The sequence below is a fragment of the Tursiops truncatus genome, chromosome 20 (genome assembly GCF_011762595.2).
Source record: "Tursiops truncatus isolate mTurTru1 chromosome 20, mTurTru1.mat.Y, whole genome shotgun sequence".
Classification (NCBI taxonomy): domain Eukaryota; kingdom Metazoa; phylum Chordata; class Mammalia; order Artiodactyla; family Delphinidae; genus Tursiops; species Tursiops truncatus.
Window position 1 is genome coordinate 55,576,027 of NC_047053.1, and position 288,358 is coordinate 55,864,384.

At 42.2% G+C, this 288,358-nt stretch overlaps 3 long non-coding RNA genes across 3 annotated transcripts; 1 reads left to right on the top strand and 2 right to left on the bottom strand.

The window, feature by feature from the left end:
• Positions 1 to 75,412: 75,412 nt before the first annotated feature.
• LOC109550490 (uncharacterized) lies at positions 75,413 to 212,052 on the bottom strand. The gene is made up of 6 exons (XR_002177006.3): positions 211,964 to 212,052; positions 204,292 to 204,399; positions 143,092 to 143,234; positions 118,066 to 118,153; positions 77,360 to 77,433; positions 75,413 to 77,036 (listed from the first exon to the last, which is right to left on the bottom strand). It is a non-coding gene; the product is annotated as an uncharacterized lncRNA (long non-coding RNA).
• Positions 212,053 to 245,766: 33,714 nt separating this feature from the next.
• On the bottom strand, positions 245,767 to 252,890 carry LOC141277271 (uncharacterized). Its single transcript, XR_012328350.1, has 3 exons — positions 252,841 to 252,890; positions 252,629 to 252,704; positions 245,767 to 245,791 (listed from the first exon to the last, which is right to left on the bottom strand). It is a non-coding gene; the product is annotated as an uncharacterized lncRNA (long non-coding RNA).
• LOC141277272 (uncharacterized) lies at positions 246,510 to 255,709 on the top strand. Its single transcript, XR_012328351.1, has 2 exons — positions 246,510 to 248,470; positions 255,014 to 255,709. It is a non-coding gene; the product is annotated as an uncharacterized lncRNA (long non-coding RNA).
• The last annotated feature ends 32,649 nt before the right edge of the window (positions 255,710 to 288,358 follow it).

Consider the following 288,358-nt stretch of genomic DNA (forward strand, 5'->3'; position numbering starts at 1 on the left):
ACAAAGGAAAAAAAAGTAAGTTTGCTCTGTATGTCCTTATTTCCCCCCAAAATAGATAAAAATCCATTACTACCTTCCAGCTGAAAGAGAATCGCTGCAGGGGGAAAAATCCACTCAGAAACAACCATCTTGAGCTACTAACAGCAGTCACCTCCTGCACAGCATTTGCTAAAGGTCTGGCAGTATGTTAAGAGCCTGAAGTATGTTCTCTTACTTAATCCTTACAACCTCATGAGTCAACGTAAAATTATCGCTCCCGTTTTACAAATAAAACTAGGAACCTTGAAGTTGACCTCAATGTCACACAGCCAGTAAGGAGCCCAGGGTCGCTTCATCATGACCTTTGCTAGTACATAAGCTTTGCCTATAGTTCTTGGGGGGGTTCTAAGTGAACCTGTTAGTCTCTTTAATCTAAATGAGAAATCTCCTCTTGAATGAAAACTGATTTCTTGTAGGTATTCTGCAGGGAGAAAAATGCACGTTGGCAGAGCCCAGCTATCGACTGGATGTTAATTGCCCTGGATATTGCAATCATCCTGAAAGTAAACAGGAAGTCGCAAATGCCACAATTTTTCCAGGTCTCATCTTCACCATGAGTGGACCAATGTGTTGTCCTAGTCACTTTTCTTCCTTGAATTCTCATCATTTCATGAAAAGTATTTCTTTTCCTCTGAGTGTTAGAAGAGGTCTTACTCGATCACAGAAGTGATTTTCAAGGTCATCGTGAGAAAACAGCTAGCTCTCTGGAACCAGGCATACTTACTGGACGTCAGATGGGCACTCCACTTATTTCCTGAAATTACGTTAAGCCCTCGAAACTGATACCGATCTGGAAGTTCCTGGATGTTCTGAACACTCAAACCACACTGGGTTGGTGGAAAGAGAAAGTCACAAGCTATTTCTGTGGGATTTGACATTAATGGGATTTTCACTGGACATTACAACGAGTAAGTTGAAATTCAAGAACTTGACGAGATCTCCGTAAAGACAAAGAATTGTAAAGCTGGAAAGAATATGATCACCCTCACTTCAAAATCTACCGAAGGAGTTACCCCACTTCATTCATTCCTTGACTGCGTTTTAAGGTTTCAGGTCCTTTTTGGTACCTCCCCCAAAGGTTCACTTCCATTCAGACAATATGCATTCCACATTTTAAATCTCACTAGAATGTTTCCTTTAACAGTATATTTTCCAAGCTATGCCACTTATGTTATTGTAATCATGGGTAAAATGACCACATTTTGTGGAAAATAAAATCAGGATACATGGTCCAGCAGAATATGTTTCTAATTTATGAGTTTATTTCTGAATAAACAAAATGTGATTATCCTTTTAATGAACTGCCTTTATTGAAAAGCATATGTTCTTTAAACATTTTTATTGGAGTATAGCTGATTTAAAAGGATGTGTTAGTTTCTGCTGTACAGCAAAGTGGATCAGTTATACATATAGAGATATCTACTGTTTTTTAGATTCTTTTCCCATGTAGGTCATTACAGAGTATTGAGTAGAGCTCCCTGTGCTATACAGTAGGTCCTTATTAATTATCTATGTTATATATAGTAGTGGGTATATGTTAATCCCAATCTCCCAATTTATCCCTCCGCACCCCTTCCCCCCAGTAACCATAAGTTTGTTTTCTACATCTGTGACTCTATTTCTGTTTATTGAGAAGCACATGAAGACTCATAGGTAGACTGCCGTAGAAAACCCTATTTGCATCGTTCTCCAACATTAAACAAAAATAACAGTCACTGTTATAAAAAACCCTAAAGACTTAGCAACCTCAATTATCCTAACAGTTAAAAAAGAGTAACTTATCACCTTGAAAGTAAGGAACACATTTAACATTTACAAGTCAAGGTAATTATTTGAGTTCAGTAAGATGTGATAGCATTTCTATCACTAGCTATTACTTATAATATTTTGAAATCCATACATCAAGGCTATTTTAAAAATACAAAGGACTCTCATATATTAACTCATTAAAGTACATAAGAGCCACTTAGAAATTATTATTTTTTTGCAAACTCTGTCTATATAATCTATTACTTGAGATCTTCCAAGTGGAATGCCAGAAAAGCAAAGGCAGAATTTACTACCATTGGGCAGACGGAATCTGGTTTCACTCCAGGTGCCTTTCAGGTTTGTTTTCTACTTCTTTACAGTACTTTGACCCATGGCATTCCAGGAGGATGGGTTCCACGAATCATCAGGAGCAATAAAAAAGTGGAGAGGGAGAAAGAGAGTTGATGAACAAGGAAGCAGAATCTGCGCCACTGGAAGAACTGTCCTCTTTCTCCCTTTTCAAATTAACTTTTCCATCTTGTCTTTCTCGTCCCCCTTGCCCAGTTCCCCCTTCTAAATTTCCCAAACTCTTGGCTGAGGTCTAGATAGAACTGTAACACACACACACACACACACACACACACACACACACACACACGTGCGCGCGCAGGCATACAGAGGACAGTGGCCAGTGCGGTGGGAATATCCACACCTTAGCCTCACAAGAAACATTTATAACAAGAAGAGGGAGTCTTGGATGCAAAGGAAAGTTGGTTCAACTGGGGCCATTTCCGAAGGGCAAGCTTTTGGTGCTTCTTGCTCTCTGTTACAGCACGGAATTAACTTAGACCAGCGGAGACCAGAACTTGTGGGCCCCGTGAAGATGGAAGCTCATCAGCTCCACACCACCTACTGCTCCGTTTCTACACGATCAAGCCTTAGCTGCTCCACCCCACTCCCGACTCAATCCAAGGGCCATTCGCAGGGGATAGAACACATCTGTATTGTGAAGACGGATTCATGTATTTGTCTAACTGAGAAACTTTAAAGTCTAGAACTGCTGGATCTACTATACTACACCATTGACTTACAAGAGGTGCATACATCCTCAACGAATCCTCCCTTCCTTCTTCCCAGGCAAAACGTGCCCTTCCTTAGCGCACTGTTCAGGGCTCTCCTGTCACGCTGGTAACTACCAAACATGATTATTTATACGCACAGCTCTCTTCCCCATCACGCTGTGAACTGCTCAAGGCCCTGTCTCCATCCCTGTGGCATCCACCACCCATTTTTCAGTCTCTCCAACGCTTCGCAGTGACTGAGAGATGGGGCAGTCCGTACTGGCTTTTTAAGTACATATACAAATGAATAAATAAATCACCTTTGGTTGTCCTTCACGTGAATGAATCTCTCGTCTCTAGGAAAAAATATGGCGTACGTTATTTTGCAACTATCCTTTATCAGAAAGGAGGCAGGCACCGCGAGATCTGAATTACTTCCTCCGTCTGATCTTATTGACTCTTTGTGCTGTACTATGAAGGGAAGGCTGCAGGCTTCCTGTTTGCTAAAAGCAAATGTGCTCGCCCTTGATTGCCCTTTCTGGTCTGCCCTCAGTTCCTCAATGATGCCCTTCACACCGAAGTGCAGCTTCCAACCTTGTCTTGGTGGCACTGCTATAAGGGAATCCATGTCTTCTAGATGTTAAAAATGACCTTTATTTTTTATCAACCATATTCAACATTAATATCAACCATATTCAGCTGTGAAGACATGTGAAGTTGGTCTTGGGACGCAAAACAGAAACACAGAATGACACTGAAGTCAATGGTTGTCATGGTGAGTAGATACCTTCCGAGAATTTTTAAAAATTAAATAACTAAATTCTCTTTAGCAACTAGGCTGGTATATCTTTCTTTATGTATATATATGTTTATTTATTTTATTTATTTATTTTTGGCTGCATTGGGTCTTTGTTGCTGCGCGCAGGCTTTCTCTAGTTGCGGCGAGCAGGGGCTACTCTTCGTTGCGGTGCGCGGGCTTCTCATTGCGGTGGCTTCTCTAGTTGTGGAGCATGGGCTCTAGGAATGCGGGCTTCAGTAGTTGTGGCACGCGGGCTCAGTAGTTGTGGCTCGCGGGCTCTAGAGTGCAGGCTCAGTAGTTGTGGCGCACGGGCTTAGTTGCTCTGCGGCATGTGGGATCTTCCTGGACCAGGGCTCGAACCCATGTCCCCCGCATCGGCAGGCAGATTCCCAACCACTGCACCACCGGGGAAGCCCTAGGCTGGTATATCTTCAGTAATGTTTCCCATTGTAGCCATGATTTGTGGTAGGATTCAGATAATTTAATTGGATAGGCTAGTTTTCAAAGTCAGTCATTCCCATTTCTGCAGGAATTCTCAGGAAAGAAAAACTGCAGCAGAGGTCAGAGGGTTCATGATAAGAGGCAAAAGTCCACAGACCCAGTTTCAAATCCCCACCCCAGGAATGTGAGCGTCCACAACAAGAGGTCTGCCTCCGAAGCAGAAATAAGATTCTAGAGACGCAGCTGAAAAGGAGAAACAAAAAGCCCAACATGAAACTGTCTTTACACCTTTGAGTAAATAACCGCTGAGCGTTTAAGTACATCACGGAGTGTTTAGCCTTTGACAACATTGGATGCAGGGGTATTATGGAGCCACAGTTCAAAACTTCTCCAATTGCAAAAGGAAATTTAGTTGCTGAATTCTAAGTCAAGCCTACAGTACTGCCAAAAGGCGGCCAGCGTGCTATACAAAGGGTTCATTTAGATTCTGTGCACGCGTGGCCTGGCAATGCTGGCAGTAAAAACTTAGAACGCAGCAAGGAATGTCCTAATAGCTGAGGCAATGCGCTTCCGGCCAGGTAAAGGCAACACCTGACAGAGGCACTGCTTCCCGACTGCTGTAGTGCACGTCAGGAAAAGGTGTCAACTATTTGCCTCAGGTCAGCGAGTCTCACTGGCTGAGAGAGAGCCAGGACTCTCCAAGGTCTTTTGCAAAGTAAGAAACACTTTCAGAGGTTGAAGAAAGGTGAACTACCTGAGCTCTGTCCATTATCAGCACAATAGTTGGTTGTCTGCAGTATTAGGATGAAAATATCAGAACAAAAGGTATTACCATCTGAGAGCCTTTGGAGGAATCACAGACCCCATCACCTGGAGGCTACTAATGGTAAATTTACCAAAACATTGAAGGAAAGCTCCACACGGACCTCACTCACTTGGGTGGGTGTGTTATCCTCTGATTCTTTAAATGCTATTCCATTCATTTCCTTTTAATCCCTCTTACAAAACGCATCTGCAGTTGGGGGAGACTCAAATGTAATATTGTGAGCACTCCACGTTCATGGGTTGATACATGATCAGAAATTTACTAAAGGGTCTCTCGATGACATAGAATTGGAACTTTCATTCAAATCAATGTAGGTTGTCAATTGAGAAAGATTTGGATTTGCTTTGGGGTTTTCAGGTGAAATATTCAGGCTCCGTTTTCTGTTGACGTAAGAAATTCTCTCTCTCATTTTCCAAATACATTTTTCCTCTGGGTTTTTAGTCATTGTCTTTAGGAGCTGACCATTCTAAATACGTACTCTGCGTGAACGTACGTAGGAACTTAGCTCGAATGGCGGGATTAATTAATTTCTTTACTGGATGATAATTATGGAAATAATTAGAATCAGGGAATGAGTTCCAAAGTCCAGTCGTTTTAAAATATCATTAGACGTATACTGTATGTCATCATCCTTTATTTCTCGAAGGATGTATCTCTCATTTTAAAACATAGTGAAATTTTTAGGGCTTCCCTGGAGGCGCAGTGGTTGAGAGTCCGCCTGCCGATGCAGGGGACACGGGTTCGTGCCCCGGTCCGGGAAGATCTCACGTGCCACGGAGCGGCTGGGCGCGTGAGCCATGGCCGCTGAGCCTGCGCGTCCAGAGCCTGTGCTCCGCAACGGGAGAGGCCACGGCAGTGAGAGGCCCGCGTACCGCAAAAAAAATAGTAATAAAAAAAATAAAAAAAAATAAAACATAGTGAAATTTTTAATTTAAAAGAAAGAATGTTCTGGTCTGGCATGTGAGAAGGTTGCAAGTTGTCACAGCCTCCTGACAACAAGTGAAAAACTGAACAGGCTGAAAATCGACAACTCTTCTGAGATGCTTCAAAGAACTGAGGTCACAAGGCAAATCGCTGTTCCCAGACTTGGAGACAGAACAGGTGAATACAGAGAATCACGACTTTCCAGAGCAGAAACCTCTGCGGCAACCAGCTGGGGGAGGGAAACAAGAACTGTGATGGATAGCTGATGGAGGCTCAGTGTGGATGAGACTGAAAGATTAAAAACTCCAGGAGAGGACAGATACCTCTCTGAGATTCTGATGTCAGTTCCTTTGCGCAAAATACCCGGAAGTGGGGATTGCCGATGTCTATACCGATTTTTATAGGGGCTGCACCAATGTGCATTCCCATCAACAGTGCACAAGGGCTCCTGTATCCTTCACATCCTCACCACATCCTTGCCAAACCTTGTTATTTTTTGTTTTTTGATAACAGCCATCCTAACAAGTGTGAAGTCATATCTCCTTGTGAGTTTGATTTGTGACGATTTCAAAGGTGTATCTTACTCTCTTACTGATCGTAAAGTTCAGTCCATGTTATTATTCTTTGAGGATCTACAACGGGGGAGGGGGAATTAACTAGTTTTTGGAAAAAAAATACTGTCTTCTATGCCATTCACGATCACAAGGGAACATGAATGTCAAAACCACAGAGTAAGAAATTCAGCTGAAATTTACTGAGAGAGTTCCCACTTGTGGTCATAGAACCCAAAATGCAGCTCTGCCGTACCAGGCTACTTCTCAGAGTAAAACCCAACCGGTGATTTGAGGTGCTGACAGCATCAGTTCTTATTTACTTACTGCCCAGCCTGAGGAAGGCCCTGGGCTGGAGACCTTACAAATATGATCTCTTTTATCTCACTGGCCACATTTCACAGATGAGAAAACTGAGGCTCAGAAATTTAAAGGTAACTGATCTAAGAACAGACTTGTGGTTGCCAAGGGGGAGGGATGGAGTGGGAGGTTTGGGGTTAGCAGATGTAAGCTATTATATACAGGACGGATGAACAACAAGCCCCTACTGTAGAGCACAGGGAACTACATTCAATCTCCTGGGATAAACCACAATGGAAAAGACTGTTTAAGAAAGAATGTATATGTGCGTATATATAACTGAATCACTTTGATGTACAACAGAAATTAACAGAACATTGTAAATCAACTAGACTTCAATAAAAATAAAATTAAATGAAATTTTTAACAATAACGTTAACTGATCTAAAGTCACACATATAAGAAGCACTAGACCTGGAATTCAAGCTCCCATTCATCTGACTGGAAAATCCATATCCTCTCCACAAGAACAAGATCAAAATCTGAACCTGACTCATAGATATTCTAGGAGGAAAACTGAATTAGAAGTCAGGAGACTTGTCCCCACCCCAAACCTGGACCAACTGTGTCACCCGAATAAATCACTTCCTCGCTCTAAGCCTCAGGTTCCTCCAGTGTAAAATGAAAAGATCCAGAATGATTTTAATTGCAATAAAGCTCCACATTAAATAAATTACTGTACAATGAGTGATCATAAATAACCCTCGATACACATTTTAAAGACAATATTGTAAACAGTATACTTACGATAGAAGCATCTAGACCAAAGCTGACAACACTTACTTAATACGATAGGTAGGGAAAAAAACCTTCTCTATTATTATTACAAATTATTGGAGTTTAAAGTTTTGAGTTACCTATTTGCAGGCTCAAAACTTCTTGCGTTAGCTCCTTCTTTAAATTTCTCTGGTTACCTCTGACGCAGGCTAAACGAAGCATGGTTCCTGCTTTGACCCCCCCCCCCCCCCCACTCCACCGCCGTTATCTCTTTTTATCAGAATCTTGGTCTGAGGTCCAGCCCAGTCAGTCCCTTAGGACCCAGATAACTGTGAAATTCTGACGCCAATATTCTGCTGACGCGGTGTTCATAAACTCTCTTCCCTTCGGCCACACCACATGATCACCAAATATGTGAGGAGAAACTCACGTGAGATGGAAGCTTAGAGAAAAACACGAGTGCACCTTATCACCCCAGCATCAGCTCCTCTGGAGATTCACATCCCTTCTGCCAACCCAGGCTAGGGACCGGGCGCAGCTTGTAGGGAGCCTGTGGCCCACTCTGAGCGGCCTCTGAGCCTCATGATGACTTACAAGTTGACGTGGGGGGACTTTCTAGAGCCCCAGCTTCATGACAATAACAGACTATGTTTCCCCACACCTGCACATCCAGATCTCACGTGCAAATCTCACAATGTCCTTTGCCATTTTACAATCCTAGAAAGCTCTTACCCATCTTTCTATGCTTGGTTTAATCATCATCTCTTCCGGAAGGACTGCCTCTATAAAACAGCTGCAAATCATACACCAGCCATTTGTTCCTAAGGTATTTTTTTTTTTTTGTAAAACCCACCATAGTGTAATATAATCCTATTTGTACAGGTTTCTCTTTCCTCATAAACTAGAAGAATCTCAATGACAAGACCTATGGCTTAATCTTTCTGTAAATCTTTCAGAGAGCCTAACAGAGTGCCTGGTACATGGAAGGCCCAGATAAAAAATATTTTTGGGTCAATAAATGCATCAAAATACTATTTAAGCAACAGGTCCCTCTGCTTAGAAAAACCTTCAAAGACAGAGGTAATTAGCCCTCTATGTACCAGCAACGTCTGTTATCCACCCAACATCTATTTATTGAGCACCTACTTTGTGTCCCAGGCTCTTTTGGGCTCTGTGGGTACACCCCGAAAACAGATGCAACATCCTACTCTGTGAAGGATTACATTCTAGCAGGGAGGGACAAGCAACACTAGAAAAATAAGAGTTTCTTAGAAGATACAGAATCCTATGAAGGAAGCAGGGGAGGAAGGTGCCAGATGTAAAGGGGAAGGTGACCAATTTATAGGGTGGTCAGGCGGGCCGCAGTGAACAGTAATAGTTCATACTAATAATAAAGAGCGGGGAGAGCAGAAGCAAAAACAACAAGTAGCAACCACCAGTTGCTCTGTCTGTTGCACTAATTCACAAAGCAATCACACATGAAGCTTCTGGGGTCCAAGGAAGGTGATTTATCAGATACGCCCACATCGGATCTTTCTCACGTTAGCTCCTGGATATCACATCATCTACTTTACTCTTAGCCTGTAAGAGTAGCCCCCGGGAAGGGACAGAGAAATGTTGCCCCATTAGTGAGACGGATGGGTCAAGGGATTATCTTGCATTTTGGAAAACGTGTTCTTATGGCTTCTTTGGTTGTATAGGGATTTATATCCTGCGGAGCTCGAATCTCAAGTGAGAAATGATCTCCCTCCCCTGACAGTGACATTAGCATAGCAATAGCAAACTGTCAGGAAATTTTCTAGCATGATTACTCTCAAGTGGATGATTTGTAATTGTTCTGAATAACCTATTATTTGATTGACAACAGTTGATGACACTCCCTCACTTTGGCGTTGCTGTGTTGTGTGTGTGTGTGTACATATGTGTGTATATGTATGTGTGTGTGTATGTATATATGTTATGTGTGTGTGTGTACACAGCTGCACATTTTGTCTATAAAGTGGCACAAACGTATCATAACATTCAGCAGACAACAAGGTATTGAGGGAAGGAAGAACTCTAATAGATATAGTTAAATACGTGTCAATTTCTTCTTGTAGGTAACAGAGCAGAAAACCTTAAGGAAACTGCAGCAGAGACTGCTAACATGCAGGAAATTGTAGATTTCCTCTTCTGGGTGTCCATGGACCTTTCCATGACATAGAGTTATCACTGGTCATATTTTTCCAACTCTGTTCTGAAGACAGTTTCTTTCCTCAAGCTAAACCAAGGTATTGTGCTGCAACATTCAAATTGGTCTTCAAGAAAAATATGCAACAACAAAACTATGTTTGTTAGTGGAAACATGTCAATTTTAGTTTTCTTTTTTTTTCTTGAAATATCATTTGTACCCAGTTTTTTTTCTTTTTTGTAAACGCTCAAAGTAGATTTTTACGTACAAATTATGAGTTCATCAACAATAAAGACAATTATTTTTCCTCTCTCTGTTAGCAGTTACCAATTAAAAAAAATATATCTGGGGAGGACTTCCCTGGTGGCGCAGTGATTAAGAACCCACCTGCCAATGCAGGGGACATGGGTTCGAGCCCTGGTCCGGGAAGATCCCACATGCCGCGGAGCAACTAAGCCCGTGCGCCACAACTACTGAGCCTGAGAGCCACAACTACTGAAGCCCGCATGCCTAGAGCCGGTGCGCCGCAACAAGAGAAGCCACTGCAATGAGAAGCCTGTGCACCGCAGCGAAGAGTAGCCCCCACGCGTCACAACTAGAGAAAGCCTGCGTGCAGCAACAAAGACCCAACACAGCCAAAAATAAAATAAATAAATAAATAAAAATAATTTGGGGAAAAAACTATGTCATTCCCACAGCCACAGTGATATGATACATTTAAGAATTGTCTTAACATCTAAAGTATATGATGAGTATATCACAGTAATTAAAAACATGGGCTTTTGGAAGCGGACTCTGGTTCTAACTTTGGGCCTAGGGTAATCAGGGACGAATGACCTAATCTCTATGTTCCTCAGTTTTACCTTTGTCAAGTGGGGATAATGAAAAACCTTTCTCTTACAGTTTTAGGAGTTAAACGTATTCATACATGCAAAGTCCTTAGAGAAATCCCTCGCACAGAATTAAATGTCAGTGTTATCTATTTTCGCATGATATGGGAAATGGTAAAATTCCATCGAAAAACATAAAAGAAGAGTTGAATAAATGAGGATACACATTATGTTCCAGGATGGGAAGAATGCTTATTATAGTGATGTCAATTCTCAATTTTTTTGGCAAGTATCTTTTACTTCTGATCCAAATTCAAGTGACAGCAATTCTTTTTGGAAACTGAAAACATGACTATAAAATACAACTAGGAGAATAAATTTATTCTGGGGAAAAATAGGAAACTAGAGTAATGCAAGTATTACTGGGTGTTATAAAGCTGCAATAATTAAATCAGTGATGAAGAGGTCAGAATGAACCAGCAGATAAATTTAAGACACTAGAGGCAGATCCTAAAATGTGTAAAAGCAAAATATTTGATAAAGGTCACAGCACAAACTAATGAGGAAGGAATGTACTATTCAGTAAAAAAATACTGCAGTAATTGGCCAGCTATTTGGAAAATAAATCAGTTTAAGCCTGTCTTCATACTTTACACCAAAACAGCATCCGGGGAGTTTTTAATTAAATCAAAATAAAGTTAAAGGAAAATAGAAGTAACGATATATTTGATCACCAGACGGATAATGAACGTTTAAGTAATGAAGAAATTGTGCCTTCACTGTCATTGTCATAGGTGGTATTTATTGAACATTTATTGTGTGTAAGGCAATGTGTAAAGCGCTTTACATAATTTTCTCAAAGCCACAGATGATGTAGAAACTCTTACTGACTCCATTTCAGAAATATGGAAGTTGAGAAATATGGGAAGTTAAAGTTAGGTCACAGGGCTAGGAAGTGGCAGAACCAGAGTACGGACCTGGGCAGTGTGATTCAAAAACCTGTGGTCTTAGATTTTTTACTACTAAAATACGGATAACGGAAATAAAATTGGAGAGGAGAAGACAAAATGGTAAAGGAAAAAAAAAAGGGAAAGTAAAGAAAAGAAAAAAAAGTCCAATGTATATAAATGAAAACATAAAGAGAAGACATACAAACGGATAATAAACTTGGAAAAAATTAGTGTAACATACAAATTGTATACAGTTGCAAACACACAAAACGAATACACTGAGACGCCTTTTTCTTAACATAAAATCCTTTCTTTGTTCTCCTTTACAAATGATCATACTTAGAACCAGTAAGACCTTGGGGAGGCATCAGTTCTGTTTTCCAGAAACGACACACCAATTTACACTCCTCGCAAGGGGCAAAAGAATAGGAAGCTTTACAAATATTTATAGCTTTTGACCTAGAAATTCTACTTCTAGGAATCTATTCTAAGGGCAGTTTGGGGAGTGCAGACAAAGTTTTAATTGCAGAGCCGTTTATTTAAAATTTTGTATTAGAATAGGACATTTTTGGACTAATCTAAATGCCCAGCAATAAGAGAATGGTTGAGTAAATTAAGGTATCTCTCTGAGATACTATACTGTATTATACTATAGCTTAGGGGTCCACAAACTGGCTGTGGGCTGAGACCAGCCCACTGCTTATTATTTTTCCTGCTTTTGTCAATAAAGTTTTACTGGTTGCTTTCATGATGCAAGGGCAGAGTTGAGAGATTGCTACAGAGACTGCGTGGCCTACAGAGCGTTAAATATTTGTTATCTGGCTCTTCACAGAAACAGTTTGTTGATGCCTGTTGTAACCAGTCCATTAAGTTATGTTTATAAAGAATTTTTTTTTTTTTTTTTTTTTTTTTTTTTGCGGTACGCGGGCCTGTCACTGTTGTGGCCCCTCCCATTGCGGAGCACAGGCTCCGGACGCGCAGGCCCAGCGGCCATGGCTCACGGGCCCAGCCGCTCCGCGGCATGTGGGATCTTCCCAGACCGGGGCATGAACCCGCGCGTCGCCTGCATCGGCAGGCGGACTCTCAACCACTGCGCCACCAGGGAAGCCCTATGAAGAATTTTTAATGACAAGTTTAGATGTGAAATTCGTAACTGTACATGAAAAATATATTTTTCTGTTCTGTTAACACAATATTTGCTTACCAATAATGATGCGAATAATAAAAAGGTATGTTACAAAAACAGCACCTTGGTATATCGCAATAGTGAATTTTAAAATGGAATACATCTATACGAAGATTTTAGACTCATTTAAACTGAAGTATTTTTTTTTTTTTTTGGTAAATTCTTTCCTAGTACAAGTAATTCCTACAAAGTGCATCATATCTTTTTGCCTCTACACGGCCCATGCTGCACAAACATTAGTTTGTGATAATTTATGAAACTTTAGTCCCCAAAGGCAAGCAAGCCCAGGGCCAATGGTGATCTCATCTGTCACCTATGTTACCCTTAAAGGGCAACTTTCTCCCCCAGCCGACTTCTTGATCCAATGACCATACTTTTTCACACTACATCAAAATCTGGAATTAGCCCACTGACCTATTGGGTAACCCTTGCCTGGAAAATTAGGTCAGTACACTACTATATCTGTTTTTAGGTTCTTAAGAAATTGCAAAGATGAGTGTAGACCTTCCTTAACGGCTCCACCTTGGAAAACAAACAGTGCCTTCCAGTGAATAAATCACCAGGAATGAGATGACAGCACAGAAATCTGTGCTCACGTCTCCCAGTTGTTTTTTTTCTGGTTCAGAAATCGTTAGCCCCTGGTGGTGGTTTTAGGGTTCTCCCAGTGGGGAAGGGCAATTCCCAGGCCAGCTTTCTGTCAGATAAGGGACAGTCTATGGAGACAATACCTAGGAAACAGGCTTGCAAACTTTCAAAGAGTGCACTATGGGCCTTATTCTCAGAATTGCTTATGTGAGTTTCATGGTAGAAATAATGTAAGAACAGAACTTCCAATAAGGATAACTAACCACAGGTTTTGTTTTGTTTAAATTAGAGAAGATAGTCTTATATCAAAGAGTGAACTGATCAAGTTCTAGAGTTTCTATTAAAGAACTGACTGTTTCAAGAGGTGCGTGTATTATTTCCAATTGCTCCCATTGGCTGAAGTAGCAAATGGAAAAGTCAGAATCGGCTGTGGAGCCCAACAGTACTTCTGATGCAACATGCAACTATCATATTTGGAAACAGATGTTACGTTATATTTACTTAGGCAACTGGTGTGTGTTAGACATGAGTATTTTTTCAAATTCAAGATGGACAGTACCAAATACTTAGTTTATATTGTTTTTATGGCTTGCTTGTTTGCTTATTTATTATGTTTTTATATAAGCCTTCAATTTATCCTTCCTTCCTTTAAATACTTTTGCTTGCTTAATCTGTTACAAATACTCTGATATGTATGGTGAATACAGACAGTAGTAAATTATAATCCCAGTTTTTAAGAAACTCAAAGCCCCAAAAGAGAGAGAATAAGTAATGGAGAAGAACAATGAAGAATGTAAATGAAAGCCTGGTTGTATAAACAAAACTAAAAGGAGATGTGGGGAAACTTCACACGGCAACAAGGTAGTTTTTTAAGGATAAAGGAGGAATTCTTCGGGTAGACAGGATGAGAGAGTTCATTTCAGGTAGAGGGAAACCACGTACAATAGCAAAGAAGCATGAACAGCTTCGAGCAGCCACATTCTGTGGAGACTGTGAGAAAGAATTCAAGGACAACCATATGACCCGGCAATCCCACTCCCGGGCATATACCCTGAGAAAACCATAATTCAAAAAGACACATGCACCCCAATGTCCATTGCAGCTCTATTTACAATAGCCCAGAGATGGAAACCACCTAAGTGTCCATCATCGGATGAATGGATAAAGAAGATGTGGCACATATATACAATGGAATATTACTCAGCCATAAAAAGAAACGAAATTGAGCTATTTGTAATGAGGTGGATAGACCTAGAGTCTGTCATACAGAGTGAAGTAAGTCAGAAAGAGAAAGACAAATACTGTATGCTAACACATATATATGGAATTTAAGAAAAAAAATGTCATGAAGAACCTAGGGGTAAGACATGAATAAAGACACAGACCTACTAGAGAATGGACTTGAGGATATGGGGACGGGGAAGGGTAAGCTGTGACAAAGTGAGAGAGTGGCATGGACATATATACACTACCAAACATAAGGTAGATAGCTAGTGGGAAGCAGCCTCATAGCACAGGGAGATCAGCTCGGTGCTTTGTGACCACCTAGAGGGGTGGGATAGGGAGGGTGGGAGGGAGGGAGACGCAAGAGGGAAGAGATATGGGAACATATGTATAACTGATTCACTTTGTTATAAAGCAGAAACAAACATACCATTGTAAAGCAATTATACTCCAATAAAGATGTAAAAAAAAGAAAAAAAAAAAAAAGCAAGGACGGTCCAGAGAAGTAAAAACGCATGATCACAGAGAGTTCTGTATGCCAAGACAAGGAGCCTGGATTTATCCTCCAGGTAGCAGAAAAAGCTTTTCTAACATTTTAGAAGTATCAATCAGGCAACTGTGTAGAGGATGGATTTCGAAGAATCACAGACAGAGGCCAGTAGGATAGTACTAAGACAGCAAAGAGATGATAATAACCATGACGTGCAGAGCAGAGGAACGATACTGGGAAATGTTTCCAACAGCACTTTCCTTAGAAACATTTATAATGAGAGCCACATAGGTAAGCCTAAATTTTCTAGTAGCTGTATTAAACGGGTAAGACAAAACATGTGAAATTAATTTAAATAGTATATTTTGTTTAACCCAACAGATCAAAAATATTATCTTAGCAGGTCATCAATATAAAATTATCTGTGAGATATTTTACGTTCTTTTCAGGTACTGTTTTTGGTATCCAGTGTGTATTTTACATGTACAGCACCTCTCAGTTTTGACTAACCACATTTGAGGGGATCAATGACCACACGCATTGGTGGCTACCATTTTAGCCGGTGAAGTTTTAGAAAATAGAATCTGCAAGATTTAATTGCCAACTGGATTAATAATAATAATAAAAGAATAGCTACCATTTAGTGAGTGCCAAATATAAGGCAGGGAAAATGACTGTATATTATTTCACTCACACTTAGTCTTGTGAGGTAGGATTTTTTTTAATTAATAAATGAATTAATTTATTTTTGGCTGCGTTGGGTCTTCGTTGCTGTGCACGGGCTTCTCATTGCGGTGGCTTCTCTTGTTGCGGAGCATGGGCTCTGGGTGCGTGGGCTTCAGTAGTTGTGGCTCGTGGGCTCTAGAGTGCAGGCTCAGTAGTTGTGGCACATGGGCTCAGTAGTTGTGGCTCGCGGGCTCTAGAGCGCAGGCTCAGTAGTTGTGGTGCACGGGCTTAGCTGCTCCGTGGCATGTGGGATCTTCCCTGACCAGAGCTCGAACCCGTGTCCCCTGCATTGGCAGGTGGGTTCTTAACCTCTGCGCCACCAGGGTGGTCCTGAGGTAGGATTTCTTGATACAAGTTTAGAGAGGTTAAGTAACTTGACCAAAGTCATGTAGCTATTTTAAGTGACAAAATTTGAACCATGATCTGTGGGATGGGATAGCCCAGACTCCTAACCACTAGGCTCTGTTGCTTCCCAAAGCAAAGTAGAAGAGGAGTTGAGGTTGATTCTGATGATTCTAATGTGAAAAAGCTGATGGATAATCGTAACATTCTTGGCTCTGGTAGTTGAAGGAAGAATCATAGGTATGGAGAAGAAAATAGCCTGATTTTAGAGCAGTTAACTGAAAAAATACCATTTTCCCTCTGTTGTTTGTTTACTGTCCATCACATCAAACTAGAGTGTAATGTCTCAGAGCACAGATTTTTTTTGGCTTTTTTTGTTGTTGTTATTACTATATCACAAATGCCCAGACCAATATCTGGCACTCAATAAATATTAAATCAATAAATGAATGAATGGATGGATGGGTGAAGTAAGATCCATAAGAAGATGCCACGAATGAGACAATCTAGTAAAAATCTGATATAGAAGATGAAGATCTAGGAGGTACCATATTTAGGAGATAGTTAAATATGTGACACGGACCAAGAATCAACTTGAAACACGTGGCAACGGAGAAGAGCGAACCAAGGGGAATGATAATCTGAAAAAAAAATCAACATTTAAATGGGTTTTGGAGGAGTTGGAGCTGCAGAAGCAAACTAAGAAAGAAAAGTCAGAGAAGTAGAGGAAATGAAAGAATTATATTAAGCAACTCAAGAGAGGTGAGAATTTCAGAAGAATACGTATCAATGTCAAATAGGGAAGTGACGTGACATATAGAGATTATGGTGAGTTCATTGTGTTTGGCAAGACCTAGTTCACTGGTTACCTTCGTAAGAGTAGTTTTGTTAGCATAGAAAGAAGAAAAAATAGGTTGAACCAGGTTGACAAACTCAGCAAGGCCCGCAGTGGAGAGAACGAATGGGGATGCTTGGTTATGCATGACTTATGATAATGACCTACTGGGAGCAAAAAAACCTTCTAAAAGTAGGAGATCTGTTAAATTATGGTAGACCTTGATCAGTAGGTAGGTACAACCCTTCTAAGCCACTACTCAGGTGTGCGAAGGAGTCACCTTATTTTCTCAGTTCTTTCCTTTCTCAGGAAGAACGTAATCCATCCAGCAAGTTCTCCTCTCTCCCTCCTTGCTGTCACTTCTGAGTCAGTGCTTCCGTAAAACGGGGTGAGAGCGCAGGGGAAGGCTGATCGTTGGCTGGCATCTGACCATATCATAATCCCCAAGTTCACTGCTCTCCTGCGCTTGCCCCTTCACCCTGCACCTACTGAGATGCCCACATGCCTGTCTGGTCTGGGTGCTGCCACCCATGCAGACTTCCTGTGTGGGGTGCCCTTGGCTCATCCAATGCCATATCCTTTATAAACGCATAGGTGAACTTGACTCTTCCCCAAGACCTGTCTGGGGTCACAGGAAGCTTAGTGGGCTACACCAGGTCCTTTCTGCCTCTCCTCCATTTCCACTCAACTCTTCAGGTGGTGGTAGTGCTGGAAATCTGGGAGCACGAAGCCCGACTCCCTTCTATCCTCAGAGACTAGAATCTAGGGACTCTGTCTTTCTCTGGGTTTAGTTAGAAAGGGGCAGCCAACACAAGCCCAAACATTTCCAACTCCCTTCTCAAACTTGCCCATGGGAACCCTAGTCACGGTGACCTTGGACACTGGCCACAGTTGTGTCGTAAACTTTTCAAAACCAGATCCCTGGGCTTCCCTGGTGGCGCAGTGGTTGAGAATCTGCCTGCCAATGAAGGGGACACGGGTTCGTGCCCCGGTCTGGGAAGATCCCACATGCCGCGGAGCGGCTGAGCCCGTGAGCCATGGCCGCTGAGCCCGCGCGTCCGGAGCCTGTGCTCCGCAACGGGAGAGGCCACGGCAGTGAGAGGCCCGCGTACCGCAAAAAAAAAAAAAACCAAAAAACCCCACAGATCATCAACAAGGACCTACTGTAGAGCACATTCTACACATGCACATATCTGCTCAATACTCTGTAATAATCTATATGGGAAAAGAATCTGAAAGAGTGGATATACAGATGTGTACAACTGAATCACTTAGCTCTACACCTGAAACTAACACATTGTAAATCAACTGTACTCCAATTTAAAATAAAAATTAAATTAAAAAAAAATGATCCAGCTACACCATTGACTACTATTCAACCACTAAGAATAGCACTGTAAATTAAAGTGCAATGTCACTGAACAATTTTCATACAATATTAAACATGTAACATGCAGATTATAAAGCAGTGTGAACAGTGAAGATCCGTTTTAAAGTTTTGAAAGTATCAATACTTCGGTGAACAGAAATATGCTAGGAATACATACGGGTTGATGCCGATGTTCTCTAGCCATTGATATTATGGTTACGGCTTCTCTTTTCCTCTCTTTTTACTCTGTTTTCTAATTTTGTATAATGAATATGTATCTCTTTTGTAGAAAAAAACCAACTAAAACCTAGTTTCCATTTTCTCAAAGCTGTGGACGGTAGGAGAGTGACAGGCAGTTGCTGGAGGGCAATGTGGAGTCCAAGGAGGGTTTTGGGAATGGCAGACACCCCGCGCCTGTTTGTACCTGGGGGGATGGAGCCCGTTCGAGAAGAAAGGGGGGAAGATGCAGAGAGAAGGGGGTCGCTGCTGGAGTAGGGTCTTAGAGGAAAGCAGAAGGCCTGGAATCAAAGATCAAAGCGACAGCTGGAGGGACTGTCATGATCCAGAACAGGAGCGCTTCTGTTAGGAACAAAGACGCATGTGTGCGACTAAATATTTCTAGGAAATCAGAAACAGGGCCACAGAGGGGACGGGCAGGCCGGACGAGAGCTCACCTTCCTGGGCATGAGTGGTGCTGCCTCGGCACCTTTGCTTACACAGAATGGCTCTTCCTATCCACCCTCCACCCACCCTGCAGACGCAGCTCCAGCCGACCCACCACGTGGGGTCTCTGCAATTTCCCAAGTCTCCAGGGATCACCACCTTCCCTGGACGATCAGAACACAGAGCCTACTGGGGAACCTGTCAAAAATCCACGTGCTCAGGATCCCACACCAGGAGCATCTAATTTTATAGCCCGGACTGGTGTTTCCTCAATCGCCATGCGCACAGGAATAGCCCAGGGACCTTATTAAAAATGCATAATCTGATTCAGTGGGTCTAGGGTGGGGATGGAGGTTCTGTTTCCATCAAGTTTCCAGGTGACTCCCTGAGACCACACTGAGTAGCAAGGGGCTAGGGTAGGACTCGAGAAGTTGTGTTTTTATTTCTTTTCTGATTTTAAGGCAACCCGTCTAGAAACAGCACATTGAAAGGCATTTAGGAACTACCACTCACCATGACACCTCTGGCTGTTAGCATTTGCTCTCCTGTTTTGTTGCAGTTATTTATGTACATACGTGTCTGGCTTATGTCTTTCACTGAACTGCGAATCATTGAAAAACGATATTTAACACCCTTTGCATCCCTCCACCTGGCAGACGGTCCTGGGACCCAACCCCAAAGCCATGTGTACTCGTGGAAGAACATGAATGGTGCTGATGAATCCCAGAGAAAGGGGTTCCAAAGTTGCTGCTCTAACAGAATGGAAAGGAAGAATGATTTCAATTTTTGAGACTTCATTTGTATGTTAACATACGCCGCTTCTATTGAGCATGGCAGGATACACATCGAGAGCCATTGTTCACCCTCTCTGGTGACACTTCCCCTGTTTCTCTGCTGTATTTATTATTCATCTGGCCTTGGATTTGCTTGAATTACCAGGTGCCCTGCTTCCTTCGGCCCACATCTGACTTCAGGATGCTGAGGTCAGCTACTCTCCTTTTCAAGTGCCCTGCATCACACTGCACCCTCTTTTGAACACCTGAAAAGTATAAAATCTAAGGTTAACGTAGTTTTTATGTTGTCCTTTGGGGCAGGAAAATATAAAATCTTAGCTCCAGGAATGGTCTACTTCCTGTTTTTATTGGCCATAAAGGTTTCATGGTGCGAGCAGGTGGCAGAGAGACACAGAATCGACTAACCTCTATGGCAAGTCTCTTTCCTACGTGAGGGCTAACCTCCCTTTCCATCTTGAAATGGTGTTGGAACACCTGTACGGAAAACCCACTGCAGTGCTCCACCCCATTTTGTGTGCAATTCAGTGATTTTTAGTAAATGTACCTAATTGTGCATCTGTCACTCTAATCCTGATTTAGAACATTTCCATCACCCCAATAAGATCCCTCAGGCCCCCTTTACGGTTAATCCCTGTTTCTGCCCCAGCCCAAAGTAACCACTATTTTTTTGTCTCCCTATATTTGTATACTTGTATTTCCCTATAAGTGGAATCATACTATATGTAGTCTTTTGTGCCTGGCTTAGTTCACTTAGCATAATGCTTTCAGGGTTCACCCATGTTGCAGCCTGTGTCAGTACCTTTATCTTATTGCCAAATAGTATTCCATTGTATGGAAACATCGTATTTTATTTAGTTAATGAAAATTTGAATTGTTTGCAGTTTGGGCCTATTACGAATAATGCTTCTGTGAACACGCATGTACACGTTTTGGTGTAGCCATAGGTTTTCATTCCTCTTGGGTAGATACCTAGAAGTAGAACTTCTGCTTCATATGGTAGATTTATGTCTAACTTATTAAGAAACCGCCAACCTTTTCTAAAGTGCTGAACCGCTTTACATTTCCACGCGTGACGTAAGAGAGTTTTTGTTTCTTCATATCCTCTATATTGTATATTTTTTATTATCACCATCCTATGAGTGTGAAATAGTATCTCACTGTGGCTTAAATTTGCTTTTCCCCAATAACTAATGACATTGATAATCTTTTCATATATCTTCTTGGTGAGATGTTTCAATTGAGTTGGTTTATTATTATTTTTTTTGCGGTACGCGGGCCTCTCACCGTTCTGGCCTCTCCCGTTGCGGAGCACAGGCTCCGGATGCACAGGGCCAGCGGCCACGGCTCACGGGCCCAGCCGCTCCACGGCACGTGGGATCCTCCCGGACCGGGGCACGAACCCGCGTCCCCTGCATCGGCAGGCGGACTCTCAACCACTGCGCCACCAGGGAAGCCCTAGTTGGTTTATTTTTAATGTAAAATGATCTTAATGCTTCTTCCTCTAAACAGATCTCACTTATGCATGTGATGACAACATAAACCTCTCAAAGACCAAGCACTTTGCAAATAAAAAGGACTTAATAATATTAATAGTAGACACAGCAATGAACGCACTTTTAGAAAATTTAAACTTCGTTTTACAGTGTGCAATAACAATGCTTTGCTAACCTGAAAGTTTTCCATTAATTGAGCTGAATTTCAACTGGCTTAGGTCTTTTGTTTCTTTTTCCTTTACTTTCTTTGCCAGCCCTCCCCCCAACCAAATTTATCAGTATTGCTGTAAACCTAAACCTCATGGCAGGCTATTATGGCATTGGGGGCAGATGGTGAAGGTTTCCATAAAGCAGAAAAGGAAACAGACCTGTCTTAAGTGAGGTAAGTAAACACAGAGCACATGGATGGTGAGAACTGAAATGGTGTGTTAAGTACAGATTAAAAATAGAAACCATGACTACCAAACCTGTTTTGGAAAAAAATGACCTTTTTTGGAATATGGCTACTAAAAAGCATGCATAAGCCCGATGTTATTTTTCTTTACCTTTGGAACATGGCCATGCGCCATTATTTGGGACAATGGGTAAACTATTCACCAGTAGCAGAACAGAGCAGAAGAGATTATCTGATAATTTAGTAACAATGATAATTTAGCAACAATCCCAAATTTTATAGGGGAGTGCCTTTTGTTTTGTCTTTATGAAAACAAAAATGATTGCTTGTGTGAATCAAGGAAGGAGATAATTATTCTCTTCTCCGGTTGTTTTTTTTTTACATGTATGGTCATAATTGTTAAAAGGAAGCCAGAAAATGGCCACTTGTTCTTCTTCTTTGTGTTTCTTCTATTAATAGGAAGAGACTATATGGAATGATCGTCCTTGTTACCTATCCCATAGGTCTCGCCTTAGACGGGGCTGGGAGACTCCTGGCTTTTTTGTTGCTCTTGCTGTGGCTTTAGTTCTTTGTCCCTTGTTTGTTGTTTTGCTTTATGATCCGTATTGTGAATAAACAAAAAAAGACTTCAAGATTTACACAAACTCCCGTCCCCTCTTCAGAAAATAGAACAGAGAGGAAAATGTGAGCTCTTCTCTTTGTGATAGAAGGAAGTTACTTTTTTAATCTTCGGGGTCACGTGTTGTTTTTGTGCAGAACTTCAAAGTGGCTCCCGCTCCACTCCGTGTGGAGGTTTGTGATTCCTCACAAAGAGTACAATGTAGAAGAAAAGGCAGGAAGAAGCGTTAGCACATGTCAAGCTTGCTTACAGCGGTGACTCCAATACACAACAGTGTCTCGTAGATAGTCAGCAATCTGTAAATATGTGTTGACTGACTCTGTGACCACATGAGAGATAGATGGACACAAATTATTCTTGAAAAATTTAAATTAGGTCTTGTTTGACTGGAACGACGCTGTCTAATATTAAAAAATAAATAAATCACTGGAGGGAGAAAAGAAAAACTATATATCCCAAATTTGAAACATTTAACTAGCAGACCTAGAAAATGTCTTCAATGGAATCAGTCTTTGTGCTGTCATTCAAGGCCCTTCAGGCTATGAGACAACTGTCCATTAGAGGACAGTTTTGCAAAAGCCTTGCATATCCCCCCGCCAGCCCCAGGCCTTTCCTCCCGCACGCACAGTACAGAACAGTGCTTTGTAACAGTCTGCGTGCAGTGAGCAGTGGAGAACACACAAAGGACAAGCACCCGACAAACTGCAATTTTTCTAAGTCTTCCAAGAATCGTATCCTCTCTCCCCAAATCCATCCCTGCCTGCAAAGCAATTACGTACTGGTATACGCAGTAAAAGATAATTATAAAGGTTTATAGATTACTTTGGCCCACTGTCAAATAGCAGCTAATTATGATATATACTAATCATTTAAATAGTCCAATGCTTATTACAGTATGCCCAACAGCCTGTTAAAGTAGAATTTCTAAAGCTCTCATTATCTAGTCAGCTGCTAAAACACATCGGCTATCCCTTCATAAGGGATCAGTATTTAATTGCGTGAAGAGAAGAAGTAGCGATTAATTCTAATTCCAAAGGCAAATAATTTTTTAAATGCCAATTTGACCTTGAATTCATACCAAGACTTTTCTTTTGTAACTGGCAAGGCTCCCTAATTACTTAATTAGGCTAATGTCAAGAACGAGCACATAATCAGAAAGAAAAAGAGTTTAAAATTATAATACAAGGGTGACAGAAACCGGTCTAGGATTTTAGAGCTGCCCTTTAATCACCAACTGAGATAATCACAGGGTTTGTGGAATAACTACACATGCCATGTGTGAGCATCTTCACAGTGACGGTTATTATCAATATTACCTGACCTTTGTGGGCTTTCCAACGCACAATAGACTTTCATATACATTATCTCCCATAATAATATATCCCTCACAATTATGAGAGTTATTACAATTATGAGAGGCTTACTTAACTAGCCAAAGAAATACCACCAGTAGGTGAGAAAGCAAAGAGTTAAACCCTGCTTGATTTGATTCTAAATGCCACACACTTTGGAGATATATCTTTTAGTTCACAGGTAGGAGAGCTCTTAGAAAAGGCTTTAGATTAATAAATCAATATTCATTAGTCACGCTGTGAGAAACACATAAAACAAATAATTGTATCTCGAAGAGAAGCAAATGAAGAAACATCTCTTACAGATGCTTCTCTTCATTAAAATTCCTTAGCTGATAACAGACTATTTTGAGATCAAAATCTAAGAGAGAAAGGCAGAGTGAGATTTAATATTTCCATGTCAATGTGCCTTACTGCAAGGCCTTTATTTATATCAACATATTATTTTCTTCTAATAACACGTAAATGGAAAGTGACTACTGCACATACAGGAACTAGAGGTAAATCGATTTGGAACTTCCGACATAGCACGAAGGCCTTGAAATTCCCTAGTATGGCTTATTTATTTTTCTCTTAGTGGAGGCAGATTTTTCAATTCCATTCTTGGCCATAAGAACTTTCACCTGTGAGTAAAAACCACAAGAACTGAGGGACCACAGAACAAGCTGACTTTCTCGGTCAGATGCTATTTTCATCATAACCTAGAAGGTGCAGTTCTAGCCGATGACTTTAGATGTTCCCCCATTTGTGGTCAACAAAGATCCCACAGCAAGGACTCGAAACACGCTGAAGATAATCCTGTTGGCTTTATGACACGAGCTTGAGTTCAGCCTTGCCTAGAGCCTGGACTGTAAGGTAAAGTCCACCCACACAATTTCCAGATAAGAGGATGGAAGCTCTACTCCATCCCTGAGGCATGGAGCATCTGGCCGGCATCGAGTGACAGAGCAGGATGCTCACAGAATATGGGGTTGAACACAGGGCCACCCCAGAAGCCTGCTTCTCCCACTTGCTGTGTGACTAGTTCATGAACCTGAGCTCAATCCCAGGAAGGAGTTGTAAAAGATCAAACGGGAACATTCCTTACGTGGTGCTGTCCCATTATCAATACTAAATGCTGGGTCTTTTCCTTTCTGTATCAAAACTGTGTGTAAAATAAAACCTCAAGGATGGTACCTTTGAAAAGGAAAGGTAAAGGAGACAGCAGAGGTATTTTCAAGACGTGGCAGTTGGTGTCTCACTATAAACATACCGTTAACATTTGAAATACAACCCAGAGACCTTTATCAAGCCAACAGAAGCACAGGGTCTGGTCCCTGCTACTTTTCTTACCTCATTTTCTACCTCTCACCCTCACTGTCTGAGCTCCTTGCCTTCCCTTGAAAGAGGATATTCCTTCGGACAGCAAATTCAAAGCCTTCTCTGTCCGGAAAGTTCTACTCGCACGTATTCATAGGGCCTCTCTCTCACTACAGGTACTACGGATTGTGTAGCATCTCCTCAGACCAGCCTCCCCCATCACCCGTGGGATCCACATACACACACTACCGTATTTAAAGTAGATAACCAGCAAGTTCACTGCAGTGCTGTTTACAACAGCCAAGACAGGAAACAGCCTAAATGCCCACCAGCAGAGGAGTGGCTAAAGATGTGGTACATACACACAATGGAATATGGCTCAGCCACGAAAAAGAATGAAATAATGTCACCTGCAGTAACATGCATGGACCTAGAGGCTGTCATACTGAGTGGAGTAAGTCAGACAGAGAAAGAGAAATATTGACTGATACGGCTTACATGAGGAATCTAAAAAAAACGATACAAGTGAACATATTTACAAAACAGAAACAGACTCACAGACTTCGAGAACAAACTTATGGTTACCAGGGGGAAGGGTGGGGGGAAGGATAGTTAGGGAGTATGGGACTGACACGTACACGCTGCTGTATTTAAAATGGATAACCAGCAAGGACCTACCATACAGCACAGGGAACTCTGCTCAATGTATCATATTCACGTGTGACATAGACTGAAGCCCTTACTTGAAAGTGATTTCATGAAGCCATGTAAATGTAAGCGAATATGGTGGCTTATTTGGCCACGGAATACTGGCACAAAACGAACATTGTGTCTCCCCGTTGAAAGCCTTCCGGCGTGGCCACCAGCTTCTATGTTATCAGCTCACACGAGTCTACACCTCTTCCTCTGAGTCACTTCCTACAAGCTGCTCACTTGATTACGGTAATTAAAGAAAACTTCTTCCTATGTGAAATAAGGTGTGAAAGAACAATCAAAAAAAGTAAAATGGTGAGAACATTTCTCCAGGCAAAAGCAATTTCCCCTTTGAAAGAGCTCACCTATTATGATCTCTGTGGAGACATCTATTTTCAGTCTATTACTCCCCCATGATGAAGAACAAACTCATCTCAGGGAACTAAAATACCAGGATAAGTCATAATGAACACAATTTTAGTCCTTGACAATCAAAACTCGTAAGATATAATGTCATTAAAATAAACTCAGAACAATAGTTTCCAAGGAGCTAGTGAGGTTTCCTTTGGGAAGAAAACTGTTCTCTTCCCCCTTTATTGTGTTATATTTGCAGCATAAAATATAAATACACCTCCCAAGGTTCCTAATCTATTTATTGGTGGAACTTAGCTTATAAGATGCTGAGGACCCTACATCCAGAAACATGTAATTTCCAAATGGTTCTCTCTACTCAGAATTATGTTCAGTCATTCAACATACATTGTGAGCTTTTTTATATGCATGGCACTGCATGTTGTTAAATTTTAATTATAGTGTTAGAAATGATTTTTGAGAGTCTACTGCATACAATGCACTATGTCAAGTGCAACTGGAGAAACAAATATGATCAAGGCATGGTCTCCAACATCAAAGGGTACCGAACATAAGTTGTGGTTTGGACCATCAGAGAATCTGTCATCTAGGTAGGGAGAAAGGACAGGTGGGTGACGGAAGTCAGTGAAAACCCCAGATAGAAGGGCTAGAAAAATAGGAAAAGAGAAGGAGGTGTCACTTCAGGCTCTGTTAGTAAGTGGTTTATCTTGGTCATCATCCCAATTATAGGTGGTGGGAAAGAAATTCCTTTTACCCTTTGATCCTACTAGGCTCCCATTAGTATAAACCATAAATCCCTCCAGCTACCATCTCTAGCAGTTTTTCATATCTGGCCCCATCTCACTTCGGGCACATAAGTAAATGATGCTACTTAGCAGTTAGACATATGTGTGATGACTTTCTAAGGTTTTGCGTGGGAGGATTTAGTGGTCCATCTGTTCTCTACTGTTGTGGCCCATGAATAACGAAAGTGCTAATAAACGGGATGCATTTCTGGACTGTGCAGGGAGCCAGTCTCCTATTTAGTTACACTGAGGTTTTGCTCTTCTCAAGGGGATTAAAATCGAAAGTACCTCAAGAGGAGCAATACTGAAAAGTGTCTTTCCATACCTATTTCTTTGGGAGAAAAAGGGTAAGAGAGCATCAGTTTCACTTTGTATCTTGGTGAGAGACAAGGAGTGTAAAATCTGATCTCCTAGCAGCTAATTACCCCTTTAATATTGTGGCGGGAGGAATCCTAGGATAGGTAGGGCAAGCACATCATTTATCGTCTGTCTTCATTCAGACCGCTATCCCCAAGGCACCACAGACTGGGTGGCTTAAATAACAAACAGTTCTCACAGTTCTGGAGTCTAGAAGTCCAAGATCAAGGCACATTCAGGGCCTGGTGAGAACTGGCTTCCTGGTACATAGAGGGCTGTTGTCTCACATGGTGGAAAGGGCTAGAAAGCTCTCTGAGGTCTTTTTTATAAGGGCACTAATTTCATTCATGGGGGCTCCACCCTGGTGACCTCATCACCCCTCAAAGGCCCCACCTCCTAACATTATCACCTTGGGGTTCAGGTTTTTAACACATGCATTATGGGGAGACACACACATTCATTCCGTAGCATCATCCAAACCTGGCTACATTTCAGAATGACGGGAGCACTGTTAACCCTTACGTCTGAATAGCAGGCTTCAATCCTGATGATTCCAGAAAACCTGGATGCATTTCAGAATGACGGGAGCACCATTAACCCTTACATCTGAATAGCAGGCTTCAATCCTGATGATTCCAGAAAACCAGAACACGTGATAGGTAGGAGGTGGAATTCCATTTTTTTTTTTTTTTTTTTACTATGAATCAAAAGGAACATCAGATATACCCTGTCTTTGCCTCTTGGAGGAAAAACTCTGGACACATTGCTTAGCTTAGTTAATCAGATGCTGTGGCCGGCATTTGACCCACCAAGAGTGGAAAAAAAATAACAAAGAGATGCATGTAGAAAGTCAGAAAAATTTCAGTGTAATATGGGGATTCCCTTGGTATAGCAGGAAACGTCCAAAAGCAATTCAGTTCTTCAGAGCAACAGCCAGTGTCCAGGGTTGCTGGACCCCAGAGGCAGCAATAATAAAGGTCAGCTGATGAACAGTGATGTCCCGAAGTCCACTGGGGACACCTTCAAGGGACCTTTCCTTCCTTGATTTCTGCTTGAGCTGGCTCTCCAGCTTAAATCTGAGAGATCCTACAGATCTCACGAACGACCATTTTTCCACCTAAGTTACCCAGAGGTGGTTTGTTGGTTTCTATTTCAACCAAGAACTCCAACTAAAACTAGTACAATATTAGATTCCTTAGATAATGACGAGGATGCTTCTACCTGATGCTGGTGGCGACGACCACTTGAACTGTAGTGCCTCAGTTACTAACTAGGGATTCTGCATTGACAACAGAATAGCATTCCCTTTAGAAAAAAATCTCTAAATACATCTTTCGATTGTTAAGGACTTCTCTAAAAATAGCCAAGAATTTTTTAATCCAAATCTTTTCCCTTTCTAGTCTCACAAAAATATCCATAAGGCCATTCATAGAAGTCCTATGAAAGAAAGAGCCTGAGATATTTTAAGAAGTCACACACTTCTCAGTTGAAAGAAAATATTCAAGGCTTTTGAGGCCCTTGTCAAATTATTTACCTTCATTTTTAGATGTCACAGCTGAAGTATTGGAATAAACAGATATTCATTTGGAAGATTCCAGATGGTGAATATTAATTGTCGCATATATCAAATTATAATGGAGCTTTGTAATTACAGTAAATGGATTTTGTAATTGCTAGAAGCCTAGGGAAGGGGATAAATGTAAAGGATGCTGGAACGCCAAGGAAGTTAAATATTTGTGGGGCTGTACGTGTATAAGGCATTTGTTGAGCGTTTGTAATTTAGGAGAACATGAAAGGAGAGCCCATGGTTCCCATCTATGAATTGCAGGTACCATCATAATAAGGCAAAAGTCACAACCTTTTCCAAAAGGCAATTGCCAGAGTGCCTTAACTGGACCAGTAAGAATCAGAACTTGCTTCTGCTAATTTGGTTTATGAATAAGTCAGTCACTGGGAATCACCTGACACCGCTCTTACAACAAACAGGAGGGGATCTGGACCAGTACCAGTAGTTTCCGTTTTTGAATCAAATAATACTGAAGAGCCCTGGACTCGGATCTGAACCACCTTCAGACGTGTCCTGCCTGTTCCAATGACAACTTAGGACCCCAATCGCCTTCTTGGCTTCTGCCTTGTGAGCAGCTATTGAAGGTGGGGACCACGCTGCGGTCCATGATAAATTCCCCAACATTCCTTCCATCACATGTCATGTCCAGCTCGAGAGAGAAAGCCTGAACTACAGTACAGTATCGCTCTGAGATCAAGGGTGGGAACACAGGATATAAAAAGCATTTGGGATTGACACGTACACACAGCTATACTTAAAATGGATAACCAACGAGGACCTACTGTAGAGCACAGGGAACTCTGCTCACTGTTCTGCAATAACCTAAATGGGAAAACAATTTGAGAAAGGATAGATACATGTAATATGTAGAACTGGATCACTTTGCTGTACACCTGAAACTAACACAACACTGTTAATCAACTACATTCCAATATAAAATAAAAATTAAAAAAAGCATTTGGAACCATTTATTTCTTCCCAATCCACTGCAGGCACATCGATAGAAGTGGGGCTTTTTGTTTGCTTTTTTGCTATTTCTTAGAGTCTGATGTTAGGAGTGCTGATTTTGGCCGATGAGGGTGGGTTAAGGAGTGGAAGAGATAATTTCCTCACTTACTTCTTCCTCTAGTTAACTTAAAGTCCATTTGAAACAAAAAGTCAGCGGTTACCACCTTATCACGTACATTTCTGGACATAATTAACAGTCACAAAACTTAAAGAGTTCACTTCTTTTCCATTTTTCCATGTGGTACGGTAGGAAGGATACTGGACTAGAATAGAGACCTGCGTGCCTGTCCTTGCTCTGCCCTAGACTAGCCAGGTGGCCTCCTCTCAGCCTGTGTCCACATTTCTAAAATGAGGGGTTTCTTTTTCTCAAACGACTCCTAATGCCCTGCTTTGTTTCCTTTTTTTTCTTTATTGAAGGTATCTAAGATTCCTTCTATATGTTTATGTTTACTTGGAGTCACAAATTATGTCTACTTTTTCATCCCAGCTACTCAGCAATTCTCACTTAGTACGTAGGAAGCACTCCAATGTTATTAAATGAATGAACGGACTAAAGGATGAAGAAGTATATTCTAAATATAAACATACATGTTCTTCTCTATCATTAAAAGGTATTTTATGGATCTTTTCCTCTCATTTGGCTTCTCCCAGAAGTCTGCCAGACTTTGAGACATGGATGAGAATTCAAGTGTTTTGTTTGGAACGTGATCCCGGGAAATATAGACAGTGCCAAAGTGAGACGGGGGAAGAGAAGCTAAGAGAGTTATCAAGACAGTTCTCACTGGGGGTAATGAGAGCTTGACCCAGCTGGGGAAGGACAGAAACCAGCATGGAGCCTACGCACCAAGCAGCAAGGGAGCTGGGGTTTTCAAGCACCAATGCCGACCGGTCATTGGCCAAGGGATGAATAGCCCAGGTGACCAGAGGAAGCCCTCTCAGGTAAACAGATGAAGGTGCTGGCAGCTGGAAGACAGACCAGCAGGTACCGATATGGTACAGGCCAAGTGGCTTACATCAACAGTGCCTACTCTAGTCTCAAAGCATTATTCTCTCTCTTACGCCTTCCCCTGGAGCCCCGTGATTGCAGTCATTTCCCTATAACACACCTGCCCATTTACTTACCTTTATTCCTCACTGGCCTATAGTCTCCTTGAAGGCAGAGCACATGGCTTCTTCAAAGCTGTATCCTCAATACCTGGCCTAGCATAGCTCACTTACATTTGGGGACTAAACGATGAACCTATAATAAGGGCATAATACCACGAACTTTATAAGTTTATACAAGAACCAAATTAGATAACGTTGACCGAAGCAGATTGGAGCAAAGTGCTCTCCATATCTAAGAGAAGAACGATGGGGAGAAAATAAATACCGTCCCTGAGCTAACCAGGCGAGGGAAGAGTCTGCCATCTTTCACATCAACACATCTTCTTTAGTTGGCTGTAGGACAAGGTGTGACCAACACGTCAACATGTTTGAAAAAAGATGGACAGCAGTGAAGAACTGATGGAGAGCTTCTGTCTAGCGGGACCTAACTGGTTGAGAAATACGTTAAGTTTGGACCAGTAAAAGTACCTCTCCTAGACAGCACTCAAGGGTGACCTGGGATAGAGGTAAACAGGGAGGAGAGAAAAGAACAGCTTTGTCTAGGAATTCTTCTCTTAAACACAAACTCCTTCAATTTTAAAATGGTGAGAATGAAGTAAAAGACGATATGCTAAGGGAATTTGTGGCCCTGGTGCTGTTTTGATCCTTAACAGGCTTATTTATGAAACCAAAGGCCAAAGAACAAGGCCAGTGTTTTTCTCAGTGATGTGAAAAGAATCATTTCCCTTCTTTTTTGACCACCGAGAATTGAACCTTTTCCATTTCCCACACCAGATTTGAGAAACCCCTCAATTCTTCATACCATTCCAAATAAGCTGGAAGCCTGCAAATGGTCCAGGAGCTGAGGACATTCTGCCGGACAGTAAGATTTATAAGTCACAGTCTGTTTTACTAAGAGAGAACAGGCTTTGGGGAATTAGAAATGGAATTTTACTTCATTTGTGGAGAAATCTGTAAAGACTGGCTCTCTTCAGACAAAGAACCGGGATTGGTTGGTTCTCAGTACATTTGGGACAACCCTGGAGAAATATTAAGTGTAGGATGTACTTATGAATGTGCCCGCGCTTCCCGTGCTGCAGATCCCAGGGCCATTTCTGGGTGAGAGTCGGGGGTGGACAGATAGTCAAGCTTTTAGAAGTTACGTAATTGTCCAAGGTTATACAGTCTGTAAGCAGAAAAGCTAGAATAAAAATACAGGTAAAATCTAAAGCCACAGTCTTTCTATCACAATATACTCTCGACGGATTCTCCTCCTTAGAAGCTTTAGACAGGGAAGATTTCAGTCACTCTCAAGAACGCTGAGATGAACGTAACCTTGCTTAGAATGAGGGGATGGATTAGAAAAACCTTAACCCTTCTCTCCTACCATGACTTCATTACTCACCTGGGCAGTCATCTGCTGATTAAAAAATGGGAACTTTCTTGTGCCCTGAGTATTTGCAAGCGAGTCATGTGATCTCATTTATCACACACAGGTTTCAGCAGTATTTGGCACTGTTTTCCTCTAGAAAATGCCACATCACGGAGCCCTGACTTAATAAAGGGAGTCCACTGTAAATCAGGACCATTTAAAGCAACGTGACATGAACAGAATTAAAAACAGACCTAAAAACATTACTTTAAAGAATGACAGGATATAAATGGAGCAAAGTCCATTTTTTCTATCAGTGGCAGCACTCAGTGTGAGAACAATTCTCATTCTGCTTCCAATCACATGTGTCTGTCCAGCAAAGGAAGAAGTTGTTTTGTTCGACATGTTTAGTTTTGGAATTAGTAGTTTTTTGTTTTGGTGTGGTTTTGAGACAAGGAAATACATCCCTATTTCTCCTCTGTCATTGTTCTCATTTTCTCCTGCACCAGGTAGACAAAGTAGACATTAGAGAAAAGACAACAGAAACCAGCAACATGCCCTACAGATAAAAAAAACAACAGTCTCCAGACCAAGGCAACCGCACAAGACTAAAAGCTGGAATCAGCCAGCATCTGAGGCAAACCCAATCTTGAAATTAACGTTTATCTCGTTGCAAAACAAGTCCTACTTGAGGTTCATTTTTGTAGTGACTAGAAACCCAAAATTGCCATGTTGGACACACAGTTTTCCCTGACAGGTTTCTTATCTCACTGCATGACGGGTATGATGAGGGAGAAGTTGCACTGTAAGTAAGACATCAGCATGCCTGTCCACTGACATTCGGCTGCCTGGGGAAGAATCAGATACTGAGCTCAGAAAATAAAGCTGCCACGACTAGACAAGAGACCTGCCAACCCTCTCCCATCGCTTGTCCTGACAGAAGGCCCCTGAGGCCTGTGCTGCTGAATGGGACCGTAGAGTGTTTACATACCAACATCTCCTTTGTAATTCTGTGCGAGACCTCTGGGCATCCCTCACCCTTTTCTCCAATATTCTCCAAGTGTAAGTGTTGAACTGCACTATGAAATCAGATTGGCTACAGATGAGGAGATACCCTCCCAAGGGTACAAAACAACTAATGTTGCAGTTAACTCAGAAGACCCCAAGTCTTAAATGGCTGTCTTATATGGAGTCTCAAAGTTTCTTTGTAAATGTGTAAGATGAATTTTATATGATGTAAAGTAAAAAAGATTACATATATATTTTTTCTCACAAAATAGAACATCAATAAAACAAAAAAGAGTACCTCTATCATTTTCTGCAGCAGGACCTCTGTCTGCTTACAAACTGAAGATAGGATTGAAAGTCACAGCTCTACAAAGGGCAAGCTACGTACTCCCAACTGGTTGAAGACAGACACAGCAGAACAAGCTGGAAATCCCTGAGTGTTTTTAAACCTGTTCCATTTGGGGTCAAGTGGATGGTAAGGACCTTGCTTTAAGAAAAGTAGTTATTTCTGCCAAAAATTACACTTCTTGTCTGGCTCACTGCTATCTGTCTCAAGAACATTTATGGCAGGCTGACTATTTTCTGAGTGATTCCAAAATGTTTAGACTTTCAGTGCAGCATATGATGTTCTATTACTACCTCAGGTGATAAAAGGATGATGCTGTTACTAGCTGATAAATTCATCACCCTTGTGGCCATACATTTTATATAGTATTATCCTGAAGGGATACATCAAAAGCATATCATTGGAAAATAAGATTCTAAGTTCAAAAACAAAAACTTTAAAATAGCTCCTAAATGTTTACTGTTTTAGGACACAAGCCAGCTTGGACAGATAAAAACGGATGAATCCAGATTGCTCCCTGAATCTTTACATTGAACAGTATATTTTTTTAAAGCCTTAGGAGTCATCCAGCCAAGTTCTTTCTTTATTCTACGTGTGAGGAAACCGAAACCTGGTAGGTAAACTGCCTTGTTCAAGATCAAAGAGGAAATCTGAACTGGGGTTGCATTACGTTTTATTCACACCACTCGTATCAAAATTCAAACGTGACGTGAGATGGGAATAAATGGGAAGTGAGAGCTCCTGAGTTTCTGCTGCTGTTGTTCTCACTTTGGCCATTCTGCAGAATTTGTCAACATAAAGGCAGCTGCTCTTAGCTTCAGACTAAACCCTCGATTCCCTAAATCAGGGGGAAAGGAACTGAAATTATACTTCCTCAACTCGATAGTGGAAGTAGATGGGTAGTAAATAAAAACAAAGTTTGCAAAATATAATCAAGACGATATCAAGCATGAATACTTGCAGGTAGCTCCCTAAATGCCATTTTAAGAATCCCGGAATGGGATCTGAGACTAGAGAAAAATATTTTGTGAGAAAACGTTCTTCTCGGAGGTGTCATTAAGAAGACAAGTTATCAGAAGGTTGTGCCAGAAAGAATCAGATTTAAGAAATGGAGCGCCAGATCCTTCCGCAGAAGAGGGTGTTTGCTATCTACTCACCCCAGGACCTGCACACGGCAGTGTCAAACCAGCCTATGGACAATGTTTTCCAGTCAAATCACAATTAACTGGTAAAGCACTTAATACTAAAACTTGATGGACAGAATTGATGTGAGGAAGTTAACTCCAAGCTTCGCTGAAGTCAAGACAGATCACATTTATCTCACATCCTTCGGGAACTGGGCCTGTCAGTCAGTCACATAAGATGAGAATCGTGCGGTTACAGAAATCTGGAACTGGCAGAAACTCAGAGATGAGTCTGGAGGCTTCGAACTCATTCGGTGGGAAGCGACAAGGAAAATGCCGTATCTGTCAACGAAGCTGCTGCTGAGGAGGGCCTGGGAATGACTTGCACCAAGTCAGGGAAAGGCAAGTGTATAAGAGAGGATTACTTATGCCATGACTCACAGTCACTGGCTGTGCTATGAATAGGTTTATGGAGGTGCTTTTCTTCTCCCTTTTCCTTCCTTTTTTCCCAAAAGGCTGCATGGAGGAGGCTTGCTTCCAGGACTCATATAACTGCACCTAGAATCACAGAATGTGAGAGCTGGAGGGATCCGCAAGGTCTGCCCAAGGTCCTCCAGCGGCACTTTACAGTTGAGGAAACTGGAGCCCAGAGAGGTCAGGAAGCTTTCTGGAGGTCACGGAGTTAGTGCCCCGCAGTCCGGATGGCTGGTCTGCTGAGTCCCAGAGCGCAGTGCGGTCCACCACACCTTGTCATCTTCCAGTGTGGGCAAAGGACGGTCCCTGGACCGGGCATGTTTCTTCCAGTCAGAACTCAGCCCCAGAGCCCTGTGCAGCCAGAGAACCTGAAGCATTTCCTTCCCAGAGTTCACGGGTATTTCTGATCGTCACTCTAATGAGAAGGTATTTTTAGCTCTTCTCCTCCCATGAGCATTCTTCCAACTCACTTCCAGGGCTCGGTTCAAGCTTCGAGGCCAGGATAACTTTTTTTTTTTTTTTTTTAAGCAATCCACTTCAGTAAGCTTTTAGTGAATGCCTTCAATGTATAAGGCATTGCACTGAGGGCCTTGTGGATGGAGACGTGAATGAAATGGACCCCTGTGCCGAAGCAGCTCACAGGGGACTGTGAGCTAAATGAGCTGAAATGTCATGTGGTCTCCTGATGGGATCCTGGAACAAAGAAAGGACTTTAGGGAAGAACTAAAGATGTCTGAATACAGTATTGACTTTAGTGTTTTATTCATTGTGAAAATGGACCATACAAGTGGAAGATGTTAATAACAGGATGACTGGGTGTGTGGTGTAGGGGACCATCTGTACTACCTTGGTCATTTTTCTGTAAATCTAAAATTGTTCTCAAATTAAATATTTATTTTACAGAAATGCGTAAGAGTTGAAAGGGAAAAAATTGTTCCTGGACAGACCTATAATGTCTTCATTAATTTGCTGGTCTGGTTTAGGCTTTTTACCAAAGGAAACATTCTGAAGTAGTACTTAAGCTGCTCCTTTTTAAATGAGGAGCATTTTAACATGGAGAAAAACACGTAACAAATACTTTTAAACACACCCCTCATCGCAGCAAACTACTTGAGCGCTCCCTTTACCCTTTTTTCCTAAGATTCCCTTATTTAGCTGCTCTTAATTACATCCAGTTGCGCTGGCTCTATCAGTTGCTTTTAATAGCACTTCTAGTAAACAGAGCTACAGAGAAAAATCTTGGTTGGTACCGGTCGCTAGGATGGGGGCGTAAGTCATGGGTATGAACTGCTTGTGTACTCGCGCCGGGAGAACAGTTAAGGGGGTCAGTATGGGGGCGGGCAGGTAGAGAGAAAGGGGAGACAGGAGAGACGCTGCGATGCTATTAGATTAGTGATTCTCAGCTAGCAGTGATCAACCATCCCCTGGAGGTATCTGGCAATGTCCGGAGACTGTTTCTATCCTCACAATCTGGGGACGAGGAAAAGGGTGGTGGAGGGCTTGCTACTGGAATCTAGTGGAGACAGGCTACAGCGTCTGCTAAGAATCCTACAGAGCAGAGGGCAGCTCACCGCGGCCCCCAGCAAAGAATTCATATTGAGCCCCAAATGTGAATAATGCCAAGGCCGAAAAGCTCTGCATTAAATAGAGAGGGAAAAATATGCGTTTGCCTCCATTATTTCCTAGCCCCCAAGGAAACTAACAATTATCTGGACTTAAAAGCACTTGTATATTCTTTTGAATTCTACTAAAGGATAACAACTAACCCATTATTATTACTGACCCCTTGTTAGTGAAAATACTTGCGGAAGATTCTTCTCAGGCCCCGCTTCACATCGTCTTGGCCCTTCCTCCTCTGAGACCATGGCTAAGGCAGCGACTGCCAGCAGCGTCATCTGACCGTGTCTTGCTTCAGCTGCACTGTCTGCCCTGGGGCCTCTCTGACACCCACACGGTGGGACGGTTACCAGAACCTTCCGGGCACTCATACATGTGCATCCTGGAAGCTCTAAGGAAGCGCTGCCCTGGGGGTCAGCATTTGAACCTTGGAGGATGGGAACTCGTGCATAACTCTCCTCTGCTTCCTCCTTTCAGACGGCAGTCCTAGACCGCACGGAGCCCAGATCCCTATGCCTGTGGGCACGGCAGCGGAGCCACTGACGCTCAGTGGAGCCCACTCGGCTAGGCTGCTGTTGGTGGGCTTGCCCACCTGTCTTTCTCTTCTGTTTTCATTTTTACTGGAGTCCAGTTGATTTACAATATTGTGCTAGTTTCAGGGGTACAGCAAGGTGAATTAGTTATACGTATACATGTATCCACTCTTTTTTTAGATTCTTTTCCCACATAGGCCATCACAGAGTGCTGAGTAGAGTTCCCTGTGCTGTACAGTAGGTCCTTATTAGTTATCTAGTTTATATATAGTCGTGTGTATATGTCAACCCCAAGCCCCCAGTTCATCCCTCCCCCGCCCTTACCCCCTGGTAACCGTAAGTTTGTTTTCCATATTTGTGACTCTATTTCTGTTTTGTAGATAAGTTCATTTGTAGCCTTTTTTTTTGGTTCTACATATAAGCTATATCATATATTTGTCTTTGTCTGACTTACTTCACTCAGTATAACAATCTCTAGGTCCAATCATGTTGCTGCAAACTATAAATGCTGGAGAGGGTGTGGAGAGAAGGGAGCCCTCCTACACTGTTCGTGGGAACGTAAATCGGTACGGCCACTATGGGAACAGTATGGTAGGACTACCAGAGGACCCAGCAATCCCACTCCTGAGCATATATCCAGAGAAAACCATAATTTGAAAAGAAACATGCACCCCAGTGTTCACAGCAGCACCATTCACAATAGCCAAGACATGGAAGCAACCTAAGTGTCCATCGACAGAGGAATGAATAAAGAAGATGTGGTACATAAATACGGTGGAATATTACTCAGCCACAAAAAAGGACAAATAACGCCATTTCCCCACCAATCCTGCTTCGCCTTCTCCAGTCCACCACGCCTCATATCTGAGATTACTTCCCCAAAGAAACTACCCCATACAGCCCTTGCCTCAGGGTTTTCTTTCTAAGGAACCTAGGCTAACAACATGCTCTTTAAGAATTTTTTTGTCAAAGATTCTCCTCCCGAGTGGCAGGTAAGGGTTATTATGGGTTTCATAGAGTCTCTTAGCGCTAATTTCAAGGAATAATCACAATAATAAATACTAACAATAACAAAAGTAGTTACTTATGGTAGTCTTCCTTACAGAAAATGAAACTTAGATTCAGAGAGATTGAACTTTGTAGAAATCCCTTGTGGAAAGCCAGGATTTGACCCCAGTCTGCTTGAGCTCAAAGTTCTTACCACACAGGGGCTACAAGTTTTCCTAGAAGCAGTATGAAGTCCAGGTACAAAGCCTGAGAACAAAATATTTTCTTCTGCAAAACCACCTTGCTACCATATTTTAACTCGTTGAATCTGTCATGATTGCAATACAGTGTCTAGCCCAGCAAGGTATTTAAGGTCATGTTGGAATTTCACGTATAGTTAACTACTGAGGAGGAGCGATTATCTACGATAGTCACAGGGCGCCAAAGTGAGTCTAAGAGCACGGTGGTCAATATAGGGAAAACCGTGCGTGCACGTCTAATGTGTGTATGTGTGTGTCTTTGTGTGTCTGTACTTCTGTGTGTATGTGAGCGAGAGACAGTCAGAGGAAGAGACAGACAGACAAAAGAAGGGAGGTAGAGAACGACAGAGAGAGAGAGAGATTTTGAACCTCCAGCCCTAAAGCCAAAGGCCAAACTGTAATTAGCTTTCGTAGTCCATTGTCTCATATTCTCAAAACTGTCACTCCATTTACGTGGCCAGTCAAGAGCTTCCAGATGCGGCTCCGAGCCAGCTTCTCAGGGAGTGAGACTGTACAGGGAAGGATACAGCTCTGCCTTCACAAAACTAGGAGATGTCAAGGCCCCGACTTTACCTCCTTGAATACTGTGGTTGGGGGTGACGGTGGTTGTCTGCAAGTAATGGTGCTGTTGGATTTTGTTGTTACCTTTTTGTTGTTTTGCGCTTTTATTTTGTTTCTGAAATGAGCATTAGTTTAAAGGTTTCCAGGGCGCTAGTCTTTGAATCAGAAAACCTACACTGACGTTCTCTCAATTACTTAATGTAGCTCTGAATAACAGTCATAGCAGAAATAGTTGTACTGGTAGAAGAAGTAATAATTAAAACCAACGAATGCTTACTGACCATAAATTATGTGCCAGGCATTCTGTTAAATGCATTACATGTCTCAGCTCATTTAAATTCCCTCAATAACATTAGGTGGTGAATACCGTTATTGTCACCATTGATGAGATGACTTATTAAATACAACTAAAAGTAGAGACATTAACTCATCCAATGTCACACAGCCAACATGTAGGATACCCAGGACCCAAATGAGTCTCCATGCTCCTCACCCTTTTCTGTTCTGCCGCCTTATGGAACACTGAGCTTCAGTTTGCTTACCCATACAACAGAGCTGGTCCTCCTTTCTCCGTTTAGGTGTTGCTGCAGTCAGGGTCTTTCTTTTAAGGAGGGTGGAGAGAGGATGAATGATACCACATATCTGATTGGAAACTCTTCCTTGAAATCCACAAGCTAGACTGGCATTTTGGAACGTCATTTTGTAATAGATGAAAATGCCGATATGAGACAGATGTGCAGCACAGCGGGTTATGCTCAACTCAGTAACTTTCCACTGCACTGGGGGACTGTGCACTGCCCACCCTGGCCTTTCTGATTTTTCTGACACATCTCAATCACAGTCACACCTCGAGAACTTTAGAGTCGGAACTTTTGGTCGTAGGGGAGACTTTTAGTAAAGTCAATTGGTTGAAAGTAGTAACATGTCCTCTCTTGGCCCAAGAGGTGGTCAAGCAGTGGCGGGCAGCGGGGGTGTGGACAGAGCTTGGAAGCGTGGACTGGGGTGTCCGCACGCGAGCCTGGGGGCCGCCTCAGGCGGTGGAAGCAGCCAGAGGTGAGAGGAGAAGGAAAAACAGGCTTATTTAGGGGTGGGGCTGGCCCTCCCCATGCTGCCAGCTCTCCCCATGCTGCCATGTGTCAATGAAGAGCGCCCCGAAGTTCAAGGTATTCTAAATGTCAAGCAAGCCTTCCAGGTTGTTAGGAGGCTTATCTGTCAAGGTGGGATTATAGAAAATATTGTATTAATGGTTTGTAAGCTTGATTTATAACTTTCAAGTATTTAGATGGGGGCCTACGGCCCGGACCCCAGTGAGAGGAGGGCGTGGCCTGGGTATCGCCATTAACGGCTTCTCTCTATCCTCAACCAGCGGGCTCCTTTTCGCCCTTCAGGTTCCTGCACACATGGTATCTTCTGAGAAAGGCCATCTCCGGCCACGCTATTCTGCACGGCCCTCCCAACACAAGCCGGTCCCTCTCTACTTCTTTCCTGTTTTATCCACAGCACTTGCACTATCTGCTTTGTGGCTTATGGTACCTCCAGGCCAGAGTGTTTCCTCCTTGGAAGCGAACATCTTGTTTCACTTCTTCATGGTTGAGTTCCTAGTGCCTAGAAACACAAAATAAGTGTTCCATAAATATTTATTTGATGAGAGAATAATGGATAAATTGATAAATAAAATATATGTATATATCCGCACTTTTGTCTTAATAATAAAGAGCTGTATTGTGTCTGATGCTTTCTTTATAATTTTTATTTTATATTGGACTATAGTTGATTTGAAACGTTGTGTTAGTTTCGGGTATACTGCAAAGTGATTCAGTTATACATATATCTATTCTTTTTCAAATTCTTTTTCCTCTTAGGTTTATTACAGAATATGAAGCAGAGTTCCCTGTGCTACACAGTAGGTCCTTGTTGGTTATCTATTTTAAATATAGTAGTGTGTGTATGTTAATCCCAAACTCCCAATTTATCCCTCCCTGATGCTTTATTTAATGTCAGTACACAATCCTCTCTTACTCCTTTTGGACTTGATAGCCAGCTAATTATAGAGTTAACAGCACCAAACAGTTATTTTGAGAATGGAGCAGGAAACAGAAGCAACCAATATGGGAATAAACAGTTTGTCTTATGTTAAACAAAATGGCAAACAAAATCGTTTTACCCGTCCCTCTCCCAGTCCGTTTCGGATCTAAGGCAAAGTGAAACATGAAATTTTTGGCCCTATAAAAGGATGTTACACTTGTTACAAGTGTTACACATATGCTGATTCTTTTCTGAGACTAAAGAAAGTGCTGGGGATGCAGATTTCAATAATGACGTGGTCAAGGTCCAGAGTTTCTTACATTAATAATTTGAACCTCATTTCCTGAGAAAATATACACATTGTCTCAGATCTTAAAATAGTTTATGTATTTCAGTAACTCCATAATTATTATTTTTTTATGAATTTATTTTATTTATCTATTTTTGGCCGTGTTGGGTCTTCGTTGCTGCGCACGGGCTTTCTCTAGTTGCGGCGAGCAGGGGCTACTCTTCATTGCGGTGCGCGGGCTTCTCATTGCGGTGGTTTCTCTTGTTGCGGAGCACGGGCTCTAGGCGCGCGGGCTTCAGTAGTTGTGGCACGTGGGCTCAGCAGTTGTGGCTCGCAGGTTCTAGAGCGCAGGCTCAGTAGTTGTGGCGTATGGGCCCAGCCGCTCCGCGGCATGTGGGATCTTCCCGGACTAGGGCACAAACCCGTGTCCCCTGCATCGGCAGGCGGACTCCCAACCACTGTGGCACCAGGGAAGCCCACTGAATGTTATTTTTAAATGCCAAATATTATACTTATATATTTCATATCAATATTCCTACAAATTATATTTAGGTAAATAAATATATTTTGAAGGAAGAGAGATTTGGGATTTGGGGTATGTTTAATAATCTATTTGTTTCTGTCACTGTTGGTAAAAAACATGCCATTTCAGCACTGTAAAAGCATGCACATGGAGCAAGCAACCTACTTACTCCTTAGTCCAAATTAAAACTGGTACATAATCGCCGTATCTTCAGTTCTTAGAAAACAGAGCTTCGAACCTACACAATCATATTCTGTTGAAATGAAATTAACTGAGATTCAGTAAAGCCTGCTTCATGCTCAGTAAATTCAACTCATTGTCTTACATACACCAGCTTACGTACGATCCCCATTTCCCCTCCTAGCTACTTTACTCCCCTTCTTTTCTCCTTTTGAACTGCTGACCCGAGTTAGTAGCCAAACATAATAATACAGTGTTTGATCCTCTGGAAACCCATAAAACTACAAACCAGCAACCACCAGGATGTTGGCAGAATTTCTGTGGACAGCAACCAGCAGGGGACTTTTTTCTGGAAATGAAGCAGTACATTGCGACTATTGATACATCAGTAAGGAAGGTAATACCTTCTGCCAGGCCCTGTTCCCCACCTCACTCTTACAACCATTTGAGATGGGGAGAGAGAATTCATCTTTTAAAAGACTAAAGCCTTCTTTCTTTTAGCTTTTATTATTTAAAGTCCTCTCCTTCGATTCATTTTAAAATTCATTCTGCCGATTTTTATTAAGCACTGATGGACCTGTAGAGCCCTGAGCTAAGTACTATAAAGGATAAACATATAAATCAAATGCACCCTCTACATTCCTTCAAGAATGATAAACTCTAACGGCAACTTTAAGTTCTCAGGTAGTGAGGGACTGTCTCCTCCCTACCACAGAAATATTTGATTAATGATACAGCTGAATCCAAATGAAAGGAAGGGAAGTTCCCAGGTTCCAGAAATAAAGAGGCAACTGCAGCTAGAGACAGCAGCTTACAAACGCTTACCAGAGGGACCCCACAAACTAACAGAACAGCTAGGCCGTGGAGACTGGGACTGGGATTTTTTTTTTCAATTTTTTTTTTTTTTTTTTTTTTTTTTTTGCGGTACGCGGGCCTCTCACCGCTGTGGCCTCTCCCGTTGCGGAGCACAGGCTCTGGACGCGCAGGCTCAGCGGCCATGGCTCACGGGCCCAGCCGCTCCGCGGCGTGTGGGATCTTCCCGGACCGGGGCACGAACCCGCGTCCCCTGCATCGGCAGGCGGACTCTCAACCACTGCGCCACCAGGGAAGCCCGGGACTGGTATTTTAACACGTGGAGATGAACAGGAGAGGCTGCATTGACCTTGCATTAGATTGAGATTTACAATTAAGCCTTACATCTGGCTAGGTCTGGGCTAGATTTAAATCTTCTCCACGGGGCGGGCTAGCTAAGCCCGTTCATCAGCTTGTGTGTGTGGTAATGAGAATGTAATATCTCTGCCTGAGCTCCTCTTAATGGGAGGACAAAATAAAGCATCTATTGGAAGTTAAGAGTCTCAGACCAACACCACTGGTGTGGAGCGAAGTTTATGCAACCCACATGGTGCCTGTATCCCCCACGGTGAGAAATCAGCGTAAAAGCAGGTCACTAGCCCTTGAAATCCTAGAAACAAACTGCAGAGCAAACTAAACGCACACATTTTCACTGAGAAAAAGATCAACCTCTTCTGAGGATCGTTGCCATATCTTCTTGAGATCATGAACGTTGCACCTCACACACACAAAAAACCATTTCATGAGGTAGGGTCAGCAAACAAGAGGATAAGTATACAAGACTTGAAGTAACAGAATAATGTAAAAAGATATAACATAGGTAAGTGTCAAATAATGAAGGATAGAAAATGAACAATGGAAACATGAGGAAAAAAAGACAGGCTGATTTATAGAAGGGGGGAGATCAGAATTAAAACATGTCATCAAAGAAAGAAAACAGATCACTGGACAAAACTAAGCTGCTGTTGATAAGAGAATTCGTAATCTGGAAGACAGACCTGAGGACATTATCCAGAATGTAGCACAAAGAGAAAGGGAAATTCAGAATATAAGACATCAAGAGAAATAAGAAGGATAGAATAAGAAAGTATAAAAATGGCTACTAGGAATTACAAAAGGAGAAAAATGGGGAGAATAGAGAATAAATGAAATATTTAAAGAGAGTAGATGAAAATTTTCCAGAATTTCTGAAACAGATAATCTTCACATTTTAAAATCACAGTCTGATATCTGGTTAAAAAGGAGATTAAAGGAGTTCTGAGCCCAGTAGTAGAATATACTAATATTCCTGCAGATAACAATTATAATCAAGTAAAATGTAACAGCAACTTTGAAGGCATTGCAGAGTGATGAAAAAGAGCAAGAAGTTGGGGACACTGGATCTTTAAAGGAAGGGAACCACACTGGGTGAGACCCCTATTTATACAGCATGCTCCCCTGAGGGCATTTTCCATTGTACAAAGTAGTTGGGACTTGTCGCTCTATATGCAAAAATTAATTCAAGAAAAATAAAGTATAAAGTTATAAAATAATGTAAAAGTTAAATCTAGAAAGACACATAGGAGGACATCTTCTCCACCTTAGAGTAGACAAGACAGGATGCACTAACCATGAAAAAAAAGTAATTGATACATTGGACGTCATCAAAATGAAAACACCTCTTCTGACAACACCAGTAAGAAAATAAAAAGGCAAACCACAGCCCAGCAGAAAACATTTACAATTAATTTACCTGAAAGAACATCACTATATCAAGAATATATAAAGAACTGTTTGCATCTATACAGACTTTTCTATCACATCTGATGTTAGTTTCGGTGGTTTGTGTCTTTCAAGGAAGTTGCCCCATTTCATCTAAATTGTCGATTTTTTTGGCATAAAGCTGTTCATGGTATTCCATAGTTATCCTGTGTGATTTCCCTTTGCATCCAACAACTGCACAATAATCTTTTCAAGCCCACATGAAATGCTTACCAAGATAAACTATATGTTGGACCACATGGACCAAACATCATATACAGGATAATAAAACAGGTTTTAATAACTTTCATAGGTTTAAAATCATACATTGCCTGTTTTGAGACTACCATTAAACCAAATGGAAAGCAATAACAATAAAATATGTAGACGTCTAGAAAATTAAAATATTTTGTAATTAATCAACATCCTAAATAGTACACAGTTCAAATGAAAAATAAGAAGGGAAATTAGAAAATATCTTGAACTGAATGGTAAGGAAAACATATCAAAGATTGAGAGATGCAGCGAAAGCAGTGCTTAGGAGGAAATGTAAACCTTTAAATATTTAAAATCAATGTTTAAAATTGTAATAGTTTAAATCAACGTCTAAACGTTAAAATGTTGAATATCAATCATCAAGCTTCCAACTTAAGAATTTAGAAAAACAGGGGAAAATATAACACAAGTAGAAGAAAGGAAATAATAAATATAAGGATGAAATTCAATGAAGCAGAAAAAAAGAAAGAAAATTGGCAAAGCCAAAAGTTGCTTCTTTGAAAAATGTCATAAAATTAATAAACCTCTAGTTAACTAAAACTCTATTAAAAACTTGAGTTCCTAACCAGAAATACTCCCATAAAGAAATCCCTTGGCTCAAGTCATTTACTGATCAGTTCTGAATACTATAGCTAACTACTCCATGCTCACGTGTCGGAAGATTCAATATTGTTAAGACGTAAATTTTCTACCCAACTGATCCATAGATTTCAACTATTCCAATATAAATCCAGGTAGGTTTTTCTGAGAAACTGAAAAACTGATTCTAAAATTTATATGGTCATGAAGACAAAGTAGAATAGAAAAAACCTTAAAAAGGGAATTCAAATATTTAAATTTCCTGATTTCAAGTCTTACTATAAAGCTACAATAATTCAGACAATGTGGTATTGGCATAAAGGATAGACACATAGATCAACAGAACAGAAGAGGGTCCAAAAGGAGGTCCATATATACTGTGGCTTGATTTTCTACAACAGAAGCAAGGTTGGAGGAAAAGGTTTTCCCAACAAGCAGCTATCTATGGAAAGAGAAAGAGAGAGAGAAAGAGAGAAAGGAAGAAAGAAGGGGGGAGGGAGGGAGGAAGGAAGAAGGAAAGGAAGGAAGGAGAAAGGAAGGAGGAAGGGAAGGAAGGAAGGGAGATAGGGGGAGGGAGGCTGGGAGGAGGCGGGGAGAGAGAAAGAACCCCAGGACTTCCCTCATATGATATGGAAAAAAAAAAACCCAAAACACCTCAAGATAGATCATAGACCTAAATGTTAAGAACCAAAACCAAAACCTTTAGAAGAACAGTTGTTAAACCTCAGAGGCAAGTGCAGAGGCGTGTGATGTAATTTTCTGTATTCCTCTGAATATGTGAAGCATCCTATTTAATAATTTAACAATTTTTTTATCTACTGCAATTTCTGAGCCAAATTGTGGCATGTCTTGCTGACTTCTCTCTTAAATAAAGTATTCCCTGGGATTCTGTCTTCAGCTTTTTTGCCTTGTTTCAAGCACTTTTGCTGAAAGCTCACAGTTCTTACTAGATGTCACTCTTTCCCCGTATGGTAACAACCACCCATACGACTCAGGAATGATTAGCTCTGAACTCCAGATTCATTTAGCCAACGGCCAATGAACTGTTTCCACCCAGACATCACATGGACAAGTAAGGTTCACCTTATCCTAGCAGAGCTGAACAGCCGCCTCTTCTTTGTTTAAAGGCACTGACTGTGTCACAGAGCTGATCTAAAGCTCGAGACATCTCTAGACTCCTACTGAATATTTTCCCTTTATCACCACATCCAAGGAGTCATGAAGTAATGGTGATTTTATCTTCCAATGTTTAATGAAATATTTTCACCTTCCAGTTTCTGCTGAAATAGTTAGTTTTTTGTTTTTGTTTTATCAAACCTAGAAAATGTGCCCTAAATGGTCTTTTGAGGCCATGTCTTCCACACTTACAGGTTTATAATACGTCCTCCACTCTGCCATTAGACCTATTTTTAAAATTTTTTTGGTCACAATCTGATGCTAACCTACTATTCGGTCCTTTTTCATAAATCTTCATGCCTAACACTCCAGCCTTGCAAAACGACTCCGTTATCCACTAAATACACTGTTTCATGCCCTGATATGCGGCTCCCTATATTTTAAAACCTTTCCTTCCCTCACTATCAAATATCAATTTGTCTTTTAGTTCCCTGCTGCAATTTCTCCTTCATAAAATCTTCCTAGCTTCCTTAGACAGACTGAGCCACTTTTTTCTCTGTTCCCATAGTACTTTTGTGAATATTTCTAACTGTGGTACTTATCACTGTATCTTAATGGCTGCTTCTCTGCCTCTCTTTTCTGATAGAATTCGAACCGACCACTGGCAAAACCTAGGTCTTACTTACAATGACAATCCTGAATACAGGCCTGGGGCTTAATCAGTACTCAAAACATGCTGAATAAGTTAATATAAAAGAATGAATTAAGAAACACAAATCCTTGGCAGTTTCTTCGTGGCCTAGTTAGAATTCTGGGCTTTCAATGCCGTGACCCGGGTTCAATCCCTAGTTGGGGAACTGAGATCCCGCAAGCCTTGTGGTGTGGCCAAAAAAAACACCAAAAAACCAAAAAACCCACAAATTCTTTTATTGTCCTTATAGAGGCATCTCTATCTCATAGTCAAAAATGTTCCTTTGCCATTAACTTTGCAGATCAAAATTATGGAGATATTTTCATGGATGAAAGTCTTTAGAACTTTAGCTATCCTGGAAAGGAGACGGGAATTAACATTTATTTTACCTTCTACAGACGAGCCATCGTGCTCCACGATTTAAATATGTTATCTCATTTAATCCTCCCAGCAACCCTTTAAGATATTAGTTTCAAAGAAGTGACTGAATTAGATTAGCTTTGGCCAAGACTAACAGAAAATGTAATAGTGGTTTAAACTACCATCAGGGACTCAAGGCCCTTCAACCTTGCTACATTACCATTTTCTACATCTTGGTCCAAGATGATCGTTCCAGCCCTGGAAGGAAGGAAAAAAAGAAAAAGTACATGGTTCCTCCTTCCAGGAAGTTATACCACAGTTTTCACTTATACATACCACTGGTTGGAACTTACTTAATCGGGACATATTAACTGCTAGGAAATCTTGGAAAGGTAGTGTTTTTATTTAATTTAATTTTTATTTTATAGTGGAGTATAGTTGATTTACAAGGTTGAGTTAGTTTCAGGTGTACAGCAAAGTAATTCAGTTATATATATACATATATCCATTCTTTTTCAGGTTCTTTTCCCATATGGCTTATTGAGGAGTTTTGAGCAGAGTTTCCTGTGCTGTACAGTAGGTCCTTGTTGATTAGCTATTTTACATCTAGTAGAGTGTATATGTTAATCCCAAACTCCTAATTTATCCCTCCCCCCACCCTTTCCCCTTTGGTAACCATAAGTTTGTTTTCGAAGTCTGTGAGTCTGTTTCTGTTTTGTAAATAAGTTCATTTGTATCAGCTTTGTTTTCTATTCCGCAACATGAGTGATATCATATGATATTTGTCTTTCTCTGTTTTACTTAACTTCACTCAGTATGACAATCTCTAGGTCCATCCCTGTTACTGCAAATGGCACTATTTCAATTTCTTTTTTTGTGGCTGAGTAATACTCCATTGTAAATACGTACTACATCTTCTTTATCCATTCCTCTGTCGATGGACTCTTAGGTTGCTTCCATGTCTTGGCTACTGTAAATAGTGCTGCAATAAACACTGGAGTGCATGTATCTTTTCGAATTATGGTTTTACCCAGATATATGCCCAGGAGTGGGAAAGGTAGTAGTTTTAGATGTGCATGAGTCTAGATGAAAACTGGTATAGGTATGGGGGTTTTATTTTCATAGACGAAGGATAAAAACAGATTTTGGGTGGTTAAATTAGAGTATCTGCCCTGATAAAACCAGCATTCAAACATGTATCTGTCAGACTTCAAAACACACGCTCCCAATCTGGTGGTCCTGACCTGTCTCTTCTATTCTAAGTCATCTCATTTTACCAAGCCCTTTCCTTCTTTGTTAAACAGTGAATATTTATTTCAATCTGTATGTTTCAGATCCATGCACACTTGGCACATAAAGATACGTATGAGGTCAGAGATGAGGAAAACCCAAATTGATGTCTAAAAAAACCTTGAGTTAATTTTATAAACATTTTTCATCTTCTTTAAAGCATGAACTTACTCTTTGTTAAAAATTTCTAGTCACAGAATTAAAAGAATCCAACATAGTTTTAAGGTTCTCAAGTGGTCTCCCTTAGGATGAAAGAAACTGGTAATTGGCTAAGAAATCCACACTCAAGTAATTCGGATTTTATTACGAAACATTCATTCTTTTGTGAATTCCTTACAGCAAAGTGAAACAGTGAGAGGCTCATGGTTTTCATCTGTGTTGTTCTAAATCACTATTTAGAAAAAGAAAGATTAAAGAAAAAGCTAAATCTGGTCAAAGTTACCCCAAATGAGGAAATCCTCTTCGTGGGTGAAACACATAAGCCCTGCAAAACCATGTTTTATCCTAGACTTAGAGGTTCTTCAAATTCTTGCAGGAAAGGTATTAGAAAGACAAGTCTGTAAGTGTCAACACAAAGAAGGACAGTAATGCCTCGTTTTATTGTGCTCTGCTTTACTGCACATCGCAGAGACTGTATTTTTTTACAAATTGAAAGTTTGTGGTAACCCTGCGTCAAGCAAGTGCGCCATCTTCCCAACAGCATTTGCTCACGTCGCGTCTCTGTATCACATTTTGGTGCTCGTGCAGTATTTCAAACTTTTTCATTATTATTATATTTGTTATAGTGATCAGCGAGTGGCCATCTTTAATGTTACTACTAGGACTTGCTGAAGGCTCAGATGATAATTGGCAATATTTTTTAATTAAGGTATATACACTGTTTTTCAGACCTACTGCTCTTCCACACTTAACAGACTATAGTGTTAAGTATGCCTTTTTTGTTTTTTTTTTTGCGGTACGCAGGCCTCTCACTGTTGTGGCCCCTCCCGTTGCGGAGCACAGCCTCTGGATGCACAGGCTCAGCGGCCATGGCTCACGGGCCCAGTCGCTCCGCGGCATGTGGGATTTTCCCGGACCGGGGCACGAACCCGTGTCCCCTGCATCGGCAGGCGGACTCTCAACCACTGCGCCACCAGGGAAGCCCTAAGTATGCCTTTTATATGCACTGGGAAACCAAAAAATCTGTATGACTCAGTTCACTGCAACATTCATGCAGTGATCTGGAACCGAACAGGCAGCTTCTCCAAGGTCTGCCTGCAGTGGTTCCAGATGTGAACAGACACGTTAACATGGCCTTAAATGAGAACAAAATGGAACTGGAGGCCGATGATTTTGTTTCGGTAGTAATGTTACTTAGGATGAGCTGCCTGGGAAGGATGAGGGGATAGATCACTAGCTGTAGGCTGTCTCTATTCCTCTGTCTATTGGCTTGTTTACTTCTTTGAAAGATGATCTGCACAGGAAGCATCCTACAATACCTCCTGCAGCGTTAAATAAAACAAAAGACCCTAATGAAGCCAGTCAACATGCATCCAGAGATAAATTTATCTCTGGTAAACTGGTAAATCCATTACATGACGTGGAAAAGGAGAATAAAGGCAGCGGATGGAATTAAGGTTACCCATCTGCTGATTATCCTGGGTTATTCCGGTGTGCTGGTTATAATCACAATGTCCTTAAATATGGAAGAAGCAGCAAAAGAGTCAGCATCACAGTGACAGGACATGAGAAAGACGTGACCAGCCACTGCCAGCTTTGAAAATGGAAGGAGGAATGTGGGTGTCCTCTAGAAGCTAAAAAGCTAAGAAACCAGGTTTTCCCCTATAGCCTCCAGAAAAACAAACAAAAAATGCAACCCTGCCAACCCCTCGACTTTAACCCAGTGGAATCCACTTCAGACTTTGACCTCCAGAACTACAATATGATGAATTCGTATTGTCATGGAGTTGGTGGTAATGTGTTACAGCAGCCAGAGGAAATTAATAAATCCCCTAGGTGTTTTATCGATTCCTGGACACACTCTCATTTTGGTTGGAAAGACTGCTTCTTGTTACTACATACAGTTCCTTTCTCAAAGCTTTAGAGAGCTCCTGACTCTAGCACATCCAGAAGATTTTTGTCTAAATAACTGATGTCACATGGAGCCTTCCTATGAGACAGAATGTTCTCACCTAGTGTCCCAGGATCTCACAAGCAGCACTTCTAATTTCTATGTGTTACTTTCAAATAAACAAATTAGTGTGGGTTGCCTATAATTTTATGAAATTAAAAATGAAAGTGAAAATGCCAATTAGTTTCTAGAATCTCAACTTGCAAAGGACATAAGTTCTTTTGAGTTATGAATCAGTAAATAGTATCGGAAGTGACTGAGGCCCCCAAATGGATACTGGTGTTTTTTTTTTCTTTTGATGTTACCTTTTTGTGCTTTTCAAATCAACTTTTTTTAAACATCTTTATTGGAGTATAATTGCTTTACAATGGTGTATTAGTTTCTGCTTTATAGCGAAGTGAATCAGCTATACATATACATATATCCCCATATCTCCTCCCTCTTGCATCTCCCTCCCACCCTCCCTATCCCCTTCAAATCGACTTTAATTACTAGTTGAAGCTCGGCTGAATTAGGAAGTTTGCAGTAACCGGAAAATAAACAAGTTGAAGGTGAAGATTTTTGACTACTAAATACTAAAAATACAAAATTCAGGGTTGCTTGGTAGAGGATGAAGTCTGTCCATTTAAGCTGATGAACCTCCATTCCCTGGAGGAGTGTTAGGAGTATGACAGACACTGAAGAAGTATTTGCCGAATTAATTAGGTGAAATATGACCCTTTCTCTCCCGCGATCTATGATTCATTGATTATCACGGAGTCAGAGTAAGAAAGCAATTGGAGGTACTTAAGGCATGTGCCACAGGTAGGAGAGCCAGGCACCAGTGTGACCACACAGAAAATCCCCCCAAAGTACATCTCAGGCTGGTATTTTTAACGAAGGAGCAAACCCAGTGTTTCTCTACTCTTTTTAGCATCTTCTTTTTGGGGTACACATAAGTTGAAGCTCTTTTACTGAATTTCAATTCCAGTTTGAAAAAGATATGCTGTGGAATAAGCTTGTAGTATTTGTGTGTGTGTATATATATATATATATATATATATATATATATTTTTTTTTTTTTTTTAATTTTGCATACAGTAGAAGTCACTCTTTGTGGTACATAGTTCTGTGAGATTTGATGCTCCAAGTTTTAGCACGTCCCCAAATTCCCTCACACTGGCCCTTTGCAGTCAACGGATCCACTCATAATTCCCAGGCAACCATTGATCTGTCCTTCCTCCTTATAACTTGGCCCTTTTTAGAATGTCTTAGAAATTGAATCATAGAGGACGTATGCAGCCTTTGGGGTCTGGCTTCTCTCACATAGCAAGATGTATCTGAGATTCATCCTTGTTGATTAGCACATCAATTTAATTGTGTGGATGTAACCCGGTTTGTTTATCCAGTCACTGAATGGAAAACATCTGGATTGCATCCAGGTTTTGGCGATTATGAAAAAACTGCGAAGACCATTCGTGTATAGGTTTTCCTGTAAACCCCAATTTTGATGTTTCTTGGGTAAACATCAAGGATTAAAATTGCTGGGTCATATGGTAAATATGTGTTAAACTTTAAAAGAAGTTGTCAAATTACCGCCCGACATGACTGCAGGATCTCGCATTTCTATCAGCGAAGTGGGAATGTTCCTGTTGCTCCACACCGTCACATCCCTTGATATTGTATCATGTTTTGTTTGTGTGCAGGTTTTTAAATTTTAACCCATCTACTAGTCAGAGAAGGGTAAGGGTATTTCTTTAGATAATTATAAAGAAAAATGATTTTGCTGATTCTCAGACACCTTGCACGGTCATCCAGGCTTGGCTTCTGAGAGAAAGCATATCTTAAAGACACGTCTCAAATGACTAGTTGTAACTCCATAATAATGGTTCCAGTTTTACCCTAAACTATAGTCCAGGATACAGGCCTTTAGAAATACTTCTCCATTTTAGTGACAAGTTCAAATAGCACTTAACTAACGATCAAAGTCAAGGATTTGATTCTCAAATGGTCAATACCATCTCTTTGTCCTTTGGGCTATCCCCGAACCCACTCTTCTCTTTGCAAATGCATTCTTTGTGTTATCAGAGGCATGAGGAAGGCCTCTCGATAGTTCATGGGAAAACCAGTCTATTTCTATTATTTAGAAAAGTAAACCCAAAGTTGCCTTTCTGTTCACGGTGGCATCTTCTTCATATAGGAAGAGTAGCAATACTCAGAATGAGAAGGGTTGAGGACTGTAAGACAATGGAACACATCTGAAGTGCCGAACGTGATCACAGGGCACTGAGAGCATTTAAATTTCCACCCAGCCCCATTCACCTAATACTACCGAGTCAATGACACATGAATTACCCTCAAGTTCTTTTTCTTTAAGGCCTATCTCAATTACGTTGTTTCCTCCCAGCTTTGAACTTTTAAGGGAAAAGAGAAAGATAAAATCTGTGGGTTACTTTTGCAACCAATTGTTCTTTCCCAATGAATTTTCCATGACATCTGTTTAGGAAAATCTCAGAATACACCAAAATGAGATAATGATGGGGTTTTATATTTATCAAAGGCTGCCTCACCCCCATGCACAAATAAACTAACTCCCCACTGCATGGAAGGACACTTTCACGTGCCCAGAGGCAGAGTCCATGAAAGGGAAACGAAGAAGAAGGGGAAACTGGTTCTGATGGGAAAGACCTCCCTGAATCCTCTCCAAAAGCTGGCCCTATGAACTTGGAGGCTCTGACATTTTTATCAATGTGGCTTCCCTTTTGCTTTTGATATCGACTTGTGTTACTGGTTCTGCTTCCAGGTTGGACTTGAAAATAAATTTTAAAGTTCTTGATGATAAGGTATTTTCAGAGGAAGAATCTCATGACTCAGAAAGATGAGACTTTCCTTTTGAATGTTTCACAGTGGGCCCCAAGTGGTAGCTGATTCAGAGGGAGCGCAGCTCCAGCAGTGATGGGGTCGCTTTAGGCACCCTTGCTTTAAGGCAAGAGTGCGCTCTGGGAATAAAACAGTTTTGATCTGACGTGTGCTTTCCTCTCTTGGTGCTTTCAAATGCTACTTAATTTATTATTGTGATTGTTAAGAGGGATAAAATCCACTTCTGTGTTCATGGTCACCAGAGCAGGAAATTATTGGCTCTGAATTTTAACTGTAAGTTCTCTGGAAATGCACGCTCGTAGCAGGGGCGACTGGTAGTATTTTGAGACATTTACGTGTATTTCTCGCACCCCTGTTTAAGACGAGAATGTACCTAAGGTTAACCTCAGACTCTATTTTTGTCTAACTCTTCTTGACGACAGAAAAGTGCATCTTTTCCTCCTCAATCTCTTCTCCACTGTAGCAGTGAAGGACTCCCCAGGTGCTGTCCTGGGCTTGTTTCTCTAATCCTCTACGCGTTGTCATTTGCTTCTGTTAGTCCCGCACAGCACATCTAGATCGACGCCTCCAGTGCTGACATTTTCCTTTAATTCTGTCTCGAACTACGAACTGCCGACTGGACCTGAAGATCTGTTTGGCTGGCACCATGAATGTGTGTCTAAGTGGACTCTCCACCACCTGCCGTCAAACCCGTGCTTTTGCCCCCAACTCTCCTCCTGTACATATGCTGCTCTGTCATTCCTGACACCCAGATACCCAAGCTCCTATCTTTCAGACTTCTCTCACATATAACCCAGGAAATACCTTCACACTGTGATTTTTTTTTTTCCCCAAAATGTATTTTACTTTACTCCCTTCCTTTCTGAGTACTCAGTATCGTCAATGTCATCTATCCAGGCATTTAAGAGCCCCAATTACGTAAGGTCTTTGCCAATCTAGCCACACCCCACCCATCCTAATGGCCACCTGACGAACTTGCCTAAAATTCTACTTTAATAGGCTATTTTTCTATCCAAAAAACCCCCCAAATGTCTCTATTTGATTGCCCAATAAAGTCCCTTGCCCTAGGAACTTTACTCAAAGCTCAAAGCAGACTGACTTGTACTTTTTCAAGACCTACACTTGTATCTTGCTATTTCCTTATATATACCCTACATGCCTGTTAAATGTTTGCTTTCAAACCCCCAGAATGGCGTATCTTTGGATGCCACATTTTTGTTCATATTCTCTCTACCTAGAACTGTTGTTTAACTTTTGTTAACTGTTGTTTAACTTTTTCACGTACTGAAATCTAATCTTTCCCTTAGAATTTGTTAACATTAGTGTACATCAGAATAAACCAAAGAGATTGTTAAAAATTTGGATTTCCTTGTCCAGTCTCAGAATTGTGATTTAATAGGTCTAGGAGAGGGCCCAGGAGCCTATATTTTTAATAAGTTCACCCAAGTGATTCTCAGACAGATGGTCTTGGGATTAAAAAAAAATAACTTTGAGAAACATTGAAAAGGCCCGAAAGATAGAATATTATAAAGACTTCTCTGATGTCACTTGTTGAAAATAATTTCACTTTCATTGGACTACATCAAGCGTCTTGATCATACCTGAAAAGGAGTGGGTTTATTGCAGACAGCAGCCTGAATGAGCACCCTGATTCTAGCACTGGCCTTGGGAAGTCACTTCACTTCTCTGTGATATCCCTTTCTAACACAGAATGGAGCATATAACGGTACCCAGGTAATAACTCTGTTTTCACCTGTGAGAAGTACTTGGCCCAGGTTCTGGCTCACAGTAAATGATCACACATTCGCTACTATTGTATTTCTTACCATGGTTCCTAGACACACAGCGACTTTTTATGTCTTTGGATGCTGGTCCCAGCCTCTCTTTTCACCCCCTGGCAAGCATCAGGTTTATGTGCAAACATGGCCTTTCTCTTTAATAGCTCATCAGTTCCTTAAAAGCAGTGACCATGTTTAGAGAGCGAACATTAAAAAAAAAAGGCTCAATAACTATGCTGCTTTCTTCCACTTATATTACCTCATCTAACGCTCTGAACAGAGCAAATGTTCAATAAATATTTTGAATGGGTTAATTCAGAAGTTTCATAGGGGGAAGAGGAGGGGAAGGGAGGGGAGGGGAGGGGAGGGGAAGGGAAGGGAAGGGAGGGGAAGGGAAGGACTGGGAGTGTGGGATTAGCAGATGAAAATTAGTATATACAGGATGGATGAACAACAGGGTCCTACCGTATAGCACAGGGAACTGTATTCACTATCCTGTGACAAACCATAATGGAAAAGAATATGAAAAAGAATACATATATATGTATATATGTATATATCTATATATAACTGAGTCACTTTGCTGTACAGCAGAAGTTAACACAACATTGTAAATCAACTATACTTCAATAAAATGAAGAAAAAAGGAAGTTTCATGAAAACGAGCTTAAACTTCAGTGTATTGTGAGCAAGTTAAAATCAGACACATTAGAGAATCTTAAACTGTACGGATCGTGGTTATTCTGCAGGTGGACCTATTGCTCTCGTATGATTACTTTTCAGAAGCTGACAATGAAGCTCTGTGAGAGGAAGTGCTCCGTCCTCCACAGTCAAATCGTGGCAGAGCTGGGACTGGATCACAGGTCTCTAGACTCTGGTTCTAGAACTACATCAAGTGTACCTCTGCCACGATTGCTACCAGAGCTTTCCAACCAGGATTTCAAAAATAGAAAAGAAAAATTTGTAAAAGTTCTCTGAAGACGTTCATAGAACAGGATGTACATGTTTACTATTTTTGAGTAACTAACCGAGTTCTGGTATAGGTAAGCTATGGATTCCCCATAAAAACGCCTTCCTAGAAGATGACGTAAAGCTGAGCATACAGAATACAGCTTAAAAACTAAGGATGTCTGCGAAGAGTCCCAGAGCCAGGTCCTTGCTCTTTTAAAAGTCAGACTGCATGTCTACAGAGGAGCAGATGTTCAGCCTTGACATGCTGCGCCCTACTTTTATGGCAGTATAGGAATTAGACTGAGAGAAAAGGGGCCCTTGAGCTGGCAAACAAACCAACAAAATGACTCTATGTCTAGAAACAGGTTTCATACTCCAAAGCCCTCTGTCCATCCAGGATATCTCGTGTCTGTAATGTCAAAACTCATATGAGAAAAGAATGTAGACAAAGCCCAGGAATCCGGCCGCTGCTTAGTTCCTACTTGCAGCTATGATGACTCCTATCTTTGTGATTAAAACAAATGTTTGAGAAATCTCAGTGAGATCTCATTGATCAGACACCACTGAGCAAATATCAACAGCAGAACATGATGACACAGTCCTATAAACCATAAGAGCTGTAACAAGACTTCAAAATTATTGATTTAATCGCTCAGTTACCCGGTTTTCATCCATACAAGGCAATATTGAATATGCAGCCAAATTCCCTTTTAATTATCTTTAAAAATCAAACATTTCACACGTCCTCAAGTGTTTATTCTATCACCTCACATACTTTTACCTAGACTTTCTTTATAGCATGCCTATTTTTTTTAACATTTTAGCTTTATCCAATATTCTCACTTATTTTGCCCTTTTTTTTTTAGCACGCTATAACAATTCTTTAATATTACAACCTTTGCTACTGCACTGTTGCTTCTTCCACCAAAGACGGATGTGGATCGTGGCATCATTAAGCACAGATGTCAGTCAGCACTGAGGTTCTGTTGTAAACATACACATCTTGCCTTTCCCCCCCCATAACTCTTTGCTGGATAAGAGTAAAGGAGAAAGTTTTAAAAAATCAACACCCTTATCTCTTCTGGAATAAGCAATATTTATCATCTCGAGCCTTTAGGAAGATTTTCCAGGAAATATGAACCATCACATTGACTCTCATTAGAACGCCACAAGGAACAGGAAGCCCCTCAATTACTGAATTATTGAATGGGGAAAAGACTACACTCACCGGCGAAGAGTTCTTTTCCCATTCATTCAACAATTTTTTATTACCCTTTATGCACAAACCCCTGTGTTTATAAAACTTAAATTCTTTGACTGATATATCTGCCAGAGTCCTGCAAGAAAAAAAAAAATGCCATATGCTCGATTTACGGTACTTTGAGGAAGATTTAATACAGGAATTATTAGCAGAGCTGGGGGAAGCATTCAGAGAAACCACGTACACACGGGTACACACGATCAAGGCAGCACCCCAGGGCTAGGGACATCCAAATTGTTATCTGTGCCTAAATGGACGAGGGAAGAGAGCAGTTACTGAATCCTGATGGGAGGGTCCTGTAGAGAGACTGCCCTGTGAGGATAACATGGGGGCGGGGACGGAGCCCTCAGAGAGACCCAGGCAGCCCAAGCAGATCCTACAGGGAGGGGAATAAATGATGGAGCAAGGGACCTGGCTCTTCTCTCCTCAGTCCTGCTGCGGCCTCCCGTTGGCTGAACTCAACGGGCACTCAACGGGCTTGACAGAATCCACAATGCTCAACCCCCCAGCGCCCGGGGCGACGTGAATGGTGATGGAGAATGACTGCATCACCGGTCCCAGTGGCAACCCTCATTGTAACGACCTAACTTCATCGAAGTTAAGATGATCTTCATCTTGTTTTAGAGGAGAAAAAGCGAGGTCGGACACCCAGCTTCGGCTAAGTAGAATATTCTGTGTATTTTCTACTTTGCAGGAATGTGACATATTCTATTTCTGTATGACTACTTGCTAGTTTCTGTAGTCAGGTCTGTCGAAAAGGTAGGAAGGTTGATGCCTACATTCTGTGGTCTAGAAATTGAACAAATGCTCTGATGTGTACATTTAACATCCAGAGACCTGAAAATGAACCGTTTGGTGGACAGACTCTAAGGCAGCCTCATGACCCTCGCTTTCCAGTGCTCACGCCTTTGGGAAATCTGCTCCCGTGGAGTGTGGCGGTAACTGTAACCTACTTCGATCCACAGAAACTGCAGAGGACGCTGTCTCTCCTGTGATGATGCTAAATAGTTACGTGACAAAGGTGATGATGTCACTGCCATGATTATATTAATTGACATAAAACTGCCCTTCTAGCAGCCTCATGCCAAAGACTTTCTCTTTCGATGGCTTCGAAGGAAGAAGCTGTTGTGAGAAGGCCTGATGAGATGAGAGGGCCACATGACAAAGAACCACGGCACTCTCCTGGAGCGGAGAGCAGCCCTGGCAAACAGCCAGCAAGAAGCAGAGAACCTGGGTTCTACAACCACGGAGATGACCCTGCCAGCGCACTGGGTTTGGTAGCGGATCCACGCCAGTCAAGCCTCCAGATGAGGACCCAGCTCTGACCAACACCTCCATTGCAGCTTTCCAGACAACCCAACAAGCCAAGCCCAGATTCCTGCCCCACAGAACCCGTGAGATAATACATGCGTACTGCTCTCAGCCACAGAGTTACACAGCCGTAGAAAACAAATACAAATAGGTATTTCATCTTTCTGTGCTGTGTTATTTAATAGCTCCTTAGCATACTCTCCCAAACCCCCTGCAGCTTGGGGCTTGGGGCTCAGTCATTATTTTAGTCAACACCTGTGCAGGATTTACCATTTACAAACTAGTCTCATCAGTACTAAATCAACGGTTCATTAAGATAAGCTGTTGTGATTAGTCTCTGATAAGAGACAGGACGCTGAATCTGCGAGGTCTGAATGGACTTACCCAAGGATAACCAGCTAGTAGATGACACACTGTGGCTTTGGTCTCAGGACCTTGACTACAAGTCCCAGGTTATTCCACTCTACCACAGCTGCCTTCCTTAATTTAGTCTTAGATAATTAAAACCTAGTGGCAAATGAGCCACACTTTCTACCCTTCCACGGGCCAGTTATATTTATTGTCTCCTACGATGGCAAAACACCTTTCCTTTACCTCAGAAATGCATGTTACTGGCCCCCAGACTAATAATACACAGTAGAAAGAAACCTCACGGAAAAGGGATTAAAGACCTCCTGCTACTGATCATGGCTCAGTAGCAGCAACCTTAGCTAAAATCGGGCTTTGAACTGCAGATAGGAGTATCATTACCATCAGCAGCAAAGGCATAAAGCGAACATTGAAAACAGTTTTTACAACGTCTACCCAGGCTTAATTTTTTATTCCTTCAATAGCTTGGGGGTGGGGGTGGGGAAGGGCTTTGGCAGGACACTTTATGATTAAGGCCCAAACTCTAAACCTTATTAGTAACCAGAGCAGATGGCAAAATTAGCTAATAGATTTTTTTTTTTAATTGTTCTCTGTTGAAAGAAATATTTGGAAGTGATGGAAAGGACTTACAATTTATCTCTTTGTGAATGGCCAACGGTGGAATTCTAGCTGTGAGGTCTGCTGCTCGTTTGATCCAAAGGCCAGCTAATGGGGCACCCGGCAATCCCTTTTGAGATGGAGCAGAGCATTTTCTATAGTGGAGATCAAAGGCAGTAGAGCAACGAGTCATCAGAGTGGGCACCTGTAATAATATAAATGATGATTAAAGTGGTCCCACCCTGCATTTCCCATGATTCAATTTGAAGAGCTGTCATGGACGCTCTCCCCCATGCTGGTCTCTTTACTTAAACCTGTCAGTATCATTGAAGCTGTGGGAGCTTAAGAATCATTTTATAACAAATAAAGGATTGTTTCATGTTGGCCAAACATTTAATAGACTTCTAGAAAATATCCTGTTTTAGTTCAGCTCAGAATTTGGCCCAAGATGAGAGGATTTTGTTTGATTGTTGGTTGCTTATTTTTCTGAACCTACATTTTAAATGACAGCAGGTTTGGAAATAAATGTGATTCAACCTTGGAAGGCTCTTGCTATGTGTCTGTGTGTCTTTTATCAGGGCCCTTGATTAGAAGGAAAAGAGAAAGGAGTCCTTTTTGTTCCATCTCGCCCTGTTATTATATTCATTATGAATCTTTCCCTTTCTTTCCGCCAATTAGGACCTGTCCCAATATGGCGGGACCTCCAGAGTACTAGCGCTGCCTTGCATGCGTGACTCTTTCCAGAAATCGCTTGGCTTGAAATTCAATCCCCGCCCCCCTTTTTTAAAAGAAGAAAACACAGTTCAACTGAATTCCAAAGCATTTGTATTCAGAGTTTCCGTGACTCAGGGATCTATTATCAAGAGAAAATGAGAATGATTCTATTTTCACCTTTACCTAAACAAACAGGCTCACTGGCTGCCCAGATATTTGAGACTTACTGCTTGTCCTACAGAGCAGCCTCTTATCACAGGGTCAGTTCGGAAGGATACAGCAGAGTTGGACAGTCTAGACTTGGATTCGAATCCTAACTTCACCACGTTCTAGCTCTACAGGTGTCCATGTATTAAGGAACCTCTGTAAGTCTACTTCCTAGTCTGTACCAGAGTCATAAATGATCATGGCTTCTCGAGGCAATGGAAAGGGTTGAATGGATTGCCTGCAAGGCCCCAGCCCACCATCTGGAACATGGGGAGTCTTTAAAAGCACTATTATTTCAGGACTGATCACTGAATAGTTTTCTCTGGTTGCCTTTTGCAGTTAGTTAGTTGTTCCATCCGCCTGACTTGCCCTCAGTCTTGTTTGATTAGCTCCACACCAAACATGTTCAAGTTCTACCTACACAGAACCAAAGATGTGAAGAGATGAGAAAGTACCTGTTTATTCTGGTCATAAATTTGCTTTGTAATTTAGGTTTACGTGTATTGATCTCACTACATTTACCTTCAAAATAGTACTGAGGATTGCTATCAGGGTAGAGGAGCGATTTGGTAGACAATTGTGTTCCTTCTTGAAGAGTGGCTCTACAAAGCACGTGGGTCATAAAGCATTCAGTGCATGTTTGCTCATGAAATGAGTAAATAACTGAAATGATGACACTTAATTAATAATTATGGTGACCAGTACATTAAATCTTTCGTTAAAAGTATTCTGCAATTAATCATTTACGTTTAAATTCCCTAGCCTTCTTTTTGTTTTTAATTTTATTACTCAGAGACCAACAAATTGTCACTCCCAGGATATTATTGCTATTTCTGTTGAAATCTGGGGAAAGTTGCCATCTGTATCATACTGCTTCTTCTAATGAATGCACTTCTTATACCTTTCCATTCATGCAGATCTTATTATCTTTCAACCACGTTTAAAATTTTGCTCTTACACATTATTCTATTTACTCTTACGAACTTGATATTTTTTGGCCTAAATTGTAAAATATTGTTTCTTAAATATACTTTTTATTCTGAAATAATTTTAGACTTACCAAAAACTTGCAAAGACAGTACAGAGAGTTCCCATACACCCTTCACCCGGTATGTTTCTCCTAATGCTATCACCTTACATTTCTGTGGTACATTGGTCAAAACTAAGAAACCAACATTGGAACATCACCATTGACTAAACTCCAGACTTTAGTCAGATTTCAGCAGGCTCCTTTTTTTTCATTAGTAACGTTCTTGTTCTGTTCCAAGATCTTATCCAGGATACCATATTGCATTTAGTTGTCATGTCCCCTTACATATACTTTTTTTTTTTTTTTTGCGGTACGCGGGCCTTTCACTGCTGTGGCCTCTCCCGTTGCGGAGCACAGGCTCCAGATGTGCAGGCTCAGCGGCCATGGCTCACGGGCCCAGCCGCTCCGCGGCATGTGGGATCTTCCCGCTCCAGGGCACGAACCCGCGTCCCCTGCATCGGCAGGCGGACTCTCAACCACTGCGCCACCAGGGAAACCCCCTTACATATACTTTTAAAAATAAATAAATATCATAAGTATTTTTACATAATATACATAATATACATAATAAATAAATTTGTACATAATATACGTAAGTGTTAAATTTTGCCATGTGTTTTATCTCTATGAATTGATACGATCAGGTGATTTTTCTTCTTTAGCTGTTGATATGGTAGGTTGCATTGATTGATTTTCAAATATTTAACTAGCATTGTGTAACTGGAATAAAGCCCTCTGGGCCATAGTGCATATTCTTAACATATATTTTGCTGGATTCAAGTTGCTAATACTTTGTTTAGAAATTTTACAGCTAAGTTTATATGAGATATTGTCTATAGCTTTTCTCTTTTGTAATGTCTTTGTCTAGTTGTGATATCAAGGTAGTTTTGCCCTCATTCGATGAGTTGGAAACTACTTCTTCATCTTGTATTTTCTGAAAGAGGTTGTAAAGAATTGTGCTAACTCTTCTTTAATTGTTTGAGAGATCTCTAAATATGGGATTGACCTGGATCTGGGTCACAGAGCCATGATTCCTTTCTACCTACATTCTGCTCTTAGGAAATTTAATTTTTGTTCCTTTTAAAATACCTTTCACCTGCCAATAAATCCCAAATTTATATCTCCAACTCAAGATTGCTCTACTGAGCTCCAAACTTATAAACAATTGCCCTTCAGTATTGGTGGAGGATTGGCTCCAGAAGCCTCCACAGATACCAAAATCCATGATGTTCAAGTTCATTATGTAAAATGGAGTAGTATTTACATACAACTTACGCACCTCTTCCCGTATACTTCAAATCGTGTCTAGATAACTTAGAATACCTAATGTGATGTAAAAGCTATATAAACGGTTGCTGGCATGTGGCAAATTCAAGTTTTGCTTTTTGGAACATTCTGGAATTTTTTTGAAAAAATATTTCTGATCTGCAGTTGGTTGAATGCACAGGTGCAGTGCCCATGGATACAGAGTGCCCACTGTATACAACTTTCCCCTTTGATATCTCTACTACAACTAGAATAGAACTCTTAATCCCTGTCTACTCCATTCTGATAGCCTATTCCTCCCCAGATGAGAAAATAACCACCTCAGTAAAACCACCCTATTCTCATTTGACCAAGCCATAATTGTCTGAGGAGTTCTTTCATACCGTCGCACCCTGTATTCAGTATACTACATCATGCTGTTGATTCTACCTTCAGAACACATCTTGAAATCTGTCCCTTTCATAATCTCTACCGTGACCAGCCTAGTCTAAGCTGCTAACATTTGCTCCCAGCTGGTCTCTCTCTTGCTACGCTCCCCAAACCAAATGATTGTTTATTCACATCGCAGCCAGAGTGACATCTTTAAAGTATAAATTAGACCACATCGACTCTCCTTTTGAATAACATTCCATTACATGTAGAATAAATCAAAACTTCTGAACCACAGTGCAACGTATTTTCTTTAACAGGACGCTGGCCTCATTTTCAACTAGTCCTTAGGTTAGGCTCCTGTATTCGTCTGTTAGAGCTCCCCTAACACAATACCATGGACTGGGTGGCTTAAAACAACAGAAATTTATTTTCTCACAGTTTTGGAGGCTAGAAGTCGAAGATCAAAGTGTCAGCAGGTTGGGTTTCTTCCTGCCATGCAGACTGCTACGTTCTCACTGTGTCCCCATGGAACCTCTTCTGTGTCCACGTGGAGAGAGAGAGATCTCTGGTGTCATTTCTCTTCTTAGAAGACAGTCCTATCAGATTAGGGACCCAGCCTTATGACCCCAGTTAACTTTAATTTCCTCTTGAAAAGCACTATCTCCAAATACAGTCACATCGAGGGCTAGGGCTTCAACGCATGACATTTTTTTTTAGTTGGGGAGTGGGACGGAAGTACATAACTCCATCCATAGCAGTACCCAATCTCACTCTCTAGAATCTAGGTATACAGGCTCTCTTCTACACATAAAGGACACCGAGCTCACGTCGGTCTCAAGGCCGTTACTGCAATTCCCTTCGTCGGGAACGGTCTTCCCCTAAGTCCACATGTGTGGATGATTCTTGTCTTTTCTGTCTCAACTCAGATGTGACCTCCTCAGAGAGTCATGTCCTAATAACCCAATCTAAAGTCTCCTCTACACCCTGGCCATCACTTTCCATCCCATTTCTCTTTAATTTTCTTTATAGAACTTATCACTCTCTAAGTCATCTTTTTCTATTTACTGGTTTATCTTCTCACAGCCTCTCTCCCCTTACCTGACGCTAGAACAGAAGCTCCCTGAGGGCAGAGAACTGTTTCTATGGTTTGCTGCTATATCTTTGGTTCTCAGGACACCTCCCAGCACATAGCAGATGACTAAAAATATTTGTTGGCTGTTTTTTTAAATTAATTTTTATTGGAGTATAGTTGATTTACAATGTTGTGTTAGTTTCAGGTGTACAGAAAAGTGAATCACTTACACATATATGTATATCCACTCTTTTTTAGATTCTATTCCCATATAGGTCATTACAGAGTATTGAATAGAGTTCCCTGTGCTATAGGGTAGGTTCTTATTAGTTATCTATCTTATATACAGTAGTGTGTATATGTCAATCCCAATCTCCCAGTTTATCCCTCCCCCAACCTTTCCCCCTTTGGTAACCATAAGTTTGTTTTCTACATCTGTGACTCTATTTCTCCTTTGCAAATAGGTCCATTTGCATCATTTTTTAAAATTCCACATACAATGTTAACACATATATATGGAATTTAAGAAAAAAAAATGTCATGAAGAGCCTAGGGGTAAGACGGGAATAAAGACACAGACCTACTAGAGAATGGACTTGAGGATATGGGGAGGGGTGAGGGTGAGCTGTGACAAAGCGAGAGAGAGGCATGGACATATATACACTACCAAACGTAAGGTAGATAGCTAGTGGGAAGCAGCCGCATAGCACAGGGAGATCAGCTCGGTGCTTTGTGACTGCCTGGAGGGGTGGGATAGGGAGGGTGGGAGGGAGGGAGACGCAAGAGGGAAGAGATATGGGAACATATGTATATGTATAACTGATTCACTTTGTTATAAAGCAGAAACTAACACACCATTGTAAAGCAATTATACCCCAATAAAGATGTTAAAAACAAATTCCACATACAAGCAATGTCGTATTTGTTGACTGTTGAGGGAATGAATTTGGTTTAGCCAGTGCTGGCAGACTGCATGGGACCTATTCAATGGGGGAGTCCTAGTGTGCCTGGTGGTTTTTTTCAACTTTCAAGAGATAAACCGTAGGTAAGAAGCTCTGTCTTTTCCTCATATTTTCAAAAGAACTGGCCACAATCACCTCATAAGTTGATGATTATGAAGGAGACATTTAAGCACTTGGATTCTTATGCCCTAGAATCCAGGGTAAAAAGACAGCGATAGTAACCACCAAAGTCCCTCTAGTCTCTCAGGTCAGCTGTGAGTGTAAATGAGACAAAGGTTTGCTGCTTCGTTTCTAGCTTATCACCCAGGAAGTGGCCAATGGATGTTGGTGTCCATGTATACAGTCTATATGGTACCAGTGAAAGAAGAAAAGAAGGGAAATGTAAGCATGCACCCTAGATTTCCAAAAAGAAACAGCATTTCTTACCTACACACAGTCCTCCTCTACACATTTCAACATCTGCTTCAGTAAGTCAATTCTCCCGAATTTAGAAAACCCAAATAATTAATCTGAGGGCTGAATGCTATCCTCACATATTTTTTATTGCAAATGTAAATTAAATATACCACTTGAGAGATTACAAAGAAGGCAACTTGGCCCAGAGAAAGGTGCTGCGTTAAGTCAACATTCTCTCTCAGTTGAAACTTGGTCCGTGTTCCTGAGTAAAGCGCCGAGGACAACAGACGTCATTGTGAGATTTCCCCAAATCAGGAGATTTCTGCATGATACCTTCCCCCAAAGGGAATAATGGTTGGCCTCAGAGCCAGATTTTTCGAGGATGACTTTTGCCCACACATCATAAAAATGCAACCCCATCTTCTTACTTACCTTGAGTACCTTTCTGGTCGGATTCACGGCTTTGTTTTCAATACACTGCTTTCTTGACTGCTTCTTTGAGCGAGCTATACCATATACCATGGTACAATACACCATGCTATCGGTATATTGATCAGAATCAATGTACCGATAGCACAGAAGGGAAGAAGAAACGTTGGGAGAGCAAAGATGGAAAACCTAGTCCAAGGGGGCACTTGTCGGGTAGCTCTTGGGGACAGCTGCACATAAGATTGTACCACCAACAAGCATATTTGAAAGCAGCGATGTGATCACTCATGAAGCTAGCCCAGGAGCATAATCTTCCCATCTAAGATCTGAGAGTGATGGGTAGGAGGCAAGAAATGGTTTCTATCAATAAGGAACGGGCAGCCCACACATTAAAATCACTTTTCAAAACACACATGTCCTGCATATTGCAAGAGTTTTAAGACACAGAAGAAAATCATTTTTAAGCTTATCCTGTTTCTTTTAAAAGATCAAAGGGCGTAGAAAACTGTACATGAAAGACACAACTTTTTGTTATATAGATAGATGTATAAGGCTAAATACATGTTTATACTCATTATGCAGATATCCATATACATGAGACTACAGTAATATAGTGTGTCCTCTGTATATATGCATGTATATATGTAGTGTACATTTATCTACATTTATCTTTATCTTTCATTCTATCTATCTATCTAATATCCTAGATAACAGCTTAAGTCTTGGAAGTAGTAAAGTTGTTTTATTTTTATTTTTTAAGATTTACAGCAGTGGTTCTCAACCAAGGGCAATTTGGCAATGTCTGGAAACATTTTTGGTTGCTATAATTAGCAGGGAGGGGGCTACTGGTATCTAGTGGGTAGAGGCCAAAGATGCTACTAAACACCCCACAAGGTACAGGACATTCCCTCTCCCAGGAAAGAATTATCTGACCCCAAATATCAACAGAGCCAAGGTTCAGAAAACCTGATAGAATCTATAAATTGGGCAGGCATACCAATGAACTCTTAAGATGTCTTAGGTCTGTGACCGAGTTTATCTGGGGGAACATATCAGATACCAGCAGCTTAAAAAAGGACATTCTTCCCACCTGACTTTTCTAAGGAATCAGTCAACACATTCCAGTGTTTTCATTGCCACATCATAAAAGATATGCTTGTATATTTCATTTCCTGGATGAGTGAAAATGAGCAAGTTGCCGTTTGCCTCAATAATTTCCAGAGGATCTCAGTAACTAGGACATTATACCCTGAGTCTGAGGAAAAATCGGCAAACGTTTCAGGAAATTTCCCTTCTTTGGCAACACTGAAAGGCCACAAACAAATTCACTTTCAAATGGATATTTAAGGGCATTTTATGAGTCTTTTCGATGTCTCTCCAAGTCTTGCTGGAGTTGCTGTGTTGAAAAGCTGTAAATTTTAGTTGCAATAAAATAGACATTACTTTTAATTGTTTCCTCTCAGCATTTTCACATATATGTAGATTTTTCTTTTAAAAAAAAAGCAGTTTGGAAAATCAGCATTTACAGTTCCAAAGAGCTTTCATACTGTCATCAGTCTATATTCTAAGGTGTTTCTGCATTGAAAGAAGATACATTACTGGAGAAATATGAGGAAAGAAAAACTAAAAACTACCAGATGTTCTTGAAACCTCGGAACAGATCATTTGTATCCTTTGTAGCTTCACTGCTTCCAGGTATGATTATCCATGGGGAAGATCAGACCAGAAGAGCTAGGCTCCAGCACTGACGGTCAGCGTTAACCTCACCACCTCCAGGGTAACTGAACACTGAGGCACCATAAAGAACAGTTCTAGGAACTCATGCAATTTGATTTGCTTTTCCAAAATTAAAATTTGGATAATTAAAAAATATATACACAGAACGTACCAATCCCTATAAATTATCATTAAAAAATTGAAAACTGGGGCTACCTGACTCTACCTGGGGAGGTGGAACTTTTCATCATAATCCAAATACTGCTGCGTACGGTGCTTTGTAGATGGACAGTCCTCTGCTGGGCTGATTCTTTCTGACAGTTCTCTCGGTTCCTTTTGGTACTCTACCCATCCGTGGTACATGTGAATTTGTACTTGATGTTAATGATCTCACTGCACTTTTTATGTGATTGGCTCTGTACCAAGAGAAACAGTATGAATGCTCCATCATCAGCCACTCCAGTCACAAGGGCAGTGTTGAAGTAAGAATTCAATTGTAAATACGAGACAAGAAACTTCACTGCCAAGAGGGGCTGGAAACGGGAGGAATGCAGGGATGCAAAGCGAGGAGGCCTGGTATCATGTCTTCTCTGCTTTCATTAAGCAAGCAAACTGCTAGAAGGAAATGTTATGAAATAAACAAACACAGTACACAAATAATTGCTTCTTTCTTTGACATCCTCACTTCTTTCTCTACCTATGTTTTATGATTAAAAGGGATACTTTGTTTCGATTCTCAAACAGGTTAACACTTACCTTGACAAGTCCTTTGTACGATTCCTGGAGGATAACAGTAGTTATTGAACGTATGAGTGCATGGAGAAAACTGTGACCCACAAATGAGTACCTTCTGGTGACTGACATTAACAAATGAAATATAAACCCAACCCATACAGATACCAAGGTCAAGTGGAAGACAGCCCTGGTGACCCCACCAAATACTCTGGTTCCCAACATCTCTTTTATTTCTGGTAAAAATTTATTAACAGAAATTTTTCAGAAATTAAGAAATGAGAAAACAGATGTTTGGAGAGCTTCGGCAATCTCTGGAAGATGAAGCTGTTAATGATTTGTACCCAGGTTTGCTTTATTCCAAAGTCTTTTCTCTTCTTTCTACATCGCAACCTCTGCCTCGTAAAACTGTAAGGAGAACACACTAACTCCTGGATGCGCTCTTCTGGCCAAGGCACCCGCCTGCACTCACACAGCATCCAGTTGTTTGGCGTCTCCTTGGATGTCAGAAGCCTGCTCTTTCTGTGTCCACTCCACAGCATTTGTGTCTGCACCATGCAAATATTACAAAATGTTCTCCCTTCTGTGGAAATTTTGAGAATTTCAACACCTAAACTTTATCTAATTGTAGATGGGTTGACAGCATAGGATTACAAAATATTAAGAAGAAAACCAATTTCTTTGGGTTTACTCAGTATTTTTCTGTAAAACTGCTCTTTTAGGAAAAGAAGTCTAGTTAAAAAAAAAAAAAACCCTGGTCATTCTTTGAGGGCTCCCCGTTATACATTCGGTGCTTGTTCTTCACCAAGAAATATCCATTAGGGCAACATAAATGGGACTAAATGTCCTCTATGACAAGATTCTGGAGACAGTATCACTGCTCCCTCAGGTTCATATCTTTAAAGACAATAGCTTACGCCATTTGAAGCAAAACTTGTCGTGAAAATGTTTCATTTTGTTGTCTTCCAAATGCTCAAGAGGTAAAGATGATCATCAAAAACAAGGTCGAGCCCATCAATGCATATAGCCATGGCTTAAAATTCTAACCAAAACACGTTTTATCACATTGGATAAGCTAATATTAATCTCATAAATATTCTTGATCGAAATCTAAATAAAAATAAAAAGGCTTCTTGAAAAAATCCACCCAGCATTAATAGCTCTTCTAAAACATTTTTAATTTTTTCCATCTGGTCACTTCCAAGAAAAACTATTCAGTACTTCCAAGTACTGAAGAATCAAACTAGGTAAGTCCTACTCACAGAATTTCAGAAAGGCCACCAGAGGGAATAACAAATGCTCTTAAATTTCAAAGACACAAGTTTTTCTCCACCAACTCTGGCACATTTCATGACCTTATTCTGAGGTCATACAAGTAGATGGTCCACCAGAAAGCATGAGCACAATGGCTATGCAATGTCTCTAGCTTTTCATGACTAAATTGGCCAGAGTCAGCCTAATGTCAATAAAAAAGACTAGTATTTTTGTATGGTTATTTGTCAATCACATCTACACTCACCCTGTCACCTTGACAAGAACCAATGCCCAAGCAGTAAATTATTTCCCTTCTCATCCATATATTTTAGAGAATTAAAGGCATTGATTTTACAAGGAGAAAAAATGCTTCTCGTTGGTTCTCTGTGGGGAATAAACAAGCAAGAAGAAATGCTCTTCCGAATGCATAATGGAATTTCCTATCTCTGAAACTGTCTCTCACTCCCCTCCACCCATACATGCAACCGATGTCATTGCTGTCACATCTAGCAGGGTATCAGGCGGAGGTGAAGCCAAAGGACTCTTTCCTCTACAACCAGGGGAATCCCCATAATTTCCAGTCTAGTACAGTTTCCAGTTTAGCTACAATTACTAAGGGTGAACATTACTCCTGGGGTTTCATAGGAAGGTAGATCACTGTGGGGTTCAAGGCAGTCATCCCAGGTGTTACTAAGCTCACCCTTTTCTCTGACTCTTTTCTAACGCCTTGTTTTTAGTAACTTTCATCAGGTCAAATTCATAGGCTGTACCTTGACCTTCCAGGGAACATAGGCCACCTGAAAACACAGCTAAAGGATTATAATCCCCTTACTTGGGTGTGCTCCCAGAGTAAAGTAAAACATTAAACTTACCATTGGCGATCCACATTGCAGGCTATGGTCCCACTCGCCCAGGTCTCCACGGTGTCCTTTTCTTCGTGCAGACGCATCACTCTCCCACATCTTGGTTGGGAGAAGTAGTAGAAATCTGACAAGCCCTAGCAGAAATTCACAGTGCAGGAAGGAATAAAACAGATAGTCAGATGTCCCAAATGGCTGATTCCCACTGCTCTTCAAAGGCATTGATAAAGGAACAAATTTGTCACAGAAACACCCGCGACCCCAATCTGTTTTTGAGGCACGAAGGGGCCAACTGACCAACTGAATCCAACCTAGGGAAGCTACTGAAATGGTACTATGCTATTATAAACTAATTTAAAAGGGTCCCAGGAACTGACGCATGCATGCCTGGTACCCAAACCCAAAGATTCAATCTAGGATCAGAGGGTCTGGAATGAAAAAACTCGGTGTGGGCTTTGGACTCGTCGCCCTGTCTACCCTCTTACTTCTGTCCCTCTGATTATTAAACTTGTCCTTGGTGGACTCTTCCAAGAGTCACCTAAATTTGGTCAGGAACAGAGCCACAGGGATAACAGTCAAAACTGAACGCTCAGTATATACTGACTTAAGTGAGACTATTTTGGCTAAAAGATTTTCCCCCAAGTGGTATTTTTAAAAAAGATAACAGGGGGCTTTCCCTGGTGGCGCAGTGGTTGAGAGTCCGCCTGCCGATGCAGGGTACGCGGGTGCGTGCCCCGGTCCGGGAGGATCCCACATGCCGCGGAGCGGCTGGGCCGTGAGCCATGGCCGCTGAGCCTGCGCGTCCGGAGCCTGTGCTCCGCAACACGAGAGGCCACAACAGTGAGAGGTCCGTTTACCACAAAAAAAAAGATAATAGACTTGATTTTTTACAGTTCTAGATTCTCAGCAAAATTGAGAGGAAGGCACAGAACGTTCCCACACCCCCTCTCCTCACACAGAGGCGCAGCTTCCCTGTATCACCATCCCCCACCAGAGGAGAATATTTGTTACAGTTAGTGAACCTGTGTTGACACATCATTATCACTTGAAGTCTATAGTTTACCTTAGGGTTCACTCTTGGTGGTGTACATTTTATTAGTTTTGACAAACGTGTAGTGACATGTATCCACCACTGCAGTATCATACAGAGTACATTCCATGTCCTACTATCTTGGTTACATTTTTATTCATTCATTCAGTTAGTCATTTTTATTCGCGTCTCTTTCCTCTATGCATTGAACCCTGTGCTAGACCCTGGGAATCTTCAAAACAATAATTAAAACAAATCAACAGCCTTTTCTTTAGCTTCTCTCTCCCTTCTTGCATCTTACTGAAAGCAGAAAGAAGAAACCAAGCAGCACTCTCAACACCCGGGCTAGAAACATTCTTGGCTAGATCATTCAGAAACTGAGATCATGAGTGTTTGTTTTTTTAGGATGCTAAGTTTTGTAGTAATTTATCACAGAGCAATATATAACTAACACATATATTAATATCAAGAGTGGAACATTGCCAAAATACGAACCCAAAATTTGGGGGTGGCTTTGGAACTAGGCAGTGGGCTTTGAGAAGAGTGTTAGGAACAGCCTGAGGGCCTGGAAGAAATTGTCGATAGAAGCCTGTGGTCATTCATCAAGCTCCAGGTGAAGGCTGGCAGGCAATGAGGTAAATGTTATTGCAAACTGGAAGAAGAGGGATCTTTGTTACGTTGTGGCAGAAAGTTGAGTAACACCACTGAGTGGAAAGTAGAAAATGTGTGTATCAGTGAACTGGGTGACCCATGAAGATGTATCTATTATATACACCCCTATTCCTTTAAATACAAAGTAGACATATTAATTGCTGTTGTTGTTACATTGTGGAAGGAATCTTTAAGTCTAATAGGAAGACAAAAAGACAGCTTCTGTGGTGTATCTTCTTATTCTTCAAAATAAGAAGTGTCTGTCTCGGAAGAACAGGTTTTCACCTCCATCCTACTGTACTCTGACGTGGATATGTGACTTGCTTTAGCCAATAAAATGAGTGGAAGTGGCATGGGTCACTCCCAAGCAGAAGTTTTAAGAGCCAGTGCATGCTACCTTTTCATTTATCCTATGGTGAAATGTCTCATTTTATAAGAGCTACTCTATCAGACTGAATCCTGGAAGGAAGCGATCCAAAGCCAGCCAGCAATGAACATATATTTGAACAAGAAAGCAAGCTTTGTGGTTAGAAGCCACCGCCATTTGTTACTGCTCTATACATTACCCTTGCCTGATTGGTACAGCTTCAGACAAGTGCTGCAGCTGAAGGATGACGAGGATTCTGACCCATGGACCAGGGGGAGAGGATAGATGCTAGGGCAGGTGCAGGGGCCTGGAGCGTGTGAGAGATCGTAGGAAGAGTATGCATGTCTAAAACGTAATATGGAAATTGGTTCGGGAAAGGGATGAGGGGAAAGGAACAAATTAGACGGACAGGGTCATTTATTCCACGTTAAGAAAGTCTGCCCCCCTGTCAGGATGGAGAGTTCATTGAATTATAAGGGGAGGAATAATATGTCCAAATTTTATGTTAAAAAGTTAACAATGACAGTCTTGTAGAAGGTACAGGTAAGGTGCCTGAAACACAGGGAGGAAATCCACTGGAATAGTTTAAGGAAAGTATGTTACACACATAACCAAGGAATGGAGAACACTGGAGAGGTATGAGAAACACTAAAGAGAAAAAAAGTGAGCATTTAGCAATGAGGTGGACGTGATTATGGCATCGTTATAGGAACATGAAGTACAATTTGCTCGTGTATTTGCTCGTGTTAGACTAGACTGTTAGTCAGGGACAGTCCGTCTCTCCTTCCCCACCTTCTGTGGGAGGAGTATATTTCTCCAACACACGAACATGTGACCTACAATGATGGGGGCGTGGAAAGGATAGTGTGCAAGTTCCAAGTCTGGGCCTTGAGAAGCATCGTTTGCTTTTCTTCATCCTCTTTGGGATCATCCCTCCCCCTTCATGAGCACATTCCCCATCTAGTCTCCTGGTTCCTGGTCCCTGAGGACAAACCTGCAACAAAGCTGATCTGAATCTGTGGCTGGAGCCCAAGTCCAGCTGATCCCAGCCAAGACCAGAGAAGTCCTGCCCCCCTTCTGCCAGGCAGACACATAAGTGAGACACCGTGTGCCACTGAGTTCTTATTGTTGTTTTCTAGCCAAAGTTGACTGATACACCACTGGACTCAAATTTCCATGAGCTACTAACCTCAACTCCACGTTCCTTTTACGACTTTTAAAAATCTTTTCGCTGCGCTGGGTCTTCGTTGCCATGCACGGGGTTTTCTCTAGTTGTGGCGAGCAGGGGCTACTCTTCGTTGTGGTGCGTGGGCTTCTCATTGCGGTGGCTTCTCTTGTTGCGGAGCACGGGCTCTAGGCACGCGGGCTCAGTAGTTGTGGCTCGTGGGCTCTAGAGCGCAGGCTCAGTAGTTGTAGTGCACGGGCTTAGCTGCTCTGCGGCATGTGGGATCTTCCTGGACCAGGGCTCGAACCCGTGTCCCCTGCATTGACGAGCAGATTCTTAACCACTGCGCCACCAGGGAAGTCCCCCAGTTCCTTCTAAAAATAATTGACTGCAAGGTCCCAGCCAAACTTTACCATCTTTTCTTTAAATAATAAAAGGTCAAAGGAAGATAATTCTTAAATGTTCTGTTGGATATGTTTCTATTTGGGGGGTTGTTTTTAATGATTTATCCCGGTATAACCATGAAACGGGACATGCAGTTGTAATTATTTAAATTTCCCTTCAAGTATGAGAATATAGATTTTTTTATTATTGATTGAGCAAGTTGACTAGTTCTCACTAGAAGTGACAGCATAAAGCCACGTAAAAAGTAAATATGCAAAAGTTAATTTTACTTAGACTTGAGAGATTAGTTTAGGTTAATCACATGTTTCTGGGAAACGGTCAAGGTCCTAGTCATAAATCCATTCAACAAAGACCTTTAAAATTTTCAACCTTTTCATCCTTTTTAAACGCTATGGTTGGCTCTCTTCTTAGTTTGAAATAATGCATGTAATGTTTTTACAAGTGCAAATAGCAGTAAATGAAAGAGTGATAATGCATTAGGAAGGGAGTTTATTTGCAAACCTTCAAAAGTGGTTTACTTTAATACCCAAGGTATATGCATATTATAGTTCTGATAATGAGGGCATACAGTAAACTGTAATAAAAGTCATTGGAAGGTTTGCCAAGATATATTCTCTTGTTTGAATTAAACCTACTCTAGGAGACTGTAATTTTCCCTCTTGCATCAGAAGATATTAGCCTTGGTTTATTTCTGAAATATTTTATTTGGGTTGTATCATGTGACATAAATGGACTGGGAAGAAGCAAGGTGAGCCACTGTAGCATACATCTGAAGTCTAAGGGAGTGATACCCAGGGGATGCAAAGATGGCTGGAGAACACCAATAATTGGGATGTGTTTTTTTAGACTGTTTCGCACGATCTGCTGGGAAGCAGATTTGTGCATGAAATGTGAGGACGCCTCAGCTCGGTATAGCCTCCCGTTTAGGAGTCATCCTCCGACTCTGTGGGCTGTGGCATCACCAGGATATTGGCCTGCTGATAACTCGGTTTCTTCGAGTCTGTTTTTAATTATGGAAGTAATATAACACTGTTAGGGGAAGATTATAAACAAGGTAAAAGAAATATTACTATTTTAACCTCATTCCTATTTTTCATTTTTGTATGTCTTTTCCAAGCTTTTTGAGTAATTACTAAGTTCCCAGTAAGACTTTCTCTGCCTCAGCTCACGTAAGTCTCATGACAACAATAGCAAGCATGATCCTTCTTTTAGAGAGAAGAGCTGGAGGTTTTAAATAACTGCCCCAAGGCTATCAAACTACCAAGTCACAGAGGAGTGAGTAGAAAACTAACTGTTTGACTTCCTAGCCCAAGCTTCTTAATAAGTATCTTACAGAGTTGTAAACGTAGCGTGAAGACAGTTTTGTATCTTGCTTTTCCCACTTAATGTTGAACTGTATTTTCCCACATGACGGCGTAGTCTGTTACTGTTATTTTAGTAGCATGGTCTCCCTTAATAGAGATATGTCCTCACTTCCTGAGCCATCCTCCTATCACAGGACTCTGGATTACCTCCAAATTACCATTTTGGAATTTTACAGTTTTATAATTAACACTACAACAACTATCTTAATGCAGAACATGCTCTTACATAATCCACGGGGTCTTTTCCGCCCCATGGTCTACAATGTTTAGAAAATTTTGAAGATTTTTTTTTTTATATGTGTGAAGTCTAAATGGGATTTGTTCCATTGTTTCAGTTTTGGCTGGGATTTCAAAGCTGAGAAGTTATGTGACAAATGCCCCTGCCTCCTAGAGAGAGACGCCCGGTCGTTTACATGTGACCTGCAAAGGAGGCTGCCAAAACCAGGTTCGGCCCCGCTTAGCCTATCGCCTACCTTCCATTATAGAACAAAAGCTAAGAGTGCATTAGGAAGATGGATAAATAATGTTTTAGAACAACTGTCAGTAAACCCCACGCTTTTCTTCCCCTCCACTACGCTTTGTTAACCAACCTCAGGTCCAGTGAGAAAACTTTGATCTTGACATGTGAGGAATTTGGAAAACAAAGAGGCTGGCTCTCGCCTGAAAAACTTTGAAGGCAAGAGGTTGGATGGAAGGAATCCGCATGGCTGAACACAGAGAAAAAACTGGATCAGGGTGGACCCTACAGAGGGCAGGGAGGCAGGCGCCACCTGGAGAGGATCTCATCATGTGGTTTCCTACAAGGGCTGAGGGCCCGCGGGAGTAAAAGGTCATGCAGAGCTCAGCACCAGAAGCGGAAGTAGATGGACCTCCTGCGCAGGCACACGTCGGGCGTCGCTCAGGTCAGCGCACAGCATCCACGGTAGTCTTCGAAGAATCCATAGATACCCTGAGGCAGAAAGACGGCATTTAAGTACCTGTCTCCATCATCGGACTCTGGACCCATATTACACACTGCACCAACTGATAGATCATTTCTGAGCCCTGATTCCTCCTCTCGGACTCCTTATCGCCAAGGGGGAGCCAAGAAGCAACACAGTAAGGGAGGAGGAATGAAAGAACAAGGCGGAAAAACGACGGAGTATCCACCTTCCCACTAGAGGGTTACCAGTTCCAAGTTAGGAGTCCAGAGAAGAGGCCTGAAACGGCGTTATACAATGAAGGATTGGTGCTGTGTTTTGTTTCTTAGTCTCAAACTGGACTTCTGTGTACCTGAGGATGAGTCTACCAGAGGTTTTCGTCCAAAGGCAAAGAAGGAAGATCCAACACACAATTTGGACAGGCTACTGTGGAAGAAAAAATAGAATTATTTCACAGTTTCACACCTCTGAACCCAGCTCATTCAATCAACAAGTACGTGAAATTTCAAGTTGCATTTTCCAAAACATTTTTACCGGTTTACAAACATCATCAGGGATGAAGGAAAATCAGTTCCATGATGTTTTGCTCCCTTTAAAGTTCTGTTTTGAGGTTTATTATAATTTAATAGGTGAAATGTAATCTCAATTTAATGATAATTTTTAAATTACTAGCATAAACATTTTTATTTGCATATCTATTATTTAATTTGCTCACTTATAAATGAGCTGTAACATTGGACAGTATATCTATTAGTTAATTATTTTGTTATAAATTTGCATGTGGCATTAAGAAGAGAGACGAACTCTTTCCCCTGTTTTGTACTCTGTAGTTTGCCTCTCAATAAAAAATATTTTTTTTAAGTATGAAATTTTTAAAATGTAGTGAAACTCCAACTGTCAACGTTTTCCTTTCAATTTCTCCTCTTTGGAAATTTGGGGGAGAAAAAAGTCTATCTTTTCTTTATTCTTTGTTGCGGGATTTCTAATGTTTAAATGTTTGACTGTTTCTCCCATCTGGAGCTCATTTGTATACGGCTCAGAATCTGATAAGCGTGAGTTAACTATAACAAGTTGGCTGGGAAAAACATGTTGTTTGTATGGATATATCACTTTCAGCAATATTCGTATTCTAGTTTAAAGCACAACAAATGTTCTCACTCTCCAGTAAAGGCTGAAGAGACTTTCATAATAAATTTTCCTTACAAAAAGAATCCAGAGTCTCTCCCTTTGTAAACATCAAGTTGCCTGAGCTTAGCTCTCTTTTGTTCTCTGCCACAGCTCCCTCCCTATCAGAATTTACACACCATCCACTGTCAGGGATGCAAACTGTTCTACAGTTTGTTAATATCCAAGAAAGGCCATCACCTCTGAATCATTTTTTCCCCAAACATAAATCCTTGGGCCAACAAAGAAAAGTGGTATTTTTCCATCTCCATAATTCCTGTTATTTTAAGTCTATCCTTTAACCAGAGTGGCTTTGTATTTCTTTTTCCTTGATAACTCATAGGTTCAAATGTAAAAAATTATTATTACAAGGAACAATTATGAGGTTCAAAGCATACTGTGTGCATTCCATGCTTCTAGTTTCTGGTACTGATATACGGAACGGAATACTTGTGGTTGTCTATTCGCATGAAGTGGATGGGTTCCAGCCACTGGTGGTGAGAGGCTTAATGAAAGTCTGGCTTCATCAGACCCAGCAGGGACCTACCATCATGGGAGGTGGCCCAAGTGCCCTACTGGAGGCATCTCAGAAACAAACTTTCGACCATTAACTTATTCAGTCCAAATGGCAACCACGAAAGGGGGGGCGGGAATGGCTTTGCTGATTTTCTTAGCTTGAACATTATTCTAGATTTTAAGATTTCAATAACTCTTTCCTAAACACTGAACTAGAAAAACCTCTGACCTTTTAAAATACTTTTCATTTTTACTTTTTCAGTTTGGCGTGTTTAGTATTTTGATAACCCCCTCCTCACAAGCTTTCTTATTTAATGAGATAGTACACTTACATAGCAAAGCAAAAAAACAAAAACAGGACATCATTAATTACTGTTGACTTTTTTCTCACCATCCCTATTTACTTCTCTATAAGACCAGGACGTAACAGTTCCTTTTTTTGTGCTTCTATAGCACATATATAGTTTTTTAAACCATTTTTTATTGAAGTATATAGTTAATTTACAATGTTGTGCTGGTTTCAGGTGTACAGCAAAGTGATTCAGTTATAGAGAGATAGATAGACTCTTTTTTAGATTCTTCTCCATTACAGGTTTTTACAAGATATTGAATATAGTGCCCTGAGCTATATAGTAGGTCCTTGTTGTTTATCCATTTTATATATACTAGGGTGTATATATTAACCCCCAACATATATAGCTTTATTATAGAAAAAACGAGTTGTATTTTAAGTCAGTTGTGTACATGTTTGCCTCCTCTGGAATACTGAGAGCTTTCTGAGGACAAGAATGTATCCTCTTGATCTCCATTAGTCTAGCACTTAACACGATGTCTGATTACCAGATATCATCGAAAATGTATCAATAATACATTTAATAACATAATAATATATTTGTGTAAATAAATGACTTCTGATCTACAATGCTTTGAACACCTCGAGATTTCAAAATGACTTGCAGATGAGTATTATTCTATCAACAGCCTTTTTGCCGCTAAATATTCAATAACTATCAACGATAGTTCATAGGACCCTGATCAACACGGTATAACAAAGTGCAGCTGGCTTTTGGAGCACAGTACACTCAATTCTGCGTCCTCTGGTGTGACAGAGACTGCACATATGCAGCAAATTCCATTACCTTTTCCCACTGGAAACACAGTGACAATATGCATCCTATCACCCTTTGCAACTAGATGTAGCCACATGACTTAATCCTGGACAACAGAATGTGGGCAAGAGTGATGTCCACTTCTGACTCAGTTCGTAACAAAATTGTACGAGTGATCCTTGCTCTATCTGTTCCTGAAAGGTGAAGGATCTGTGAACCTATAATAAGACAGAACTACAGATATGGAAGGAACTTGAGCCCTTGAATGACCACATATAAAGCTGCTTGATCGGAATTAGCCTCTATGGACCATGATATGAGCTAGAACTAAATCATCAGTATGCTAAAGCTTCTGTTATAATTTTACCTTAACTTATTTAGAAATTGGTATTTGCAAGCTGGGTGCTAACACAGCACAAACTTCAAATTTGTGGCACTGGCTTTTTAGTCAGCAAGTAGTAGAGAAACTGACACAGGAGGCTAGAAAGATGGAGGTCTAGTCCATGGTTTTCCACATCAAAATACATAACAGAACTGTTGAGCACGGTAAATAGGAAGCCAGCCCAGACCTCATGTAACAATTAAGCCTGTAGCTCTTACACAAGATGTTGATAAGAATGAGATTAACAGTGTCTATTTGCTACTACTGGCTACTCTTAGCAACATACAAGAGATGAACACAGACAAAACCCAGCTTGTTTTGAAGCAGAAATCAAGGTGTATATAGCATCCAGAGATCAGTAACTTTTAGGCTTTGAAAATCTCCTTCGGAACCCCAGGTAATAGGGATAATTGAAAAAGGCTCTGAATGACAAAATATAGTAAGATTCTTAGCAAAACTCAAAGCAGAACAAAAGCACACAACCATAAGATAAAGGTCAGATGAAAGGGACGGTCTTCAAACATGTAGTTTCTGACGCTTTGAGGAGGATGAGACTGGCTTGGAGGAAGCAAATGAGAAAACCAGATGAGAAATATTGCTGTGAAAGAAACTTCAAACGCAGTTACTGGCACACGGAACTACCTAGAAATAAAAAGATTATGAAGCATGCTAATTTTGGAGACGATTATATCATTAAGGATGCGATGAGCTTTGGTCTAAAAGACTGACTTCATAAGCTTTAAGGTTACTGCTGGGTCCCCTGACTTCACCAGGGCCAAGTACAGTCCCCAGTACCCACTTTATTAAGGCCATGGTGAGTGGTGGACACAGAAGCACCTCCCAGAGGCCTGAGGCCGGAGCCATGGAGAGCACTAGAGAGGGAGGTTCTAGAGAGCGTAATTCAGGATGAAATGAAAAACTTGCCCTACCCAAAGAGTAGGGTCCTCCGTAACATGTCCAGAAGAATTTCAAATTGTTGTGAAGCAGGAACAGCTGTGTGTCTTTCATTCTTTCCTTTTCCAAACAAGAGGTTAAAAGCATATTTTCCTATCTATATATCACCATTGGATATTGTGTGTGCGTGTGCGTGTGTGCGTGGACATAGGGTTCATAGGTTCAAGGAACCTTCTCCAGTCCTGATTTAGAGGTCTGAACATCACTCAGAGATCTGGGATTTGACCTTGAGGCAATGACTGGGGGTGACCTTGGGTTTTCTACCTTCTGGAAGGACAGGTGTGTTCCAGGTGTAGTAGGAGGATGAAACACATGTTTGGGGGCCAGGAACAGACTGGGCAGAGGCTGACTAGCTCTTCATCGAGTGCATTTCCTTTCCTTCCCAAGCACACGGATAGGCTCCATTTCCCGACTTCCATTGTTCGTAGGTGTGGCTACAACCAACCGGGGTTCTTGGCCTCCTTAATCGATGGAAATTGATCAGGGGACAGTCCAGAAATTCAGGCAAGGCTTTATTGGGGCCCCTGCTGCAGCAGGGGGGAGAGAAAACAAGTAACAGGTCCCTTGCTTGCTCCCCGAAGTGGGGGCGAGGGCTCCTTGTATGGGGTGAGGGTAGGCGTGGGTCCAGGGGTCGGGCAGGAGTGGTGGCTGAAGTGGGCTGCCCACCCCTTGGTGGTGTTGAGTGCACGGGGCCTGCCCAGGACTCTGCCGTCGTTCCCGGCTCCTCAGAAGTGGCAGTTGAGTTTTTGGTCTTTTTGTATCTTACTGTTCATAATTTGCCCCAATTGTGCATGTGTGCAGCTATTTTTAGTCCCTCATAGTTTCTCTGTATTTTGTTGCTCAAAGAGACGTTCGTCCAGGTGCAAGCACTGTGGCAAAGGGTCCCAGGTCCCAGGCCCCAGGCTGTCTCATAGCCACATAATTGAGAACTGCCCAGGGAATATGGGAGGAAATAACCTTCACTACTTCCAGGCCTGATCCATAAAATGACACACACGAGAGCCTTCCTCTCTTTCTGCACCTGGTAACTGAATGGAGAAAACCGTGAAGCCCCGCTGGAAGGTGGACCCAGATGCTGGAAGGAGCCTGGGGTCCCTGAAGACAGTCCCCAGGAAGGCTGTCCCGGCAAAGACACCCGATGAGGGGCACGAATAAACTTTTAATTATGTAAGCCTTTGAAATTAGCTTTGTTTTGTTTTGTTTGTTATAGCCTGTGGTAGGCAGAATGATGATGCTTTCCAAAGATACCCGCCCCCTAACTCCCTGGAACCTGTGAATAGCTTAGGGTATGTGGCGGAGGGAATCAAGGTTGCAGATGGAGTTGAGGTTGCTTGTCAGCTGACCTTAAATAAGGAGATGGTCCTGGATTACATGGGTGGGCCCTTAAGTCAGGGCGATCCAATGCTAGACAGCCCCTGGAATCTGGAAAAGACAAGAAAGTGGATTCTCCCCGAGAACCTCTAGAAGGGGATGCAGCCCAGCCGACATCTTGATTTTAGCCCAGTGAAACCCATTCCAGACTTCTAGCCTACAGACTATAAGATAATAAACTTGTATTATTTAATCCACCATGTTTGTGGCAGTTTGCTACAGTGGATGTGGCAAACTAACACACACTCATAACATCACAATTACATTTACATTAAATGGCATCTAAGAAATTCCTCATTACTGTGCCTCTTCTTCTCACTCTATCCAAACCTCCCCTCAGACTCCTCATTCATTCTGTGCATCAGAGCCTAAACAGTGTAAAATGGATAGCTCCCAGAAAGACTTGAACTTTAGAGGTGAACAAATACTACAGTTAATGTACAAACCTCTCCCAGATGGAACTTCAGTCTGATCTAGAGGGTAGGAGAAATATTCTGGCCGGCAGAACGACAAGATATAGTTATTTCGGCTTCCCTTCCAATGTTCCAGAACCTTCCTTGTTCTGATTTCAGACCACCATTTGTCAAAGACCAAGGAAGCTACCAAAATGGAGAATTGAGCTCTAGGATATCTGAGCTACCCCAGAGACTAGTTATCTGACTCAAAAAAATCACTCCACTGCTCTAGCTTGGTTTCTTTCCTCCAAAATGAGAGGAACTAGATTTAGACTAATTAATCTTTCCTATCCCTCTTTGTTCTAAGCTGCTATAAATCAAATATGTCTATATTTTTCTAATGGTTTTCATGCAAATTAGTTCATTAGTAAATATAATTTTTTGCATGCCTGAATTTTCCCCGTTGTAGCTGTTCCTATGATTAATTAGCAACTAAGAAGAAATGTGAAAAAAACTGGGTTATGTCAGAATAACAACTTGGGTACTAAAAGGCTTTCTTCCCTTAATTCTTAAGTGGTTAGAAGTGGGATAACTTTCTCTTGTGACTCAGGAAGAAAGGGACTAGAGGACCTTAAATATTCGAAGTTTCAGCAACAGACATCAGATTTAGTTGGAATCACATGTATGGTGGCAATAGTCAAAGGGGATGCAGAAAGGGTAAGGGTTCTAAAAAGGAAGTAGAACACAAGAATCTCCACCACCAGAGAGAGGGGAAGAGACTCTCTGCTTTTAGTCGACTGTTACAAAATTCTGAATAGGAATTCTGTTTCACAGGTGTTGAAAGAGAATTGAAATACAACTGTGACCAACCACTGAGAAGCAGCTGTTCGTTCTCCATGTCAATTATACAGGAGGAATCGGCTTGGCAGTACAGCAAAAGGGGCTTAATTGAAAGAAAAATTGCCAGAGAAGGGAAGCAATAGATGGTGGAAGAGGAAACTAAGAGATCACGGAATCTACTTTCCTGAGAGTTGAAAACTGGTTACGATTTTCTCTGCCTGGTGTACCATCTGAAGGCAGGAAAGGGTCCCAGTTCATCTCTTACAGACTCTTGTGGGGAATATTCTGATGCCAGCTTCATTTTTTGTGTGTTTCTTCTCCCAGCAGATCCACAAATGTGTGCATAACTGAGACTTTTTTTTTAAACCTCCCTTTAGAAGTAAATTTCCCATTCTGCCAACAGAAAACTAGAGGGAAACCAGAGGGAAGTCAGGGTGGGTCCTAAAAGTTCTGCCCAAGGTGAGATCTCTCCATGAAAGACAAAAACTCAAAACAGGCAACTTTTCCAAGTTTACAAAGGCTTCTTTTTTATCATAATTCCTGGTTAAAACCCACTGACCAAGAATACTGTTAGATGGTTCTGAGCACTCGACAGTATATCTGAACTCTAGGCTACTACACGGAAGGGAATTTTCGCCGAGGGCCGTGAGCAAATGTGTCTCCTGGAAGAGCTGGTTACTCGGAGGAGTCGAGTGGTCATGGGGAGTCTGTCGTCTGTGCTCAGCAAGCAGCCGCTTCAGCTTCGTGGGACCTGCTTGCTTGCTTTCTACCAAAGGAGAGTATTTTGATTCTGTCCCAATTCAGATACCAAACCCCAAAATTCACAGGTTAAAGAAAACAGCCCTGTAAACCGATGGGACAGACACATTAACACCCTGGAGACATGTTACTTGAATTCAGACTCGTTAAAGAGGATGCCCTTTTGTCACTGACCAAATTGTTAAATTGGTGTCTTGGCAGGAGGCTTTTATACTTCTCTGAAGATTCCCTGGATCCAAACCCCTCTGTGGTATTAAAACAAACAGAGTAAATATTTTCCTTGCAGTTTACATCCCGGATCTAAATATTTCCAAGCATGTCAAACTCACTTTTCTCAACCACTCCCTGCAGGGTCCGTGTAGACTTTGGCTGCCAAAGAACCCAGTTGAACTTGCCTTGGGAGGGCCCCATCCCCGAGGACAGGCGGAGCTCGGGGCAGCCGGCCAGAAGAAGAGTGTCCTGCAGCTGTGCCGCTGGGCTGCGCAGAGGCGGCCGTGCAGTAGCAGGTGTGCGATCTGCTGATTCGTCTAGACAGGGAGGGAGGGATGCTCTGGCCCTGCCGCTGGCTCCCTTAGCTTGAAGACCTGCCATTTCCCTGTTACCTGTTCGCAGAGAAGCAGCAAGCACTTGCCGGGGAGAGCTGCATTTCTTCCACTAGCTCTTCCCATCCAAGTCACTCTGCTCGCTTCCTAACGTTAGCTAGTTGCATCTGCAGAAGAAGGTGATTCCTCCGAAGAACCCAGCAAACAGTACCAGCAGACTGTTTCTCTCCATCTCCCGTTTTTTTTTTTCCTTTTTTAAAACATTTTATTTTATGTTGGAGTATAGCTGGTTAACAATGTTGCATTAGTTTCAGGTGTACAACAAAGTGATTCAGTTATACATATACATGTATCTATTCCTTTTCAAATTCTTTTCACATTTAGGTTGTTACATAATATTGAGCAGAGTTCCCTGTGCTATACAGGAGGTCCTTGTTGTTTATCCATTTTAAATATAGCAGCGTGTACATGTACATGTCAATCCCAAACTTGTGTTTTCAGTCCAGAATGTAGTTGAAGTCCTCTTAGAAAAAGGAAACAAAGAATCGCAATTGAGCATAAGTGCCATTTCAGTCAGTATTTCTTTTTTTTTTTTTTTTTGCGGTACTCGGGCCTCTCAGTGTTGTGGCCTCTCCTGTTGCGGAGCACAAGCTCCGGACGCGCAGGCCCAGCGGCCATGGCTCACAGGCCCAGCCGCTCCGTGGCATGTGGGATCTTCCCAGACCAAGGCACGAACCCGTGTCCCCTTGCATTGGCAGGCAGACTCTCAACCACTGTGCCACCAGAGAAGCCCTCAGTCAGTATTTCTTTAGGCCACATAGCATCACCTTGGGGCCTTAGTCTGAAAGTGTCCCGACACAGTGGCGAAGGCAGTGCTTGACTTTTTAAAAAACTGTTTCTTTTCTAGGTGCTGACAGCAAATTCGCAAACCACCAGAACAAATGCAACTTGAACTCAATCAGGAAATAATGAACATAGCGGTGGGCACTGATACCCTTGTCTTTGGGCTCAGAGAAGTACTCCAAACTAGAGTATACGGATAACTCCTGCCTTTAAAGAAAGACTTCCATTTCTCTGGAGTTACCTAGCGTGAGTCTGCACCAGGATGCACTGTGTCAGATCTGCCTTCACTGAAGAACTGCTGCTCTTTGGCTGCTAAGAGAGTTGTCAGCCCCTTCAAGGGCTGCAAATAGCTGTCTCCCTCACGGCCCCATCCCTTCGCAGGTGGCCCACGTCCAGTAACTGACCGATGAGGAAGTAAGGTCCTGTCCACATCACCCAACTTGAGACAACTCTGAAGGGCCATTGTAGCCCGGGGCCCCCCAGGGCTGTTGTCGGGCCCCCAGTACAGCTCGATGTCTTGCTCTCCCTTGTCTGCTTCCTTCTTCTCCCTCCCCAGGGACTGATCCCAGGAGTGCACCTTAATCAATATCCTGAGCTGTAACTTCCGTCTCAGTTTCTGCTTGCCAGGGAACCCACCCCTGGCCACATAGGCTCAGAAAGGGCCCATCTGCAGGGATCATTTCTGTGCTGTTGCACGAGGACAGTAAATCAAGTATTCGATAACCAGGTCCACTAGATTAAGCAGCATCATAAGAAAATCAGAGAAGAATGCTATCTGCCCTCATCTTGGCAAGAGTTCATAGTCTAGTAGGGGAGAGAGCATAAATACGCGAAAAGATCACCTGTGATAGTACATATAATTGACGACAATCAGAGGACACCGGGACGTGACACTGGGATTTAGGAGAAGGGAAGATTGGTTTTAGGACAAAACAGTTGCTGGCTGTTTGGGCCTCATCGGGGTTATGGGGACCCACCACTACCTGCAGAGGATTTTTCTTCTTGGAAAGTGAATTTCTCAGTATTCAGAGGCCTCAGCCTGCAAACGAGCTGGCCTCCAAGTCGTCTTCCTGCTTCTTCATGCCTCCTGATGAAGCTACCAGACGATTCACAACAGCAACAGGTAAAAAACATATTTTCATAAATACTTTTGCTGTGAGGTTTGCTCTACTTGGCCCCCTTCTTCCTGGTTACTTAGGTTCTCAAAGCTTCTCAGCTTTTCCCATCCAAGCTCCAAGGCATTGGCATCCATCAAAGGCGCCCTGCCCTTCTCCTTGCCGGGTGGGTTTCCGGGCTCAGTCTTGCCAATTCAAAGCGCCAAAGATAGGTCTTGCTCTTATCCTGATCTGCCTTGTTTTTGAGGAGATTTCCTCAGTTGACCTTGCTTTTCCTGGCATCCGCATTGCCTCCATTGCTAATTCTCACCTCCATTTTGCTTCTGTAGGTTTTCTCACCCTCTGTGAACTCCCAGCTTCTATCCAGAACTAACAGGATTTGCTCTGTCTTTATACCAAACCACAGTCCAAGAATAAGGCTAAGGACACGATTACTTATTAGCTGTGTGACCTCAGGCAAATCACTTAATAGCTATTGTTTACTAGTAGTCTTATTTATAAAATGAGGATACTAATTCCCACTTTTCATAGATGACAATGATTTATGAACTGGCTTGGAAGCAAGAGTCCCCAAGAAGTAAAGACAAAGCACATCTCTAATGACTAGTGATGTTGAGCATCCTTTCATGTGTTTGTTGGCAATCTGTGTATCTTCTTTGGAGAAATGTCTATTTAGGTCTTCTGCCCATTTTTGGATTGGGATGTTTGTTTTTTTAATATTGAGCTGCATGAGCTGCTTGTATATTTTGGAGATTAATCCTTTGTCAGTTGCTTTGTTTGCAAATATTTTCTCCCATTCTGAGGGTTGTCTTTCCGTCTTGTTTATGGTTTCCTTTGCTGTGCAGAAGGCTTTAAGTTTCATGAGGTCCCATTTGTTTACTTTTGTTTTTATTTCCATTTCTCTAGGAGGTGGGTCAAAAAGGATCTTGCTGTGATTTATGTCATAGAATGTTCTGCCTATGTTTTCCTCTAAGAGTTTTATAGTGTCTGGTCTTACATTTAGGTCTTTAATCCATTTTGAGTTTACTTTTACGTATGGTGTTAGGGAGTGTTCTAATTTCATTCTTTTACATGTAGCTGTCCAGTTTTCCCAGCACCACTTATTGAAGAGGCTGTCTTTTCTCCATTGTATATTCTTGCCTCCTTTATCAAAGATAAGGTGACCATATGTGCGTGGGTTTATCCCTGGGCTTTCTATCCTGTTCCATTGATCTATATTTCTGTTTTTGTGCCAGTACCGTACTGTCTTGATTACTGTAGCTTTGTAGTATAGTCTGAAGTCAGGGAGCCTGATTCCTCCAGCTCTGTTTTTCTTTCTCAAGATTGCTTTGGCTATTCGGGGTCTTTTGTGTTTCCATACAAATTGCGAAATTTTTTGTTCTAGTTCTGTGAAAAATGCCATTGGTAGTTTGATAGGGATTGCACTGAATCTGTAGATTGCTTTGGGTAGTAGAGTCATTTTCACAATGCTGATTCTTCCAATCCAAGAACATGGTATATCTCTCCATCTGTTTGTTTCATCTTTAATTTCTTTAATCAATGTCTTATAGTTTTCTGCATACAGGTCTTTTGTCTCCTTAGGTAGGTTTATTCCTAGGTATTTTATTCTTTTTGTTGCAATGGTAAATGGGAGTGTTTCCTTAATTTCTCTTTCAGATTTTTCATCATTAGTGTATAGGAATGCCAGAGATTTCTGTGCATTAATTTTGTATCCTGCTACTTTACCAAATTCATTGATCAGCTCTAGTAGTTTTCTGGTGGCATCTTTAGGATTCTCTATGTATAGTATCATGTCACCTGCAAACAGTGACAGTTTTAATTCTTCTTTTCCAATTTAGACTCCTTTTATTTCTTTTACTTCTCTGATTGCTGTGGCTAAAATTTCCAAATCTATGGTGAATAATAGTGGTGAGAGTGGGCAACCTTGTCTTATTCCTGATCTTAGTGGAAATGGTTTCAGTTTTTCACCACTGAGAACAATGTTGGCTGTGGGTTTGTCATATATGGCCTTTATTATGTTGAAGTAAGTTCTCTCTATGCCTACTTTCTGGAGGATTTTTATCATAAATGGGTGTTGGATTTTGTCAAAAGCTTTTTCTGCATCTACTGAGATGATCATATGGTTTTTCTCCTTCAATTTGTTAATATGATGTATCATATTGATTGATTTGCATCTACTAAAGAATCCTTGCATTCCTGCGATAAACCCCACTTGATCAAGGTGTATGACCCTTTTAATGTGCTGTTGGATTCTGTTTGCTAGTACTTTGTTGAGGATTTTTGCATCTATATTCATCAGTGATATTGGCCTGTAGTTTTCTTTTTCTGTGACATCTTTGTCTGGTTTTGGTATCCAGGTGATGGTGGCCTCAAAGAATGAGTTTGGGTGTGTTCCTCCCTCAGCTGTATTTTGGAGGAGTTTGAGAAGGATAGGTGTTAGCTCTTCTCTAAATGTTTGATAGAATTCACCTGTGAAGCCATCTGGTGGGCTTTTGTTTGTTGGAAGAGTTTTAATCACACTTTCAATTTCAATGCTTGTGACTGGTCTGTTTATATTTTCTATTGCTTTCTGGTTCAGTCTCAGAAGGTTGTGCTTTTCTAAGAATTTGTCCATTTCTTCCAGGTTGTCCATTTTATTGGCATAGAGTTTCTTGTAGTAATCTCTCGTGATCCTTTGTATTTCTGCAGTGTCAGTTGTTCCTTCTCCTTTTTCATTTCTAATTCTATTGACTTGAGTCTTCTCCCTTTTTTTCTTGATGAGTCTGGCTAATGGTTTATCAATTGTGTTTATCTTCTCAAAGAACCAGCTTTTAGTTTTGTTGACCTTTGCCATCGTTTCCTTCATTTCTTTTTCATTTATTTCTGATCTGATCTTTATGATTTCTTTCCTTCTGCTAACTTTGGGGGTTTTTTGTTCTTCTTTCTCTAATTGCTTTAGGTGCAAGGTTAGGTTGTTTATTTGAGATGTTTCCTGTTTTTTAAGGGAGGATTGTATTGCTATAAATTTCCCTCTTAGAACTGCTTTTGCTGCATCCCATAGGTTTTGGGTTGCCATGTCTCCATTGTCATTTGTTTCTAGGTATTTTTTGATTTCCTCTTTGATTTCTTCAGTGATCACTTCGTTATTAAGTAGTGTATTGTTCAGCCTCCATGTGTTTGTAGTTTTTACAGATCTTTTCCTGTAATTGACATCTACTCTCATAGCATTGTGGTTGGAAAAGATACTTGATACAATTTCAATTTTCTTAAATTTACCAAGGCTTGATTTGTGACCCAAGATATGATCTATCCTGGAGAATGTTCCATGAGCACTTGAGAAAAATGTGTATTCTGTTGTTTTTGGATGGAGTGTCCTATAAATATCAATTAAGTCCATCTTGTTTAATGTATCATTTAAAGCTTGTGTTTCCTTATTTATTTTCATTTTGGATGATCTGTCCATGGGTGAAAGTGGGGTGTTTAAGTCCCCTACTATGAATGTGTTACTGTCGATTTCCCCTTTTATGGCTGTTAGTATTTGCCTTATGTATTGAGGTGCTCCTATGTTGGGTGCATAAATATTTACAATTGTTATATCTTCTTCTTGGATCGATCCCTTGATCATTATGTAGTGTCCTTCTTTGTCTCTTGTAATAGTCTTTATTTTAAAGTCTATTTTGTCTGATATGAGAATTGCTACTCCAGCTTTCTTTTGGTTTCCATTTGCATGGAATATCTTTTTCCATCCCCTCACTTTCAGTCTGTATGTGTCCCTAGGTCTGAAGTGGGTCTCTTGTATACAGCATATATATGGGTCTTGTTTTTGTATCCATTCAGCCAGTCTATGTCTTTTGGTTGGAGCATTTAATCTATTTACATTTAAGGTAGTTATCGATATGTATGTTCCTATTACCACTTTCTTAATTGTTTTGGGTTTCTTATTGTAGGTCTTTTCCTTCTCTTGTGTTTCCAGCATAGAGAAGTTCCTTTAGCATTTGTTGTAAAGCTGGTTTGGTGGTGCTGAATTCTCTTAGCTTTTGCTTGTCTGTAAAGCTTTTAATTTCTCCATCGAATCTGAATGAGATCCTTGCTGAGTAGAGTAATCTTGGTTGTAGGTTTTTCCCTTTCATCACTTTAAATATGTCCTGCCACACCCTTCTGGCTTGCAGAGTTTCTACTGAGAAATCAGCTGTTAACCTTATGGGGATTCCCTTGTATGTTATTTCTTGCTTTTCCCTTGATGCTTTTAATATTTTTTCTTTGTATTTAATTTTTGATAGTTTGATTAATATGTGTCTTGGCGTGTTTCTCCTTGGATTTACCCTGTATGGGACTCTCTGCACTTCCTGGACTTGATTGACTATTTCCTTTCCCATATTAGGGAAGTTTGCAACTATAATCTCTTCAAATATTTTCTCAGTCCCTTTCTTTCTCTCTTCTTCTTCTTCTGGGACCCCTATAATTCGAATGTTGGTGTGTTTAATGTCCCAGGGGTCACTGAGACTGTCCTCAATTCTTTTCATACTCTTTTCTTTATTCTGCTGTACGATAGTTATTTCCACTATTTTATCTTCCAGGTCACTTATCTGTTCTTCTGCCTCAGTTATTCTGCTATTGATTCCTTCTAGAGAATTTTTAATTTCATTTATAGTGTTGTTCATCATTGTTTGTTTGCTCTTTAGTTCTTCTAGGTCCTTGTTAAACATTTCTTGTATTTTCTCCATTCTATTTCCAAGATTTTCGATCATCTTACCATAATTACTCTGAATTCTTTTTCAGGTAGACTGCCTATTTCCTCTTCATTTGTTTGGTCTGGTGGGTTTTTACCTTGCTCCTTCATCTGCTGTGTGTTTCTCTGTCTTCTCATTTTGCTTAACTTACTGTGTTTGGGGTCTCCGTTTCACAGGCTGCAGGTTCGTAGTTCCCACTGTTTTTGGTGTCTGCCCCCAGTGGGTAAGGTTGGTTCAGTGGGTTGTGTAGGCTTCCTGGTGGAGGGGACTGGTGCCTGTGTTCTGGTGGATGAGGCTGGATCTTGTCTTTCTGGTGGGCAGGACCACATCCAGTGGTGTGCTTTGGGGAGTCTGCGAACTTATTATGATTTTAGGCAGCCTCTCTGCTAATGGGTGGGGTTGTGTTCCTGTCTTGCTAGTTGTCTGGCATAGGGTGTCCAGCACTGTAGCTTGCTGGTCGTTGAGTGGAGCTGGGTCTTAGCATTGAGATGGAGATCTCTGGGAGAGCTTTCGCTGTTTGATATTACATGAAGCCAGGAGGTCTCTGGTGGACCAATGTCCTGAACTCAGCTCTCCTGCCTCAGAGGCTCAGGCCTGACACCGGGCCGGAGCACCAAGACCCTGTCAGCCACATGGCTCAGAAGAAAAGGGAGAAAAAAGAAAGAAAGAAAGAAAATAAATAAAATAAAATAAAATAAAGTTATTAAAATAAAAATAAAAAAATTAAAAAGTAATTTAAAAAATGAAAGAAAAAAGGAAGAGAGCAAGCAAACCAATAAACAAATCCACCAATGATAACAAGCGCTAAAAACTATACTAAAAAAAAAAAAAAGGACAGACAGACCCTAGGATAAATGGGTTAAAAAAGCAAAGCTATACAGACAAAATCACACAGAGAAGCATACACATACACACTCACAAAAAGAGAAAAAGAAAAAAACATATAAAAGGGAAGACGGCAACCAAATCCATGAACAAATCTACCAATGATACTAAATACTCAACAACTAAGATAAACATAAAACCAGAAACAAATTAGATGCAGAAAGAAAACTCCAAGTCTTACAGTTGCTCCCTAAGTCCACCACTCAATTTTGGGATGATTCATTTTCTATTCAGGCATTCCCCAGATGCAGGTTACATCAAGTTGATCGTGGAGATTTAATCCACTGCTCCTGAGGCTGCTGGGAGAGATTTCCCTTTCTCTTCTTTGTTCTCACAGCTCCTGGGGTTCAGCTTTGGATTTGGCCCCGCCTCTGCGTGTAGGTCGCCGGAGAGCGTCTGTTCTTTGCTCAGACAGGACGGGGTTAAAGGAGCCGCTGATTCGGGGGCTCTGGCTCACTCAGGCCAGGGGGAGGGAGGGGTACGGAGTGCGGGGCGAGCTGTGGCGGCAGAGGCTGGCGTCGTGACGTCGCACCAGCCTGAGGCGCGCCATGCGTTCTCCCGGGGAAGTCGTCCCTGGATCCCGGGACCCTGGCGGTGGCGGGCTGCACAGGCTCCCAGGAGGGGAGGTGTGGAGAGTGACCTGTGCTCGCACACAGGCTTCTTGGTGGCGGCAGCAGCAGCCTTAGCGTCTCATGCCCGTGTCTGGGGTCCGCGCTGATAGCCGCGGCTCGCGCCCATCTCTGGAGCTCGTTTAGGCGGTGCTCTGAATCCCCTCTCCTTGCGCACCCTGAAGCAATGGTCTCCTGCCTCTTGGTATATATACTTTTTCATATTCTTTTGTAATATGGTTTACTACAAGATATTGAATATGGTTCCCTATGCTGTATAGTCAGACCTTGTTGTTTCTGAATATGGGTTTTAAATAAAACAAATGAAGACCATTTGCCCAGTTAAGTTAGATTATTATCCTATTGAGATTTAGATGTTGATTGATGTTTGAAATAAAGAATTTGGATTCAATCATTTGTCCCTTCTTGGCAAACGATTATCTTCAAATGGCCAGTCTTATCCCCTCATGTGAAAATGATAATACATCACCACAGTGATTATTTCTGTGCGTCCAGGGAAGTTCACTTACAACTTTCGTCTTTCCCAACACAGCTCACGAGTTAGCCTGCCTTTCCAGCCAATTCTCTTTGAAAGTGGGAAGCCCACTCAAACAGGCTTCTTTCTTTTGACATACATCTTAAAGTTTCCTTAATTAATTCATTGTGCAAACATTTTATGACAGTCCTATCATGTGTGAGGTACAGTATTATACAAAAATTAATACACTAAGGCCTCTCTCTTCAGGTATCTTATGGTTTAGTAATGGATAAAGATAACTAAACGTAAGTTAAAAGATGTATGCACAAAAGAGGTTTAGGGAAGGTGCCTGAGTTCAGAGAATAGTAAGATACTTAGAAGACTGGTTAAAAGTATTCTCGCTTGTTTTGGGGTGCTTCCCTGGTGGCACAGTGGTTGAGAGTCCGCCTGCCAATGCAGGAGACACGGGTTCGTGCCCTGGTCCGGGAAGATCCCACATGCCGCGGAGTGGCTGGGCCCGTGAGCCGTGGCCGCTGGGCCTGCGCGTCTGGAGCCTGTGCTCCACAACGGGAGAGGCCACAACAGTGAGAGGCCCACATACTGCAAAAAAAAAAAAAAAAAAAGAAAAGGAAAAAAAAGTATTCTTGCTTGTTTTTATCTGATGGCCCTTATAAATATCAGACCTGATCATTGTTCCCTTTCTGGTCTATCCACACGATGGCCAGAACCAATTTGTGGTCCATAGTTTCACCTACAGTATAAATTTGATGTGTATATGGAACCTCTGAGTTTTTCTCATTTCACCACTTTTATTTTCCCTTCAGCTCCTCTTATTTTTTTATTTTAGTTTAGTTTTGTTTTATGTATCTTTTTAAGCCATGCATAAATATATCTTAAATGAAGCAGGGCATAAATAATGATGTTAAAAATAATTCTGGGAAAGGCATAGTAAAGAGAACTGTAGAATTTCTTGCACCTGTTCACTCAGAGCAACTATATTTTTTAAGTGTCATCATATCATTTAGCTAAAAACTGCAAAGGATGTTAATTAGAGAGGAGATATTTACATATTTTTATTCATAGCATACTGATTCCCACACTCTAATTTGAATTGTTTGGTGGGATTACAGAGATTTATGTAAAGGAAAAGCAAAATAACTCATTACAGGATTTGAAAACAGTAAATATATGGTCTATGTTCACTTTACCACTCAGACCCTAGTCTGTAGAGTTAAATTAATCTACATAAAGGTAAAGGTAACCTGCATAAAAGGAAAAGGCAATCTACAGAGAGGTAACCTACATTCATGTTGGTTGAGTCAATGAATCAATAAGCAAACGATATTTTCTGAGCTGAAGTGCACTGGCTAGATGTTTTGCATGTAGTCTTGAATTTGGTCCTCAAATCAGTCCTAAAGGCTTTTTTTTTTTGGCCTCACCACACAGCATGCGGGATCTTAGTTCCCTGACCAGGGATGGAACCCGCGCCCCCGGCACTGGAAGCGTGGAGTCTTAACCACTGGACCGCCAGGAAAGTCCCCCCTAAAGGCTTATACCATTCTCCCCATCTCACTGAGAATAGACAGAGGCGGAACAAGGCTAATTAATAATAATACGAGCACTCGTCTCAGTGCTCTGCATGCACTGACTCATGAGCCCTCCCACAAAACTGATGCAGTGGGGTCTGCTGAGTTTTGTCATCATTTTATAATTGAAGAAATAAGGGACAGAGAAGTTACATAAATTTCCCCAGGTTATACAATTAGTGACGAGGTCGGGATTCAAACCCAAGCCATCTGACTCTAGACTTTGTACCCTTAGCCGCTAAACTAAGTAATTTCCCCAAATTTATCCTGCTAAACAAATGACAGGCATTCAAGTCCTACACCAAAGCCTATGCTCTTTAATTTACACCATGCTGCCTCAGGATTCAGGCCAAACCACACCTACTGTGGGCACCTTTTTTGTCGGATTCAGACAGAATTAGATATTCCTTCCCCTGGGTCTTCCTAGCACACTCTCTCTCTCTCTCTCTCTCTCTATATATATATATGATATATGATATATATATCATATATATGTAAATAAATAGTAATTTTAATCTTTTAATAATCTTTTAATATGTACATTTACCTTTAAAATACAATTTCCTTAAATGAAGGGATTATCTAATAATGAAGTAACTTTCCTTTGATTAAATATATCTTGAAAATATAAATGAATCAATAAATGAACAAATGAAAAACCCCACAACATACACCTCTGGCCTCTATTAGAATTTCTTCAGTGTAAAGAAACCTGCACTTAGTGGTTCATCTCTTGAAGAGATCCTGGAAAGAGCTGATGTGTTAATTCGTATCTGTCTTTTATGTTTTAATATAAATAGATTCATCAGACCCTTTCCAGGAGAACAGTGTTGATGGAGCAAAGTACAGATAGAACAACAAGATACTAATTTCTTGATAAAGTCGCCTGGGATAACCTCTGAAGGAAGTTAAGGACAGCTGAGGTAGACACTAGAAAACTAATTTTATAGACTTTGGAACTTTCTTTTTTGGACTGGTCTCTATTAATATTCTCAAACCCCATCTAAAATATCATTTACAAATAAAATCTGTCCTTGACTAAAGGAAGTTGGGGGGTGATAAATTGGGGATGGTTAAGTAGATTAAGGTTAACGGGTGTGTAAGATTTCAAGTTGTTGCAACCTGCGATGCCCAAACCTGGTGGGGCAACAGAATCTCCTGGGAGCATTGAAAACTTTTCTTACCTGTGCCTCAACCCTAGTAAATCACCTGAATTCTCTACAGAGTAAAAAAAGAAGAGCAAAAACTCTCCCCATGTGATTCTAACGTAAGAAGCTTGGCGAGAGAGAGTAAATCTGCTTTAACAAACTAATGTTTCAGGTCATCATGCATCACCATACTCAACACGAGCTGGGGTGGGCTAGCTCTTAAAATGTCTCTCCGCTTTTTAATATCAACTTCAAGCCGTAAATATCCCGGGTAGTGGTACTGTTGGTGGTATGGACGGCGCCAGGGCCGACTTCACGGGCCTGACACCTGTACGGTCACATAAGGCCCATAGTTAGAAGGGCTCTGTGTTTGATTTAATGCTCTGCTGTCACCTTCTTGAAACTCTTAATAATTTTTTTAAAAAGGGATCTCCTTTTTTATTTTGTACTGGCCCAGCAAATTATGTAGCTGGTCTGGGGTGGCATGCATTGAAGGGCAGGGAGTTTCATGGAGTGTGGGTAGAGAATAGTCATTGGCTAGTTTTTAGATCCAGTTAACTAGATGAAAATGAAGTCGTTAGGGAGGGTGTCACTCCACATCCAGAGGAGTCTTGAACAAGCCCGTCCCCTTGGCAGCCTTTATCTTGATCTTTAAAAAAGGACAGGGAAGATGGAGTAGGTGGTCCCTAGCATCACATCCAGTTCTGGCACGTGGCAAAAGCTTCTCTGTGTTCAGCAAAACCTACTTCCTGTTCATACTCCACACACAGCAAGACTTCAAGTGCAAACATCTCTCACAAATGGGTGTGGCCACGCATATGAGTCTGCTCGGGCTGCCATGACCAAGGACCGCAGACGGGGCAGCTTCGCCCACAGAAATCTCTTTTCTCACCATTCTGGAGGCTAGAAATCTGAGATCAAGGTGTCGACAGAGCTGGTTTCTTCTGAGGCCTGTCTTTTTGGCTTGTACCTGTCCATCATCTCCCTGTACCTGGTCTTCCCTCTGTATGTGTCTGTGTCCAAACTTCCCCTTCTTTTAAGAACACCAGTCATACCAGATTAAAGCTCACTCTAATGACCTCATCTGAACTTAATTACCTCTTTAAAGACACTATCTCCAAGTACAGTCACATTCTGAGTACTAGGGGTTCAGACTTCTACATATACATTTGGGGGGAACGTAGCTCAGCCCATAACACCATGTGATGGAGTGCTGACTAATAAAATACGGACAGCACTTAGAGATGCCACCTCAGGTCAATGCTATAGACATCCTGCATACACAGCTCCCTATTCCCTTGTCCCCCCTTCCACCTGGCTGGATAGAGACCACCCTCTGGGCAACCTTGAAAGCCACATGTTGAAAACCAATGATCCACAAGGTGGAAGGAGCCCGGGTCCCTAAGTCAGCACTTAAAGAAGAGCCACTCCACCAGAAACGCTCACACAGAAACGCGATGTGAATAAGAAACAAGCTGTTATGGGGTAGGCTCTGCGATTTCGGGGTTCATCTGTTATAGCAGCCAGTGCTATCACAGCTAAAATAATCACTCCATGAAGATTCAGAGAAATGGAGAGACCATGTTTGCTTTGCTTCAGTTAAGCGACTGCCGGTTATTAAGCACCTACTGGGGGCTTAGATTCACGCCAGGTGCTGTAGGGCACAAAAGAAATAAAAAGCACAGTGCCTGCCCTCCACATTGCGGGGAAGGCAATGGATCCTAAGAACACCATTAAATGCTGAATTGTAGAGAAATACCACCAAGTGAAAGTTTGAAAGAGTGGTTTACCCATGGAGGCTGGTGGCGTCAGAAAGGCTTCATTTGATGAGTTGGACGTTGACCTTGGCTTGAAGCCCAGGAGGAATTCAGATCAGTGTAGGGTATCCCAGGAAGGAGGATACTCATGCAGGAAACCAAGTGTGAGAAGAAGCCATGCGTAAGTGAGAAATGGTGAGAATTCTGCCCAACAGAAGCAGAGAATCCTGCTGGGGAGCGCTGCTAACAGAGAAAAGCACTACACCCAAGCCAGACTCAGACAAGCCTAGGGAGCTAGGTGATTATTTTAAGCTGGTTTATTTCAATACCGCAGTCCCGACTCAAACTTGATTGGGAAAATTCTTCAGAAAATTCTCCCTTGTGCCTTTCCCGTTGAATCTCTACCTCTTACTTGTCTCCTCTCTTGAGCACGTATTTCTGGAGCTTGTGAACAGATACTAAGATAGAACTCTAAAGCACAACCGCACCCCTGTGGCTCATGATTTCACTTTTATTTTGTTTTCATTCTACTATCATAAGTAAGTCTTATTTCTAACTCCCATTTTATCTTGTGTTTTTTTACACAACTGCTGCTACACAGGAAAGAATTTCCCTCTTTCCTCATTTATAATGTGACGAGGACTTAATTTTGGGTTCTCCAACGAACTATCACCATCCTCATCAGCCCTCTTTTAATCCCTAGCTTCCATCTGTTGCACCTTAATTTAACTCTTTTGTTCGGCGTCTCCCTCTATCTCTTGGCCACTTGTTACAAGACTCCAGCCAGCATTTCCTGCTGCACTCAGTAATACCACAGTAATAGTTTTTCCATTGAAAAATACCACAAGTACGATATTTCCAATGGAAATACCACAAGAACAGTGTTTCCACTGAGCGTACCACAACGAGAGTGCTTTTGTGGTACCTAAATTCTGAGTTGAACTCGTAATGTTCATCTTGGATTCATTATAACTAGAGCCCCTACTTTCTGGAAAGCACCAAAACGGGGATGGAATTTTTATTTGTAGTTAAAAAAATACAATAAAAATAAAAGTTGGATGATGCCAAGACAATTTTGCACTTGCTTTTGTGAGTAAAATATAAATAGATTAAGCAAGTGAAAGAATGAGGAAAAACTTCATAAAAATGTACAGAGAGGCTTAACAGCTGGAAAAGCAAGGATATGTGTGTGTGTGTGTGTGTGTGTGTGTGTGTGTGTGTGTGTGTGAGATAACATTTAAGGCAGCTCAGCAGCTGGGAAAGCAGCAACCTGTAAAAACACTTAACATTTATAGCCACTCAGTGGCTGGAAAACCAACTTCTCATAAAATCGATTTAACATTTTGGTCGCTGTTGAAGACATTTAATGCGTGCGTGTTTATATATCTCTGTTTACACTGTAGCCCCATGGATTTCAGTGGGTTTTAATAGTCATAACTTGGAAGAGACCACTTGAAACAGTTGAGGGTATATAATGTTTTGCATCATTTGACAATGACGATGTTTACCAACACATATAGATTGCTTTTAGACACTGGAGTAAGTGTACCTAGAGTCTGATTAATTATACTCTCTTTATTAACTTTTGCATTTGTACCATATCACTGATCTGCAGTGTCCTACTTTTGAAAGTCATTTTTTAAACAAAATTTCCAGTTGGAATTATTCTCTTATTTTCCAGGCGTTTAAGACTAAGCTTCTTAAATCCTGATCTGCCTGTAGTTTGGCAAACAAAATTATCTGTCAGGATAGCCCAGTTTTTTCCATTTCCCTTGTTATGTCTTAAATCAGTTCAGTTAAAGAGGGTAACATTTTGCTATTTTTTTCTTTCAGTTGTTTTTTTTTTTCCTCTTGGTTAGTTCCACAAAATGAACTTGATGAGCAACTTGTTAAAGAGAATCCCATTTTTTAAAAATTTGGTGTGGGAGGGAGGAATGGAATTGAAAAAAGAAAGTGGAATTAAAAAAAAATATCCTTGAAACTTTTAAAGTTAGTAATACTGGAGCAAAAGTTATATTGGAAAAGGCGCTAAAACTCTAAGGCACAGCCCATCATTTTATACATGTGTTACCTTGAAGATAAAGAAGTCACAATATCTTGAAACTTCAAGTTTCTACTTGTAAAATACAGATAATTGTACTTGCTTTACCTACTTCTCCTGAGAGCTTTGAGGCTCAAAGGATGTACTATGTGGCAATGTGTTTGGGTGATGTCAAAGCACTAGGCATAAAATATTATCATAACACAATAATAAAACTATAACTCTCATGAAAACTTCAGCACCTTAAAGGTAATAACTTGGGACTTCTCTGGTGGCGCAGTGGTTAAGAATCCACCTGCCAATGCAGGGGACAGGGGTTCGAGCCCTGGTCCGGGAAGATCCCACATGCTGTGGAGCAGCTAAGCCCATGCGCCACAACTACTGAGCCTGCACTCTGGAGCCCGCGAGGCACAACTACTGAGCCTGCGTGCCGCAACTACTGAGCCCGCGTGCCGCAATGAAGACCCAACTCAGCCAAAAATTTTGAAAACGTAAAAAGTAAAAGCAAGGATGTATACGTTCCTAGGCTTCCATTAAGTGGACATTTTTATCTCTTCAGAAGATGAAAGTTAGAGAAACTAGAAAATCAATAGACAGGTCATACACATGATCATGACACTGTCCACTCTGAATCCATGAAGTTATTTTCATCTGTTTTCTCCTCTGATCATAGCCCACCTCTGAGCAGAGGCATTCAAGGGGACTAATTATTCTTAACCTAGTTACTGTACTTAAGGTTCGAATCCTTTTTCTTCTGGAGAAAGGCTTTATGATTACTTATATCAGAGTTTCCTCAAAGCAACGCAGCGGAGCAGGACCCTAGATTATTACGGCGACATTTCATTATAGCACAGCAATATGACATTCTCCTCCCCTTTCTCCTTCTTCTTTTTATTCTTTATATTCCAAGGACAGGATCTACACAGAAAAACTTACTGCAACCATCTCTTTCCTACAAGGCATGTTTACGGCTTGGAACCCAGATGATATTATTATGCTCAGTGTGATGGCCTCAGCTGAGGTCTCCCCCAACCCCCCGCCGCCAAAATGAATAAAAGCCCCTTAACAGACAAACAGAGACAAAGATTTGAAATGTCAATTCTTAACAGTTCTCTAAATTTCTAGGCCACTGATCCATCCAGATTAAAAACAAATATTCATAACTAAGAGATGGTTGAAATCTGGAACGTCTAATTCCAGCCAGGAAGGCCCGGAGGTGTCCTCCCTTTTATTCATTTTATAATTGAGAATTAGTTTCAAGTGGTAGTAGAAATAAAGCATGAAAAAGAAAATAAAGTTGTTAAATGTTAGCCATTTGAGAGAACTTTCTCCTTAGAAACCCTGCTCTCTTCTAACGGAGTGGAAATAAAAGCAAGATTTGGGGGAGGGATGTGATTGAACTTGCCTATCACTCCATAAAGATGCTTATTTTGTGCTCAGGAAGAGCATTACGTTTTGGACATTGTATTAAGAAAGGACCAAACAACAATATGTCCAAGTGGGAAGGCATGGATATTTCAACCTCACAGAAAACCAAAGAAAGAACTGTTTTTTAAAAAGTGTAAAAACTAAAGAGGCGTGAACGAACGCCACAGAAACTCTCAACTAATCCCTGGGTTCCAGGTCACCAGGCACGGTTTCCACAGGGCTCAAACTGCTGTCCTTCCCTCCCTCCCTGGAGATGTCCAAACAGTGCAGGGTAACCACAGACCCCAGTGCTGTGCAGTCATCCTTCCTGCGGGAAGTGGCAAGACTGTTGATAGTAAAGAGACTTTCCAAAGTTTGAAAGTTGTAAACACGATAAATCACGAGCTGCTACGGCAGAACCAGCAGGAGAAAATGGGGATGGGAGTGGACAGCTTAACTGGCCCTGACTCTTCCTCATTATACTGCTACTGAAGCCAAAGAGCTTCTTCGAGACCCGTGGACACACGAGGTACTGGACTAGTACACGTAGTGAGGCTTCCTGAATATAAGCATTATAACACAGCGTAATCTTGGAGGGAACAAATTTAAAGGTAGAGGATACTGTGGAAGATGGTTGTATCCTCTTACTGATACATCTCTGACATCAGGGAACATAAAACTCTCATTAGGAACAGGGTCTAAACAATCAATAGCTAATGAACGATAGTTAATCTGAGAGTCTACATCTCAAACTCAGGAGATTCAAGAAAATCTGAATGGTAAGTGAAGTCTGATTGAGCAAAGCAGGTGACTTACCCACTTCATGGGTGGCACTTAACTTATAAACATTGCTACTGCTGGCCAAAAATGTTAAAACCAGAGATAAAAGCGAAGAGATGAAAGAAATGGGCAGTGTAAGAACATATAAGGATAAGAAGTAGCAAGACACTCCAGTGGAGATATAGTTGTGGATCCAGGAGGGAAAAAACAACAAAACTAAAATGAAACAAGAGGAGGGTACAGAGAGCAGAGGAGAAACTTCTGGAGAAAGATACTCTCTCTTGGCAAGGTGAATGGAAAATAAAACTGCAGAATGAAAGACTGCTTAAAAGAGCCGTCCCTAGTCTTCTGCCAGCACAGGCTAATCTGTATTTCTGGAACTAGCAGAAAGGATGTCAGTGGAAAGCCATGTTAGAGTCACCTTGTAACAAATATTTCACTGCACATGTGGCGTCAGGAGGGAACGGGACGAATTTAGGGTTCATGGAGTGAAGAATGGCTTCAGGAACTCCAAACATCCCATCCCTGAGCTTCAACTTCAGAACGTAGGCTCTTTCCTTCTAACTGCGCATGGGAAATGAAGAGAACAGGGGCTGGGCTGTCAATTAAGATTTAAAGCTGGCTCCACGGGAAGGGAACTAGCACCCATCCAGCTGTAAATGCTTCTTTAATGAAGTATGAAGGACCAAGCCTGACACCAAGAAAAATACTCCAGCAGAGAGTTCGAAGCTTTGAAAGACAGGGGAATAAGCTGCACCCGCCCCAGACTTAGCATTCTCATTCTTGAATTCGCTTTGGTTGGTGTGAAGGGTGATCCGTTTATGCTTCTCTGCCCACATTGCTTTTCATGTCATTATGATGACTGTTAAACTGTAGATCCCTAGAAAGTGACTCTTCCTTCAGTCTTTCCTTCCTCCTTTCCTCTCTTTCTCCTGCTTTTCCTTAACGATTTCTTGTCAATTCAGTTGAGAGTACAAAAAAAGTACAGCCTATTGAATTTTCACAAAATGAACATATCCTGTAAGCATAACTTGCGTGAGATCACAAAGCAGAAAGTTCCTAACGTTGCAGAAGCTCTGAACATCTCCCTCAAGCTGCTACCAAAGGTAAACATAGTCATGACTCGTGACAACATAGAGTAAATCTGCCTGTGTTTGAAATTTATATTATTAGATGCATAGAGTCTATTCTCCTTTGTATTTGGCTCCTTTTATGTTTGTAAGACTCATCCACAGTGTCGCGTGAAGCAATAGATGATTCATGTTCATTCTCCATGGTATGGCTAGACCACAACTTCATGTATAGACTCTTCTATTAATAGAAATTAATAGAAATTATTGTACATGAATACAATATTGTGTGTGTATAGGTGTGAATATGTGTATATACCTCTTTGGGGTGTATAGCCAGAGAAGTGGAATTGCTGATTTGTAAGATATGATTATCTCAGCTTTAAAAACCATTCAATATCCTCTTTGCCGAGTTCCTGTGCAAACCTTTTCCCCATTTTTCTGTTGGTTTCCTGCCTTTCCACTCTCTTAATGGTTTATTTTGAATGAACAGAAGTTCTTATTTTAATAGAGCTCAATTATCTGCTTTTTAAACCCTATATGGATAACTCGCTTTTTGTATCTTATTTAAGAAATCCTTGCCTACTTGACAATCATGAAAATCTTTTCTTATGTATTATTCCAGAAGTTTTGTTTAGTTTTACATTTAGATCTACATGCCATCTGGAATCAACTTTGGTGTATGGTGTGAGGTAGGAGGTGGAATTAGCAAAAACAGCAACCACGTAGTTAATTAGCAGGACAGAGAACAGAGGCTATCTGGGACATGACAACTATTTGTTCCAGGAAAGTCCTGCAAACCACCTTCTCCAGGCAAATATTTTATTTATCTAGGAAAGTTATGTCTCTCCTGTCAGGACAGTAGATTTCTCACCTGAACAAGCGGTTCACTTAAGCGGTTCACTTAAGAATCAGTTTACTTAACCTAGACTCATTTTAAGGCTCTCTGTCTGCCAATCCTAAACTATTATGTCACGGAATTTTCTAATCTCATTCAGTTCCCAGCCTTGAAAGATTTTATCTTTAACCACTTTGGTCCAAATCCCAAAGCTCCGAATACCTTGCTTTGACTTTTGTCAAACGTAGACCTAACGAATTTAGTTTCCATAATCAACAGGTTTTGGGGTGGTCTTTTCAGGAGTTGACAGCAGACAAGAGGAAAGGTGTGTTTGGGTCCTTAGAGATACCAAACTGACTTAGTTCCATTTACTGAAAAGAACACCTTTTCTGTATGCTATTGCATCTCACCTTTGTTAAAAATCAAGTAACCATACATGTGTTTTCTTTTTTTATGCTTTCTAGTCTGTTCTATTTGTCTACTTTATGCCAATACCACACTTTCATAAATACTACAGCTTTAAAATGTCTTATTACCTAGGATTCTGCATCCCCAAACTTGGTTGTCTTTTGAGCTTTTCTTGGCTAATTTTGGCCCTTTGTATTTCCAAATAAGTTCTGGAATCAGTCTGACAGTCTCCAGAAATACTTCCAAGGATTCTATTCAATCCATTGATCAGTTTGGGATAAATGTAATCTATAAACTACTGGATCTTCTAAATGCATGTATATTTATATCTGTCTTTATTTCTCTCACTAATGCTTTACAGTTTTCTTTGTAGATATTTTGTACGTCTATCATTAGATTTATTCCTAAGTATTTTACATGTTTTGATTAAATTACAAATGGTATCTCTTTGCTCTACTTTCTGTTTGTTGTATTCAGAGATCTTGCTAAAATGGCTCATTAAAGCAAATTCCTTATCTGTTATGGATTATCTACTCATGCAATCATGTCGTCTGTGAATAAAGATCATTTTATTTCTTTCCAAACTGTGCATGTGTGTAAATACTTTTTGCTAGCAGAGTAGCATTTTCCCTTACTGCAATATATCCGGTTTATGTGTTTTGGGTGGTCTTTGTGGAGCTGACAGTTGACAGAAGCAAGATTTATCTAACTCCTTTGAATTGCAATAGTTAATTAGTCCTGGGATTGGAAGCAGAAGACCTGAACTCAAGTCTGTTATAATTTTCAAAAGGGTAAAATTATGACTTTCATACAAATATACAATAAATAAGTGTACATTTAAAAAATTTAAGTCATTAATTAGGAAAGCTGTTAGATGTTAAAATCAGTTCAAGGGCTTCCCTGGTGGCGCAGTGGTTAAGAATCTGCCTGCCAATGCAGGGGACATGGGTTTGAGCCCTGATCCGGGAAGATCCCACACGTCACGGAGCAACTAAGTCCGTGCGCCACAACTACTGAACCTGCGCTCTAGAGCCTGCGAGCCACAATTACTGAGCCCATGCACCACAACTACTGAAGCCCGTGTGCCTAGAGCCTGTGCTCCGCAACAAGAGAAACCACCGCAATGAGAAGCCCGCGCACCACAATGAACAGTAGCCCCCGCTGGCTGCAACTAGAGAAAGCCCGCACGCAGCAACAGAGACCTAATGCAGCCAAAAATAAATAAATAAAATAAATAAAAATTTAAAATAAATAAATAAAGTAAAATCAGTTCAAAAGAAAAATCTGAACACAGATACAAATACAGGCGTTCAAGAATGCTGAGTAAATTTGCTAGTAGATGCAAATGGGTCTGTATCCACCAGGAATAAAATGCAGTATTTGAATCATCTTTTCCATAGGGTGGAAATCAATTGCAAAATCACCAGACGACATTAGCTTGCATCCCATCAGACAAGAATCATTTACGTTCCACTCTGTCTTTTACGACTTACAGAATTGTAAAATGGCTCAATCAATAAAAGGTTCAGATTCCTTTAAAAAGAAACCCAACATTTTACTGAAAGGACACCCAATAATCAGATGTCCATTTTCACATGTTTATCTTTGTTCCCCACAAACCTACAGAATATGTGATTTAGGCATGTAAATTAACATCCTTAAATATCAACTCTTCCATTTGTAAAGTAAGAATAATAGTTCTTATCTTATGAAGTATTGTGAGGACTAGGTGAAATGACTGTTATGAATACATTTGAATACTATAAAGATCTGTAAATGTAGATTTATTTAAATCTATCAGAATACTTATAAGAAAATGCTCATTTTAAGAGGCACCAGTTCAAACTTGTTCCAGTTCTTAGCTATATTCCACATATTCTTCATTATGACTTTCTCAAGTTTACCATAATTCTCCATTCCCAGGGTCTGGGCTTGAATTTTCTGTTCAAAGTCTCTTCAAGAATCCAGGATAAATGCTTGCAATTTGCAATTTGTGTTCTCTTTGTCCACACATAAGGACCTTTGAATAATAAACTAAGCATACTGCTTAAGAAGTAAGGCATGAATTGGTGCAAACACTGTGGAGAACAGTATGAAGATTCCTTAAGCAAAGCAAACACAGAGTTACCATATGATACCACAATCCCACTCCTGGGCATGTATCCGGAGAAAACTCTGATTCAAAAAGATACATGCACAAAACAACCAAACCAAACCAAACCAAAAGATACATGCATCCCAATCTTTATAGCAGCTCTATTTACAATAGCCAAGACACGGAAGCAACCTAAATGTCCATCAAAAGATGAACGGATAAAGAGTACATATATATGTATCATATATAATGGAATATATATTTATATAATGGGATAAATAATGGAATATTATTTAGCCATAAAAACGAATGGAATATTGCCATTTGCAGCTACATGGATGGACTTAGAAATTATCATACTAAGTGAAGTAAGTCAGATATTATACAACTTATAGGTGGAATCTAAAAAATAACATAAATGAATCTATTTACACAACAGAAGCAGACTAACAGACTTAGAAAACAAATTTATGGTTATCAAAAGGGAAAGGGGGGGTGGGTAAATTAAGAGTATGGGATTAATAGATACACACTACTAGATATAAAATCGATAAGCAACAAGGATTTACTGTAGAGCACAGGGAGCTATATTCAATATCTTGTAATAACCTACAATGGAAAAGAATCTGAAAAAATAATAATATGAACATATGTAACTGAATCACTTTGCTGTACACCTGGAACTAACACAGTATTGTAAATCTAAATTTACAAATAAGTAAATATACTTCAATTAAAAAAACATAAGGCACAAGTAATGGGATTAATGTATCTTAAGAAGTGACTATGACTTCTTAGTCATTGTGCTAGGTTTTCTATACACTCTATTTAATATAATTCAACACTTACAATAGCCCTGTAAGATACTATCCTCAAGGAGAAATCAAAGATCAGAAAGTTTAAGTACTTGTTCTAAAATAGTGAATAGTAGATTTGGGTTATAAATCCAGTCTACACAATTTCAAAGTCCATTTTATTTCTCTATACTTTGTACAAAGAAGCTAAAGGAAGGTGAGCTGGGAAACAAGGTCTCTCCCTAAATTAAACCAAACCAAATAACTTCTAACTTCTATGTCCTTAGAATAAAGACACATACTAATTGGCAGCCTATTCACTATAGGTAGACTATGACCTTAAATTGGCAAAAGGAGACCTAGTAGAAGTAGGACCTGCAGGATGTGACTTTCTTTGCCTTCTCATTGCCAGGAATGCAGTTGATTCTTAATAAATAGATCTCTGATGTAATTGGTAAGCTCAAAAAATATGCTTCTAATAATCACTAGCTAACACACTGATTGCCAATTTATTCTGTTGGTTTAAATAAGATTTTCTTTTCTAATATATATTAGCCAGAGAAGACCACAGTATTTTATTTGAACTCTGATCTTTTTACCAGGATATTTCCCTTGTAATTCTTTATTTTAACAGTTCTGCTACTTTGGATTACAAATGTTTATATTGACACTGTAATGAATCCTGAAAACCAGTTTTATAGATAGTCGTGTAGATATACATGTATATACAGATATGGATGTAGGTATACAGATATACGGGATGTCTATCTATCTACCTCTATATGATTCATATAGATACGATTACATATTCTCTCCAGAATGCCTCCAGTTTCTTTGGTCAACTTCTTTTTTTTTTTTTTGTGCAGTATGCGGGCCTCTCACTGTTGTGGTTTCTCCCATTGCAGAGCACAGGCTCCGGACGCGCAGGCTCAGCGGCCATGGCTCACAGGCCCAGCCGCTCCGCGGCATGTGGGATCTTCCCGGACTGGGGCACGAACCCGTGTCCCCTGCAACGGCAGGTGGACTCTCAACCACTGCACCACCAGGGAAGCCCCAACTTCTGTCATTTTTTTATGAGGATTCTAGAAGTTAAGAATTTTACTTTTATTGCCATTTTGCAGAAGAGGAAAAAGTAAATATAAACTAACTTCTCCAAGTTGACTAAATTAGTTTCCAAATGAGGAATAGAAGGAAGCTGGTGGACTGACATTGTTTCCAGTATTTAATTGTGCTGAAACTTTACAATAACTGTGAAAGGGTCATAGACTATGATCCTAAAAGAAACCTTAAAAACCGTACGTATTTCTTCACGGCGAGTGCGCCTGCGGGCCACAGGAGCCACCCAATCTGAATGTTAAGCATTTTCCAAATGACTGGATATAGCTCAGAGGGTGTAAATCTTAACTGACAAAATTCCCTCCCCCCACCCACACACTCGCACACACATACACGGCCAAATAACAGACAAGGCAGAGGTCTTCTAGAAGGACGAGAACATGGGCATGTAAAAGCTAGGTAAGGGAAAACGGTTCTCAATCCCAGCTGCATGTTAGAATAACTTGGAAGAGCTTGTTAAACGACCAGCCCATTTCCAGAAGTTGCAGTTCAGTTGCTCTATTACCAGTGTTAATTTTAAAAGCTCCCTGGTGACTCTAATGTGCAACCAGGACTGAGACGCACTTGCTACAGGGATTTTAACAAAAGCCAGAAGGGATGAATAATTTCGAAGGAGACACAAAATGATATTCCACAAATTATCTCCCAGTTTCCCAAGGGACCTGGTACCAGTTTTCTATAGAGAGGGCAGCTATGAGGAACTAAAAGAGTTGAGGAAAGAGCTGGGTCTCTTAGGATGTTATAAGAGAGTGAAAGGGCAAGATGATGCTACTATACAGATGTAAGCTGTTATACAGAGGATGGATAAACAACAAGGACCTACTGTACAGCAGAGAACTATAGTCAGTATTCTGTGATAAACCATAATAGAAAAGAATATGAAGAAAATATATATATATAACTGAATCACTTTGTTGTACAGCAGAAATTAACACGACATTGTGAACCCACTCTATTTCAATTAAAAAAAAAAAGATGATGCTACTCTAGGTCCTAGGAATAGAGTAGAACACAAATAAGAAGTTCTTTTTCCAAATTTCATTGTGGTGAATCTAAGTTGATGTGCAAGAATTCAAACCAAACAGGAGTTGCAGGCACACTGATACTGGGACCAGCTTGTTGAAGGTCAAGGGCAGGATGGGATAAATAATTTTCAGGATCTAGTGCACAATAAAAAGGAGGGACCACTGTTTAAAAAAATGACTAAGAATTCAAGACATCAACAACAGAGCCTTAAATCAAGCAGGAGGATTTTTTTAAGGGGAGAAACCGGTGACCCATGAAGCTGGTCCTGAACAGGATGACAGAGGAAGGGTCCCCTTGAGAGAATCTGGAAGATGGTTGTACTGCGGGTGCACACTTGAAAGTCCTCGGAAGGGAAGTGAGGAATTGAGAGCAGTTGAGATTCCAGTCATCTTGATGTTGTGAACTTTGTTAAAGAAAATGTCTTGCACTTTTTAAGCAGCTTTAATTTTTTATTTTTAGCTTTAATTTTTAAAATTATATCCCAATGTCACACAGTAAAATTCATTATTTGGAGTGTACAGTTCAGCTTTCACCATCAAACGTAGTATTAAGCGTAATATGGGAAAGATACCTTTTCTAGATGAAGAATTCTGGATTGACAGGTGTGTCTGTCTTTGCATGTCAGGACTTTAAAGATGTCAATTCATTACCTTCTACCTTGCACGGTTTCTGATGAGAAGTGTACTTTAATCCTTATGTTTCTTTCTCTGTAATGTCTCATTTTCTCTGAATGTCTTCAATTTTTTCCCTTTACATTTAGTTTTCTGCATTTCGGATATGATATGCCTAGATGTGTCTATGTCTCTCTCTCTTTAAATTTATTCTGCTTGATGTTCTCTGAGTTTCATGGATCTATGTTTTGCTGCCTTTTGTTATTTTGGAAAATTCTCAGCCTTTTCATCTTCACTTATTTTTTATCCCCGCTTTCTCTGTCCTTTCCTTCTGGGATTTCAATTATGTGGACTTTTCATCACTTGGTATCACTGAGTGGCTCTTCCACACTCTATTCTGATTTCTCTTTATGTATGTAATCTTATATAATCTATCTTTTCTCTTTGTGTTTCAGCACTGGAAATTTCTACTGACCTATCTTCAGGCTCACTAATTCTTTCCTTGACTATGTCAGGTCCAACGGTTAACCTGCCTGTATTGGGTTGAATAGATGCCCCCCAACCACACAATATTCATGTCCTTCCCAGAACCTCAGATGGTAAACTTATTTGGAAAGAGTTAAGATGAGGTCACACTGAGGTAAGTTGGACCTTTAATCCAGGATGACTGGTGTACTTATAAACAAGAGGTGAAGAGACAGAGCCACAAAGAGAAGACAATGCCATCTGAAGACACAGAAGACACACAGGAAGAATGCCATGTGACAACAGAGGAAGAGATTGAAGTTATCCTTCCACATGTCAAAGAACACCCGCAACCACCAGAAACTAGGAGATCGCCATGGAACAGATTTGCCCTCTGAGCACCCTCGGAAGGGACCAACCCTGTGGACACCTTAACTTTGGACTTCCGGCCTATAGAACTAGGAAAGAATAAATTTCCGATGTTTTAAGTGCCCATTTCTGGTATTTTGTTACAATAGCTCTACGAAACTAATACACTGTCATACATTTTTCTTATATGTGGCATCTAAAATATGGCACAAATGAACCTATCTGTGAAACAGAAACAGAATCACGTGTATCGAGAACAGACTTGTGGTTGCCAAGAGGGAGTGGGGTGGGAGAGGGCTGGATTGGGAGTTTGGGGTTAGCAGATGCAAACTGGTATATACAGAATGGATGAACAACAAGGTCCTACTGTAGAGCACAGGGAACTATATTCAATATTCTGTAATAAACCACGGTGGAAAAGAATATAAAAAAGAATGTATATAGATGCATAACTGAGTCATTCTGCTGTACAGCAGGAATTAACACAACACTGTAATTCAACCATACTTCAATCAAAGATAAATTTTTAAAGAGTCATTTTTGTCACTGTGTTATATCTAGTATTTCTGTTTGATTCTTTTAGTTTCCATCTCTTTGCTGAAATGATCCATCTAATCTGGCATTTGTCCTCTTTTTTCATAACCTTTCATAGTGCTATTAAATTGCCTTGATAAGTTCCAACATCTGTGTCATATCTGAGTCTGGTTCTGTTAATTGTGCTGTGTCTTGGCGGTGTGTTATGCGGGTTTTGTTTGTTTGTTTTTTTTCTAGTACGCCTTGTAATTTTTTCCTGAAAGCCACACATTTTGTGTAGGGCAGCAAAGACTGAGGTAAATAGATTTTAATGTGTGGAAATGGGCTCGTGTTTCCTTCTGCTGAGTCTTTAGTCTGGGGTTGGAATCAGTCTAGGGCAAGAGTCAGTCGAACTGGGTTTGGGGTTTATTGTTGCCATGGTTACCCGGAGTGTCCCACAAGCGTCAGCTTCCTCTAGTGTTTAGGGTGGTGACTGGTCTGCCAGAGGGTTTTCCTTATCCTCAATTTCTGTTCCACTCCCAGCTTTAAGTCTCCTCTGTACACTGTGTGTCGGGAGGGTCTTTCTCCTGCAGTTTTCCACGGCATTTGTTACTCAATGCTGATGTGACTGGGGCGGGAAGCAACGTCCTTGTTATTCTGGATAAACCTCAGGCTTAGATAAGCACCATGATCCCAGGCCTTGGGGATCCGGCCTGCTGTGCCCCTGCCCCATCCCCAGCTCTTGCTCCCAGTCTAGACAAGCACCACGATCCCAGGCCCTGGGGATCCGGCCTGCTGTGCCCCTGCCCCATGCCCAGCTCTTGCTCCCAGTCTATATTCCTGTCCCTCTCGCAGGCTTAGAGGACATGTGCTGTTGTTGTTCCTGTCCCCCAGCTGTAATGAGTTTTAACCAGTGACCTAACATCTAGAAAGCTCCTTACCCATCCTGCCTCCCAGGCTGTAAGGCTCTTACTGTGTAGGTGAAATGGGGGCTCACGCTTCTCCCACAGTGACCACTACCGTCCCACCCTCCACAGCCCTGAACAGTTAGGGATGCTTTCTCAAGACCCTCACCCGTCTTTTTCTGAGCATCCAGGGAAGTCCAGAGCCTGCCAGTAGGTGTAAACTATTCCCGTATTGGCAGCCCACAGGCCTCCACACTCTCTCCAGCCCCTACCTGCCCCCTCCCAATGCACAAGCAATTCTAGCTGAATTCTTTCGCCTGTGTCTCTGGTTATATTGGTGCCAGGTAAGCAAGTGGCAGAACCACTGCTCTCTCTTCAGGTGTCTGCCTCTCCCTAGACTCTGGGCTAGCTCACCGCTCTGAAACCTCAGCTCTCCGATGAGTTTGTGACAAATCATGACCTCAGTTTGCCCAACACCTTTTGTGGTCCCAAGGTTGGAACTTCCCTGGTGGCGCAGTGGTTAAGAATCTGCCTGCCAATGCAGGGGACACGGGTTTGAGCCCTGGTCTGGGAAGATCCCACATGCCAAGGAGCAACTAAGCCCGTGAGCCGCAACTACTGAGCCTGCGCTCTAGAGCCCGCGAGCCACAACTACTGAGCCCGCATGCCACAACTACCAAGCCTGTGCTCTAGAGCCCATGAACCACAACTACTGAAGCCCGCGTGCCTAGAGCCCGTGCTCCACAACAAGAGGAGCCCCCGCTCGCTACAACTAGGGAAAGCCCGCACGCAGGAACGAAGACCCAAAGCAGCCAAAAATAAATAAATAAATTTATATCAAAAAAAAAGAATGAAAAGATCATGTGGTCTTGCAGCTTGCCTCTGTCGGCTCCTCACTTTAACTCCACCTGTAGCAGGTGTTCTTTTGGGTAACTCTGCCCCGAAGTTTTCTGATCACCTTTGTTGGAACAGACCCTGACTTGTGTGGCCAGGTTGCCCGACACACAAGCACTCACAGCTCAAGCTCCGAAGAACTTTCATAGCAACGCTGATGTAACACTGTCTGTGACCTCGCCAAAAACCCTGAAATTTCACAGCGGGAAGAATCCTCCAGGATCACCTAACACAGTTATCCATTTCTCAGCTCAGGATATTCAGGAAGACGAAGTGACTTGCTTCACAAATTGGAAGCAAAACAAGAGCTTTTCCCAGATCCTTTGACGTACTTATCTCCCCTGTAATTTATTTGTACGTCTATTCATTTCTGAAAAAACATTTATTGAATGCTACTTCACGATGGGCCCTCTTCCAGCCACTCATGTGAAATGCAGAGCAAGACAGGTGTAGCCCGTGTCTTCCAGGCAGTGCATCCTGCTGACTTCAGCAAAATGCCCAGTGTCAGTTTCTCCAGTCAGTCACGACGGACATGCAGGGGGACCAGGAAGCAGAGAAGTCTTAGGGCCACTGAGACCACGGACGAGGACCCAGTCCCGGAACTGCTGCCTCTCGTTGATACGCACTGCCCCCACTGCAGAACACTTAGCTTCTAAAACTTAGTTCCTCTCACTTCGGATTCTAACCTTGGATCCAATCCCCCTTTTAACAGAGTCTCTGAAAACCATGTAAAACTACTCAGCAGTCCTTGAACCCTCACACCTGGTTATGAACTTATTCAGGAAAAGGTCTACCTTGCCCCAGGCCCAAACAGTCATGAAAACAGATAAGAGCATCTTCTCCAGCGATGGAGAAGCACCTCCATTTTCATGGTGGTTCTCAGTGGGGGCAGTTCTGCCTCCCAGGAACCGTGTAGCCATGTCTGGAGACGACTGGGAAGGGGTGCTCCTGGCATCGAGTGGGCAGAGGCCAGGGCTGCCGCTCACCACCCTGCAGTGCACAGCACAGCTCTCCTCTAACACCAGCAACACAGAGCCCCAAATGTCAACCCCAAACGCCAACTGTGTCCAGGTTGAGAAACTCTTACCTAGAGCTCTGGTCCCCTCACACACAAGTAACCATAACCCATGAAGCTCCACGGCCCTTGAGATCCACTCGGGATAAATTAGTATAACTGCTTTAAGTAGACTCCAATCCAGACCCTTCAGCGGATCCCAAATCACCTTGCTTGGTCCAGTTTCATCCCTAATGAGGAACCACAGTATGTTATTCCACACACATAAATGCTCACATAAAAGAAGGAATCTCAATCGCCAACACAGGGTGTACGCACCACCACTGGATTTCCTGGTAGTCTTCAACACCACATGAAACTGCTATTAACATTAGCTGCATTTTCTGTTACCCTTAATGATAAATAAATTATAGGTTTAAAGGCCTATCAAAATACAAGAAAGATATACTTTCCCCACAAACCTGGAAGAGACTGCACAAGAAACTAGAAATGTCAACATCGTGAAAAATACAGTAATCCCGTTTTAAAATAGAATACTACCAACCCCACTTCTGAACTAAACCTATCCAAGATGTGATAGACTAAGGTATTTGCTCTAAATATCATCAGTTCACCTCTTGAACTACTCAAAACTTGTATTCCCTAGTTGACAAAAACGGAATTGTTGATGCCAAGGGAATTCAAGGACTAAAGATCAGTTCTTTTAACACAACTGCTAAGGCAGTAAGTAATCATGTGTCACATACACAGCTCACACAGTAAAGAAGCCTGATGTGCATAAGCAAAAGCAACCTTCCTTACTGAATTCTCGTCATGTGCTTCTTCGTGGTCTGCACAACTGAGATTCACAACCTTGAAAGGCAGGTATTATTTTCTCCAGGTTAAGATTTTTTTTTTCCTTTCTTTCTTTCTTTTTTTTCTTTTTTTTTTTGCGGTACGCAGGCCTCTCACCGCTGTGGCCTCTCCCGTCGTGGAGCACAGGCCCTGGACGCGCAGGCTCGGCGGCCATGGCTCACGGGTCCAGCCGCTCCACGGCATGTGGGACCCTCCCAGACCGGGGCACGAACCCGCGTCCCCTGCATCGGTAGGCGGACTCCCAACCACTGTGCCACCAGGGAAGCCCCAGGTTAAGATTTTTTCAAAAGCCTCCAGCAGGTAGACAACATGCCACAGGTCACACGGAAGGAAAATCGACTCCAGCTAGATTTAGACCCAAGTCCCATACTGTTTCTCCCACGGCCCTCTCTGCAGGTGGTCTTGGCACCTGGCATCAGTACTTCATGGAAGGGTACCCATCTATGCACCCTCCCTCAGCTCCTCAGGTTGCTCTTCTACAGCCCATGCCCTCTGAGAGTCTGCGGGCTCAAGGGGCATAGGAAAATCAAAGTTTACCAGAGCCAGGTCCCTAATTAGTCCAGGAACATCAACTCACCTAACACGGCTTCATTTTGTTCACCTTCTTTAGAGTGGATGACACCACCAGATTGGGCACGACTAGCTGGACCAGTTCCACTTAGTCAGTGACCTAAAATTGCCTTTGATCAGAAGCAAACGTGGTTTGTGGAATGGACTGGTTTTAGATGCCAAAAAAACAATGATTTTTTTGGAGCTAGACAAACACTGGGAACGCTTACTAGCAACCACAAAGTTAGTGTATTTGATCTTCCACGCTTGACGTCAAGACAAGGTTTTTAAATATCCTAGTATTTGGCTAGCTCTCAACTTAGCATTAGAGATGTTTAGAGATAATTGTAGTTAATAATATTGACACATAAAAGGAAGGGGGTCACTTACAAGAAGAAAACAGGCAGATTTAAATAACAAACTAGTACAAAGAGCAGTAGTGCTCAACCCTGACACACAAGAGAAGCCTTGAAAAATGCAAATGCCGAGTCCCACTCCAGACCAACTGAGTCAGAATCCTGGGGGACGGAGGGAGCAGTTGCACTGTTTTCAAACTTCCCGGGTTGGTTATTACGGACGGCAAGTGCTGAAAATGATGGCGGAGAGAGGGTTTGAGATAGGCGGTTCTGTGTGCAAACCTCAGCTCTGATATTACCAACTGCACACGCTGAGAAAACCCATAAATCCTCTGACTTTCCCTTTCCCCCCGTGATGCAGCGTAAGTGGTCTTTGCCACTTCGTGGTGCCTTAAGGATGAAGGCAAGATACATCTGTCACATAACACTGGGCCAATGTCATTATTACTCTTAAGATTCACTCTGTCCATATTCTCTTAGAAGTAAAGGATTTAGTTCTAAAATGGGTAAACAGACCAGTCCTCAGAGGCCCTGAAACGACTCATCTTTGTTTCTTTCTATGATCTGGGTTGAAATCAAGTGACTTGCTATTGGAGCACAGAGGAGAAGGCTGCTGGTTCTGATTGCACCGAGGTGATCTGTGGGCCAGAGGCTGGAACTCTGGGCACCCCTCACCAGCATGAATGCAGAGTTTTGCTAGGATCCTGAACAGAATGGGCTTCCGTTAGCCACAGAATCAAAAGTAGGTAACAACCGCATCAAAACACCTATTCAAAGTGACTGCTAGTATCCAGAAAGGCTGCTAGGCACTTTGCAGTCCTTACTGCATTTGTACCTCACTTTGGCCCAACATTAGAGGTATAACCTCAACTTCACCAACAAAGAAATCGAAAGAAAACAGCGTGTCAAAAGTCTCCCAATTAGTAGGTGGCATTTCCTGCATCTGAAGCCATGTTTACTTGATTCAAAATCCTACTCTCTTAACCAGTGAATTTACTGTGCCCGGAATGAAGAGAGAACACAGCACGGAAAGGATGAAAGCGCCGCCCTGACTACCGCTGGACTTGCATCCTCCTAAGTTGGCTCCTTCCCAGGTGAGCTAACTTATACATTTATGGCTCCAGAGAGGTATCAGTTGTCAGGTTTACGCAAAACAATCTTCTGGGATATAGACTAATACGCAGACTTCCAGGTCCTACCTGCCAGTGATTCAGAAACTGTAGGTCTGCGATGGAGCCCCGAATCTGCCTTTTTAGCATTCATTCTAGGTTTCTCTAATACACATTGTTTCTGTTTCGCTTCCTTTGAGAATTATGTTTCTATATGTTATCTATGGCTTCTATTTTGTTGCTTTAAACCTACTGCCCTAAAACAGGAGACTCTGGGCCAAAACAAACCAGCCACCTGTTTTTGCAAATAAAGTTTTATTAGCACACAGCCACCCCTGTGCATCATCTATGTCTGCTTTCATGACTGCAGAATCGAGTATATGCAACAGAGCCTGCGTGGCCAAGCAAAGCAGAAAATATTTACTGTCTGGCCCTTTACAGCTAAAGTTTGCCAACCCCTGTCCTAAAATGACTCTACTGCCAGACTTTGGCAAAAGTGTGGACCACGGATTAATTTAGAAATGCTTTTCTGTATCTAACATCGTCTGAGTTGTTCAGCTTCTGGGATTCAATGAGTGCATGAAAATGTATTTTATTCATGAAAAACGTATCATTCATGATGTCTTGAGCCACGCCTGCCAGAGGAGTGCTTAAATAAATTACATTATCTCCTTTTCCTACCTTCTGATGAGCCGCAAATCCAAGGGCAAGAGAAACAGATTTTTCTCTAGCAGAGGACCAAGAAAAAAGCAGGTGTTCTCCATCAAATCTGCAAGACAAATGGAGAAAAGTCTGAGGAATTCATTAAGAATCCTTCTTAACTTATTTACTTGAAAAAAAAAAAAAAGGTTAGGAAAGGCATAGGCTTTCCCTGTTGCCATATACTTAAAAAAATATCCAGATTGAGGGGAAGGGCCAATTGACATGGTGGAGGTAACTTCTTCCAGTTGCCGTGACTCTGCCAGGAAAGTTAACCCACCTGTTCCCCTGCAACCCATCATTATGCAAAGGCAACAGCTGCCACACTAGGCCAAGCTCCTTTGGACCAGAGGGAAAAGGGGACAATCATCAAGCCAGAGAAGAGAAAAGATGAGGAAGATCACAGTCAAGGGACCACCAGAGGGAAAAGGGGACAATCATCAAGCCAGAGAAGAGAAAAGGAGATGAGGAAGATCACAGTCAAGGGACCAGAGGGATGTCGTCTGGACCCGCAGCAGGAGGAGATGGCAAAGACGACGTGGATCAATAGGAACTCAGCGGTGATGCAAGAGGGCCTGATACGGGGCAGGCACGCGAGCGGTGCTCAATGCTTGTTGAACGAATGCGCTTAGGAAAGTAAAGCTGAATTGGGGGTTCCAAAGAGAAAAGCAACGCTAGGAGTTCAAGGAAGGGAAATAAAAACATTATTTTTTTACACATAATCATCCGGTATCGTATGAATTATCTCTAAGTATTTTCCCACTAGGGAAAAATAAAAGCCCAAATTCCTCCCTTCAAGCTCCGTTTCCTGGAGGAGTTAAAAAGGCTTGACCAGGTCTAGACACATTTTGTGCTCATTCCTATGCATAAGTGGCGGGGTTCCCGGATCCGCTGCGGCTCTCCCCACCTTGGCTTGCTGCACCGCAGGTTTCACCACAGGCTTCAACGGGAAGTATGTACTCTTTGCGGGACGCTACTTAGCTTCTTTTTAAGAGCTGAGCTACATGCAGGTATTTGTGACTCCAGGTCCTATTTAGGGAAACAAAATCACTGCCAGTGCGAGCGCAGTGAACGTTTTAGCAACCAACGACGTGGCCTTGGGATGGAGACGGTCTGGGGGAGCGAGTGGACCAGGCTCATTCCTCAGCCCTGGGAAAGCCAGCAGCTGCTCTGGCAGGTCGCTGTGTCTGATGCTGAGAAATGGTCATCGCTAGCGGGAGTAGGGTTCTGAGCTCCTACCTGGACTGCAAGAATGGCAGGGATTCTGAAACACTATTCTTCATACCAGGGGACTCAAGGAGATTCTACTTTTGCTTCTATACGTTAACCAGGAATCCCACAGAGTTTGTATTAGTCAGGATTCTCCAGAACGACAGAATACCCTATGGGTAGGGTATATGTATAATGTATATGTGTGTGTGTATATATATATGTTCCTATACACGTACAGGATTGTGCTTTATACACATCAATACACATCCTGTACACAGGCTCTAAGTACTCTAAGCCCAATTAACAGTATATATTCCAACATACATATATAGGATATATGTATCCCATGTATGTGTGTTGTACATATAAAGAGATACATTACAAGAAACGACGAGGAACTGGCTCACACAATTACGCAGGCTGGCGAGTCCAAAGTCTGCAGAGCTGATGTCCCAGGTCAGCCAGGATAGACCCAGGAAGAGCTGACGTCCCCGCGCTAAGGTCATCAGGCAGGGAGAGCTATAGTTTGAAAGCCTCCAGGCAGAGAATTCTCTCTCACTTGGAGGAAGGTCAGACCGCTGTCCCAGCCAGGCTTTTAGCTGATTGGACGAGGCACACCCACACACCCACATGAGGAGGGCAACCTGCTTCACCTCATCCACAAACGTAAATGTTAATCTCATCCAAAGAAAATAAACCCTCCCAGAAAACACCCCAAATAACATTGGACCAAATATCTGAGCACTCTGTGGCCCAGTGAAGTTGACACATACAATTAACCGTCACAGGGTTAATTCCAGCTGAGCTGCCAATTAAATATTCTAGGTCCAATGCAAAGTGTTCTCTAATGCAAACTGGTTGACCTTTGATGAAACTTTGATTTTTGCATTGTAGCCAATCCGCGTTTATGAAGCCACTCACACCATTAAACAATCTTTCTGGATATTTAGAAAATATCAATGCTTGAAAACGAGCTAGCCCATTTACATTCCATTAGGCAGCACAGAACATTATAAATAGAATAGATAGACATTTTCAGATTTTTTTTCCTCTTCTTTGTCGGTTTTCTTCTTAGATAAAACAAAATTTGAATAATTCAGGGTTCCCCATACACTCTCTGGGCTCTCCTACCTGTATATTTTCATTCACTCTCTCCCCGAGGCTTTGAACACGTTATCCTACCAGCTCTGGATAGATTATTCATTTATTCACTCATTCAGGTTCCCTTCAAATACTCACTTCTCCATTAATATCTACTTGAACTCTCTCACTCAAAAAATCTTTGACTCATTTGAGAGGCCATCTATTGTATTCCCAACTTTTGAATTCCACTTCTTTCTTTCTTTCCTTCCTTCCTTCCTTTCCTTCCTTCCTTCCTTCCTTCCTTCCTTTTTCTTTTTTTCGGATGTAGTTTCAATGTTCAGATGAGTCTGTAAAGCTCCTTGAAAACAGAGACAGTACCTGGTTATCTTTTTCAAGGGCCAACATGAACCTAAGTACTCAGCGAATATTGAATGAACATGAATGAATACATGTGTGAGTGAGAATATGTAGTGAAATAATGTTTCTTGCTGAGCAGCTATTTTAGTAACACATCACAGTCCCCCCTGACTTTCCTTCCGTCATCTGACTTGCATATGGTCTTGAATCCTGGCAAGTTCTGGAAGGCATGCAGCCTGCTAGAGCCGGCAACTGCCTAATCTCACCTCCCCACCCTGGCCCCCCTTGTTTCTTCCAGCCTTGAAGTCACCATCAGAGAGGCCTGTTTTAGCATTTCCATATTTCTACATAAGAGATAGCAGATTTCACATTTGGTAAAATGAGCTCATATAAAATTCAGCTGTGTCTCTTGGATTAGGTTCTTTTGACCTTCAAGATGTTCAGGCAGGCCCATCTTTGGGAACTAGTTGGGTTCAGCGCAGAGGAATGCAAATTATGAAATTATAAGGACACACCTATTTTTCTTTCGAGGTTTCTGGATGCGTGTTAAACTTTTAATTATCTGACATTTTATTTTAAGTCTTCTCGTACTGTTTTGAAAGCAAAGAGAAGACGCAAAATACCTTAATTCTTACAGAAAACCAAGCCACCCCCTCCATTAAATTCTGTTGGGTATTCAAATCCTAACTTCACCAGGTAATGAGTGAGATTATTCTTGGAGTGAAATGATGAAAATCAGCTCACTCAGACCTCTGTAACCTTTGAGCTAAATGAGAGAACACATCTTCCAATCAGACACATATATTGGCTATAACTGCAATTTGGGAGAAATTTTTCCAAGAACATCACAAGTTCTAGGTAGAGAGTGATGTTCATCGCAGGGACTTTCAGGTCACGCACCGAGGTAGCTCAAAACAGTGGGAAAAACATTAGCTTGACTCAGCAATCTCACATACATCTTTGTTTTAAAACACTGAGGAGCCTAACACAAAATGAATCATTAGACCTAAATGTAAAACATAGAACTATACAACTTCTGGAAGAAAACAGGACGAAAAAAAAATCTTTGAGACCTTAGAGAGTTATGCAAAGATTCCTTAGATACAACACTAAAAGCATGATGTATAATCGAACAAATTGGTAAAGGGACATCATTAAAGTTTTTTTAAGTCAGCTGTTTGAAAGACATTGTTAAGAAAACGAAAAGACAAGGCACAGACTGGAAGAAAATCTACGCAAACATATAGGGTAATACTGACAAAATGACGACACTGCTTCTCATCAGATACAAAGCTGGGCAGAAGATTAATGATACAGCAATTTTAAAGTGCTGGAGAATAAAAGAGTAGAAAACAAACCAACAAAAACCTCTGTCATCCTCACATAAACAAAACCTGTGAAAACTTCTCACCAGTCAACCTCACTACAAAAACGCTTAAATGAGTTTCTTCAGGCTCAAGGATAATACCTGTGGAAAATCGGGCACTGGAAATAGTAAATATGTGGACAAATATTAAAAAGATATTTTATTTTTTTCTTCATTTCTTTAAACGAAAATTGACTGTTATAAAGCAAAAAGAGTAGCATACTACTGTGGGATTTATACCATAGTAAATAAGAAGTAAATTAATGACGACAGTAGTTGAATGCACAGAAGTGAGGTAAATGGCAATATACAGTGAAGTGGTAATAATTCATAAGAGATCAGGATTAATTAATCATGCACACTGAGGTTCTGACACCAAACATGAGGAAAAAAAGAAAGAAAGAAAGAGAAAGAGAGGGAGGGAGGGAGGAAGGAAGGGAGGAAGAGAGAGGAAAAAAGACAAAGAGAAAGAAAGAAGAGGGAAAAGGAGCGACAAAATTTTAAAGCAAATCTAGTAGAGCTAACGATCCAACAGAGGAGAGAAAATGCAAGACCAGAAACACGTGCTGAATCCAAACACAGACCACCAGCCCTTCCACTTACAACTGTTCTTAGAATCAGAAATATTTCATGCAACTGAAATTTACACTCGGCTCATCAAAAAATATTGATTGATTGGCAATTTGTCAGCCATGACGTCTTTAAAACCCTTTGAATATTCTGAGGTCCAAAAGACAACGTTTTACTATCTCTTTATGAAACCCAAGTTCTGAAAGATGCAAGCAGAGCTCCAACTTTCTCCTTCATGTCTTAGGACATGAAAGTGACTAGATGAACAAGCAAACCTTCAACAGACCTATTACTGACACATCTCAGTGAAATATGTCTCATCAAGATTTTACCCTCCTCCCATCTAGTTTTCGGGGGAAAAAGTAAGGTTTTGATGATTTCTCCTTAAGTTGCTCTTTGGGAAGTCACCAGCATCTTATTCCCAGAAAAATGAATAAAATATATCCAGCTCTTGGTATTTTTTTCTAAAATAAATTGAATTGTGGCTTATTTGATTTACAAAATTTTTAAAGGAAAAAAAAGACAAATATACTGTAGTTACAAAACTAGTTTTTAAAAGATTGGAGGCAAATAGCCTCAGAATAACCCTGAACATTTCTTTGATGATACATTCTCCAAGAAAATTTTTTAAAAGTACATAATTGTGTATGTATTTGGTTAGTGCAAAAGCCGATTGTCTTTTCAGACAACCTTCTTGATGTGGTTGGAAATTGTAACAAGTTTGGAAAGCAACTGGACATTTTATAGCTTAGATATTCCCTCCTTTGCTTTCTCCTTTCAGAAATGGAATACTTTGGTGATAGAGAGAACAGCCAGAGGCATGGAACTCAACCGGGAAGAAATAATATAAACTACAGGTAGCCTGTACCCTTCCGAATGATATCCCTTCATATGTGTTGGGCGTTTCTTTCCCTGGCTCTTCCACCCAACTTCCTTTGCAAGCCATAATAGAGTAGAACCAAGAAAACGTTTCACAACATTTCTGAAGATGCCAGTGAGAAACATTGTATCTAGTTACTACTGTACTTTGATATTTGACTGAACCTGGAAAATTACGTTGGGCTGTTGGTGGTTTTTCTGTTTTGTTTTGGTACAAAATTACTTCTTTCCAAATGAGGTAGGAGGAGATGAGAGAAAAGGATATCCTATTAAGGCAGTAGTATTACTGCATTAAACGATCTTCAGGAAGGAAGGTCTAAAGTGCTTGTGGGGAAGTGAAAATCGCACCCGGTGCTGCTGAGGGGTTCGCAAAAAGCTTCACTTACTTACTGTCCCCGTTACGCACCAAACAAGAGCCCACGGAAAATGTTCCACTTTGGCAAGAGGAGAATCAGTTTTGGTGACTGAATGGCCCAGGGCCTTGTCCAGTTTTTGGTACTACAACCAAAATGTACTGTGGAAGTGTCTTTTTATGTCAGCAAGGCCTTTCTTTCCAGCGTTAGAGCAGATGTAACTGAGCCATGAAGCTTTTCAGGATTTCTGTTTGTCTCAGTCACGTCAATTCCATCACTGTTACCAAGAGTAACAGTGACGGAACTGGCATTCCCTCATCACCTCAGCGTGTGTCTGCCCTTCCATGACCAACCAAATCCACCGCTTCCCATCTTTTCACACCTGCCCCTACCTGGGTATTTTAAAAAGAAAATAACAGAATTTGGTTATCATCCCTCCCAAAGTACCCAGGGAATGAGAACATATCATTATTTTAAATTGTTCCATGGAGCTAAGTCTTCATCACATTGCATTTTTTAATTACTTGGATAACGGGGGGGAGGGTGGGAAATGCGGGGTTGCTCATCAACAGACGTAACGTTTCAATTATGCAAGATGAATAAGTTCTAGAGATCGCCGGTACAACGTCACACCTAGAGCTAATAATGCTGTATTCTACACTTAAAAGTTTGGCAAGTGGGTAGATCACATGTGTTCTTAACCACAACGAAACCAAATGAAAAAAAAAAAAGCCTACTTGAAAAACACTAAGATAATAACATAGTAACAATAACTCCCTTTTTGTGTACTACTTCATCCCAGAAAGTGAACCTACTCAACATATATTTGCTCTATTTCTCCAATACTCCCCCTAATTAAAAAGGGTTAAACAGAGTCTTAAAGAGCTTATTAAAGCAACTGACCCAACTCCATACGTAATTTGCAAAGCCTGGACTGGCCCCTCAGTCGGTGTGATTCCAAAGCCTGCTCTGAAGCTGAAACTTGATGCAGACACTCAAGTCACCTTGATGTAGCCTTACTCTTTTCAGAGACTAGCAGCCTGTTTAGATTAGGACAAAGTATCAAATGTCACAAGACAGAATTTCCATTTTATCCATGAAAAATCAAAGGATTTTTTAACTTAGGGTATTTCCCATCTTAATTGCATCTGATCCTGATTGCTCCTTCATTCTGTCTCCACTTCGTGTAAATATACCCATCCTGCACGGCAATGAAATCTTATTAATTCAGAGCCGGCTTGTTTGGAATTTGTGATAATTTGACTGAGACAGGCTGGGCTTACATTAACTTTTCTGTTATCTAAGAAGAACGAATTTTTGAAGAAAGTGAATTCTATTAGAATGATTTCCTGGAGTTTAATCTACCTAAGGAAATATAGCAATTCTCCAGAACCCAGCAGCGACAATTTGCATATAAATGATTCGTTTTCAAATATCTCTTATGAAGTGATCAAAGACAGCCCACAAAGCATGGCGGCACTCAAACATTATTTCAAGTTACCCTACATGGTTCAAAGAACTTACAAAAGTAAGGGACTTCCCTGGTGGTCCAGTGTTAGTAAGACCCCGTGCTCCCAGTCCAGGGGGCCCAAGACTAAGACCCAGCACAGCCAAAATAAATAATTAAAAAAAAAAAAGAACTCACAAAAGTAAAAATTTAAGAGACCACCTATCATAGTACAAGCTGTCCATTCCCCCAGTTATTTTCAAATAACTTTACAAATTCACTTGTTTTATGTGCTGGTTTTTAAGTCATGTTTTGTGAATACCTTTGGGGTTGGCATGCCCGTAGCCCTTGAAGAAGCTGTACATTGCCCTACGAATTTTACTTGTTTTCATTTGTTCTAACCTGAGCTTTGGACTGAGAGATAAAGATACTCATCAAGGCTCTGCCTTTGATACAGCTGGAGTTTTGGGCCAATCATTTTGTTTCTGAACCTATTTCCAGTAAAAATAGATAAAATACCCAACTTACATGTGACAGTGAAAGAGAAGATGATGTAAAGCAAAGGGAAGCATCTAACGTTGTGCCTGGCACCAGAGCAACAGCATAATGTGAGCGTTTACTTCCCTCCATCCTTTCCTTACACGCCTGCCACCCACTCTGGGCATCTATGTGCAGTAAAGGTGGTTTTAAAAGTGACCAAGGAGGGACCTCCCTGGCGGTCCAGTGGTAAAGACTTCCCCTTCTAGTGTAGGGTGTGCGGGTTTGATCCCTGGTCGGGGAGCTAAGATCCCACATGCCTCCTGGCCACAAAACCAAAACAGAAGACAGAAGCAATACTGTAACAAATTCAATAAAGACTTTAAAAAACGGTCTACATCCAAAAATCTTTTTAAAAAGAAGTGACCACAGAGATGAGCCCAAACGAGGCTGCCCATCTGATTCCATGCCCACCTGCTTCCCCCTTCCTCTCTGAATACCCAGCCCTCACCCCTCTCCTCATCCCAAACCAATTCTCTAGAAAAGACTTCAGAAGACTCAGAAGGGTCTTAGAGTTTTAGACATATAGCATATAAGACCAACATATAACAACTGAAAAATAATAATAAAAGCATTGAGGAGTGCCCGAGAAAGCGGCCCCACTGTTCTCAAGCTCAGGCTCCACGTACCACTGAAAAATGAAGAAGAGGGAGAACGACACGAGGCCACTGCAGGAAGAGGACGATCCCCTTTGCTGCCTAGGACTTTGTGCTGTGACCAAACTGTGTCTTTCCTCTTGGTCCTGGTCTGGTTACGATGTGAACAGGGGCACTCTCTGAACCAACAGATCCAAGGGCCACTTGGGCGGCAGCTGTTTTAAGCAAATACTTTCAGAATCTGGCAAGGATTCTCAATGCCGTTGTCATCAGGATGTGTTTCATAGTCACCAGAGTCATGATGAAGTTTGTGGACAAAGATGTAAACTTACAACTGTATCTGTGCTTTGCACTGGGGGACACACAGATCATAACATGCGCTGGGATGAAATGAGAAGAGCATCTTCTCATGTCAGTTTGCACAGAAATATGCAGCTGACGCGGGCACTCTGCTCCTTCCCAGGGCAACTCCGGCCAGGAGGAAGGAGAGAAGGGCTAGTGCGGCTAGCAATCTAATGCCTACAGGGATTCACTCACAGTAATCCTTGCAGTCACCATGGTAACGCTGTGGTAAGAAGCATCATCACCAGCATAACCGCCCCCCCCATTATCATCACGTCATCCTTGATCTACAGACAGGATGCTGAAAAGTTGGAGGTGGTGAGTGATTCACCTAGATCACAGAAGCCACAGGCTCATTTCTACACACGGCGTTGTGCAAACACCCCCAGTTCAAAGAAGGCAGCTGTGGCATTTGAACCCACTTCTGCCGCTTATCTGCATGTCTCTCACGACATCATTTTTTTTTTCTGAAAAATAAGAGGACTGAGTGAGATCACACATGTACGAGGTATAGAGCTGTGTCTGCTACAAAGTCGATACCCAGAGGAAGATCCTTTCCGCTTACACTCCCTCCCACCAGCTGTCTTTTCTCTTCCAACTGACAGAAGAATCGGGAAACAAATAAGAATTGACAGCACGCCACAGTACTACTGCCAACTCTAGAAGTTTGGGGGAACCAGTCTTCCTCTTTAAAACACTTCAGGAAGAGAAAGAAAAGCGACTGTATAAGCAGCTCTGATTTTCCTGTCTGCTGCTGCACTTCTGAACTTCACCACTAAAAGCAAGCCCGCCAGCCAGCGCAGTCTGAAACGGCTTTCTGATCTCTGATCCAGTACAAACACAGGAACTAAATTATATTTCCAACCAATCAGTCCAGGTCCTCTGAAAAGGAAAAGCATTTTCCTGGACTGACAGATGAACTTGAATCAGAAGAGAATGCTTTACGTTCACAGGTGGGCCAAGGAATTCACAAACCGCAAGACAGGGCAGAAGTCCCTACCCCCAGATTAACCCTGACTCTGTTCTCAAAGCGGGAAAGAAACACGGAGTGCAAGGATTTTAGAGTAATCTGGAGGCACCTTTCGTAAAGGCCTGAGCACCTACAGAATCCTCTAAATAGAGCCATCAGGATCTCAAGAAACGTAATTCATCACAGCCATTTTTATTCGTAAAAAGCCCTCTCTGGAGGTCTGCCATAAAATCAGCATATTCACGTCACTTGGGAGCTATTAATCTAACGAGGTATCAGCCACACAGAATGACTTGGGAAAGGTACTGGGCGGAAAATATAAGTGTCTCCAGACTAACGTGTGGGGCTGGGGGGGAGGGGGAAGGAGGATTCTCGCAGAATCTTTATTAGCTCAGATATCTGGCGCAGACAGAATTTTCCAACTTGGCCATCTACAGAGGAACCAAATCGCTAGGACCATTAGAGCAAAAAGGACATGCTGCTTAGCTCTTTTTTTCATTTTGCAAACACCAAAATGTTACATAATGACTGCAGTAAAATCTGGAAGTATAAATATGAAAAATGAAAACCAAATAAAATAAACAAACTCCATGAACGTAGAGATGCCAACTACTCACATCTTGGTGCACGTCTTTCCAGATAGTTTTATATGCATCAACATCTAGGTGTTGCTGTTTATTGCTATAGGTCACTGTATTTGTTTTACAAAAATGGAATCATAATACAGGAACTTTGTTTCTTACACCAGCGGCCCAAGACTATTGTAGAAAAGTTAGAAAACTTAAGTAAACAAAAAGGAAAATGTTCTAAGTCATCTACTTCTCCAATACTTGATATCTCTTTCCCCTGATGTTTTCGATGCACTTTTATACACTGCATACAAATTTCTTTTATAAATGGTGCGGTTGTATCGAAGATATTCTGTTACCTGATTTCCTCACGAACCCTGAACAATTTTCATGTCAAAAAATTGGGTATGCGTCATTACTGTTACTAGTCTCCTTGTCCATCCTTATTTCTGGAAGAGACATTTCGGGTTCAGAAGGTATATAATTTATCCACTCCAAAGGATGGCAGGAGAGTAGCCATCTCCTCATGGCCTAGCCTATGTTGAACCTCATTGTTCATTTTTCATCATTGTCAGTTTCATGGAAGAAAAATGCTATGTTTAGTGTTTATTAAATCGAATTCACTTTGAAAAATGCCTGTGCTCATATGTTTAACTTTCAGAACTCGACTGTGTACCAGGCACGATTATAAGTAGTTAATAACTATTAATTTAATTCTCTTAACAACCTTATTAAATAGATGCTATTACTATCACTCCCATTTCCTAGATGGGAAAACTGAGGCACGAAGAGACATATTAACTTAGCTAGCAGCAAGAGAGCTGGCAGCGGATGCCAGAATTCAGAGCAGGCAGCTGGGCTCTGGAATCCACTTCGGTGTCGTGGCACTTGCGTCCTCTCCACATCCTTCTGTACAAGCAAGGTCCCCACACAAATCTGCTTCTCTTACTGCCAGCGAAGCACTTTCTAAACACTCCCGGCAGACTTTCTCTTATATGATAACAATACCCCATGGCTGTAAGGCTGCAAGGGAGGCTTAGAAAATAAACAGGGAGCAAAAAGCATTCAGATGACTCTCATTGGCTGACAAAACAATGACTCACCGCCTGGGACTTGGCTCACCACCTGGGCGGCAGTAAAATGCAGGGCGCTGTTTGCAAACAAGGAGCAGGGGTGGCAGCGACAGCTGTCGAGTGAGCAGCTCAAGGGGTGTGCCGCCCAGGACCACGTGCCCAGTGTCAGCAGCTGCGAGCAGAGGTCTGTGACCCGGGCCACAGTGGCAGCAACCGTGGACCGAGATGCCACACGTAAATGGGAGTCTCTAATCGAAGTCACAGTTCAAGAGGAACAGACCTAGAGCTCTGGTTCCAGTTTCAAGACTGATGAAAGTGAGATTCGCCTTTCAGTATAAGCCAGTTCCCTTCTGCGTGTGTAAATGTCTCCGAGTGAAGGAACGGGATTCTCACAGGGTGTGGAGAGCCTGGGAAAGGGCGGACCAAGAGGCGCATCACACAGGGCTACGGCAGCCCACGGGTCAGGTATCACAGGTGGGGCGCTAAAGGCACCACTCAGGCAACCGGCCTTAATGGTAGGCAAGGCTCAAGACGCAGCCAAGAGCCAGAACTCAGGGAGGCAACAGCTCATGGGTGACAGTCAAAAGCCTGAAGCCGAGAGATCTAAAGACTGGCCAGAGCGCACAAGACACAGGCCAAAGTTCGGGATCTTCACTGGATAGGAGGAAAGTGAAGAAGATGATGCAGAGCAGGGACAGCATCTCAAGTTCAAATCCAGGTACACCGACACAGTAACGTACACCTGGAGCTCTGTCCTCCTGCCCCAGCCTGCCGAGGCTGCCTGCGTGGGCTCCTTGGGAGAGCAAACGGGGGCTGTGGGAAGAGCCTTCTCTCTCTGCTGACTCTTCACAGAGAGTGGCCATTGCACATATTTACTTGCTGAGGCTTCTGTAGTTAAAAAGCTGGGTGATTTATCCAGATGACTCAGCTTTTCAAAGCTGTGAGCTGGAAATCACTCCCGTGCTCCTTCCATCTGCATGCTCGCCAGCTCAGTCCTATATAAAACCTAATCACACAGACTTATTTGGTTATGCAAGTTGCAATTCCGCGTTCAAAGGCCCCCAGCATTTTCTGCACTTTTAACTAGTATGACACTGGAGCCAAATAGATAAATGAAGGCGAGGTGCCGTTCCTCCAGGCGTCGAGTTGCTAAAGCTGTGAAGACACTGAAGAAATAGGGCATGTGGCAGGATCTCTGTCCGAGTCAGGACTCAATGAAGACCTCAAAAAGGCCCTCACATGCACACGTGCCCGCCCACCCAGATGCGTATACACTTGCTAATTTAAGCCAGCAGAGAAGCTCATCTTCTGAGTATCACCCACCCTTCCATACTTTACTCCCAACCTTTAAAGGATCAGAATATGTTTCTTATTGGAAAATGTAAAATAAATAAATAAATAAATAAATCCATAGAAATGGCCTCCATGATTGAAAACAGAAGCTGGCCATTAAGACATTCTCGTTGGAAAAAAAAAAAAAAAAAAAAACTAATGGAAAGTCAAATGAAATGGAACACCACCAGTGCATTTTATCAACTGCATGTCGAGAAACCACACCCAACACATTTTATCAAAGGAATGACAGACACGCTAGACTGTTAATTACCTACAGGTTTCTTTTCTAAATTTATATCCCTCGTGGGATGAAGGCTGAACAAGGAATACGCTGACAACAGCATGCGGGGGAGGAAGGTGGGTTCACGGGGACTTGGAAATCCATGGACCTCCGTTTCTCCATTTCTAAGTCATGGTTCAGCTGAGCCAGAAAACCACATGCCTACCTGGAGTGGGGCCGGTATCTTACTGGCAAGGTGACATTCCAACAATCAAAACACCTGATAGCATCTGCCCTGCACCTGGTCTTTTTTTTCATTGCTTTGTCACCAGCTTTTTAAAAGGTTGGGCAGGAAAAGAAGTCATGAAAATCCAGGTTAGTCTCATGCAGACACACGGCTTAACTTTTACTTTATTCTGTCTTTATTGCTTGAATACTAACCTTGATTTCAGAGAATCCAACAGTAAATATTCATAAAGTCATTGATTCATTTATCCTCCCTCTCTCTCTCTCTCTCCTAAATGCCCAGAGCTAAGCAGAATTTAAAACTCAAGACAGAACGGCAATGGAATTTTGAGGAAATTTCTTTTTCGTTGACAATGATATGGGACTATTTCTCACTGTACTTTTGCCAGCAGGAGCTGGCTGTGAATTTGGGAAAGAGTATGGCTGAAAGCTGACAAAAGGGAAGAGTATTTAGGTGAGCGTGTGTGTGTGTGTGTGTGTGTGTGTGTGTGTGTGTGTGGTACAGGGCAGGGACAGGGAGGAAGTGATAGAAAATTCTTCTCACTCCCTGGGGATCCATCCTTACCATTCACTGAAATAGCAGAGTCTAACAGAAGGTATTTAGCCTAAGGGAGAGGGGGGTTCCGTTCTGCAGAGGTCCCTTTTTTCAGGATGCTTCCTGGGATTCCTGAGTCATGGTCTGGAGCTGGTTTGGAGGGAACAAAATGTGAGCAAGCCTTTGAGCCTGTCTGGCAAAGGCAATCCTAAGAGAGTGTGAAATGTACATTTTATACAGAACCGCAGCGCACTTCGTGTTTTCTGCCTTCAGGGGGAGAGGGAAGATCCGTCTAACTTTCCAAGTGCTTCAGTTCTGAGGCTGGGAGACCGTGTCCGATCTTTTCTCCTTTCGAGCAGAGCCGTGGAAGCATCCCTCCACTTTTCCTGTGCCTGCCCTTCCCCTTGGAGGGGGCGGCCCCGTGTAGAAGCCACTTTATCAGGCCTGGAGCCAGGCTTGGAGGGATGGCGCAGCGAGGGCGCAGCCAACAGCACAGCGGAACTTGGTGTCAACAGTGTCCCGCGCTGATGTGAATGAAATATAAATATTGCACAATGAGCCGTTGAAAAAAAACCTTCCAAATATTACACTCCCACGTGACGGGTGGCTGAGTGGAAGGCACCCTTCCATCTCATCCCAGCAGAAGTTAATAGCAGCCCAGGAGCTGAAACACCAACCGTAGAAACACTTAATGTTTAGATCCACTTCGCGGTTGGAAAAAACAACTTTTTTTTTTAATGTTTAAGAGCTGCTCTAGCAAGTGGAAACAGCAACTCCTTGTAAACAAACCTAACATGAAGATACGTCTTGGTGGTGGAAAACCTAACTTCATAAAGTCAGATTTCCGAGATTTTTTTTTTCAGCTCCTCGGAGACTTCAAAAGCAACCACATTCTGTCAGTTGATGCAGCAAATAAACAGACGCGAATGAGAGCGTTTCCATATCGTATGTCAACTGCATGTGTGTCTGATAAAGTGCATGCAAACTCGGGAACCCCGCTCACTGTGGAGAAAATCAGTTATGATGAAAAGCAAGCACGCTCTCAGCGCGGCAGCTGCTCCACAAGGGGCATCGGTGACAGTGTTAAATGTGATGTGAACACTCTGAGGCTGTTTCCAGACGCACCTCTCTCTTTCCAGCTACCATCGTGGTACTAATTACCTGTGCCCACTCTGAAGCACGGGGTCTGACTCTCCACTGAAAATCCATCCCATCAACCAGCTAGCCGGGGCAGTGCCACAGAGGCGGGCAAAGCCCACACAGAAAACCGTACCCCCTTCCTCAATGTCAGCCCTAGTTCTCTGTGGAATAGAAACAATTCAGGTTTATTCATTGGATGGCGCTGTCGGCGCCTCACCAAAAATCTCATTGGAGGGCTTCCCTGGTGGCGCAGTGGTTGAGAGTCCGCCTGCCGATGCAGGGGACGCGGGTTCGTGCCCCGGTCCGGGAAGATCCCACATGCCGCGGAGGGGCTGGGCCCGTGAGCCATGGCCGCTGAGCCTGCGCGGCGTCCGGAGCCTGCGCTCCGCGACGGGAGAGGACGCAGCAGTGAGAGGCCCGCGTACCGCAAAAACAAAAACAACAACAACAACAAAAATCTCACTGGAAATCTACAACTAGAAAGTAATACACTTCCACTGTGCTAAAGAACTCCTCTTTAAGGGCAAACACCCATCTGTATCTTGTAGCAGGAACTTCTTGTGTCCGAGCTCCACTGCGTTCCCTCAGAGTAAACTGGAGCAGGTTACTTAGCCAGGCTGTGCTTCCGTTTCCCCACCTGTCAAATGCAATAATTATCCCCACTTAATGTAAATAATAAATGAGACGTATGAATCTGAAAAGCATTTGGCACTGTGGCTGACGGGTAGTAAAGTGCTCGATAAAAGGAGGACGCTGGTTTCCTACGAATTTACTTGAGCAGTGGTTTTTAGTAACTAAGCTCAACTCTCAAAGAACACGAGTACTTTGCTGGAAAAAGGTCACTGTTTAGGACAGAGCTGGGGAGAAGTCAGCCTTGAGTTCTCCAGACAAGTGGTTTCTGTGCAGTGAATCCACCTGTGTGTTGGGGAAGTTGATCTTTAAGGGGTGTGGGGAAAAAATGTTAGAACCGCTATTCTGTTATTGATCTCAGCTTGAGTTTCCATTCTGTGTGTGATTTATAATGTATTAAAAAATGTTTCACATAGTATCACACGTATATAATATATAAATAAATAAAACAGATATTGGGTATTTTTTTTTTTTTTTTGCTGGGAATGAAATGTGTGGAGACGAGGGGCATCCAGATCACAGCCACATGTCTTTGGGATCTAGGAACATAAAGTAAAGGAGGCGGCATTGACATGTACGTTGTTGGGAGATGGTTCTAGAGCCCGAAGAAAGAAGCAAGGTCAAAACAGACTCACTGGATATCCAAAGAAACCGTCATGTCCTGACCCAGAAGCCAGGGAACCCAAGCTCCGGGTCTGAGAAGTGATGCCTCCAGGATCCCCCAATGGCAGAAGTGTCCCGAATCTCATCCCACAGGGGTTTTCCATGACCTCATTCTGCCTTTTTGTCCTGTAACTGTTTTATAAACCAATCCTAGAACGGCAGTGGCTCAAACTTGCTCTCACATCACAGTCATCTCTAGGCTTGTCTAATCATTGCTGGGTCCTTCCCCAGTATTTCTGACTCAGCCCATTTGGGCTAGGGACAAAGCATTCGAATTTCTAAGGCATCCCAGGGGATGCCGTGATGCTGAAGCTAAGATCCGGAGGACCCCACTGCCATAATCACTGGCTTCCAGTCGGGAGTAACTTCCTATCGACGGCCACAGATCTCCGAAGTTTAAATAATCCTGCTTTAATCGTATCAGACTAAATACAATTGTGGGAATAAGGAAAGTTTATTTCTGATGAGAAAGGGGGAAGAAAGAAGAAAAGAAACTCACAAGTACTGCATTTGTGCTGTGGGTAGAGGACTTCATGCTAGAGATGCAACTGTGACCAATAAACGATGCAAATAAGTCCATTATATAAGATGTGGTGATGATAAATCCGAGGCAGAAAGATAAAGAAGGAAAGAAGAGCGGTGGAGGTGGGCTGTCGTTTGGATTCTGTGCTCAGGGAGGGGCTCCCTGAGGAGATGCAGCAGGACATGAAGAAAGGAGGGAGTCACCTGCGTTCCAGGCAGAAGAAACACGTGCAAAGGTCCTGGGGCAGAAACTCACCCCATGTGCTTGAGGAAGGGGTGGGAGGCGGCTGTGGCCAAAGGAGGGTCAACAGGCCAGGGTACAGGGTGGAGTCACAGGGCTACGGGAGAAGGTGGTAGCGAGACCACGGGCAGCTCGAGCGTCGCTGTGAGAACTCTGGCTTCTACTCTAAGACGAGAAACCACGGAGAATGTCATGATCTGACTTACGTATTAAGAGCCTCCCTCAAGTCTCTGGGTTGAGACGGGACTCTAAGGCCCCAAGATAGTGGTCAGGAGGCTACTGGCGTAGTACAGGGAAGCAAGGGCGGAGACCTGGACGAGGTGTCCTGATAGAGGCGGCAGGTCAGCAGCTCCTGAATGGTTACCGACTACAGAGCCAGCAGGGTGCCGTCCGCACGGGGCTAAGAAAGAGGGGACTGAGCCCGGGGAAGCATGCAGTTGCCATGCCCTGGGGTAGGCCGAGACTCACACAGGGCCTGGCACGTGCCACGCAGCAATACACACGAAATAAATAAATCCCAGGTTGGTTGGCTGGTTTTTTGGCCGCACCGCGTGGCATGCGGGACCTCAGTTTCCCGACCAGGGATCGAACCCGCGCCCGCCCCCTGCGTTGGAAGCGCGAAGTCTTAACCGCCAGACCGCCAGGGAAGTCCTTCCCCGTTTTAAAGAAAAAAGATCTGAAGCTCATAGCCATCAATGTGCTGACAGAGTCAGGATGGAAAAGCAGGCCCGCCTGGCCTACAGGCCCATAATTCTCTACAGAGCTGTCTGGGATGTTCCCAAGAGAGTGAAACGGAGAAGAGGGACAGACAAACAGCCCCTCTGGTTTCCACTCTGAGCGCATCATGAGTCTTCTTGCCCAGCCTGACGGAGGCTCTGTCCAAAGGTCGCAAACCAGGGACCCGCTGGCCTAATAAGGCTCACTGCCATGTTTTGCTTGGCCCTCGAAGCTCTGGAAAAACAAGTCATGTCTGAGTGCCTTGAGGCTGGGTTGGTCCTCTCCAGCTCGGCCACACACACACCACCCCCTCTTCCTGAAAGCTGCGCCCTTCAGATCTTACCTGCTCGGCCCCTGAAGATGCTTGACTTTTCTACCAGCGATTCAAACCGACACGCCGATGGGAAGTCAGCCACGGGGCAGCGCAGGGCGCTAGAAAGAAGTCCACGGAATCAGACAGATGGGGGTTCACACCCGGCCTTGTCGTTTATGATTCGCGTGGGCCCGGCCACTTTACCTCTCTCTCCCCATCTGTCAAGCGGGGAGAACAGAGACCACTTTGAACTACCGCCGCGAGACCTCCACGCGACGTACGTACACAAGCAGTGAGCGCCGCACACGCGGTCATGACCACAGGGTGGGTGTTGGCATGCTTTTCCTGTAAGGAGCCGGGCAGGTTAATACTTCAGGCTCTGCAGGCCACACAGTCTCTGTCCCAGCTACTCAGCTCTGCCATGGTAGCATGAGAGCAGCCTTAGAGAACGCGTAAACGAACACGCGGCATAAAGAAAGTCCCAGTAAACGTGTATTATAAACACAGGTGGAGGCCAGATCGGCCATCAGGCTGTCTTACTTCAGCACTTCCCCTCCCCGTTCTGCTCTATCTCATCCCCTCTCTGCCATCCAAATAAAAAGTCTCTAGTTCTGGGGCAAAGACTACTTCATATTTTTTTTTTTTTTTTTTTGCGGTACGCGGGCCTCTCACTGCTGTGGCCTCTCCCGTTGCGGAGCACAGGCTCCGGACGCGCAGGCTCAGCGGCCATGGCTCACGGGCCCAGCCGCTCCACAGCATGTGGGATCTTCCCGGACCGGGGCACGAACCCGCGTCCCCTGCATCGGCAGGCGGACTCCCAACCACTGCGCCACCAGGGAAGCCCCTTCATATTCTTTTAATCCAACCTGTAAGGTGACATCCGCAGTGATACCAGTGGCTGCTCTATTGCCCCATCAGAAACGCAGAAGCAGCTTCTTCCGTGGCCTGATTTCAATGAACGTCGGGCAGGGCCGGTGGGAGGAACTTTCCCCAGGAGCGAGGCATCCCCAGCAAAGGCCGGGCTTTCCTTGGTTGGACGTCTTGCATGTGTTGGTTGGACAGTGTTCATTGCTGGACTTATGGAAACCCGGCTGGCTGCCGCTGCTCCCCAGCAAGTTCAAGGACACGGAGAGAGGGTTGCGGTGCCTGGAGTCAAGCTGGCCTCGTGCTCCATCCCAGCCCCAGGGGGAGCAGGAAGGCTTCCACGCCCTTGGCACTGGAGTGCCCCGGGCAGCTCTGCAGCCATGCTTCCCAGCCTTGGACCTAATCGGGGCTTTGAGGTGCAGGCCTTGAGGGAGAAGCGGCTGGGCTGTTCCCACCGGGTTATTTTGGGAGCTGGCATGAGAGGGGAAGGCACTGAGTTCACCATCTGCACCACTGGGCTGTGTGGACCGGGCCTCTGCGTCAGCCCTGGAGCACGCTGGGGTCATTTCCTCTCTCAAATCCCCAGCTCAGGCAGCACCAGAAGCTCGGGGGCCGGGGGCAGAGGCAGATACGGAGGAAGCTGATTTCTTCATTTTCCTCCAGAAATTTTTTTTTTCCCTCACTTTACCCACACTCATCTCAAAGGATCTGAAATGAAATTTCAAAAAAAAAAAACTTGCATGTTTTGGGGGAGGATAACAATGAAGCCAAATTAATTGAAGAAATGGAGGAATCAAAACTACTGACATACTCACTGAGTTTCTCTACCTCTTTCATTTTTTTTTTTTTTTTTAGCCAGACGTTAGCAGAGTTTGCTTCTAATTATGAAGCATAGGCTCCACTCAGCAAACCTCCCCGTCTGTGGATCACCGTCACCCTGATTACGTGGCGCTGGGCGCAGGGGCTGAATAAGCATGAGGTCTCCTGTGACAGCTCTCAGAACAGCCACAGGAGCTGCCACCAAATGCTCCCGTGCAGGGCTGGCTTCCGCAGCACACGAGCAGGTCCCCTGCTGAGAAGGGCCCCTGTCCTTGGTTTAATGCTCCATGGTCACTAGCTCGAAATTCTTCATACTTTTTGAACAGGGGTCCACGTTTTCGTCTTGCGCTGGGCCCAGCAAATTATGAAGCTAGTCTGTTCTTCTTCTCCTAAAACAGTGTTTCTCATCCTTTTTTAACTTCTTCATTTTTGCCCTCCCAAAGAGCCTTTTTAGACATTTTTTACCCCTTTTCTGTAAAAGAAGTTAAGTAATCTCCAATATCTCTTTCATCTGGAATACGATTATGACTTCCCAAAAACACAGGCAGAAGCAACACAAATATAAATAAAAGAGTTATACTGAAATAACTTTAGCAAAGGTTTACCGTGGGACCGGTAACCATCAATGGTCACAGGGTGAAGCAGGTAGCACAGGTGAGTAAAGAAAACAGACAGGGGTAGAAAACGGAACGAGAGAATCGCAGGCAGGCATGTCTTGAGTGAAAGAGGCTGTGAACCGTCCACTCCTGCTGGCTGTTGCCAGGTGGGAGTGTGGCTCCAGCGTTACTAGATATTTTGGGGGTTTTATTCCAAAAGAAACCAAAAATCTAGATTCTTATGTGCACTTATGCCAACGTGTAGATGTGGACAGCTGACCCCGCTGGTAAACCTCCGCAATTCCCGCTGCCCTGTGTTCACGGCTTTGTGTGATTCCCCTCCGCGCCTGTGGATGGAACTCGCGACTCACTTTCACCCAGGAGAGTAGAACAAAGGTGACGCTACTTTTCAGATGTAATCGAAGCCCCAAACCAGTTGACTGTGAGTTAACTGAAAAGTGGATGCTGAGAGTGGGCCTGGCTGAATCAGGTGAAAAGCCCTGAAACATGGACTGGTCTCTCTCTGAGATGAGATGCTCCTTGTGGGCTTAACAAAGGAAGTGGCCATGCTGGAGACGCCCATGGGGCCAGAAGCTCAGGCACCTGGGTTCTAGGTCGTACAGAAAGGAACGCTGCCCGCAGCCTGAATGAGCTTTTGCAAACGGTTTCTTCCCCACTGAAGCCTCTGGATGACTGGCCGGCTCCTTGCCTGCAGCCTGATGAGACTGCAGGCAGAGGACTCCGCTAAGCCACACCTGGACCCCGACCCCTGGAAACTGTGAGATGACAAAGCTGCATTGCTTTAAGCTTCTAAGTGTACAGTAACTTGTCAGATGGTGATAGAAAATGAACACAACGGCTTATTCAAAATTTCTGGAACAGTCTGCAGGCCAGACCAACCTGAGGGGTACAGGTGGCTTACCGGCAGCCACTGTGTGATACATGACGATGGAGGGCCCACAACATGCAACAAATCACCTTAGGCATTAGGCATTAACAGATGAAAGGTGCATACGTAGAGAAAGGTAAATATCACAAGTCAGCACATTGTGGTAACTGCCGAACCGTACACAACAGAAGGACGGACCTCCTGGTGCAGCAGATTTCAGAACCCATCTGCAGCCCGTGTAAACTCAGGAGCTGCCATTTGCCTGTCTGATCTGCATGCCTTTTGGAAGGAAAACTGTTTCATCCCCACTCTGTTTCCTCTGCATGGCCCCATCCACACTTTGTTTTAAAATCTTCTCATCAATGACTCACAGTTTTCTTAAAAAGAGATGAAGCCTAAATGATATGAGACCTGGGTTTATTCTCTTAAGCACCAGGGTATTTACATGCCGTTTCAATTTTGCGACCAATCAGCCAATGTTAAAATTCTCCCAGTTCAAAGGGACGACTGCGAGAGGACAGCAGAAGTAAGGCTTGGGGAAGTAACAGGTCTTCGGCAAGAAGGTGCCACATTCCCTACACTTACAACGCAGCCAACACTGACCAAGGCGTCGAGACCCATGGAAACTGGGACCGAGCTTGTACAGCATGAACTGGAACCAGCCAAGCAAGCTTTCTGGGCCCCAATAACCTCACCGAATCACCTCTTACCTGATCTTAAAAAATATATAATAAACCAAAAAAACCCAACTGGCCTCCATGTTTCTACTCATGTCTCCCACATGAAGCCACAGTGATATTCTTCAAACATAATTCAGATCCTAATTATCCAGTGGTTTCCTATCATGCACAAATTAAAATCCCAACTCAATCATGACTTATATGAGCTGACCTCCTACCTACTTTCCTTCTTCTCCCAAGGATCTGTTAGTTACCAGAGTTTGTAATTTAAAACATAATGTTTCTGTAACAGTGTTCTCCCAAATAAGTACCAATCCCTTTTCTGAAGTCTGAGGTCTTCTGCCAGCATTCAGCGGATGTTCTGTGAGAATCACGCCACATGCAGATGTAGTTTTGACGTATTTGCGAGAGGAGGTGAGTTTCATGTCCTGCTGCTCCGCCACCTTGATCACTCAGTAGCAGTGGCGATAACCCAGCAGTACGCACTGGTATGAGCCTATGAGTAACTGAAAGATGTAAATGCTTCCATACCAGCTAGTACATCAGCTGCTGCCCTGAACCCCACCTGCTACTTTCTGTTCTTTGGGGCCTTGACCTTACCATGATCCCACAGTAGGCCCTTAGTTTTCTGCTCAAGAAACATGGCCAGTGTCCACTCCACTGGGTGAGTACCTAAGCCACACCAGTTGTTAAATATCTAGACTGGGATGTGACCCGACGGCAGGTGTGCTATTGGAACAAGATGATCCGTCAGCAGGTACCTAGTCACCCACCAAAGGATCAGAAGAAAGATCAGACAGGAATAAGAGGAAAGGCATAAAAAAGGTTCCGGAAGCCAAGAGCAGCTATCTTTCAATGTGGTGGAATAAAACTTGCCCCGTCGTTTGGCTTGGGGAACAATAAATGGGCAATCTGGGAAATACATACAAAGCACACACTTGCTCTTTGCACTACCAACACCACATGAAGGGCAGAGTAATTACGTATTCGAATATCATTGCTGGGAAAAACTCAGTGTGACCCAGAGTTCAATACTCAAACACACTGGTTCCAGGCGAGATTGCCTTTCATGGGGGGATGCGCTTTCTCCGCGAAAGCCTTGCTTCCAAAGGAGATCAGATCCTGCTCCTGTTTACCAGAGTGGGATCCAATAAGGGCGTCCTCTTGATTACAGAGCCACAAGATCAGCACTTTCTCTCTTGCTCATAAGAAACCACATAAAATGAAACAACAGAAACCTGTAAGGACGTCTCCAGCTAATTGCCCTGGCCTGGCAACACATGCACGACTGGAAGCAAGTTACCTAAGGAAGGAGAGTGACCAGAGTGAAGGGATGTGATGTCAGCGTCATCTTCATTTTCCTTCATCTCATCTATCCCAAGTCTGGAGGGATCCGGACGGGCTCACATACCACCTTATCGACTGGGCCAGAGGCACCCACTCTTCTCTAGGGACGTGAGCGAGGGGATCAAGGTAAATCAAGTTCTCAGGCCCCAAACCGGATAGCCGGCTAGACTCCTATGTTTTCCAAGTCCCCAGTCCCTACCCTGAGTTTCCTTTATCAATCAAATACCTACCCCGCGTGCCAAAGGGGTAAGCTGGGTCCCTCCAGAAGTTCCGCCAACTCACAAAATTCCCTGCCCCTGTCCTAGTTCATGCCATGGTGCTGAGCTGCTGCCCTGGGTCTGTACTAATTGAACCAAACTCTTCCATTTGCCTTTTGTGACTGAGGGTCCCAGTCCAAACCTTGACTCTTACAGCGGGGCCTCCTGCGTGACCTGGATTTGTCAATTCCCTGACACGAGATGAAAGTCTCCACATAAGGTCCCGCTTCCCAGAGCAACACCTGCCACTTCCCTAGACAGTCCCCTGCTGTGCTCCACCATCCAGAGTGGACTTTCTGGTGTGACTTGCTGGGTTATAACCCAGGTGCTCTGTCCGTCCTTTGAAGCTCAGACCTTGGGCTCCCGTGGCCGGGATCAGTCTATCCAGCAATTCCTTCTCACTGGCTCATCTGCCCTTTCTCAGTTCACAGGTCCTAAGCTGGTCCTTACAGCTTGGCCTCCACCCAGCCCCCTGCCTCTAAAATCCCAGTGTATGCAGTCCCCCAGCCCCTTTCTACTGGACCCTTAGGTATTCAGTCTAGCGGGGCTGACAAAACACACCTTGAGGACTTTTACCAATTGGGAGAGCCCAAAATTGCTCGTGATTTTATGACTCACAGCCTCATACCTGCAAACCCAAATGGAAGACATGGCGTTCCCACCGAGTGTGATTGCGCAGACCAAGCAGAACTGTTTACCTCTTGGTGCTCAGATTTAAGTCTTTATTTGCTTCATCTTGTTACAATAAAATGTGACTTCTGAACGTTGCGCTTTCAGATATATTTATCTAAGAGGATTTTTCTCCATTATGTAAAATAAAACAAAAAGGATCATTTGGGGGGAAAATGTAACATAAGTCCATCATTTAGTAAGCTTTTCCAATTATATCTATTTGATTCTGACTTTCTGCCCAGATGCGAATGGAAAGTTTTTTTTTTTCCATTTAAAAAGCAAATATCTTTCATTGAAAATAGCGCAAACCAAAAAGCGTGCTTCTTTTCTTTTTGTCTAGCCATATTTGCCGTCTTTATGTCATAATGACCTTTCCCCAACATATTCTTCTGTTCCTCTTTAGTGCCAAGTTTCTAAAAATAAAGTGGCTAGTGAATCTCTGGATGTAGGGATAATATTTTGATTTCACTGGTACATACAATCAGGAAACATATTTCTGTTTATACTCTTAAGATCAGTTGAGAGTTGTAGATGAAGCCACGTTCTGTCAGCACATTTTTTTTTCAAACCTGGAAAATGTAACGAAATCCAAAGCAGCTGTAGGAAGTAGAATGTACACTCCATTTGTACTCAGCAGGAGGAGAGCTAACAGGAGGTAACGGGATAGTTTCCACATGAAAAAGTTACAAAGAATTTAACCTGTAATGAAAAGTCTGATAATCTCCAGGAATGAAAGATGCTTGGATGATGGGTTTGGGGTTTCTCTTGAGTTCAAAGGATCTGGTTTTCCCTATAAATGCCACGCAGGAATCAGAGACGTCCATGTGGTCATTGTTATGTCTGATAGCCAACAAAAGCGCAGACCTCATCTTTAAGCCATTAAACAGTGACTGTGTGTGCATTCTAAGACCATGGGTTAGGCTGCTCAGGCCTTTCTCTGAAGAACATAGAAAGCAGAATCTCATTACCTTATCACTGTCTGCTCCGAGGCAAGGATGCTCACGTGTGATGACCAGTTTAAAGTTGGTTTCTGTTTAGATTCGATGCGTGAAGATCCCGTAGAGGCTAGAACTCCTCCAACTCTGAGACGCACACAAGGAAACTCTGGACCCTGTGAAATGCAGATTTGAATTCAGTACGTCTGGGTGGGATGGGACCTGGGATTCTACATTTCTATCAAGCCCTCAAGAAGTCAGATGGTGCTAGTGGATGGGCCGCTGGTGAGACAGCAGGAGTGCAGAGGGTTTCTTCCTCAGCCATCTCATCCTGTCTGTGGTCAAAGGCTCCCCATCAACTCTCTTCCCAGGATTTGGGTCCTTGAGTAAATCCCCTCCCCTGAGGCTGGGCTGGACCTACTGACTCACATCTGACAACTGAATATGGCAAAGAAAACGGCGGCACATCTCTTCTAAGGCCAGCAACAAAATGCATGCAGCCTCGGTCTAGCTGTCTCTCTCTCTCTCATCCTCTTTCTGTTGGAAACCTCTCGACTCCGGGAGAAGCTAGCAGCCAGGCGGATAGCCGCCCACGTGGCAAGGAATGGACATCTCTGGCCAAGAGCCGGAGAGGACCTGAGCATCCCAACAGCCACGGAAGCAAGTCTGAAAGTAGATCATCCCCAAGCCAGGCCAGAAGAAGACTGCAGCCCCTGCCGACACCATTTTCATGAGAAACTCTGAGCCAGACGCACCAAACAAGGCCATGCCCGGATTCCTGACAGAAATGTGAAAGAATAAATATTTGTTGTTTGAAGCAGCTGAATATTGGGATCGTTTGTGACACAACAGATAGATAATTAACACAGTGTCCTTCACAAAACAGAAATGTGTAAAAGTTGTCTAAAAAATCGAACCCTGGTGAAAATCCCATTGGCTATTTACCAAGGTGCATACATTGTGGAGGCTCAAAACTCACTCTCCTACTGTCACCCTATATCGGGGGTAGCCAGGCACCTCTGGGGCTAGACTCTTCCTTCCTGGTCACTTTGCGATTGGGATTGGGATTTCAGGATCTCTTTAGTTTGGGATTCAAGCCAATCTGGGTAGCACTGACTCAGAGGGCAGTTAGCTCCCTATTATGATGTGAAATTCTGGTCTTTTGAGGATGGCTTGAAGGTGGAATCCACTGAGTCTGGCTTCTTGAGATCCGGCCCTCTAGTCTAACAGCTTCAGTTTCTGCTTATATTCTAGAACTTTCTAAAGCAGGAGCGAAGCAATTCTCCTTTAACAAAGACAATGCATATTTACAAAAGAGGCAGGGCAGAAGAGTTAAAAATGAAACTGAGGTGGCTGGTCATTGCCTCCTAGGTTTGTTTTTCACTTCTGCTCTTGGACACATAGGTTCCCACCTATTTGCCTTAACCTGCCCTTGAGCTGACCTGGTTCTTAGCGAGGACGAAGTGTCTGTGAACTGAAATCCTCTTGATCCTAATTTCAACCTGTGGCATCTGCACCTACTTTTTTCCATATTCACCTTATTCTAATACACTTACATTTTTTAAAGGAGGAAAGATCAAGGAAGAAAAAAGAAGAAGAGGTATTTGGAAACTTAAGGCAAAAGTGTGTTAGGTTTTGATGGCCTGATAGGACATAACATATGTGTATTTGAATTTCAAAATATATTCACATCCCTCTCTGCCTGCTCATCTGCCACTAGTTCCCGTAACTATCACCTCCTCCAGACTCTGCTGCAGTCACTGGCCTCCGGTCCCTTCATTTCCTGGAGTACAGCGCCACTCTCTGCACCCCGGATGTGGACAGTGCCATGCTGCCCACAGGACTAAGCCCACCATGCACAGTTCTCTAGAGCCCAGGGCCAGCCTGCCTTTCCAACATTATCCTTCGTTCCTCACTTCCTTGAAACATTCAGTTCTGCAAATGCATTGTTCATGCCATTCACCCTTCACGGATTCCATCTCTCCTCTCTTCCCACATAAAAAATATACCCCCATCGAATCTAAAAAAGGCTACAAATGAACTTACCTACAAAACCAAAACAGAGTTACAGACGTAGAAAATAAACTTACGGTTACTGGGGGGTAAGGGGGGAGGGATAAATTGGGAGATTGAGACTGACATATACACACTACTATATATAAAACAGATAACTAATAGGGACCTACAGTACAGCACAGGGAACGCTTCTCAATACTCTGTAATGGCCTATATGGGAAAAGAATCTAAAAAAGAGTGGATATATGTGTTTGTAAATACAACAGATTCACTTTGCTGTACACCTGAAACTAACACAACATTGTAAATCAATTATACCCCAATAAAAATTTTTAAAAAATAACCCCCTAGCTGTCTAGATCCAGATCAGACGCTGCCCCTCCCACGTCATTCTGGTTCACGGTGAACCAGATGAATCTCCCTTCTCTGAAGACGCTGTTTTTGGTCTGTATGGCACTGGCTTATAACCCTCCTCTGTCCCTTTCTTCTGCTCTTGTAGCCAACCGTCACTCCCCTCTTGCATTATTTTGTACTTCAAGTATTCATGTATTATTAGCATGTATTACTATTCATATATTCATATATTCCTACCTCAAAGAAATTGTTACTAGATGAAAGGGACCCTGTATTTATATTATTCACTTATTTCTTAAGCATTTAACTTCTCACACTTTAGATATTCATTTAATTGGTGCTAAGTAAATACTTGTGAGTCTAATAATTTGAAATGATACATGCACCCCTGTGTTCACAGCAGCACTATTTACAATAGCCAAGACATGGAAACAACCTCAATGTCCGTGGACAGATGAATGGATAAAGAAGATGTGGTATATAAATATACAATGGAATACTACTCAGCCATAAAAAAGGAATGAAATCATGCCATTTGCAGCAACATGGATGGACCTAGAGATTATCATACTAAGTGAAGTCAGACAGAGAAAGACAAATATCATATGATATCACTTATATATGGAATCTAAAATATGACACAAATGAACTTATCCATGAAACAGAAACAGACTCACAGACATCGAGAACAGACTGTGGTTGCCAAGGGGGAGGGGGTGGGGGAGGGATGAAGTGGGAGGCTTGGGGTTAGCAGATGTAAGCTATTATATACAGGATGGATGAACAACAAAGTTCTACTGTACAGCACAGGGAACCATATTCAATACCCTGAGATAAAGCATAATGGAAAAGAATATGAAAAAGAATGTATGTATGCACAACCGAATTGGTTTGCTGTACAGCACAAACTAACACTATATTGTCAATTAATTATCAATAAAATAAATTAAAAAAAATATTTGTGAGTCTAACTAGTAGGACGTACGTTTCCCAGTGTCCTGAGCCTCATGACAAATTTCTGGGAGCATGAGAAACAAAATTATGAAATTAATGGCTAAATAAGACTGAGAAGTGGCTGAATGATGTGTATTTACAGAAAGCTAACCACACTCAATGTGCCTGTTTCTAGCTGCGTGCTTGATTAGCTTATCTCAGCGGACCCTGAGTTTGCTCGTGTGTGGGCATATACCTCCATCTCACAGATGTCAACCTGCCTCACACACAGACGTACACAGCAAAGCTGATGGCGAACCAAATACCCCACACTCTGGACATGCTGCGTTAGAACTTAGACTTGCAAGTTGGTAAAACTAGAATTGATGGTCAGGGCATAGCTTCCCATCCTCTGATTTTGCTGAGGATTATAATCATTGTAAGACTTGCAAATATGAACACAGGTGTGCAAAGTAGGGCAGAACCCTTGATTCGAAGCCCAGAGCTCACTCTCTCTTTGCCACTCCATGCTCCTCCCAACTCCAAGAAACACCGTTTGCATTTTTATTAAGCTTGCATGTGGTCAGAATATACTGGGGGAAGCTGAGAACCTGACGTTAAAGGTAAGTTCTGGGAGGACCTGTTCGCTGGCATCAAAGGTAAAGTAAGTCTTTGGAAGGCAGAAGCAAAAGCCTTGAAGGTCAACCAGGACGAAAGCACACCCACCATGGAAGTGAATTACTAACTGTCACCTTTACCTTAATCTCCAGATTCCTATTCACAACACAGACACACACACAGACAGACATGCACAAACACACACACACAAGCTCGGATTTTGGAAAGGTGTGGCCTTGATTAGGAATCAAATTTATTTGGTAAAGGAAAATCTGTCATCCTAAACTTTGATCTCAGTACCAAAGAAAGAAGACGTGATCGTTTGACAGTGAAGATTCTGTTCAACTCACTGACACACACACAACTGATTCAGGACATGCTGTACGAGACAGCCCGTCCAGAGAAGAAAAAAGCCAGGTATTCCAGGAAAAGCCGATGGACAGGCAGTCAGGAGACATGATGAAGGTCACAGAAATCTGAAAGTCTCTGGCCCCCGTGGAGAAGAAAGTCCTGTGTTCTTGCTTGCTAATTTCAGGGGGAAGGAAGTCAGGCACGATACCTGGACTGCGGTGAGTGTGCTTTAAAATCCGCATCACAGAGGAACTTCTGGGATCAGTCTGTCCCGAGGTGCATGCTTAATGTTTGATGCGAAGCTAACTTAACACTTTTGGTAAATTATGTGACTTAACCCATCTGTATTACAGACTCGCCCACAATTTAAGGGGTTCAAAGAGGGTTAGAACACGAACACACACACACACACACACACACACATCTCCAAACTGGTACTACATCATCTAAATAATTCACTAGCAAAATGTGCATAAAAGTTCATCAGCGCAAGTGTGGCAGGAACGTCAGTACTGTCCTTAAACGCTATCACCTCAGTTATGCTCAAATGTATCTGATTTCAGGGTTTGTCCCTGTTGATTGTTGAAACTGTACTAGTTAATATTCTTCTTTTTCTCTTTTGCTAAGGGTTGGGGGAGGGGAGAAAGAAAACTACCCGATGATCTCAGAAGATAAAACTATGGAGTTTTCCTTAACCACCTGGGACCCTTGGGCCTGCCTTCCGAGGTAACAAGTTCTACCACCATCTGCCACCAATAAGCAGGCAGGCACATGTCACAATGTCAAGGAATCTGTGGGTGTAGGTGCCTGTGAGTGCGGGTGTGTGCATGTGAATGTACACGGGTGTACACAGGAGTGTGCGCATGTGTGTGAGAATGAGTCTGTGCGTTCATTAAAAAAATACCTTCCTAAGAAGGAAATGGAAAATCACTGGCCTAGATGGAACCTAAAAATAAAAACTGAGCGTGGAAGGATATTTTTGTTTTTTTTTGTTTTTTTTTTGCGGTACGCAGGCCTCTCAGTGTTGTGGCCTCTCCCGTTGCGGAGCACAGGCTCCGGACGCGCAGGCTCAGCGGCCATGGCTCACGGGCCCAGCCGCTCCGCGGCATGTGGGATCTTCCCGGACCGGGGCACGAACCCATGTCCCCTGCATCGGCAGGCAGACTCTCAACCACTGCGCCACCAGGGAAGCCCTGCTGTTGTTATTAGCGTTAAATATCACGCCTACTCCTGTATCTTTCCTATTGGCAAATATGATGTACATTGGCTCAATTAACACTAAAACCTGCAAATGTAGTTGTTTTCAGAAAACTCAGGTCTTGCCATGGCTTGCTGAGTGCTGGAGATGCGAAAAGTGAACAAGGTAGGCATGGACCCTGCCCTCTTTGAGCTATAGCTCCAATAGCCTATTAGAAGTTTATTTATTGATTCTCTTCGGAGAGCAATGGGTACTTTGGGATTTTTATAACATCTTTATTCAATGTTAACATCACGGAAGTGGTTTAGGGATATTCAGGTATAGTCAACGTCCTCTCTGTAAATCTCTGAAGTACTTACAGAAAGCGCAAGGTGATAACAAGATTTTAAGGCAGCAAATATTTCTTGGAATTATCAGTCTTCCAAAGCTCTTTTTTCTACCTTCAAAGAAAGGCACCCGCCAAGCAAAACTTTTCAATGGGAAAACGTGGTGCCCACAAGACACATACGATGGTTTCCCTGGAGGCTCGCTGCCGATGGCTCTAAAGACAGGGTAAGAAAGAGGGGAGGAAAATAACCCCAAATTCCCTCTGGATCACGATGAAATAATCTAGCAATATGAACCAGAGGGAGGCATCTAAGGGGAACAGGAATAAGCAACTCTTCATTGTTTTGGAACAAGTGCGCCTTCTTTGCTTGCTAACAATCTATCGTGGAGTGCCATGGTGCTGTTTCACATCAAGATTTCAAAAACTATTACAGCCTGCATAGGTATTGGAGGCGCAACCAGATGCGATGGAGTTTCCATTGCTTTACTTAGTGCATGGAAAATATTACTAATGGATGGTGTCAGGGGAGGCTTAACTGACCCCGATTGGATAAACTCATCTGGGCACTTTCCTTTAAGTCAGACCCTTTAACTAAGTGCTCCTGTCATTTCAGAATCCCCTCCCCCACTTTATGAGCTTTCTGACTATATATAGCTGGTTTTAGGCAAAGAAGAAATTCCATGACTGCATGAACAGGTGGGCTGGGGACTTGGGGGAGGGGTGGGCTATCTTTCCTTGAGACTGAATTTTATTTACAGCCAATTCTTGACTGTCTTTGACATGCAGGACAAAACCAAGAACAACGAAGAAACTGAAGTCCTCAAAATCCCATTCAGTCTCTCTCCCTGCCAGTATTCTCCAAGAACGACTCAAAAGTTACAACATTTAGACATCTAATTGAGCAAAATTTTATCTCCTTTTATTATTCCTATTGCTCTCTCCAATGCACGAGCTGAGATACAAAAAAAAAATGGCCTACCAGAAGAGAGAAAGGGTCTTAGAATCACTCCTACACATATTAAGCTAGAGTTGACATCCATTTTTTGTTTTTAATATATGATTTGTGCTTTAAATGGTCTGTGAGATACTGGCCATTACAAATATCAGAGAAACACGTGACCTCCACTTTCTTAGTATACCATGGTTACCAAAAACATGAAGTTCTTGCTACAGTCACAGACCTGCTCATTTCTTTTCTTTTTACTTTAGAAAGGCTCAGAATGCATCATGGTTTTTCTCCGTGTTCATTCATTAGCGGTGTCCCTCATTCCCTCTCGTGAACTTGACGGTGATTCCAGAAATGAGCTCATTAAGATCCAGAGCTCAGTATCAATTCAGAGGAACATGAAAACATGCAAATGCTGTTCTAAACCTCATGGTGACTTTACCTGAACCTTGTGTCTTTCTTTGAACCTCTTTTGTCAGCAACTCTGGGGTGGCGATCCCCTAAGAAGAACCTTCCTTGAAAGAAGGTTTCTGGGACTTAAAATTTAACCTTGAAATTGTAAGTTAGAAAAATGTCAAGACGATAAAATGTGACCATGACTTCAGAAATGAACAATGGCTTAGTGAGCTCCATATATTAACTTTTGTTTTCAATGTGCTGCTCATTAAACAGGATTTTAATGAAGTGGCACTGAATTTTGAAAACTTACAGCTATGATATAAATGCATGATGGTCCTTCCTTTTCTTAAAACGTCAAAACTCAGACATACCTGCTTCCTGGTTTAAAAATATGATAAGGGTATCATTAATGAAAAACAAAATCCTCATAGGTTTTATAGCCCTGTGTCAAATTAAAACTCAAAAGAGCCTATTACTGTGTACGAAAAGTACCCATGTTTGCTGTGCGGTTGATATATTTTCATTGGCATCTTAGTTGTTTCTGTTTAGCAGTGTGGGTCCCTACAAATGATCTCTTGCTGTCAATTGGAGGTTTGCCTCAGTGTTATAGAAACTGACAGAACCGAAAAAGGAGAAGAAAACGGAGTATCCGCCCAAAGTGAACCAGCATCAAGGCCGAAACCATGTAACGTCATCATGAGCGGCTGGTCTGAATTCCGCTGCACCCTCCAGTCTTGTTTTGAAATGATCCTGAAAAACCGAGGTCTCAGAGCCGGCATAAACACTTAGTGCCTGGAATGAATTTAAGACTTAAAGGAACAAATGAAAGTTGAATGAAGGAAAGCCTTACTCTAGAGGGGCCATGAGCAATTCCCAGGGCATGCTGCTGTCGGAATGCACTGCAGAAATACAACGGAATTTCTAATTTGCTTTAATTAGAAAAAAGTAAACACTGCCCTCAACATGTCATCATGTTTATATAGGAGCCCAACCAGCTGATTTTCTGCTGGCATGGCCCTGGAACCACTCAATTAAATCTCAGGGCACAATTTCTTTTTATGAATGAAGTACAATTACTATGAAGCCAGATGATTTTTTTTTTCCATCTGCGTCATTGGCTGTGACTCTACAAGGACAAGTGACCGAACACAGTACCTTCCAATTTTCAATTAACCAATGATAATTTCCAAGACTATATCACTTTAGAGTTCCTCTTTTTGAGGTATCAACATCACTATTTTAAAACTTTCCACTTTGCAAGACTAAAAGAATAAAAATACTTTATTCCTAGCCTGCAATACTAGCAATAGAATAATTAATCTGAAAAAAGAGAGAAAGGGGAGTTTACTTCTTAACAGGCTTCAGGTAATCTTATAAGGTGAAACCCTAGTGAAGGTTTAGCATAAGACTTTGAATTTTGATAGAATTTTTCCAGAGCTGGAAGGAACGTGGAAAGTATCTCCATGTTAGAGATTATACAACAGATACTCATCTTCCATAAATTGCTGAAGATGTGGACATTTTAGTACAGCACTGAGTCAATTATCCGGTACTCTTTTAGATCGGTGAAATTTGAATCACAGGGAAACAAATTAGGAAAATTTTCTTCAAGAAGCTTAGAAGTAAGGAATCGTGTGGTTTTTTTTTTTTTTCCATAAAAAGGGGATGGCAAAGATTCCTAGTACTCTAAAGGAGACTGACATTGTTATTAAATACAGTGGAAAGTTAGTTATTCTGCTATTAATGTGAAAGGAAGCAACACTAATTCTCCCGAACAGCTGCATACTTTAAGCAAAGTAACAGAAGACAGATCTGATTCTGGAAAGCAGGGGAATTCTTCTCCAACTCAGCAGCTCTGTATCGGTTTCACATACAAGGTAAGTGCAGTTGTATTTTGTACATTCCAGTGCAGGGGAATAAACCCTCACAATTCCCAAGGTTAGCCATTCAGGTTTGTTAAATCCATGTTAACAAGATCCACACTTGGGCTTCAGAAAGGCTCTCAGCCAACACCTCTGGCATCAAGACCGTGTCTCAAACATAAGACCCAGGATAGCTGCCCCTTCTGAGTGTCCTTTGCTCAGTTAATATTGAGACTTCAAGTTGCAATCTTCCATATCTCACTTTTTTCATTTTTTGAAACATGAGCAATAGTAACATTTGATCTACGTACAAAACTGTTGCAACTCGAAGGAACACAAATGGGGATGCACTTTCATATTTGTGTAGATCCTTTCAAGTTTCTAATGATCCATCAATGCAGAGATCAGGACTAAAGGAAGTTGAGTCAACCAACATCAAAAAGAGGAATGAAGAACAAAACAAAACAGAATATCTCTCACAGGAAGGCACATTTGCTCTTCTTGGTGTATTTCACATAATCCTCCAAGTATATCACCTGTATGTGTGTAATTGAGTTGGGTCCACCTTTCATTTAAAAAATGCAAGATGGACTTTAATTAAAAGATTTAGGAGCCAAGTTTACCTAGACTAAGTGAGAAAAATAGATAGTGATGTAGCTTTGGGGGCCAACCTGTATATAAGTTGTAAACTTCCACTCCTATCCAATACTCCCTCTCTCTCTCTTTCACACACACACACACACACACACACACACACACACACACACAAACACACAGAGGCATCTTTTCTTTTTTATTTTTGCGGTACGCAGCCCTCTCACTGTTGTGGCCTCTCCCATTGTGGAACACAGGCTCCGGACGCACAGGCTCAGCGGCCATGGCTCACGGGCCCAGCCGCTCCGCGGCATATGGGATCTTCCCGGACCGGGGCAAGAACCCATGTCCCCTGCATCGGCAGGCGGACTCTCAACCACTGCGCCACCAGGAAGCCCGAGGCATCTATTTTTTTAGCCCACATTATTCAAATTTTATTTTGCCTCCTATATTGAACCTTTAATCACTTCTCTAAAAACCAGAAATCTTTACAGGTTTTATTGCAGCGTTGAGTTTAACCAAGGCAAAATACACCTTCCACTGGCATCAGATCCTATCATTTCGGGTCATCAAGCACCCTGTCCCTTAATTTATCAAGACTGTCAGATCCCCAAAGGGCAGTTTTTAAAACTTTTTTTCAACCACTCATCACACCAGGCATCTTCAAACAGCTCGCCTGGAATAGGAGGTTCTTAAGGCATTTCTCTCGATGAATCAGCATGAAAATACAGAATGAGACTACATTTCCAACCTCTGAGCCAAACGATCAGGAGAAATTGCTGACAGTGTGAGAATATAGTAAGTATTTGATATTTCTGGAGTCATTAATGTGCTAGAAAGACTTGGGCCATGGCTAGTGCTCTGAGGTCCACAATGTCCTTCAGGCCAGATGAGTACCTCGGATGATACAGAAAATGTGAAGAAGTGGCTGGCATAAATCTTTTTTTTTTAATGTAAATGTTCTACTTTTTATTTCTTTTATTAGTTTTTCTTTCTTTAGCCATGCCGCTTGGCTTGCAGGATTCTTAGTTCCCCGACCAAGGACTGAACCTGGGCCCTTGGCAGTAAAAGCCCCAAGTCCTAACCACTGGACCACCGGGGAATTCCCTGGCATAAATCTTGATGCCTTCTGAGTGCCTAACGGCTACCTTCCACTCACGTCCTTATCGAAAACTATCACCTTCCTTCTAAGGCTCCTCCAACCTTCCTCATCTCAATAAATGTCTCCAATATCCATTCGGTTTTTCAAGCCGCATGCCTGCTAGACCTCAACTTCTCTCTCTCTCCCCTTTCACATTCAGTCACCACCTTTTCATGTTCTTTGTTCAAAATAACTCTTATGTTTATCTAACTCCCTCTCTCTCTCTTTATGGACTGCCTCATCGGGGTCCAAACCATCATTTTTTCTCCTAACTCAGCTTCACGTACCGCTCTAATTCCATTGTAGTCTTCTGTCAATAGGGTAACCATACACCCTAGTTTGTCCAGAAGAGCCAAAATTTACACCTGTAGTCCCAGCATAAAGTTTCCTGATTTGGATAACAAATTATCTGATCACTACCCATATAAGTAGAGTTTCCTTTCAAAACTACAAATCCAATTATGCCACGTCCTGCCTAAAACCCTTTAATGGTTTCCACCAGCGCTCGCAATAGTCTCACTAACTTGACCTGGTTTAAAACAATCCAGCATAATCTGGGTTCTGCCTTACTTGCTAGCCTTGTCTTGGGTAAGTCTCCCATTTGCCTTACTTCCTAGGGTATTCCCCCTATGATCCATCTCATCTCTTATCAATTTACTGTAACAGTAAACTGGTTAATTGTTTACGCCACAGACTTTAAAATCTGAATGCAAAGATGATGTCTAATTATTCAAGACACAGTACACTGGACATATTAGTTCCTCAAATATTGTAGTCATAGTAGAAATAAATACTTATTTGCAAACATGCACTGACAGTGAAGTGAGAGACAGAAGTGCATGCAATATGATCCTATTTTGTCAAAATGGGGTTATAGAGATAGATACGTAGATAGATAGATAGGTATAAACCAGATGAAATAACAGAATAACCACATGAAATGTAAACAAGTTCCACCTTGATGTGAAAATGGAAGTCATCATTATTTAATTTTCCCTTTAATTATCATGTACCTTCAGCATTAAGTCACCAGCAGACAAATTAAGTGCAGTCATCTTTCCATTACCTCCATGTAACATCCACTCAGCAGAATAATATCGCAAATACCCTACCAGTCTTCCAACATTGGAAGGTATGGCCTCATGCTATGTAACTGTGAGAAAACACAATTCACAAGGAAGATTTGCCCCTTAAATTGTTACACATGCAAATGCGTTTTTAAGGCCGTATATAAATTTTCCTTTTTTCTTCTCTTTTTCATTAAAAGCACAACAGCATTTTTAAAAAAAGAGCCCAGTAGCACTTAAAATGCTATTTCAGATTACATGTGCCATGGGCAATTCTCCTCCCACCCATCTTTTACTATCATGGATAATTTTTACGTAGTTTTACTTCGAAAACACAAATCAAAAAGGTCGTTGTCTCTGATGAGGTCATACTTACACCATTCTTTTCTCAGAATTCTAAACCTTCACCTTTGCTGCCTGAGAGCTTCCTACTCTGCCAGTAAGTTGACAGGAACACGTTCTATTCTCAGTAGCCCGTCATTCATCATGGTCCTGAACTAAGAGAGTGTTACACATCGATCTATAGATTTCCGGTTCCAAAAATAAATATTGCTGGTGAGGTAACAAAAGCAAGGCAAAAAGCTCTCTCTTATGTTTCCTTTCCTAAACATCAGCCAGCCCTTTCAGGGCACAACAAGGGTGGATCTGGAAAGAACCCCATCCACAGACCACGGCAGCACATTTCTCTAACACCTCTTCTCTGTCAGGAAGCATTGCTCCTTCAATTCTCCACCTTTCATGCTTAAGCACTGAGAAAGCCCAGAAGAAAGACAATGAACAACGAGTAGGACTAATTCTCAAATCAAACACATCATTTTTCCTTTCCCATTTCTCCCATGGGAATTGATACACTCACAAAAGAATTGAGTAATTGTGAAACCAGTTATAATTTTACACATCATTCACATCCCATAAAATTCACCTGTTTAAGTATACAGTTTAGTGGGTTTTAGTGTATTCACTAAATTGCGCAACCATCACCAATATCTAATTCCAGAACATTTTCATTGCTCGCAAAAGAAACACTGTACATTGCTCGCAAAAGAAACACTAGGGATGGCAGGGATGTTTCCCTGCCATCCCTAGTGCTTTGCAAACACTAATCTACCTTCTGTCTCAATACTGGATTATTCTGGACATTTTATATTACTGGAAGCATACGATGTGTAGCTTTTTGTGTCTAGTCTCTTTCACTTTGCATATTATTTTCAAGGACCATTATGCCGTAGCATGTAGCTGTAGCGCTTTGTTTATTCATTCATCCATTGATGGACATTTGGGTTGTTTCCATTTTTTTGGTTATTACAGATAAGGCTGCTGTAACCATTCATGTACCAGTTTTTGTGTAGACATGTGTTGTCCATCTCTTGGGTATATACCTAGGTGTGACATTGCTGGGTCATAGGGTAACTCCATGTTTAAGTTTTTGAGGAACTACCAACGTGTTTTCCACATCAGCTGTATCATTTTACATTCCAACCAGCAATATACATGTGTTCCAATTTCTCCACATACTTATTGATTGTTATTCTCTAGTTTTTGAAATTATTGTTATTATAGTCATCCTAGTGGGTCTGAAGTGGTATCTCATTTTCGTTTTGATTTGCATTTCCTTAATGACTAATAATGTTGAGCATTTTTTTCACGTACTTACTAGCTATTCGTATAGCTTTTTTGTAGAAATGTCTACCCAAATCCTTTGTCCATGTGTCCATTTTTAATTCAGTTTTTTATTCTTTTACTGTTAAATTGTTAGGATTCGTTTTCTGGATACATACCCCTTATCAGATATAGGATTTGCAAGTATTTTTCTCCTGTCCTGTGGGTTGCCTTTTTAAAACTTCTTTTGATGGTATATTTTAAAATATAACAATTTTAATTTAATGAAGTTCAATTTATTTATTCATTTTTGCCTGTTTTTTTGGTATCATATCTAAGGAATGATTGCTTGATCCAAAGTCAAAATGATTTATGCTTTTTTTTTGTAAGAGTTTTATAGTTTTAGTCCTTATAATTAGTACTTTAATTCACTTTGAGTTAATTTTTATAGATGGCATGAGGTTGGAATCCAACTTCATGCCTTCTCATGGGGGTATTCTATTGCTCTAGCACCATTTTAAAATACTATTCTTCCCCCATTGAATTGCCTTGGCACTCTTGTCAAAAATCAGTTGATCATGAATGCAAGATATTATTTACGATTCCTAAGTTCTATTTCACCGATCTGTATGTCCATCCAATGTTAATATTATACTGTCTTGAGAGTAGTCTTTAGTAAGTTTTTAAATTGGAAAGTTTGAGTCCTGAAACTCTGGACTTCTTTTTCAAGATTCTTTGGCTATTCTGGGTCCCTTCCATTTCATGTGGAAATTACAAAACACTGTTGAAAGAAATTAAATCACACCTAAATAAATGGAAAGGCAGACTTAATATTTTTAAGAGGACAAAACTCCCCAAATTAATCTACAGATGAAGCATAATCCCTATGAAAGTCTCAGCCACCATTTTTTGTAGAAACTTAACCCTAAAATTCATATGTGTGTGGTAAGACAAAGTTTGCTTAAGAACACATTCATCAAAGCCCCTAGATATAAATTGACCTCTTCTGAGATAAAATACATGTCAATAGCTGTTGTTTGTCAAGTGTTGGTTCAACGAATGATTGCAATTAAATTCAGTAAGCACTGGTTGAGTACTTGCTATTTTGCCACCAACATCCTAGGTATTCGGATAGAGGGATACATTTAGATTTCCAGTGGTGAAAGGAACCACGAAGTGCACAAAAGGCATAAATGAGTAATCTGCAGATAGTGTTAATTCCTGCAAAAGAGTATAAAAAAGAGAAATGGAGCAGAGAGTTACTGAAGGGGAAAGGGAGAGCTACCTTAGCCAGGAGAGTCCGAGCCAGCCTCCGGGAGGAGAGGACAGATGAGCCAGACTCATGATCATTTCAGGCAAGATTATTCCAGGCAGAAGGAGAAACAATTGCAAAGGCTCAGAACTGAACCTGTTTTATTCCGTCACACTCGACATGGAATTTCTTCCCAGAAATAGAGGAGAGGATATACTCTTAGATTATGTATCTCTTTATTTCTATTTAAAATTTCTGCTGCTGGAAAAGACGGCCTAAGAGAACAGGATATTTCTCGAAGAAATGAAAATAGCTTTGATTCTAGAGAATTCTCTTGATTGTCCCAGTGAGATGTACTGAGGAAAAAATATATTCAGTTGAGGTTCACTTTGGGGCCATAAAATAAAAGCCGCCACTTACCTATGGGATCAAATTTAATGACTGTCGGAGATTCATTTGGTTGTTCTATTTTATTTCATTTTAAGGTTAATTTAGCTGAGGTAGTTCTTATTTAATCAGAAATATTTATCCATTTTCATTAATTATATATGTCCTTGCTATAAGGTATTTTTTACCTTTTTTTCCTCCCAAGTATATTCTGATTAAGGTTTAGCCAACTTTATGAAATTTTAATGAAAAATACGGGAGCTATTCCTTGCACTGGAATTCTTCTGAAAGAGTGGCGTAGCGCATGCTTATAACTAATTCCAATTATTCAGAATTCTGACCCAGATCAGACCTTTGGGGGTTCAGCTCATGTACATTTCATAAAATGCAACTTCCTATGTCTAGAGAATAAAGGGCTTTGCAAGTCACAAGGAAACGGCTCAAAAGGCATCCAGGACATCAAATGGCTTTAACAAATCCTGCTTGATGAGTTAAGTGTAAAGGAATCAGAAACATATGGCTCACATTTCCCTTAAAATACACATAGGTTTGACAGTGAAGAAGAAAAAAAGTGGCTGGCCCAGTGTGGTTTGGGTTTTTTCGAACCTAAAACATTTGGAAAATAGTTCAAGATGGTTAATGAACCCCAAAGCGAGCCTGGGAATTGTTCTGGATTTCACAAGCAGTGCCTCCTAGGGAGAAAGAAAGAAGAGAAAGGAAGGAAAGAAAGGGAGGGAGGGAGGGAGGGAAGAAGGAAAGAAGGAAGGAAGGAAGGAAGGAAAGAAAGGGAGGGAGGGAGGGAGGGAAGAAGGAAGGAAGGAAGGAAGGAAGGAAGAAGGAAGGAAGGAAGGAAGGAAGGAAGGGCCTAAAGAACGGGAAGGCTTGGACTTGTCTGCGAAACACAGAACCCTTTGCATTCCGCTCTCAAGGAAATTTCTGTTTCTTGGTCCTAATTCCTGATTCAGTCATTTTAAGTCACAGCTGTGGAAAGGTCCCTCCTCCACTTCCTTCCCATGGCCACTACCATCATAGGTGCCTCACAATTAAAAAAAACAAAAAAACCGAAAGAAGCAACATTTCTCAACCTCTCTGTCCTTTAAGGGACTGTTGTAATTTGACCTCATCTAGGAAACGACAAGCTTGGATACACTGCATTCCCAGGCTTAAGTTACTGTGTCATTCTTGTTGATACAATGACCCATTTCACCTGGCACTGTGTCCCAGGAAATTACAAGTCCTGCCTCCAAGGACCCGACAGAGAGCCAGCAGGAGCCCGGCTCTGAGCAGAGGGCCAGCGGCCCAGCATCAGTCACAGGAGCCAGGCGCGCTCCACTCAGGCCCGCGGGGATGGGGGGAGCGGCCACGCGCTGCCACGAGACGTCCACACGTGGCTGCAACGGGGGCTCTGGGCGCCCGCTGGGGCACGGAGCTCCTGAAACTCTAGGTGAGCTGCTCTAAGCCTCAGGCAGAGCCGGCGCTCCTCTGATGCTCACTTCGGAAGAAGTGTGCCCCAGGCCGTGCTTCCAAAGCGCTTCCTTTCAATGTCATTATCCACTTTCCATTTCCACGACCACAGCCACAATTCAGGGCCCTCATTCCTACCTGGCGTGTATGCTGGCAAAGGCAGCTTCAGGCATGCAGTCTTTGGACCACCACTCAGCCGCGCGTAAGAGGGAGCTCTGGGCCTGGACCACTTCCTACCAAGAGATAAAGGCCCACAGAGCCGGTACTGAGCTTCTCACCTTGGGTGGAACATCTTTCCCTGCTCCAGGCGCAATGTGTGTCCTTTGTCAAGTAGGTACATTACATGGCACCTGGCCAACCCCCCTACTGTAACTACCCCCTATGGGGCAGGCATGGGGTCCTTCTGCTGCAGGACTGGAGGGCGCCCTGCCAGCCAACTGCCTGGCATCCGGAGTTCTCCTAAATCCGTTTGCTTGTCAGCCTCAAGTAAGACCTCTTTTCCCTGTGAAGTTTCTCCTCCACCCTATGGAGAGGGTCTCCCCAGTCAACCTCCCAGTCTCCCCTCCATCCATTAAGGACAGTGACACAGGGCTTTGCAGCCTTCCTCTCCAAGCAGCCCTGCTGTCACTCTGGGAGGCCTCAGTAGGCACACGGATGCCGCCTCCAGTGCCTCGTCCTCTGAATTCCTCAGTCCTCAACTTGGGTCTCCTTTCCCTGCTGCTCGTTCCATGGTCACATGTATCCCTCGTGACACTACACGTAAACATCTTACCTTCTCTCGCTCCAGCTTCCTAAACTCTCAGCGCTCTCACCTCTTTACCTGAACTTCTCTCCAGAAGATCCAACCTTTATTGTCTCCATCGCTAAGCCCCTCCCCGTTCAGTTTCTGCCTTATGCTCTTGGGAGGAAATCACACTGTCCTGCAGGTGGACGCCTCAAACACACACGGCCCCTGACCTCAGGTGGCCTGGAGAGCTGTCCTCCCAGGCAGTTTTCTCCAAGATACAGTTGAGGGTCTTTAAAGGCAGGCCTTACTCCTCCCCATACGTACTTCCACGCACTCCAGAGTATATTGAAGGTGAGTGACTAATGCCTTTTACCTAAAAAGTTTTAAGCTTTATGAATTCCCTATTAAACATGGTAAGCAATACCAGTGTAATATTTACTTAAGAGTAGATCCAAACAATGATGCTCACAGACATTAAAGAATACTTATGATGTGCTCGGTGCTCTTTTCATATACAGATGCAGATACATGTAGAAAGAGTTGTAATGTAGACAGATATAATACATATCGATATATCAATATGTGTAAGTATATATATTTGTGTGTTTTATAGGTAAAGATAAACACACATCTTCATTTTATAGGTAAAGATACTACACTAAGGCGTAAAAAGACTAACAAACTTGCCCAGAGTCATATGGCTACTACATTGTGATGCTGGGATTTAAACCTAGGCATTACAGTCACTCTAACGTGATGCCTTCCTTTTTTTAGAAGTGTCCATTTTTCTTGAATACTTAATCAACGATAATATCTTTTAAGTTTTATCCTCCTAGGAGGTTCTATCAAATATAGGGACAAGTCAAACTAGCAGAAACCCATTTGTGGATATCAGCTAGCCTTGTTTCTGTTCTCGGTTTTCATTTGTTGTGCTTATTTGTTTATTTATTGTGGTGGTAATTGTATGTACACATGTTATTGATGGAGGTGGACTTTCTGTGAAGCTAAAAGAGCTTATATTTCAGGGCCCCTCACTTACATGGGGCTTTTCTGTGGTCCTGGGAAAATTTTTAGTAATACGGTCACTTGGTCATATACTTTCCTAAAATTTGTAAGATTCAGACGTCTTAACTGTAACAGGTTTGCCTTTCCACTCTGACCTCTCATGTCAGTTGCCATTGGAATGTCTGTAGGCATGTTGGTAATCCAAGTGAGGAGAAGTTGAAATCAAAATCTAATTGATGTGGGCTAGTGGGTATATGTAGGAGACTCACAGGGTTGTCGTGGGTGGTTAAATTACTGCGCGGCATCCAGCCTGGTACAGGAACGGCTTCCACAGCAATTCCTACAGTCCAATCTGCTGACCGCACAGTGTTATCACACGAAGATAAATGGCATAGAATAGAGCCAGAAGACAGACTGTAGAAATCATAGAAATCACTTCCAAATCATAGAGCTCATACAGGAAAGAAATTTGATAGAGTTTGTCTCAGTATAACAAGTCTGAAAAGGTGTGGGGCTTTACCAATAATTAGAAAACTGGAGGAAGCTTTTCTAAATAATCCATCATAATAATATCAGTAATAATAATGAAATTTTGACTTCCAGACAAGATGTTGTACATAGTGGCAGGTCTTTGTTCCTGGTGTGACAACTAGGGAAGAAAAGGATACATTACAAAATTATACTTTCAGACTCATCAAAAAACTTTGGACGCAATGAGGACTGGATCAACCAAAATGCCAAAGAGAGAAGAGCACTTCCTGAGAGAGCTGCCAACCGAGCGATGGTCGTTTCCTCCCTGAGGGCACCAGCCACCCGGGAAACTCTGAGGGTCAGACTTGGCAGTCTTGGGATGCCACTGCAGAAAACTGGCACTAACAGTGCCCCCAAGAGCCACACAGGCTGGCACGACAGACGGGGATCTGAAGGAGCCCAAAAACATGACCCCACAGGAAGGCTGCTGAGTGCCCAGGCCGTGCAGGCGGTGGGGTTCACCTGCTGGTAGCGCCAATAAGACAAAATCCTTCAGTAAACACAAATACCCGCCATATTTTGAACCTGTTGGGGTGGAAGGTTAGAGTGTAATTTAAAGCCTCTGGGAGGCACAAATTTCATTCCTGAGGAGGTAGAGACTCATTAGACTTTTCATGAAACCCGTGGAGGACCACAGCCAAAAGGGAGGGATGGGGCTGGGTGGTACTTCAATTTCATGGTTCTGAGGGTAAAAGGACCTGCATCAAAGCATGGCCCACGTCCTCCTCAGTACGTGTGCCAGATATTGAAGCTGTCTGGGGCTGGAGCTTACACCTCAGATGGAGTGAGTTGGCAGAAGGACTAAGGAGACAGAAATCCACCAAGTTCTCAGTGAGAAGATTAAGGATGCAGCAGCGATAAGGGCTGAATCTAACTAAAAGCACAGCCAAGCCGTTACTACATAAGTGCAATTACTGCTAGACTTAGATGATCTTTCCCTCACCTGCCTAGCAAAAGAAAGGGCAACACTTCTTTGGGGGAAAATAACATTATATTCAATATCTATAATTCTTTTCTTACAAAAAGACTGGCATAAAGTTAAAATTTAAAAAACAAAGAAATAGATAATTTATCTGATAATCAAGAAAAAAATTAAGCAACAGAAGTAGACTCTCAGATTATCCAGATACTGGACTTTGTACATAAGAATATTAAGATAACTATGTAAGTATAGTATATAAAATAGAGGAAAAAGATGGACAAAATAAATGAATGGATAAAAACATGGAGAATGTAATAAATAACTTGAATCTGTAAAAAGAATTAAATATACCTTCTAGAAATGAAAAATACTATAAGTGGAATTACTCATTAGAGCAATCTAGACAATGCAAAAAAAAACAATAGTACACGCAAAGACTAAACAATAAAAAAATATCCAAACTGAAGAAGAGGGAAAAAAAGGAAGCAACAAAGAGGAAAAGAAAATACATATAGAAACATTCAAACTGTAACATACTGTATTTAAACTTCCAGGATGTGAGTAGAGACAGAATGGGGACCAATTTGAAAAACTAATGCCAAAAAACCCTGAAACTGATGAAAGGGATTAAATGATACATTTGAAAGATCTGAAAACCCCAAACAAGGTAAGCAATCTCCCTCTTTCTCTCTCTCCACTCCCCGCAACACACACACACACACACACACACACACACGAATAAGGAAAACTTTGGTTAAAAATCAAAAACAAAAAGAAGTTAAAAAAAATCCAGAGAAATAAGAAACATTAACTAAAAAGGAGCAAAAACTATTTTCAACAAAATATTGATATAAAAGCCAGAGGATAATGTAAGACATTTATAAATTGTTGAAAGAAAAAAAATAAGCAAAACCAAAAATGCCAGCCTAGAATTTTATACAAAGTGAAAATACAAAATACATTTTCAGAAAAACAACAGCTGAACTAATGCATTAAAAACTCACAGTATGAGACATTCTAAAAGAAGTTCTTCAAACCAAGGAAAATGATCCAAGGTGAGAGCACAGAAGAGCAAGAAGGAATGAAGAGCACAAGAAAGCATGACTGTGCAGGTCAAGTATAAAAGAATACTGACCACTTGAAACAACAATAATATCTCGTGAGGTGCACAACATATGCAGAAGTAGAATATGACAAAACAGCTCAAAAGACAGAAGAGAACAGGATCAATGGAGCTCGTACACTGCTCGGGAAGTGGTGAAAGCATTAAATTAAGAAAGAATGTCATTTAAGGCAAGGATGCACATTTTAACTTCTAGAATAATCACTACAAATTAACCAATTTAACTTAATTGACGTATAAAACACTGCATTTAGCAACTGCAGAGTTTCAAATTCTTTTTCAAGTGCATATAGAGTAGTACTTAACAAGATAAAAAGCAGAGAAGCAAGTCTTAACAAATTTCAAAACATTAACAATTAAGCAGAATATTTCAAAACTGTGAAATTAAGATAGGAATTAATAACAGAGAAATGTTTTGAAATGTTTGAAAATCTCCCAAGTATTTGGAAAATAAGCAGCAAAATTCTAAACAACTCATGGATCAAAGAACAAGTAACAATGGAAATTAGAAAATATTTTAACCAAATGATAATGAAAATATGACGTATCAAAACTTATGAGGTGCAGCAAAAGCAGTCCTAACAGAGAAATTTGTGGCTTCAAATAAATATACTAGAAAAGAAAAAGAGTGAAATCAGTGCTCTAAGACACCATGAAGCTAGAAAAAGAATAGCCTAATAAATACAAAGAAAGTGGAAGGAAGGAAATAACAAAAATAAAAGCAGAAATTGATTAAATAGAAAACAATCATACAATAGAGAAAATCAACAAAGCCCGAAGTGTTTCCTTTGAAAAGGTTAATAAAATTGACGAAACAGTGACAAGACTGATCAAAGGGGAAAAAATAGAAACACAAGCTACCAATATCAGGAATGAAAAAGGGGACATCACTACAGATCTTACAGATACTAGAAATAATAATAAGAGGATAACTGTCAACAGCTTTATGCCAATGAAATTAGCAATAAAGTAAAAATTTTAAAATTCTTAAAAATCACAACCTACCAAAACTATAAAAAGAAGAAACAGAAAATCTGAATTATATGTGTAATTATAAAACTTTCCCACAAGAAGGATCCAGGCCCAGAGCATTTCACTAGTTAATTCATCCAAACGTTTGTAGGTAAAATAATACCCACGTTACATAAACTCTTTTGGAGACTAGACAAAAAAGGAAATACTTCCTCTTTTTTTTGTGGGGGTGGGCGGGTGGAGGGGTGGAGGAAGCAGCAAAATTTTGATTCCCTAACCTGACAATAAAATTACAAAAAAAGGAAAATTATGGGCTAATCTCTCTCATGAACTTATATGTCAAAATTCTTATGGAAATACTAACAAATTGAATCCAGTAATACAGAAAATGAATAATACACTAAATCCAAGTGAGGTTTATTCCAGATAGGCAAGAGTACATTAATATTAAAAACTTAATGTAATTCACTACGAGTAGAAAAATCATGTAATCATATCAATAGATGCAGAAAAAATTTTTTTACAAAATTTAACACAAATATTTATGATTTTAAAGACTCATAGAAAACTAGGAAAAGTAGAAAGCTTGTTTAAACCGATAAAATACCCACGAAACAAACATTATGTTTAATGGTAAATATGGAGAATTTTCCCCAATAGCAAAAATGAGACAATAACTACACCATTTATATTCGGCATTGAAAGAGTGGTCTTGTCCATTTCAAGAAAGCTATAAACGAAAAGAAAGATCTGAAAGATCTATTATAAAGCCATAGTAATTAACACAATATAGTACTGGTATAAAAACAGACCAAATGACTAAAGAGTACAAAGTGGTACTGATACAGACCCACACATATATGCTCCCTGATTAACAACAAAGGCAAAACCACAGTGCAGAGGGAGAAGAACAGCCTGTCACCAAACAGTGCTGGGTCAGTTGCACAGCCATATGGACAGAATGAGTCGCCCAGAAGCTGGAAAGCTTGTGGCTGCTCTGACCTGCCTTGTTATTGTTACACCAGGCAAGTCTATGGCATAGTCTCAGCCACCCAGTATCTGCAGCTTAGATGGTCCAAGGTTGTTAAACCATCTTTTTTTTTTTTTTTTTTTTTTTGGTATCAGGATGAACATATGGTGGTCTTTTCCATACTCGTAATCTCGAATTCCAAATCTGACCACACAGAAGCACATCAACCACAAAATTCTACTCAGAATGATCCAAGAAATTGCCTGAGTACCTGCAGTTCTCTGTTACGAATCTGGCATGAAAGAACAGAAGGAAGGGAATGGCATCAAACAGACACACACAAGTGAGTAATACTTGTCTCACCAACAGACTTCACAGTGAAAGTAAAAAAAGAGGGGGTGGGGGGGAAGGAATCCGTTGAAATTCTGTGAGTTTGGATTCAATCTGAACCATATGTAGCTCCAGATTAGGTCATATTCTCATGATAAAAGTACTAATTTCGTCTTCAATTCTGTCTGCTACTCAGTATTTCCATGATCTCTTATTAGCTGATCTCACGCATTATTTATTTGGTCTGTATTACTCAAAAGATAAGGGACATCAACTAAAGCCCTGGAGTTTCAGCAAGAGGTGTGGTATTCAGCTACCTAGATGTCAGGGGAAAGGTAAGAGAGTAAAAGGTATAATGAAGCACAGACTCTGGAGCAGGACCACCTGGATGTAAAGGTGTGATCTTGGGCAACTTCCTTACTTCCAAGCAGTGTGATCTTGGGCAACTTACTTCATTTCCCTGTGCCTCAGTTTTTTTACCTATAAAATGAGTTTCGTAACAGTACCTATTTCATTGGGTTGATTAAGTGGGGATTAAGAGTTAAAGAGTAAGGTACTTAATATCGTGCCTGATAGGTGATTAGTGCCGTAAAAATATTAGTTACTATTTCTCATATGTAAAAACTATACAGAAAATTCTTACCTTCTAAACGGAATTGGTTTTGGCTTATTGTTAATCGCACACTAACCTGAGCTTTCCATAAACTGCGACTTGAAACAAATCACTTGTTTTCCCCTTGGGAAAAAGCAAGGGGCGCTTGCTGATTTCCTGCCAGAAACCCAAAAGGAAGGAGAGGCAGAAGGGGGCAGAGGGGTAAGGATCTGGGGCTTTGAGGTTAGTGACCTTGCTTTAAAACTTCCCCCCCTGCCTGTTTTCCAGCCGTGCAACACTGCAATGAGTGATTTAATTCTTCTTCTCATCTTTAAAATGGGGACCTGATAGCATCAATCTCCTAAGATAAGCAGGAGTGTTCAACAAGATAACGCATCCAAATTATTTACTGAGTATTTCAAGTACTTACAAAGTTAACAGGCACTATACCATTGTTATATTACTGTTTTTAAATGAGTCCCAACATAGAAGTGCTTTGAAACACCTAGTAAAAATGCATTTTAACAATTCAAAATCACATCATTATTATCATTCATCTTTCATCATTCATCTTCACAGACTTTGCGTCTTTCAGTTTGGGGTTGAGTTTACCCCAGACCCTCGAGTCTTCATCCAATTAAAATGCTCACTGGAAAAAATTTGAGGCTCTTCGTTGATTAATACCAGTAATGTATCAACTTTAAATATCAGATACGACCCACAGAATGTGTGTGTATAAACCAAGCGCTCTTTAGAATGCAGTATGTCATTCATGTGCCCCGAGATTTATGAACTATACTTAGACAGGACCAAAGCTGATGTTTTGTGGAAATCATGGAAATCAATCTCATTACTTTGTGACTTTAGACTTTGTGAAAATGGTGTCTCTTGATCACTATTACTTTCCCATGACTCTGCTGACGCTAATTCATATCCAGTCTATGAAAAAATAATAAAAACATTTAAAAAATAAAAACAAAAACTCACAGAGCTGAGTTCCATGGGCTGATTATGCTGTGGATGACCAAGAATGAGAGGGAAGGGGAAAAAAGTTTTCACAATTCCAAAAGGAGTTAATTAGTAATGAAAGTTGCAATGGAAATGGAATGGAAAAGTCAACTGGACTTACCAAGGCCTACTCTAAGCGTGTCTAAACATCACTGAATGTCTCTCCAACTCGTCTCTAGATGGTTGTTAGCACCCAGTTCCCTGGTAAGGCAGATTAGTGGGTCATCGGTAAGACCAGAAGCTCTACAGACAGCTATAAATTATGAAAGGGGAGATTTACTTGAAAGAGTAAGCCAGAATGGCCTCCAGGAATTTTTGAAACATCCCACTGGAGCAAGCAGTGAAATCCAGTTGTTGTTAGCCGCACACAAAAAGGGCTTGAAGCAAAGTAATCAGGGGAAAAAATTATAAGGTACTGGGTGTATTGGCTCAGACCCAGTAACATAAGACGTTCATTACGCTGAGACACTGTAATTCTCTGAATGCCCCTTAAATCTCTCAGCTGTTTAATATGAGAGTGAATGTTCAGGTCAATAAAATTATCAGCTATTTCCATATCCAAAAAACAGAAAAGGTTCAACAATGGAAAAACGTAGAGTTTTAACCGTGAGCTTTCTTTAATAAACAATTTGGCCTCACGTTACTCCACGTACGAGCCTTCCATCACCAGCAAATACTGACCCTCTGAAAGAGCCACTGAATCTGAGTTCCCAGCAGAGCAGTGGAGTTCTCACAGGTTCAAGTGTCAGCCGCCACTTGCGGAAAGGGTATTTGAAGGATGAGTGTTGTGTAACCACAGGCTGAGGCGCAAAAGCCAATTCCAGTTGAGGCTGATAATAGTTTTTGACATTTAGAGACATTTTATCCTTCAAAACTCTTGGAGAGCTGAACTGCTTGCCTGAATTTGCTGTTTCTATGGAGACCAGAGGAGATTTTAAAGTGTTAATCTTAGTTGACCTCTTTCATGTTTTAAAATTCTGACTCTTCCCTAAAAATTCAGTCCAGAGTTCAGTGATCATTTGTTCTCTAATCTCACTTAAATTTTCGTCTTGCAGTACTGTAATGGTCTCCCCAGTGGGCTACTTACAGTCCAGAAGGTGTCCAAGATAATTCATTGTGAGTATGGAAAGAAAATATTAGAAGCTGTATTTATATTTATTTTCAACCTAAGAATAAGAAGGAAACAAGTTTTAGTAATACTCACAATACAGAACAGACTTTGGTAAACTCTGTGATGCCTTATATCAAAAAAGTGTTGAGCTCAGGGACTTCCCTGGTGGTGCAGTGGTTAAGAATCTGCCCGCCAGTGCAGGGAACACGGGTTCGAGCCCTGGTCCGGGAAGATCCCACATGCCGCGGAGCAACTAAGCCCATGAGCCACAACTACTGAAGCCCGCGCGCCACAACTACTGAGCCCGTGCACCTAGAGCCCGTGCTCCACAGCAAGAGAAGCCACCGCAATGAGAAGCCCGTGCACCGCAGCGAAGAGCAGCCCCCGCTCGACCCAACTAGAGAAAGCCCGCGTGCAGCAACAAAGACCCAACTCAGCCAAAAATCAATCAATCAATAATTACAGGGAAAAAAAAAAAGTGCTGATCTCAGCTAGGAAATGCAAGGATTCCCAGAGAAAGAGGAGGCTTTCTACAGCGACAGAGGGAGGGGGATGGGTACCCTCATCTTCCTGTGCTTTCATCTCACTGCAGCTTATTACTGTTTACTTGCACCCCGTGCACTGGAATTATGGATTCTATTACCTAGTTTAAACTCACTTTCCCTAAATGGACAGATGGGTTAGACAATCCATCATGGTTTGGAAACCAAGTTGCATTAGCAACTTGTATTGCTAATGCAAACACAAGAACAGAACGACGGCCACTGGCAGTGGTGGAAAAGGATAGCACAGGGTAAGAAAGGCGTTCTGAAGCCAGACTCCCCGAGCTCAGACTCCTGACACTACCACGTACTAAGTAGGTGACTTTGGGGAAGTTACTTAATCTCACTGTGTATCAGTCTCTCCCTGTCACATACGATGTGATAAGAAACCCTCGTTTCTTATATATGTGTGTGTATATATATGTATGAGAAAAAGGGAGAGAGAGAGAAAAACACTAAGCATTTGGAGTAAGAAGGTAAACCTGCATTTTTTCAGTGTGTGTAAAGTCATACAATGCGCAATCCAAACACTACAAAAATCTCACGAAACTTGATGATGAACGTTCAGAGGCCCCACGTGGGCCTTTTCATGTGATGGCAAATAATAAAAGACTCCTATTCCACGGGAATACAAGTGTTGTTTCTAACAGGGTAAAAACGGTTAAAATGATACATGGGAAGCATTTTCATCAGAAAATTCTTTTGATATACACAGAAAAACTTTGCTAAAGATGAGAAGAAATTACTATTAGATTATTGTTAGAGAAATTTACTACAGGTTGAATGGAAAAAAAACCCACTACTAACAGATCTTAGTTAGACATGTACTTGATAAATTATACTTCAATAATAAAATATACTTTTTGAACCAATAAAGGCAAGATGTCACTGAGAAAGTATATTCTCAACAATAAATGACTACTCAAATTTTAAAAATAGCTTAAGAGAATACTGCATAAGGAAACACTGAGGGAGAGGATGCTTTGAATGGAATGAAAGATCCCAGAGTAAATTTACAAAGATAGCATGACACCTAAAATAGATTCACAGCAAAGAAATCGGAGTCAAAATGTACAAAGTGCAACCAGATGTCATCAATGTGCTTATTTTTACAGCAAATACTTCTAAAATATTATATCACACAGAGTCTTTCTCATTGTTTTGAGCCTTATTTAAAATAATTGTCAAATTTAAATTTAAGGCATGGGATTTTTCTCTTTTATTGTTTATATTTTTCTTTTATTATTTACATTGTATTATTTTTGATTATCTGCACTTTCCTGAGGTGGCAAACAGATAGCAGCGTTATGCTTTCTGCAACAGGGCCCCATACTCAAATATGGGTGTGCTGAATCAAAATTGTTAGAGACCATTGTTCAGAGGGCAATAGGAATTCTACATTTTAATAGATTTTAAATAGATGTCATCTTTTCCAAGGACAAGAGTCTATAACTTTTTTCCTAAACTTGTTTCAGTACTTAGCATTTTCTGGAGGAGAGACATCTCTCATATCAAGATTAAATCTCTCCTGCTGCATTTAAAAATCACTTTCTACAGTGTAGATTTGTTTTTTAAGTTGTACATTATCCTTATCAGAAAAACATTTCACATACCTGGGGGGAACCCTCCTCCACTGAGACGATTTTTTTGGACTTCACTAAAAAAGGATCTTACATCGAGTTTTAATTACAAAGACAGAAAGAAAATATATAAGCCTAGGTATTGATAGTGGTTCATATTTAGGGGAGTTATGGAGTTGCGATCCTTTGAAGAAGCTGCTCAAGCTGAAAGATGGAGAGCCGTGTGGGTTTGGAGATGTAGCTGAGTATTTGCTCCTACATTCTGGTTGTCAACTGTGTGAGTTTACTTATGTTGGTGCAGCATAACAAGGCTGGAGACCATTCAGTGGCTCTGGCTGCTACATTCACACTTACCACTTTTTTTTTTTTTTTTTGATTTAAGTATACTTGATTTACGATGTTGTGTTACCTAGAACTTTGAAGGCAAGTGGTTTTTGCTTCCTCTGGAGAAAATGGAAACAGGTGGGGGAAAAGAGAAAAAACAGTACTGTTTGAATTTCTGGATTTTGAAAAGTGAACCAGAAGATGATAAAACAAATGGTCAAGGAACATAAGAAAAGATGCTCAACCTCACTAATCATTAAGGAAATGCAAATCAAAACCACAGTGAGATATCACCTCAGATCCATTAGAATGGGTATCACTTCCAAAAAAAGAAAAAGAAAGAAAAAGAAAGCAACAAGGGGCAGTAAGGATAAGAAATGAGAACCCTTGCGCGCTGCTGGTGGGAATGCAAACTGCTGCAGCCACTCTGGAAACCAGCATGGTGGCTCCTCAATAAACTGCGTGTGATCCAGCGATTTACTTCTGGGCACATACCCACAAGAACTGGAAGATACCTGTGCACCCACGCTCACAGAGGCATTATTCACAATAGCCGAAAGGTAGAAACAACCCAAATGTCTATCGGTGGATGGATGGTGGATGAATAGATAAGCCAAACATGGTATATTCACACAATGGCATAATATTCAGCCTTAAAAAGGAAGGAAATTTTGACATGCTACAACGTGGATGAACCTTGCCGCTGTTACACTGAGTTAAATAAGAGTCTCATAAAGACAATTACTATATGATTCCACACATAGGAGATACTTAGATTGATCAAAGTTGCAAAGACAGAAAGGATGGTGGTTTCCAGGGCAATGAGAAGCTATTGCTTAACGAGGGCAGAATTTCAGCTTTGCAAAAAGATGAAAAACGCTCTGGAGACAGTGGTGGTAATGACTGCACAACAATGTGAGTATACTTATTGCCACTGAAGTGTACATTTAAAGATGGGTAAAATGATTAAGAGGTACAAACTACTGTGTATAAAATAAATACACTATAAGAATATATTTTACAGCACAGGAAATAGGGTCAATATTTTATAATAACTATAAATGGAGTATAACCTTTAAAAATTGGGAATCACTAGGTTGAAAACCTGAAACATATAATATTATAAATCAACTATACCTCAGTTTCTTTAAAAAGGGGAAAAAAAGACCAAAGAAATGCGTAAAATGGTAAATTTCATGTTATGGGTATTTTACCACAATTAAAAATAAATAATTTTTTTAAAAAAAGGGAACCAGGTTCTAAGTGGCGCAGGTTTGCCCTTAGCCAGTCTTCCCAATACCTAGTGTCACACTCCCGAGATCACTGTCGGTCATTTTACGTGGTTTCATTGGGTCATTCATTCAAATGCGAGCATTCAATGAACCCTTTATTAAGGACCAGAAGCAGAGCTAGATGCAAAAATGGAATATAATTTTGATTAAGACGCAACCTCCAATCACAAGAGAAAATGAAAAGGAAATGAAGAAAGTTATTAATAGGGACAGAGTCACACTCACTGCTGGCCACTTGACATACACAACTTCATTTGGTACCCAGAGCCATCTTGCAGAGAGGTGGATGTTACCACACCCTTTGGGTCATGAAAACTGAAGGTCAGGAAGTCAAGTCATTAATCCAGGTCACAGAACCGGTAAAAGCCTGAGCCAGGATTCAAAAGTTGGTCCAACTCCTCAGTCTTTGCTCCTCTGCTATTCCACGCCATTCTTAGGTCCATCCTCGATCCCACTCCTCCAGAGCAAGTCACTCTGTACACATGCCTTAAATTCACTACATCTCTTTGCACACTGCCTCCTTCTTATATGGGATTTACTTTGAAAAATAAGCTGCAGAGATTTCACTTAGGCTTAAGGGCCTCTGGACTTCTTCCATCTCATTTTTAAAATCAAGGCTAAAGGAGCAGACCCCTGATTTAAGAGTCATAAGTGTTCCTCCACATTGGCTGTCACCCAAATTTTTCTTTAGATAGACCCAGGATCATGCGTGCATTCATTCACTCATTCACAAGGATGATTATTTTTCCTAATTTCTCCAAACATCAGAGGCTTAAGTCTAGTGTTTATTCAAATCTACTAGGTTATATAGGCCCTGCTCTAACGAGCAAAATACTTGGCTTCCTTAGTTACACAGTATCTTGTTTACTGGACAATTAAAAGGTTATTATGACTTTTACAAGTTATATGGTAATTATCCAGATTCTTACATAATCATTCAAAATGCACACTTTGCTGACATGTTTTTGAAAAGCTCTCTCCATATATATACTTAATTATCACACTCAATTATCTTAACAAAGCTAATTGGAATGCACCAATGAATTCTGCATTCTTAATTCCTAAGATGGCTTGTCTCTTTTTCAGTCCTCCAGGCTCTGTGTCATCATTCAATTCAGAACCCTGACTGCCTAAGTCATGCTCTCCTTGAATCAAGGGCAGCTAAATTATTTCTTAAATTCCTGACTTATAGGAAACCCCAACTCAGGCCCTCAGCCCCAGCAAGAATACTTCAGAAAGCCAGTGTCACGTTCCAACAACTACTGCCGAGTTTACTTCACAGATCTACTTGGGGGACTGGAAAAGAAGAAAAAAGGAAAGGAAATGTAGGATGTTATTAACCTCAATAACCAGTCCTACAAGCAAGAAAAATTTAATACATGAACTTGGGAAGGAACAGCAGAAAAATATTCTGGTAGAATAGCTAAGGAGAAAGAAGAAAGTAAATTTTCTTTATTCTTAGGTCCCCTGGCTTTGTCGGAAAATGTTGCCCCCCAGTGAATTATAGTAAATACTTGAGATAAGCTCATTATTAAGTATATTATTATTACTAGGTGCTGTGAAGGTCTTTCAGAGATGACACCGGGGTCCACTGTGAATGCGACAGCTGCTAGGGAATAGGATTCTGGAGCCAATCTCACATTTTTTAGGAACTGCTGCAGAAATGGTGAGCCAGAGACAGAGACAGTCAGCTTTAAGGCCTTTCTGGACTAATGAACTGGCTCTTGAATGCGTTTCCCTGGACGTGGCAAAGGAAGCAAGTGAGACCCAGAATGAGATGAGGTCACTGTGGGTGGGCCTCTGAGCCTGCAGCTGGCTAGCAGAAGGCAGTCCGTGCAGTGTCTGAGCTATGGAGTCCTCAGCACAGCTACACCAGCTGTGCGAACTCCGGCAAAATACTTGACATTTTTGACCCTCAGTTTTCTCATCTTTAAAATGGGGATAATCATATAGAGTTTCTTGCTCATATGATTGATGAGAAAATTAAATGAGGAAAGAACATATGTAAAGCCCACAGACTGTAGAGCACAGGGAACTCTGCTCAATATTCTGTAACAATCTAATTGGGAAAAGAATTTGGAAAAGAATAGATACGTGTATATGAATCACTGTGTTATACACCCGAAACTAACACAACATTGCTAATCAACTATACTCCACTATAAAATAAAGTTTAAAAAAATAAAATAAAATAAAGCCCACAGAAAGTACCTAGTAATGGGCATAATAATACTTGACTTATCCATGTAACGGAGTTGGTATAAGGCTCAAATGAGTTTTGGCATTCATAAATGAGGAAATAACAAATCATTTCCTATCCCATAGTGGGAGATAATAGAAACTGTATGTACTGGTCTCTGTCCTCTGTCCCTGACACACAGCTCCTGAAAACGTAACAGGAGCGTTTCTGGTTCTAATGGGGTGATGGTTGGTGGATGGTGGGACGGCTCCAGGAGGAGAACCAGTTGCCGGAAAGACCAAGCCGTGGTCAGAAGACTGGAAGAGTCCACCCCGCCCCCCCATTCTCCCGAGACAGGAGAAGGACTGAAGATGGACCTAGTGATCGATCATGCGTATGTGCTGAAGCCCTCACAAACATCTCAGAAGCACGAGATTCAAGGAGCTTCTAGGCTGGTGAGTCTACATCCACACCAGGAGGGGGACACACCCCAGCTCCTCGGGGCACAGAGGCTCCTGCCCTCAAGACCCTCCCAGACCTGGCCCCACGCATCTCTTCATCTGGCTGTCCATCGGGATCCTTTATCATATCCTTTAATCAACGGGCAGACGTAAGCGTTCCCCTGAGCTCTGCGACCCGCTCTAGCAAATTAATCCAACCCAAGGAGGGGGTCGTGGAAACCTTCCATCACTAGCCAGTTGGTCAGAAGCACAGGTGACAACATGGGCGTGTGACTGGCATCTGAAGCACGGGCGTGGGGATGCCCTCCTGTAGGACTGAGCCCTTCGCCTGTGGCATCTGGTGCTGGCTCCAGGTAGACAGGGTTAGAACTGAGTTAAATTGTAGGACACCCAGCTGGTGCTGCAGAGAATTGCTTGATGTGGGGAAAAACCTCCGCACATTTGGAGACCAGAAGTGCCAAAGTAAAATGTGCTGTGAGTAAGAGACACACAGAAAACACACTGAACCGAAGCTTTTCCTACAACAGGAGGGAAAGACTGACTTTATTTATTTTTTTTTTGCAGAGGATTTTCACAGCTGTGAAAATAAACATGTTAACATATGTAAAGCGTTTAGAACAGTGCCAAGAGCATGGGAGGTACTCAGTAAATGGGGTAATACAGGATCAGTACAAGAGAAACACAAGGTAACACATATCTTTATATTACCTTGAAAATTAAGAGCAACATACAAAGAGCATCTAACTGGAATGTTCATTTTGAGGCTCTTGCCAGAAGCCGTATATCCCCATCACTTTTGGAAGTCTTTCTTGACAACTCAATCTCTTTTAAATAGTAGTGCTATCAGCGAGGATTTACAGATATGGACGCTTTTACTGCACACAGAGGAGCTGCCCAGGAGGAGAATACAGTGAGGTCTATCAGTTATCCACATTCACAGGCATGATGCATAACAAGTACGCAAACTTAGTGGCATCTGACGATAAGCATTTGCATCTGTGATGAACTGGAGGTTGGCTGATCTCACCTGGGCTCAGGTAGGTGGCTCCACGGATCTTGAACAGAGTCACTCATGCTTCTGGGGGCTACCTAGGGAGCAGATGTTCTGAGCTGGGCTTATCTGGGGCAGTTTGGCTGGGGTGGCACTGCTCCACTTGTTTCTTTTTTTTAAATTTTATTTTATTGAAGCACAGTTGATTTAAAATGTTGTGTTCATTTCTGCTATACAGCAAAGTGATTCAGTTGTACATACGCATACATTCTTTTTCATATTCCTTTCCATTATGATTAGAGGATACTGAAAACAGTTCCCTGTGCTTATACAGTAGGACCGTGTTGTTTATCCCTTCTATATATAGTTAATAGTTGGCGTCTGCTCACCCCAAACTCCCAATCCATCCCTCCCCCACACCCTCCTCCCCCTTGGCAACCACAAGTCTCTTCTCTACGTCTGTGAATCTGTTTCTGTTTCAAAGGTAAGTTCATTTGTGTCATATTTTAGACTCCACATATAAGTGATGTCATATGGTATTTGTCTTTCTCTGTCTGACTTACTTCACTTAGTATGATCATCTCTAGGTCCATCCATGTCGCTGCAAATGGCATTATTTCATTCTTTTTATGGCTGAGTGGTATTCCATCGTATACATGTACCACATCTTCTTCATCCATTCCTCTGTCGATGGACATTTAGGTTGCTTCCATGTCTTAGCTGTTGTAAATGGCACTGCTCCATCTGTGTCTCATGTTTCTCCTGGGCAAGCCTAGGCATGTTCTTCTCGTGAGGATGGATGACACATAAGGGAGCGAGCCCGGTTGTTTCAGAGCTTTTTAAACCTTTGGTTATTTCATGTCCACTAATCCTTCCTTGATCAAAGCAGTCACGTGGACAAACTCAAAGTCAAGTTTATAGGGAGACATACTCTACCTCCTTAAGTAGGAGAAACTTCAAAGTAACATGGCAAAGTACAGGGATTCAAAGAAAAGAGAACTGAGGTCATAAACGCAATTTGTCATAGTAGGAGAACGTGGTGACTGGCCAGATCTTTGGAAACCCTCACCCCTGCTGTAACCGTTTACATGTTTTATTGGTCTGCACATATTGATAAGATTTAAATTGACTAAAGGGTACCGCAGCTAAAAAAAGATTTGGATTTAGTTCAGAGCAATTTATATAATTAAGTTAACATGTACTATTTGGACAGTGTGGAACTGATACTGAGAAGGATAAGCTTTGATAATAGGGCCTTGGCCACGTCAGTGGGATGCTTGGTGGGGAAAGTGTAAAAGCCCAAGGCCCTGGTCATCAGGTAGACGAGGGCATCAAAGGAGGATGAAGAAATGCCAAAAATTAGAAGTGGATGGACAATAAAGAAAAAGTTCACCTACAGCTATTGGGTTGGCCAAAAAGCTCGTTCAGGTTTTTCTGTTAAGAAACCTGAACGAGCTTTTTGGCCAACCCAATAAATTTGGCCCAAAGACAGCCCTACAGGTGATCTTCTGTCAAACCTATCTGACCATCTAAGGTCATTAAAATGGAAGCACCAGTGACATTCTCAGAGAAAATAAACTTCCTTCTGAGATAAATATATAGCTAACTCTGCAACAGCTGAATTGTATTAAGGAAGTGTCTAAAATTGATGCTTACCTTTAAAGTCGGCTTGTTCATATTTACTTATTTTTTTGTTTTGGGCACCTGAACGCATAAAGGCCAAGGAAGTCAAAATAAATGATAAAATGAGGAATGGGCAAAGGACCTTTGTTCTTTCAGATTCATGAAAATCTCTCGAGCTGGTTTCTAAATATTTGATTCAGAAAAACCTAAACCCTGTTTGTCAACTGCATTCTTTTTCTCATTAAAAAAAAAAAAAAAAAAGGCCTCCCATGTGTACAATGGTGGAAATTCAATCCTCATGTTTTCTGATTCATCTACATTTAGCTCATCAAAATATTTTGTAAGAGTTGAACTTTCTGGTGGCCCAAGATGCTTTGTGGTCCTTTTCCTTTGAAACAGAAAAACTGCAGTTTATCATCAGCTTGCACAAATGAAGGTCGAAGAACACTCCTAAATTTATTATCTTCTGACGTTGGAGTGAATTATGAGCTTGGAGAGTCTGTCTTCCTAAACTGGCTTCCTCTCTCTCGTAATTTATCATAATACTCCAGTCCTACCTGTACGGTGCTGATCTCATTTTCACCATTCACATTAGTATCACTGCTCTCACTGATAGGAACAAACCAAAGAGAAAAGGATCAAAGTCTCAGAAATAGTCCAGGAAAGTACAGAGTAGGCTTTAGGCAAAAAGTTCCAAGAAATGTTGGAGGAATATGAATGTTTTGGAGTGCAGTGTGATTCTGTAGCCAGATTTCAAAGGTAAAGAGTACAGTCTTCTATTCATCAAAAGTTGAGAGAAAGAGCTGGGCTTCTCATTACACTTCAGGGCCCAGACACAATGCCAAAACCGAATCCACATTTATCAGAAGAATAAAAGAAGCTTTCCCTTTGTTTTATGTAACTGATCTGCAGTCCTGATCTGCGAGGTGAACAGCTTCTACTCACAAAATGTCAAGGACAGATTTTAGCGAAATACAAAGTCAGAAAAGAAATCACTCTATAGATAGAAATATTAAAGAAAATAATGGAACAATGGCACAACCAGGCAGCAAACTCAGGTCATGAAATGCTGAATATCTGACCTTCCTATATGTGGCTACTGAAAATTAAATCAAAATACTTATTATGGGCTTCCCTGGTGGCGCAGTGGTTGAGAGTCTCCCTGCCGGTGCAGGGGACACGGGTTCGTGCCCCGGTCCGCGCGGATCCCACATGCCGCGGAGCGGCTGGGCCCATGGCCCAGCCATGGACACTGGGCCTGCGCTTCCGGAGCCTGTGCTCCACAACGGGAGAGGCCACAACAGTGAGAGGCCCGTGTGCCGCAAAAAAACCCCAAAAAGAACTTATTATGAATTCATTCATATTACTGGTTTATCTTAGGATAGTCACTAAAAGTGAGAAAAGCTTGATGACGCGTGGGCATAATCAGTAATGGTAAACTGCTTGACTCTTCTCTTTTTATGTTTCCCTTTCAATGGTAGGCAAATGCTCTTAGCTCTACATTTTCAGACCTCACATAGTCTCTAATCTTAAATTGCTACCTTTTGCGACGTGTAGGTCTTCTGTTTCATACACGTTCCTGTCCTACATGTTCAGGAAACTCTCAGTAACATGGGATAAAAGGGTTCCTTTGCTTTTGGCAAAAGCAGTCTTTTTCAAAGCTGGTCAAGTGACTTTCTTTGCTGTTTTTCCCACAAATGAATTTTGTTCACTCCAGTTAAAAAAAATAAAAAATAAAAAACTAAACCCAAAGTTTCATGCAGAGAAAAAGATGGAGACAGAAGTTTTTTTTAAGAGCTACAGTAGAGCTGATCTAATCTCATCTCAGGTATCGCTTTCCAGTTTGCTGAGGAGGGCTGAGTTGGGCAGGTCTATGATCCTTCTGGGTTTTTTTCTTTAATTTTTATTGGAGCATAGTTGATTTACAATGTTTTGTTAGGTTCAGGTGTCCAGCAAAGTGAATCACTCCTACATAGACATGTATCCACTCTTTTTTAGATTCTTTTCCCACAAAGCCCATGCTGTGATCCTTTTTGAAACATCATCCACATGGAAACCAGGACTCAGGGGCATGAATCCACCAGGACACAAGCACTGTCTCGTTCAACAGGATATGTACCATGTTACTGAGAGACAGTGCCTCGCTCCTAGTAAATACTCAGTAACTATTTGTCACACAAATGAATTAATCCTAAGAGAAGTCTCAAAGAGACCAAAAGGTCAGTCCCCACATGAGCTTCGAGATTAAACCCCTTCCTTCACTGTAATCTCCGCCTCGAGCATTTGGCCACGAGTGTGCTGGAGCCGAGCAGCCTCACAGCCGTCTTTGCCGTCCTTGGGTGTGAAGCAACAACGAGGCCATTGCCGCCCCGTATGCCAGGCCGGTCACCACACTGCAGGGCTACTTCTGGATCTTGTCACCATCTGTGCTTTCTTCACCTGCAAGATCCTCACTCGTAGGCTCCCTGTGTTCCAGCCTGCTTTGCCAGCTGCTTCTACCAGGACAGCTTTTCAACTTTTGGGGGACCTTGAGTACTCTGGACCTTCTACTTTTTTCCATATCCATCCATCCATCCCTTTCTTCAGTCCTTTCTACCTCCAACTGAAACTTCTACTCACTGTTTTCTTCTTGCCTTTTACTCCCAAGCAAACAAGCAAGGGTAGGAACAAAAGCCACACAACGGGGTAAATGTATTCCATTATAAATATACGATCATTCATTTTTATTTTTTTATTATTTATTTATTTTTTGCGGTACGGGGGCCTCTCACTGCTGTGGTCTCTCCCGTTGCGGAGCACAGGCTCCTGACGCGCAGGTTCAGCGGCCATGGCTCACGGGTCCAGCCGCTCCATGGCATGTGGGAGCTTCCCGGACCGGGGCACGAACCCGCATCCCCTGCATCGGCAGGCGGATTCTCAACCACTGCACCACCAGGGAAGCCCTTTTTTTTTATTTTTTAAATTAATTTTTATTGGAGTATAGTTGGTTTACAATGTTGTGTTAGTTTCTGCTATACAGCACAGTGAATCAGTATATGTGTGTATACATATATCTCCACTCTTTTTTAGATTATTTTCCCGTGCAGGCCATTACAGATTATTGAGTAGAGTTCCCTGTGCTATAAGCAGGTTCGTATTAGCTATCTATTTTATATATAGTAGTGTGTATATGTCAATTCCAATCTCCCAATTTATCCCTCCCCCTCATTCCCCCTTGGTAACCATAAGTTTGTTTTCTACATCTGTGAATTTATTTCTGTTTTTTGTAAATAGGTTCATTTGTACCACTTTTTTAGATTCCACATATAAGCAATATAAGATCATTCAGTTTTAAAGAAACCACAGCATTGTCCAGCCGTTCTACTACAACCTTGGTACTCAAAGTGTTGTCTAGACACCAATAGCGTCAGCATCACCTAGGAGCTCAGAGAAATGAAGAATCTTGGGTCCCACCTCAGACCTACTGAATTATAACTAAATTTTAAGTAAGGTCCTCAGCTGATTCACATGCACATGAAAGTCTGCAAGCCCTACACTATATCATCTGCGATCCTTCACTCCTATGTAGTCAAAATCTTTATCTCGAGTGGATTCTTTCCATACACAGCCAACCATGCTCAATCTCTCTCAGTAAAGCAGCAAAACACCAAAATGCCTGCAACTACCCATTTCCCTTCAACTATGGCCCTCACTCTTCTCTCGTTTATGGACAACTTACTCAACGTTCATTCCCCTAACACTCCTCTGAAGCAAACTTCCGTCTGGCTCCAATTCCTATTACTTCATGGAAACAACTCTGATAAGTTTACTGGTGATCTCCATGTCACAAAGTCCAGTGGATGCTTTTTTAGTCCTTGTCCTACTTGTATCTGACCAGCACTTTGACACTGTTAACCTTTCTTTCCTTTGATAACTCTCTTCCCCTGACTCCTATGACAAATCACTCTGTTGATTTTCTTTCTACCAACCTAGTCATATACCCTTTCTCTGTTTCTTTTGCAGGCTCGCCGATGTTGCCATTGGTGATGGGGTTCCTCAAGGCTCAGAGTTGCTCCTGTCTACATATTCTATCAAGCCTAGAGCTGCACTCACAGCTTATATGCCGGCGACTATCAGATGAACATCTCTAATTCCCCCGAGTTCCATGCCTGTATACACTATCGTCTACTGGACACCTCCACCTGGTGTCTCAAATGTACCTTTAAGTCGACATGCCCAAAGCCAAGCTCATATCTGGTTCTCTTTCCATGGGCCCTATTTCAATAAATCATGCCACTATCTGTTTATCTAGTTAATCCTGAAACCTTTGACACCACCCTCTTGCTTACCTCCCAGAATAATTCCACTGTAAGTCAAATATCTTTCAAATCCACTTACTTCTATCTATATTGACATGGTTACCATCACCATACCCCACGCTACCATCATCAGGCATTTGGACTATTGCAAAGTCCAACCCACACTTAGATTTTCAATTCTTTGACTCTTCCATACCAACGTATTTCAGGTGTGTTTCTTCACCTAGAAAACTTCCCACCACACCCACCTCCCCCAAATCTCTTCACCCAATTAATGCCTATCTTCCTAGAGCTCAGCTTTCTCATAAAAGCATTTCCTGAAGTCCAAGGCTAGGTCATATCCCCCTAATTTTAGTATTTAAGAGTATGTGTACTGCTCTTCTGTTGGATTTATCATAGTTATACTTCTACATACATTTGTGTGATTCTTGCCTTAATGTTTATCCCCAACTACCCATTCCAAACACTAAATTATAATTTCCATGACAGCAGGGACCGCTTTCTGTTTTCGCTCAACAAGGCATTCTCATGCCTAGAAGAATGCCTGGCACAAAACAGTCACTCAATAAACAAGTGTTGAATGAATGAATGAATCAATCAATGAACAAATGTGATCGGTATTGAAGGGCTGTCTATGGTGCCCCAGAGGCCAACCTTCTATCTGCTGCACTCCTGCACATGTCTCTACTACTCGATCTGAGACACAGCCCTCTACTGTTGGGTTCTCATAATAAATCTGCTATATTTATCGTCTTCCTAATTAGGCGTTAAACTCCTTAAGGGTAGGGCTGTGAGCGTTATGAATCCTCGTTATTTACTTCCTTAAATAAATAATCCTTCACTGTCGTTAATGATGCCCTGTTCATCAGCGGCATCGATGGTACATTCGAAGAAGAGAGAGACTAAAAATATGAGAAAAGTGATTCACTTAACCTATCTAGAAAATTGTTTGAAAAATGAGAGTCATTTGGCCTGTGTTTTTGAAGGATTCCTACCAGGCTAGCTTACAGATTTCAGACCCATAGACACTGCAATTGAAATAGATTCTAGCAATCATGTACCCACCCCTTCACTTCCAGACTAGACACGGGAAGCCCAGAGACACGATGTGATTTGGGGCACAGAGCACATTCTACAAGGTAAACTGTATGTAACGAAACACGGTATGAGTTTACACGTTACCAAAAGCTTATCTCCAAAAACAAAGACGACATTTTTTCCCTGTGAGAAACAACTCTTTCAAAAGTTGAGGAAACTAAAACCAGCCAAGCAGCCACAGTCCACACATAGACTGAACTGGACTTTCTAAAACCATGTGGTTTCCCTGAAAACGCTGGGTTTTCTACAGAAACAGGTTTAATTTGGTTGTAAGTGGTAGGCATACCCAAATACACCTGCCGACTGCTGCAAAGTGTTGTCTTCCCAAACCCCTAATAATTAATAAACTTTACTATTGACATAATTCTGCATCATTGCGAATCATGTATGCCCTGTCCTGAGCCACCTGAGAAGAAAGACTGAATCGTTTGAAAGGCAGTAGAGATGTCACTAAAAATGCTTTGGTGAGATATTTTTATTTGGTCTCCTTTTCTGAAGGAAAGGATCCAGTATTCAGTGTGATTTTCGTCCACTTTGAAGTTCACGTTGAAAGAGGAGAGCGTCTTACTCCTCCACTCTGTGACAGCCTCGCTGCTCAGAAGGCGGCCTCTGAAACCAGCAACATCCGCCTTACCTGGGCCTTTGTCAGGAGGTGGAGCCTAGAAACCTGCTTTTGAGAAACTCTTCAAGGCGATTCCTACACGCAGACAAGTTTCAGACAAAACACTGTGGGATAAACGTTTCTAGAACGTCAACTAGTTCACACACGTGGAAGCTTTGCTGCTTTATATGCATTTTCTTCTAAGGCAGTCGGGAAAAAACAGTGATACTGGAATCATAAACTTTAGCAGAAAGGGGAAAAATCCCTCTGCTAGTGTGGAGAAGAAGCTAAAACACCTTCAACTCTATGTTTAGAAAACTACGAAGGCACCCTGCACCCGGGACTTCCTTCCAAAGAAGCGCAGGCGATGGCCTCGCAGTGCTTTCCGCTCCTGGCAGCTGCCCTTCCTCCTGTTCTCACCTTTAAGAAGCCCTCTGATCAGAGCTCCTCTCTATTTGCGTCACCTCGGTGCCCATTACCCAGCGTCTTCACTCTACTTATTTTGTTCTGCATGTTTAATGTCTTCTGACGCAGCTCTAAGCAGATTGAGCCGCTTGCCTGCCAGCATCCAAGTGACTTCTCAAGTACCAAGAGTTATTTTTACCAGTGCTTCGGTTATAGAATTGCATAGATTGTGTGTGCCCTGTCCAGCCCAATTTTCCTCCAAAGCCTTATTACTTTTAGGGCACAATTTTGCCAAAGAAGTTTTTTTTTTCTATTTTTCAGGAATACATTTACCCCATTATAGCAGACATTCCTCTACTTTTGTGATGTGTGTCGAATTTTGTCTATAACAATAAACTACTTTGATTTTTAAAAAAATCAGAAGATCTTATTTTCCTATGAGTCTATTTTTCTAGAAAGTTCACAGCTGCCATAAATGACTAATCATTACTTCAACTAAACTTAACAGTCCAACTGTATATGTCTGTATACACCGCTTACCTGATAATGGCTTGGGGATTTGTCACAAAAGCTGTAACTTTCAAATTAAAGGTTTAAAAATCACCTTGATATTTTAAATTTACAGACACCTAGAAATACCTACCTATTTTTTTTCATCTAGATGTTTGCAAACATGCAAACATCATTGAAAAAACATTTAGTACAAAAACTGATGCAATGAGGTTAATGACGCCTGTTACCATGAGCAGTGAAGAATTTACGAACCGAGCACTTCAGGTTAAAAAATAATTTAAATCAAAATGAAAATGAAAAAATATATTCAATATTATATTTGAATCATTCAAAATCATTCAGAAAACAACCGCTAGTCACTTGGGTCTTACCCATCAGAAAATAAAAGCTAAATTTCTTCCAAAAACTACTTGTTTCTGGCAGGAACCTACCATCTATCTTCTCAATGTAAACAAACAAACTACATTTTCTTTCCTGGATCTGTTTATAAAAGCGTCAAATAGATATTTTTCAGTTATCCCTATAGATTTTTTAAAAGGCTGGTCAAATGCATAATGTATTCATCATAATACTTTACTTAAGAAGTGAAAAAACCAAAACCTTAATAAATGTAACTGAATGCAGGAGAAAGAATTTAGCAGATTCGTGGAATTAAGAACTCTTAGTGCTGGAGACTCTCTAGTTCAAATTCTCTGAGGACTGTCTTTAAAATCGCTTCTGACACATGGTCACCCAGCCTCCTCTCCAACACGTACATACACGGTGGCTATTTTGTGTGCATGAGGAAATCTATTAAGGAGCAGCTTTATTTCTTAACAAGTTCTTCCTTTCATTCAGCCAAAATATGACTCCACGTAACTTCCACTTGTTAGTCCTCACTCTAGTGGTCTATAATGTTACAGAGACTAAATCTAATTCTTCTTCCATAGATAGTTTTAAGATTTTTGAGGCAATTAACATTAGATCCCTCGGCCTTCAAAATATTCAACTAACCATCGTCAACTTCTTCGTTTGTTTTCATTAAAGATAGTGTCCAGCCATCACGACTTGCTAGCCTTTATAGCTTTCTCCGAATGTACCCCAATCTAGAACTCAATGTACTTCTAAAAAGGCGGTCCCTAGAAATAAACACAAAACTAAAGGTGCAATCTTCCTGATAGCGAGTACAAAGATTTATCACCTCTCTTCTTATAGACAGTAACCTTCCACCTACGATGCTTAATTCTATATCAGCTATTTTTTTTTTATATCAGCTATTTTTTTTCATACTGTTCACATGTTGCTGTGGGTATCTAAAACCTCCCATGTTATTACTAAATTATTATAAATTTTTATTAAGCTAACTAACTTTAGCTAGTTAGCTTAATAAAGTTAGTTAGTTAGCTAACTAACTTTCTGTGTAAGTTAACAGTTTGTAATGCTATTCAAGATTTTGACAGCTTCCACAGCCCTCCCCCAAAGAGTTAGAAGTAATTCACTAGGCAACCTTATTTTGGCATGATTCTCTTGATATCATGAGGGTCTTTACCAAAAAATTGTGTAAATAAAGTACTTTAAGTTAGAGCATTTGCTCAATCCATGAGTATAGTATTCCTTGAAAGAAAGGTGAGAGGGAAGGAAGGGAGGGAGAGGAAATGGGAGGTAAGAAGGAAAAGAGGAAAGAAAATGTAACAAGTTTGAAAAAAAACAGTAGTGAACACATGATAACCCCTGAAAGTCCCTGCTTTCTTTTTCTAAGTGCTCATTAATCAGATTTTTTTTTTTAAGAAAATAAACAAAAAGTTTGAATGTTTTACATAGCATTAAGTTTTCAGATCCATACCCTTTGTCAAGGATAGCCCTTCCGACAAAAGAAAGACAAAAATCACAGATAGGCATGTAAATGTCCTAGATCAGCACTTAAAAGAGAAAGCCACGCCCTCGTGTCAACATTTCCTTGACCACTGTTTCTGGCCATGGAGTTGAACCAAAGAAATGACTAAATTCACATCAGTCAGAAATAGATCAGAATGAAGAACACATTTGCACATTACATGCAGCCCATTAAGTTGTACTCTGAATAGCACTTTTGGAAAGAGAACCAGTCACAGTATCCATCCTTTCATTAGACGCCTTCCATTTGTCATTCTTCGTCTTGGGACAACCTGAACTCATCTTCAACCCAGGCAATGACGTTAGACAATGTTCGGAACTTTCTTTCTCATGTCAAATTTCAAAGATTTAATATAATACATGTTATAACTTAAGAATATTAAAGGGACACAGGACAGAACATTTAGGTCTGACACCACACGGATATGTCCTATATTTGATTCTTAAGCGGCCTAGTTTTGCTACCAGTAGGAGGAAAGTATTTCATTACTTAGGTGAGCAAATTTAACTCTGAGCCTTCTCAAGGCAAAATCAAATTGAGGGTTATGTAGTCAAGAGCAATTGGCTGATGGTCAAGAAGGCTTTCAAAACTTTACTATTCTATAGAGAGTGCATTATGTGAATTCAGAATGGCAGGGCACAGATTACAAATAAAGTATGATGGTTAAGAACTTACACTATACAGAGAAAGACAAATAGCTTATTTGTCTTTACAAAACAGAAATATTTACAAAACAGAAACAGAGTCACAGGTGTAGAAAACAAACTTATGGTTCCCAGGGGGAAAGTAGGGGGAGGGATAAATTGGGAGATTGGAATTGACATATACACACTACTATATATAAAATAAATAACTAATAAGGACCTACTGTATAGCACAGGAAACTCTACTCAATACCCTGTAATGACCTATTATGGGAAAAGAATCTAAGAAAAAGTGGTTATATGTACAGTATATGTATAACTGATTCACAGTGATGTACACCAGAAACTAACACAACATTGTAAATCAACTACACTCCAATAAAAATTTATTTTAAAAAAAGAACTTATGCTATAAAATCAGACCATCTCAATTTAAGTCACAGCTCCACTACTTACCCTGTGACATTGGACACGTTATTTAAAATCTCAGTGCCTCTGTATCCTCATCTACAAAGTGGGATAATAATGCTACCCACTTCATGATATTGCTTCAGGGATTAAAATGAATTACTGCACAGCAAGTACTTAAACAGTGCTTTGTATATCGTAAGTGTTCAATAAGTGAAAGCTATATTTATGTTCATTTTAACCCTCCACCTTATGCTTAGAAAAAAAAAAGACTAGAAGAAAAGACACCTAAACCTGTTTATAATGTTCTGCAGTGTCTGCAATGATTGTCTACAATGGTTTATACAATGAGCCACAATTGTTTATTTAACAGCTTTCCACAAGTGTTTATACAACGAGCCCATGTTACTTTAATAACTGGGGTGAAGTGGATGGGTGGGTACTTAGGAAAACTATTCCAATTATCTTTCTTTACTCCAGAGTTTTTGTCTTCCTGGTTATACATATCCTGAGAAGATATTTAATAATCAGCTTTGCCAGTGGTAATCAGGCTCAAAGAAAAATAACCCAGCTTATGCAACTCGAACTCACATGAGACTGATTTGTGTCAAAGAACCAACAGGATAATTTATGAGGCTCTGACCGCCAAGCAGACTGATATTCATGTTGGCTGTTCAACACATTCTCTTTGTAGGAGAGGAGTTTGCTCAGGAAATCAAATGAAGATCAGGCTGCCTGGTGAGTTAGAGCTGGGAGAGTCTCTGCAGAAATCGCCCTATTCACGCAACCAGCGTTTGCACCGTCAAAAAGTAGTCTCTTTCCTGAAGAGCTGTGGAGTGTATACTCCCTCAGTCCTCTGCAAGTTCTCTTTTCAGTTCTTGAATAATACTACACTAATGTTTCCTGTGTGTTTCAGAGAAAAGGCCTCTGATAAGCATTCATCTTCAGTTGCACTTGAACTCCAACCAAGCAGGCTGTGACCCTTAACTCCTAACACTCATGTAACCCTTTATTCTCCGTGACTCCAAAAGAGCAAAGATCGTGTCTCAGAAGAGACTAGTTAATGCCTCTCACTATTTGCTGTCCTATGCCATAACGTATGTCAACAATTTATTTCATCCAATCACAAACAAGTAATTGGAGAAATCCCTAAGGAAGGTATACAAATGCACTATGTGTAAAGGATGATAAAGGAATGAAAATTCAACCGTGGTCCTCAGCATGTCCGAGTCGCTTCATTATTTTCAGAAGCTCTACTAATCTCAAATTCTGCAGACGCTTCAAACTTATCCAGAAGTTGTTGAGTTCACCCAACAAACACCCTACATTTACTCCATTACCACCGTGCATTTGGCAACCCATCCTTTTAAGAGACAAGAATCTGGAAGTCTCTTCACGTGATAGGAGAGGGAACAAATGATACGTGTGGAGAAAAAAAAAAAGGTTCACAGACAAATTAACTAATCAAAATCGGGTGGGAGGAAAGAGAGGTAAACGCAGGCCCAGTGAGGTTTCAGCATTAGACCATGTATGGAAATATTCCAAATATGGTCCATACTGAATCCTAAGAAAAAAAGAAAAGATATCTGGGTCATTATTTTGAATCTTCCTTGTTTAAAAAAAAATACAGACGGGGACGGGCACAGAAAATTCTGGAGAAACAACAGAATATTTTGCGTGCTTGTACATATTTCCCTAAATATTATCAGCCACTAGGCTGTGTCATCTCATTTTTGATTCAGTCAAATACGCCAGCCACATTTCAACCAAAGATGTTTGCTTAATGTACAAATAAATCTTAATACACTATACACTCTTGCATTTGAGAAAATCTCCAAAGGCCAGACAGAGCTAACTGTTAAATAATAAATCATAATATGTGTTAAAAAAATTTTTTAATTGAGCTGCTGTTTCCCACCCCCCATCTCAATGATTTCTCTGTGTCATTGTTTTGCATATGTTTGAGGAACACATTGTGTAATGGCTGAAAAATGTGGATGAAGGTTTTGAAGTCCTTTATTTCTAAAAATAGTGCCACCACTTGAGAAATAAACATGATGTCTAGGAATGGGCTGATTTTTACAAATATGCAGAGTTTTCAAGTGATTCAAAAATCTCCACTTACATAACACCAACCACTTTTAAAATAGTTTAGGAAATCCAACACATCTCGCTCTGGGCAGTTCATAACAAGGGCCAAAAGCCAGATCCCCTCAAACCAAATATGATAACTGCGAGGACTCTGTTTTCCATAGATCATAATACAACACAGCTGATGGCACTCAAAGAGGTTCTAATACTTTAATGAGCAAATGCACCAGCTGCTTATTCTGCGCCTGGCGGAAGGGCAGCTTCCCCCGGGGATCTTTATGTGATTCCCCAAACTGAATGAGTACCTGCTCCATCAGGCGCCCACAGCAATTCATGTACCCAATGGTAAAAATACTTTTTGGATGTACTTGGGTAGGTTGAATACCTTTTGATGGCTGAAACCCTGCCCAGTTCATCTCTAATAAGGCCTAGGAAAGGCTATTCACCAGGCAAAGATGTTCTGTAGATCACCTAGACCCTCTCTCCATCTCTCCAGGATCACCCCCTTCCTCCCCACCATGTCCCATTTTATTCCTTGTTCACTTTGGTATCTCTGTACATCCGTTACTTTTCTCTGGATGATACCCCTCCCGCTCTACCCTACGCCCCGCCAAACACATATGCTATTCTACCACTTTTCATGTTTATCATAATTTGTTCATATATCTGTCTCCCTGTTCCCAATTTATGAACTCATTGATGATAGAAACTACATCAAATCTTACTCATCTTTACCCAGGGCCAGGTACATACTGGACATTCAGGAAGAAAAGAGGTTATTGTAGTGGTTAAGAAAACAGGCTCTGACTTGCAACATGGATGGACCTAGAGATTATCATCCTGAGTGAAGTAAGCCAGACAGAGAAAGACAAATATCATATGATATCACTTATTTGTGGAATCTTTAAAAAGGGTATAAATGAACTTATCTACAAAACAGAAACACAGTTACAGATGTAGAAAACAAACTTATGGTTACCAAGGAGTAACGGGGAGAGGGATAAAGTGGGAGATTGGGATTGACATATACACACTACTATGTATAAAATATAGCCCAGGGAACTCTACCCAATACTCTGTAATGTCCTATATGGGAAAAGAATCTAAAAAAGAGTGGATATATGTGTTTGTAAATATAACAGATTCCCTTTGCTGTACACCTGAAACTAATACAACATTGTAAATCAACTATACTCCAATAAATGTTTTTTAAAAAAGCAAAGCAAAGAAAACAGTCTCTGGAATCAGGCTGGACAAATAAAATTCCAGGCTTGTCTATTTCTGGTTGTGTAAACAGGGGCATTTAAAGAATTTCTCTAAGTCTTAGTTTGTTCATCTATAAAATGGGGCAAGTAATAGAGTCTACTTTATAGAGCTGTGGGAAAATTAAATGAGAAAAACATACATGTAAGTCAGATAGTAAGCACACAATGACTGTTTGCTATTAATACTTTTGTGGAAAAAAATTTAAGTGTGCAATCTTTGCCGAAACACTCTACTCTCTGGAATTCTATATCCTCAATAAAAAATAATAATGCTACTAAGTCTATAAAAAATAATTTTATTTTCATATTGTTGTAACAAAAAATGCTGTTGGCTATATGACAGCATCAGCTACTTAATAACTACCACATATGTTTAAGATACTTTCTATCTTAAATATTTAATTCAGACAAATATTTTTCCTTCACTTCAAATTTGCCTTGAAAGAAGGAAAAAAAATCATTGAAATAAGCCAAAATATGTAAAAAGCCCATGATAAAATTCTATGTTAGACTTCTATTTTCATCCAAAATGGAATAACTGGCATTGGAACTAGCCCTCCATCATAGAAAACTAGAAAATAATAAAAATATAGGCGTCCAGGAAGAGCATGGCAGGTGGCGTTCTCATTGAGTTGGAGACAGAGAGAGAGAGAGAGAGTTGTCAGAGCTCAGGAAAGCAAAGGCAGCTAGAATTTGTGCTCTGGAGGGCCTGCACTGAAGCCCCGTGGGCAGGGCGTCCAGGGAGAGCATGGCAGGTGGCGTTCTCACTGAGTTGGAGACAGAGAAAGAGAGACAGAGAGTTGTCAGAGCTCAGGAAAGAAAGGCAGCTAGAATTTGTGGAGCTCAGTACCGTGAGATTTCAGAGAAATCGCTCCCAAAATCTGCAAAGGAGTCCCCTTAAGTCTTTGATCGCCATCCTGAACAGGGTGAATAGGGTGAGACTCTGTAAGATCAGGTAAAGAATAAGCACTTGAAACAGAATAACTACTTCTGGAACCCACACAGTGGGAGAGGCTTTAGTTCTGACCAGTCAATGTAAAGGAATCTTGTTCATCACTTAAGACATTCAGTGGAGATCTATGAAAGACTGTAGCACAGGAGTCGGCTAAATTAGACTCAACTACATATAAAGGAGTGATGTACTATGAAGTATATAGAGCAGTATTACCACACTTCTGGAAGAAGCCACAGCAGAAAGATCTTTGGCGCCTCGGGGTAAAGGCAAAGATTTCTCAGATAAGACACAAGATACATGAACCATGAAAGAAAAATGTATGTGTCACTAGGACGTCATCAAAATTTAAAAGTTTCACTCTTCAAAAGACACTGTGAAGAAAACATCAATAAAATAAGTTAAAGAGTAGAAACATTTTCAACACATCAACAGATAGAATAGATAAGACAATAGGTGATAGACAGATATAGATAGGTAGGTAGATAGATAGAGACAGTCTTCAAAGGATTTGTATCCAGAATGTATATATTAGTACTCTATAGTAAAAGGACAAGTAACCCAATAAAACAACAGGTCAGATGTGAACAGACAATTCACAGAAGCCAACAAGCACTTGTTCAATATCATTAGCCAACAGGAAGATACAAATCAAAGCAAGAGTGCTACTTCGTACACGTAGAATTGCTGAAATGTTGGCAAGGGTTTGGAGAAACCCAAACTCTCACATATTGCTGGAAAAGTATAAAATGGTAAAACCACTTTGGAAAACAGTCCGGCAAGTTCTTATAAGGGCGCATATCTAGACGTTTATCCTATGACAGGGTAATTTTACTCTTAGAGAAATACAAACATATGTCCACACAAAGATTTGTAGTCAATGTTTACAGCAGGTTTAAACATAGTAATCAAAACTCTGGAATCAGTTCAAATGTCCCTTCAATAGATGGCAAATTGTGGATATTCATATAATGGAATACTAGTCATCAATTTTAAAAAACAAGCAGCTATTGATATATGAATGTATCATGTATTTGGATGAACGTCAAAAACCTTATGCTGAGCAAAAGAAGTCCCATACAAAAGATCTATGATCTTATCTAGAACAGGCAAAACTCACCTACGGTTGTATAAATCAAATTGGTGGTTGCCTAGGATACAAGGTGAGGGACTGATTTTGCAAAGGGCATCAGAAAACTATGTGAGGGTGACAGAAATGTTCTGTGTCTTATTTGGATGGTGGTTACACAGGTGTTTACACTTGTCAAGTTAAACTAAACACCTCAAATGGGTACATTTGATTATGCGTATTGTATATGGTATTCAACTGCATATAAGTTATAGTTTATTAGTACTCAATTTTAACTCTTTATGTAGACAGCCTTCATGTGAATAAAGAAAAAAACATAAAGTAGTGAACAAGACTCTTTTATTTTTTTTTTTTGCGGTACGTGGGCCTCTCACTGTTGTGGCCTCTCCCATTGCGGAGCACAGGCTCCAGACGCGCCGGCTCAGCGGCCATGGCTCACGGGCCCAGCCGCTCCGCGGCATGTGGGATCTTCCCGGACCGGGGCACGAACCCGTGTCCCCTGCATCGGCAGGCGGACTCCCAACCACTGCGCCACCAGGGAAGCCCAAGATTCTTTTTTTTAAGTTTACCTTTCTTTTCTACTAGGGAGGCATCATCCTATAGCAATTAAATATAAGGCTTTGGGAGTTGGAAAACTTGAGCTGAAATCCCGGCCTTGCCTCTTCCTAGACATAGGGCTTTGGCCAAGTTACCTCTCTCCCTAAGCCCCTGTTTTCTCATCTGTAAAATGTAGATAATAGAACCTCCTCAAAAAATTATTGTGAAACAGCATTGAAATAATGCCTGCAAAGCACGGAGCACAAGCTTACATAAAATAAGTACTCATCACCTGTTAGCCATTATTATTTTAAATATCATTATTAATAATTTCACTGGAGCATAATTTCAGGAGGGGCTTATTTATAAATGAGCATATACATCAAGTATTATTTATGAAGCCAAAGTAACACAATAAATACTGATTTGATCCTCTAACCATGGGGAGAACAAAAAGGCTGAGTAGCTTGCAGTATTACTGTCACTTACCTGCCGACTGAACTTACACTTAATGCAAGAGGAGCACAGACTTTGATTTTCGAACATATAAAAATTGCTCAACAGAAAAGGGAACCCTCCTGCACTGTTGGTGGGAATGTAGGTTGATACAGCCACTAAGGAGAACACTATGGAGGTTCCTTAAAAAACTAAAAACAGGGCTTCCCTGGTGGTGCAGCGGATAAGAATCCACCTGCCAACGCAGGGGACACAGGTTCAATCCCTGGTCCGGGAAGATCTCACAGGCCACGGAGCAACTAAGCCTGCGTGCCACAACTACTGAACCTGTGCTCTAGAGCCCGCGAGCCACAACTACTGAAGCCCACGCGCCTAGAGCCCGTCCTCCGCAACAAGAGAAGCCACCGCAATGAGAAGCCCGCGCACTGCAACGAAGAGTAGCCCCCGCTCGCCCCAACTAGAGAAAGCCCGTGGGCAGCAACGAAGACCCAGTGCAGCCAAAAATAAATAGATAAAAATTAAAAAAAAAAAAAAAACAACCTAAAAATAGAACTACCATATGACCCAGCAATCCCACTGCTGGGCATATACCCTGAGAAAACCATAATTCAAAAAGAGTCATGTACCACAATGTTCACTGCAGCGCAATTTACAATAGCCAGGACACAGAAGTAACCTAAGTGTCCATCAACGGATGAATGGATAAAGAAGATGTGGTACATATACACAGTGGAATATTACTCAGCCATAAAAAGGAACGAAATCGAGTTATCTGTAGTGAGGTGGATGGACCTAGAGGGTGTCATACAGAGTGAAGTAAGTGAGGAAAACAAATACCATATGCTAATACCTATATATGGAATCTAAAAAAGCGGTACTGATGAACCTAGTGGCAGGGCAGGAATAAAGACGCAGATGTAGAGAACGGACTTGAGGACACAGCAGGGGAAGGGGAAGCTGGGACGAAGTAAGAGAGTAGCATTGACATATATACACTACCGGATGTAAAACAGATGGATACTGGGAAGCTGCTGCATAGCACAGGGAGATCAGCTCAGTGCTCTGTGACCACCTAGAGGGGTGGGATAGGGAGGGTGGGAGGGAGGCTCAAGAGGGAGGGGATATGGGGATATATGTATGCATATAGCCGATTCACTTCCTTGTACAGCAGAAACTAACACAACATTGTAAAGCAACTATACTCCAAAAAAGTCCAATAAAGATGTGAGAAAAAAGAATTGCCCAGTAGCTCAGTGTAATAAAATATAGAGCTCCCAATGGCAGCTTTTCCGGGGAACACCGTTTCTGTCTATAACTAGCACTTCCACAGCCTCAATAGCTACGGTGAGTCTCTGGACACTCTTTCTCTAATCACTGTATTTTTTTATTGAAGTATAATTGATTTACGATATTATAATTAGTTTCAGGTGTACAGCATAGTGATTCAGTATTTTTGTAGACTATACGCCATTATAAGTTATTATAATAGCTATAATTCCTTGTGCTATACGGTATGTCCTTGTTGTTTATCTACTTTACACATAGTAGATTGTATCTGTTAATCCTGCACCCCTAATTCAATCCTCCCCCCTCCCTTTCCCCTTCGGTGACCACAAGTTTGTTTTCTATACTCAGATCATTGTATTAATGCTGCTGATTTAGACTTCACTTAGATAAATGGCCTGGAAAAATATCGTCCAAGGCAATATCCAAAAACTCCTAGTGTCTTTGGGAGTTCTGTTAGTTCCCTAAAACTGTATGCAAAATGGGGGGCAGATGTGCTTATGAACATATTATGAGGAAGTGGTTATAAGTCAGACCTTCAGGAGAGCCTAGGAACTCAGAAAAGAGTACATAACTCATAAGGCTTGAGAGGAAAACACACAAGTAGCCCTACAGTTGCCCCAAAGAGCAGTAAAAAAATATCTAATATAACTTCTCAAGAATAGTTAATTTTTTAATATTCAAACATTACAATTCCATTTGCTGTAAAGTGTTTTAGAAATTCCCTTGATGTCTGTGAGACCAGATTAGCTCATGTGACTGAGTGATCACGTGAAAGCTGGCCCCAGATGGAAAACATTCTATAGAACAAGCTGATAGGAAATGAATTCTATTTTCAGCTTTTAGCTTTGTCATACGTCTTATTTACCCCATGTTACAATGGCTCACTGCCAGTATCCTCTGAGGATGACTAGGCTAAGGAAAAAGAGATTCACTTCCTCATGCTGACCACCAGCAAAGGCAAGACACATTGGTCAAAGTCCTGGCATAAAGTGCGATTCCTTATTATTTTTTTTATTAGTATTATTTTTAGGTGCTAAAGGGCAAAGTCTAGTTTCTGAAACACACAGGAAGAAAAAGAGAAGTCTTATTGTGGATGGCCTTAAGAGGGACTTCAGGAACAAACACAATCCCTGCCCTCGTGTTTGGGGGCAGACACGGGAAATAAAGGGGACAGGAGACGCACAGTCATCTACACTGTGTGTGTGGTGGGTGACCCAGGGGAGGACACAGAGTGAAGGCATGGGTTCTCCCCACAGCTATCATTTTCATGTCTATTCCCTCCTTCCCATTTAAAAGAAAGGAGAGGGACCTCCCTGGCGGTCCAGTGGGTAAGACTTTGCCTTCCAAGGCAGGGAGTACAGGTTCGATCCCTGGTTGGGGAGCTATGATCCCATGTGCCTCACGGCCAAAACACCAAAACATAAAACAGAAGCAATATTGTAACAAATTCAACCAAGACTTTAAAAATGGTCCACATCCAAAAAAATTTTAAAAATAAAAGAAAGGAGATAAAGAGATTTTTTAATGAAACGAAATTTGCTGAAAGGACACGCTAAAATGTATGTAGGAAAAAAATGTGGCTACAAAAGGCAACTGCAAGAACAAAGTCCAAGGACTAACTCCACACTAGAGTATTCTGTGACGTCAGAAAACTTGCAAGGGTGTGCTTCACTGCAGGGGTTCCCTGGGAAGTTGAGGTTCCCTTCAGAAAGCCAGAGATGAGCAGGCCTTCCGCCCTTCCCACTTCCGGCCACGTGTTATCAAAGCAGCGCCAAGCAGGCTTTGCACCCAGACTTCTCGTCACAAAACCTACAGATGAATGAGCAACGAAAGAGGGAAAAACCGAAAAGATATGAAGCCAGATGCATCCAGTGCGTGCCAAGGATTCTCCTGTGGTCATTAGGACGTCTGGGTTCACGGTAAAGCCACGGCAACTGAATTTCCTTGAATCCAATCCTCGCTCCACAAGCAGCTAGAAGTATGAACTCAGAAAACTTTCCTAGGCTTCTATTTTCTCATCAAGGAAATAAGGACACTAATGATGTCCCATTAGGGTTTATGTGAGGATTAAATGTGATCACCAATATAAACAGAAGCTTGCCCCACAGAGGACGTTCAGGACATGTTAGCTATTATTACCAGTACTGTTGGGGAGAGAAGAAGGGTATAAAGACCGAATCCTTATAATTCACTAAGGAAAATGAAACATGTATATAAATAATTACAACACTTCATGGTAAATGGCCAATAGAGGTAATTCAACAGAGGTCTCAATGACGTGAAACCAAAAATAGTGGAAATTGGTAAGTCAAGTCCTCAGAATTTCAAAGGAGAAGTGACATTTGGTCATAAAAAATAAATATAATAGGGCTTCACCCAACACATAGTATAGATTATTTAGTAAAAAGTCACCCAAGAAGACCACAGACATTCAATGTTGATTACACCTAAATTTATGTTCCAGTTACTATTCTAAGTGATTTCATAAATTACCTTATAGGGGAAGAGAATATGCTTAGGGATACAGCTGATAAAAATCGGTATTTTCTGGGAGTTCCCTGGTGGTCCAGTGGTTAGGATGTGGCGCTTTCACTGTCGTGGCCCATGTTCAATCCCTGGTCAGGGAACTAAGATACCACAAGGTGCACAGTGCAGCCAAAAAAAAAATCCAAAAAAAAAAAAAAAATCAGTATTTTCTATAAAACAGCTTTGACCTTGGTAGGAGTGAGATTTCCCTGTGACCAGTTGCTGATACAGTGTGAGGGGCAGGAAGTTAATTAATGAATGAGGCAGAGCGAAAGTTATGCACCGATGTTCCTTTCCACATACGCTCAAAGGTTAGTAGGAGAAAAAAAGAAAAACAGAAAGGCCATCCTCTGACAGTGAGTCAGGCTGCTCAGGCTCAGCTGTACCAAGCAGCAGCCATGGCACAGAGTGGACAGGCTGCCACCATAAAAAAAAAAAAATCAGTAAGTCCTGGGCATGGAAAAAAATGTTGTGAAAGTCTCTTAAAGCAAAAATACATCTCCAGCCATTGAAAAAGATAGAAACAAAACATAAACAGATTCAGAAGTATGGTATTTTGATTGCTGGAATTTAGGAAGTGTGGAAAATAAGGAAATGAGACGAAATAAGAACTAAATCTAATTATCCTTTTTAATTTATCCATATACAGAAATTAGATGTTGGTGGACTCCCAGAGAAAGTTCAGTTTCCCACACATGACTCAGGGCTTGGCTTTATGCAGCAGCAGATCATACAACGCAGCCGTGTGTCTATGTTGGTGTTCACGGCTGAGGGACGCTTTGGAACCATAAAGCCGTCCAGTTCTTGAACCACTTTAAAATAAATTAAATAACAGAAAATGTCTTCACCAACTCGTCCAACTCTATTGACATTGTTTTGGAATTCTTAAAGTGTTTCGTGTAAAAAAAAAAAAAAAAAAAAAAAAAAAACTCTTGTGAAAGCTTAATGTGGTGCTTCTAATAGTTACTAGTTTTTTTTTTTTTTCCCTGTTAAAGTGTCCAGGGACCATGATTGCCTGTGAAATCCAAAGAATTACAAGGGGCTATACACTCCGTAAACTTAAGAAAATCACCACGCTAAGAAGAAATTGACTTGTTTTTTCCTCTCCAAAATCTGTATTAAGTTGAATTTACGGAGATTTCAGGAGCATTGATATACTGCATAGAGGAGGACATACGAATGATTTTGCCGCTTTAATTATTTGCCATTAACAAGGGGATTAACCTGTGATACACACCCCCTCACACGGCAGAACCTGGATGGGGGTCTTTGCAAACGACAGCTACCGTAAAAACGTTGGATTTAAACCATCACATGCAATTGAAGAAAAGAAAGAATGTAAAGAAATTTCACATGTACTAAAAAACACAAAAGGGCTGAGTGCACTAAGCTAGCTTCTGAAGTTCCTTTGATATAGTTTAGAAAGAGGCTTGTGGGGTCCACCCATGACCCCTCCTCCAGGACCGCAGGACCTTCCAAAGTCCGTTGGGTTCACTCCCTTGATAAGGTATCTGCAGGCAGAACTTAGGAAAGTCAGGCTACTGTTTTCTCTTCCACTTCAGGGAAAGTGCAGAAAGGGCAAGTTATCCCACAAATCCCTGGAGCGACGCCCAATATCTTTGTGGAAACATCTGTAGGCACTGCTCTTCCAAGCAGATAAGACATTCTCATGCATGTCTCTTCTGTACTCCTTCAGCCCACTCTGAATGGGTACATTTGGAAATGATTGAAAACATACCATGAACTCGTTTCTGATCCGGGTGTCTCTGAGCTGAGGCATCACTCCTTTGAACAAATGCCTAAGAGACGGCTCGGGCGCAGTGGGTAAATGGGACAGGCACTGCTCGTGTACATTATGCAACATCTATCTATGGGAGCCAGATGAGAAGGCAGACTAGGATCGTAAGAGGAGATATTTCTTGGAAATACTGACTTCATAAAGAGTACGTGAAGGAAATGTCACAGGCAGGACAACCCATTTTTCACTTCAGAAGCCTGATGTCAGTCAGCCTTAATTGGATCAAGGCTCTCCGGGGCTCCGGATGTTTCCATGAAAGAGCACATCTTATCATGAGCAACAGACATGTTTTAAACATCGTAAAAGATCCCTTAAGTGAAGACTTTCATGTCACTTCAAGGCATGAGAAGGGCTGAGAACGTATCCAACGCTGGTTTTCCCGGTGGGACATATAGCACCCGTCCCTTACTGCTCCCCGTCAGCCTAGCGCCTCAGAAACATCAGTACATTGACTGAGACTCAGGAGAAGAGAAGAAAGGTATCGAAATATAATATTACTGGCTGTGTCCTAGAAATACCACATCAAAACCATACATGAAGACAGCCCTCCAGCTATGAAATCAATCTTCCTTCACCTTATTTCTCTTAATTCCCAAACTCAGAGATCATCATGAAAATTCTGTTTAAATATTCAATAGCAATTTTAATCACCTCCATTGACTCATCAGGTAATTTTCAAATTTCCAGTAAAGCAATGGATAATTCTTACATATGCTTAGCTTTGAAAAGCTATTATAGTGTTTCAGTCTGATTAACATTGTAAAATAGTGATTAAATGTGAAGTTAGTTTTTTTCTGCATCTGCCAACTACCTATTCTCCAACTTGATATTAACAAAAACGTGGAATGTGGATCTCAGTTAAATTTGAACATACTTTCCCATCCAAATGCAGAGGAAAGCGCATCTTAGGCTTCTGCTATCGTCTCCAAAGGCAGCCGCAAGATTAGAGTTCTGACTGTAGACAAAACTGAGTGCACTGTGTTCCCCTTCCTGTTCTCTTCGTAATCACTGCAACATGAATAGCTGTCAGTGGGACGTAGTTGGACAATCAAATGACAGCAATCACAGGAGTGTAAACAAATCAAGGAAAACGGGTGGGAATGGAAAGCGAGGCTGTGGATACCTTCCTTCAGGGAGTTCACGCACTCTCTGAGTATCAGTTGACTTGATCATCAGGTCATCAAAAGCAAAAGCCTGTGGAGCACTAAAGCCTCAGAAAATGTCTCAGGTCACAGAGTGATAGGCTGAGTGGCGGAAATCTAGCAAAATATACATGGATCAACCCTAAATTTCTATGATTTTCCTTTCAGCAAACTTCTTACCAGCTTTCTTCTGTGCAGTGCTAAAATGAGTACCGGCTTTCCATGGCTGACTGAATTATTCTATTCCAAAGAAAACTGGTTGTTAATCAGAATGAAAATAAGAGGGGGCATGCCAGTTCATTGAGTATCAAGATGATTTTTGCTAAAGTGGAAGAAATCACTTATTGCTATTTTCATGGAGCTAACCAAAGAAGCATGTGGATGATTATGAAAGAACTGAGTGTATCCAAGAAAAGTAACAACCAAACACTTCGCGGGAGATCTCAGGAAAGTTCTGAGACGTGAGCGTGCATAACCTGTAGACCCGGTTTCCCACTTCTGCCTGTGTCTGCGGCAAAAGTCTGCGTCCCTTTCAGAGACCCTCTGGCTTTCTTCAGTCCCCCGGCCACAGCAATAAGTTCATTTGCTCTCCAAGGACTCCAGATTTCATTTTATTTCGATGGAAATGGGATATTGCAGAGTAGGTAGCTTGTGTCTAAGAAACTGTGCAACGAAATAAAATTTTAAAGTGTACCACATCCTAACATTTTTTTAATTTAATTTTTATTTTATAGTGGGGTATAGTTGATTTACAATGTTGTGTCAGTCTCAGGTGTGCAGCAAAGCGGTTCGGTTATACATATACACACGTGCACACCACTATACATAATATAGATAATCCACAAGCACTTACCGTGTAGCACAGGGAACTCTACTCGATACTCTCTAATAACCTATATGGGGGAAAAGAATCTGTAAAATGCTTTAAACGTATAATACAAACTGAGGAAAATGGTGTAGAATAAAAGTCAGAGAATGTAGATGAAGATCACTCCCATTAAGACCAGCAAAAAGGGAGAGACGGATGATGCAAACATAATCGAAGACTAATCATTATAACTGCCTCTGTCTTGCAGCTGAGCAAAATGAAGTGAATCCACGGAATTGCCAGGAATCCATAATCCAATTCGCATCTTTGCACTTGGAGAGCACATTGTGTGACCTTACGGTTCTTCATTCCCAAAGTCTGAAGCCATGTCTCTGCTTAGATGAAGCACAGACTTGGCCCTTGCAGAATCCTGAAATATGCTGTCTGAACGTGCATTGGCTATCAGAGACTCAACCTGAAAGCCACAGAGCATCTAGAATAACCAGACACTTTCACCTGTCTCTAACCAAACCATTTCCAAATATCTAAGGTTTGGTTTTAATTTCCCAGCACAACCAGGCAAGACCACTGGCAATGAAAACTTCTGGTCTCTCCACATCAGCATGAATGGGGCTGCAGCCTCATTTCAGTCGGTATGCATTATTAATCACCTTCTTGCTTTTACAGATGTCTCCTGTAATATATATTCTCCAAAAAAAAAAAAAATCCAATACAAATAAAGAATGGGGAGAGGTAAGCAGGCATCAGAGGAAAAGGAGCAACTAGAATGCCATGTTTGAGTGATCAATAAATTTGATCTGACAGCAAGATGTTCATCAGTTGGTATAAAGGACTCAGCAGTCACTGGGACTCTTAGGGGACTTCTGATTTTCTGTAATTACACTCCTCCCAGCTAGTGTTACACTTCTCCCTGGTGGGGCCACTCTCGATGATTCTTGTAGGACGAGAGGTCTGATTCTCAAACTACAGCAGCCCACTTCAGAGATGTTTTGGTTTCTAGCATAAAATAACTGAAAATTATCCAGTATCAATGGCAGCTCATGTTGTTTGTGTCCCTCCGTCTCTGTTCCTGCCCCCATCCCTTCTTACCAGGTACCAACACATCTTTCAGAAAGCATAGTCTGAAATGTCTTATTAAAGTGCCTTTTCCCCCTATTTCAATCTTAACTGTATACGAGATCAATGCACTCTTGTGATGGGCATATGTTTAAGAAGATCTCATGTGAATCAGCTCCTCTGTCCTCATTTAGCTCCTTCATCCTGTTCATCACATTCATCCAAATAACATGAACTAAGTCATCGCTATATCCTAGCACTGGGCAAGTCACCAGAGACACAGAAACAGAAATAAGATACCACTGGCCTCCAAGAGCTTACAATGGATGTCATTTATAAGCATGCCTATTCAAGAGAAACCTTTAAGGAATGTAACTAGTTTACCTCCATCTGTGTCGATATATCTCCCAATGTATAATCAGACACAACGGTTTATTACGGAAGGACTGACAGAGTCAAACGATAACTCAATCTTAACCCACGCCGACATCACGTGTCCCATCTGCCCACAAAGTGAGCAGAGGTTCTCCAATTATTGTATCTCATGCCATGTAACATCTAGTGGCAAAATTCCAAGTTTAAAGTCAAACAGACTACGTTTGGACCCAGATTCTGCACCTTCGTTTTACCCGGGCTAGGCATTTTCTTATGACGTACAGCCATTGTACGTCACTGTACTTCACTGTCTAATTCTAAACTCTCAAGCAAACAAAATTCATTTTCTCCCTGTTCATATTTGATGTTCAAACAAACTGAAGTCTCTTCAGTCTCAAGAAGCACACCGTGACCTGAGACCTCCGTGACTCTGCTTCTGCTGCTGTCCTCCCCTGCCTGGAACACCCTTCCACTCACCCATTCCTGGCTAATTCTGACTCATCACTTCAAGACAATGCCCAGGCGTCACTTCCACCAGAGGCTTTCTTTAACTCTGTAGACCTATTTTAATACCCTTCCTCTGTTCTTCTGTAGTCAGTACCAAGTCTTTCTTCTTCATTGCCGTGAAATGATGACTAGACTGATTTGTATCACCTTTTTGCCTTCTCAGTGCCTAGCGTGTAAGAAGTACTCAGAATTCATCAGCTTATTAATTCTCAGTCAAGAGATTACAGCATGTGCTATCCCTACACATTTCTAATATAAAGGCAAGGTAATCAGCCTAGGATCAGTAGGCTGAATATTTTGGGTCACTGTCTCAATGACAGAGATGACACTGGTCCGAGCCAATCAGCGGCCTAATGAGGAAGTAAGTGTGGCCTCGATGCAAACGTAAATACTTTAAAGAGCCCTACATGGTGCCATGCGAAGAAGAAGAAATCTCTTGACTAGACAGTAGATGATATAATTTCCCCAAGGATAAACTGTATGATCATGTTAACCAGAGTCATCCTAAACACAGCAAAGACTAAAACTGCTCATAAAGGCATAATGGAGAACCTATCTAACTCATTCAGAACTAAAAGAAATCTGTTTGCATTACAAGTTCATCAGTTCTTAGAGACAGTGCAAATGTGTGATTCCATAAATGAAGACCCTCAGGCCAAGAGGAGATATGCCTTATTGAAAACTACATACCTTTTAAAGGAATTCAACTTTGCTTCACAGGGCAAGCATTCTACCGTATCAAACTGTGGGCTTGGTCATCAGCTATAACTTCTCCATTTCGGTGGTCCTTATGTTTGCCTGCACATCAAGATGAAATGGGGAGCTTTTTAAAAATACATATATGGGGAGATCCCTAGACCATATCCCAGACCTATGAGATCAACATTTCAGGAGCTTGGATACTTATACAATATTGTTACCATAAGTCAGCATCAGGACCAGTACTGGGTGGCTCTCTTCTACCTGAAACAGATTTTGAGACACAACCCCCATCCAAAAAAAATACCTTAAAGTATTAAATATGAAAAATAGAACATGAACAAGAAACAGGGGCAGAAAGATCTGTCAAAATGGTAACAACGGGAAATATGAAATTAATAAATTGACACATTTTGTAAGGCCGAAAATAAGCCTTCACATGTTAATGAAGAGCTTGTTTACATGAATGCAGGAGGAACCTCAGGAGTAAGCTCTCAATAACGCTGTAACACACAGGAAGTTATATCAGTACTTAGGTGACACTTTGTCTCAACTCACAAGCACAGCAGAGTATGAAATAAGCCACAGGGCTTATTTTTCCACTTTGTACAGAAGAAGCAGGATTACTGGCATGCTAAAGTTTGCTTTCCATTCTCGGTTAATATTCACCAAACCTACTACAAACAAGCTCATCTTTTAGAAAATTTTCAACATGTCAAAAACATTTAAAAAAACGGAAACTTCGCTCATACAGTCATTCCCCCAAATTAACAAAATTATATTCATTTCAGCATAAAATGCAATGAAGCATCTGTCATGCCAGCACATTCTGCTTTTTAGGCTTCATATGATTGTGCTTGTTTACAGTCCTTGCTGTTACAATCATTAACACGATTCAGGCATGTTCTAACATCCGGAGCAATGTCTGAAACTTCCCTAGGCGGTCACAGACCAGCTACAGTTCACTCACGGCTGAGTCAGGAGCTCTGGCAGCAAGTGTGGTCAATTTCCTGAGCAGTAGAAGTCTACACTGCTTGTCTACACTTCTTTTGCGAATTCACTCTAAGATGTCGATTGGTGACCGAGTTTCTCTTCTCTTTCGTTAGACCAATGAAAAAGAGATTGCAGGATCTGTCTGCTTCAGACAGAAATCAGTTGATGCTTTGCAGAGACTCTTCTGACCTTATCTTACTGAATTCATAGTGCCCACCGTTTGTCAGGCTGAGTTAAAAGAAACTAATTGACAAGATATTCAGATGCTGACCATCAATCAAACAAGCAACCACAAATTCTGAGTGCCTACTTTTACTGCTCAGCTAGATCTGCCATAAGGAAATACGACAGACTGGGTAACTTAACAGAAGTTTATTTTCTCACAGTTCTGGAGTCTGGAAGTCTGAGCTCTGAGTGCCAGTATAATCGGATTCTGATGAGAGTTCTCTTCCTGGCTTGCAGATGGCTGCTTTCTTGCTGGGGGCAGTTGCAGGGGAGGGTGCTCTGGTGTCTTTTCTTGTAAGGGCACTAATCCCATCATTAGGGCCCCACCTTTATGACCTCATCTAATCCTAATAGCCTCATCTCCAAATGCCAATCACCTTGGGGGTTAGGGCTACAACAGATGAATTTGGGGCAGCATATGTTCAGAGCATAACACTTCCGTATGTCAGCAAAGTCACCCAAATCTAGACAGGTTCCTGGGCAGGAAGATTCTAGCTACTACTACTCAGTGAAGAGTCAGGTAAAGGCTCGTATTTCAAGCCTCTTGACAAGTCAAGCCATGCTGCTGAGGAATGCAGCATCCATTTGACTGGCAGGTGCCAAGCAGAGCGATATACCGCAACTGAAAAGATTTTAAACATGACTCTCGTTGCCTTGGCTTGCTAATTATTATTACTTCAGAGAAAAGGAAACCCCAGAGGGATCAGGTGAGAGAAGCAGAAAAACAGAGCTTTGTCCTGTCGTTTTCTGTAATAGGCATTAGCAGAGAATATCATATAAAAGAAAACCTTCCAAAGAACATGGTTAATCAATACTAGGAATTCAATGATGAATTTATGCCTTGAATAAATGCATAAGCAAAGATTAAGAATGTTTCAGTGGCTAAAAACATGTCCTGAAGCAAGAAATGGGTATTGTACGAGACCAAGTTGACCATCAGAGTAGATTCCAAAAATGTAGAGGAAAATTTCAGTCCCAACCTGAACTATCTCTATAACTACACAGGTTAAGAATTATCACTACATTTGGGGGCGGGGGGAGGTGGAACTGAAGACCCGTACTAGAAAACCAATTTTAGTACCAGAACTTTCTTTAGGAATTCGAGAATATTTCTCAAATATAAACTTGTATACTAAACTATATATATAGTTCCCATTACAAACACTGTGGTTGGCTAATCTCAACACATTCTTTTTCATCTTGATAGAAAGTCCTGAGTTAAAATTTCTTACACCTGAAAATTTGAATACCTAGATCTGGTGGACCCTTTCTACTAGATTCAATATTCAGGTCCCCGGAGTGCACAAAACAAAGAAGACAAACCTCTTTATAATTTTTTAGCCAAGCATATTTCTAAATATGATAACCACTACTCAAAATAATAATGCTAACAGTAATGATGAAAGAAAGAGTAAAGATGAAAGAACACTAACAATTTTAATAGAAAGCAATAATTAGAACGACAAAGCTTCAGATGCACAAGATGTCAGTGGCCAATCAGAGAGAGATGTCTGGAATCTTACTACACACTGCAGTAGCTAGCGTGTGGAGACAGGATACTACAGAGGCTCCCAAACATCCTCAGTTCACAACACTCTCAGCGTCTCAGGAACTGTTTCATGACGCGCTGAGGCCAAAAGAAATACCTAAAAATTCAATTTATTGAGTAGTTAGTTAAAATGACTTGGATATAGTAATCTACATGATATCTAAGAGATGATTCTCTAGAAAAATTAAAATAACCCCATCAGTTATCTATAATAACCCAGCGTGTGTCAGCACAGTCTGAGAATCACAGGTATATTCTATTGGTTCATTCAGATTTTTGAGCCACACTACATAGATTGAACCCTGATTCCATTATTTTATTCCATATGCAACTTGTGCAATTTATACTTAGCCTTTTCATGCTTTACTCAATTATAAAATGAATCAGATAATAACACTTGCTTTCTAGTGCTGTCATTATGAGTATTCAGTTAAGTAATCTATGTACAGAGAAGTGGCTGGTTCTAAGCTCAATAAATGTGAGCTATTTTCATGAACATCAAGTAGAATAACATCAAACAATATTCCCTTTCCTATGATTGCAACAAATCCAGAGAAAACGAAATGCAGGAGTGGGTACACGTTTTTACTTCTCACTCCTCTGTAAGAAGCTGGAGTTATGTGTTTCTGAAGAGAGACTTATCAAGAGGTTCCATGGGTACTTTCTCCCAGGACACAGCAGAAGCAGAACCAGGTCCTTGTTTTAATTAAGGCTTAGTCATGCAACTCGCCAGACTTTCCAAGAAAATAATGTCTCTATATCTTTAGTGTCTAATTAAATACAAGAAGAAATGCAGGAAGTGAGCCAAGCTTTTGACTGTAGACATGAGGAGTTTCCAGCTCGCTCCATGGGCTGGCATCTCACTCCTGCACGTTTATCAACAGGAAAGGTGGTGGGATTATGAGGATTTTTTTAGAAAGAAATTGCTGAAAAAGGAAAACAGTCTATGTAATGAGCTTTTACAGATCTGTATCTAGTTCACTACATTTATTTTGCTTTGCTGAACCACTTACCTGGTCTTTAGTTGAAGGATATAGTCTCATAAGAGGATACAAAGCATAAAAATGCCAAAGTCTGGCCACTGTCCTTCTCAGTTTTTTATATTAACATGACCTATTACCCAGACATTTCTAGCTATTGTAATGATTATCTCTTTGAGCTTTAGCAACTGGTTTACAATCTTTCTCTTCTTAACAAGAGCCCATAACATTTGGGGTAACCCCAGTATCCAAGCTAGCAACTATGGCAGATGCATTATTCATTCACCATGATTCCCTACGGGCAAAATGTACTTCTACACCACTGATTTGGGATAGGCCATGCCACTTGCTTTGGCCACTGAAATGTTAGTGACTAGGGTTCCCTGCATATAGGCTGAACCTTTAATCAGCTTCTACTGTGATTCTGCCTCTTTGCTCTTGTCCCCCAGCATCAGAACAGCATATCCTAAATGGGGCTGCTTGGTGGGCTTGTACATGCAGCCGAGCCCAGCAGAACCAGGTCACAGCCAACTTCATCCTGACGTGAGCAAAAGAGGTTTGCATTTTTATACACCTCTGAGATACTGAGGTTGTTTGCTACCACAGCAAGAATCGACTAACACCCCAAGCTATCAACACTCTACTCGAAAACTGTTTTCATCTCCTCCCCACGTATGATGTTCGCCTCTACTATCCAAGACCATATTCTACATGTAATCGGTATCCCCGATTTCTTGACTTCTGAGATTTTAATCTCCAGTATTTCACTCCCTTTAGGGCCTTTCTCATTTAGGACATTCGAAGGGTTATAAGAGCTCTGAGCCAGAAGTGGGGCAAAGATCAAGATATATATATATATATATATATATATATATATATATATATACACACACACACACATAAAAATCACAAAATCTACCCCCGGTCTTCGAACACAGATCTCTTACAGGAAAACAATCATAAAAGTCACAGGAAAATGGCACACTACTAGAATTCCAGTCAGTCATGAATAACTATCCAGTCCCTCCTCGTATCATATGAAATGTCTGCCAGGATGCGGACACAGGTTTCTATCCAGCTTGTCAGGTTCCAAAAGCAGGAGTGGTTTCAGTAACATATGGTTTCACCCCTTCAGGTGTCTGGCATAACAGAGCTAAGAGACAATATCATCTCTTACCCTGAACCTCTTTTGAGACGTTACTTAATATTGGATTGCCCTCCTTCCATAACATAACTCGTTTATTTATTCTCTTATTCCCAGCTGCTACGTTCCCTTCTCTCCATTTATCCCCAATCTTTTCCACCTTTGGGAGGGATGCTGGGCTCAGCCCCTGTGCCGGACTAGACAGCAGGCAGCAATACTATCCTAGCAAGCCCCTCCCCCTCGGTCCACCCCTGTCCACACAGAGTGGGTGACAGAGCTTACAGAGGTTCACCTAGTGGGCGATTTTTACCCCAGGCAATACAGATGAATTCACTGCTGATCCCTATTTGGCAGATGGGATGAAGGTACCTCCTACCCCATCAGGCCCTCAGGAAGTGTGATATAAAGGTTAAAAACAGCTACTATTCCTTGCTTCGGAGTCATCCCTTCTTCCAGCCCTTGTAGTTGCAGCGCTGATCCTGTGGCCACTGCAGCGAGCAGGGGGAATGTTGAAAAGCGGAGGTGATGTGGGAAAGGAAGTAGAGCAGCCCCTTCCTCACCTGCTCTTCCCAGATCCACCAGAAAAAAAAAGAGGAATCTATCCCGTGGGGACGGACACTCCTTGAGCCCCACCCGTGCTCATGCTGAGTGTGAGCACACACTCACGAAGGCGTGTAAGCCAGCCCTTCATGCTTGTATCTCCCCCTGTTTGGACGACATGTTTAACTGCCAGGCCCAGCCTGAGGAGGGATCCCTGTGCCCAGGGTCGGACATTATCGGCTGCGAGGGGATCCCTGTGCCCAGGGTCAGACATTATCGGCTGCGAGGGGATCCCTGTGCCCAGGGTCGGACATTATCGGCTGCGAGGGGATCCCTGTGCCCAGGGTCGGACATTATCGGCTGCGAGGGGATCCCTGTGCCCAGGGTCGGACATTATCGGCTGCGCCAACCACAGACTGACACTTGCCATCTGCCTCCACGAGGATTAAATCAGGAGCCGCCGCAGCCGCTGACCTTCAACATCCCCCTGAAAGGAGCTCAGGGTGGAGACCAGGAATGAGGCGCTCTGTGCTCTGGGAGAAACTGGCAGAACAGGCCTTCAGAGAGTCAGATATTTTCAGGAGAAGATTTTAGGAGCCCAGGTCTTGCATCTCCTCATATCTAGAAAAGCACTGAAATCCTTCACGGTGACGTCTGCTCCTCGTGACCGGCAGCCAGGCTCTGCCAACACGTGTGCTCGCCTGAGCCTACCCGCTCCCTTCACTAACGTCAGATATGACACCGACCTTCTCCCCCACCTCTCTGGAGCAGTTTCTTAGAACTATCTGAAACACTGTCTCCCGGGCTATAGTCCCCGTTTTAGCCCCCAATAAAACTGAACTCACATCTCTCACATTGTGCATTTTTCTTCAGTCGACAGCTATACAGTGAGTTCCTTCGTCTGAAGAGGGGACGCTGAGCCATCCACGTGGATACACTACGTTCTGCTCCAGTTGTTCTGTGGCACACGGAGCACTGCATCGACTGCCGGGGAAGCAAAGCCCAGTCTAGAGCCCGTGCCTCTTCCTCTCAGGCCCCACTTGGAGCCCCTCGGGGCTTCCTGCATCGGTCTCGCTGCCCAGCGGTGCTCAGGGTCTTCCCACCTGGGAATGTCCTGCACAGCCGCCTGCCATCTCTCTCTCTTTTGCTGGCAGACAGAACAGCTCCTGTTAGCATTTTGCGCCTCAGAAGGAACAAGAGGAATATGTCTAGATCCAGCCCGTCTTTGCATTGCTGCAGACTCCGACGTCCACTTAATTCATGGATCTGGGGGGCCAGCCACCTTAAGCAAGCACATGGCGATAGCTGCTCGTCGTTTCCAATCACCTTCCAAAACTGGAAGAGGGTTCTTCTGATGGGCATTGTCATGTTCTACTTTAGGGCATCCCCCTAATTCCCATAGGGCCGTGCCCCATTCAGGCATCCTTTCAATAGGCCAGGTTTCCAATTGCTGTCTGTCTGACCTCACGGCCAGGCCATTGGCTACTGCTGCTCATGAGTAAAAACCCAAACAGAGGGGCTCTTACCACTGTTCAATCCTCCCATCAGTGCTAGGAAAACAGTGTGCAATTCAGCCCACCAGGCTGTTCTGTGTTTGCCTTCTCCCAATCCAGCAGCTCCTCCCACGGTTCCAGAGTCAGTCCTGGAGAAAAAGAGGCTTCCTGCTAGGGATTATCCCTCCTCACACTCGCCAGGGAGCACGACCCTGTACAAACCATTTCCATTTGCTTATGGAACTCTTTTGGGTACTGCCACCCTCATTCGACAGCGTGTCTCTGACATCACCCGAGACGATGTGGGTGTTTCAGGTTTTAAGATCATTTTATGTCAGTCTTAGCAGTAGCTTCCAGCAATAATGTCAGACAGCAAGGTAGTAAATGTCCCTCAAATGGAAATGCTCTGGTGCAGAGGACCGGAAGTCCTCGATGGGAGGTGATCGCAGGTTCTTACCATAAGCCCCGGTCTAGAGGGTCATCACACGCGCGATCTGTCTCCACCAGCACTCCAATTTCTAGTCTATACTGTGTGGGCTCAGGCAATCTTACTGGTTCCCATTAAGCATGTCCAATTAATGTCAGTCGAAGGGCAGATTTATAGCCTTCTGTTTTACAGTACTAGGTGGGGAAACGTTCTCCATCCAGACACAGTCTCCATCCCCATCACACAAATAGGTAAAGAAACCACAGTACAGAAAGCCTGTTCACACATACCAATTCTCCTACAAACTCTTACCTTAATTCCACCAACCCTTACGTTCCTCACTGTGGCCTTCCTTAAGATTTCAACACATCTTGGTTTTACAATATTAGGTTGAGGAAGTGTTCCCCAGGCAGACATAACATCGATTCGCAAACAACGTGACACCACTTCTTTACGTAACATTGCTTAAACCTCCCAGCTTTCATAATCCTATCCACGCTCACACTCTAACGCTCTCTCAGTCTAACTGCAGCAGAGTCCAGCCTCCACCGATGGGTTTTGGCACCACAGTTCCTGGGACTCCTGTATTAAGGACTCCTGGAAACTTCTCTTCTCCACCCTCAGACCATTTCAGCCATCTTGTGCAAAAGACTCTGGGTCCCCAGAGAGGGGCCGAGCCGAGGGACCCTGGCACTTTTGTCCACCTTTAGCTTGATTAACCGGCCTGACCCTTTGCCCCAAGCGACGGCTCCTCAGATTTCTCACAGCAATCTCTACCTTCCAGCTTGTCTGGAGCCCTTTTACATTTGGGCACCAGCAGGGTGTCGCTTTGGCCCACCCAACCTTTGGTGCTATAATAAAACTTTGTGTTAACCCCATCAATGTTCGTTTTATTCATCTCATTCCTTAATGACCATCTAAAAACGTCCACCCCCATGGGATGAGTCCCATGACACTTCCCTCTCTGTTTCCTCTTTGTTTCACTCCTATCAATACTCACTTTATTTACCTTATTTCTGAAGAACCCTTTTAAAATTGCTACCTTGTTGGAAGAGTCCTTTGACTCTCCCCTCTGCCCCCTCCTAAACTCTTGTTAATAAACCTATTGTTTTTATTAGCGTCTGTAAGACCCACAACGGGGAAGCTGAGAGAGCAAACTGGATAAGGCTTCCCAGACTGCTTTCAGTTTTGCAACCATAAGGTACACAGGGCGCCCGTGTGAAAGGAGCCCCCTTAACCACAGTGTTTACCGTGACCTGGGAAATGAGTGTATTCACTGGGTGAATATCCCGGTCATCATAAAGCCGGTCCCACGTGGCTTGTGTATGAAACACATCAGCTTCTTCAGTTGGGGTTTTGCACCTGGGATTTATAGGGGGAGACAGAAAGTCCCCCTGGTCAGGATAAACAGACCTGACAGTGGCTCTTCCCCAGTCCAGCAGGCTGGCTGTTTCCTCGGGAATGACCTCCTGTGAGTCTGGATCACGTGAAGCCATCTGTGCTTGTCTGCTTTTTCCATGGTGAGCGGTGCATCCTGCACCAACCCAGACACGCACTTCCCTCTGCGGCTTCAAAACCAAAGAGGCGGCACCTCAGCGAGTCACTCTCCATCTGAACGGAGACTGGAAAAGTGAGTTCGGTGTATCTAGATTCGAGTGAGAGTGGTTTTAACACACAACATGATGAATACAATGAACACGGTTGGATGTTATATATGAAAGCGTTTAAGGGAGCAAATCCTAAGAGCTCGTTACAAAGAAATTCTTTTCCTTTCTTAATGTTGCATCCGTATGAGAGGATGGATGTTCACTGAACTTTCTGCGGTCATCGTTTCATGACGTACGTAAGTCAGATCATTATGCTGTATGCCTTACACTTCTACAGTGTTGTATGTCAATTACATCTCAATAAAACTGGGAGAAAAAATTTTTTTAATAAAAATAAATAAATTAGTAGTTCTCATAATCCATTTTAGTATCACTCTGTCTTGCACGTGGAACTCATGGCCCAGAATAAGCAAATTCCTCTGTTTCCTCAACTCTGATTCTCATCCGTTCCTTCCCCTTCTTCTCCTGAGTGAACCTGGAGGTCCCCCTCCAGAGGGACACTGTCTCCTTGGCGGTCTTCTCACTGAAGGCCAATTTTTGCTCAGGGTCTAGAGGTGAAGTCATCCCGTTCTTTCTTTGTTCCCCACCATCTCTTCCTCTTTGCCCTCCTCCCTCCTTTGAAGTGAAGGCAACCAGACCGTATCCCCTGCCTTTGTCAATATCATCATCTAGGATATCCTGGCTGTGCTCTCTCTCTCTCACTTGTGGGATATTTTCTTCACTAATTCACTCTTTCCCTCCTCGTTCCTACTCCTGCCACCCTGGTGGGTGATTTCAGCATCCGCGTGAAGGGCTTTCCCAATACCCTGTCCTCTCCGTCTCTGCTCCCTTCTTCCCGTGACCTTCTCCCCAGCCCACCTTGAGCACTGCCAGAGTCGCACCCTGGGTTTTGTCATCACCAGCAACCTCACCACCTGCATCACCTTGCTTTAAGCATCCAGCTTCCCCACTGCCACCTCCCATTCTCCAAGCTTAGCTGGCTTCCCTTGCCAACTATTCTCTGTGGTCAGCTGAACATATAATTTGTTGACCCAACTTCTTTTCTATGATATTCATGATACCTTTTTGTATTAGTTTGTTAGTGCTACCATGACTACAGAGTACCACTGGGTGGCTGAAACAACAGAGTTTTGTTTCCTCACGTTTCTAGAGGCTAGAAGTCCTAGATCAAGGTGTCAGTGGGGTCAGTTTCTCCTGAGGCCTCTCTCCTTGGCTTGTAGATGGTCGTCTTCTCTGTCTGTCTTCATGGGGTCGTCCCTCTGTGTGTGTGTGTGTCCGAATCCCCTCTACTTATAAGGACACCGGTCCTTTTGGACTAGGGCCCACTTTAACGACTTCACTTTCACTTAATTACCACTTTAAGGATCCGATCTCCAAATGCAGTCACAATCTGAGGTGCTGGGCATTAGGGCTTCAGTGTATGAATTTGGGGGGCACATATATATCATATGATAGCCTATATATCACTCTCTCACCTCCACATTTTCCACCTTATCCAGCCTAGATTCCATGGTCCACTACTTTGCCAACACCTTCAGCCCCTCACATCTTTTTCTCTCTGCCGGACTCACCTAAGAAAACCCCAGACTAGTTAAACCTGTTAAGGCTATTTCTTTATCCCAGACTTGTGCCCATGCAGCTGCACAGAGATGGAGAAAAAATAGGTATAGCCATGCTTTCTAGTCTTCCCTTAAATTAATAACCACCTCTCAGTGTGGGCACTAAACACTGATTGACAATCTTATTACACATGCCTAGGGTTTTCTGAAACAACCGTTTTATACTTTCTCTTACTGCCTCAGCTTCCACTACTTTTTCCTCTCACGATACTCTTAACTGGTAATCTTTCCTCTATTGAGAAAATAGGTGTATTTTGAGGACTCCCTTATAGACCCACCACAAGGCTAATGACCTACTCGTGTCTGCATGGACATTGCCTACCATCCTTCCTGCACAACAGGGGTCTCCTTCAGCCAACCCTGCCACTGCTCCCTGGATCCCACTTTTTCTTGTCTAATCAAGAATGAGGCTCCTTACAGAAAGAATGCAATCATGCCACTTGCAGCAGCATGGATGGACCTAGAGATGATCATACTAAGCGAAGTAAGTCAGACAGAGAAAGACAAATATCATATGGTATCACTTGTATGTGGAATCTAAAAAAATGATAGAAATGAACTTATTTACAAAACAGAAATAGACTCACAGTCATACAAAACAAACTTATGGTTAGCAAAGGGGAAAGGGGTTGGGGAGGGATAAATTAGGAGGTTGGGACTGACATATATACACTATTATTTATAAAACAGATAAATGACAAGGAACTACTGTATAGCACAGGGAACTCTACTCGATACTCTGTAATAACCTATATGGGAAAAGGATCTGAAAAAGACTGGATATATGTGTATGTATAACTGATTCACTTTGCTGTACACCTGAAACTAACACAACATTGTAAATCAACTCCAACTAAAAAATAAATAAAATAAAAAATAAAAATTACTCTATAAAAAATTAAGATAAAAAAAAGAATGAGGTTCCTTGATTTTAATTTACCTCTCTTGCATTATTAATTTCTTTCTCTCTACAGGATCATTCCCATCAGAATTTAAACATGCTCAGAATATTCTGTTTTAAAAAGTTTCTTCAGGGCTTCTCTGGTGGCGCAGTGGTTGGGAGTCCGCCTGCCGATGCAGGGGATGCGGGATCGTGCCCGGGTCCAGGAAGATCCCACGTGCCGCGGAGCGGCCGGGCCCGTGAGCCATGGCCGCTGAGCCTGCACGTCTGGAGCCTGTGCTCCGCAACGGGAGAGGCCACAACAGTGAGAGGCCCACGTACCACAAAAAAAAAAAAAAGTTTCTTCATCTTACTTCCACATCCATCCACTGACATTTTCTCTCCCCTTCAAAGTAAACTTCCTGAGAAAACTGTCCACATTCTCAGAACCCATTTGCTCCCCAGCCCACGTTGACCAGGCTTCTGTCTCCACCCCTCCATTCAAACTGCCCTCCCAAAGGTCACCAGTAACCTCTGTGTGCCCAAATACAGTGGTCACTTTGCTGAGTGTGCACTGGACTCAGGCCAGAGCAGGATTTCGGCCCGCTTACGGCTCTGCAGCTGTTGCAGTGCTGTCTCCGCTTGGCTCGGGGCCCCACTCTCCCGGCTTTCCTCCTCGCCCACGGCTGCTGCGGCTTAGCCTCCCCGACTGGCTCCCGGACTCGGCGCAGCCGGCGGACCTGTGAGTGCTCCAGAGATGGATCCCCATCCCGCTGCTTTTCTCCTTCTGTACTTTCTTCCTAAGTTACATCTCCAGCTCCAGGCCTTTAACACTCCCCATATGCTGATGGCTTCCCAATTCATTTCTCTACTACTTACAGTTGTCCTAAGCTCCAATTTCAGATCTCCAACAGCTTAATGTATATCTACAATTGTGTCTAAGAGGCACTTCAAGTGTAACATGATTTACACAGAATTCTGTATATATAACCCCACCCCTAAAAAGCTCCTTCTTCCTTACCTCTCCCTGGGATTTCTGAAATATACTCTGACTGACTGTCCTGCTCTCACCAGCCCCCAAACCTCCCATAGCCCACAGAATGATCTTTTTTAACTCATAATCCTACCATACCACTTTTTTTTTTCTTGCCTAAAACCCTCCAGCAGCTTCCCAATGCAGTAAGACTTTAGTCTTAACACCTTATCCTGGCTGCAATGTCTCACATGAATGGCCCTGACATGCATCTCACTCTTACTAACCTGACACTCTCTCCATGAGTCCACAGACTTCCAGACATTCTGGCTTTCCTTCCGTCCTTTGAAATGACAAGATCTTTTCTACCTCAAGAGCTTTGCACCCGTGTCTCCCTCTGCTTGTAACGTGCTGCTCCAGATCTTTATACAGCAGGACACATTTTGACATTCAGACCTCAGCTCAGATATTCCCTCATCACTGATATCCTCCTGGTCGCTCCACCTAAACGAGACCACCATGTTTTAGAGCATCACTCCACATTATTTTTGCCATAACACATAATCTGAATTGATTATTCATTTGTTTGCTTATTTATGATCTGTTTCTTGCTCCTGAAAATGTAAACTCTACAAGACAAAGTTGTGTTTTTACCCCTGAAGTCCCCTGTGCTTAAGTCAATACCCACCAATAATGTAGGCACTCTATAAATGCTCGCTGAACAAAGGAATAAATGAATGAGTTCTGATTCTGGGGATTTATGGTAATAAGATGATCAGACGACAAGTGTTCATGCAAGCGCTCTTCAAATAGCAAAGAACTGGAAACAATCAAAAGGACCACAAGAGTAACTAAACAGTGTCACGTCCATGTAACAGAATAAATAAAATAATAAAACCAAGAATCAAGTAGTACATCCACATTTATGGACTTGGAGAAGTATCAACTAGATATTGTTGAATAAAAAAGTGGGTATTGGCACAAAAACAGACACAGAGGTCAATGGAACAGAATAGAGAGCCCAGAAATAAACCTATACACTAATGATCAATTAATCTATGACAAAGGAGGCAAGAAGATACAGTGGAGAAAAGACAGTCTCTTCAATAAGTGGTGCTGGGAAAACTGAACAGCTACATGTAAAAGAATGAAATTAGAACATTCTCTAATAACATATACAAAAATAAACTCAAGGGACTTCCCTGGTGGCACAGTGGTTAAGAATCTGCCTGCCAATGCAGGGGACAAGGGTTTGAGCCCTGGTTCAGGAAGATCCCACATGCTGCGGAGCAACTAAGCCCGCGCACCACAACTACTGAGCCTGCGCTCTAGAGCCCGCGAGCTGCAACTACTGAGCCCGCGTGCCTAGAGCCCATGCTCTGCAACAAGAGAAGCCACCGCAGTGAGAAGCCCGCGCACTGCAACGAAGACCCAATGCAGCCAAAAATAAATAAGTAAATTAAAAGATAAATAAATAAATAAACTCAAAATGGATTAAAAACCTACATGTAAGACCAGACACTATATAACTCCTAGAGGAAAACATAGGCAGAATACTCTTTCACATAAACCACAGCAACATTTTTTTTGGATCCATCTCCTAAAGAAAATAAAAGCAAAAATAAACAAATGGGACCTAATTAAACTTAAAAGCTTTTGCACAACAAAGGAAACCAGTGACAAAACAAAAAGACCTACTAAATGGGAGAAAATATTTGCAAATGATATGACCGATAAGGGGTTAATATCCAATGTATATAAACAACTCAGACAACTCAACATCAAAAACACAAACCACCTGATTTAAAAATGGGCAGAAGAACTGAACAGACGTTTTTCCAAAAACGACATACAGATGGCTAACGGGCACATGAAAAGATGTTCAACACTGCTAATTACTAGAGAAATGTAAATCAAAACTACAATGACATATCACCTCACACCTGTCAGAATGACTATCATCAAAATGTCTACAAGTAACAAAGGTTGGCAAGGTTGTGGAGAAAAGGGAACCCTCGAACCCTGTTGGTGAGAATGTAAGTTGGTGCAGCTCCTTTGGAAAACAGTATGCAGGTTCCTCAAAAAAACTAAACATAGAACTGCCATATGACCCGGCAATTCTACTCCTAGGTATATACCCAGAAAAAAAGGAAAACACTAATTGGAAAAGATGCATGCACCCCAATGTTCACAGCAGCACTGTTGACAATAGTCAAGATGTGGAAGCAACCCAGGAGTCCATCAACAGACGAATGGATCAAAAAGATGTGGTATAAACACAAAATGGAGTATTACTCAGCCATAAGAAAAACTAATGAAATTCTGCCATTTGCAGCAACGTGGATGGACCTAGAGAATATTATGCTAAGTGAAGTAAATCGGACAGAGAAAGACAAATGCTGTATGATATCACTTATATGTGGAATCTAAAAAATAAAACAAACAAATGTATATAGCAAAACAGAAACAAACTCACAGATACAGAGAACTAACTGGTGACTACCAGTGGAGAGAGGGAAAGTGGGAGGGGCAAGATAGGAGTAGGGAAATATTATGGGATTATATGAAATCATGTGTGTGAAATTTTTTGAGAATTGTAAACCATTATAGAATTTAAAGAATCATTCATTCAATTAAAAAAAAAGTTGGATAAACAAAGCCCAAAGTGTGCAGCCATTTCTGTAAAATTATGTATACACAATATTATATATAAACTAAATATTTATACACATGTACATGCAGTTAGATGTCTAGAATTATATCTGGAAACATTAACAGTGGTTATCTCTGAGAAATCTGGAGTAATTTTTACTTTCTTCCTATACTTTTCTGAATCATTTGAATTTTTATATGAGCATTTATTATGTTCATAATCAGAAAAAATAAAAACTAAAATGTCTCCTCCTAGTCTGTGGCTTATTAGATAGACAATACTAGGATCTTTCCAAGTGATTTCTGAGGGGAAAGAAAAAGCAGTTTTTTTCAGTACGCTGATTCAATACACTGATTCTCTATTTCAATTTCATTTATTTTTCCCCTCTCTTGTTTTTCTTATTGTTATTGCGAGTGTGGAAACATTGTCAGCATTGCAAAAAAATGAAATAAAATAAATCCAAAAAATATTATTAGGCTAAGCTTTTCGAAGTGCATTTTAATATAGCATCAAGCATGTTCCCATTTTTATTACTGATTATAATGTTCAGCAGCGTGTGACACAACAATTCAGACTTTTTGGCAGACGGAGCCCAGTTTCCATTTCTTTTAGTACAAGATGTAGGGTGTGGAAACTTTCTACTTCCTTGGAAACTGTTCTGAAAACCGGTTTTCACTCAATTCAGCCTCTAAGTGTTTAAGAGGTGAGTGAATTTCTGAAAGTGGTCTGACTGTTTTAGTGCCGCTGGCAACCACTGCAACTTTCGCACTGTGTGGAAGGGGGAACAATCCATATTATTGAAAATTTGCCCTAGATCCCTTTCCCATTTCCCATTTTTTCACTGAGGCCAAAATATCAAGATAATTTTCCTATGGCAACATTTAAACTTGGCATCAAAAATTATTTATTTAAATAACTACATCTCTGCATAATAATGATAATAATAATAATAAAACTGAGAAGGCAGCTCCAAAGAGAAGAGAGACGTAAATTCCCTGCAAGTTTTTCTTTCTGTTTGTTGGTTCAGTTTTGTTTTTAAAACCACTATACCACCCAACAGGATACCCATTTCTATTCAACTGCCTGAGTGAGAGTCAACAAGAGACCTGAGTTACATACATTTTTTTTTTATGGACGAAAACAAAAATGCCACCTTTAATTAACTCCTTAATAGGGCAAGATATATTATCATAAATTTCTTGAAATGGAAACAGCTTCTGTCTGCTTCTAACAGTTATTCAGCAGTAGGTTGGCTTCCTAGGACAAAATCCTAAAAACAGGCAGCTTTTATGTCTGATCTGGTTGTAGCACTTAGCTTTTGTGGACTAGCAAGGTAGTATCAGCACTTCCCAGGGAGTTCTTTTGCATTCTCTGCTAATGAAATTCAAGCGGACGCTAGCCTTGAATTTGGAGGCGGAGGTGGGCGGGTAACTAACTCTGTTTCCAGAGTGAGGAGGGGGGAGGGTAGATTATGGTGAATGATCCAGATCATTCTACATACTTTGGGGAATCTTCAGAGATCGAATGTGGGCTTCCTAAAGCCCCTGTGAGTTTATTTCTTTAAATGCCAGCAACTCATCGATTTCCATGGTGTCCGTGATCAAGTGATCGCTGATGAGCTGATGCTTCTACATCCTCAGCTCCACACCTCACTACATCCCTACACCGGGTCCACACCGGCAAATGCCTTCCTGCAAACTGAGCATGTCATTCACCACGCTGCAAGTTGACTCTATCCTGTCCTTCGAAGACCTGGTCCTTTTCCTGAGTTCCCTATGCTGACTGATAGCACCACTCAATATCCTTCCAAGCTGGCGTCTAAATTTGAAACTTAAAAGTCACAGTTAACTCTCCCCTTTTCTTCAGCTTTACAGATTGTCTTCAAGACCTGTGAATTCCACAGGGGCCACATCTCTGAAATACCTCTGGTAATATTCCTACCTTTCTAATCTAAGTGTCGCTTTTACAGTCAAGCACCTGTTATCTCTTGTCTGGACCTCGAACTGGCAAACTATGGGCCATAGACTAAATCCCACCCACTGCCTGTCTTTGTGAGTCAAGTTTTATTGGATTGTCTAAGGCTGCTTTTGGACTACAAAGTCAGAGTAGTTACAGCAGATATTGTATGATCCGCGAAGCCAAAAATACTTACTATCTGGCCCTTTACAGAAAATATTATAACTCCTGGTCTAGACCATAGCAACAGCCTCCTAACAGTTTACATTACTTATACACTAAGTAGAGAAGAAGAAATAGACAGTTAGGCAAAGGAAAGGAAAGAAACACAAACACTTCACTCCTCAATAATAAACACTCTAAATCATTCTATGCTTTTTCTGGGCATATGCTCTTATACTATTTCTTACAATAACTGAATTTTATTATACACACTATTTATGATAAATTGAGTCTTTCTTGGCGGCAATTTTAAATAAAATTTTTCCTTTTATAAACTTTCATGGTTACATAATATTAAATATTACAAAGATTTTTTTTCATGTTTTAAGGTTGATACAGATTTTCAAATTGTCTCAATTTCAATTCTCAAGTTGCCTCTGGATAGGTGATACATTTACATTCCCGTCAGGACTGGGCTTAAAAACTAAACCAAGCTATAACTTCTCCAATTATAACCACATACTGGTATCACTTTTTTTTTTTTTTTTTTTTTTTTTTTTTTTGCGGTACGCGGGCCTGTCACTGCTGTGGCTTCTCCCGTTGCGGAGCACAGGCTCCGGACGCGCAGGCTCAGCGGCCATGGCTCACGGGCCCAGCCGCTCCGCGGCATGTGGGATCTTCCCGGACCAGGGCACGAACCTGTGTCCCCTGCATCGGAGGGGGAGTCTCAACCACTGCGCCACCAGGGAAGCCCCAGTATCACTTTTTTTTAAATGACATGGTAGCTCGTTGCTATATTTATCTTTATTTCTGTGATTAATAGTACAATTGAATATTTTATATATTTAGTAACAGTTTGCATTTCTCCTTGTGGGAATTGATTAGGATTATTATTTTGCATTTTGCGATTTCAGTGAGCATTTTCCTCGTAATTACATACTAGTATTCCTAACAGAATAAAAGTAATCTTGGTCCAAGACCAAGAGGGGACACGCAGTAGTGCCTGCATGGAATCCTAAATGTGGCTCTTCTTGATCTTGTGAATTTAAAAACAAGTTGTCTTATCCATACACCCCCACTATATATAATAGGAATTGTTAATAAAACAAAAGCAATAATAATAACGTAAGCACTTTACACATATTAACTCATTTTAAACCTCACAGCTGTCCCATGAGCAGTGACTATCCCTGCTTTATAGATAAGAAAACTGAGGTACAAAGCAATTAAGAGAGCCCAGGGCTAGTTTGGCTTCAAAATCCTTCTTCTTAAATAAGACACTACAACTGAGTAGTTATGGCCATATGGCTTACAAATTCTGAAATATATACTCTGACTCTTAAGAAAAAGTTTGCCCATCCCAATATAGCTAAATTAAAGACAGACAAAAGCCATGTTGTTGTGACATGGTGACACTTCCCAAGTTTAAGATGTTGAACTTTCATAACTTTTAGACATTCTACAATCTTTATAATTACATTCATAAGTAAGTAGGTATTGAAATAGAGCAGATAAATAGAGCTTAGCCTTTTTCTCCATTATTTATTCAAAGTAAATTTATCAACACTCTGCAAAACTATGCGCAGAACAATCCTCTTGGCATTCTAAAAATACACACGTAAATCAGATCAAATCTCTGACTGTAGAAAACTTAACCCCATGTTATCAATTCTAAAAAACTATCACTCACAGAGCTGTCAGAGATATATTCTTAAAACTTACCATCAGATTATGCATCATAGCTTCCCCAAATTCTTCAATAACATCCTAGGTCCCACAGGAAAAAAAAAAGGTAATTTTCTTCGTCATTCCAGATCATGTTAAGATCTAGTTACAACACGTCATTCTAGTTCATTCCCTACTATTTCTCCCTTTCAACAAAATCAGGTATTCAGCCTTTCCAGAAGATATCCTACATTTTTGTGTCCTCCTGCCTTTTCTTCTCACCTCTTGTATATGCGTGGAATGCCTGCGCAAATCAGATGCATTATTTGCCATCAACCTTAAATTCTGTCTCCTCTCAAAAAACTCCCAGGGGGCTTCCCTGGTGGCACAGTGGTTAAGAATCCGCCTGCCAATGCAGGGGACACGGGTTCAGGCCCTGGTCCAGGAAGATCCCACATGCCGCAGAGCAACTAAGCCCGTGCTGCCACAACTACTGAACCTGTGCTCTAGAGCCCGCGAGCCACAACTACTGAGCCTGCGAGCCACAACTACTGAAGCCCGTGCGCCACAACTACTGAAGCCCGTGTGCCTAGAGCCCGCGCTCCGCAACAAGAGAAGCTACCGCAATGAGAAGCCCGCGCACTGCAACAAAGAGTAGCCCCCACTCGCCACAACTAGAGAAAGCCCGCGCGCAGCAACGAAGACCCAAGGCAGCCAAAATATAAATAGACTAATTAAATAGAACAAAAACCTCCCTGGATCCATCACTAGGAGTGATCTTTTCATGGCATGCGTGATTCCTGCACTAATTACACAGAATGATAACATCCACCCGACATCCTCACAACAGTTCACAACCTCCTAAAAGGCAAGGACCACATCCTTTTCAGTTGTAAAAGCTCAGCAAATAGAGCAAATGCTCAATAAAAACGTTGCTTAAATCGAGCTGAATGAAAGGTACCTCAGTGTTCAATTACCATCTGTCTCTAATTTGGTTCTTTCATCTCCCCTGTTTTTCCTCTTTTTTATTCGCATCCTTGTGTACCTTATATGAAGTGATCTGTTGCAGCACTGCAATGCATTAGTCATAACCTAGAGCTTTTCCATGGGATGACTAATTGGGGGGAATAAAATATCTGGTGGTTTTCAGCTTTTTCTTTTACTCAACATTTTGACTTAAAAAAAAACTGGATAGCTATTAACAGAAGGACTCTTAAGGGCAATGATACTTTATGAACTTGCAATCTAAGACATCTTAGAAAAAATGCTTTGAAAAAAACTAACTTTTCTGAACCAGGTCAAGTTATTGATTTCAAAAAACAATAATACAGTCACAAACGTCTGCAAGCTTAAGGCTATACACCCATAAAACTTTAGAATAAAAGAAAAACTTTTAAATGTATTTTCAGGTGCCTAATGTCAAATTGTCCTTGTTACTCTTATACAGTCTATTTACAGAATTTGTACTCCCCCGGAAAACGTAGGTTGTTAGTACAAGTTGTACTAGATTTCAAGAGTTGTAATCTTCAGACAGAAACAGTATTTGACAACTGGGATTCAAATCTAATAAACTGCAGCATCATCTTACTTGAAAATACTATTTATGTATCCTTCTAAACAGGCCTCCTATAAAATTCAATGTCAATTTGGGAAGTGAAACACACATATAATGGGTATAAAGCAGTTAAAATCCTCTGGAAAATCCTCTGTGTCCAGAGGACAATTTAGAAATACTAAGAGAGCACCCACGTGATAGCATCTGGCAGTCAAATTTCAACTAAGATGAACTTTACAACTACTGTAGACTATAAACATACCTCCCCTGATCACAGCCCCAGATATTTTAAAGCAGTAAATATACTTTCAGGAAAGTGATAGCAAAAGAGAGTACGTGGCAGAAATGGACATTTCTGTATACTACTTATGGGCAAATGTGCAGGCTCTTAAGCTCTCTTCCACCGATTCACCCCTCCACCCTTCAGTTCATCCACCCCAGCCTGTGCTCTTCCCTCTGCATCAACATCTTCTGGACTAGAAGGGCCAGAGACGTTGCAAAAAATGTTAAAAGAGGGTATTCGAGCCTTGAATATTATGTGCAGGTAACAGGCTGAGGACATTACTCAGCTGCAAACACAGGACAATTCTCACTGAAGGGGGAAGATTATTCAGAGGACAGAGCTAAGAGCTATGGAGAACGAGTTCTGGAGTGGAGGACTAAGCCCTAATCAAGGAAATCATAAATGTGCCCAGATGGATTTCACAGCTGATACTGACCAGGGATTGAAGAAAGTCTTCCTTTTTGAATGGGGGTGTCTGTAGCACTTACCCTATGCCTGTCACACCATTTGTAGGTTGAGCGTGTGGGCAGCAGATAACTTGCCCCCTCTGCTCACAGGTCTTCAGAATGAGAAAAACTGTCTTCGAGGATTTTACTCATGGAACTGCAACTGCAGAACCTCACGCACTTGGACGTGATTTAAACGATAGGATCCTGGACCACGACCCTGAGCCTGATGCCATAACGAGGTGAGTTCTCAGACGTCTCGAGGAGGGTATGAGTTTATTTTGCATGTAAGAGGGGTGGGAATTGTGTCGACAAAGGACAGACTGTATTTTCAGAAAATTGTCCACAGCAGTACTTCTAGTCCAGAGGACACTCCACCAGAAAGAAGTGGGGTGTATTTTCCCACTCCTTGATATCAAAGGGCCTTGTGAATTTCAAAATTCTATTTCAAAGAATGGAATTTGGTGGGAGACAAATGCTGCATGACACCCAAGGCTGGGTCATAAAAGGGTACACAGCTTCTGCCTGACTCTCTGTCTCAGGGCACTACAGCCCAGCCACCACATTCTAAGGAGGCCCAGGACACATGCAGAGGCCACATAAAGGTGTCTCAGCCAAACGCTCTACCTAAGTGCCAGCTGCCACCAACCTCCGGAGATGTGAGTGAGCAAAGCCTCCGCCTAGCAACTCCTCTCTGCCCTAAAGACTCATCTCTGGCATTACTGCTTTGGGAACGCCTTCTCTCGTCACCTGCTACGGATTCCCCTCCTCTGGGCTCCTAGCATCCTACGTCTTTTCTAACAGTATGAATCATACTGTACACTGACTGTTACTTTATTACCCATCTCCCCCATTAGAAGTAAAGATCTTAGTAACAGTATCTGCCTTCCTCACCTTATATCCTAAGTACTTAACGTTATGTCTGATGTGTAGTTTGAACGAGAGTGAATGTGTTGAATAAATGAGATGATCAATATAAAAACAAAAATAGTGTAAAACAGCATAACTGATCAAATAAGATAGTTGAGGTGGGAAACCAGCAGACTGTCGCTTTTGGTTTTGGTTTTAGCCGTGAACACTCACAGCAGTCTGACATGTGGGTGAGGAAGAGACGCCAGAACGACCAGCTCAGTACTGAGCCAGCTTGACAAGGAATCAGGACCATGAAAGAACCAAAGTGCCCAGACCTACAGCGCACACAAGACAGTAGATTATATCAAGGGTTCTTCAGCATGCTGCTCTTAAGACATTTAGTGCCTTTAAAAATCAGAGGGTCCCAAATTATGTGAGTTACATTTATCAGTATTTATCTTACTGAAAGTTGATACTGAGAATTTTAAAGTATGTTTTTGTACTCACTTTCAAATAACGACAAACCAATTATATGTTAGTATAAATAACATAGTTTTATGAAATGTAACTATGTTCCCCCCAAAATAGTTTAGTGAGAAGATTAACACTGTCTTATAATTTTCCAAATTTTCTTAATAGCTGGCAGAATACAGACAGCCAAATTCTCGTATCTGCTTCTGCATTCAATCTGATATATTGTTTTGGCTGAAGTGTATGAAGAAAATCCATCCACACATAAATAAGTGGCTGGAAAAGGGAGGAGTATTTTAACAGCTTTTCTAAACCATCGTGAATACTCATATTTGATACTTCACCAAAACTCAACAAGCAGTAGTTTATTCAAGGTTAGCTGCTATGCAGAACCTGAAGCAATATTAAAGAGCTTTCACACTCTGTTACGGATCCTTTAAAATTCACTGGTCTACCTGCACTCTGAATGTATCATTTAGTCACTCGTGACTTTGCAACATCACGCACTGGCCATTTAGAAAACATTGGTTTATTGAGTTATACAGATCTTCCAAATATTGACATATTTTATCCTTCAATATCAACAGTTACATTGTTAATTGTAATTAACAAGCCCATCAGCTAAGCTGTTAAATACTGAGAAAGTGTCAAAGGTCAAAATCTGAAAACTCGAATTTTATCATTAATATCAAATACTGTCAGGTGTTTCCCTTGAAGTGACAGGATCACTCTGTTCATTTAAAAAAAAAACAACTCTCAAATACACAAATCTGAATATCCAAAGTCTATCTCTCAGCTGTTATTTCAAGTAAAAATTGTGATCCATTAAAAAAGTTACTAATCTAGCTCACAGCTCACTCACTCACTCAAGTGCTTTTACTTTAGACAACCATCATACTTGGAAATGTAGCAGAGATGCTTTCCCATTTAGTCAAACAAAGCATTTTTTAAAAGGAGTCAAAATTGAGAGTTAATAAACTTAGTAATTATCACTGTGTTATCGAGGACGTTCTTCAGTAAAACTGGCGAATTTTTTTTTTTTTTTTTTTTTTACTGCAAATGGACAGTGTTGAGTTTTCAGTGACTACTGGATCAGTTTGGTGCCATTGCCTTGACTCACCACTGCTTTCGCACCCACCAGGAAAAATGTCAAGAGACTAAGAAAGCCAAACGTAATCTAGGTACTATGGAAATAGTTTTGACCTAACAAATACCCTGCAGATGTCTTGAGAAGGACTACAGCTGCCCCTGCGGTGCCGCATGGAGCATACTTTGAGAGCCACTGCCCTACACCTGCCCAGGCTTCATTAAGGGCATCACTAGTTTTCCAGTACGAAAAATACGAGAGTAAATTTCAGAACACTGTAGAGTTGCATCCCATGTCTTACAATAATTCACTGTACCCATCGTAATTTCTTGAGTCGTATTTAAGAGAAATTCATATGGGTGCATCTCAACTAATTCACCTGAGGTAAATAATAATAGTACATGCAAATACAAACAGGAACAGGATGTGGAGAAAACAAAGAGAAAAGTCTTCGATTTTGTAAATATTCAAGCAACTTTATACCGGCACCTTGTTTATTGGGGAAAATGTGCCGGCAGTTCTCACATGTTACGGGCATTATACATGTCTCTTACATGTATGCATGTGAATTAGTCTAAATAGAGTGACACAGAGGAAAGACCACATAAAGACAGAAGGAGAAGACAGTCACCTACAAGCCAAGGAGAGAGGCCTCAGAAGAAACCAACCCAGCTGACACCTTGATCTTGGGCTTCTAGCCTCCAAAATTGTGAGAAAACAAATTTCTGCTGTTTAAGCCACGCAGTTTGTGGTACTGCACCGTCCTCTGAGCGTCCTCACCCAACAGCCCGCTTCAGGAAGGACGCTCACGGTCAATGGGACTTCAAACTTCAAACCTGCCAAACTCCAGACTGCAGGTGGAACTTTTCTACCATGGAAGCTTCTCTGGGTAAGTGAGCAAGTCCTCCTGCCTATCGTTTCTTCTGTCCCCCACAAAACTCTGTTCTGTTCAATCATAAAAGGCAATTCAACCAGAACTATGGTGGTCTTCTGTCATCCCCTGTTTCTCTCCTCTCTTCCATGTCTATCACTTCTACTTAATGAGCCAGTGAGAAAAGTCTGAACATGCTCCAAATCTCTTCTTCACTCATGCATTTATTCACTGATCTTCCTACTCACCGAATAGTTGGGCAAACACACCCTGAGAGCCAACTAGAGTCAAGGAACCATACTATATCCTGGCAATACACATTTTAAAAGATAGTTCCTGCCCTCACAGAGCATACTTTCCATTAGGGGAAATACACAAAATAACAACAACGTTGATATCGACTATAATAATATGTCGGGTTCTTATATTCTATGAATAAAAATAAATTAGACACAGGATAGAATCCTGGTGAGCCATGGTTGTTTCATTTAGAGTGGCCTCTCTGAAGAGGGGAGAGTTGAGTCCAATCTGAATGGAAATAAAGGAACGAGCCAAGCAGATATCCGCGAGGATACATTCCAAGTAGCAGAAAGAGGAAACGCAAAGGCCCTGAAACTGGATTTGTGGAAGAAGTGCTGTGTGTCCAGAGTGTACAAGGAGGAGAGGGAAAAGAGAGTAGATCAGAGACACTGGGAGTTGGCTTTGGACGTTATCCTGAGGAGCATGTGACTAACTCAGAAGATAGGAAACCATGAGGTAGTGGAGTGTCTGACCCACCATTTTAATAGCCCCGCTTCAGCTGCTGTTTAGAGAACTGGCTGGAGCTGGAAACTGGCTAAAAGACTGCCACGAGCCAGGCAAGAACACAGACAGTGGCTTTTTTCTCTAATTCTCCCACTTGCCTGGTAGAGTCACCTTGGGTCCTTTTGAAAACACTCATTCTTGATAGCCTTCCTTTAACAATTCCGATTCAACAGGCTTGGAGTGGAACTCAGCGATTCATAAATTTAGTAAGTGCCAGGAGCAATTCTCACAGGCAAATTTGGGAAGCACAGATTCAAGGCGAGCGGGGATGAAGGAGGCAAGAAAAAGATGGCAGATTCTGGGAAGACGCTTTCAAGATGAGATGGACATGAGTAGGTGCTGGGTGTAGGACTAGAAACAGAGCCAAGGTCAAGTCAACAATTGGGACCAAATACAGAGCAGGACACCGAGAACGGGTTTTCTTCTGGTGGAGGAAATATTGGGGGACCCCCCACCAACAAGGACAGTCCACCTACAAGTCTTATGTAGGGTTTGCCAAGGCAACTTTCCAATCCCCTGGACACAGTCATTTGTATGGCTTCCTTCTCCACCACCGCCATCACACCCACCCTTGCTGCTGAGCCCTGCTAGGAGCCTGGGGAAGTGGGAAAGCCTGAGATGCTCGTCCCAGGGGGTAGAAATCGCAGGTTCAATCATTTACAAGCACGACTATACAATCTTCAAGCAAAGCAACACGTATCCAATTAAGAGATGTTTATTAGGAACATTTTTTACCAGTTTCCTTTAAACTGTTGAATCTCCTTTTTGACTGTGAATCAGTACATGTTTAAACAATAATTAGTACAAGTGGCTTCACAGTTTACCTTAGGGTAACTTCTTTATGTAACAAAGCCTGAGTGAACAAACTGAGAGCGGTTACGCAAATAATTCTTCTTCTCATAAGGAAATGTCTAAAATTCTTCTTCTAACCCCAAAGAAAGAAATCTTAAATTTGATACGATTTAAATAGCAGATTTTGTGAAGTGATTCATGTTCTTCTAGTGAAGAAAAGTAAACTTCTCCACTATAACTTTGGTGTGTCTCCTTTACAGAAGGGCATTTGTTTCTTGTTTTGTTCTCATGTGTCTTTCTGTACAAAAGCCATTGCATTTTTTTTTTTTTTTCCCATCAAGAGCTGACTTTCTGAATGTAAGTCACATTGAACGGTATCTTTCAACTTTATACTAGAAAGTTTTCTGTTTTCCTTAACTTACAGAGAATAAGAAAGAAAAAGAAACCATTCCATTTGCCAGAAGTCATGATCAAATTTCAGATGACTTTTTGAACTCCGCAATAAGCAAATGCCAAATTTAAGCCGAAGAACCTTCTGACAATGCTCAGTGATATAAGGTTGTTAAGGGGCCACAGTTTCGTGTCGCTACAGACAGACATCCAAGTGTACACTGATCACAGGAATAGCTCAAGACGGGTAAACAACAATTTATCCCCAGAAGCAATTTTTTCTTCCACTGTGTGGGCGATCTCTTCAGGATTGTTTAGCAAACGCTATAAATTGTAATTAGTGTCACAGTCGATTGGTGGAATCCGGGAATCCAGGGAACACCATCGATTGGTGGAATCCAGGAATCCAGGGAACACCATCGATTGGTGGAATCCGGGAATCCAGAATTTACTCGAACACTGTCATCCTTCATCAACAGGTACTAATATTTGATGGACAGTAAAAACGTACAAAAGTGGTGAAAAGTACGCAGCTTCTAACAAAAGCAGAACTATCCTTTCTAACATCACTCCCTTTCCACTTTCACGGGCATTTGTTTCTTATCAAGATGCACGAAGTAATAAAACCATACCCAGGCCACAGCAGATCTGCCTTCCAGGAGCATTTATCTATTCCTTCGTTCAACAAATATTGTGCACCTTCTACATACTAGGTAATTTCCTCAACATTGAGGACCCAGTGGTAAACCAGAGACAAATTCATCAATACCCTTCCAGAGCTTACATGCTGGTGGGAAGATGGAAAACAAACAAATAAAAATGACCAAATAATATAACGTCAGATGGTGACAGGTGCTATGACAAAAAGAAAGCAGGGTCCTCGAACAACAAAAGAATGTTAGTGAAAAATTGGTGAAATCTGAGGGAGACCTGCAATTTAGTAAGTGATACAACAATGTCAATTGGTCTGTTTGTGATTACTGTACTGGGGCTATGTAATGTGTTAATATTAAGGAAAGAAGGGTAAGGGGTAGAAGGGAACCCTTTGCGTTGTTTTCACAACTTTTCTCTAAATCTAAAATTAGTTCAAAATTAAAAGTTTAAGCAAAAATAAAGCAAGAGAGGAGAGTAGTTACCAGGGCCCAGAGGGGACAATTTTCTATAGAATGGCCAGAGACCGCTTCTTTGAGGAGGTGACATTGGAACAGGCTTCTCTCCACAAAGATTGAGGAGAGGGGTCCTCCAGACAGAGGGAACAGCAAGGGCAAAGCCCCCAAGGTAGGATGGGCTTTACAGCTGTAAGAAAGAGAAGGAAGAGGCCGGTGTGAGTGGAGTCAAGAGCACAAGTGGGAGATTGACCACAAACGAGGCAGAGAATCAGGTGTGGTCAGATTACGCCAGACAACATAGGTCCTCAGTGCTGGGAAACCACTGGAAGTTTTCAAGAGAATCATGTGATCTGATTTAAATGTTTCAAATATTTTAAGTCAAGTGGAGACAGAATGGAGGAGGACAAGAACAGAAACCAGGAGATTTGATGGGAAACAAACTAGAAAATCCCACACGTTACTGGGAGAGTCTCTGGAAATACAGGACCCAGGACAGAAATGGTGAATTCTCAGGATCAGTGTTGAAAGTAGAGCCAGTAGGATTTACGGATTAACTGGATGTTGGGTCTGAGCAAAAAGCAGGAGGTGAGTATGACTCCTAGATGTCTGGCCTGACTTTCATTGTGTGACTGCCTGGAACACTGGTGATGCTTTCAAAGGACAATCTGACATGTGAGTGCAGTTTGTACTGGCTATTCTAGAACGTCTTAGAGAACAAAGATCACAACATATTGATCTGGCCGTAAATATGTGTTTCTCTTTTCATCCTGGGGCATCGATGCCATCAAGTTACCTGGATTACAAACTTCATTACATCAGAAAACTTGTGTCGCTCACAAGTTGGCCTTCCCAATGGGCAATCTGATTTCTACCTCTCTCCTACCTTGAAGCAGGACTTGTACATCCTCATATTCACCATAAAGAATCCATTCTGGGCTTCCCTGGTGGCACAGTGGTTGAGAGTCCGCCTGCCGATGCAGGGGACACGGGTTCGTGCCCCGGTCCGGGAGGATCCCGCGTGCCGCGGAGCGGCTGGGCCCGTGAGCCATGGCCGCTGAGCCTGTGCGTTCGGAGCCTGTGCTCTGCAACAGGAGAGGCGGCAGCAGTGAGAGGCCCTCGTACCGCAAAAAAAAAAAAAGAAGAATCCATTCCTACCACACATTACCAAGTAATATAGAGTCGAATTACTATTTTAGAGGAAAAGTGGAGAGGAAGGTTCAGGCCGTACATTGTAACAGCAAAAGCTCCCTGTATCGCTGCAAAATAGGTGTTCCTCTCCAAGCCTGCTCCATCCTGTAGCTGAATATCTATTTTCTCCTCTCTTTCCCCCAGAAAGTATTCTCTCTCTTCCATTTTTCCAAAAAAAGAAAATTAGTTCTGGCCCTTAATGGGCCTATTCCACTGGAAGAAGCAAACATCCTGCAGGGAACTGGGCCACGTATTTTGGAAGACAGTTGGGGCAGCTACTGTTACTTGAGGTGGCTAGCTGAAAGCCTCACTCAGGTGTCCCTTCCTACCGCACAGAATAGGGAAGTTCCAATAAACAGAGTTTTGTTCAGGTCACTATAGTCACAATATGGCGACCAGAACATCTGCTGGGACATAAACGCACGTGGTACATTGCGGGAGAAAGGAGAGAGTCACGGTTTACACAAGGTACTACAGGAGCGCTCACATCCTGTGACTTCGGGGAATAACTGTGTCCTAGGAGAGATGTTTCCTCTCTTAGTTCATCCTTAATTTCCCATGTTGCTGGTAGCCTGTTGGGTACTGTGGTGTATACTGTGTTTCTTACACACATACTCTTGATACATTTTACAAACTGAATAAGATGTGCATCCAGGAAGGAAGGGTTTCTCATCCTAAGGGTGACAACAGGAATTGCAAAGTCAGCTTTGGCAGCTTGGAAATGCGTGAGCTACCCTGAGTGATAAAGGAGGCTGGACTCGACAGTGAAAGGAGCACCAGGCAGGGACTCTCAGCAACTCAGTTTCTACATCAAAACCCAATGGAGATAATACCAACCACAGCTACCACTCTCACCATATGCCAGACTCTGCTATGCACTTCACATGGACTGTCTTGTTTAATCCTCTCAATAATTCTGTGAGATAGAGGTTATCTGTAGGAATACTATTATACTCCTTGAATTATGTGAGGGAAGAGAGGCTCAGAGAACTTATGTGGGTCACCGGGTAGGGATGCGAGAAGGGTAGGGATGATTTTAATGCAAGAAACAAAGAACAAGTATAAACAAGCTTCCATTACTTACGGGACTATGGTGGTGCTGGTAACCAAAGTAGGAAGATAGAGATACAGATGCAGACACATACAGAGATACAGATACTGACAGAGATACAGATACAGACACAGACAGAGATACAGATACTGACAGAGATACAGATACAGACACATACAGAGGTACAGATACTGACAGAGATACAGATACAGACACAGACAGAGGTACAGACAGAGATAGAGACACAGATACAGACACAGACAGAGATACAGATACAGACAGAGATACAGATACAGACACATACAGAGATACAGATACTGACAGAGATACAGATGCAGACACAGACAGAGGTACAGACAGAGACAGAGACACAGATACAGATACAGATACAGACATAATCTGTCCCATAAAGGTGACGCCATTGAGCCTGTATGGCTTCGTCACTGGTATACAATCACATGGTGGCTATCACATTTTGGGCAGAGGACAAAGAAGGTGTCACTAGGTTTCCTGTAATATAAAAACAGAAGACGAGAAAAGAGTTCAATCTGAAGGATCCATGAAGAGATAGGACAAAAGCTGTGTCTGCTGCTAAAAGAAACTAGCTGGACATGCTTTGGATCCTGGAAAGGGAAGACACTACGTCAGCCCAGGCCACAGAAAGCAAAGCCACTAGTGATGTCTGAAACAGAAAAAGATGTCTGGGCTGAAAAGCACAACGCTGCCCATGCGTTCTGTGCTACACTCAGAAAGCTGAGTGTAGAAGATGTGGGTTTTAGAGTCAGAGGCCACACTTCACATCACAGCTCTGCTACTAACTTGCCTTGGCCAAGGTCTTTAACTAATCTTAGCTGTGGATTTCCAACTGTGAAATGATCGTAATAGTTCTATTTATTTCTTAGGATTGTTATGATGAATGCAGGAAAAGATTTAGGGACTGCACCTGCAGAGTACCTAGAACATGCTAGATGTTCAGTAAATGAAAGTACGCTTCTGCTTCACGCTTCACTCTTTGCCAAACACACCTGTGTAACTCCTCATCCCGAGCTTACACTGAATGTTCAGAGAGCAAAGCGCGCCACAGACCAAAACTGACAACACTGCAGGGCCTCGAGGACAGGAGGCCAGAGGAAGCACACACCTTGCGGACCCCAGCAGGTCCACTCTTCCCTCCCAGCAGCCGGCATTGCCACTCCAGCAGGTCCACTCTTCCCTCCCAGCAGCCGGCATTGCCACTCCAGCAGGTCCACTCTTCCCTCCCAGCAGCCGGCATTGCCACTCCAGCAGGTCCACTCTTCCCTCCCAGCTGACAGCATTGCCACTCCAGCAGGTCCACTCTTCCTTCCCAGCTGCCGGCATTGATACTCCAGCAGGTCCACTCTTCCCTCCCAGCTGCCGGCATTGCCACTCCAGCAGGTCCACTCTTCCCTCCCAGCAGCCGGCACTGCCACTCCAGCAGGTCCACTCTTCCCTCCCAGCTGCCGGCATTGCCACTCCAGCAGGTCCACTCTTCCCTCCCAGCAGCCGGCATTGCCACAGACTCCGGATCCCGTAACTCGTGCTGCAGAGAGTCTGTTTGCCTCGACCCCCTCACTGCAATATACTTCTAGTGTTTGTGGGCTTTTATTTTTCCTAGCTGTCTCTTTTTTACTTTACCCAATTAAGAATGCAAGAAAACTACGGTTACTAGTTCGTCCAAGAATATATTTCCTGGAAATACTGGTTTTCCAGATGTGGAGTCCAGCAAAAAAAAAAAAAATGTGATAATCCCCCCTAAATAATCAGCAATTATAATAATATCTTTCTGTGAACTTAAGGATTGTCTCAAATAGATGGATTTCACATTAAAAAATGGAATTTCATATGCAAATCCTGGCTTAATAGCCTTCCTTCTAATTAAGAGTACAAATTCCAAATATGAGAGCTGATACGACATCAAATTAAAGAAGCTCATTTAGGCAGCTCATGGCCTCATCCTCTTTCTCCAAAAATATATTTACCTTAGGCCTCCTCCAAAGAAAATCATTATTTGTCATTTATAAAAGTAATGAATGAAGTTTGGAGTTGATCCAATTATCTGAATAGTTTGGACTTGAATCACATATGATTCCCATGAAATAGAGGCACGTGATCCACAGCCCACACAAGCGATGGCTTTCGACTCCCTAAACTTGCACCATTTTTGCTCTTCTCTTCCTCCCCATGTTTCCTTCCCCTAATCCTACTTTTTGGGCCAAAGATTATAAATAAAAATTAGTGTATAATAATGTGAATAACCTGAGGAGTCTACACATGTAAATGAACACGTGTGAGAGCTTCCGGCTTCTGGCTACACGGAGAAGGAGAAATGGCAGATGGCACAGGAGAAAAGGGGGCTACTTTGGGAAAGGGTATTTTGTGAGCTTGAGGCACACAAGGTGTTCCATCAGCGCAAAAATGTGACACACGAAGGTGTGGAGGGAACACCAGCCACCTCTCCGTAGCTTTGTTTTTTCTTGACAATTCACCAACACCGAGGGAAGGCAGAAGGAGCAGGGTTGGCGTTACCAAGAGGAAAGTTATGACAGAGGAAGAAAAGACGCGAGTATGGGTATTTTGTGACAGTAGCCGGTGCTGAAGCCCGCCGGCTCCTCCCCGCTGGTGGCAGAGGCCCACAGGGTGTTTGCTCTGTGGCGAGGCCACTCCCCTACTCTGAGCCCTTGTGCTTCTGGCGGAGCTAGTACCGGCCCTCAGGTCCCGAAGTGAAACACAACCAGGCGAAAGCAATCCGTGCCTTCTGCATCCCAGGCCACCAGTGCAGATGTGAGCCCCACATCAGACCAACCAGAGCCATGGAAGCTCAGCTGGGGGATTCCATTTGAATTACTGGAGAAAAAGACGTTCAATAGTTCTCTGAGTATTGTGTTGAGAATGTGGCCACCACAAGGGCTTGACAATGGAGACACCTAGAGAAACTGGACACAAGAAATGGGTCTTACTGACATCTTTTGAGCCTCATTCAAGTGATGCAATAAGCTAGTCCTAGCCCTGTACATATACTCCCTTTTGGTTTAAGTTAATTTGAGTTTTCTATCACCCATAAGGGAAAGAGACAATATTCTCAGAATCCCCAGGATGAGACCAATTTAAACCATTCATTATCAGCAACTTGATAATGAATCGCCATGTATCTATGGTTACAGTGAGAACAGGCAGCTCCTCCAGGGATCTGCACTGGAATGAGTGGGAACTGCTATTAGGGACTCTGCAGAGCCTAAAAGTGGGATGCCTTGAAAAATGAAAAATCCTTAAAAGGAAATATAAAAGCACCAGAGACCAATTCTGACTGACTCAGAGTTTTCCCTGGAGCCAACTGACTGTGATATTTTAATTCAAATTGCCAAAAGAAATCATCACATGGGGCCTCCCTGGCGGCGCAGTGGTTGAGAGTCCACCTGCCGATGCAGGGGACATGGGTTCGTGCCCCGGTCTGGGAAGATCCCACGTGCCGTGGAGCGGCTGGGCCCGTGAGCCATGGCCGCTGAGCCTGCGCGTCCGGAGCCTGTGCTCCGCAACGGGAGAGGCCACAACAGTGAGAGGCCCGCGTACCGCAATAAAAAAAAAAAAAAAAATCATTACAAACAACACACACGTTCTCAGTATCGAACTGGGGCTGTGCGGCATTATAAGATCTGGTCACGTCTGTTCTATAGGTTTAAAATCCAGATGAATCAAATAATTGCATCACTACCTACTTTAGCTGAACACCACTGAACTTGGAAAATTAAAGGAATTAAGTACAGAACAACTGGATGTGCTAACCTTGGAGATACCCTAACAGGAACAGTATTAACTGCTGAAGGGGGCCACTGAGAACAAAGGCATATGTAAGAAGTTCAAAGATTAAAACTCCCCAACGTCAAGGGTATAGGCTTTACACTTGTGGATTTGAACCTGAGGTAAGCAATTCGAGGTAGTATCTTGGTATCAAAACAGAAAATGAAATGACAATAAAATATCAATCTCATGATTTCTGGTGCTTTGAATAGACAGCCCCATAGATAGAACCACTGGAAGTTAGAACACAGAATGTTTAAAAAGAAAAAGAAAAAAAGCCTCCAAGTGGGAACAAATGTCCTGTTATAAGAAATACAAAATAAAGGCATGTGGAGATCACCTCCAAGACGGCTGTCACGAATTGTTCCCTTCCTGTCTGCACACATCAAACCCCACCAAGGCTATTCCTTCCTTCCCCTCAAATCTAGTCTGGCTTTAGTGACTTGACTGACCAGTAGAATAAGGTAGAAGAACATCCCAGAAGCCAGGTCCTAAGAAGTCTCTCAGCTTCCACTTGGGCCTTTTGGTACTATCTCCTTTGGAAAGTTCCTTCTGGGGGCACCAGGCACTACGTAAGACATCTGACTCTCTCGAGCTCCCATACTGCGAGGAAACGCAAGGGAGCACGTGGAAAAGTCCTAGGAAGAAAGAGAGAGAGCGGAATCCGCTGGCAGCCCAGTGGTCAGGACTCCACGTTTCCACTGCCAAGGGCCCGGGTCCAACCCCTGGTCAGGGAACTAGGATCCTGCAACCTGTGCAGTGCAGCCAAAAAAAGGAAGGAAGGAAGGGAGGAAGAGGAGAGAAAGAGAGAGAGGGGAAGAGAGAGGAGGAGAAGGGAGGGGAGGGAAAGGAAATATATCCCTGTCTGGCCCTATTCTACCCATCCCAATCCACACAGCACACAGGTGAAGGAAGAAGGCCCCCTGGACGTTCCATCCCAGCAAAGGTGTTAAAGAGACAAACTAAGGAAGTGAACCCCACCAGCAACTCACACCAATGCCCCAGCCTCGCCATCCCACCCAACTCAAGCCACCGGAGGCCCCAGTCATCGTGGAACGCAGATCAGCAACCCAGCTCTGCCCTGGCCGAACTCCTGACCTGCAAGGCCATGAGCAGGACGAAAGGATCGCTGTTCCGTGTCCCCAGGTGCTAAAGCAGCGTGTCATGCAGGAATAGGTAGCCAGGACGGCCACGATCATCTGAAGTCGCTATTTCTGGTCTGGATCAGTACTTTCAAAACGAATAACTCACTGTGCTCTAAAAGCTGCATCAGGAGGCAGAATATTCACATGTTCCACAGAAGCCAAGTCAAAGCTGAGACACCAAGTTTTTTCACTTGCCGTACTGTGCTCTGCGAAAGCAGGAGAGCAAGTAAACCAAGTTTCACAGATCGTTTTAAGGAACAAAGAAATGGAAGCGATACTTACGAACTTGAGCTCTGAGACCTAATCATGAAACATTAAAGACCATTAAAATCATGCAATCAGCAACTCATTTAAGAAACGAAAGTTTCTCACAATCTGTTTTAGTTAATCTGTCCAACTTAACACATGAGATGAAGCAGTTTTGCCAACACAGTCTGTGTTTCTGATTTTCTAAACTTACCCTACCTCTGACCTTTATGATTAAAATCTAATTAAAAATATGGTTATTTTTAAAAGGTAGAGATGGAGTAATTGTCTCATCTATTAAAGTTATGACTAATTGTTAACCTACTCAACTTGCTGATTCACTGCCATGCCTTTCATTTCAACCTTTTTCAAAGCAAGGTCCAAAAAATTTCAGATTGCAAAACAAACTCTGCTGAAAAAAATATGCAATTCACTTTCACTGCATGATCAAAACAACTGGAAAGACTTTTACAAATTTACAAGAGTCTAATCTTCCAGAATTGGGAATTAACTGAGTCTCTGATTCATTTACCCAACTTTTCAATTTAATCAATTAGCCAAAAATTTTATTTAACAACTACTATGTGCCTATCCTTACACTGGGTGCTATGAAGGAACACAAAAGTATTATATGGCGTTGTTCATACTCGGGATCTTGAAATCTAGTTGGGAAAATAAAACTTGTGAATACAGACAAATTCAATGATAAGAGAGATCTGCTTTCTTCCAGGAATATAACTCACCCATAAATAGACAAGGAAAATCTTATACGCAGATAACAATCTTCTAATCCACTGAATGCCACGAGAATTCTCCCCGTGTTCTATCTGGATACTATCTAACCTTCCCTGCAAGGCTTACAAGAATCCTGAACTAGCGTGAAACAAGTGCCTCTCTGCTGTTACCCTGGATTATAGAGTTGCCCATGTGAGAAACAGCCAGCACAGGAATTGCAATGTTTCAGACCTTCTTCCTGACATTTGATTTGGGGCTCAGATGTGGACCCGCCATGTTCTCTGTCCATGGTCCTCAGTATAAATTTCACGTCTGTTCTGAACAGTCATTAGGACCTCTGGTCTATCTGGTTTCATCTCTTCAAGAGGATGACTCAGTATCTCTTTGATGGGGCTCCCAGGGGGTCTCCAAAGTTAATCATGTGTGGGCCACATAACTGCATTTGAAGCTAGAGCAACACAGATATGCTGTGCAAATCCGGCAGAACAGTTCACAGCCATCCTCGTATAAAGCACTGACAAATGCAACTTTACTGCTTCATTTCACTTATTAAGAGATAGAAAGCATTTAGGAAGGGCTAAGTATATTTGAATCACGTTGGCTTCAAAAAAATTAGGGAAGTCTGAGTATTATCTCCTCCAATAATGTCTTCTTTTTTTAAGAGTGACTGCTTCCAGAGAAGTCATAAGCACAAGGTCAAAAAAGAACAGATAAAATGGTATTGCTTTGATGCTCTTCAAAATACCATCTGCCTTGTGTCCACCCCCTTGGTTCAGGGACCTCACACACAGCCCCCAATGTACTGATGTATTTCCTAAAACAGCCAGGACTCTGCTGAACCCCACCATCCTCCCTCTCTCTCTCCACACACACACACACACACACACACACACACACACACATTCTACCACTGAATTAATTTTTTTCTTTTGAAATACCTCACCTCAGACTCTCACCATTACCTCAGATTCTTCTGATAGGAGACAGAAGATAGACACCTTAGGAATGTCAAAATACTTTACTGAATTTTTTTACTTTTAATGCAACTCATTATAACATATTTCAGGATTAAATGTTCCAAAGCCAAGACAATGAAGAAAGAGAGAGAGAGGAAGAAAGAGGGAAGGAAGGAAGGAAGGAGAAAAAGAAAGAAAGAAAGAAAAGGTCACCAATCCTTCAACAGCATCTGTAAACTTACAGAGAATCAGAGAATTTACATTTTTCTCATCTGTCTCATCTAAAATTTTCCGTGTGGATTTTAGGTTTGTGAAAGAAAGCTTATTTTTGAGGCAACACCCCCCCAAACTTATCCATGTAAGCCTCTCAAGCAGACACTTTGTTCCATGAAAGTATTTTATTTGAAGCACAGGATTTGATTCTTTGACTTGACCTATTGCCACTTGCTTTCCTCATCTCCTCCTTTCCCACTCTCTCGCTAAAACAAACTCTGAGTGTCCAATCCTTCATGATTCCTGTGGGAGCATTCACTGACCGGGACCATCCCTCATCCCACCCATTTTCCAAGTTGAGCTGTTTCTCTGCACCCTTTGGGGTAAGATTTGAGTTAAGAAAAGTGGTCTAAGTCATCAAGCATCCTCTATTGCTTCTTTAAGGGTTATTTCGAGATGTCCTGGGTACCTCACCCTGGTTAGGCTATGATATCTGAGACATTTTCCCCTTCAAATCTAAACTAATAGAGAGTTTTTTTTAAAAAAGAATGGATCAACATTCCAGAGAGGCTCTTGTTTTTCCCCAACAGGTCTGCCCATCCCTACAAGCTGCATTTTTGTAAGAACAGTCCCCAAGTGAGTCACGGCAACAGAAGAAACAGAGAGTTTCTCAATGCGAGACAGGAAGAATCTTTTTACTTGAATTTGCATGTTGTTTATATTTTCAAACAGGAACTGGAAGAAAGGGTTTCACTCTCATTGAGCCTCTCCAGTCCTGGGTTCTTTCGAAGCCTTGCTGTTTGTTCCTTCCCCTCAGTGGTGAGTGCTTGGATGGGCTATGACTCACTTTCCCTTGCTTTCATCTCACTCACTCTTTCATCCATCTTCCCCGACTTGCCAGGAGGAGAGTCTTTGCCAGTGTTGATTCCAAACTTCGATTCTAACGACATCTCTCTACCAATCCCTCCCCATCTTGCAAAGTCCAAGTTTCCACCTTCCAAAGTTCTTCATAACCCTGCCCCATTCTCTGTTCCTCCCCTTGCACGTCACCACCTCATGTAACCTTCCTCGTGTCCTTTCTCTCCTCTTTCCTAGAAAAATGTTTCTCTAAAATGCCTCATTCTCCTCCCCTTCAGTATTTGGCCTCCAGGTCTATAAATAACCATTGTGAATTTCACCTAGACTCCTTCTCAGAGGAACCCGTTTGCCTTCAATTACTACATTTTTACACATGATTTGCCTAGTGCACAACACACTGCCTGGGATGGGTAGTCTTCCCATAACTCTTGATTCAATAAATGAGTAACTCATGTTGGTCCTCGTTGCTGCCAGTTGTATTAACAATAACCTTCCTTGGGTTAAGCATAATGCGAACCCTGATTGTGTGTTCTGGTTTGGTCCTGCTGCCAAGATCAATGCATGATGAACGCATCTGACATCTTATTGCGAGGCATGGCTGTGTAGTAGCCCAGGAAAGCTGGGAAAGGAGTTCTAGCCCGGCAGGTGTCCATGGGTGGGAGAGAACGAAGGTGGTGGACAGAAAAGCAAGAGGACAGAAGGAAAGCAGCTTGGTGGGAAAATGACTAAATCCAAAATTATCATAACATTCAGTCTCATTATAGGGAAGTGACCTGTACCCAGTTTGCAAGATGAAGCCGAAGACATGTAACACAGAGGAAGCCCTATGTGGCAGCAGGTGTAGAAGCCCTATTGATGGAACAGAGGAACTGCAGTGGCAGAAGGACAGCCTGAGGAAAATTCCAGGTCGTTCACAACGGAAAACGGAGTAAGGAAGCCTTGTAGGTTATGCTGGAGTGATGGAATTGGACCTGACATTTATTTAAATACTTCCTGGGTCAGGATTAGTCAGGGCAATCAAGTGAGACGGGCTCTCTAGATAAGAAGATTTAAGTCAGTCCACCTTTGAAACTAAGAAACCCAGAGGGAGGAAAAATGAGAGAGAGACTGACAGTAACTTCAAAAAACGGGTCGTTTTATTCCTTGGGCTTCAATTTCTTAATCTAGAAAATGGAGAATGCAGTGTTTGCCCTTTGGTCCAGTTGGATTGTTTTGAGTCTTACATGGGAAGGAGGTGAAGAGCCACTAAAACCCAAAAGATAAATTATTATTGTTGCTATTATTTTCTGTTTGGGATCAAAAGTTTCCATTAGCTCAGTCTAGGAGTTAACGCACTACTAAACACTATCTTTAACAACTGAAGACACCACACATGAAATACAACGTACCAAAAAGCAAGCAAAAAAAAAATTACACGCACCTTTCAACACGTTATTATAAAACAGGCTTTGGGGTAGATGACTTTGCCCAATTGCGGGCTAATGTGAGTGTTCTGAGCATGTTTAAGGCAAGCCAGGCTAAGCTACGATGTTAGGAAAAGTACTGGAAAGGATGATCAGGTTCACGGAGCTACTGTTTGGAGACAAAGTTAACATGTTTAACACTTTCGCTATATTCACAGAAGAGCTACAGTCACCATTCAAAATAACACCTCCCATGTACCAGGCAGAGTGCTAGCAGCCTCACCTCCCAATTTCTTTCCATCCTCATGAAAGCCCCAGCGTGTAGGTATTATTATATATGCTCTTCAAGTGGAGAGGTGACTCAGCTTGCCCAAAGCCATACTGACCATCTGGCTGCAGGACTGCCTGATTTCAGCGACACTGCTGTTCCCACTAATCCAGTCCTTTTCAAAGCTTTGTTATTTTAACAGAACACTTTTTCTTTTGTCCCCACTAAACGCTACTCAGAAATCCAATATGAAGCAGCGGAGCTGTTCTTCTGAAGTAGGGGTGAGCGGTGTGGGGGGGGGGGGAGATTCCAGCTCCTTTGCTTCTTCCCCACACAGTCCTCACCCCCAGAGACACTTCCAAGGCTCCCTCGGCATTCCTGGAACACAGTCGGGAAGTTTGTATGTCACCGTGCCTCCCTGCCCACTTTTTAATGCCCACCGAGAACGCAAGGGCCATCCAACTGAAAGGAGGAGGGAAACAGGCTTCAAAGAGCAAAGCGCTTTTCAGATAGCAGTTTGTTTAAACAAACGTGCATCTCTTCACATCAGTTCTGACGGTATCCCCCGCGGGTCATTTAGGAGACGTTCACTCAGTACCTGTCATGCACCGAGTACGCAACCAGGCCGATTACTGCTCTTAGGCATTTCATAGGAAAGGGATGCAAGAGAAGACAACTCGGTGTGTGGCCTCCTGAGACCTGGGCTGGTCCTACAAGCTCCGGCGGCCGTTTAGCTGCCGCGTGGTCTCAGGAAAGTCACCAGCATACGGAGCCTCAATTTCTCATTTGTGACAATGAAACAAGACGTGGCGGGGTCAGGTTCTGAGCGAGGATTTTCTCATTTCTAGAGCCCTCTGTATGTGTGGAGAACCTCCCCAGCCTTATTCATCTCTACTCCCCAGTCCAATTCTCTGTCCCAGCCAAAGTACACGAGCCCCTAAACGGGGTTTTGCTATTTCTTTTTTCTCCTTTTGGTATACATGGTCCCGCCTCGGGGTATGCTAGTAAACACTTAACAGTAGTATGATTTTATCATCATTATTATTTTATAAGAGTTGACTGAGAAACTACAGGGCTCCAGGCTTCCGCAGGCACCACGGCAGAAGCCATGTAGAATTCCAAGAGCTGACGTCCTTCTTCGCCTGGATTCCTCACATGCGCTTCCCAAGTCTCCGCTCAGCTGTCACCCTTTCTAGAAAATCTTCCCCCCTTGACTGGGAGTTTGGGGTTAGCAGTTGTAAACTATTATATACAGGACGGATAAACAACAAGGCCCTACTGTGTAGCACAGGGAGCTATATTCAATATCCTGTGATAAACCATAATGGAAAAGAATATTAAAAAAAGAATGTCTCTATGTTTATAACTGAGTCTCTTTGCTGTACAGCAGAGATGGGCACAACACTGTATTGATAAATCAATTATACTTCAATTTACAAAAAATTAAATTAAAAAAAAAAGTCTTCCCTCATTATAACTCCTGAAGGGGGTTCCAATGTGCTGAACCACCGCTGGACACCAGAATCCCCTAGGGAGCTTTATTTTTACTATGTATTATTATTATTATTGTAAGGACACTTGACATGAGGTCTATCCCCCTAACAAACTAATAAGTGCACAACACCATGTTGCTTGTTATAGGCACCGTATCGTACAGCAAATCACTGGAATTTATCCATCTGGTAGAAGTGAAACTTCATACTTGTCCAAGGGCAGCTCCCCATCTCCCCCTCCCCTGTCACCAACCTCTAGCAATGCTGTTTCACTCTGACTCCACGAGACACTTCGCTGAAGTGGAAGGGCCCGTACTGATCCTTCTGTGACTGGATATGGTCACTTAGCACACTGTCCCCTAGGTTCGTACGTGTTGTCACATATGGCAGCATTTCCTACCTTTTAAAGGCTGAACACTCTTCCACTGAACGTATAGACCATGTTTTAAAGGGCGTCCCAATCCCCGTCGGGTAGATACTCCACGACGGCCCATGTCTAGCTACCAGTGTGACCCCACTGCAGGCAGCGTTGGGAAAGGCAGCACACCGTGATCGAGGATTCCCACCACCCGGATGCCACAGACATGGACAACCTGGAGGGCACAGAGAGTAAGACAAGGTCGTAAAACTGCCATTAGGAAGTGACCAGTTTTGTTTTTTTTTTTATTTGTTTGTTTGGTTTTGTCTGAGGCGTGGCATGCAGGATCTTAGTTCCCCGACCAGGGATCGAACCCCAGCCCCCTGCAGTAGAAGCACAGAGTCTTAACCACTGGACTGCCCCAAGTCCCCAAGGAAGTGACAAGTTTTGAGTGTCTCTTACCTCTGCTTGTAATGTAAACTATTTAATTTAATTTTTTCTAATGATTCACTCACCACATTCCCTTTCTCTCTCTCTCTCTCTGTCTCTCTCTCTCAGTTGTGTAATCTACTACAAGTCTTAAGTCTAGGTCTCCTATACAAAACAATAATATAAAATCGAAATATCAGAAAAGTCATCTGCTGTAGTGCAAAGGAATTAGTCCATCAACTTAGAGAGACAGAAGACCTGCAGCTTGCAGCTCCATGTACTTGGTTTAAAGTCCCACGATGCTCAATGATTCGAGAGAAAATTAATTCGAGCACCTGACAACCACTGTGGAAACAGTGGCTACACCTATGTCGGTTCTATTACATTAAAATAAAATTAAGACAACAAAGAAGGGCTTTGGGGACATTTCTATGTGTCTGACCATTTCCTAAGGATTTACACAGGTGCTCAATGAATAAGACAAATAAATTTGAGAAAGGAAATATTACGAGTTAAGCAAAAAAAAAAAAAAAAAAAAAGCAATCTGGAGGCGGCGATAAAAGCGTTTTCGAGACCCTGTTCACTTTTTCAACGTTTCGTTGCTGCTGTTAGCCTCGGCTATGGTACCAGCCTACTCCGCGCTAAGTACGCACGGAACACATGAAGTTTCCAGATGAAAACCAGGCTCACACGGAAGAACGAGATATTCAAAATGATATCCTGAGTTTTATTAAAGCAAAACACACTGCAGAACACAAATAATTCTAAGAAAGTAATAGCCATTACCTCACACTAGTCACTCTGCATGATTGAAACTAACAGGGAAATTTCACCAGGAAAAAATTACAGTCATTTTCTGTGTTTGTTTCTATTATTACCTACCTAGGCAGTAGGTTATGAAACAAAGAATTGCAGTAGAATTTGAACAAGAGCGAACTCCCCGTCCACGTTTGCAACAAACAGAAGAGCTTCCACCAACTAAGCAAGTGCTCACAACCAAGTCAAATGCTAAAATGCACATCTGATAAAGAGCCACTGGACTGGGAATAAATAATAATTAGGCAGGAGTCTATGAAAGCTGTAAATAATAACAAGGCCCCACGGGAAACGCTGTCTGACTATATTAACAAACCTTGTCTATTGGAGCTAAACGATCGAAACCTTTTCCTCGGAACTCAGAATAAAGCACGTTTATTTGGTTTAATGAACTCCCTAAGGATTCGGTGACGACCGCATCTTTCTGTAATACTTTGGTTGCCCTGCTTCTAAGGAAAGGTACCATGATGCACGGCTACCACACCTTCCTCAGATGTGCGCCTTCCCAGGGGCAGGACAGAGGCAGGTGTGGTGGACGAACAGTGCAGGGGCTTATTCCTCTTAAAGCAAAATGGAAACTGACAATAGGAAGAACTCTGACGAAAACATAACAAAACTGCGTTCAGACGGTCAAATAGTAATTGACACTGGCAACACGGCACAGGCCTCTGCTTAGGAACTCCGCACGTTTTTGCGTTTTATCAGCCCAGAACCGCAATCAGGCATCAGGTCCTCTTCTGACTCCTGGAGCAGACTTGATCCTCCTTCTAGGCGCATCCCTCAGGAACACTGAGTGGGAGCTTCTCAGTGTCCCTGTCCCTGTCTTACGAATCCCGGCATCAGGTCCTTTTCTGACTCCTGGAGCAGACTTGATCCTCCTTCTAGGCACATCCCTCAGGAACACTGAGTGGGAACTTCTCAGTGTCCCTGTCCCTGTCCCTGTCTTACGAGCCCCTCGTTCCCCTCATTTCTGCTGATAAGCTTCCTGGGCCAGGTGCTGCTTTGGAATTTAAATGTGTTATGGTTTTCGCTGCAGTTGGTGTAATAAGTTGAAGCTCCTCTCCAGGGTCAAAAAAAAAAAGACCAGACTAGTGGGGAGACAGGCGAACACCAGACAAAAATGGAGTCTGGAGTCAGTCAGACTTGGACGCAGGCTACTAACACCATCAGTTACTGATTGGATGACCTTGGCTCTCTTGCCGCCCACCTCCCCAAATACCAACGTACATCACATCTATGCAGTAATAAGTGTGGGTCCCTTGAACTGGACCCCTCAGGGAATAAAGAGAAAACTGTATAACCATCTCCCACTTGCCATTTCTGTAGAGTCCACAGGGTATGACGCAGCCACCCTGGAATGAGAGTGAGAAAAGTATCTGAGCTAGATTGTATACAGTACTATGTCACTCTGTAAAGAATGGGAGAGTTGAAAGTGGTTAAAAGCCATAGTCTGGAACTAAAAATGGAAAGATTGGGCAAGATATTAGAAACAAACCACCACAGCAACCTCCCAAGTCGTAACAAGAATTGGGCAATAGGAGGACGGCCTGAGTCACCGTCAAGGAGAGGAGGCAACGATAGGTCAGAATGTGGATAGAGCATATGCTGGAGAGAGGACAGATGAAGACAGCTTGAGGCTGGAGAGAGGACAGATGAAGACGGCTTGAGGGTGAGGATGTGAAATGGTTTTTCCAATCCCGATCTAGTTTATTTTTATCTCCCTCATGAGATGTAAAATCATTCACATGACAGTTTGATTGAGACCTTATGGGTACCGTTTCCATTGTGCAAGACAGGAATATTTAGGGCAGAAGCTTCCTGCCAAATGGTAACAGAAGATGGCCAGCGTGAGCAAGCGTCGAGCAGAGAGCAGGGCCACAGTTAAGTGAATCTGGGGAGAGGAGGCCACCAGTGTGGATCATCAAAGTCAATGTTTTACTGTCATCGTAAGAATCGCCTCTTGTTTGTATCACTCGTGGCCTTAAGGAGGGAGGAAGTCATAAAAGCCTAAACGTCAGGACTTCCGATCCGTGCCCTCTGGTCTGCAATGTTAGGGCGCCATACAGGGAGTGTCTGCACGTGTCTAAACAAAACCCTTGGGAGCTCTCAGATGCTCCGAAAGCTTAACTGTTTCTACAGCAGGGCCTGAAATCTATGGGAAACTGCAAAGTTCCGTACCTTTGGCTCTCCAGTCGCTAGCTGTGCGTCCTGCAGCATTACTTACGTGGTGTCTACAGCAATCTATATGGGACCTTAAAATCCCTAAAGAAGTCTGAAGGCCAGTGTAGCCCTAGCTTTAGACAATCTGTTCCTAATTCTGCTTTGCCCTCGGAGGACTAGTAAGAGTTTTATAAAAAGGACTGCCATTTCCATGCTGGCCGGCTCAGGCCGTTTAAGCCTCAAATGTATGGTAGAGTGTGAGAATAATTAGGAGTTATGAAAAATCAGGCCCTCCCATCAACTCCCAGGTACAGGCTGTGCCTCTGTCGGGGCAATTTCACAATCTCGTTTGCACATCTGTGTTTGTTTAATGTTTGAGTGCATTTGGATGGGCTTTTACAATGGCTATCTATAAATCCCCGTCCATTAGGCGGACCGGGACTTTCATACGGGGATCCAAAGAACTAATGAAAAGAACATTGTGGTAACAGTTCTCTGTTTATGGAGAGGATCTTTTTTTTTCCCCCAAAAAAAGCTCAAAGTACTTTTCATTAAAACATTACAGCGTGTCTATGAGGTAGGCCGTAGGTTGGAATCAGTAGCTCTGTATTTTATAGGTGAGCAGCTAAGCCTAGAGCCAGCACGACAGAGTCCTTAGGGGACAGAGACAGAAACTGCCAGGCCGACTCAGCTGACACACTCTCCACGCTGTCGCTTAGAAGTGTACAAGCCGGATAAAATGTGAATTTAGGTCAGCTGCAGAGAAAGGAGTACTCAATCTAGCTGTCAAATGCATTTCCCATATGTTTCTATAAAGCGCCCTTCCCAGATATACAGGTTTTCGATGATATTCTAACAATAACATCAAGGACTCTACATTTACCTCTCAAAACCAGAGAGACACCTTTGTATGTGGTAGGGCGACAGACCCGAGAAAAAACCACAAAAATGTGGGAACACCAACAAAATTCTTAAATTTGCCTTTTTGAGGAAGACTGTTAGTAAGACACATTTTATAAAACATATCTGGTGATACTCACCATATGTATGTAAGTGTGTGTGTGTATTCTTAAATATAAGAAAAAAAATGACTTAAGATACAGTAGAAAAGACTTCTGTTTGACACAAGGAAAACTGTTTGGCTACCAGAATGAAAAAAGTCTCTAGAATGAGTCACCAAGAAAGGTGACAGGCAAACCTACCCCCAAATATTTGCAGAGCTTGAACAATAGTACAGATGAAGCTCGATTTCAATATTGTCTCCCCCCACTCTGAAAAACAAACCTTCATAATGACAAGATAAGACATGAATAAAGTTAGGGTTATCATGACACTGAGAACTGAGCAAATACCTAAGAGGACTGAGTCTCATTCTTATTATGTCTGGGTGTTCTGTTGATAAGCTGGCACTATCTGGATAAGTACCAAACTAAAAGCAGGCATAATGTATAACTTATTCTATAGTTATCCTATAGACTTTATTTTTCTTGCTCTCATTTCAGCAAATTCATTAATTACATTATTGTAATAATGATTTTCACCACAATTTATGATGTCCTGAGAGTAGTGACTAAAGGATTAAAACAGAAAATATAGCTGTATTCAAAATATATGAATTTGAGTGTATTTTCATTAAAAAAGAAAATGTAAAATATAAAAAAAGAATTGATTTCGAAGAAGTTATTTTTCTTCTAGGGATTTGAAATTCTCTATTAAAATGTAAAAAGAAAATTAAAAATTACAATATATTTTTATAAAAATAAAATTCTTTGCTATTCTGGTATTTGGGATCTGTCCAGCTGGCACTGTAAAGACTCAAGATTACACATCACGCCTGTTATTCACATACACACCAGTGTAAGAGTAATATGGAGCGCTCAATACCGTGAAACATTCCTCAGCTTGCGAACCTTGAGTTCCTCTGGAATCGCAAATTAGATCGTGAAGAGAGTAAGAAAATGAGTGCTTGGCACTCTTGGGAAACTATACCTGGTTATGCAAAACTCTAGCGCATCCATCCTACAATAATCGTACATCATATTATTTGGCGAGGTAAACAAGTTTGCCTTTCCTTCAGATTAAGCCCTTCTACTGTCCCGGTGCTACCTCTGCTGTCAGCACAGGCACGATCCAGAAACCTTCGTGCCATCTGGATACAGCTTCTTTTGTTTTGAGGATGTACTGTAAGGATTACGGAGGGGTTTTTCTCTAGGGCTGGAGAATACTGGTCACAAGAGCAGACACCACCAAGGGCCAGGTCCCTAATGACAAAGAAGCCTGTGCGTCCTTGAATAAATTTAGTGTGTGTGTACGCGTGTGTGTGCGCGCGTGTGTGCTACGTGCGGTCCTCTAAGGCACGTGCCCAGAGAGCCCATCTGCCTGGGTCTCAGGGTGTAACTGCTTACGGGATCTTGGAACCCCAGCGTTCAAGAGGCTTCTTAGAGCCACAGGTGATTCAACTGAGGATGGTTTGGGGACTGAGAGAGAGGAGGATGCCCACATCTTAAGGACTGATTTGTTTTTCTAGTAAATGTTTGGGCAAAAGGCATCTCAGATGGGTCAACCAGGTGGTAGGACTTAAACATCTGAATACAGTTCAGACAAAGATGCTTTGTAAGATTTGCAGAAAGGGCATACGGTGAAGCGTTCTAATTTAACGGTAGCAAAAGAGAGACTCTGTTTTCTTTTCTTTTCATCATTAAAACCATACCCCAGGATAACAGTGGACATTTCGATCCAAATATGTCTACATGTCCACCAAACACCATGCAGATCGACAGGCAGAGCAAGTAAAATCTGCCACGGCCCATGACTCTTGCAAAACTGGAAAACAGAAACACTACACACTCTGATTTTCATATATAAGTAGGCAGAAAACCACTGAAAGCAGCAGTGAAAGATCCAGAACTTGCGTCAGGGCAAAGAATCAGGGGAAGAGTGTGTGATAAAGAAGAAAGTGTGAAGGGATTCCAGGTCGTGGGAGAAACCAGATTACGTCACCAACAGAAAGAGAGAGACCCATCCTGAGTGGGAAAATACAGAGAATAGGTCTGACACCTGAGGAATCAGACCTCTGGTACTGGGCTTGAAAGTGTGCAGGGCAGGGTCAGAGACAGTCCCGCTCAGAAGGAAGCCCTTCTGGGAAAGCGGAGGTGACAGGGGAGGGAAAAGCATCTCCTGGAGGCTTGGTGTTTCTATCAGGGGGCGGGAGAAGGGAGAAAGCAGTGGGCAGTTGGGGTTCTGGGCAAATGAAAAGCACTCCAATGGAATGACACGCTATTTCACTAGGATGGGTTACCAAGCACATTCTAAGCAAATGAAGAGAAAATATTCCACATGAAACAAGAGCGTATAAATGCTCAGAGGTGCTCTCCTGTGCTATTCATACCGCAAACCTTGCTTTATAACGTTGATGAGTAATCCTGCTTTCTTTTCCTTCCACAATTCCTGGGATAGTAGACATTCAACAGGTGATCCTAAATGTTGACACACAGTTGAAGTATTCATGCAATAATTGTCGTCACTTCAAATCAAAGGGACAGCAAGTATAAGGAAGCCCATTTATAATCCTCTGGGTTGTTTGTCTGTTTGGTCATTTACGAGAAGACGGACACTTTGAAGAGAGGATAAGCAACACCCCTAAGATCACAGGGCCAACGAGACTGACCTTTCGATCTCTGAACAAAATGGTCCGCCGCGTTACGACCCAAATCGCCGTTTTCTGTAGTGATGACCTCAGAACTCTGCTGATAAAGAGAGTAAAACACTTTGGACTGAAGTTCTTTCCCTCTTAAAAAAAAAAAAAAAAAAAAAAACAGCTTCCAAATCCTGCCACAGACCTTGATCCAAAATTAAAGAGAAGAAGGAGACCCAGTGTACCTGGAGTAGTTTTTGAAGACATTTCTGCTTATTTCTAGCCACCTCCACCACCTCCAAAAGCAAATTGATCTGAAAAATTATGAGAACAAAAAAGAACTGGCAGGTTATTCAAACTGCTCCTGGATACATACTGCCTAGAATTCTGCGTTCTTTTAACAGATGTTTGACTTCTAGAAAGTTTTATTTTGCAGAGATCTTGGATTCCAGCTCACTTTTATATACATATCACCCGTGAGCCAGCTGTTAGATAAGCCTGGAACTTACGGGTGGTTTCACCACCTGCCATTACTCAGACCAAAATGCAGATGATTTTCTGCAGACTCAGCTGAGAGAATGAGGGGGAAAGTCTTTTTTTTGACTCCTGGTTCCCTATCAATCGCTTCATGAATAAAAGAACAAGGCAGCCATCAGCAACCAGCTGGCTAGAGTGACAAGTCATCAAACGGGCCGTGGGTCAAAAGAACGATGGGAGTGACCTGCTGGTCTCCAACGTCTGAGACATGAGAAAATGGCTGTAACTGGTGGTGGGAATAAGTTGAAAACAGCAAGTTATTAGCTACCTGAAATGTGGAGGCACTGAATGGATTAAAGGTAAAAAGCAAAATCTCCCCTGTCAACTACTGAGCGAAAGAAGAAACCATAAAAGGAAAGACAACGAGAAGAAGAAGGTCTAACACGCATTGCTTACTTACTAGATACGAGACATGATGACGATTCTTTATGTGCATTATCTCACTTAATCATTATGTTGATTTTTATAGGAAAGATACTATTATTTTCCAAACTTACAGATAGGAAAGTTAAGGCTCAGAAAGGTAAGACAGTTTGTCCAAAATTAGAGCTGAGACTCAAGTCCAGGACTTCCTGACAGGATAGTCCAGAATCTTCACTCCTATATATTAAGAAAGAAAAAGCAATAAAAAAAAAAACCCTAAAAATAAAGTTATAAGACCAGTTGGAGAAAATATTGAAAATACTTGTGACTGAAATATAGTTAATATCCTTAATACAAAAATAGCCTTCAAAAACCCATAAGGAAAAGATAAAATCATCAAAATAAAAGATAAGCTAAGGGCCAAGGAAAAATAAAACACAAAAATAAGAAACAAGCATGAAAAAATAGTGACTGCATTAGTTTCTTGCAGCCTTACTGGCCTAAAAGAAGCACACGTTTCTGCTGTTATGGGGAAGTTCTGGAGGTCAGAACCCTGAAGCAGGTCCACGGGACCGTGCTGCTTCTGGAGGCCTCCGGGGCCCCGTCCTCGCCTTCAGCAGCTTCTGGAGGCCGCCCTCCTCGCCTACTCATGGACCCTCCCCCATCGTCACAGCCAGCAGACGCCCCTCCCCGCTGAGCTCTGCTCCATCCTCACATTTTCTTTCTAGGACTTTGACCCTCCTGCCTCCTTCTTCCAAGGACATCTGACTGGCATCAGGCCAACCAGACCATCCGGCACAACCTCCTCATCTCAGAATCGTTAACTGAGCTGTATCTGCAAAGTCTCATTTACCATATAACGCAACAGGTTCAGGGGTGCTTAGGACATGGGGATTAGCACATGGACAATCTGGGGTGGGGGGGGTAGGGCAGGAATCAGCCTGCCACAGTAGTTACCAAAAATTTAATTTTAAACAACAACAAAGAGGGTTTCCCTGGTGGCGCAGTGGTTAAGAATCCGCCTGCCAACGCAGGGGACACGGGTTTGAGCCCTGGTCTGGGAAGATCCCACACGCCAGGGAGCAACTAAACCCGTGTGCCACAACTACTAAGCCTGTGCTCTAGAGCCCGCGAGCCACAACTACTGAAGCCCACGTGCCACAGCTACTGAAGCCCGCAGGCCTAGCGCCCGTGCTCCACAACAAGAGAAGCCACCGCAATGAGAAGCCCACACACTGCAAGGAAGAGTAGCCCCCGCTCGCCGCAACTAGAGAAAGCCCTCGTGCAGCAACAAAGACCCAACGCGGCCAAAAATAAATAAATAAAATAAATAAATAAATCTATTAAAAAAAAAAAGGCTTCAGCCACATGTTCTTGGATCCAAATCTTCTTATTAGTTGGGGCTCACAGTGGAAGGACTTTGCAGAGGAGCAGATAAAAATCTTTAAATCAGAAACCCTCACTCTGGGGGGAGAACTGCCACCATACAGACTTATGTTGTTCTGATCTCCACTGCAGGCTCTTCCTGAGTGTACACCCTCGGCCAAGATCGCAGACTCATAGGACGTTGGTGGGAAAAGACTTTGGTAAACATCTAGCCCAGCACTTTCTTCTTGCTGCCAAAATGTTGTGCCTTGAATTCCTGTCCTCATGCCACTTCAAGTGGTTTGAGATTGTTTTTGATTCTGTGCAAAAGTTCGGGAGACCTCAGGGACAGGCTGCCTGGAGACCTGGAGTTGCTGGCGAAGACTGTGCCCAGGCCAGCTGCCGGCGGGCAGGTTAGGATCATCCCTTCCCAACTGCTAGCGACAGCCACAGGCATACACGCAAGCCCCGCCCCTGCGCCTCAGCTTTCCCACTCAGACCGCGAGGGTGCGGAGTCATGCCGCTTCGGAAGTTCTCCCTAGCTCTGCAACTTCACCATTTGCCAGGCTTCGTCCCCACCTCCGTTTTAAGCAGAGTTTTCTTTCCTACACAAAGCGAATCTCCGTTCCAGATGTGTGGTGTGTTGGAAAGAACAGAAGATCTGGAAATAGAAAGATGTACGTTTCACTCCTGCTCTCCATTTTCGACGGGTATGATATCTAAGCCCCCTGCTTCATTTCCTTGTCTGTAAAATGGGATAATAATATTGTAGGAAACAAATGGCACAAAACGTCCTTGGTGCAGTATGAGACACGTAGTTAAGTGCTAAATAAATACAGTTTATTATAATTAGTGCTGTGGACAAAGTATCCAAAGTTACAAGCTTCCCCTCCTGCTACGCGAAGTCTTATTTTTCTTCTAGGCTATCTTTAACATCTAAAAACTCTAAGATAAACCATTTTAGGTGATCATTTTATTTCCAACTTTAGGAGATCCTCCCTTGGTCCACTCAGAAGAGCAACAGACCTGACCTCTGCCTACGAATTGCAAACCAGCAGCATCTGAGTACACAACCAGCACCCTGGAGTTTTACAATTCCCCCCCGCCCCAACTCACCGGCAGGACACTTCATACAGACTGGCCCCTTTTAAGTGACCTTAAATTCCATGCACACTGTTTCCAGCATTCATCATTCTCTGCACTATCTGCATAGTCCAGATTTGCAAACTGCAAGTTGTAGTCCAACTTGCAAATTGTCCCTCAAGGGAACAAGGGCATTTACAAAACAGGGACAAACCTTGCAGAGAGGCTTGAGAATGGCTTACCTACCTTAGACCTCCGAAAAGGTGTGGGTCAACTGCTTGCTTCCTGTAGCCTACAAGTGTAAGTCGTGGTGAGCTTCAAAGTGTAATTCTTATTCTGAGCTACCTCTAACATTACACTCAAGAACAAGACCTGGCTCACACCAGCGAAGCAGAAGAGCGTGAGGCCCAGAGGATGCAGAAACAGTTACGACGCACTAGGGGGCCTAGGCTGCAGGGGAACAGGCCCGGAAAGCCCATATGACAGTCACAGAAATTCCCCCACTGCCATTCCAACAAGGCTGAGAGCAGGATACTATCAAACCCGAGGGGGAGGTCTCTCTGTTTATCTGTCATGACTCTTCCCAATCTGGTGGTCTCCCAGAGAAAGAAGCTTCCAATAAACAGAAGCTTAGGACTCTCAGAAGATGATCCTCACTTATCCAGCAGGTCACGTGACAGCCCCAAGGTCACAGCCCCATCAAGAGAACAAGCACAGACGGTGCTCCTGGGCGGAGGATGATTACAACGCCACAGAGTGAAGTAGTGTGGCCTTTTCACTGGGACAGAATTAGCTGTAGGAACCTGGGCTGCATTCCTATTAAAGATGCTAACCTGCTCCTACCTTTGCAAAGCCCGAGTAACATTCTCTGTGTTGCTGACTTCTAATGACGATTTTGCATCCCTGCCCTAGAGCACCTGCTTTGCACCTGTGCCAGCTGTAACCCACACCTGCGCTGACTACATCAATGGCCCAACTCCTGCCGGTAAACCTAACTCACGCTGATTTCCACCCTTCCCACCAGGCCTCTGTCTGGTGAGCAGTACGCTCCTCCCTCCTACATCTCAGTTTTTGCTGTCCCGGTACCACCACACAGCCCAAGGGATGCGAGTCCAAAGCCAACATTTCTTCTGCCATTGAGTTCAGATAAAGCAAAATGCACTAATTAGATCGTATTCCAAACACCAGTTTTCATGCTTTATGATAGATTTAGGACTCCTGGAAGAGAAGCTAATGATAACAGCAGGTCACGCCAAGGAAGGGCCGTCCGTGGGGATGGACTCCTGCCCACGGGCGCTGCCAGACACTGAGGGTGCACAACACACCCTCACCTCGTCTCCCAAGATGTCCATCTCAGTCCTGACCCTCAACACATCTGGCTGGGACCCGACGGCCCTGAGCTTTCTGAGAACAGCAATCAGGAGAAGGGAACAATTTGTCCAACAGCTCCGTGGCAGGCAAGGGTTTTTGCCTTTGGCAACTTCCTTAGATGGTTGAAAGATTTAAAGATTTTTCAACCCGAGTGCGCGGCTCTGACTTCCCCACTTTCTCGGAATCCCCTTCTCAGCAGCCTGATCTCTGGTTTCCATCCCCCAGCACTCCAATAACACTGCCCTTTCCAAGGCCATCCACAGCCTCATTCTGAATAAATCTCAAGGCGATTTTTCTGTTCTCGTCCTCCTTCTCCACACCCTCTTTCTTGAAAGTCTCTCCTGTCTTCCCTTGCAAAGTGTGGGCTCTTTTCTCTTGAGTTGCCTCCTTCCTGCCAACTTTTCCTCTGCACGCTATCCTTCTCTGACACTGCTGAGCTGTGCTTGTCCCCCTAAGCGTTAACCTTCTCCTTCTCCTTCTTATTCTTCCCCTTCTCCTTCGTCTTCTGTTTCTATATACACACACACCCAGCAATCAGCTGCAAAACCGCTTAGAACTCCCCAGGGGAACTTTTATCCCCAGCTGCAAACACTCCGGGCACTGGCGGAGCCCTCTTTGCTTTGGCCACCGGGCTAAAACCCTGACCTGCCCACACTTAGGACAGGGCAAACCCTGACAAAAATAAAATGCCTTTTGCTTGGAGATGAGTGATCCCACCTCTATAATGCTGCCTCTTTGAACCCCCAAATCAATGTTTGGTTTCAAAACTGAAGTTCAGAGCCTGGTTGATGTGAAATTCACTTCCCGTCCTTGAGACTCTGCAGACTAAAATCGATGCTGACCTCGACTTGTTTCCTTCAAAGCCCCTTCCAAATTGTTGGCCTCGGTCCCATCTTCTTCTACTTCTTAACATTAAACTTGGCACCTCCGTCTTAACGTGACAGCGCTCACAGCCTCTTTCCAATCTAGTTCACCTTTACTCCATCACCCAGGGGCAAAAAGATGCCTGAAACAGAGCCCTACTTCTCGCTGAGGGGCAAGGTAGGCTGAGCTTGCGTAGAATTTACAGACTGTGGTCAGGGTTAGGAAGGAGAGCTCCACATGCAGCGTGAGGGGGTCACAGGCCTAGCTGACCACCTCGGAGGTTGAGGGGAGAGGGCGCCCACAGGCTGGGGCCCGGAGGGCAAGGAGCAGCCCACCCCCAACGGAGCCCAGTGGGAAGAGCCTTCCAGGAGGCAAGCCTGGGATGGGCAGCCGCCCTGCAACCAGAGGAGCCATGATGCATGTGGCGGTCAGGGGAAAAGGCCAGCATGACCGGACTGCAGAGAACAGCTCTGGCCTCAGACGTGAGACTGGAGTCAGATCAAGTAGGGCTTTACAAACCATGCTGAGAAGACTGATTTATTTTATTTCCCCCCATAAAAGGATATTACTCAATTACTTTAATCTTATTTTAAAATTTTTACTGGAGTATAGTTGATTTACAATGCTGTGTTGGTTTCAGGTGTACAGCCAAGTGATTCAATCATACATAGAGCTGTAGCCACTCTTTTTTAGGTTCTTTCCCTGTGCAGGTCATCACAGAGTAATGTCCGTACAGTAGGCCTCTATTAGTTACCTGCTTATATGTAGCAGTGTACGTGTACGTCGATCCCAATCTCCCAGTTTATCCCTTCCGCCCCCTTAGCCCCTGGTAACCACAGTTTATTTTCTACATCTTCAATTACTTTAATCCTGACATGACCAGAATTGCCATGCATGCAGCACACACTGAGGCCTGGGTTGGGGGAGGTGCAGGAAAACCGGTTAAGAAGCCTGAGACGCCTACGGCAGTGACTCCTTAAAGGAGCTCAGAGTTAGTGGGAGAAATTGTTACCAATCAGTCGAGCAAGACTTTGCACCTCTCCCCTTACCTGGAAAGATTAAACCTCTAGTAACTGGAATCAAGAGCTCCAAGTTTAGCTCTTTTGCATATTTCCCTGGTGACTTTCACCAAAAATGCCTTCCTAAAGATTCCTACGGAAATATTAAAACATAATTACACAGTAATCCTAAAAGACAAGGCTATACATACATGTGATATTGCTGCTGCCGGAGCTGACCTTTCAAGTTGTAGCCTGCACCAGGGAGTGTAACAGATTTAGGGAAACCGTGTGAAAACGGCAGCCTGCAAACTCTTGTGTCTGTGTTCTCATGAGATGCAAACACAACAACAATGGTTGCCACACCTGAGTGAGCAATGTGGGGAAACAGCCAAACTGGAGGGGTAGCAACGTGGAGAGGGTGCTACAACCAGTTCAGCCAGGGCCACGGAAGATGGGCTGCTCACCGGCTCAGGGGCGCAGCTTGTTTCAGGCTCCACCAAGCACAGGCACCGAACAGCAAAGTCAGAAGGATTAAGTGACTCTGCCGCCTGCGTGTGTGCTGGCCCTATAGCTGGGTCTAGAAGATGCCAACTGGCACTCAGGCCGAAACTCCCTTCTTAAGGAGAAACCAGCACTCCCCTTGCTCAGACCAGAATTTCTCCTTCTGGTTTAACCCCTCCTAGAAAACCATCCTTGGCTTTGCAAACCTACGTAAAAGCACAGCCCCCGCTCCCTGGCTCTCCTGCCCTCCCCAACACGCATCTGCAAACCCCTCCTAGGCACAAACGCAAAACGGTTGCCAGTCGTCCTTCTGGGGATTCGTAGGGCAACCAGCCAACTGGCCGCCAGCAGGTTATTCACGCTGCAATAGGAACCAAATTTCTTGCTGCAATTATCCTTAAATTTCGACTATTTACCCCAGGAATAAACTAATTGCTGCTGTAAAACACCCTTTCCCACACTGTCCAGCACACATCTGTAAATTCCAAGAGGGATGGGTGTGAGCTGGCTGCCAGTCGGCCTCTGGAAAGGAATATGGCGGCTGGCCAACTGGAAGCCAGTTTATTATTCACGGCGGAAGAGAACTTGAACTTCTTATTGCAAATACCCCACATGCTTCGGTGTTTACCTTTGAACTACACAACTTGGACCTTAATTTGTAATAAGCCCGTGTGTACTGCTGGCTGTGGACTGGTGGCAAAGGCATAGGGAAGGGAAGACAATATCGTATCTCAAATATTTACTGAATACCTGTGAAACGCCAGGTGGCATGTTGGTTGCTGACAATTGTACATGGGAGTTCTATATTCTTAGAGGAATTCACAGAACGGGGGTAAAATCCATTCTCTCCATTGCCGCCAACTATTAAACCTGTAAGTGCAGGTTTTGCTCCAAACACCCTTTCAACTTCTCTTCCTTACGCTTTCATCATCAAGACTGGAGGTCTTACCAGGGTTTTACAAGGTGTATGACAAGAGCATCTTCTGACGTAGCTCACCTTCAGAAGGTCTGTGCTTTTGTGCCTTTGAACAAACTATTGTTTCTGCCTAAAACCTCTCTCTCCTGCTTCTCCGAGTGTGAAAAGCATACAAATCTCTGACGACCCAACCCAAGTGTGGGAGGTGGAGAGAGACACAAGCATCCTGGAAGGATACAGTAGACAACCTCACAGGAAAGGACCAAAACGAGCCCAGGGTTGTGAAGATGGGAACCGGGAAGCCTATAGGGACCAACACTTTCAATACGTCTTTCCAGTATCGTAAGCTACCGTTCGTCCTCTGCTGCTTTTTTAAAAAAAATTTTTATTGGAGTACAGTTGATTTACAATGTTGTGTTAGTTTCTCTGTACAAGCAAAGTGAATCAGTTATACGTAGACATATATCCACTCTTTTTTAGCTTCTTTTCCCATATGGGCCATTACAGAGTACTGAGAAGAGGCCCCTGTGCTCTACGCTACGCGGCAGGTCCTTGTTAGCTATCTGTTTTATATATAGCAGTGTGTGTATGTCAATCCCAGTCTCCCAGTTTGGCCTTTCCCCTGACTTTCCCCCTGGTAACTGTAAGTCTGTTTTCTATGTCTGTGACTATTTCTGTTTTGTAAATAAGTTCATTTGTACCATTTTTTTTAGATTCCACATATAAGCTCTGTGCTTCTCTCGGCCTCTTTTCTGGCTCTTCCTTTAGATGACCGGCTTCTTCTGCTTGCCGTGTCCAGCATAAATAGTAGCACCACGGCCGTATCACCTTGAAGGTCCAGGGCTCATCATCGGTGATTACACTCTCTGTGTTGCTTACATACTTTAAGGGAGATTCTAAGACACTGCTGATGTATAGTGGACTGACCCTCCTTGGGTCAAGGGCCCCACCCTGGATGCTCAGCTGTAGCTGGAAGACCGGGTTCCACGGTAGGAACACCTAGTCCTACCACTTCAGTGAAGCCACGGACAGGTTCATGGAAGGTTTTGTGAGCAACGCAACCAAACGGTCTGTTAGGTAACTGGCCACACCCCCGTGGTCACAAGTGGCTGTGTCCGCCCCCCACGCACACTCCCCAATCCATTAGGCTACACAGGCCCCCCCAGGACCACGTTAACTTCCTGCCTCGTTATCCCTTGGCTTCGGCTCTGGCAAATATATAGGCTTTCAATGTTTGTTGAGTAAGCCTTTTAAAAATATAAACTGGATTATGTCACTCCCTCACTTAAAAACTTCAGCGGCTTCCCACTGTATCTAAAATAAAACCCAAATTTCCTTTCGTGAGCTCAGCGGCCCAAAGGGGACGAGGCCCTCCTCTGTCTCCATGTCAGTCAGGTGCCTCTCACCTCTTCCTTCTCAGTGCTCGGGCTCTTCCTTTATTCCCTCTAACACATCACAATCCTGCCAGGCTCAGGCCCTTGACAAGTCCTGTTCCCTGTCTGGAATGTTCTCTGGTTCTTCACGCAGCTGGCGCCTTCCCATTCCTGCTTCGGAATCCAGCTGAAATGTTACCTCATCAGAGAAGCCTTTCCTGACCAGCCAGTCCAACAACATGCTCCCTCACTCTGCTCCGTGGGGTGTGCTCACAGCATGGACCGCAACTTTGGATCGTCGGCGAGTCGGCCTGTTCACTTCTCTGCCGTCTTTACCCCGGGTGGGCTGCAAGCTCTGCAGAGTTACACAGGTCTCCTGCCTTCCTGCCCATACAGACGGGGCCTGATACGGTGCCTGGCAAGCAACCAATGTTTGTGGGTGGACGAATGTATCAGAAGATAAAGATTCAAATTCTGGCTTGATCACTGACAGTCATCTTGGGCAAAATACTTCTTTCTTTTCTTCCTTTTTCAAATTTTTTATTTTAATTTATGGCTTTTATTGAAGTATAGTTGATTTACAATGTTGTGTTCATGTCTGCTGTTCTCCTTTCTAAGTATCCGTTTCCTCTTCAACAAAATCAGGAGACTCCAGAATTATTCTGATTCACTGAAAACTACTCAAGCCTCCCTCTCTGAGACGCCTTCCCTAATTAACCCATCTCATTCTGACGCTGAATGCCTACGCTGAAATACTATTTTGCAGCTATTTTATGGTTATTATAAGGTCTTTGGAGACAGGAAGCAATGGTTCTTGGAAAAGGAGAGAATTCTGGGTCACCTGGAATTTTTGAGACTCCTGAAATATCTTCAAAGAAGGTAGAAATTCCTAAATATGTTTACAAAAAGTATGATACAATATTAATGCTTACATTGAACGCATTCATGTTTTAAACACAAACGTACGATGCAATGTAGCTATGCTATGTGTAGAAAACTGTCCACACTTCCTTCGACAAAAACATTACTCAGGTGCTTACTGACTGTCAATTACGAGCATTAAAGACCACTATCCACCTGCTATCACATTTAACATGACAAATCCTGCAGGACAGCCTGTTATTTCAGGGATCCCAGTGAACCCTGCTTTCCAGTATTTACACCCTGTGAGTCTCCACACACACTGAGGCTGAGCTTGGCCACGGGACCAGCTTTGGCCAGTAAGACTTTAGCAGGAATTATGCAGGGGAGCTCCCACATCGGGGGTCGTCCTGGGGCTTGTCCTCGTGAGCTGCTCCTCCATGGAACCCATACACCATGATTCGAGGAGGCCCACCTGGTGGAGAATCCAGGCCCTGGTCCTAGCAGAGCTCTCAGGCAGCAGCCCGCAGCACTTACTAACCGCGTGAGTGAGGACATTTCGACCTTCCACACACCCCATGAAGCAGAACTGCCTATCAACCAACCAAGAGAATCAGGAGGAAAAAAAAATAATTCATTGTTGTTTTAGGCCACCACATTTGGAGGTGGTTTGCTACTGAGCAATCAGATAACAGAAACACCCTGAAAAGTAGATGTCATCTCATTTGCACAGAGGAGTCAGAAGTGGCAAGTGACCAAACTCACATCACTGTTGTGATTCTAATCTTTACGGACCACCTTCTCTGGAGGAAAGCAAGTTGATCTTCAAAACAGCCAATATGTCAACAGGTCCTACTAAAGAAGAGCCTCTGTGCGGACCATCTGACCCGGTTCCCTCCACCCCAAAGCCATAGACGATTGAAAGCAGTTGGCAACGAACTCAAAAACAGCCAAATCACCAACTGACCTACAGCCTCCACTCCGGCTTCGCAACGGCATGAAAAGTCATGCTGAACCCACCAGACTCCCTGTGTCAAGAGCTCTAACTAAACAGACTGGATGACTACGGCAGCTGAGCAGCAGAAACTGAAGCCAACATGGTAGCACGAGTCAGCATAAGACAGATCATAACACACCAAAGCTATGAGAAAACATAAAATCAAATGAACAAGCAGAAGCTATAAAGTAGAAAAAATAACAGTGTTCAGGTAAATAACTTCTTCGTAGACATTCAGAAGCAGAAGCGGGCAGAGGAAACAGTCCAAAGCAGCAGAAACAGGAAAACGTGCTACGTGTTGGCATCTCCACACGGCTCCCAAGAACTGCCTGGTTTCCTGATGGTTTTCCAGTTGTGATTTTTAAAAGGTTATGGTCTTATAATAAACTGATCTTTTCTTAAAGTAAGCTGAGTAATTTTCTATTCCCTGCAGCCTTGACAATCACACTAAAACAAATTTCAAACAGGAAATAATTCCCACTATGGAAAATTCACCTAAGAAAGATTATGATTTTTCTAGTTCCTTTTAACGAGGGTTTAATTTCCAATAAGCAGGTTCCCAGGATTATTAGGTGGGGGCAATAAAGGGGAAAAAACCTGGGAAAACTTCATTTCCCGTGACAGCTTTCTACCCAGAATGACTTTATGCGGGACCCAGTAACTTGACTTATCCTCATTATTAGACTGTCAAAATGCTGGATTTCAAGTGTAAGGGCCCAGTGCCTTCTTTAGACACTTGGATCCAATAACTTTCCATTTGATCCAATTTTCCTTGTGCATGAGTGTGCATTGCACACATGGTAACTCACTACCAAAAATTTGTATCACTCATGAGCAGCTATATCTAACCTTACAAGTCTGGAAGGGAAAATGAATAGTCAAGGGGGGACGGGAGAGATCAGAGCTGCAAGAGAGATTAATCCTACAAATAAATTTTTATATTAAACCTGACTTTGATTAGATGATTTGAACCCTCAGAACAATTTTCTTTGTTTTTTCTTTGTCAGATTTATGAAGTTCTCCCCTTTTAAAAAAAAATGTGTATATTGCTGAAGGACTGTAAAATTTAATAGCAAACAGATTACACACTTAGGAATAGACTAAGCACAATTAGCGCCCACATTCCTCCCGCTCCTATAAATAACTTGGTTTTCTTTCCATGTCTGCAAATTTCATTAGAGTGGTGGAAAAAAAGGTGGGGAGAGGAAGAAGGAAAAAAGAAAAGCCTTCTGACTCTCTCTCACTGCAAAGTATAGATCCAATCACTCAATCAGGGGCTTTGTACTACGTAGGAAGGGGAAAATAACTCTCCCACCTTCCCCAATATATACCACTAGCTCTGGAAAGAAAACTTTTCTACATACGGATTTGAAATTCACCTGCTAAAAAAAAATACACATATGTTGGCTATTCTAGCAAGCAACCTGCTTCGTGGGCTCTTCCACAACAGTCTTCACTGATCTGAGAACGACGGTTTTGTCCCTCCCATAATTTTAAGCTGTATATATGTACTTTGGACAAGCTACCTAATTTAGCAGTAACTGTTAATCATATCTGTGAAAAGAAAAAAAAAACACTCTAACTTCTTATTTATTAGAAGCTAAAAACAAGTATTAGTGGGAGGAGGAAACTTGGAAAGAGTCAAAGTCTGGAAGCATGGGATACACGAGTCCCTTCCGAGCCTCTGAAGTTCCCTTCTGCTCCCCAATCCTCTCCAGGGAAAGGTCTATGCCGAAACGTATTTGGCACATATTTGGAACACACTGGGTTTATGTTCAGTTCTTGGATGGGGTCTATTTATATAAAGTGAGGGGAAGAATTTGCATCACGTGAAGGAAAAAACATTCTTTTATCACAATCTGAATATTTCAAAGCACTTGGGTAAAAGTTATTGATCTAAAACTGTGTGAGAACTTGGACTTAATCTTAAAATTCTAAGCTGGTTACTAGCAGCTCCCAAAAAACCAAGCCAGTCCCTAATAAAATCTGTAGGGATTGATTTCATGGAGTGGGCCCTTTTTTTAAACAGTAAACATGACACAAGACACTAAGAAGAATTGAGATAAAAAGCAAGAATTTCTTGATGCTTTCATGCCTTGATTAGAGATATTTGATGCCAAAGAACAGAAACCCATTTTAATAAGCTCAACTAAAGAAGAAGTCATTGCTAACACATATTCTGTAAGGGGTTAATAACCAGAGTATATAAAGAAACCCTACAAACAACCACAGTAAAGCGAACAACCTGATTTTAAAATGGGCAAAGGACTTGAACAGGTATTTCTCCAAAGAAGATACACAAATGGCCAACAAGCACATGAAAGGTACTCAACATGACTAATCATTAGGGAAATGCAAATCAAAACCACAATGAGATCCCACTTCATACCGATTAAGATGGCTAGTGCCAAACAAACAAAAAGACAGAAAATAAGTGTTGGCAAGGATGCGGAGAAATCAGAACCCCTGTGCATTACTGACCGGAGACAATGTAAAATGGTGTCGTCCTTGTAGAAAACAGTACGGTGTTTCCTAAAAAAAATTGAAAATAGAATTAGCATGTGGTCTGGTAACTTCACTTCTGGATATATTCCCCAAAGAACTGAAAGCAAGACCTCAAAGAGACATTTGTACACCCATTCCCATAGCATCATTACTCCAAAAGGTGGAAGCAACCCTAGTGTCCATCGGTGGATGAATGGATAAAGAAAGTGTGGTACATACATACAATGGAATACCATTCAGCCTTAAAAAAAAGACAACATTCTCATCACATGCTATCACATAGATGAATCTTGAGAACAGTATACTAAGTGAAATAAGCCAGTCACAAAAAGGCGAATACCGTATGATTCCACTCACACGAGGCATGTAAAGTAAGCAAATTCACAGAGATGGAAAGTCGAAGGGTGTTTGCCAAGAGCTGGTAGAAGGAGAGGGTGGAGAGTTGTTTTCTAATGGGTATGGAATTTCAGTTTTGCAAGACAGAGTTCTGGAGATGTGTGCTTAACCAAAATTAAACTTTTAATTTTTAGAAGAGGTCATTAGTATAATGCTAATGGGAATATTTTATATGACCCACTTTCTATGAAGTAGCGCCAGACCCCTCATGAGAGTTCAAAAAATCATTAGGTGGCTCCTCCTCCATATATCTGTCTGTCTGTCTGTCTCTCTTTTTCAATGTCTCTCACTATTCTCTTCTTGGATCTTCTCTGTTTCTGCTCTGTGGCAGACAGATGCTAAGAAAGCCTCCAGTAATCTGTTTTCTGGTACTCACATCCTTGCACAAGCCAGCTTTTGCTCAGTAATGCTGAGTAACAAACATCCCCATCACCAAATCCCTTTAGTGTGGACAGGACCCATGACTTACTCCTAACCAATGGAATATTGCAAAGGTGATGGTATGTCACTTCTGTGATTACATTACATTATATTGTAACTTGTGTCTTGCTGGCGGACTCCCCCTTGGTGGCTTGGATGAAGCAAGCTGCCATGTTGTAAGCTGCCCTGTGGAGAAACCCACATGACAAGGAACTGAGGCCCAAAGGCAAGGGCAAACCAGGAAATGAATCCTGTCAACAGCTATGTAAGTAAGCTTGGGAGTGGACCGTTCCCAGAGGAGTCCTCAGATCAGACCTCAGTGCCAGCTGACACTTGAATACAGCCTTGTGAGAGACCGTGAGTCAAAGAAGCCACTTAGCCCATGCCCAGATTCCTAACCCATTGAAAATCTGAGATAATAAATGTGCATCGTTGTGAAGTAAGTCAGAAAGAGAAAAACAAATATCGTATATTAGCGCATATATGTGGAACCTAGAAAAATGGTACAGATGAACCAGTCTGCAGGGCAGAAATAGAGACACAGATATAGAGAACAAACGTATGGACACCAAGGGGGGAAAGTGGAAGGGTACAGTGGTGGTGGGATGAATTGGGAGATTGGGATTGACATATATACACTAATATGTATAAAATGGGTAACTAATAAGAACCTGCTGTATAAAAAATAAATAAAATTCTAAAATTCAAAAAAATCAAAAATAAAATAAAAATCCGAGCTCAACTCCAAAATCAATCAATCAATCAATCAATGTATATTGTTTTAAGCCACAAATTTGATGATAACTTGCCGTAAGGCAATATATAACTAATACATGTTCTGTTCTACTCTATAGAAGAGCCTTTTCTACAAGGATTTTCGCTTTTATATTTACCTAAAATGCAATCTGCACCTGGCCACGGCACTGACCCTTAGCTCCCAACCTGCTCCTCAGAGGCAACCCCACTGGTCTCTGGATCCCAGGTCCTAGTTCCTAGGAGCATCCAACTAGCCAGCTATGATGAAAGTTATTCATTCTAGAAGATGGGCACCTGCTGCTAACAGCTTTGCATCCCATCTGTCATCAGGACCATAGTGGAAGGTAGACTTCTTTTAAAGGCAGAGTGGCCAGGAGACCATGACCAGTGTCTTGAGCACATCATACTTGTCCTCTCCCTGTTTTCTCTTTTCTTTCTTTTGAAAAGAAGTTGAAAATTGGATAATTATCAAAGTTGCCCTGAGACTTCAGAATTCTTCCCCATGGATGAAAGAAATAGTGTAAGTAATAATAACAATATTCACATTATCTAAGCTTTGCAACCAACTAAATAAATAAAACTAAATAAACTGTATAATCAATATCCAAATTGCCTAATCTTGCAACTAAAATCTAACGTTTTATATATTTATATATTATAGCAGACTTCACAGATGCCTGAAATGAAATTAGCACCCAAGGCAAATTTTCTTATTTAGAAAACTTAACTAAATGGCGAAATATTCACAGTATGGTCAGTTCAGCTTCAATTAGAATACTTGTTTGTAACATTCACCCCAAACTTTATTTTCCTAGGCATAAACACCAAAAACTCATCCAATAACCCCCCATATCACCAGTTTTTTCTTTGTGCGTATTTTGGTTACATGCCTAAAATACTTTTCAAAAGAAGTCTTTATTTATAAAATAAAGGGAGAAAAGTTCTTCTCTTTCTCTAAAGGCCTATTTTGCAATCAACAGAAGATGAGGGGATATTTTGGAAACGTAACCAGCGCGGAGGGAAAACTGAAACGCTTGGGACCTTGGGCTTTTGCCTAAATGCTTTTTTTTTCCAGTCTTTTTATTTATTTATTTTTTATTGAGGTACAGTTGATTTACACTGTTGTGCCAGTCTCTGCTGTCCAGCAACGTGACTCCGTTACACACATATAGACATCCTTTTTTAAATATTCTTTTCCAATAGGGTTTTTTAAGCTGCTCCTGAGCGGAACCTGGTGGCAGCCGTTGGCACGTGGGTGCGTTTTGCTTAAACCAGGAGGTAAACTGCTAAATCCTCTGGTGTTTCCAAACACAGAGCAGACTTCTACCTCTTCTCCAAAAATGTTGCATAATTAATAAAATTCATATCATCAAACCAATTCTTTGCTCTTTCTGCTTGCAAAAGTCAAAGTTTATTTGCCTATTCTCCCTTTGAAGAAAGACACTTGTGATAGATGGTAGATGACAGTCCAGGAATTTTACCAAAATGACAGTACACGCCCTATAAGCAGCTGTGGGTTGGCTACGGTTCCGTCTTTTGTGCACATCTAGTGTAATGCAGCCAATGGAAAGAAACAGTCACATCTGAGTGTGCCATGAATCCAAAGGGCATTTGCACTGGGTGACAAATACACACAAACGCAGTTGCTAGAGGTCTCTCTCTGGCTTGCAGAAACAGGAAAGAAGGTGGGACACCTTTGACAAACTATGGCTTAAAACTGCTCTGCAAGTACCCTGTGTCTGATTTCAGCTACTTAGATATGGTGCAGCCGGCAGGCCCTGGACAGGAGGCATGGTAGGGTGGGACCAGCTGGTGCTTGGGACTCGGGTCAGGATCCACACCAGGAGGTATGTAGCAGTCACCAGTGTCCCCACCTCCTGTGCGCCAGTGGCCTGGCTTGCCTCACCACCCCGGCTACCCCAGCTTCCTCGCCTGCACGTGACACCACAAGGGTGGCCTCTCACAAGTGGCAGCAGGTTGGGAGGAAAGATAGCTGTGTCTGCTTTTTCCTTCCTACACAAGTAGTCTCTTACAGTCTGAGAAGGGGGAGAATCTCAAATTTGAAGGTTGCCACCTATGAGGCCATTATTGGTAATTTACACATAGTACAATGATGTGATGCACCCATGCCCATGATCTTGGGCATCTCATAGACATACATCTATATATCTATATCTATATAACTATCTATGTAGATATATAGATATATACACAATAGATAGATAGATGATAGATAGATAGATAGATACAAGACTCAGCTATGTCCCAGGGTCTTTTCCCCCGTGAAGAACTGATACAACATGGAGCCCTTGGTTCTAACTGCTGGAGAAAATATCATCATTCTGTATTCCTGAAACAGTGACATTAGCACCAGATCTGCATCATCTGGGGTGACTTCTTTCCAAAGGCAGATCCCTGGTCCCATCTCAAGATTCTGGCTCAGTGAATCTGGAGCGGAAGCCCAGAAACCTTCATGGAACGGAAACACCCACAGGTGATTCTAGTGCAGCCAATAGTGGACTCATTCTGGAATCAGCATGTAGAACCACTCCCAAACCACTGAATTATTATGAAAATATAATGTTCTGGACTTCTGAAAGTCTGCGGTTTGGGAGACACCTCCCGTTAATTACGTCCTGATTCTACCAAGAAAATCTACAGCCCCTGGAAAAACTGCTGACACCTCTCCTTCCTTCCTACTTGCATTTCTTTTTTCCTTTACATTTCTTCTTCTTTCTCTCTACTTTTGTTCCTCTTCTTGCACTCCTTCTTTACTCTTACCTTTTTAAAAAATTATTTCTACTTTATTTCTCATGCTTCAGCTATGAGGGCAGATAGACTTTTCTGATATATTAGCCAGTCAAAGAGTGAGCTGACTGCTGTCCATATTCTTACCAGAAGAAAATGCATTCTTGGGAGCACAGAGATCCGTGGCCCCGGAAAGCCTCTGGGAGGCCCTGGGATGGATTGCAGTGGCTGCTACTGCATTTTCCAGTGTGTCACTACTCCCTAGTTGAATTCAGGTGAAAGTTGGGAAGATATGCAAACTGCTGACCCATGGGATTATGCTGCCAGCAGTTCTAGCAGAAGTCCCCCAACAGCCAAGATGCCCAGGACGAGAAACCAGTCTAAAAGCAGTCCAGCTTCCACCAGAAGCAGCATTCCAAAGCAGGCAGGCAGCAGGTGGACGCCCAACACCTACCGGGGTTGTGGACAACTAGACCCTAAGGAGAAGCTTCCACTAAGGTCGTTCCTAGTGAGACCCGGCCGGCCACGTGCGGGAGGGCAAGAGGGAAGGGGGAGGGGGCACTGGCCGATCGGCCCCCGGTACGTGCCATGGATTTACACACGCGTCGTTGCCTGTGATCTTCACCTGTGAGGGTGAGTACTTCTGCCCTGGTTTACAGAAGAAGAAACTGAGATGCAAAGAGATGAAGCATAATTCTCCCAGGGTCACACCTTTGCTACATGGAGTCAACTGACGCCAAGTTCAGAGCGGTTTTCATTTCACATCCCTTACACGTCTCAAAGGCTCTGGCGCTGCGAGGACCACCAAAGATTCAAAGAGGGGGAGGGAGAGTTGCCTGGTTCGAATCCACTTCTCTGTGAAGATATGCTGGGTTCTCCTCACATCACAAAACCACAGAGCTCAAAGGGCTGTTGGAAATCATACAGTTAATATCCTCACATTTAAGATGAAGAAGCAGAGACCCGGGGATGCAACGTGCCTCGCCGAAAGTCACGGGATGACAGATAGAAACAGGACTAGAACCAGCTCTTCTAACGTGCAGGTCAGTACGTTTCTGTCGCTGTGGTATTTTCCAAAAAGTTACCATGTTCATTTGAAAAATATATCAAAACTTCGTATGTGGCCATGTAAAGCTTACCCCAAGTTGTTATCCTAGGCACAACATGAAATTAGCCCAGGACCTCCTAAAACATACGCCCCTGAATTCCTGCCTGTTAAGCTGCGTGACTGTCTCCAGGTATCTGTTCCAGTTGGAACCACCTAGAATTGCTACAGATCTGTCATCCCTTGAAGGACCTTGCCACACAGCTGCTCCCCACCCGAGCTAGGCCTCCAGAGTTATCAAGAAGTTAGTCCTAGGAACCTCTAGCTTTAAGGTTAAAGAACCTCATGCCCACTTTATGTGAATGGTTGCTGAGGTCAAGAAAATGGGAAGCCTGCAGAGTGATACCTATACTCTATAGGTCTCAAACTCGAAGTCAGAAGATGAGAGAGAGGAAGAGAGAGAGGGAGAGAGGGGCGGAGAGAGAGAGAGAGAAAGAGAGAGAGAGGGAGAGAGAGGGAGAGAGTGAGAGAGGGAGAGAGAGAGAGAGAGGGAGAGAGGGAGACAGAGAGAGGGAGAGAGAGAGAGGGAGAGGGAGAGAGGGAGAGAGGGAGAGAGGGAGAGAGAGAGAGAGAGAGAGGGAGAGAGGGAGACAGAGAGAGGGAGAGACAGAGAGGGAGAGACAGAGAGGGAGGCTAGACAATTCTCAGCACTTTCTAGTTCCCACTCAATCCTCAACCCCTGCAGGGAGTGTATATGTATATATGTGTAAATGTAAATTAATGTATGTGTGTGTGTGTAAATGTAAATCAATGTGTGTGTAAATATAAATCTGTGTATGTGTGTGTAAATGCAAATCAGTGTGTGTAAATGCAAACCAATGTGTATGTGTGTAAATGTAAATCAACGTGTATGTGTGTAAATGTAAATCGATGTGTATGTGTGTAAATGTGTGTACATGTAAATCAATGTTTATGTGTGTGTAAGTGTAAACCAATGTGTATATGTGTGTGTAAATGTAAATCAATGTATATATGTGTGTGTGTAAATGTAAATCAATGCTTCCTCTTTCTGTATCAGGTAACTCCTAAAGTTGATGCTTTCTTGCCCTGCTTCCTAATTCGTATCAGCAGGAGGATGGTCTGGAAGTTCATGGTGCAATGACACCCAGGCAACTGAAGCAGTTTGTGCAGCTGGGTATCTGAGACGTTCAGATCCACAGGATTTAGGCATAAACTTCTACATGACCACGAAAGCCTCTGCATCTGGCTTTTAGCCCGATATGTGCATTTCTCCTTCCTACCTGCCCTTCCCAGTAATGACTTACTTGATGCAGGTATTCCTTAGTGTTTGATGGGTTCCCTGAAGACAGGAACCAGCCCATGTGGCTTTTTGATGACTGTATCCCCATACTTAGAATGGTGTCTGGAACACAGAATGTAGTCAGAAAACACTTTCTGGACGAATGAATAAATGTCACAGCGTGACATGATAGGACATTACGTAGCAAAATCGTTCTACTTCCACTCATGACTGGGGTCTCAAAACACAAGACTCAGTTTTCCCAATTCAGTTCATATTCAGTAAGTAAAAATTAATTAATTAAATTAATTAAAAAATTAATTAAAAAATCAAAAATTAGTGAGTAAATTAATTAACTAAAAAATCATAAAAATGAGTGAGTAAAAATCGGCTAATACCACTGTTCATTGCTAACTAGTGCCAGATCTAAGAGACCCTCATAAAGATCTTATGGAAAATCAGTTGGGTACCTCTGCAGTCACAGATCAGGTAATAAATAATAAATAAATCAGAAACAAAGAGGAAATCCCCAACGTGTAGTGAAAATCAGCAAGCTGACCGCAGGAACGAGAAAGGTTAATATTACTTATTTTAATATTACTTGCTTTAAACATGTTGGAAAAAAGGTGTCTGCTTATGCAATGTGACTACAGTTATATTCATTTTTTCTTCACTCAACGTTTTGTATTTTGAATTTTCTGTAAGGCCATTTGCTACCTGGGGTGAAAAAAATGTGTTTAAAAAAAAGGAAGGGAAGGAGGGAGGAAGAGAAAGAGAGAGAAAAAGAGTAGAGGTGGGAGGGGGAGAGAGAAGGGAGGGAGGGAGGAAAAAGACCTCATAAAAATGAAAAAAGACAGGCTATTTCTTCATGGCTCTAAAACCGCTGATTGAAAATGGATGAAAGTCAAATCAACCGGTTGTTTTGTCTCCATGACACTAAACACTACTGGTTTTACTTCTTCAAAGAATATCTTGAACTGATTAGTTGTTTTGGCATCATGGAGACACGCCACCATGTGAACAAGGAAAACAACACACAAGCAACTGGGGAGAGCCCCGGGCCCTGGGGAATGATGTCGGCTGAGTCAAGGAGACCAAGACCCAGAGCTCACTGGTGTATCCTCATCTTGAGACACTGACATCCTTTAAAAATGTCTCCAGAGAATCAGTATGTTCCAGTCAATGGACAATATCTGAGACTTCGGAATCTGGATCCCTGGGTTCTGTTACGCATCCTTTCGACAAACAGATCTGAGAAGTAAAACAAGTACCTCCAATGCTCCTTCTTTTCTGCAACAACTGGGATAATGATTTCTGTCCTATTTATTCTCAGCGTAAGAAAGCCTAGGTAGGAAAGTGTATAGAAAATGACACTTTCTAAGTTAGTGAAAAGTGGTATTACTGATACCGCCGATTATGATGTCCCTTCAAGAGAAGACAGAGGGGTGAAGTATGCAGACAGTACAAGAATCAGAAGAATATGAGTTTTGCTGAGACCACAGTCTAGTTAATGTCAGAGCTTAAACCAACACCCCGGGACTACGGTCACCTAACGGTCTCCATCCAGATTGTACATCCTGACTACAGTGTGCAGATTCTCTGCCAATTCAAGTGTTAATTTCATGTCGGATGCCCACCCTTGATACGGCCAATTATTCTCCGTTACAGATTTGGTTTAAAGAGTTCACAGCACATATGAATGGGTTGAATAAAAGAATTACCTAATTATGACATCACCATGTGCAATCAGTGGAATATTTTAAAGTGCTGTTTTAAATCTTCATGAGAGGATAATGTGAGAGCCCTTATAGCTATCTGTTAAAATCTGTCGCACAGAGAAACAGCAGTGGGATCAAGCAGAGTAGCTTCTCGGTGTGCCTTTTGTCTTAAATGTACAATACTGTAGACGAACGTAAACACAGCTGCCACCCTACATGACTGATTGGTTTCTGGAGCACGCGCTTTGCACTTACTCTGTTTGGATTTCTTACACACAGTAATGTCTTCAAAACAGTAGGTACTTTTTAAAAAAATTTATTCGGGTAGAGCTGCTTTACAGTATTGTGTTAGTTTCTACTGTACAGCAAAGCAAATCAGCTATATGTATACATATATCCCCTCTTTTTTGGATTTCCTTCTCATTCAGGTCACCACAGAGCACTGAGTAGAGTTCCAAAAAAAAAAAAGTAGGTTCTAAGTTTTTCTGTATTTAATGACATTTAAAAATCTCTCTGAGCGAAGTAAGTCAGACACAGAAAGACAAATGTATGATATCGCTTATCTATGGAATCTAAAAAAATGGTATAAATGGACTTATTTACAAAACAGAAATAGCGTCACAGATGTAGAAAACAAACATGGTTACCAGGGCATAAGGGCAGGGGGAGGGATAAATTGGGAGATTGGGACTGACATATACACATAACTGTATATAAAACAGATGACTAATAAGAAACTGCTGTATAGCACAGGGAACTCTACTCAGTGCTCTGCAATGGTCTATATGGGAAAAGAATCTAAAACATAAAAGAGTGGATATGTTTCTATGTATAACTGATTGACTTTACTGTATACCTGAAACTAACACAACATTGTAAATCAACTATACTCCAATAAAAATTAAAAAAAAAACACCTCCCAACAAATCAAAAGCGTTAAAGTAGCCGGTCTCTACTATAAATGAGAATTTTCAGTAGTCTTTCATCTGAGGACTACGGTAATGAAGTTTCTATGGCAACTAAGAAGGATACGCTTGAACCCCAGGGTTACCCGCAGTCACCGTAGTTCTTGATATCCTCCCAATCCGGTCTGCACAAACGTGCTTGCGCGCTAAGCCCCTCCGCTGTCCAACAGAAACTGATGGCCGTGACTTACCAAACGCAGCAGCAAGCGCCCCTGCTTTCCACAGGATTCTGTAACGTGCTGATGGAGCAGGAAATAGCTATAAAAGTTCCCCTGAAATCCTCTAGGGATGTCCTGTAACATTTTCCACAGAAATGCCATAAAATATTCCACACCATTCGCTTCACTTAAAGAAACATTAGTCAACGTGCTTTACCTTCTTATAGGTGACATTCTTTTTCTTTAAATACGTGTCATTTACAAAAATAGTTTCGCTCTTTAACAAAATACATAGACGTTATTATCGCCATGGGATTCTGATTGACAGAAAGCTAATCACAGCAAAACTACATTCCACTAAAGCCAAAGTAAAATTAATCAATGAGGAGCAGAGTTGGGGTAGTAGAGTACAGAATGTGGATGAAAAATTATAAAAGGATTTTTTTTTTTTTTTTTTTTTGGAAAATCAAAGCCCTACACGTTCAGGGGTCCATTTTCCAGTTTCAGAAAATATGAAATTTCCTCAGAAAGACTCACTGCTACCCATGTGACCCTGGAGAATTCCCAGGCCTTGAAATTAACTCCCAAGCTCCGCCTCATCTGACACCGAGAAAATATGCTGCAAATCGCCCTACACCTTCCAGAGCAGGGAGCACGGTTACCACGAGGACCCCACATGCTGAGGACGGCAAACAGGCGTGTGGGCGAGGCTTCCTGACTGGAGCCTCTTCACGCTCCATCCCCAGGTGGCTTATCCACAGCCCGCTCCACGCAGGTCACTCCCAACCGGGGTGCAGTGATTTTCCACTGGGAACCCCAGGGCTTTCGCGGGGCTGCTGAAGTGCAGGATCATCACATAGCAGTGCCCTCGGAGCCATGACCCCTTCGCCTTCCTGCCACTTCTTCCAGAAATCTCTGCCCTCTGCAGACTCTCAGGACCTTGCCCACTTCTGCCCAACAGCTACCTGCAACTGCAAATCACCTTGTCTGGGATTAGTGGGTCGTTGTGCCAGGACTTTGCTTAGACTTCCCCACTTCACTGGTTTTTCAAAACTCTTCTTGCTGTTCTTTGGTTGGACTCCACCGTATTAGGGGCTGAGATGATTCATCCAGCTTTGAAAGGCATTTTTTTTTTAAGTTTGGAGAGACTAGAGCATAGGGAGGGTGGGAGAGCTGGACCGTGGACAGGAGTCTTAGACTCGGGGCACCCGGTCATGAGAAGGACTCACTGCTGAAACAGACGCAGAAAAGGCTGAAAATGTACACAAGGAGCTGAGATCAGCTTCAGAAGACAGGCATCAAAACCTAGCTTGCAAAGCAAGAGCAGATTTGAGAATGTGACCCACTAGGAGATGCCCATCAGAAACAAGCAAAGGCGGTGTCAAGCACATGGCGAAAAAAGGTAAAACGTATTAAAAGAATGAGCTCGAAAGTCATGATGAGTACATGGTGCTTTCTAGACAGCTTTATATGAACCGTGAGCTACTTGCATCCAACAAGGAAAGCTGGGGGCCTAATTGTGTCACTCTACCAGTTTGAGTGTTGTTGTATGACATGATCTAAATTAGGGATCAGGAAAGATAAATATATATATAGACAGAAGGACTAAGATGTGAAAGAGGACAAACTAAACATCCAAGCTGCTCCCAGGATGCTCAGAGCCCTGATACGCAGCAAGACGACACTCAGAGAGGGGCACGTCATCTGTGATTGTGCCAGGGCCTAAAGCCAGCCTCCCTGGCACGGGTCTTTCTCTTGAGGCTGACGCAGCTCATCTAGCCACCCATCTTACGTGTAAGATCAGAATTGTGGTTTACTGATTTACACGGAAAAAGGAAGCGGTCTCAGAAACCGAATTACCTACTTGTGAATGAATAGTGTGAACTATCCCTGTTCAAGGTTTAACAAAGTTAGCCAAGAGTATTCATCAGGCCGACTGGCGAGCGTAGATTGTTACTAAGGATAGTTAACAAGTGGTCTGAATGTTCCATGCACTCAGCCTAAGAAAACACAACACAGCCACCTCGACAACGGGGATGGACTTGCCAGTGAGTCAAGAGTGTTGTAAGTCCATCTACTAAAGTTTCGTCCCCACCCAGACAGCATCTGAAAGAACACTGCCAACATTTGACTCTGTGAATTTTTTGTTTGCGTTGCTCACGTGTCTGTTTGACGTATGCTCTTTAATACATTTCATCAGGCCACATGGAATTCAGTCTTCTAAGCTGAAGAGTCTTGCCTCCCCTTCCCTTGTCTCTACCCAACTGTGCTGTGATCTATGTAATAACAGACTGATTTAAAAGTTCGACTCCTAGAGATCAATCTCACATCTCTATTTTCCAAGGCTTAGGGGGAAGAAGGCTGGCGAAGGTACTTCACCATAGTTCTCAAGTGCTGGAACAGAACTGCCTGGCTTTTCTTCTTATTTAAAAAATTAATGGGATTTTTTAAAGGCCTATTATTGCACTTTCTCATTTATATGTTCATATCAACAGCCCCCGAATCATTTTAGTCCTCCCAGGATGCTGGAGGCGGAAAGGAAAAAGTTCTCTTTATCAAGGTCATTAATGAATTCACACTAACAAAGGAACGTTATCTGTGTTACGTTCAATATTTGCAGAAGCAAAATTGTGAGCTTCTCTACAGAAACCCTGGCAAGTGATAATCAAAAGTATCGAGGAAACAAATGAGAAAAGAAGATAAGTTCTGCAAATCACTTTCGTGTTTTAGAAAGCTGGAGTTAAAAGAGTGGGACAGAGTGGAGGCAAACTCCGAATCACACAATGGAAAAACACTGCACCGAAGATGAAAGGCCCGCCTGCTAGAGAGATAATGCCAAATTTGATGAGAAAATACATTACATTTCCTTTCCTTTGAAACCTTAGTTGATATTTTCCACTTTTACTGGAAAGAAATAAGCTCTAAGATGTCACTCAGCACTAGAAGAGAGGAGCCTCCCTTTCCAAATGCAAAAGCACGGAGGAAGTGCCTGAATGTTTTCTCTTCTATGAAGCGCGAGCCTCTGAAGAGTGGAAGATCAGCTCACAGACTGTGAAAAATCTGCTTTGGCTCTTTTGTTGTTTGGCTGTGAACATTTTTCTCTCTATGGAAAACTTGTTAAGGGGCTGGAGGTGGGAGAGAGAAGTGGATGGAAAGAATGAACTTTCTCGTTCCTTTTAGACGGGTCCTTTTCCTCTGGCCGTTTGCTTGGCCCTTGCATTTGTACTCACCGTTTACCAGGGCATTCATTTATCAGCAGTTCACCTCTGACCTTTCTCTCGCTAACCGACATAGATTAGCGAACAAGCACACCAACTTCCCCAAAATAATGACGGCTCTCACCTTATCCAGTGATGGCCCGTGGGCATTCCCTGCTCTCCGACAATTTCTCCACCCAGCTGAGTGAAGGTCCCAGCTCCCTCTTACTGGTTCCTCTTGGAAGCGTCACAAAGTTTAACCTGTCAGCTTCTGGCTCTGCGCTCTGTGCCCAAGGTCAGCTTCACTGAGGGCTCCCCCTGCAGTCACACCGGGGCCCCCTAACTTAAAAAGCCTCTGTTGTTACCATCTTGAAATTCTGAATTAGTTCTCAACAAGGAGCCCCACAGTTTTATTTGCACTTGATCCTGCAAATTATAGAGCCGGTGCTGTTCATGACTATGTTTCCCTGACCGAGAGCTAAAAGCACAATTGCATTCCTGACCTGACCCACGCCAGTCTAATAGGGCAAAACGCACACGGCTGGTCAAGAAAGCGCCTGGGTTCATTAAAAAGCTGAGCTCGGCCAGCCACAGCTCCAGCCCGCACAGGCTTGTCACATTCATCAGATATTCAAGAGCATGCGTTCATTTGCTTGGTCACTGCTCTGAGCAAACTAGAGGCCTCCAGCCCTGTCACATGCTAACATCGAGGAGAACCAGAGACCGTGATTTGCACTAATTGGAAAGTTGTGTCCGGACCTTGGCCCTTGCTCCCAGAAAGTTCAGGGCAAAACTCATGAATTCCAGGAATGCACGGAAAGAGAACCAAAGAGCAAAATTGGACTTCTACCTAAGTTTAGAAATCAAAGGCTACTGATCTAATCCTTTAGCTGAAATCCTTTATTAGAAATGGCAATAAAATCAGGTTAATCAACTAGGTGCCTTTACACAATCATTTTGTGTTGACAAGAGCCAAGAGCTCATGAATAATATTATTTCCTGGCTTGGAATAAAGATGCCTACCTTGTTTCTGCTGGGGAAAGATTCCCCACCCTCCTCTGTTTTCCTGTGTCACTTCCCTCCCCTCCCCCAGATATCCATAATTTGAAGCAAACGATACCTTTTTCTCATTTTTCTTAGTTTTTACATCTGTAAAGCATGTTAATGGAACTATAACTGTTGCTTGCCTGTGGAGGATTCCAGGGAAGTAAGGCTTGTAGCAAATTTGCATCTGAAGAATTTAGGACCAAAGGATGCTGCGGGGCAAGCGTTTCAGAGTGGACCGACCTCACTCGCCAACCTGATCACACAAGTTTAACTCAAACTTCTAGTGCAGACCCGGGTTAAAATCCTACCCCACAATCAGGGAAATCCAGATGCTGACTGGACATTGGATGGCATTAAGGAATTATTATTTTAATTTAGGCATAAAGCAGTATTGTGACTATATTTTTAATAAATATTTACCATTTGGAAATACATACAGAAATATGATATCTGGGAATTGTTCCAAAATAACCCAGTTGTACAGGAGGCTGGAGAGGTGGAGGAGAACAAGACTGCTATGAACTGATAATTTTTGAAATCAGCTGACGGGTCAGGACAGTAAATTGTAATATGCTCTCAACTCTTCTATACATACGACACTTTCCATAACAAAGCTTTTGAAAAGGTGTTTCTTTGTATCCTGTATTTAGTCGGGTCCTACCACTTCTTAGCTGCGGAACATTAGGCAAACTGCTCTCTGAGCCTATTTTCGTCTGTGTAGTTTTCCTGGTCTGAGCTCCCCCTTGGAGTTGTGAGAAATGACGGGGACAGTGCATATACAGTGACCAGTAATAGCGGATAGAAGGAAAGGGCCCCTTCACCATGGCCCAAGGACTTCGACCAGCTCAGGGTGTCCTTCAGTGGGACCTGCTACTGGCCCTCAGCTGAGCAGACTCCTTTCTTTTGTCTACATGTCAGCCAGAGTCTACACAGAAGTTCCAACTTCTGCTCATTTCGTGAAACCAGTTAGGGCTTTAAGAATTCCGCTTGCTGTGGAACGCTAGAGTGTTAATCTCCTGCACGAAGTCCCTTCCGACTGCCACCCCCTTTCAAAAGAACACAAATATATATTTGGATTTTCCATAAACAAGAACACGTGCCAAGCAGGTTTGTGCAGACTGTAGAAGAAAGTCCCTTTGATGCAGATCCTGAGATACATCACCGACTGACTGTACTTGAGAAACAGCATCAACGAGAGCTCTCTTACCAACCAGTTTGGAGCTGCCGCTGCCTATGAAGAGCTAATGTAACAGACAGGGTTACAGAGGGAATCAATGAATGTCTCGAGAGTACTGACCTTCTGACCATTCTTTAATTAACATGCTGTTTCACCCAACAGGGAGCTGAATCCCCCTGCACATCACTGGTGTAAACAAAAGGGAACAATAATATAATAGCATTTCCTAGTGGACCTTCTGCTATATGCTGAGTTTCCCTAAGAGAGGTAAAGCACTGTAAACAAATACCATGTTCTTCAGAGAAAGTCGATAGAGAGGATTGATTCTAAGTGGGAGGCTTTCTTCATGTAAGTTACAGAGAAAGGTATATGCTGGTTATTCGCCCTTAACTTCCTTGTCTCCTCCACTTCCTACAATTCTTGTGGACCTTAACTCCAGCTCCCAGATACTAAGTTCTGGGGAAAAAAACAGGCTCCTCGCAGGAATTCTTATCTCCCCAAAGGGGCATCCCTCGAAAATAGCCTTTAAAACTAGGAAGGTTTGCTTTTGTGCAAGAAGTATTAGCTTTACGAATTGCAGTATTGTCTGCAGTAGTCAATAGTTAAAAACACAGAGAATGTCATCAAGGACAGGATAAAATGAGTTACAGTCACATCACAGAGCACTCATCAAAAATGACCTGGAGGATTTTCCTGAGGTATCACTGAGTACGAAGAGGAATACTGCAAAAGACTGTGTCATACGATCCCATTCTGACATCACCTAAGTACAGAAAAAAGTACTGAAGAACACACATTAGGGTGTTATCATGGCTTCCCAGTTGGGGTGTGCAGACTGAGCTGGAATGGGAGGTACGGGTGTTAGAAGGATGAGCATGTGTCCATGATAAAAACGCAAACTGCCATGTGTGGTATAATCCCATGTAAGGAAAACTTTGTGTGTGTGTGTGTCTGTGTGTGTCTGCAAATTTGCACACATGAGAGCATGCATGTGTATGCATGCACACAAGAAGAGATTCATGAAAGGATAAACACCTAGAAGCTCACAGTGGTGGTTGTAGGGTAGCAGAGTTCCAAAGGACCTTGACTTCCTTATTAAAGTTTTTTTTTGTTGTTGTTGTTTTTGCACTATGCGGGCCTCTCACTGTTGTGGCCTCTCCCGTTGCGGAGCAACAGGCTCCGGACGCACAGGCTCAGCGGCCATGGCTCACGGGCCCAGCCGCTCCGCGGCCTGTGGGATCTTCCCGGACCGAGGCACGAACCCGTGTCCCCTGCATCGGCAGGCGGACTCTCAACCACTGCACTACCAGGGAAGCCCTAAAGTTTTATATACTGTTAGATTTCTTTACATTAAGCATATCATATGGCATTTATATTATGAAGGAAGGATAAAGTCTAACGGATCATTGGAACAAAAATGGTATCTGTTCAGGCTCAAATCAACAGGTAATTGTTGAGCCTCCTAGTAATTTCCTGTTGCTGCCCACATTGCTTGCCTTGTGGTCCCCTTTCCCCATCTTCAAGGCCAGCAATGCAGTGTCTCTCTGACCCTGCTTCACTGTCACGTCACTTCCCCCGAGTCTCTTCTGCCGCCTCTCCTGCTTTGAAGGATCCTTAGGATGGCATTGGGCCCAACCAGATAAGCTAACACAGTCCTCCTGCTTTAAGGTCAACGGATTAGCATCTTAATCTGCAAGTGTCATTCCCCTTTGCCGTGTTCTTTAACACGTTCACAGGTTCGGGGATTAGGAAGGAGACATCTTTGGGGGACGGGGACATTATTCCGCCTTCCACAAGCGTCTTCGTCCTATGTGCTAGCACCGTGCTGGGCACTGAAGTATGAAGGAAACAAACAGAATACGCACTTTCAAGAAAAATTACGCCATCAACCAACATTTATGAAGGGTTTCCTGCGTTCTGAGTATTACTCCAAACACCATACATATGCATTCATCTAACAAACATCAAGCCATCTACTATGCACTGAGCTGTCTCTTGGTGCCAGGGAGGCACAGTAAATAAAACACAGAAAAGTCCTTGCCCTCATGGAGAAGACACTAAACAGAAGAAAACGAATGTACTCGTCAACAAAATTCTATGAGGTGGGTACTTTATAATTCCCATTTACAGAAGAGGAAACTGAGGCACAGAAAGGTCAATCACTTCCTTAATATTGTGGCAGGTGGTAAAGCTGGGCTTCCAATGCAGGCAGCCTCTCTCCAGAGCCCAAGCTCTCACCATGATATTACGGCGCCCCCTACAGTTCGATTTTGCCACCCCCAGCGGTCCCAACTGGAGCGGGCCGAGTCGGACACTGTAACGCAGGAAACTCTGATGCAGAGACACACCTGGATGGACTGCTAGACTGATGAACTGAGAGGAGTACTCAGAAGGCAAGACTTGGTCCATTGAAACCCACCCTCGACGGCTCCACTCAGCAACCCAGGCCAACTCGTCAACGTGACTTTCCGTCCTCCTCTGCTTTTACTTCTGTCTTAGCATTGTCATCAGGGAATGGTAACCCCTTGGCGTGCGAAGGGCTCTGAGATAATTCTAAATCCCCTTTAAACTGAGAACGAGCTACAGCCTGTGGCTGGCATCTCTATTTCCGAATCTAAACTTAAATCTGTAAAGCCACCTATCACATTTCTAATTCTTCTTCTCCCTAACCTTTCTGTCACTCTCATCAAAATCACAATTGGCACAACAGCTCTGGGCCTAGAAATTTCAGTCCAATTCCTACAGGATGTAGGCTTTGAAATACCAGGACCGCAAGGGCAATTAACTTTGGCAAAATAAGGGGCACACCAAATTTCCTGAGAAACTCATAAACGTCGTGTAATCCAAAGTAATCGGACATCTATCAAAGGGGTTCGTATCGTAATTCCCCTGAGAGACCAGTATAATCTACTGGTTTAATTCCCGTAATCGGACATCTATCAAAGGGGTTCATACTGTAATCCCCCTGAGAGACCAGTATAATCTACTGGTTTAATTCCCCAGAAATACAGAGCTCAGGCTGACCGGCTTAGCCCTCAGCCTGCCGAGTAAAGCAAAGCCTGACCTGCTGGCAGCCTTTAAGAGTCTCCTCGGGCCCCGCTGGCCCATGGGAAACTCTTCTCACACCTTTGCAGTCTTTTCCATTGACTTGCGCCCAGGATGAATCACTGAATCTCTACCTTTACTCCCTGCTTCAGGAGACCTCAAACTTCCCCTTCAACAATCCCCACCTCTTTGGCAGCGCCAGTGTTGTGAATGAGTAGGTGTTGGTATAAAGACGTGGTTTTTCCTGTGTGTCTTACTAACGTCACAGAAAATCATCCCTATGGTTGTAAAAGATAATACCCTCCAGTCGAGCGCTCTACTGTCAGAAAGAGGAATGAAGACATGGCTCCAAGACCAACACAGACACCCAGACACACACTGTGCTTTCGTTTGATGCTTGGATGTCCTAGATGCCCCCCCTTTCAGCCCCTTCCTCAAGGTTACTTGGAAACCAAGCCTCCTGTGTCCCCACTAGATGGTCTGAATCTGTTGCCACTGCTCTTCATTTGCTTTCAACCTTCCTGGTGGATTAAGGACAAGAGTGCACCATATTCCAGATCTTCACCAATAGTCTCCACATGGGCTCAGGCAATTAGAAACATCCCTCCTGTTTCACAATGTGGTTTTATTTGATTGACTATCTGGGTAGCACTGGAGGAAGCTGTGTTTTTTTAGTTCCTTTCAGCTATCATGCCTGCCCCACTATAATATATTTCTTTATCAAACTATCTGAACCAAATGTTAGGAAACTGCACGGAATGGTTTGGGCATTAGCTCCTTCTACCAGGACTGATCCTTAAAATCAAAAGCGAAGACTGTCCTTGTCTTGCTTGTTTCTCACTCTGTTTGTCAGATTATCCATTTGTTTTTATCAAAGGCTATCAGAAATTCTCTTTAGTTTGCAAACACAGACCCTTCTCGAAAAGTAGCGATGCTGGTTTCCTGGATACCAGATCTGACATTTGCGAACAGACATTGGTTTTTCACACTATATTTTAAAGAAATTGTTATATCATTACCCACGATTTACTCCACTCAGAGGGACCTCCCAGGCATTGTTAAGTGAAGCTTGCCTGAGCCAACTTTGAAAAGTCATAATGCCCTCCTAGTACTGACTCAGGGACATTTTATCCATTCTTTCTCTGGAAAAAAGACCACACTGCTTTCCTTTCATGCTTAAAAGCTCAACACAAATCACTGAGCAGTGTTAAGGCTAACAGGTCCAGCAAAGGCCGTCCTTTCAACAGCCAGGCTCAGCGAAGGTGCGTCCGCTGTGGCCAAGAAAGTGCCCAGAACTGAAAACAGCTGCTGGCTGCTCTGTCCCGACCTGTTCATATTGTGAAATGAACGATTCCAAACACTTCGTTACCTATAGGTACTAGAGATGCTATTTATAAGTACATTACCACTTACATATGATTTAATTTAATGTCTTGATTCCACCGGGAAAGTGCCTAATCCATAGAGTACCAATGATTTATCACGATCTCTAGATATTTATAGTACTGCTAACATTCCAAAAAAGTTAAAGCATCCTTTTCCAAAGGTGCTTGAAAGGAAACAACAGCATGTAACCGCTTAGTGGGGAAGAAAAGAAAGTAGGAGAGAAGAGTACTAGGTATTGATGTCTTGCTTACAAACACATAAGAGCTTGAAAAAAAAAAAGTTTTGCAATACCCAGAGCTCCTGCTTTGGGCGTAATTTATGAGACTCTGGACAAGTTAATAGCCTGCCTTTGCTGTTGGCTTTGCTTTGACTTACTTCCCAGTTGACTCACTGATTTCTGGGCTCCAATGCCAAGAGAACACCAAGGCTGGTAGCACTAGATAAATTAGTCGATGACTCTCTATCACTGCCACCCACCAGGACTCTGAGCAAAACTGCGAAGTACAAGAAGTCTGAGTGCTTCAATTCAGTTTTTTCTTTGACCAGTTTCTCAACAGAAGGAAGAGTATCCTCGGGGCATGACAGGTCTTTGTGTGGTCCTGTCCTCTGCACTGGTAGGATGGTTAGCACCCACGGCTCAAGGCACCAAATGACAGAAGTGCCCCCCTCCTGTACACGTGTGCGCGCACACACACACGCGCGCGCACACACAAGCCTGTGTTCAGCCACATAACACAGCTCCAAACTGCTAAATACTAGGCCTTCTGCCGTCTTGTAGCTGTTCGTAGCTGTCCAAAGTGCCCGCCCAAAGCACTCCATTCCCCCAGAGTTTCTTCCCTCGTCCAAGCCTCCCTTCCTCACACACAGATGTCGAGATCCTGGTGAAATGCCTCAGGCAAATAGTTCCATACAATCTCTGTTGAATTAAGGGTTAAGGCCTGTTCTGCTCCCTACTATCTGTTAAAGACATAAGCAATTTAATGATCCAATTAAAATAATTAACAGTAAAGTCTCAATGACGAATAGACTTCACCTTTTTAGGTGTAACTGTACATGAAAGAGAAATGTCCCCACCCTTGCTCTCTCCCAACACCCCCTACATGCGCGCGCGCACACACAAGATACGAGTCAAGGATGCAAGTCTCCATTTATCAGAGGCTGACGGCTCCCCATACTGTGGAAAACTTAGGAAACTCTCTTTCTGGTTATGAAAAATAAATAACCACACAATCTCCTTCCTCCCGTGTCACTGAGAACACTAGAGCCAGATTAGAGCCATTATTTTCTCATTCTCAAAGAGAAAGGCAAAGACAGTCAGAACTAAGGAGAAGAAACAAAAGGCCCTGAATCTTCAGTTTATACGCAAAATTCCTGGGTCTCTCTCACTTTCCTTGTGACACCCTAACCAGAATCCAGGACATAGCTTTCCTGCAAATGTCCTGAGGTTCAATTTTATCTGGCTGCGAAGGAAAAATGTAGTTTTATTCAAGTTTTATTAAATGCAGTCCCTCCACCCATAAAAATTATAATAAAATTCAAAGTCCAAGGATATGGCAAGTAATATCACCCTTGGGAACAAGTACATAAAATTTTGGAGGGATAAAAAGGCTTGGCTTTCATTTTATAAAAAGCTATGGTCAGAGCTTTCTCCTTGTGAAACTGCATTGCTGTCTTCAGAATTACTTCACAAATACTCAGAGAAAACATCAGTGATTTGAGCGTCTTTTTTTTCTTGGAGGGTCTCAGTCCTATCGTGAAATGGAATAACTGAGTGGCAAGATAAGAAACCAGTGTGTTCTCTGAGTTATCTTCCATCTGTCCCTTAGAATGGGCACTTTGACATCACCGACAGTCAGTGAGAGCAGAGATGGGCTGTGGTAAGTGAAACCACAGCTGGAGGAAACGCACCAGATACTGTTGGTACTGTTTCTCTCGCGGCGTCATCCAGCAGTGGCGCAATTCACCAAGCACTCTGGTATAAGTAGCATTCAAAAGACTAAAGCCCTCCCGCGCAAGAAGAACACAGGCAGGTTACGCAGTTGTTCCTGGAAAACTTGTACCCGAAAGAAACATCACCACCCCCCTGCCTAGAGAGGCCAATCATAAAAACCCGTCCACGCTGTTTAATTCAAGCTCTATGATTTGCTCCTTTGAGGAAAATCCATCTTAAAGCTTAGGGCTATTCCTGAAGACACTCGTAAAAATGACTTCATTTAATTGTGGACCCCTCTAAACTCGGTGATTCTGTATTATAATTAGGAGACTGCTATAAATTATCCTTTGCAAATGGAAATTACAGGTCACCGGCTAATTAAAATGTTCACTTATCCAGGCTTCAGCATAGACCGCGAGTAAAATGTAACACATTAAAATCGTTTCCTCATTATCATTTTATGTGAGTATCTGTGTACACATGTGTGTGGAAAAATTTTTATTTCTTTTTTTATCATACTGTAAAAAGCCACGAGGAGAAGACACGGAATCAACTTGGCTTCTTCTCATTAAGCCATCAAGTCCTATGCTTTAAAATGTTTTAAAATACATCTCGCATTAACTTAGAAACACCAAAAAAGTATAATAATTATATAATGAGCACCCATGTACCCACCACCCAGTTTAACAAATAAAGCAATATCACACAGCTGAAACTCCAAGAAACCTCTTTCCA